At 40.5% G+C, this 288,358-nt stretch overlaps 1 protein-coding gene and 1 long non-coding RNA gene across 4 annotated transcripts; both read right to left on the bottom strand.

Annotated features, from left to right (window-relative positions):
* Positions 1-39,294: 39,294 nt before the first annotated feature.
* On the bottom strand, positions 39,295-47,958 carry LOC137166932 (uncharacterized). The gene is made up of 2 exons (XR_010923883.1): positions 47,833-47,958; positions 39,295-39,733 (listed from the first exon to the last, which is right to left on the bottom strand). It is a non-coding gene; the product is annotated as an uncharacterized lncRNA (long non-coding RNA).
* Positions 47,959-128,788: 80,830 nt separating this feature from the next.
* On the bottom strand, positions 128,789-287,783 carry DTWD2 (DTW domain containing 2). 3 transcript variants are annotated; one of them, XM_067568909.1, is made up of 6 exons: positions 287,071-287,783; positions 236,900-236,990; positions 233,984-234,078; positions 213,535-213,724; positions 139,698-139,826; positions 128,789-130,266 (listed from the first exon to the last, which is right to left on the bottom strand). In XM_067568909.1, exons 1-6 carry the CDS (start codon positions 287,220-287,222, stop codon positions 130,096-130,098), a joined length of 828 nt encoding a protein of 275 aa, XP_067425010.1. In that variant the 5' UTR covers positions 287,223-287,783; the 3' UTR covers positions 128,789-130,095. The 3 variants fall into 3 exon arrangements, with proteins under 3 accessions (XP_067425010.1, XP_067425011.1, XP_067425012.1); XM_067568910.1 differs by lacking the exon at positions 287,071-287,783 and adding an exon at positions 286,215-286,347; XM_067568911.1 differs by lacking the exon at positions 128,789-130,266 and adding an exon at positions 132,381-132,703.
* Positions 287,784-288,358: the final 575 nt, after the last annotated feature.

The raw sequence follows: 288,358 nt of genomic DNA, 5'->3' as shown, positions 1-288,358 counted from the left end.
AGTAATCTGTAGTAGTTAGTAGTCTGTCTCCAACCTCTTGATTCATTCTCTACATTGTTCTGCTGCAATCAATTCCCCAGTGTTTCCAGCTGCTCGGATATAGTTTTGAAGCCATGATCCTTTCTTGTGTTCTTGCTGAAGTTGAATGTCTTGCTTGCCTCACATCAGAGGTTAACCAGAATCTGGATACTTTCCTCTGGGCAGCCAGCATTGTGCTTGATGCAGGAGTTCTTCTTAGTGCTGTCCATGCTAACACCCAGGAGGGTTGACTGTGTTTCCAGTTGAGCAGTCCATGTGGAAGGGGTAAACACCATGTTAAGCAGCTGTAGTTGAACTAAGAGGTTGCTTCCAGTTCCTGAGAATTGAGTAGGAAATATTGGGATGGAAGAAATGGGAAGCACAGCTCCAGAGAGGTGTGGGATAGTGTTGGTGGACTCTCCAGACCTGAGCTTGTCAACCTGGACCTGGAGATGCATCCACACTGCAAAATGTGTGGGTTTTGACCCATGTCAAAGTGGGACTCGGGTTCTGACCAGCCCCCTATCAGGATCCATGGATCAGAATCCAGAGGGGCTCCTGGCCCAAGTCAGAGTGATTTGTGTGTGGATGGAAGGGTGGCTTAGGCTTAAACCTGAGTAAGAGCCAAAGCTTAGTGTGCTGTGTAGACATACCCAATGTGGTATATCACAATGACATTGCAAGTATTTCACTTGTGTTAGGTAATTGCTAGGAGACTACATTATAAATATAGCTCCTTACTACTGTAAGCAAAATCCATTCTAAAGACTATTAACTCCAAGACAAATTGCTTAAGAAGTTTACAAGATCCCCAAGGTCTCTTCATTATGTTTGCTAGTCAAAACTTTAACAAGTACAGTAAATCAAAAAAGACTTACTTTCAACAGAGCTCATATCTCAGTCCCTTAAGTAATATGTTAAGATGTTTTTCATTATGTACATTAGCACATTATATTATTAATTATTTGTATTACCATAGTGCCTGCCAGTAATAGTCATGGACCAGGCCCCATTGTGCTAGGAGCCGTACAAAGATAGAATGGAAGCTCTTTGGAGCAGGGACCATCTTTTTAGTTCTAAGCATAAGATGAGAGACACAGATGAATACAGACAGACAGGAGAGTACAAGGAAACAATGAGACAATATTAGTTTGTATGATAGGCAATGGTCTCAGTGCACCAACAGACTAACTGCTGTCAAGTTTTTTGTAGGCATCATGACCAAGAAGAGTTTTAAGGAGGGTTTTGAAGGTAGATAAAGAATTAACTTTGTGGATTTTTATGGCTAGCTCTTCCCAAGCATGAGACGCAGCATGGGAGAAAATACAAAGGTGAGTGTTTGAAAATTTAACAAGTGAGCAATGGAGGCTGGCGTGATGGGCCAACTGTAGTTCAGCATCAACTTCTCGATAGTGAATGAGAAATGATAGATAGGTGGCGATAGGCTGTGGAGAGGCTTCAAAATAAAGTCAAGTATATGCAGTAAACTTAATCCTGCCTCAGTGCAGGGAGTTGGCCTACATGTCCTCTTGAGATCCCTGTCAACTCTACTTTTCTATGATTCTAAAATTCTATAAGTAACTTATCTCTGATACAATAGAGTAGGGGGAGTCAGTGAAGGAATGCAAAGAGACGGGTGACCTGGTCAAAGTGCTGGGCTAGAAAAAGCATCTTTTCCCTCAGCATTCTGAATGGATATAAGCATACAGTTGAAGAAAGGAATGAGGACTTGGAAACTGGCAGCTCAGGGATTGGAGGGTCATCAACACAGAAGCTGAAGTCATTGAGGATGAGGGTGGAGGACTCTGAAAAAAGGGAGAGACAGGAGTTGAAATCAGAGAAGAAAGCTGATAGGGAGGAGTTGGATGGATGGCAAATGACACAGCAAAAGTGAGGAGGACAGGAGACAAGAGTCAGATGTAGTGCTGTCCAAAAGAAGTGAAAGAGTGGGAAGGGGCAGGAGGTATGGGTTGGAAGCAGCAAGTAAAGGAGAGTAGAAACCCAACATATATAAAACATTACAGCAAATACCTTACTTGTTGGAATAAAATTGTTTGGTTCTGATATACTTTAGTAACCACTGCACACTTTCTGAATGAACACAGCCAATACAGTATTCTGATTGCTTAAAATTTTAGCCTTTAGCAGAGTGAGGGGAAGGATAGTGCACATGGATGAATGAACATGCACCACATATTTTACTTGCATATGCTGAACGTTCCCAGACAGCTGATTTGTTATACAACTGCTAAAGTTGTAAGCATAAAGCCCCAAAGTTAACGGACCTCTGAGCAGCAGTGAGGGTCCATACTAGCAGATCCCAGTGCAAGATCAGAACCAAAACTATATTTTAAGTGTTATGTAAGAGGAGCACACATATGAACGATTTAAAAGTAGATTTTTTTTATAATCTGAAAACTAAGATATTCAAAGATCTAAACCCCCAGTCCAGCCAGATCTCAGAGATTATCATTATTCTGCAGACTGTGCATGAAGATATCGGAAGGCCCATATCAGACCATATAGACATCACTGTCACAGTTCCACAGGCTGCTGTGAGGGGAGCCAGTTGCTGAATCCCCAAGTGTTTTAAGCCTTGGAAGGCTGAACAAGTCCTTATTTTGGGGGCTTTAGGCACAGTCTCAGGATTCAGATCTTCTGTCCAGAACTGCCACCATGTGGCCCCACTGTCCAGCCCCTAAGACCAGTGCCAAACACTTAGACTCACCCCATATCTTAAAAATGCCCTCTCCCACAACTCCACCTGAGCCGGTGTTCTGGGCTCATGGTTCATCTCTTCAATGTCCACATGAATAGTGTAATACATAATACACAGACCAACAGATTTAGTACAGAATTTTTAAAAAAACAGCGCTCTCTACTTAATTGCACAAGAAATATACAGATCTACACAAAAATAATAAATCCTACCTGCATTTCCTTGCCTCAGTTTTCTCACCCCTTCACGGTATTCTTTGTTTTGAGGTCAGAGTCCCCTGGAGCCATCCAGGATCCTTCAGCTGCCATGCATGGCTTCTGTTCTGAAACATGGAGCCTTCTCTCCCTTGCTGATCTTCTCTGGGCTGCTTGCTCTCTCCTGCCCCACACTTCCTCTTCCTGTCCCAGTGAGTCTCAGCTGGCAACTTACCACTCTCCCAAACCCACAGCCCCCTTCAGACAAGCTGGAGGAAGTGACTTCTCCCAGCTTCAGCCAGCCTCCTTAGCATACCTGGACTTTCAGAACGCTTTAACAAGGTCCCACACAAAAAGCTCTTAAGCAAAGCTAGCAGTCCTGGGATAAGAGGGAAGATCCTCTCAAGGATCAGTAACTGGTTAAAAGATAGGAAACAAAGGATGGGAATAAAAGGTCAATTTTCCCAGTGGAGAGAGGTAAGTAGCAGGGCCCCACAAGGATCTGTGCTGACCAGCATTGTAATATATCTATAAAATGATCGGGTCTAAATTAGCTATTAACAATCAAAAGAGATCTTGGAGTCATCATACACAGCTCTCTAAAATCATGTGCTCAGCAGCAGTCCAAAAAAAAAAAAAGAGCTATCAGAATGTTGCGAACCATGAGGAAAGAGATAGATAAGACAGAAAATATCATAATGGCACTATACAAATCCATGATATGCCGATACCTTGAATTCCGCATGCAGTTCTGGTCACCCCAGAAAAGATACATTAGAATTGAAAAAGGTGCAGAGAAGGGCAATGAAAATTATTAGGGGTAGGGAACAGTTTCCATATGACATTAAAAAGAGTGGGATTGTTCAGCCTAAAAAAGGGATGACTAAGTGGGGATATGACAGAGGTCTATAAACAGCATGGAGAAAGTGACTAGGGAAGTGTTATTTACCCAATCACATAACACAAGAACCAGGGGTCACCCAATGAAATTATTAGGCAGCAGGTTTAAAACATAAGGAAGTACTTCTTCACACAACACACAGTCAACCTGTGGGACTCAGTGACAGAATTTTGTGAAGGCCAAAAGTATAACTGGGTTCAAAAAATAATTAGATAAGTTCATGGAGGATAGGTCTATCAGTGGCTATTAGCCAAGATGGTCATGCTCTGGGTGTCCCTAAGAGTTTGACTGCCAGAAGCCAGGCCTGGATGACAGGGGCGGCTCACTGGATAGTTGCCCTGTCATGCTCATTCCCCCTGAAGCATCCGGCACTGACCACCGTCAGAAGACACACTAGACTAGATGGGATCATAGGTCTGGCCCAGTATGGCCATTCTTCTGATCTTATGATGAGTTAGAGTACGGCCATTAAAATTAAGTACTCTCTGCTGTCTGTAGTCTGGTGTGCCCATGCTACAGGTTCTGGCAGGCCATGGTGGATACAGGCATTCCATGAAACAACCATTTTCATAATATCAGTCAGAATTCATAAGTTGTAGAGACAGATGACCCAAATTGTCACAATTAAAAACTTATCATGAAACATTCATAGACCTCTAATGTTCTCTATAACCAGAACAATCGCCCAATTTTTCCAAAATCAGTCTAAAGCAGCAGACATTGAGCTTCTAGACAAAGTAGTTGATTTTAAAGTAAAGTTCTACTCTAAAAAGTTACTCTAAAAATGGCATTGTGCAGTAACATGACTCAGTTCTTGTTAGTCTCCCTATCTAATACATTCGTTTTACAAATAAAGAGATCATTTTTCTAACTCCTATCCCTGCAAACTGAAGCTGGGCTCTGAGAATCAAGCAGGGATCTTACCTTCTCAGGAATTATCACCAGAAATAAATATTCTGCAGGGCAAATTATACTTCATTTTCACTCCCATAGTCCTCAAACTATACCCTCAATGCCTCCTGCGCCACTGCATTGCCTCGCTATAACTGACTGGAATGTCCTAAACTCCTCTCTTGGTGGTACACAAAAAGAACATGACCCAGCTCAACCCTTCTTAGACATATTGTTTCTGGAGAGTTAACATGAGTCTGAAGTAGGAGAAGTTATGTTTCTCACTGAATGCAACAGAATTGATTTCTGAATAAACACTGAAATCAAATTTGTTTAACACAAGATGACACTTTCACATAGTCACTTTTTAGAGTACAAACACTTTCGCAATATGATGTTCCAAAAACAGAACAGACAGGAGGTGAGCGCAGAGCAACCATCAGTGCACTAAAAGCAAGAGAAATGTGAGATCAGAGGGAATACATCTTCTAGGTACAGCACATCACTTAACCACTACTTTTGGCATCAAAGGGACACCTGTTAATTACATTTGTGCCAAGTCCCTGCCAAAACTGCAGCTAAAGCTTTAGGGTATCACTCTAAATCGCTATTTCTCGATTGCTGTTTATTACCAAGAATGTAGAAATAGGTTAGAATCTCAGCTCTGGCTGGGAGAGAGAAGACAGAAATATGGAGAAACTTTTATCATATCTTCTTACAAATGGCTGTTAATTGAAGGAATAATTGAGGTAATCCCATTTATACTGGCCAGTGTATATGTCCCAAACATATCAGAAAAAACATAATACTATGACTTTACAAAACTAGCTGGGCTTTCTCAAGAAAGAGCAATAAGCAATGCACACTTAAGCTGCTACATTGATGGAAAATTAGATGACTTATCTTTTTCAAATAAACCTCTCACTGACAAAGCTACAGAACAATCAGAAAATTGGTAGTTGTAATATTTGGAAGCAACATGCAACAGCAAAACCTATAAATTCCATTAACTCCCCATCCTAGATGATATCACATTCATCTTCTTAATACCTAGGAACTTGGAGAAAATACATGATGCATTACTGATATTGCGAACATTATTAATTCAGATCATGCACCACTCTATTTAGGACTAGATTTCATGGCAGAAGCTCAGAGGGTGGGCCAAATCCTGAAGTTTTTATTCAAAGTCTATATACAAAGAAAATGTCAATTGATTTATTTGGAAATTCCATAACCATTTATCAAAGACACCTACTTTATATATCAGTGACTTCCCTGAAATTATAACACTTGAAACATTAATCCATCTGCCTGCTACAAAACTGTAAGAGGCTAGACAATCTCTCAGGGCCCAACCAAAACCCATTCAAGTTAATGGAGAAAAACTCAGGAAAATGATATTCCTTTGAAACAAACAAAATGATAACCCAGCCTTCAAAATTAAAAAGCTACAGGAAGCTAAACACGTTTCAGAAACTTTACTGATGTCTACAGACTAATACAATCTATTATCCACAAAGTAAAATCTTTATGAAAAAAGTACTACAATCTTTCCAAAACTTAGGCAGATCTTTTTTGTATGGCTCTCCATGATTATTCTAGAGAATGACTGCATTATTCACAGAAACAGTGAATCTTAACCAAATATTGGACAATATTCACAAAAAGCAAATGCTGAATTAAAAATATGAAAATAATTTGAGTTACACTGATCCAAGTGGAAAACAAAATAACCACACTGTATGTATACAACCTAAACAGCTTCAATTTTAGATTGTGTATTCATAATCACCTGTTCACAAAGAAGTTACAAACCAAAGGATTATTTGCCATAATTATTCAGTGAAGACTCTGAACAAAAAATACTTATCAGAAAATTGTGAACTCTCATGGACAATTTGAGAACAGGGAGGGGAAAAAAGGAACTTAATTTAATAAGTTACCCATTACAAATTGAGTAAATTATCCATCACAACCCAGCTCTAAAACATAGGGCTTTTTAAAAAGACAAACTACAGAAAGACTGCTGTTTCAGCAAAATATAAACAGTTATTGGTCAAATTTGTTATGCCTATTGCCATTGCTTTCTTGTTTTTGTTCCTTTAGAATCTTTATGATTCTAGATACGTAATATACATATGGTTCACATAAAATAGTATATAATAATAATAATTTGCATTTCTGAAAATAATAAAGAATCAAGCATCACAAAACCCCTATGAGATAAGGTTTTAATTATATGGCAATGTGGCAATACCCATTCACTGAGGTGGGACGCCCTGTGTAAGACTGATTACCTATTTTGAGCAAGTAAAATTCCTTGATAACAGCCTAACCAGACTTCCCTTTCTTCATATCATTAAACCTACTTTCTAACTACACGAAATAGTTCTAGTTTAATTTTCTGTTTTAGAGGAGTAAACACTTTCCATGTTCTTCTATAAAATCTCCCCTAGATTATATAAATACAATGTAAGGATCTTCAGTCTTTTAACACCTGTCGAAAGAGATGTTAGATGTTGGACCCAAGGGTATCGCTGAAGTTTTTTCATCAGTCCTAAACTGATGTCACCACACGAGAATCCAGCGTTGTTGAAGGAGTGCACTGAATATAAATGGTTTTATTTAAACTGTAATTCAAATCTGTTGGAAATGCTGAGACTTAAGGAAGGTGAGAGTGGCTGAAACATCAGCTCTGCTGATCACTGAAATAGTTTGTCTAATGTAGTAAATAAATAAAATCCTTTAAGAAGTAATGCTCTGAATTTTGCAAGGTTTTCTTAATTTTTCTTCACTATCCTGAGGTAGCAGTGCAGTAAATACTAAGTAATACCTGTAAACTTAAAACACACACACACACACACACACACACACACACACACAGAAAACTCTGGTCAAGTTCCCTCTTAGAGGTTTACACTTCCTTCCAATCACAAGTCCCAGGTAAACAATATTGAGGAGATCAAATGTTGTACAGCTGTGTAAATGGTAGGACTAGCCTGCTTGCTTGCATATATATCTTTTCTTATTAATTTAATTTCTTGTTTTATTATAATAGGTTTATAGATTTGTATTAGAGTATTTTGGCTGTAACACAAGGAACCTACAGGTCACATCCTGTATGATGAGCTAAGGCAAATTAGCATTCATATGTAGCCTACATAAGTGATGATGAGCTAAAGCATCAAGTATGTTTGTAACCTTTATCCTAGATAAGTCAGGATGTGTTAAGATGGTGGGGGGCTACTTTAGTTCACGTCCTCGGTACACTTAATAGGTGCACCACAAAGAACATGGTTAGGCCAGAAATAACAGAGTTGAGAATGAAATAATTGTCTGAAAAGGGTATGGATATGTCATTAATATGCACAAACATGCCAGCCTATAGAATAAGTGTACCCTGATATTTTGTGGGTGAGGAAGTTGGCACATAGTGCTCAGATTATAAGAGGGTCAGCCCACCCTGTTAAATCTAGTCTTAGTGCTAGTCCTATCTGCAGAGATCTTTTTGTTCTAAATTAGATCTTATAGTCTTTCTATAGCTCTTAGCATCTCCTAAGCTCTCCACCTCCCACTTGAGAATTGAGGAACCCGGACAACAGCATACAGTGGCGAGGCTGGTCCTTTCTCTTACCACAGGTTGTCAAGGAAGGGTGTGAATACATTAATGTAAAAAACTTTATAGTATATAATACCACATGTATCTCTAGAACAATATTATTGCCTGGTAATTCTGATTGATTATCATCCATTTGATTATTATTCTATTTTATCTCAATTAAGGTCTTTAAGGCTATATTTTGGTTCTCAGCGTGAGTGTCCTTGTCATACATCCCGAGGATCCTTGCAAAACTCTGTGTAGCCTGATTCTGGGACAAGAACCTTATCATCTTCAGATCAGATTAATTGGCGAGCCTATAACCCCATTCTATAAACAATAATATTAAGCACGTAAAATCAGGCAACAGCTGTTGGACAGCTCAGTATCAGACTCCCTTTCTGGTGTATCAGCAGTAGAACAAGCTATAGTAAGAAAACATTCTGATGCCTCTGTTTCAGGATACCATGTGAGATCTGGACATCTGGAACCATCAGCTGCCAGAATCAGATTAATACCTTCACTTGGCAGGGACAAGTTAATGAGAGCTTTCCCATGGACTGCCAACATTTTGAAAACTCAATGCCAAGAGAGCAGCACAGAGGTCTGCACACTTAGAGTTTGCTTTGATACTGTGCTGCCAGTGGCATTTTATGGCGATATCCTCAGCAGTATAAATCAACATAGCTCTATTACATTACACTGATTTCAGCCAGCTCAGGATCTAGTCCTTAAAGTTGGAGTTGTGTGAGAGAAGCATGTATCAGGTATGATGCAGATGATTGATGTCAAGGAGTTTAGGGCAATTCTACATTACTTACTATTAGGAAAAGAGACCTGAAAAGTAATGATTTCCTGTCTCCTGCTGTGTTTAGCTGTTTAATAGAAATCTATGACTACTTATCATAAAAGGGAATTTAAGCTCCATTACATTCACCAAAATTAAAATGCTTCTTTAAAGCATTTGAAAAAGTGTTTATTTCTAGGAATGGTAGGAATCCATTCCAAATCAATTCAGACCTCATGGTTTCAAGATTTCTTGATGATGTGAACCTTTTCAAATTCCATTATATCTTTAAATGGGTTGATATCGGAAAGTAGAAAGAAGGGAGAGAAGCGATAAAAAAACAAAACGCATAATAAGATCAGGCTAGCACAGTCCAGCAATGGATTACACAGCACGTAGTATATCTGAGCAGTGACTACCTTCAGGATCTAAATGTTCAATCCTTTCTTACATCAGTGAGCCTTCACTCAGGTGAATAATGTGGATTTGTATAGGACTATCAATGTAAGAAAGCACTCACCAACATCAGCGGTGGACACTCAATTAGCAGCAGCAACTTTTTTTGGTATCAAGAAGACACCTCAAAAAGGAGACAGAAGCCAGGAGATGAAAAAGTGAACCATGGAATAAAGAAAGAGAAGTAAAATTTGGAAGAGACAGGACAAAAAGAAGCAATAGGGATGCTCTGGAAACAGACAGGGAGAGAAATTAGTTGATTATTTAGAAAAGAAGAGGCACAAATGTAAAACTCTTCTGGACTCTATTGAATCAACCAGAGTTTTGTCATTGATTTCAATGGGGCCAGGATTTCACCCTAAAATTAGTGTTCAGTAATGAATCATTCAAGAAAAAAAAAGAGACACACCAAAAAGCTGTGGTCAAAATGCATCATCATGGGAGCTCCGCTGAGCCAAGGAGGCACTGAGCTTTAGAATGAGTAAAATGTAACTACCCAACCTGAAATGCAGCAGGCACCTCCTCCCCCAAAGAACATTTACTACCAGTTACAACAGCAGCATCGGAGATACTATGGTTTTTGCCTATTCTAATTATATGGGGAGGACTGAGCTGCATCAGATACCTAACTGTGATCAGTTGGTAAATGTTGATTTGATTTGATTTTTTTAAAATCATGTACTACTTTATATAGCAGCTTGAAAAAAAGTGTTTTCATTGCCACTTTAGCAATTTCCCATTAAAACACATTTGAAAATTTTCTAAACAAGTTCTGTTTTGTGTAACAGCTAAAACTTTTCTGAACAGAAATTAGATTAAATGTTGGACTTGATTTTCCTCTTACTTATTCTTGTGTAACTCCACTGAGGTCAGTGAAGGTCAGTGGAGTTACTCCTGATTTTCAGTGGTGTAACTGAGAGAAAAAAAATCAGGCTCCGTATTAATACATTCACATTAGCAAATAGGGTAAAGGGTTTCAGAATGAGATTCTGTACGGCGCCACTAAGAGGCACAGCACAGAACCTGCAGACCAGGGAGATATGGGAATATGGTAGCTTTAAACCACCATTGCCCTCTGACACTCTTGTGCAGGTCTAAGGTTTGAAGAGGCCTCTGATACAATTTAGACAGCCTGGGTTCCAGGATGTTACAGAAGCCTCCCTGGACTGACCTCTGGACTGCAGCACTGCCTGGAGTCTCCTCAGCATCGTGTGCTGAAGCCCTGCCTGCAGCAAACCCCCTATACTAGGACATATGAGAAAGTTCTCAGAAGGCAAACTTAGAGCTGTATTCTGCCATGCCAATGCCAAGGGGAACCTCCCTGCCTAGATACCAGGCTTTCAGAGGCCTTTTGTTTTGGGGGGGAAACTTCAACACCTAGACCCAAAGACCTGAGATGAAAGAAGAAGGTTTTTTAAGGTTGTAAATCAGCTTTCAGTTTAACTGCCTTGAAGTTATAAGAAAGCTACTATATAGCAAATAGACTAAAATTAATAAAATGAAAAATGAAGGGTAGAGAGACATGAATAGTTACAATTTCATCAGCCACACAACTTAGTACTACCAAGGGGGGAAATGAATCAGCTAGTGTTTGATCAGTGTTTTCTTGATAACATTAGCTGTATAGCTTATACAGCCTCCAAGGAGCTAGTGCTTGTTTTCTTTGCTTGTGTAATTCATTTATTAGTTAAAATTTACAGCTGTCAACATAGGTTAGGTTCACTGCTATAAATCTAACACAAATTCTTTAGGTTTCAAGGACATGCAGTTAAAAACCTAACATAATGAAATGTCCTCATCAGTTGCCAATAGATTTCTATTTTGGTCATGTCATAGCAAAAAAACCTAAATTTCCACTAGAAAAATACTCTAGTCAATACTTCTGAATTTTGTTCTACATGCTTTCTTTACCAGAAATATAGTCATGCTCTCTGTCAATAACCTTAGCTGATATCATGCCATAACAGAACCTTCTCCCAGTCTTCAGAAATGTTTGCTGAATTTAATCTCATTTTTTGCAGAAATATTCCACAGACGGGTCACATCTTTTTGCGATTTAGGTTGGTTTGGATGCATATTCTGGCAATTTGCTGTATTTTCATTTACAAACAATAAGTGATAAAGAAGGAGGGAGAATGAAAGGAGCAGCAATGAGAGCTCTGGAAGATCGAGGGTTTTCTATATAAGAAACAAAAATCAGCACTCCTCAAAAATGGGATGCATGGAGTCTTGGTTACACTCATCTCTTGGAGAGTGAAGGGCACTGCATGATTTTAAGCAAGCGGTACGCAAGTCTCGTGACTGCATGAAAGTTCTAGACTTGGCTATATCATAGTGGCTCAAATGTTTCCAGGTGCACAAGGAAGGGGAGAGGTTGTCAGATGCTTTCCCAACCAGCACATCTGCATGTGCCATCTGAAGCCAGTTCTCTGGAGTACACAATAACTGCTTCCCACTAACACTGGGGAAGCTGGCCAGGCACGGAGGGGATCTCACACTTCCTTTGAAAAGATGATGAAGTTTCCAAGCCAGCCTGAACTCTGCTTTAACATGGCACTGCCACATCCTTTCAAGTATGGACTGCCACTTAAAGTTTCAGTCTGGCTCTAAATATGTTCTCAAAGGAACTTGGTCCATCTTTGACAGGCCGTGGCGCTCCGCTCTGGTCTCCCTGCAGAAATGATTCTGACACCTCCAATTTGTAACCATTGCTGTGCACTTTATTTGTGTTTTATCAACAGTGCCATACAAACATCAACCCCTTTTGTTAGAGAGACTCTGCCATTTACACTAGTTTAAACCTGCAAGAGTCCCATGCCCCATGCTGCAGAAGAAGGTAAAAAAAACCCAGGGTCTCTGCCAATCTGACCCGGGGAGAAATTCCTTCCCAATCACAAATATGGTGATCAGTTGGACGCTGAGCATGTGGGCAAGACTCACCAGCCAGACACCTGGGAAAGAATTTTCTGTAGTAATTCTCTTCCCTTCATCCTCCAAGCACTTCCTTCCAGTGTTCTTTTTAAACAATTTGCTTATTATGGGCTAATTCACCCATTAACTTTCTAACCCAGTCTGGCCTAGTAATCAGGCATACCCCTGACCAATTAGTCCACCTTCAGAGGAATCTAATTGGCACTAACAGTGACCAGAGTGCTGGCTCAAACTCCATCCCAGCACTCTGTCACAAACCATTAAAGAGAAATATTCATGTACATTGTTCCTGTAATATCACTCTTGGTATATTGTTGTGCTTCCCTTTGTTTGTTTACATTGACACTCATCAAACATTATGGTTATTGGTTGCTTATTAGTAAAACATACACACACTTTGGTTTTGGGGACAAGAACAGAGAAAAGAACAAAAAAGAAGAAAGGAGAGAGGAGAGAAAGAGGAAGAAATGATGGACAGAAATAAAGGACAAAGAAAATCATTTGTAGTTTATAGTTCTATTTTTAAAAGCTCGCTAGCATATTTGAAGTTGTTCTTCTCAGTTCCCTTATAAAAGGGCGTGTTCAGGGGTGTTTTCAGTAGTTGTCTTTAATTTCCTTTGCTTAATTTTTCATGGAATTTTTTATCAAATTTTCAGCCTTTGTGGCACTGGAAATTTTTGAGATCAAAGAAGCCTTCCGGTTCTTTTATGCCAGAAATACTCCAGACCCTTCATGCTGACTTCTGAGCTTATCTGTCAATGAATTTCACAGTAAGGGAGAGACATAGTGACAGAGATAGAGAAACTCAGATGTCAATGTTGAGAGAGAGAGATGATAAGCTGGGAGAACAGGGCAGTAAAATAAATAAATGCAGACCTATGACATGAAGATGAGAATTGTTCACAAAAGCTGTGAGGAATAGACCCAGTCCCCTAATCCTGGCAATAGCTTTCCAATCAAAATGTATTTTTGAGGGATGTCCTTAGCCATGTTAAAACCATTTGGCCTTTTAGAAGAATGACAAGCAAACTTGGCAGGAATTTTCTTACAAGGACAAAGAAGAAAAACATTGATCTGAAACTTCAAGTCATAGAGGGTTTTTATCACCTCTATTTTAACACACACACTAACACACACACACACACACACACAAAATATCCCCTGGGGCTTTGACGACCTTGCATGCAAAGCAAGGAAGCTCTCAAGGTTTCTAACAGATGCAGTAGCAGCACATTAACCTTACTCTTTTTTTATCTGATTTGATTTTAACAACACATGACTGCTCATTTTGGAGCTTGATGTCAAAAAAGCAGTTGATTTTCAGGGAAGCTTCAGATGGAAAATCTTTTTTTAATGTTAAAAATGGTGAATCTCAATTCTAGTACTGTCAATATTTCAAAGTTATTTTAGCTTACAGTATTATTAAAGAACAAATTGAATCACTATTCCATTAAAAAGTAAGCATTCTTTCAATTGTTAACTTTGTGGGATAAAATGTCCAATGTCTTCTGCGCAGAAATTTGAGATGGAGTATTTATTCATTTAGGCCAGTTTCTGCCACCCTGACTTGTGCAGAGTAGTACTTTATTCTGTGACTAGTTTTACTGATTTCACTGGGAATATTTGCTCAGTAAGGCCTCATTCCTCCAAGTGACTCCATATGGCAGGCCCCTGAAACCACAGAGAGCCTTGCTGAAATCACAAGTTGCAAGACTGGGGCCTTAGGTACTATTCTTTGTGGGTAAGGGAGACAGAATATGGCCCTGAGTCTGTGTCACAGGCTAATCATATCATTCCTTTTTCTGTGAATCATGAATTTTCAGGAAATACTTACTCTCTTATATATATCAACATATTTCCTTCCGAGTTTCCTCCTTAGCTCACCTATCATGCTTCATGGTCTGTTGATTTCCTTTTATTACACCTTTGCATTCCTTTCTGCACAAGTTGCTTTCCAGTTGCTTCACAGTGCTTGTTTCCTGTTGATATTATTTCATCATTTCCTTCTCCTTTGCTCTATTCCTTATTTTTAGTTTCCTTGTTTTCTTCTAAGCTGCCTCCATTTTGCCTCCTTTGTTTTATTTTAATGTATTTTTCTACCAGTTTCCTTTCTGAGATTCCTATCTCCCACATCCCCAGTAAGTGCTTTCAGCTAGCGACATCCTTCTCTTATCCCCCTTACACTCACATTACCTCCCTCTTCCTTCCCCTCACATGACCTTCTGCCTTCAGTTCTGCTTCTGCTTGTGCTGACTGCCCTTCCTCAGAGCTCCCTCTGGCCTTCAGTCTCTGTCCTAGCCTATTAACTTACATTGATTCACAGGTTGGCTGCCTTTAGCTCTGCACCTGTTACTATACCTGTACAGTATAAACTCTTTTGGACACTCCGACAGTGCTTTAGAAGTAACAGTATAATGTGCAGCACAGTGTTGATTCTTTGGGGCCAAATATTCAACTGTTGGAACTTCAGTTTCACCTACAAATTATGGGCATGCAACCAAGACCCTAAATTGGCATGCCCCAAACCTATATTTGTGTATCCAAACAAACATTTGTATGCACAAAACAGGTCCGTTCAGACCTATATGCATGTTTAATTGCCTGCTTTTCACATACGTAGAAGTCCTGAACCTAATTTTTTATTATTGTTTATTTGGACAGTGCCAAAAGAGTACACGTTGCTTTACTGAACACATAAAAGGCAAGGTTCCTGCCCCCAAGGAGTTTCAAGCCTAACACATGCAAGTATGGCTCATGGGGCAGCTGTTCAAATGAAAGAAGGAATGGAGGCAATGTAAGAAGGCTCTGCAAAAAAGTAGGATTTAAGGCTGCATTTAATAAATGGAGTGTATAGGTTTTTGAGGCAGTGTGTAAGAAGGTACAAAGTTGAGAGCAGGAGAAGAAGACAAAGAGAGCAGTTGAAAAGGAGGCTACAAAGAACTATGATGGAGTGCAGGATACAATGAGATGTAGGTAGTGTTCTGATGTGAGTAGGAAATGAGCATGAGAGAGCATGAAGAGATAGGAAGCCAGGAAAGAGATTCATTCAAGAGACAGGATGATAATCTCAGCTGTTTCGGACATACTATAAGGGACTAGCTGAGATACAGCGAGGAATGTGGAAGAGGATGGAATCAAGGGGTCACCTGGAAGGGTAAGATGAGAAGAGCAGGGGATAAAGTTGAAAAGATCCTATACCTAATTATTACCCAGCATGTACTAAGCAATGCCTGTTTGCACCTTGCCTTTGTGAATCTTTGGGGGAAAATCCTGATTCCATTGAATTCAATGATAAAACTCCTATTAACTTCAATGGGGCCAGGATTTCACCCTTTGTTTTTAGCTCTTTCCAATGGTGAATTTGCATACACCCTCAATAATACTTAAGCCCCTGACTCAGGGTTTAAGTAATGCAAGAGACCCATTTGAGAGCCCTCTGTATTGAGATGTATACGACACACTCACTGACCCTGGTCCTGCAAACGCCTAGCCTCCTTTCTAACTGCTCCTTTTGTCTCCTTTTCCTGCCAATTTAACTTTACTACCATGACTAGCTCCACTGATTTCAATGAGATGAGTCATAGTAGTAAAGTTAAGCACATGCATAAGTCCTTGCAGGATCGGAGCCATAGTAAACATATATACAGTACTGGGAGGTGCCTTAAGACTAGAGCAAGGTCAATATTTCCATAATATATAATTGAATTGTTAATAGACATTCTCCAGTTTTTCAATAACAAAACTGAAAACCAAAAATCCAATTTCTTACTCCCAAAACTAACTTATTTTCTGTTTTTGTCATTTTGTTTTAAAAAAAGAAAAACATAAAAGAACAAAAAACTGACATAACATTTTTAATTTCTATAAAAGCCAATTTTAAAAATTTCAACCACTTCCACTCAAAATCTAGATGGACTTACTAATCGATGCATCTGTATCACCTCTTTTTTTAATATTGATGGTGTAAGAATCCCATTCAACAACATTCTTTTACTACACATTGAAATAACGATCACATTAAGGATGAATGGAAGTCAGTTACAGGGCTCAATAAATGGGCCACATTTGATCCACACTTATGTCTGTGCAACTCCACTGAAGATTTATTTGAGGACCAAAATTGGTCCTTTAATTTTAAAACATAGTATTGTAAGCCATCATCAATCATCAGAAACAGTGCCTTAGTTATGTATTCAATATTGATATTAGCTTGTATAATTATCAATGCAGACAGGATTTAATCGCTTTAACAATAATATAACCATGTTGTTGTGGAGCTATCATTTGTTGTTCATTAATGATTGATTTTTTTTAACAATTACACAAGAACAGCAGTTAAAAACAAATAATTCACTAATGGTCATGAAGGAATATTAATGAAGGAAATCTTTTTAACATCTGTGCAGCACACTTGCATTGTGATTGGTGTTAAATATATACTATTGCCACTATGTTAGTGAAAAAACACTTTGCAGGCCGTGCCAGATCAGCTGAAAAAAGCAAAAGCACATTTGAAAAATATTTTTAAAATCTATTTTTGGTGTCGTAAAGCATTGATTAGATTTTATAACAGCAATACTTTCCACAAATAATTACCTCAACTACTGTCCAGTTTGTTAAAAGGTTGACTGAGCTGCAGGTATGGATCAATTTTCTACAGATTGTCAATAATGAGCTATTTAAAAAACGTATAGCTATTGCTTCCTCCCTACCCCCCATTGTTAAACATTGATTCCTTTCACAAATTGCACATTTAATTACAGATGAGTCAGGTTTTTATTTTACTATCCAAACTTTACTTCTCCTTCTGCTTCAGAATACTTTTATGCTTCAGCAAGATTTTCAATGGAATTCTGAATTTGGTCTGTATTACAAACTGCAGCTCACAAAAAGCAATCAAGGAAATATATTGAACCACTAGAAAACTAGATATGGAGGCCAGAATAGCACAGGAAATTTGTGATAGGATACAGAGCCTTTTACCAGTAAGTCACTGGTTCAAAGTGTAATTCAGATCACATGGAGTTTGGGTCCTGCTGCATTTTTAGGACATAAATAGGCTGGACTTTAGAATGAATTTAAATGTAATATTTCATTTAATTTTGCTCTTTGTTTGCATTGTAGCATTTCTAAAAAAGACAAAAGAAAAATAACTTTCTCTAATGTTTTTTCTTATGTTCTAGTGGATGCATAAGCAGTTATACTATTTGTAAATCACACAATATGTATTTATACTTCAGACATCTATTTTTAAAAGTGGATTTTGACCCAATGGACAAGAACACACTTTATGGAGATTTTATACAGTACTAGTATAATAATCATATAGATAGAAATATAAATTCAATCCATGGAACAAAAACAAGAGAGAGGTATATAGAACAAATCTCAAAAATTAGCAACTACATTATTTTCATTATTTATTAATTAATAAAAACCCAAAGTGAATAGAACAATAAAATACTATTAAAATTCAGAGATAACCCTGAGCATACAGAGATAAAGCTGAAATTCCAGTCTTAACTAACCCACTATTTTGAAATAATGGAATTAAGACATAAAGCCATGAAAATACTTCAAAGTTATAGGATCACAAAAGACAACGTAAAAGAAAATATCAAAACATTCTGTAAGTACATTGCAAGTAAGTAGGAATCTCTGAAGCACACCATAAATAGAAAGCCTGTAGCAGAGTCAGTGCATTTACTGGACCACAAGGATTAAAAAATAATAGGCCAGAGTTGGTGGGAGGCAACACTAAGAAGAGTGAAAAACGAAATTATTTATTTGTACTGATTTGCATCAGAGAGAACAGGGAGTAATATCTACCCAGGGGTTATTCTTCACACATAAGAAAAGTGAAGCAGTGTTGGACACAGAGGCATTCAAAAAAAGGAAGTCATGGTAGAACTCGAGAAATTATATTAAAATAAATTACCCAGAGCAGATGATATTCATCCCAGAGTTCTGAAAGAATTGCTGAACCAGTTAGCTCAAAGCCAGACAGCCTAGGCCTTCTATGAGTGTGCAGTGAGGGGCAAAGAACTTGAGGAGCTTCACCCCTTTCCTCACAAGGCTCACGTAAGAACCAGACAGATTTTTATTCCCTACAGCAGACACAGGAAGCAGATGGAGACTGGCCCATAGGGCACACGGAAAACATGTTCTATTCCATAAAAGAGAGTAGTAGCTGAGCACATTGCTGCTACACTCCCACAGCTCTATGAGCCATTAAGTTCCACAATGCTCTAAATGTGGGCCCATGCCTATAAGGCACAGATGAGCCCTTAATCTTCAAGAAAATATTTAAGTATTAAAACAGCCACTATAACAGATGGCTATACACAGCTTTAAGAAAGATATGAAGGGTGACCCTAAAAATTGGTGAGGCAACCTAGTGACAGATGATGTGGAAAAAGCTGAAGTACTCAATGGTTTGTTTTTTTTCCTCTGTCTTCACAGACAAGGTCAGCTCCTAGACTACTGCACTGGGCATCACAGAATGGGGAGGAGGTGAGCAGCCCTCAGTGCTAAAAGAACAGGTTCAGGACTATGAAGAAAGGCTGGACATACATAAGTCAATGAGGCCAGATGCAATGCATCTGATAGTGCTGAGGGAGTCAGCTGATGTGATTACAGCACCACTGGCCATTATCTTTGAAGACTCATGGCAATTGAGGAAGGTCCCGGATGATTGGAAAAAGGCAAATATAGCACCTATCTTGAAAAAAGGGAAGGAGGAGGATCTGGGGAACTACAGACCAGTCAGCCTCACCTCAGTCCCTGGAAAAATCATGGAACAGATCCTCAAGGAATCCATTTTGAGGCACTTGGAAAAGAGGAAGGTGATCAGGAACATTCAACATGGATTCATCAATGGCAAGTCATCCCTGACGAACCTGATTGTCTTCCACAATGAGATGATTGGCTCTGTGAATGTGGGGAAAGCAGTTGACATGATATACCTTGACTTTAGCAAAGTTTTTGATACAGTCTCCCACAGTATTCTTATCAGCAAGGTAAAGAAGTATGAGTTGGATGAATGAACTATAAGATGAATAGAAAGCTGGCTAGATCACTGAGTTCAATGGGTAATGATTAATGGCTCAAAGTCTAGCTGGAAGCCGGTAACAAGCAGAGTGCGCCAGAGGTCGGTGCTGGGGCTGGTTTTATTCAACGTCTTCATTAAGTTGGGGTGGATTGCACCCTCAGCAATTTTGCAGATGACATTGAGCTGTGGGGAGTAGTAAATACACTCTAGTAGATAAGCTGGAGGGTAGGGATAATATACAGAGGGACCTTAGACAAATTGGAGGATTGGGCCAAAAAAAATCTGAGGAGGTTCAACAAGGACAAATGCAGAATCCTGCACTTAGAATGGAAGAATCCCATGCACAGCTACAGACTGGGGACCGACTGGCTAGGCAGCAGTTTGGCAGAAAAGGACCTCCAGGTTACAATGGACAAGAAGCTGGATATGAGTCAATAGTGTGCCCTTATTACCAGGAAGGCTAATGGCATATTGGGCTGCATTAGTAGGCGCATTGCCAGCAGATCGAGGGAAGTGATTATTCCCCTCTATTTAGCACTGGTGAGGCTACTTCTGGAGTACTGTGTCCAGTTTTGGGCCCCCCATTACAGAAAGGATGTGGACAAATTGGAGACAGTCCAGCAGAGGGCAACGAAAATTATTAGGAGCTGGAGCACATGAGGAGAGGCTGAGGGAACGAGGCTTGTCTAGTCTGCAGAAGAGAAGAATGAGGGGGAATTTGATAGCAGTCTTTAACTACCTGAAAGGGGGTTCCAGGGAGGATGGAACTAGGCTGTTCTCTGTGGCAGTAGATGACAGAACTAGGAGCAATGGTCTCAAGTTGCAGTGGGGAAGGTCTAGGCTGGATATCAGGAAAATGTTTTTCACTAGGAGGGTGGAGAAGCACTGGAATGGGTTACCTAGGGAGGTGGTGGAATCTCCATTCTTAGAGGTTTTTAAGGTGCAGCTTGACAAAGCCCTGGCTGGGATGATTTAGTTGGGGTTGGTCCTGCTTTGAGCAGGGGGCTGAACTAGATGACCTCCTGAGGTCCTTTCCACCCCTAATCTTCTATGATTCTAAATTAGGGACCAATGAGTGTCATATCAATACCAAGAAAAATAGTTAAGAAAATCATTAAAGATAAAACACCTGACTACAGCCATTAAGTATAGCTGAGAAAGCACTTAAGTACACACTTAACTTTAAGTCTCATTATTTCAGTGGGACTATTCACATACTCAAAGTTAAACATGTGCTTAAGTGCTTTGTAGGATAGTAGCCAAAGATGTTAGAAAGAAACCAGCACATCTTAGTAAGGGTAAATCATGACTCTGTATCCCAGTTGAATTCTTTGTAATAGGTAACAAAAGAGGGGATATAGTAGCACTGGCTAATAAAATATTAGTATTTCAAAGGCTTTTAAAAAGTCCCTCACAAAATACAATGAAGGAAATTTGATAAATATAGCGTGTGAGGGAAAGTCTTTCTTGGATTAAATCTAGACATGATAAAGGGTTCAAAAGAAGGATTAAATGACTGGTATTCAGCAGAGAAAGAAGCTAACAATACATCTGGGTGAGCACTAGAAAAGTTTTTCCACAAATATTTATTTGAATTCTTAAATTAGTTCATTTCAGCATTGTTTGTGCACCTCTTGTGTTCACGTTCTGTGACCATTCACGTGATTGAATTTTACTAGCATGAATATTTTTGAGAAGTGAATGTAAGTGTACTCTCTGATGCAAATATTCACTTTCTATGAACATTTTCACCAGAATACTCTTTAGAAGACCCAACCAGAGTACAGAAACTGTGCCATGTGACGTATTGCTTAATAGGTCACATCAAACTCAAATTTCTGGTTTCCAATTTCAAACTGCAAACCATTCCGGTTTGCCCTTTCCCACAATACAAGAACAAGTCAGGTCTCAATCAAGTCAAAAGACAATGGACTTTGGCCAATACAGCTAAAGAATGGGAGGGAACAATGCCTTTATGCCATCTTTGTATTCTGCCAATCTCTGGAAAAAAATCAAGGCCTGCTGTAGTCAATTTAGAGCAGGGCTGCTCTATGTTCTGCAAGCAGCAGTGACCCCAGGAGCCATTACATATACAGAGGATTGCCAGAGCTCAAGGGTGCTCTGAACATGACCCCCTTCTCCTGATAGGGCCCCTGAAATGGAGTACTGTATGCCAGCTGCTCTGCTTGGAGAGTTCCCCCATCCAGATGGATTCCCACATAGTGGAATCCACCATGTAGTTTCTTTGCACTGCAAGAATGGTGCAAAAAAGCCAGAGCAGGAAGAAGAATCCAGTCTGAGAGAGGAGTAATGTGTATATGATTTTAGCTTGTGAAACTCACTGCCACATGATATTTTAGAGGCAAAGGGTTTAGTAACATTCAGCAAAGAATTAGTCATTTATATGAATCAGAGGAGCATTTGTGGTGATACAGCTCAGATAAATTACATTATGTTTCGGGACATAAATTGATTACCAGTTAAGATAAGGGGGAAAAATTACCTCCTCTGCAAAAACAGGTATATTATTGAAGATATACTGCTGGATGGCAATGACCATGGATAGAGACAGGGTAGTGCAACAAATGGACAATAAGTGCATTTTGACATGGCAATTCCTACATTCATATTTTCTTTAAAAGGAATACAATTATATAGATCTGGGGTGGTCAAACTGTGGCCTCACGAGCCTCATGCAGATCTTTTACAATCAAAGTGTGGTTCGCAGGGACCCCATGCCCCCCCCATTCTCCACCTACTAGATTGGGGGGGCAGAATTCGGGGCTTCTGCCCTGCAGCAGGGTGGGAAGGTTAGGGCTTCTGCCCTGTGATGCGGTGCTGGTGCTTGGAGTTTCAACCCCGTGGGAGGTGCATGACAGGGCTCGGAACTTCAGCCCCACGGAAGGCACAGGAAGCACCCTCCCCCAGAGCTGAAGCCCCGAGTCCTGGAAGGTGCACCCAGCCCCCGAACACTTGAAGATTACAGTATACAGCTCAGAGAGTCAGTAAGTTTGGCCATCCCTGATATAGATATTAAAAAATCAGAACTGAATCTGGGATGTAATATGGCTGTTGTGCACTGTGCTTGCTGTGAATTCTGCCTGTAAAGTAGCACCACAGTGTAGGGGGGGAGGTCCTCTCATGGAATATACGGTGCAGAGAGAGCAAAGGAGACATGACCAAGACTTCCCTATAATCAGCATTTTTACCCCTGAGGCAGCTCTAATTTATGCCAGGGACCCAGCCCAACTCATAACAGGTTCAAGGCTAGAGGAGCATAAAGCATGAATTAATGCCTTCTTTGTACCCCTATTGCCCAACTTGCCCTCCCTGCAGTGCAGCCAAGCCCAGGATGTGCCCATTATCTTTGAACTCTTCTCCTCTGGTGTACATGAAAGTTTAGCTTCAGCAAGATGACATTTTACAAAAAAGAGGGCTTGTAACCATGATGCTGGCAGACCCTTAATTAAAGGAAGGGAAAGGGAGCTACAGCAATCTGTAGATTTTATATATCCAAAGGTATTGGTAAATGGAGTCTTTCCACAGCACATCATTAATAGCTACTGACAAATCTGGGCAGCTTGATGCAGCTTTTTTAGTACCAGAATATTATAGCCCTGATCATAATTCCTGCAGTTCATGATTTTAATGCAATAACAGCCCTTTGATCCTGCTTTAGGTTAGTAATTACCAAATCAGCCTTTATCTACTGGTAACAACTGGTTTGGAAACATTACTCTACACATATTAATGTCATCATGGTAATAAACTTTCTTGTTATAAAATGTGAAAACATATTAGCCTGTCTAATACATTATAATATGCATATATTTCTGTCCTGGAAAATGATGATCCACCAGCATTTCACATTAGTATCAAAAGGGATACAAATAAAGTATAGTAACAAGCCATAATATGTGGAGAACATAATATAACAAAACTGCAATGAAATTATTTTGAGTAATGTCATTACTGCTAACCAGATCTTCATTTATATTACTTTCTAGTTTGCATAACAGACTATAGCAAAATATTAATTTATAAATAAGGCTGAATATTCCATAACATGCTACGCTTGCTTGCTCGGCTTTCCTGTGCTACCTTAAGGGTATGTCTTCACTGTCTTCACCACAGTCAGATCGATCTATCTGGATCCGGATGTCAACGTAATAAAACCACCCCCTCAAGTGGCGTAGCACTTCATTGATGGGAACACATTTCCCATCAGCGCAGCACAGTGAAGATGCATCATAGAAGAGGAGTTATGAAGTTGACTGGAGTTATGCAAGCTACTCTGCATATATTGCGAAACTCCCTTTGACTGCCACCAAATGTCCAGGTAAGTGTAGACCTGGCCTAGGGTCATGCTTAACAACCTTGATCAGGTTCCTCTGCTTGTCATTTACCACCTAGCACCACTGCAGTTAAAGGTCTGCATTACAATTACAGGACACTTCAATGAAATTCCCATTATAAACTCCTATTTTCAGAGATGTATAACTTTGTCATTAACATTCAGTCTGAGCTGACTGAACTGAGAAGTTCTTAGCGCCGGAATAATTTTTTTGCACAAATTAAAATGTATAATTTTTTTGCCGTTTTAAAAATTTACGTGAGTACCAAAGCAAAGAGATTTTCTGTACATTTTGCTCTCAGTATTATATTACCATAACTTACAGAAGTTGATTGCTGAAACTTGGCAGCTTGTCGGGTGTTTCTTTATTCTGATACGCAAACATGGAGGCAACCATATGGGACGTACTGTGGAATAGGAGCCTTTTCTGGAATACTGCAAATGGAAAAATCACAAGCAAAAGCCATTTTACTCCTCCCTCACACCTTGTGCCCTGTGGCAGCCATGGGTTGTGGCCACTGTGTTCTTCCTTTTTGTAACCACTAAAGCCCCACATACATTAGAAAAATGGCCACTGCTGACATCTTTTCTGTTCCTCCTTTAGCTACTTCTGAAAGTGGTTTAGCTGCTGGTGTAGCCTAAATAAAATGTTTGGGATTTGATTTTGCTTTTTGTATAATCTTTGTATGGTATTTTTCCTATAAAAAAACTACAACGCATCAGGGAGTAAGTAAAAAATATACAAGAAGTTTATTACCATTGCTAATTACTGTTTAGCAATAGTTACACTTTCTATAAAGGGCGTGCAGACAGACCACCTGCATTAAATTAGGCCATAGACTTTCATCCTCTAGGCAATTTCTGCATCAAGCCCAATTACTTCTGGTTGAAATAAAAAAACTTCCAAACTGGTATGAATTGACTTCAGTGATTTGCACTACCTGTAGATCTGGCCCATAGTGTGCTTGTGCCATCTTGTAGAGTATTTTTATATTTGTTCTCTATGTATAAAAAGTGGATACTGGATAGTCCTGGTTCTGTGGAGTAAGTACCAGTCTAGTCCATAACATTGACATAATCTGCACAACAACTAATATTAGATACATTTTGCAGTGTCCTTGTAGGCAGCAGGTAAGTTCATTAAATAACTGGTTCAAGATTTCAGGTGTCAAACATGAATTTTGCATTTATGATTTGCGTTTATCACATTTGACATTACATGTTGATAATATTAATTTTTCAGCCATTCAGAGTATTATAATTGATTATGACAAACAAACATAGAGCTGGAGTGAAAATGAATGACATACCTGCCATTTCTACTACCTAAATTCAAAAATTTTAAATAATGTGGCATTCTACAAACAATGGACTATGGCTAGCTTGAATGAATATATTTTAGCCAGTTTGATGTTAATTCTAGCCATATTGTATTTAGAATGATGCATTTTAAATACTATTACAGAAAGTGTTAGTGACATCTAGTGTAGACTTCAAAACCAGTTCTTGAATCATCTATATTTATTTCCTTTACTCAAAGTAGATACATTCCTACTTGTCGTCATAGCTGGGTGAATATTTTGAAAAGAATATTTTGTGAATAGTCACAAGAATTTTATACTGAACTTGCTTTCCTTTGACTACTATGTTTGTCAGCACCTTTTCTATTCATTTTCTGTGACTATTCTAAACACAGTTTTACTGGCATGAATACTTATGAAAAATTAATATTAAGCTTGATTACACTAATAATTACTACAATTGATTTTGTAATTGTATAATGAACCAACAGTGTGAATTTCAAATTGCATAATTAATATATGAATATGCAATTTAACATTCAAATAGTAGCTGGTTAATTACATAAGTCAACCAATCAGTGAACAGAAAAATATCATGCAACTCATACATTTACCAGAACTCTGAACAATCTGAATATTTTAAATCAGTTGTTTGTGAAGAATCTGAATATTAAAAATTATATACTGAAGAAATTCACAAATAATTTCAAATACTAGATATATCTGAGAATTTTGCAATTAACAAATTTACCTACTTAGTTGTTCGTTACAAATTATTTGCTCATTTCTACTGGTAAGACTTGTGTATCACATACCATACTTCCCCAAAAGGAACTCTATGAAAACAAGTTGTAGTAGCAAAGTCCCTTTGTATTTTTTCATTGTTAAATGAATGTTCTATTTTTATTTTCAATATATCAAATGAAAATGTAATGAGCCTCTAAGTCATGACTGCAGCTCTGGCCTATGGATTTGCTAATTCCTATTCTCTCTTTATGCCACACTTAATGAAGGTATCTACAGGCCTATCATTTCTTATATGACTCTTGTATGCACAGGATGACTAGGAACTTAACATAAATATGGCTATTCAACCTTAGTGTTTTGCAACACAGGGATAAATGAGCTGCTATTCAGAAATCCTTCATTCTATTATAATATGGAATTATATAAAAGCTATGCTCCAATAGATGTAATTTATGCACAGCGCACACCAGTATGCCTGCATAACCCCAATTTTCACACATTGTGGATTTGATTTTCATATCTAAGTCAGCTGCATGCAAAGGCTCACTCACACTCTGATAGGGCACTGGTGGCAAATGCATACTATATTGCTTTACTTAGCCTAGAAGAAATATATTAATATGTCTATCCATGCATTATTTCTGAATGGAGAACTGCTCTTAGAACGGAGCCTAGATTCATTTAATTTCCAAAGGTCAGCTCTATGGGGACTTTTGGGCCAAAGAAAGTTCATTGCCCATTTTGTCATTAAAATAGTCATGTACACAGTAAAGTTCAAATCTTGGAAATAAACATTCTAGGGCATTCTTTGAAGACTTTTGTAGAGTCAGTCTTTCAAATCTTCATTGGTAGGTGCATAGTATGGCAAAGGTGTCCTTTTTTTGAAGCTAAAATGTAAATGTACAGGAGTTGTAAAGGTTCTTTTGCTAAAATGATTCTAATCTGTCAGTGCTTCTTCAGTGCTCCAGGTTAGAATAACTGCAGCATCCTATTCATCAGCCCCATCTTCTCCAGACTAAAATATGATATAGTCATTTATGGCTCTTTCATCTTCATTGATGCTGGGGATATCTTCAAAGCAACCCCTAGAGTTTTCAGAGTCCTGTGGAAAGACAGCGATGAGGGGTCTCCAGCAGACTCTGCTAATCAGCATAGGGCATGTGGGCAGGAGAGCGTGGCACCCAGACAAATTGGAGGTGATTTTCATATGAGCAATTTGGATCACATTGTCTAATAAGAAAGGTATGAAAATGTTTCTCAACTAATTGGGAAACATGGAAGATTTGAGCAGATGAATGACAGGGAGGTGTTTGGATTGGGGTGTGAGAGATGGTCGGTGATGTGGTCAGTAGATCTACAACTATGCAGATCCACTAGCCAACCCTCCACTCCCATGTGGGCTGGGCACAAAGTCTGTTAAGAAGAGACTAATGCAGCCTCGATGTCTCAATAGCTGCCACAGAAAATCTCTGAAACAACTTTACACCTAGACGGGAGAAGGAGCATCTGCTCGCCCTGTCTCTGTAGCGCTTTCCTGTGCACAGTCGATGTACTGACATTGTGCACAAGACCCAGGATTTAACTCAGTGAAGCTGAAGTCCATTGATTTGAGTGAAAGTATGTGCGTGAATGAGTGCCACCCAAATTCAGGGTTCCCAAATCTGCCCATAACTATAAGTGTTGCTGTCTCTTTACTAATCTTTAGCCTATGATTAGCAAACTAAAATATATTATCTTGAAGGAAGGATAGAATGAGAATTCCACCAACAGCAGCAGCAGCAGCGAGTGAAAGGTTCTTTATACATTCTTACAGATACAATTAAGATCATAAAGGACAAATGCATTTTTTAAACCGAAGGTTATTTTGACTTTGATAACTATATTACTCACAGTGTAACCATAAACAACTAAACTACTGTGTGAATTACAGCACACTTTGTCCTTCATGTCTGGAAAGATGATTGGACCTCCCAACTGTAAATTTGCTCACACTTGACAGTCACAGTGTAAGCAGTGAAATGATGCATAATAAGCACCACAATGCATCTTGTGGTATCACTTAAACTTAGGCATACTGAAGTCTAGGAAAGAAGTGCATTATTAGTGTGGAGTTACCAAAAAAAAAAAAAAAAAAGACGAAGAAGAAGAGGGATATTTTGAACTGGACAAAATCCAACAAAATATACACATTTTCTTCTCACAGCCATTAAACTATACTCTTGGTATAGAAACATTTTCTGATATTATGAACCTTCTCACCATCCTATTTTTGTTGACCTCAAGAAACTCTAGGAAGAGCAAGGAACATGGGTTTTAATCTCTCCAGGAAAAAGAAAACTGACAGCAGCTCTTTGTACAGGAAGGAACAATGATGTTGATGAAAGCAAAGAAATACCCTGCCCAATTCATTTTTTTCCAAAGGCGTGACAATGGTGTGAACCACTTACAGTCATGGTGGAATATTACACAGAACCAAAAAACACAGTTTAGAAACATATCTTCTCACTTTAAATTGAACCTGAACATTGTTGCATAATTAATATGTTGGCTAGAGAAAAAAATCACACTGCTAAAATGATTGAGATCTGATTATATGAATTTGTTTTTCTCAATATTTGGAGAAAAATCCTAGCACTCACTGTGTATAGCTTCCTCAGATGTAGCAGCTGGTGTGTATACATGCCTCTGATAGCAGATTCATTATTCACTTGCACTCAGAATAAAAATCTAGTGTTTTATTCTTTTAAAGAAATTCAACAATGGCAAATCCATGGTGATCAGTGGTTACATGGGGATTACCTAAAACATTGCACTCTCAGATTGAAAATCCTGACAAAATACTGTGCATACCATTGTAGTTACACAGAAGGAGAGAGATTAACTGTCATATATTAGATTCAAACACACTCTAGGTATTTAAATTAGAGACATCTTCTATTTTTAATCTCCAATTAGCAGAAAGTGAAAAGAAACAAACATATTAAAATAAAAATACATAATCCTACCTAATGCAAACTAATTAGAAGGTATACAAACAGTATACTGGCAATTAGACCTGAGAATAAATAGTTACAAAAAATTTAGTCATCAAATTGTTTTACTGTAATTCCCAAACTGTTCATGAGCTGTATATGAACATCTTAAATGTATTTATTATTTCAGAATTATTTGCAAATTTCTTTATGGTATTTCCCCTCTCAAATAGATCACAAATATTTAAATTCAAATGTTGATATTCATAAGACTTTCTTTTTGTTCTGGTTGTCTCTAACACAATGGGGTCTTGGTCCATGAAGAGACCTCCTTGGTGCTATGGTAATATAAATAATAATAATACTCAGAAATGTGTTGGATGGTTATGCATTTTTGCATTATTTGTTCTGATAGGTACAATGGTGATTATTGTATTACATATCCTAGAGATAGAGGTAAGTTAGCTATTATTTCTACAATCCCTCAATCTCATGTAGGCAATAGCCCATGAATACATGAAGAGCATCACAGAAAATTTGGCTACCCTTCTGGCTAATTCTTACTGTTCTGATAAAATGAAATTCACCCCGGTGCATAAAGACAATCTATGTCCTATTTACAACCTCAGTCTAAGGGTTATGATGTGGAACATAAATTCTTCACAAATCTGAATTTCACTAATAAAAAGATCACCATTCAACACACACCAGATGTGAACCTTTGGTGCATTAGTTTAATATGCATATACATGATCAGCCAAAAGCCAAAATAGCTATTTTGAAGGTACTTTGTTTAGCCATAGACTTGCTCTTCTATGTCATCTTCAAAAAAGAAAGTTATACTGTAAGATGAAAAGTTTCCAAAAGTTATTCTCAGGCAAGGCTGTCACCGTATATTTTAAAGATGATTGGTGTTCTTTTTATTTAAAAAGAATAATATACCTACCTCAGAGACTATCTGAATTTGGAGATAATAGGGGGAATGTTTCAGCAAGGCTGGCAGAACATTTGACAGTTAGAGTGAGCTCTTGATGATGATAAGTCAGGAGGCAGATAGGCACAGAAAGAAGAGCAAGTTTTGCTAAAACTGGCCACACAACTGCCCATTCAGTCACCAGTTAATAGTAAGGATCCACGGAACTGTTGTCATGAAAGCATTCTTCCACTGGTAACTTTGCTGCAGCTTTTATTCTGCTGTGGAACTTTATATTTCATCCTGCTGTCTGCAGATAAAACTCTGAGACTAACAGTAATATAGAGTATCCATACTATACATTCCTTAGGTGACCTTTTATAACACACTCCTCAGATTAAAGAAGAGGTCACACACTGTATTGTTTATACTCTATTCCTTTTATTTGGTGTAAACGATTGCTTCTGTCACTGCTGCTGTTTCTTTAAACCCTTTCAAGGATTCTTTAAAAATACATTAGCTGTACATTTAATTGGCCATTTCATGTGGGGAAGAATAAGGCATAAAGTGGAACACCAATTTTGTATTAATTTGTTTACTAGAAAATCATTTTACTCATCAATGTCTGAACCCTTCTGAAGTACAGTTTCAATTTCCTGTCTCAGCCACGGATAAAACAAAGTTGACAACATGTATTTTTCTCAGTCAAAACATTTCACTTATTTTTCAGTCTGCAGACAGTTTAAGAGTCATAACTTCTGCAAACATTACAGTAGCATTCTTCTTGTTATCTTAACACTGGAATGGCACATGAGATAGGTAGGTAGGTAGGTAGGTAGGTAGATAGATAGATAGCATAAGACCATGTCATTTAAAATGTGTCATAGATCAACAGAGATCTTCCAAACAATAGTGTCAAATGGGCAAAGAAGAAGAATCTAGTTGTTTATTAAATTACAGTGAAGATTAGGGCAATAGTGTCTGCCATACCTAGCCTCTAGTGCTTAGTTGCAGTCTCATCCATAGTTTTCAGCTGGTTCAGGAGTCACTCTGGCATCTTACACACAGAGTTTCAGTTGGCTAAACTATCTTGCACAGGCTGACATCTAGGCAAATCATTTCCTTATCATAGCAGATCAAGTCTATTTCTTGACCTTCACAAAATAGCCAAAGCAGACACAGATTTTAAGGTGCCACCCCCACAGATAATAGCTTTATGCTATGCTTTATGCCATATGCTTCAGTGGGTACATCTACACTGCAAAAAAGATCTTCCACATCAGCAAGTCTCAGAGCCCAGGTCATATGACTGGGGCTTGCGCTACAGAGCTAAAAATAGCAGTGTAGATGTTCCCACTCAGGTTGGAGCTCAGGTTCTGAGACCCTCCCTCCAGATTTCAAAGCCCAGGCTCCAGCCCAAGCAGGAACACCCACACTATTACAGGGATAAGATACAGAGTGACTTAGGGTATGTCTACACTGATGGCGGCAAAGTCACCACTGTCAGATCAATCTTTCTGGATTGATTGAGTGGTCAGTGAAGACCCGCTCAATCGATCCAGAAGTCGATGCTGTAAAACCACCTCCTCAAGTGGTGTAGTGCAGTGAAGATGCCACGCAGAAGGGAAGCATAGCAGTCAACGGGAGTTACGCAAGCCACACTGCAGCTCCCATCGACTGCCGCCAAATCGTAAGTAAGTGTAGACCAGGGCTTAGACAAATTGGAGGATTGGGCCAAAAAAAATCTGATGAGATTCAACAAGGACAAGTGCAGGGTCCTGCACTTAGGAAAGAAGAATCCCATGCACAGCTACAGACTGTGGACCGACTGGCTAGGCAACAGTTTGGCAGAAAAGGACCGCCGGGTTACAGTGGACAAGAAGCTGGATATGAGTCAACAGTGTGCCCTTATTGCCAAGAAGGCTAATGGCATATTGGGCTGCATTAGTAGGCGCATTGCCAGCAGATCGAGGGAAGTGATTACTCCCTTCTATTCAGCACTGGTGAGGCCTCGTTTGGAGTATTGTGCCCAGTTTTGGACCCCCCACTACAGAAAGGATGTGGACAACTGGAGAAAGTCCAGCTGAGGGCAACAAAAATGATTAGGAGGCTGGAGCACGACTTATGAGGAGAGGCTAAGGGAACTAGGCTTTCTTAGTCTGCAGAAGAAAAGAAAGAGGGGGAATTTGACAGCAGTCTTTAACTACCTGAAAGAAGGTTTCAGGGAGGATGGAACTAGGCTGTTTTCAGTTTTAGTAGATGGCAGAACTAGGAGCAATGGTCTCAAGTTGCAGTGGGGGAGGTCTAGATTGGATATCAGGAAAAACTTTTTCACTAGTAGACTGGTGAAGCACTGGAATGGGTTACCTACGGAGGTGTTGGAATCTCCATCCTTAGAGGTTTCTAAGGTGCAACTTGACAAAGCCCTGGCTGGGATGGTTTAGTTGCGGTTAGTCCTGCTTTGAGCTGGGGGTTGGACTAGATGACCTCCTGAGGTCCCTTCCAACCCTAATCTTCTATGATTCTATGACTGCTATTTTTAGCCCCTAGCCAAGCCCCATTATGCTGAGTCACTTGTCCCAGACTGAGACTTGCTGCCACATTTTGTTTTGGGTTTTTTGCAGTGTAGTGCACCCACTCATTGACATTTTTCAATGGGATGAGAGTAAACAAACAAATAAATAAATACGGGGATAAGTGCTTCTGGTTCCCACAGTCACATGTTGATTGTAGTATAATCATCTTTATAATACTTGCTACTACATGCTGAATATAGGAGAGAGAATGTCAATGGAATGAAACGTTGTGCCTGGATAATGGCCTCCTGCTGCAAGATAAATGCTGAGGCCAGGCCAGGCCAAAGCATTTGTAGAAAACAAATACTGAGGTAAATCCAAGGCAATTATTTTCAAAGCAGAAAATCATTTACCAGTCTAAAGGTTCAATTACATTATTTCTGCAAAACAAAACAAAAGGATTTGTAAATGTATAAAATAGATAAGAGCAACTCCCCATACCAGCGGGAGTACCTGCACTCTGCATTAATGACGACACTTGCTGCTGTACAAAAACCCAATGCACCAAAAGGTCCAGTGCACAAGACCAATGTAAGGATTGGGGGCCATACCTAGAAGATCAGTGTACAGCCCAAGCAGATAGATGGATATCTCCTCAAGAAGTAAGGGATTAGGGTGGAAAGAAAGAATCTTCCCTCTCTGGCTGTAAAGTAGCACTAGAGCTGTGGCACTGAGACTACTTCAACCCAATGGCGGGCTCTACACCCCTAGACCCAGTCTGTTGCACAGCAGAATAGCGCTTTCTTAAGTCTTGTTCATGTGGCAGTATGGGGTGCATAAAATGTATACAACTGTGTAGCCTGTGTACTGTACTGGTCATGCACTGTTTCCAAACATGTCCAGAGAATTTGCAGAGTCAAGGAGTGGTTAGCTTCTTAGGAGCTCATGCAAATAAAATCTCACATCTTTGAGTAGAGATAAAACCCAAATTGGGTCTTGAGTGCATTCACTGATAATAGACCCTGACAATATTGAATGTTCAGATATTAGAGATGAGAAATACCTACTGCTAGCTATATTAATGTAGATGATCTCTTCTATCTACTGCTACCTTTATTCACAGAGACTACCTATTCTAGCCCTTGCTAATGCATTTACATATAATTTATGCCATTTTTTACATACACATTTTTTTAAAGAGAGTTGGGACCAAGGTCTAATCTAGATGATCACCTCTTTATTACAGATTTTTCTTCACTTCCCATCCTAACCTATTGTATATATTTTTGTGTGCCTTTAAATAGCAGCCATGTTTCACCCAGGAGTGTCTGTTTTTCAGTAGTGGATAAAGCAATCCCATTCCTTTGGATCAGATAATACTATAAGGATTTAAATTCTTATTTTTTTTCATATATACTTTTCTAAAAACATTTTATCTGTTATACACAGGCCTAGTCAATGAGATGCACTCTCTCTTTTGGCGCTCATGTGAAAAAAATTACTTCTTCTCTATAGATTAATTGTTTTAGCAAGATCACATTGACACATTAATTTCACACCTCATGATATTCATTTGGATTTAACAAATCATGATAGTTCATGGATTAATGCCTGCTTATCTATATCTGCCATATCTCTAGCTTTTCTTGTTAAAACACTCTAAATCCTCCTTGTTACTAATGGACCTGCTGAATTTTTAACCACCACTACTCCCCCAAACACACACACACAGACACACAGTGTTTGCCATCTTAGTGTTTGCAGTGTTGTTGTAGCCATGCTGGTCCCAGGCTATTAGAGAGACAAGGTGGATGACGTATATCTTTTACTGGATCAACTTCTGCTGGTGAAAAAGACACATTTTTGAGATACACAGAGCTCTTCTTCAGGTCCTGCACAGACTAGAAGTTGATCAACTAAAAGCTATTACCTCACCCACCTTGCCGTCTTAGTGTAATCCTAAAATTGAAATTTTCAACCTGCAGCTCCAAGGGCAGAGTGTGAAAGCAGCACAAGTGATGTTGTTAAGAGAATAAAAGAGATTCAAAGCTGTTCCAGGGGAATCATTTCCTGAAGGTTTAATTTTCCTACCTTTATAGTTCTGTTTGCTCTTAACTTCAAATAAAATGTTGATTAAAATAGATCATCTAATTTGCTTTTGTCTTTTATTTTGGGCAATTGTTTATTTATAGTGTTTTCAATTCGAGTTTAGACTAATTTTTGCTTTAGTTCTTATTTTGCCTACTGGGTGAATCCATTTCTAAATACCGTCTTCTTCTTTGCCCTGTTCCAAAGACATTGGTGAACTTTGCCACATCATCTTTTTGCTTTCCTCCTCGACGCTGTCATGCTGTCTTCCTTCAGTACATGACCCTTTTTTTTTTTTTTTTTTTTTTAAGTGTATCTGGGCCCCCAGCTCAGTCTTCTGTTGAATTCTATTGAGCATAGAGCTGTGTGAATAACTGGGTTCAGTGATGAATCAGAAAAAAAAATTACAAATTATTTCAGGTCAAATGAAACCATCTGTTTGATCTGAAACAAAACATTTTGTTTCATTCTGAGGGTTTTTGGGTTATTTTTAAACTTTAAAACAAAAAAACTCAAATTTAAAATGAAAAGTCATTTTGAATAAAAAATTAAATGTTTCCTTTCAAAAATATCAAAACAAAATATTTTTATGTTTTGTATTTTGTGGTGGTGATTGTTGTTTTCGCTTTAGAAAAAAATTCAGCAAATTTGACATGAAACTGCACAATATTTCAATTGACATGAATCTGCATTTTTCAGCCAAAAACAGTTTCATTTGAAAAATTTCACTGGCTCAAACAGTATTTACTCCTTTGAAGTAAGATTTTTCATTTCTTTGTATTTGTGTTCTGGATAATGTTGCTCTGCTCTGCTATCGTTTTCAATAGTAATAAAAACTGTTTTAAAGATTTGGGATATTGCAGATAAGAGTCTGTTCTATGCCATTTCATTTAAACTTGCCTTTTTGAACTTTTAGTACTATATGGACAGGTCTTCCATTTTTCCACAAGTAGCAGCAGCACAAGCTTCTCCCTACTGCCCAGGAAAATTGCCTGAACTAGAACTGCACCAAGATTTATGATCAATTCTTTTTTTTCAACAAAATGGAAATTCTCACCAAAAACATGCCAGTTTCACAGGAAAAATTCAGCAAACAAAAAATGATTATTTTTTCTCTTTTAAACTGATATTTTTCAGTTTTCAATTTCTGAGCTCAAAAACCTCCGTTTTTCATTTGCTTACAAAATTTTGATTTTAAAAGTTTTCTGTTTTTAGATAAAACCCCAAAAAAGTTCTCTGCAATTTTACACCATTGCAATCGAATTTACTTCAATGGATTTACTCCTAGAGTCTCTTACTCCTTGGAACTATAGGAGGCAGGAACAATGTGTGGGCCAAATTCTCAGCCACTGCAAGGGGGAAGCACCTGCCGTCACGGAAGGAAAGGCAACGCTGGGTTCCAAATTGGATCTAAAGCTGAAAGAATTCAGACTTCAAAGCCCAAGCTCCAGCCTGAGCCCAATTGTCTACACAGCTATTTTTAGCTCTGTAGCTAGCTTTTTACAAGCTCCGCAAGCTCCAGTTTGTAGCCCCGGGCTCTGAAACTCACTGCAGTGGGTTGCCACTCACAGCATAGACACACCCAAAATGAGGCCCAGGCTATATCTAACACAGAACGCTAGTACAGAGATGATGAAGCAGAAATGGATCGCTACAGTTGCGCCGCTGCAGCACTGTACGTGTAGACATGACCTTAAAAGCAAAAGATTCAAGATGCACCGGTTGCATCATCTCCTTTTTTCAATTGTATCTTTCCATTATTGTAATGTGGGAATTTTTTTAAATAATCGCTCTTCCTGAAAATTATGATTGTTATAGTTATTATTATTAGTAATACACTCCTGGATATATGCTAATGGGACCATTAATACCCATCTTAGGTGGTTAAAGTCTCTTGGCCTTTAGCCTTATGCACACAGTGTACCTGAGGCATGTATTTATAGCCTATTAATGTACCCCCTGTTATGTCTTATTGCTTTATTATTTTACATTCTGCAAATTTGGAACCAGTCCCTAAAGCAATATTAATTTAAAATGACTAAGGGTGTGTGTGTGAAACATAAAGCTGTGAATTTCTGCTGTGGGCTATACATCTAAAATAGAATTTCATAATAAATTTAAATTGTATGTACTACAGCATATATACTGTGCCTCATAATTCTCATTTGTGTCATGAAATGTTATGGAGCAGAAATGACATCAGAAATGATATATAATTGTAAGGGACATTCACTGTGGGCCAAGCTCTGCTCATTTACAGCAACGTAAATTCATAGTAACTCCAAAAAAGTCACCAAAGGCCAGAGAATAGAACTTGTCCCTTAATCAGAGTAGTACACTCCCAGAATTCTTTTCATGAGCGCCTTTGAAATCTTAACCTACACCAATTTTCCCTGATCAACCAATAATAAAATGTATCAAATATCCTACACACACAGGTAATAAACTTCAAAGCAGAGGACAACGCCTTGCTCTACTTATCTTTTTGGACATTTGAGATATCTGGGACATTTTCCAAATCCCCCTAGATGCCAGCCGTAGGAATCCATTTTGTTTGATGCATGCCATTTAATCCTCCTGCAAGTTGGCTGTTTTTAAAACAGCTATCTTCTATTTTCCTATTAGTGGGAGCTCATCTCTCAGCAGTGATAGTGGAAGTTACCTATGTGTATAGGGGCAAGAAGAGACAATTCCCCTAAAGTGCTTTCTTTTAAGCACCAACATGATGGTTAAAACTGCACTTGCAACTTTAGAATTAAGTATTAATTTAGGACCAAATCTTGCTTGTCTTATTCATACAAGTCATCTCACTGAATTTAATTGCTATGAGTAGGATTGTCAAAAGCACTCAGCAGCAGCATCTCTCTCTGCTCCCTCTGTAATAAATGGTTCCACCCCATTACACCTGTTAATAATAGCATGCTGCACTGGGACACTCAGGAAAGTTAAGGTGAGTCAACTAAATGTGTAAAGTCACTTCACATACATTAAAGCATGTTAAATTGCCATGTGGATGCTCTCATTCAGGAGTAAAGTGGCTTTAGTGCATTGTAAATTAGGGCTATGCCTACACTGCCACATGATTCAAACAATGGGGGGTGCAAAGAGCAGTGCGCCCCAGTAGTTCAAATTGCAAGCCATTTTACTTTTGAGATGAGAGTATCCACATGGAGGTGGGATAGGTTAATTCACATCAACTTATGCACATTGTCTTCACGTTTTAACTTCCCTGAAGGTCCCCATGTAAACAGGCCCTCAGGTATTACAGATGAAAAATGTTGCCTGTTATGGTATCACACTGCAACTCATAACCGATAGCATTCTAGCACTTAATTAAGTAACCTTTTTCCTCTCCTAAAATTATAGTCGCAGAGATTTTTAAAGTGTGCTCCTGAGCTGAATACAGTAGTAAAAGCTTTCACAAAATAAAACATAATTTGGAATGAATTATATTTTGGAGGGAAAAGAGGCCAAATTTTTCAAAGATGACTTTTGGTTTAGGGCGCCTCACTTTCAGAGTGTCCAAATACCTAAAGAGACACCTGAAAGACATCTAAGAGGGGCCTGGCTTTCAGGAAGTGACTGCAGTTGCTCTTTGATGAACCATTAGAGTTGCCTTGAGCTGGGCACCCATAACTGAGGCACCCAAAATCACATGTTTATAACTTAACATAACCTTGGGCCTGACTGTGAACAGTGCTGAGCACGCTGGCCCCAATTCAGCAAAGCACTTTAGCATATGCTCAACTTTAAGTGCATGACCCTTTGAGGTCAATGTGACTGATGGACTAAGTTTAAAGGCTTTGCTGGATTGGAGCCTGAGTGCTCAACAACTTTCAGGATCCAGCCCATAAAGCTTTATTATCTTCTTACTCACACCACCATAAAACAGGCATAATTTTACTGAAGACGGTGGAGTCACTCTGGTATAAAATCAGTGTAGGTCAGAACAGGCCCATAATGTCCACCACATTTGCAATATTTATTCCTTGATCAAAAATAGCCACTTGTTTACAAGTATGTTAGTTGTCTTATTGCGTGTTCGGTAGATATCAGCTTTAATTCTACTTGGTTAACGCCTATGGACTTCAGGTTTGAACAGCCTAAAGTTCTTAGTATTTAAAAAATTGCATTTCCAGTTCAATGCAGTAAAAAGTGAAAATCTGTTCAACTCGCATCTTTTGTTGCTTTGCTAATGTATTCTTTCAACAGGGATTTTTTTTCACCATGCATTGCTGAATTATATTAAATGCAGACCAATCTATTTCTCAATTCTATACCTACCTATCCATGGTCCAGAATAATTCAGAAATAACTGACAATCAATCTTTTAAAAAATTCTTCTAACATAATGATTTATCCTTTCTCAAGATTACAAGGACTGAGGGCTGGTCTATATGGTGCGGCAGTACGCACTATCAGATATTATTGCTAAAACACACTAAGATGTTGAGCACTGATTGGTTGAGGTAGACCCTGTTAGTGTGCACTAAAAGTTTTGTAGTGAGCTTTAATATAGTGACTACAAATAAAGTCCAAAACCATGTACCACAAGTAATATAATATTCTGTCCCATATTCTGAACTGTAAGGATACACTATAGCCATCTACCCTGGCCACACAGGGGGCCAAATTTAATGGTACATAAACAGCGGTGTAAGACCCATGTCATCCATAAATTGGTCTGAAAATGAGTGTAAGTGTGATAAATGATGAAGTATTAACTTTCATTGATTTGGCACTCGTAGTCACTACACTGGGGGCAAAAGCAATTGTAAATCAAACACCACGGACCACTTTGGCTCTCAATTCCATTGATGTAAATCTGGAAGGACTGCACTAAAATCAGTGGAGTTACCCATTTACATTGGTTTAATTCCATGGAGAATTTGATCTCAAAGAGGAAGAAAAGTGGATGTAACAGGAAAAGCAACATCCAAGAGGTTGAAAGTAAAGGGATGGATTCCCCAGTCTGATCCAGCACCTTTGCACCATTCAGATAGCATACAAGGAGCCAGGAATAAGTCACAAGTCTCCAGCAGAGGGAACTCCAGCAGGGGAACTCTCTGCTAACAAAAGTGTGCTGAGATCCACGCCCTGTGGCTCTGCTTTGCTCACCAGCACAGGAAGCGTGTCAGGGCATGCAGAGGATGTGGCACAACTCCTGTAAATTCCATTAAGGCCTGTGGTGCAGTTTAGAGCTGTCTGGCAGGAGTAGGAGCTGTCTCTTGGGATCAGGAAGCCAGAACCAAGAACAAAGATGCAATTGGGAAGTCTTCACCTCACTCCTTGCCTGTGGAAAAACAAGGAAACTATGGTTCCAAGTCCATTTATTCGTTAACCTTCTGCAGAATTAATGCAAAAATAAAAACCTGGCTATTTATTCTGAAAGATTCTATAGTAAATCAGCAGCCTTTCATTTTAATAAAGGAGTCATTGAAAGAAAAAAAAAAAAACCTCCCATCTTATCATTTCTTAAAAATGCAGCTCAGAAAAAAAAATATGGGTCTGATTCTGAACACTCCTACAATGGTGCAAATCACTAGTAACTCCACTGAAATCAATGAAGACAAAATGGTATAAGTAAGATTAGCACCTAGCCCATTACCTCAGGAGTGAACTTCCTGGGGAATCTAGGATATTGTCTAAACACCACCAAGTGTTTGAAATGTTATTTTTTGTATTTTGCACATATCTAATCAGGTCATCATTACTGCCTGTACAAAAGAGAACCCAGTTTGAATACGTGCTCTATTTATGGAGTATTTTTGGTCTAAAATGTACACTCTCTAGCCTAGCAGATGTGTCTTTCTGTTATGGTAGAGGTAGAGAGCCCTAACCCACAACCAGATTCCACCCACACCTACACAACTTCAGAACTGAAGGCTATAGGAATTGGGCATGCAATTGCTTTACCGTCATAAAGAAAAAAAAGATAAAAAATATATATCTGATTCAAACCATTTCACATGCCAGACACATCCAAGTTTCATATTCAAGTTAAATTCCCTGTGTACATGGTAAAGGTAGCCTGCATAGCACTAGGACTAACTTCCTCCCCTTATCATAATCCAGAGTTCTCATAGGAGGGACTGCATTTGCCCTTATTGGTATTAACTTGACTTGACCATTTAAATGGTTAGCCATTTTCCAAGATGGATGATGTAATAAATATCAGGGGCCTGGACTCTGCTCTCACTTGTATTGGTTTTGCACAGGTGCAATTCTGTTGATGATAATGAAGCTATTTCTGATTTACACAAGTGAGAGAGTGGATTCTGGTCCAGTATCTCCATATACTGTAGCTGAAATGTTCTTTCTTTAACTTGGTTAATATTTTGCTGTTTTGGATCAGATTTAGATCTAAATGTATATAGATATCTTCTTAATAATAAAAAGGACATAAAAGGCAGTAAGAAGAGGTTCTTTAAATACATTAGGAACAAGAGAAAGATGAAGGAAAGTGCAGTTCCTCTACTTAGCAGGAAAGGAGAGCTAACAACTAATGACATGAAGAAGGCTGAGGTGTTTAATGCCTATTTTGCTTCAATCTTCACTAAAAAAGTGAATGATGACCAGTTACTCAACACAATTAACATTAACAACAATTGGGAAGGAATGCAACCAAAACAGGGAAAGAACAGGTTAAAGAATATTTAGATAAATTAGATGTTTTCAAGATGGTCGGGCCAGATTAAATTAATCCTACAGTACTTAAGGGACCAGCTGAAACAGTCTGAGAACCATTAGCAATTATTCTGGAGAATCCATGAAGGACAGGTGAGGTCCCAGAGGACTGGAGTTGTGCAAACATAATACTACCTTTAAAAAGGGGAACAAAGAGGATCCAGGCAATTATAGACCAGTCAGCCTAACTTCAATTCCTGGAAAGATACTGCAACAAATTATTAAACAATCAAACTGTAAACATTTAAAGGATGATAGGGTTATAAGGAATAGCAATCATGGCCTTGACAAGAACAAATCATGCCAAACCAATCTACTTTCCTTCTTTGACAGAGTTACTGGTCTAATGGATGGGGGGGGGGGGCAGCAGTAGACAGGATACATCTTGATTTTAGTAAGGTTTTTGACATAGTGCCACATGGCATTTTCCTAGGCAAATTAGGGAAATGTGCCCTAGACGATAATACTATAAGGTGGGGACACAACTGGTTGAAAGACTATATTCAAAGTAGTCATCAATGGTCCATAATCAAGGAAGATGTAATTAAGGGGGTCCTGCTGGGATCAGTCCTGCGTCTAGTACTATTCAAAATTTTCACTAATGACTCAGATAATGGAGTAAAGAGCATGAACATAAGAACTGGGTCAGACCAATGGTTTATCTAGCCCAGTATCCTATCTTCCAACAGTGGCCAAAGCCAGGTGCCTCAGGGGGAATAAATAGAACAGGTAATCATCAAGTGATCCATCCCATGGGCCATTCCCAGTCCCTGGTAAACAGCAATCTCTGCCTATCTTGACTAACAGCCATTGATGGACCTATCCTCCATGAACTTATCTAGTTCTTTTTTGAACCCCATCATAGCCTTGGCCTTCACAGTATCCTCTGGCAAGCAGTTCCACAGGTCGACTGTGTATTGTGTGAAGAAATACTTCCTTTTGTTCATTTTAAACCTGCTGCCCATTAATTTCATTTGGTGATCCTCTAGTTTTTATGTTATAAGAAGGAGTAAAAACACTTCTTTATTTACTTTCTCCACACCAGTCATGATTTTATAGACCTCTATCATATCCCCATTGGTTGTCTCTTTCCCAAGCTGAAAAGTCCCAGTCTTATTAATCTCTCCTCATATGGAAGCTTTTCCATACTCCTTATCATTTTAGTTGCCATTTTCTGTACATTTTCCAATTCCAATATATCTTTTTTGAGTGGGGGTGACCAGATCTGCATGGAGTATTCAAGCTATGGGCATACCATGGATTTATAAGGAGGCAATACAATATTTTCTGTTTTATTATCTATCCCTTTCCTAATGATTCCCAAAATTCTGTTAGCTTTTTTGACTGACACTGCACATTGAGTGAATGTCTTCAGAGAACTATCTACAATGACTCCAACATCTCTTTCTTGAGTGATAATAGCTAATTTAGATCTCATCATTTTATATGTATACTTGGGATTATGTTTTCCAATGTGCATTACTTTGCATTTATCAACATTGAATTTCATCTACGATTTTGTTGCTCAGTCACCCAGTTTTGTGAGATCCCTTTGTAAATCTTCGCAGTGTGCATCGGACTTAACTATCTTAAGTAGTTTTGTATCATCTGCAAATTTTGCCACCTCACTGTTTACCCCTTTTTCCAGATCATTTATGAATATGTTGAACAGTACTGGTCCCAGTATAAACCCCTGGGGGACACCACTATTTACCTCTCTCCATTCTGAAAACTGACTAGTTATTCCTACCCTTTGTTTCCTATCTTTTAACCAGTTACTGACCCAGGAGAGGTCCTTCCCTCTTTTCCCATGAGTGCTTACTTTGCTTAAGAGCCTTTAGTGAGGGACCTCGTCATAGGCTTTCTGAAAATCTAAGTACACTATACGCACTGGATCACTTTTGTCCACATGACTGTTGACCCCCTCAAAGAATTCTAGTAGATTGGTGAGGCATGATTTCCTTTTACAAAAATCAAATTCCCCAACAAATTGCATTAATCTATGTGTCTGATAATTCTGTTCTTTACTATAGATTCAACCAGTTTGCCTGGTACTGAAATTAGGTTTACTAGTCTGTAATTGCCAGGATCACCTCTGGAGCCTTTTTTAAAAATTGGCATCATATTAGCTATCCTCCAGTCATCTGGTACAGCTGATTTAAATGATAGGTTACATACCACAGTTAGTAGTTCTGCAATTTCACATTTGAGCTCCTTCAGAACTCTTTGGTGGATACCATCTGGTCCTGATGACTTATTACTGTTTAATTTATCAATTTGTTCCAAAACTTTCTCTGATACCTCAATCTGGGATTGTTGTTCAGATTTGTCACCTACAAAGAATAGCTCAGGTTTGGGAATCTTCCTCACATCCTCAGCCGTGAAGACCAATGCAAAGAATCCATTTAGTTTCTTTGTAATAACCTTATCTTCCTTGAGTGCTCCTTTAGCATCTAGATCATCCAGTGATCCCACTGGTTGTTTAGCAGGCTTCCTGCTCCTGATGTACTTAAAGTAAATTTTGCTGTTACTTTTTGACCATTGGGCTAGCTGTTCTTCAAATTCTTTTTTGGCCTTCCTAATTATATGCTTATAAAATTTGTAGATGACCCTATGCTGGGCGGAGTTGCAAACACTGGAGGACAGGATCAGAATTCAAAATGACCTTGACAAATTGAAGATTTGGTCTGAAATCAACAAGATGAAACTCATGAAAACAAGTGCAATGTATTTCACTTAGGAAGGAAAAATTAAATGTACTACAAAATGGGGAATAGGTGGATAGGTGTTAGTACTGCTGAAAAGGATCTTGCGGTTCTAATGTATCACAAATTGAATGAGAGTCAACAATGCGATTGTAGGAAGCCGCTGTGGCCTCCCACGGAGCCAGAGCCTGAGGAAGGACACGAGCGCTCTGATTGGCCCAACTCACGCCCTGCCCTGGAGTCCGCCCGGCAACAAGGGACCCGGGCCGTGATAGGACCACCCGGCCAGGCCAATTGGCAGCCGCGGGGCGGAGCCCCACCAGGAAGGGGAAGTACAAAAGCCTGGCCCCTGAGCTCAGTAGGGCCCAGACTGCTGCCAGAGGGAGATGTGCTGCCCTGCCAGCAGAGGCCTAGGCCAGAGCCTAACCGCCGCCGACGAACCCCGGCCCGGGGATTGGATAGGGCCCTCAAGAAGCTGGACTAGGCAACCCAGCCAGGACGACTGGGCCGAGTTACCCCGACCCCGAGCCCGGGGCCGTGCTCTGGAACTGCCAGACTGGGCCGAGACCCCAGAGCAGCCCGAGTGGCGGGCACCCCCGGAGGCCGGGCCGGATTTGGAGGAACTGCCAGCCGCCGAGCCCCTCCCTGGAGCGGGGCTGGACTTGGAGGAGCTGCCCGAGGCTGAGCCGCTCCCCACATACAACGACCTTGAGGAGCTGCCCCCTGAAGAGGAGCTTCCCGCCTTACCCCCGGTCGACGAGGAAGGACTGACGGCGCTACCCCTGGTGGACCACCTTCGCAGCATGGAGGAGGCAGGTACTAGGGTCAGTGGGGAGGAAGTAGCCCAGGGACAGCCACGGCCTGTGACTGAAGCCACATTCTAGTCGGTGTGTTGCGGCGGGAGCCCCGCCGACACAGTGGCAGCCGCTTCTGCCACTGCTAGGGCCCTGGGCTGGGACACAGTGGAGACGGGTGGGCCTGCGTCCCCCTCCCCTTCCCCTTTTCCCTAGCCACCCCAGGAGAATTGCTCTCCTGACCCCGCCTGAAGCCGTTGCCGCCCCTGCTCACCCTGCCTAGGGGTTGGAGCAATAGACTCCTTGTTCGCTCGCCCTGCCTGAGGGCCTGAGCGATCTGCCTCTGCTCACCCTGCCTAGGGGTTGGAGCACTAGACTCCTTGTTCGCTCGCCCTGCCTGAGGGCCTGAGCGGTAGACTGAGTGTTCACCCTGCACACGGGTGACTGGCTAAGACTGCTCACTCGCCGAACGCGAGCTGTTCCCCTGTCCATAGGAAGCCACTGTGGCCTCCCACGGAGACAGAACGCTTACAGCGATATAGTTGAGAAAAAGTCTGACATCGTTGTTTTTAACATTTTAACGTTTTGAGATTGTATTAACAGGAGTGTTGAACGTAAGACATAGGAGCTAATTGTCCCTCTTTACTCAGGACTGGTGAGGTCTCAGATAGAGCACTGTGTTCAATTCTGGGTACCATGCTTTTGAAAAAATGTGAACAAACTGGAGAGGGTCCGGAGAAGAGCAATAACAATAATAAAAGTTTTAGAAAACCTGACCTATGATGAAAGGTTTTAAAAAATGGGCATGTTTAGTCTTGAGGAAAGAGGACTGAGGATTTGACTCAGTCAGATTGTGGAATCCCCATCACTGAAGGTTCTTAAAGATGAATAGGACTTTTCAGAGATAGTCGAAGTATAGTTAACCTTGCCTCAGTGCTAGGGGCTGGACTTGATGACTGTAAGGTCCCTTCCAGAGCAACTTGTTTTCTATGATTTTATGAGAACCTATTAAAATAATTTTTCATGCATTTTTTCTGGGTTAACAATGTAAGCGAGTACATAACCACAGTATATAGTATGTTATGTCTACTTCCCCCCCACCCCCCATCAAAACCAATAGTAACTTTCACCGAAAATGAAAGCTCTTTATTAATATTAGCTGGTGCATAATTCCAGTGTTTGCTGAGAAAAGAGCAGGAGATATTGATGCTCAAACATCTCCCCTGATTTACCATGAGTTATAGGTCTTTGCATTATTATAGTGAAAAAGGTAGAACAGTAAGAAAGAATTACAGTGTGTGTAATGTTTTGCTTCAGAGAATGCTTTGGTTCATTTTCTTCCTGCCTATGTATGCTGCAAATGAGAAAGTTCCCAGCTGGCAACTTTGCTTCTGATTTATGGGAAAGGTCAGTTAATCCCAAGAAGGCATTTTGTTAAATATCAAGTTATTGCCCTGTGTGTTTTCTCTGTTTAGCTCAAAAGAAGTTGGAAGCTGAAGCATTATCAAGGTTTACAGCATAAAATGGAACGTTACCTCCGGTAATCACTATCACTCAAGGTAATTTTGGTTCACAGCGTTGAATACTTTGTGGATTGTAATTGCGATTATAAATTTACATTGTTTCCTCATTTGCCTCAGTACCCCACCAGACAGCTTGACGGAATGAGTATGCAATCTTTCTCTAGAATATGATTCCTATACTGCCAGGCAGATGACATTAGGACAGGTGAAGTACATTTCGATACCAATCCTATAGTCCCTACCTCATACAAAACTTCCATTGAAGTCAATGGGAGAGTAGTTTGAGTAAGCACCCCACATGGGAAATGCAAGTCCTTTTCAGTTATGTCTACTACTTCTAAAATAGCATAGCTTTCTTTCAATTCCTCATCTTTGGGCTTTAGAAACGTCAAACAAGGTGAATTTAAATGCAAGCAACGGGCACAGTTTCCTCCATGATTATTCAGATACCTAAAGGAGACAAGGTAGGTGAGGTAATATCTTATATTGAACCAGCATTTGTTGGTGAAAAGGACAAGCTTTCAAGCTTCACAGAACTCATCTTCAGATCTGAGGAAGGTAAACCAGAGTGTCTGAACTAAATACATATTGGGACAGATTGTTAAGTATAAAGTGTTCACATGTACTGTCGGAGACCACTTCAAATGAAGTGGGTAATTAAGGGTTAGCAGGCAATAGAGATGTGTTACAAATTGTGATGAGCCATAAAACCTGTCTCTGTTTAGTCCATGGTTTTTAGTGTCTAGCATGGTCATGAGTCAAGTTCCCAAGCATGTCTTTTGAAAGTGTTGTGCAGGTTTCCTTTGAAAGTGAGGATTTAGGTCAGATATGGAGTGATCACTTTGTGAAAAGTGTTCACCCCCAGGTGATAGGGTGTTTTTCTCTTATAATTTTTCTGTTTAAGTTCATTCAAGAGCATAGTGATTGTCTGTAAAGCTTGTCCCTTGTAGGCAACAGAGGTTAGTCCAATAAAAGGTATTACTTCACCTACCATGTCTTTCTCATATCCTGGGACCGATACAGCTAAAAAAACACTGCAAAAAATACTTAAAATCGCAACTTGAAATCACAGGCAGCTTGCAACAAAAGAGGCAATTAGCTAAATTAACATCAGCACATGAGGAAACCTGCATGTAACCTCCAATGCTATGAAATAAATGGACCAGAAGTATCACATTTGTTTAAGTAAATGTGCCTCAGCAGGAAGGCAGAGTATAAATAAAAGCAGATACAATTTTTCCAGTCACCCTCAAAAAAACTGCTGAAGTGTCCAGAACCTAACACTCCATAATACTTCCTATATTAAAATAGTATATCACCCCTGCCAAGAGACCAAAGTGAAAACAAATAGTCACTGGAGATCTTTTTTGTTTGGTTTGTTTTTTTTCCAGGGAGAAAATGTACCTGTGGCATGTGGGTAACTCTTCCTGCAAAAAATTGGATCCTGAAGTCAGTGAATTGCACACTTATCAATATAAAAAATCATATTCTTTCCTCAGCTACTCCCAAACAACCAATACCTCAATGCATAAGTAGTATACTAACCTTAATCCAAGTTAAAAATAAACGTGTAAATTATTTAAACTAATGCCTTGCAGGGATAAACTCCACTCCTGGTTGTCTAAGATCTTCAGCGTTCGAACCTAGACATTGTAGCTAAGGACACAAATATTTTACACCTACCAAGTGTGATGGGATCTTTAACGTCCCTACAGAGGAGAGAAGGGTTTCGTTTTTACAGTCTCATCTGAAAAACCCAGGCAAAGTAACTTCACAGTACTGATTTAGTCCTTTATCCTTCTGAGACAGATTGAGCCTGCCAGGACTCTTTGTGTGAGGTCCAAGGAAACCAGATATTTCTGCAGAAAAAGCATATATATTGAAAATAAAATCCTACAGCTTTGGATCCCAGTTAATCTTTCCACAGAACTTCTTTTTAAACTTAACTTAAAAGCTAGAAAGTGATTTCAGAGCTCTAGTGACAGTATAACTGCCATAACACGTACTGCCATGTGATTGGCCAGAGCTGGTATTCTAAATTCACAGGACAGCGGGCACTGGGGATATTAGAAAGCAATTTGTTCAGTGGGGGACAGAGTACCTCTCCATCACAACTTAGGCTAAATGGCACTGACTTACTGCAAATAATTCTAGTCTGTTGAAGAGAGGGGAATAGCAACATGTGGTCCATAAGGAAGGAAGGGGATTTAAGATGTGCTAGGTGAATTCTGAGGTGGAGGGGCAGGAGGACAGAAAATAGAAAGAAAGGCAAAAGGACAGATCTTGACCAGACCCACAGAGAGGCACAAAGGAAACGTATCTTCCCATGTGCAGAATCCATGAATAGTTATGTTACACCCTTTCAGAGTTTCTGGCATAGGTGTGTATATTAGACATAGATAGGGGGAGAAGGCATGGCCAGAGAGTTGCTGTACTCTGGTGGTCCACAGCTGGTGTAACAGCACGTAGCAAACCAGTACCAGCCCGCATAGTTTAGCGCGTGCTTAGGCTTTCCTAATCATTCCAGTGGCCTAACTAGCCACCAGCTGCCTCCAGGATTAGAGTAGTGCAATGTGGTTTAAAGCCACTTTTGCCTTCATCTTTGGGACCTGCACTAAGCATTATTGTTATTCCAGCTACTAGCTTCCACAATTACTTACTGGTCTATATTGAAAATGTACACTGGCATAGCTATGTCAGTCAGGGGTGTGAAAAAAACCACACCTCCTAATGAAATAGCTCTGATGACAAAAAACCCTAGTGTAGGCACAGCTATGTAGACATCACAGCTAATGTCATTGGAGGAGATGGTCTTCCTAGACCAGCAGAACTAATCCCTCTGTCAATGTACACTGCGTCCACATGAGGGAGCTACGTCAGCATAGTGTAAATCAGTGATTCCCAACCTTTTTGGCTTGAGAGCCACAGATATAATTTTTACTACCCTGAAGGGCCACCCGTCTCCACCAGCAGTTCCCCTCTCTGCACCCCCACCGCCAAAAGGAAGGAGTTCAGTGAGGAGGCTCTCCCACCCCCTGGATGCTGCAGGTAAACTGCATGCATCCTGTAGCCCCATATGCTCCACCTGGGTCCCTAGGCAGTGGCTCCCTTCTGCAGCCAGGGGGATGGGAGATCATTGCTCCCCTCCCTCTGGCTCCATCAAGGACCCCAGTGCCTATGGACCCAGGCGGAGCGCTTTGTCATGCTCCCTGCTACACCCAGGGTGAGGGGAACGCTGATCTCCCATCCCCTTGGCTGCAGCAAGGAGTCTGCACCGGTCTTTTAGCCCCGCAGCAATGTGCTCCGCCTGGATCCTTAGGCAGCAGCTCCCTTCTGCAGCTAGTGTGAGGGGAGTGGCGGGCCACTTTGAAAGCCCCTGTGGAGTCACAGGTTGGGAACCACTGGTGTAAACATTGCCATAGTAAGAAAACACCATATCAATACCACAGTAACCTTACCCATTTCTAGGTATCATCTTGAGTGTACAGACAGATGGAAAGCTAGATAAAACTCGGAGGCAAAGAAATTCTAAGTACCAAACAACAGATACATATTAAAGTTTTCTTTTCCTCCTTCTCTTTAAAAGAAATCCCAGAGAGAAATGCCTCTAAAACTGATATGTCTAAAAATTATATGACCATGTCATCCAGTCAGTTCCAAAAATGAGATCACAAAAAAAATGCTCACCCTAAGCAAAACAAGTAAACAAACAAACACCCAGCTTATGTACGTGTGGATAGATCTCTGCATGTTCTGAACTAGCCAAAGTTTCCTACACAGGATAAACCAACCTCGGTTCAGCATCCTTCAGTCTATGCTTTTATCATCAAGTCAGCGGACATTTTGCCAAGTACTTCGAAGTGTGGAAAAACATTAAAAAATTATTTAGTCAAAAAGCTTTGCACCTCCCTCTCACTAGGCATATTTATTATCAGCATGCTGGGTCTAAAAAGATTCTTGCCCTTCTGCTCTTATTAAAATCGCTTCCCCTGAATTCTTATTACAGACAAAGCCGTGGAATGGGGTTCACTTAGAGCAAATTTCCTTCTCTTAAGGCCGCCCCTCCCGAAAAAGAAACTATTTCAATAAATTTGACAAGTAGCAGAATTCTTACCAAACGCTATTGAATTGGAATAGTGCAAATTCAGATTACAAATCCAAAAAAGTCTCAAAAATGCAGCAAAGATATTATTTCATTTGCAAGTGCCTTTTCTTTTGCATGTTGAGATATAAAATGTAGCTCTCTATCTGAGATATGATGGCCATTTATGTCATAGGTAGCAAAGTGTCCAGACTGTTGTGTCTGAACTGAATCCCCATACCCATGCCCCTCCCCACTTCCCCCACTTTTTTTTTTTTTTTTTTTTGGCTATCCAAATTAACAACAGGTACTCATGATGACACATCTCCACTCAGAAATCTGCAAACATAAAATAACCAGGTCATGCATTTAAAAACAAATGTCACTTGTCCCCTGATTGAGTTATGAGACCTGGCAGAGTTACATTTTACAATGTTTGATGGTTTCCATAATCTTCAAGCATCAGCCTCTTTTTAAGTTAATTCAAACTGACCAGCTGTAAATTCGCCATGAGTTACTTTCAGTATTATGTGGTTCTCAGGGAAAAAAGATGAAGAAATAAAAGATTCAGTATGAGGTAACCCTCAGAGCACTTTTCAGTTGAGTGTCTGAACAACTCTGAGAAATTCCAGCACAAAACTATTCTCAGGTCCTGCTTTTCAGAGCGCCTTCAAAAAGTCTGAGGCACATTAACCCAGGCTGCTCTAAATCCAGTCTTATTTAAAACAACAGCTCATACAGTGAACACAGAAGAACATTCTAAAAATGTACATCTCTGCTTGGCTTCTACTATGATTACACCCAATCCACTAATTAACTGAAAAATTTGGGTCAGGGGTTCACTGCCCAAGTTAATTGGCTTGCTGACAAAAGCTCTTATTCATGAATCAAATAATAATTGTTGCCCTGATTAAATGAAAAAGCCTAGAACAGAGATTTTTGCACTAATGTTTCCCAACTGCTTCATCAAATCTTTTCCCTCTCTGACTCCCACGACTTTTTCTGCCTCATCCACACACACATGCACACACACAGAGTAATATATTACTTCTCATCCATAGGTTTTACACCACAGTGGAGCAAAACTCTGTGGGGGAAGGGAACAGATGATACAAGCCATACACTAAAAGTTGTATACATCCCTATGACTGAACTAAAAAAACCCAAAAATTACAAAACATTTTGGGCCAAAGTAAACGGATTTAACCAACATAAGGCCCAAAGTAGCAGTTCTAAGGCAGAGTGTAAATTTGGATGACAACTTTAAAAGCAATAAACCAACCATAGGCATTCATTTAAAGAAAGCTGCATTGAATTGGAAGGCAAATAATGGGTCCCAAAGATTCATTATTCCTTAGGGACTGGTGTCCCTTCATAGAATGTGATTGTAAGATTTCAGTGCAATGGCACAGGGATAGTTTAGTCAGACTTGCTTTCTTTACTCTTCCACAAGTGGAAGAGGGATCATTATGGAGACTGTGGGTCCCTAATTTCTGGGATTCCCTAACAGTGTCCATGATAATCTCAGCTGTCATGTTAAAAAAAAGCAGAGTTAACGGCCTATTCCTTCTGCAGCTGGAGCCAGATCCTCAGCTGGTGCCATTTAGAATTGAAGTCAGTGGAGCTATGCCAGGTTACACCAGCTGAGGACCTGGCTCCTGGCTGTCTGAAGACAACAGATCACTAGATTTGAAAGTTTGCTACAGTAGCTTCGGTAAAAATCCATCCGTTGATTTATGAGACCTGGGAGCGTTGGATATTTTTCTCAGCTGTATTCCCTGTGCAAGACAAGGGAGACAGAGAAATGATGTGCCCAGCATCAGCAGGAGTCCCCCCTGGCGGAGGAGTAGTTAGAGAAAGCAGAAACCTTAGCAGAGAAGGAAGGGAGAAATGAGGGTGTGTTTTAAAATATGATCAAGTTACATGGAGTTAACATAATTACAAATTCCCTCAACAGCTTTCCAGCTATATAAAATATTGCCCACTTACTGTCCAAGAAACTGACCATCATGCAAAAATGTGGAATTTAGCAGTCACTAATGTTACAGATCCTGTCAGAAGCAGGTTCTGAGAATCTCAAAGTGGCACCACAGACTCTCTCTTGGGGAATACCTAGGTAATAAGATATGTATATGGATCCCTACCAACTCAGGCATCCACACAAAGCACATGAATTTTTTAGCATACGTTTGGTGGGATCACACTCAGATGTGGGATGCTTACAGAATGTCACAGTGCCGGCAAAGCAGCATTTCCAGTGTCATAATGTCAGTAGTACCATCTTTTAGATAGGATGCTTCTAGGAATGATAGTGGGAAACATGGTACCAGACAGATAAAGCAAGGATTGTCACAAAGCAATATTCTCTGTCAGAGAATGGCTAGTGTCCTCTTTGGGGAATTACTCGAAACTTTTCTATAGTCCAACCAGCTTTGTTAAGATTCATTTTAAGGGAGATGATGGGTTTGATATATCTATCACTGGAATGATTTTTCAGACTTCGGTAAAGCCATAAAACACAAAATGTGTGTCCAAGACAAATATGATAGTTGATGGCACTGTGAGAAAGAAACAGCAGATTTCGCAAATGACTGTCATTCAATTCCCAGATTAAAAGATCTGTCCTTTGTCATACAGATTTAGAATCACTTTTTCCATGAAGCCTACAGAAAATTAGCCAACTCCGATATTTGTTTTCTTCCTGAAAAAACAAAAACCTCTTTGCACTTCCACAACTTGCACTAGCTCGGTAAGGCTACGTCTGGAATTGCTCGATAAGGTCACGTCTACAGTTGGCGCTGAAGGTGTAATTCCTAGCTGAAGTAGACACACTTGTGGTAGTTCTCATCAAGTCAGCACATTAAAAATAGTTGGGTAGCCACAGTAGTCTGACATAGCCCCAATTACAGACCCACAGGGCCTGGGCAGGTTTGCATTCACCGCTGCCCAAGCTACCATGGCTACACTATTATTTTTAGCACACTAGCTCGATGACAACTAGTACAAGTATGGTTAGCCAAGCCAGGAATCAGACCCCAGCTCCAAGCATAGACATAACCTAACTATGATTTTATTGATGTCCTACTTCCCCAAATCCCTTCTACTGTCTTGCTACCTGCTACTTATATCACATCTGATATTTCCAGTCACTTAATCTTGTCCTTTTACCTATATTGCTGCAACCTCACACATTTATGGAAGCTGTGAGACATACATACATAAGTCTAAGGCTTCTGCCACAGGGACTTCACCCTCTTGCCTCTGGGCAAGGACGCCATCTTATGGGCGGCAGTGGTCAGGCTTCCAGCAGGAGATCTGTGCTTTTCTGGCATTTCATGTGGGCCGTCCAGAAGAAAAGGTCAGTTCCAGATTAAAGAATGTGTGATGTCTCCACACCACTCTATGGTTTCCCTTGAAACTGAGGAAGGAGGGACAGATAGACAAAGGAGCCACTGGAGGCTGACTCTTCTCCTGCAACAGCAATGGATGGTTATAGCACTAAGGGTGATGTACATACGCATGCTTGTAAAACACAACGTTTTATAAATGTGTTTCTGAAAATACAATGGAGAGTGAGCTTCCATAGTGGTGATGTGCGACAAAGCAAAGACAGGGAGCTGCCTGCAAGAGACTTGAAGCCTGGGGTAGGCTTGCTAAGTGAGCTAACCGAAGACTTCTAGCACAGGAAGGGAACCTCAAGCAGCTGAATCCTTATAAGAGAGCTAAAGCAGTTGTTGGAGATGGCTGACTCTGGGAAGTCTACAGGGGAGTCAGCTCTGAGCAGGACAGCTGCAGGCTGAACTCCAGCGCAGGTCACCCCCTAAGAACTGAACAGAAAGGATTATTTGAAGGAACCCTTTCACTCACCTAGGCTCTGAGGTAAGAGGCATGTCTTGGGACAGATTTTTGGGACTGAGTTTTACTTTTGAGTTATTTGTCTCCAATAAGGGTGGTGACTGGACGAGCAAGTGTGTGGTTTCTGTAAAAGGGCCTGGAAGAGGGAGAATAAAGAACAGGGCAATGCAGTGGTAGCCCAACCACAAGAAGGCACACAAGGGTAGCAAACTATTTACATGTTGACATGAGGTCAATGTGTTCTCATCTGTCTCTGGGGAAAAAGGGAAATGAATAGGAAAGAGAACACACATTAAACTCTATCCCAGCTTATTCCATTCTACCTGGAACACAGCCAACACTGCAAGACTTCGCCGACTCTCTTTTTATTGGCACAACCCAAGACATTCTTCCAACTTGAATCTTCCAATACTATGTATGCTTCAAACATTCTCTCTAGGCACAGCACACATTCCAATGTCCATCCACCTGTAAAACAAAGTCTATTCAGAGCCTTAAGGGCACAAGTGCACTTAGAAGGATAGAGCTATCACTTGCCTTCAAGGAAAATGAGAGAGAGAGAGAAGCATCCATAGGGAATAATAGTTTTTTCTAGCCTCATCTGAAAAGAGAGAGTTATAAAGAGCTCTAGGTCCAATGACCTTAGCATTACTGCCTTCCATGCAAGTGGAGTTCCAGTGAGCTGCAGAAACAATGCTTTTAGGGCACAGCTCTACAATGTGCTGATGAGTGATTCACATGACAATTCCCAATTACTCCCATTACCTAGTGTTAAGAAGATCTTACAGGTATAATTCTTGCAATGCAAAAATATGATTAGGACTACTCAGAGTTTCCTATATCAACCTCAATTTTCACTTCGCTGGATTAGGCTCTTGATGTCCTAACTGCTTTAATTCACCTCCTCAATGAATACCCCATCAACTAACTAGCACTCACAATAATTTCAGAGCAGAACCTAGGCCAGAAAGGTCAAAGAAGAAACATGACTCATCCATTATGAAGAGAGGTTCCAGATAAGGAGTTACAAATGGGTAACGGGTGGTCACAGAATAAACAGACAAAAAGGTATGCTCAGATGCTAGAATGGATGTAAATCTGACAGAAGAAAAAACAGACCCAGGGAAAAAAATCCAAAAGTAGACACTAAAATAAAGTGACATGAGCAATTAAAATCTCAGCTTCATTTTGAGACATGTCATCTAGTCTGACAGGAAATTCTGAGTTAGCCTAATCACTTCTTTTGCATAGGTAAGTATTATATTTACAAAATTCCTTTGTCTCTCTTGCACTCATGGAACTAGAGGTGACTACAGCCAACCGACTTGCAAAGATGTGCTTGCAAATTTGATATGGTGTTGTCTCAGTGCTACTTTATACTAACAATAATGAAAAACAATTACTTTGATATCATTTTTTAAAACAGTGGTTTCCTAAAGCATACAAATGCCTACTGATTTCTTTACTAAGCGTCTCACTGTGATGGAAGCAAAATCATCCCAATAGAGGAATTACATATAAAATTTTAAAAATTAATGTACATCAGATTAAAAGAGATACTTTTGCAACCTGTTTTAATAATGAGTAAATGAAGATTGACATTCCTTTGGATGAAAAAAGCATTTCACTATAGTCTTTCCTTGAATCACAAGCTTGTTACAACATTATGGGATGATAGCAGATATTATTACATAGATTCACATGTTTATAGATTATAAAGCCAGAAGAGACCACGGTGATCATCTGGTCTGGCTTCCTATATAACACAGACCACAAGATTTTCCAAAATTAATTCTTGTTTGAACAAGAGCATTTTTTTTTTTTTTTTTACTAAAACATCCAATCTTGATTTAAAAATTGTTAGTGATGGAGAATCCACCTCATCCCTCAGCAAATTGTTCCACTGGTTAATTACTTCCACTGTTAAAAATGTATACTTTATTTCCAGTCTGAATTTATCTAGCTTCAATCTCGATTAGATCTTGTTATACCTTTGCCTGTTAGATTGTCAAATTTTTGTTCCCCATATAGGTACTAACAGATTGTGTCCAAGACGCCTCTTAACCTCTCTTTGTTAAGTAAATAGATAGAGTTCTTTGAGTCTCTCATTGTAAAGCACATTTTCAGTCCTTTAATCATTCTCATGACTTTTCTCTGAACCCTCTCCAATTTATCAAAATTCTTCTTGAATCCTGGCCACCAGAACTGAACACTGTATTCCAACAGTGGTCACACCAGTGCCAAACACAGAAGTAATATAACCTCCCTACTCCTGCTCTAGATTCCCATTTATACATCCAAGGTTTGCCTTTTGGCTATAGCATCACATTGGGAGTTCATGTTCAGCTGATTATCCTCCATGACCCCCAGATCTTTTTCAGAGTCACTGCATCCCAGGACAGAGTCCTCCATCTTGTAAGTATGGCCTACATTCTTTGTTCATTGATATATAATTTTACATTTGGCCATATTAAAAACATATATTGTTTGCTTCCTCCCAGCTTACCAAGAGATCCAGATCATTCCATATCAGTGATATAGGTGAACAATTTTTCTAAATTACGGAGCTGAAAACACTTGTTGATTGCAATGGCAGCAAAATTAGGCATAAAGAGTAAAATTTTCAGAATTGCACGAGTGATTTAGGAGCATAAATCCTATTTTCAAGAGTGACTTAGTAGCCTAAGACTTAATGAAATCCAGTGGGGTCCCATTGATGTCCACTTTTGTTGAAAATGGGGCTTACCTAAATCATTTAGCTGCTTTGAAAACTGTACCATATATGAATTACCTAATTCATGTTGGATTAATTATTTGCATTATGCAAACTTGGATAGTACTGCGGTCATCTTAACATTTTCATGCACAAAGTTCTTTTATCTTTTACTGATAGTTACCAGTCAATTCTCCCAGTCAGAGGTAGTGGACACAGTTCTACTAAGGTGTTAAGAGTTTGTGATGTGCAGCTAACTCTCAATAAAATATAATTTCCCTGGATTTGGCCTTTGAGTGATAGGTCAACCAATAGAGAATGAGTGAGAATTCATAACAAATATTTTATTTATTGAATTTCACCTTTTTCTCTAGCAATTTTTTCAAATTTATTCTGTATTTGATTAAATGTTTAGCCTATTTCATTTACTCTATGACATGCTCTTTGAAAACTGAAATTTAAGTTGTGATGTCTCATTGTGATGGACATAAATCAAATTATCCTGATTAAATCAATGAAACTTTTATTAAAGAAATTCTAGTGTAAATGTTCATACAAAGCCAATTTAAACTTCACATTCTGCAAGTGTTCAAAGCAATTCACTTTGCACAAGCATTCAGGCTAGTAAAACACAATCACATGAACATTCACAAACAAACTGTAAAAGGGAATATACACAGTTACTGTGGTGATGGAGGCCATTAAGAACCTGAATAGAACTCAGCTCTAATGAACTCATTTTAAAATTCAAATGAATATTCACATAATATTTTTGTAGTGTTCATTCAGCATCCTCAGCTGGTGTAGCTTGGCATAGCTTCATTCACTTCAGCGGAGCTGTGCTAGTTTACACAAGCTGAGGGGATGACCCATCAAGTTTTAGAAAGTAACTGAATTTCCATCTGATTATTTAAAATTCTTCTGGAGTTTAATTTTCATGATCATCTCACTCTTTTTACTAGATTGCAGCCACTAAACATTGGAGACAACAGAAAACTTCTGGCTGCCAATCAAAACTGCTGTGAACAAATGTCCAGGACAAAAGGGTGAGGACAAACACCTGCTCACATCTAGCGCCTTTAAACTGCCTGTGAACCAAACAGAAAGGGCCTAAAATAGGATGTTATCTGCTCTGTTACCACCATACATACAAAATATAGCAGAGTTTGAATTATAATAATGTTACATCTCAATGACAAAGAATGTGCCAACTTCCCTGAACAACATAAACAGAATTCTTCTGTTCAAGGTACTCAGCTGTAGAGTAATGAGTCAGAAGTTCAGTTTTTCCAAAGCAAGAAAGCAGTGGTAGTTTGAGTAGCTTTTCATAATCCTGAATATATACACACTCACCATGACAAAAATGTGATATAGTTACAGAAATCATAAACCCATATACAAATACATTCAAAAGTACAAAAACATCTACACTTCTTTGGACTATTTCTTCCTTTGCACAGAAAAAAGCAATTCAGGATAATTTGGTTCATTCACTCATAACTTTTCACATAGTCAGAAGAAAATAAAGTGACATTTGTAATAAGCTGAAAAACTAATAATCATTTTCAAAATGTCTCTTGACTATAGACAGATATGTAACCAAATGACATATCATAAATGTCTTTGGATGGCAGGCTGAGAAAATATTGATTTTAAATATGAACACTTGACATTAGACGTATTAATAGGTTCTTAAAATGGATTATTCTTTGCTCTTCTATGATCTGACCAACCACTGTAAAGAAAACCAACAAAAAACCAACACATCAATCATCATTAATATTTGATTCATATCTCCTAACTACCCTATTACAGTTATATGCGTGCATGCCAACTACTCATCAAACCCTCCAGCAGTATGTGCAAGGCAGTCACTAAATTCACTACAATGAGGGAAAGAGATGCAATTGAATTACCACTCCCCACTCAGAGCTTTCCTATGGTTTGTAAACCACAGCCTAGATATGGGGAAGTGCACCACCCCAGAAGAAGCTCCTAGAGCCTTATGAGTAGGACTGGTCAAAATTTTCCATCAAAAAAAAAATATATATTTTTGACAGAAAACAGGGTTTTTGACAAAATGAGATTATCCATGAGAAGTGTTGCTGTCCATGGAAAGCTTTGACTTCATAAAAAAACTGAAAATCAAAACTTGCAATTCAGCAATGTTGAAACATTCAGTTTTGACCATTTTGGATTGAAACAAAATATTTTGATATTCCTGAATCAAAATGTTTCTGTTTGGCTCAGTTTGTATTAAACCATGTGCTTCTGAGCCATCACAGTATCTCATGTGAGGTGCAGTTTAAGTGCCTCATGTCCCCACTCTCATTTATGGGTGGGGCTAGCGGACCCAATTCTCTCCCATATAATCCAAGCTGTGTGTTCATGATGCAGCACAACAGATCAGCCAGAGGAATGACCACACTTAATCATGGGAGATGTAGTCTTAGGACAAACAACTTAAGCCCAGAAACATTTCCGCATAGTATGTACATGAAGCATAGTTACACAAATCTCAACAATTTGTATCCCATTGCAATTTCCATTACTTACTTCCACTGTCAACTCAGAAAAGTACAAACATAGAATCATAGAGTTGGAAGGGACCTCAGAAGATCATCTAGTCCAACCCCCTGCTCAGAGCAGGACTAACCTCAGCTAAATAATCCCAGTGAGGGTTTTGTCAAGCCGCAGCTTAAAAACCTCTAAAGATGGAGATTCCACCGCCTCCTTAGTTAACCCATTCCAGTGCTTCACCACCCTCCTAGTGAAAAACTTTTTCCTAATGTCCAAACTAGACCTCACCCCCTGCAACTTGAAACTCTTGCTCCTTGTTCTGTCATCTGCCACCATTGAGAACAGCCTAGCTCCCCTTTCAGGTAGTTAAAGGCTGCTATCAAATCCCCCCATATTCTTCTCTTCTGTAGACTGAACAAGCCTAGTTCCTTCAGCCTCTCCTCATAAGTCTTGTGCTCCAGCCCCCTAATCATTTTGTTGCCCTCCGCTGGACTCTCACTAACTTCTCCACATCCTTGTTGTAGTGGGGGGCCCAAAACTGGACACAATACTCCAAATGCGGCCTCACCAATGCCGAATAGAGGGGAATGATCACTTCCCGTGATCTGCTGGCAATGCTCCTACTAATGCCACCCAATATGCTATTAGCCTTCTTGACAACCAGGGCACACTGCTGACTCATATCCAGCTTCTTATCCACTGTTACCTCCAGGTCCTTTTCTGCAGAACTGCTGCCTAGCTCATCGGTCCCCAGTCTGTAGCTGTGCATGGGATTTTCCATCCTAAGTGCAGGACTTTGCACTTGTCCTTGTTGAACCTCATCAGATTTCTTTTGGCCCAATCCTGCAGTTTGTTTAGGTCCTTCTGTATCCTATCCCTATCTTCCAGGGTATATACCACTCCCCCCAGCTTAGTGTCATCTGCAAACTTGCTGAGGCTGCAATCTACCCCGTCCTCCAGATCATTGATGAAGATGTTGAACAAAACCGGCCCCACGACCGACCCCTGGGGCACTCTGCTTGTGTCCGGCTGCCAGCTAGACATGGAGCCATTGATCACTACTCGTTGAGCCCTATGCTCTAGCCAGTTCTCTATCCATTTTATAGTCCATTCATCCAACCCATACTTCCTTAACTTGCTGATAAAAATACTGTGAGAGACAGTATCAAAAGCTTTGCTAAAGTCAAGGTATATCACGTCTACCGCTTTCCCCACATTCACAGAGCCAGTAACTTCTTCATAGAAAGCAATCAGGTTGGTCAGGCGTGACTTTCCCTTGGTGAATCCTTGTTCCTGATCACCTTCCTCTTTTCCAAGTGCCTTAAAATGGATTCCTTGAGGACCTGCTCCATGATTTTTCCAGGGATTGAGGTGAGGCTGACCGGTCTGTAGTTCCCTGGATCCTCTTTCCTCCCTTTCTTGAAGATGGGCGGGCACTATATTTGCTTTTTTCCAGTCATCAGGGACCTCCCCCAATTGCCACGAGCTTTCAAAGATAATAGCCAATGGTTCTGAAATCACATCAGCCAACTCCCTCAGCACCCTTGGGTGCATTGCATCTGGCCCCATGGACTTGTATATGTCCAATCTTTCTAAATAGTCTTGGACCTGTTCCTTCAGCACTGCAGGATGTTCACCTCCCTCCCATTCTGTGTCGCCCAGTGCAGCAGTCTGGGAGCTGACCTTGTCTGTGAAGACAGAGGCAAAAAAGGCATTGAGTACCTCAGCTTTCTCCACATCCTCTGTCACTAGGTTGCCTCCCCCATTCTGTACGGGGCCCACACTTTCCCTAATCTTCCTCTTGTTGGCAACATGCCTGTAGAAACCCTTCTTGTTCCCCTTCACGTCCCTTGCTAGCTGCAACTCTAATTGTGCTTTGGCCTTCCTGATTTCATTCCTGCACGTTCGAGCAGTATCTTTATAATCCTCCCTAGTCATCTGACCAAGATTCAACTTCTTGTAAGCTTCTTTTTTGTGGTCAAGTTCACCAAAGACTTCTTTGTTAAGCCAAGCTGGATGCCTACCATATTTGCTATTCTTTCTGCACATCGGAATGGTTTGTTCCTGTGCCCTCAATAAGGTTTCTTTAAAATACAGCCAGCTCTCTTGGATTCCTTTCCCCCTCATATTAGCCTCCCAGGGGATCCTGCCCATCAGTTCCCTGAGGGAGTCGAAGTCTGCTTTTTTGAAGTCCAGGGTCCGTATCCTGCTGGTCTCCTTTCTTCCTTTTGTCAGTATCCTGAACTCAACCATCTCATGGTCACTGCTGCCTAGCTTGCCACCCACTTCTACTTCCCCTACCAAATCTTCCCTTCCCATCTTTCACAGTTCTTCAAAAGTCGGTTATGAGGTATCAGAGCCTTCCAGGAAGGATGTTCATAACAGAAAAGAGAAAGTGAATGACTAGCACAGAGCATTAAGTCTTTAACAGATGATCAGAAAACCCTGAAAGGTATTTGTATTATTGTAGCAACTAGCGGCCCTAGTAATGGACCAAGACCACATTGTGCTAGGCACTGAACAAACACAAAACACAAAGACAGTCCTTGACACAGAGAATAAAATGAGAAACAGCAGATGATACAATACAGATAAATAGAAGTACAAGGAAATAATGAGAAAACATGGTCTTATTAAGCATGATAGGCAGTGCTCTCGGAACACAAGCAGTCTACCCATTGTCAAGTTTTTTGTAGCTATTGTGGCAAGAGAGTTTTAAGGAAGGTTTTGAAGGAAGATAAGGCATAAGGAGAAGCATGAGAGAAAGCACAAAAGATATTTGAAAATGTAACAAGTGGGGAATAGAGGCTGGCATCATGCGCTACAGCGAAGCAGGAATCGACATCTTAATCCTGAATGGGAGATCATGAGTAGGGTAGTGTGAGGCCATGATGGCCCTGATGCACTTGATGTGACATATAGCTGCTAATTTGCATGCATAATCACTATAATTGCACACACAAATATATGTATGGACTTTGACCATGCTACTGCATCCCCTGGCTTGAAGTGGTTTCCATTATATACAGGGTTTACAGTTTGGTTCAATGCCTCTCAGCATCCCTTGCAATAAAAATTGTTCCACCACCACTGACTTTGACCTTCAATTTTTAAAATATGTCCCTATATATATATATATATATATATATATATATATATATATATACACACACACACACACACTATCTTCTGTGCTTTCTTCTTAAACCATGTTTAATTAAGATGGAACAAATAAGTATGATTTTAAAGGAGTGCAATTGCCCAGCAGTTTTTTAAAGTATTCTTGAAAGAAATAGGTTATGAAGGGTATATATTTTGCATAGCATACAGTTTGACTGTTATCAGTTAGAACTCTGGGCATTATTGAAAGTTTCTCACTGTTCCATTTCTATTCTGTTTTAGTTTTTCAAACTACCCTCATCCACCATCAGAGTATCTTTCAGAAGTGCATTAAGTCATATGATTAGCATTTGTCACACATGGATCTCTTTGTCTCTTTTCTCCCTTTGTTTCTCCAGGGGGGGGGGAAATTGTGATTTTTAAAATTTGTTTTGGATTTTTTTAAACTTACTTATCTACATTGTGCTACGTGTATGAATTTATTAAAGGTGAGGTCACAGAAGTGCATGGAATGGAGAGTGATGCAGGTTGAGGTGGTTCTTGTATGCTATGGGATTTTGTTTCATAGTCTCAGCAGAATCCCTGAGAAAGCTCAGAGTCTTGAAGTCACACTTTACCTTTCCAGTGGACAACTCCATTGTGTCTGAAGCACAGAGTAGTTAGTCATGGTCCTCATCCTGGAGCTCAGGGCACTGGGCATTTGGAATGACAGAAATGCAGAATCTGTCTGGATATTCTATGAGAAATTGGTGTAGAGAGTGGACGACAGGTCTGATGAATTTACAGCAAATCTATGTTGCTGAGGAGAGGTGCTCACTGGTTTCAGTGGTCAAAGGTGCTTTACCCATGTCCATAGTCCACAGGCATGACTCTTTTTCCTCCTTTTGTTAATTCCCATTTTGTAACAGCAATAACTTACTGCTTGTAACACACAACAGACTGTGTATTTCTGGATTATTGTCCTTCTTGGCCTCGTGCCCCAACACAGACCCAGGCATGCAATAATCCTTTAGAAATGCACTGCTGGTTGTGTTTTATAGTCTGAAAGGAGCATCTTCATTCTCATATTTACAATCCCCCATGTAAATTTCATGCATGCCTAAATTCCACACACACCCTGTTACAACTCGCAAACATGCATTTTTCTTTTCAAGCCACAAATAGAATGTGCATCCCAATACTCACAAACAATTTTTTTAGGACAGTTATTACTACTCAGCTGTAACGTTACTCAGAAAAATGGTCATGATCCTATGTGCCTGTGCATGTGTGTAATTTGTGGTAACCATGTATTATGGAAAATTTTTATCTACCCACCATATATATTTCAAAGTCTATTAAACTGTAACATTTTAAAAGAAATATTGTACTATGATTTTTATAGACATCGTGTACTAGTACAGTAGCTAACCACTTCCAGAACAAATAGCATTTTTAGCTTCTCCCATGATAATGTCTCAGTCTTTAGTCTAAAGTTATAGCTACACTACATCTTAAATTGACATAAATTATGTCACTCAGGGGTGTGAATTAGCCAATCCCCTGAGCGACATAATTTATGCTAATTTAAGCGTCAGTGTGGACAATGCTATGTCAGCAGGAGAGCTTCTCATCTCTGCGCCAGCACAGCTACCACTCCCAATAAGCGGCAGATTAATTAAGTTGACAGGAGAGTTCTCTCCCATCGGTTTAGAGAGACTACACAGAGAGCTTACAGCAGCACAGCCTAGGATCAAGTGTAGTATCAGTTAACGTCTGTCCGGCAAGCAAGAGGCATGGATAAGGCAATTTCATATGCCTCTTTTACCTCTAACATCTACATTTTAAAGTGGTTTCGGGGGAAAAGGAGTTGCTACATTTTGTATTTTTAATGATAAGCTAACAGCCAATCACCTGACACTTACTGGTATTCAATATACATATGGGAAGCTGGCCAAAGAGCCAGTCAATCGAAAAATCAGCATTTCTGGCCAGCCATATCATTTCTTGAAATATAGGAACACTACATTCTTAACAAGGTACTTGCAAAAATAATATAATTCCCAATACACCTGAATAAGATGATAACAACTGGGTAACCTCAAAAGATTTGAAAGTTTGCCTCAGATTCACATCAGTGTGGATGCTCCTAATCTCTTTAGCGCCTAAAGCTAATAAGAGTTTTACCTAAGTCCATACCTCTGTGTTTAGGGCCTGCTCCTAATCCCAGTCAAGATCAAGAGGCACCTAGCCCATAGCCGATTGACTTCAATGGAAAGACTCCTATTGACATCACTGGGCTTTGGAGCAGGCCCTACATGGAGTGGTGTGGAAATATTTGCAATGGGAGTTTTGTCATGGGCTTTAGTGGAGTCAACATTTCATACTATAAAAACAAACTGCCCACGGAGTGTTTTGGAAACTCAGCGAAGGTTCTAATTTCAATTCTGGCCACAACTTTCTCTAAACCATTTCACTCTTCCCTAGTACACAGTGGTGCACAAGTAAAGATCATCTTGAATTTTTAGTCCAGTGTTAAATTTGTCATTTTGTGTAGCTTTCTGGGGGAAGGGTGGCAGGACCAGCACTACCTGCAGGAACAGCATCAACAACGAAATAAAAATATCCCCATACGGAGACTGAGAAAGCATGACCCAGACAACAACTCAGAGTGGTGCAAAGCTAGTCTGGGAATTAATAATTCATAAGAAGCTCTTCCTGTTTGTTTGGAATATAAATGAACATAGTCTTGTCATATTTAAGGTGATTTCTCTCACCTGCAATAAAATGACGGAGAGTGCCTTTAAATCTAAGAGCTCCTCTTTCTTCCTTAGGCTACTACCTATGGTAATATAATCATGCAGAGTTCTTGGTGAGTTAATCATTTTTCAGCTATCAATCATCCCAAAATAATTTTCTATCATATTAAATCAGAGGGCTAGAGCAGATTCCCCCTTCTGTATTTGAGAGATAGCATCAGTCTATAAAGGAGCCCACTCCACATATGAGATTTATAGCTGTCAGGCTTTTCATACCATCTACTTCAAGTTTCCAAATGCAATATTCATGTTGGTATCAAGCATTCAACAGCCACCTGTAACAACATCTAATGGGATTTTCTAATCATAACAAAAGTCTGAATCCTGTCCAGGTGTCTGTTAATTGACCTAGAGAGGAAGCATTTCATTGTGTGCTGCCAGGTGGCCTTGTGTAGATAAATCAATGCAGAAAAGTGAGTTTGGGGGGTTTAAGCAGAGGTCAGGGTTAATCTGCAAATGTGTTTTAGTCTATGAAGGATTTATATTAATCCAGTTTTGTCTCTGATGCCATTGATTTGAAGCAATCATTATAACACGTAGCTTTTTTTGTGTGTGGAATACAGTTCAAGCCATTTAATAGCATATTATTTATGATCAATAAGACTATGTGAGGATTTCCAAATGCAAATGTAAATAATGCCAAAAATCTTCTAATAACAGAGTGGCTTTTGTTGTGGTGGGAGGGATTGAGAAGGAAGAAAATATTTAATATAACCCTACTTTTTTTTTATTTTTTAATTTTTAATTTTTGTAATCTTGCCTAATACTCCGCAGAAGAAAAAGAATGAAAGTTGCTTTGATAGAGGATATAGACAGGGACCATAGTCCACAAAAAGAATTCAAAACCACCTTCAATTCTTCAAGATCAAGACAAAAATTTGGTTTATATCCAAGATCTCAGCTATTGGGAAGATGATGGGATGACAGCTGCAAGGTAAACTCTACACAGAGTGCAGTCCATCCATTTTAAACATTGAGGTGATAGACATTTTTGTTAGAAAGCCAAAATGACACACAGATGTGAGGCAATTGCTACAATTAACCGTCCTTTATTTTCAACTGATCTTGATAATAATGCTGCGGAGGGATGAAAGTCCTGTTCATTTTCTCCTTCTTTGAGGCTAATCCAACAATGTTCTGGTAATGGTATTACCAAAACAACATGATTTGGTGCTGCTTCCAATGCTACAGTCATGATCTGAAAGAATGCCATTTTGTGAAAGATTAGGACTTAAACTCACAGAAGTCCACCTACCCCAAAAAGTTAGGCTTAAAGGACCAATATTCTGGACACAATTTAGAGATTTTGGACTGTGATCCTTTGCTGTGCTAGAACTACTTTGCAATCTTCCACTGGCATAGTCCAGCCTACAGCCAGTGTTGGCAGACATGGTAGATGTTTGGCAAGTTATGTACACTCTTAATAGGAGGACCCCCCTTCCGCCCAGCCTAGGGCAATCCTTAGGTGATTTAGAGCTAGAGTTATGGCTTTTGCTCCTTTAGCCAGTATAAAAGCTGTGACTGAAGGAAAAGTGCCATAGTAGGCCCTGGAATCGTAAGCAGCCTTTAGGCTGCTCTAACTTGCCATGGGAAATGGCCAGCACAGAGTGCACAGTGCTTTGGGGTAAAGCAGCTCCAAGGATTAGGGAAGCAGGTAAGTGGTTTAATCTATTTAAACTCACCCATCTCCCCACCCTTTGGCAGCACTTGAACATAAATTGAGTATGTTAGAGTGTAGTTCATCATGTTTAAATGGCAAGTTAATCTCATGTCATTGACCCATTTATTTTTCATTTAATATACCTTAGCATAGTAAATTAAGGCACCATGAAACCTTCTTGAAATGTGTTTCATTGTTAAGAAATGTCTCTGAGAGAGGCTGAATTTCAGTTCATGCTCTCTTGCTGTTGACCTTCACATACTCTCAAGGCATTTTAAGGCAGACATACATCTCTTCAATTACCTCCCTTCATACTGTAAACCTCTTTTCAAAAAGAACCAGGTATTTTAAACTCTCCATAGAGACTTAACTCCTGAAAGCCTTTATAATCCCACCTGGTCCTTCTATACTTCATCCATTATATTCTAGCATAGCACCCAAACAGGATTGGGGCTGAAGCGTACTGCATGCTGCACAAATACAGATGAGGAGATAGTCCCCACTCCGGATAGCTTAGGTGTTTACTATTTTCCTCAGGAGCCTACCTGTAATATAGCTTCCCAGATAGGCATGGTACTTCAAATGCCATCTCACCAATAGCACTGGAAAACATTTTTGTTTTTCATTATGGAAATTTCTCACAGAGAAACAGAGATATTTTCCATCAGCCATTTTTGTGGTGCCATTTTAGGATCATTTCTGAGCCCCTGATTCTGCAATTGGATCTGCACAGGAGGATCCCTCCTCCTGCATGAAGCCCTGTGCAGACCATATTGTAAGATCATATTGCTAAGGTCTGGGCTCTGTTCCCACAATAATACATTTGTTCTTTTGTGATAACCAGGTAAGGGGAGGCGGGGGGGAATATGACATTCCTGCTAACAGCTTTCACAATCTGTTCCAACTGATCTGCCTGCAGCATATTACCAAGAGAAAGGGGAGTCTGTCCCAATGCTATTGCACTAACAAAGTGTTTGCTGCAAACACCAGTGCACGCTCCAGAAACTCTGCAAGATAAGACTTACACACACTGAGGGGCATAAATACAGCCCACTATAAAAGCACACTTTTATAACAGCAGCATGCAATGTTATGGCACATCGCTGTCTATATTTCCCTGCATCGGTCTCTCACACTCAAAGTGATGATAACATGAATGTACACCTGTCTGCTTTCCCAACCCGCACCCTCCGTATGAGGTTACGCGTCTTTGTTTATTAATATCCATACTAATTAGATTGTGAAAGACCCACTTTCAGTGTATACAGAAAACAACAACACATTCAATATGTTAGCAATCAAAGCTATACAAGATTGGAGATTGTTCCAGAGATCAAAGATGATCTGTCAGACTTCATTATAAGGAGAAAAAAGGAATCCTAACTTCAAAAGATACTGTATTATCCTTTGTTTCCTCTTGAAAAAATCATTTCTGAGAAGGTGATGAGCCTCCTCAGAGGAATCTAAATGAATAAACCTTTTGACAGTATCTTCTAGCTTTGACTGCAGTTTGACCTTCCCTCCTGTTCATCATCTCTTCCTTCTCTTTTCCTTCTACCATGAGTGAAAGTTAAATTGTGTAGCTTGCCAGTTTAGTCCCAAGGGACATGAAGGAATTAATGCTTAAGTGGTTCTTCAATCTTCAAATTATCTAATGCCCCTCTTGCTTTCTTCTGCTCACTGCAGGATCAAGAGCATCTGCAAGAAGGCCAGTTGACAATCTTCTGTTGGATTTCATATTGCTCTTACTGAACTGATATTTTTAGTCATAACTTCATACAACAGAATTACACAGATTTCAGCATAGAATTTTGACTCTGAAAAATCTCACATTGTATTGATGTTGTTTGTGCAAAAGCAGCAGCAACATAAAAAGACTTTGATCTCATGTTTGTTTCTCTGATTCTTGGGATGAATTTTTGGCCCTCAACTCTTGAAATTGCCTTGACTCCAGTTCAAATGATTTAAAACCAGCAGAAAAGGGAACTGGTGTGTATACTATACATACATATACCAAGCACGATGGCCCAAAAGCTGAGTCTGTCAGGGCCAAAAGCAGTAGAAGTACATTTCTACTTTAAAAGAGGTGTAAGCCGCACTTAATCTGTGCCACATGAGTCTCAAGGAGATCTCCGCAGAATCAGTCAGAGTTTAAGGCCAGAAGGGACCATTAGACTATCTAGTCTGACCTCCTGAATATCACAAGCCATCAACACCATCCAGCACCCATGTATTGAACCCAACAACTGAAATTAAACCGAAGTATTACAGCCCACAGAAGATTATGTTATGTGCCACAGGCAGAGAATAGTAGGAACTGAGGTGCAGCAATGGCAATGCAATGGCAGAGAAATGATTAAGTGAGATATATGCAGACAACACTAGCAAGTAACCCACACCCACACGCTTCAGAGGAAGTAAAAAAAAATACCCAACGCCATTGCCAATCTGCCCGAGGAAAGATTCCTTCTTAACCCCATCTATGGTGATCAATTAGACCCTAAGCATGTGAGGAGGTATGAGCCAGGCAAGCACCTGAGAGAAAGACTGCTCAGTGCCACCTTAGAATCCTGTCCCACCCACCCAATGCCCCATTCCTAGCCGTGGCCATCCCTGATCCTTCAGAGGAAGGAGATTTTTTAAAATCCTCCCAAAATACACTGGGGGAAAAATATCCCTTCCCGACCCCTGCTGGTGGCAGCTGAAACTCTGAAGCATGAGCTTTAGGCGTATAAGACATAAACCAGAAGTGAGCCTTGCCCCCTACCATCACAAGCAATACTGTCATACAATTGCACTCATAACTTTCCCAGCTCTCTCAAAAGAGCAACTCCTACTGAGAGGCTGTTCCAGAACCTCACCCCTCTGATATTTGGAAAACTTCTTCTAATTTCCAACCTGAATTTGTTCATAACCAGTTCTTATGCTAACACTGTCCTTTAACTTAAATAGCTTTTCCCATCTCAGCCTTCTTTTTGCTAAACAAGCCAAGCTCTTGCAGCCTCCTCTCATAAGATAGGCTCTCCATTCCCCTGATCATCTAACAGCTCTTTTCTAGAAAATCTCCATGGGCCAAAACAAAGGACAAATATGTGGATATGCTGTGGCATAGCCAGAGCTGGCGCAAGAGTATCAGGCGTTCTAGGCGAACCTTCAGCCTTTTGCCTCCTCCGCACCCAGTTAACTTTTGAAAATGAATATTATGAATTAGTATGAATAAAATTTCTGCATTTATAGTTAGATTTATTTTACATGAAAAATAGCATATTATGATACTGACTGTACATTCATCTACCTTTTATTCCCCCCGCTGAAGCCTGTTTGTTTACTTATGTAGTTTCATAAATAGTTCATTCAGTTTTTTGCCACACCTCTCCCCAAATTTTGCCACTTTAGGTGACCACCTAATTTGCCTAGTGGTTGCACTGGCCCTGGGCATAGCTAGCAAGCTCACACACAGCATGGATCTGCCTGGCATCAGTTCAGGACTGATGGAAGCAGTGGGACTCATCCACCCTGTCTGTCTGTGACCAACAGCATACAGACACCCAGTGCTTAATTTGTAATGAAAGAGCTGCTGGGGCTCAAGCAATTTTTTTTACTTTCATATCTGATGAAGCAAGCCCAGAAATGCCGGGACTATGAACTGCAAAGCCTAGAGGTGCCCAGGCTCAGCCCTGGCACAAATTAAGCACTGCAAACACCACTAATATGCCTTAGGCCTTGTCATCATTTGGGACTTCCATTTCCACCTCCCAGTTACTTCAGAGCTGCACATGAGCATAGTCTTTCACTAGAACTGCACAGCAAGACACTGTATTTTGGATGAGGCATTGCACCATGTTCTCTTTGGCCCTTCCCCAGTGGCTATTGATGATGTGGTTTTATTTTTCCAGAAGAAGTAGGGGATCACCCACTGTCCTGTGCAACTTTCCCCCAGTCAGTATTACCGGGTTAATGTCCCAGACGTTCTTCTGAACTATAAACTAGGTACACAATGACTACTCCTCAGTCTGCCTGCACAGACACTTCACTGTCAAGTATCAAATTCATCACTCTGAAAGTACTCTGAAATACCTTGAATATAAAGGGGCTATATAAATCTAAATTCCATTTTATTTGAGAAACTGCAGGCTACAAAGGACACTAAAAAAAGAAAAAAGAAAAAGTACACACAACAAGAAGTATGTCTCACACACAGGCTGTAAATGGAGACCTCACAAGGACCCATGGCCAATGTATGAAACTGGATTAGAATGCAGTAAAGTGGCACCTACTAATAAAGCAATAAACCAACAAATGTGCAAGGAGATAAGGCAGATTAGGAAAGCATTTAGCCAGGCTGCTTTGGGCTGCTTCTTTCTTCTTGTCTCCCCCAAGGTCTCCTTTGGATTCTATGCTAAAACACGTGCTCTTGCAAAGAAATAAAAACTGATTTCTCCTCAAATCGTAAAAATAAACACCCTTCTTAATGAGAATATTTTGTTGCACGCTACTGCAGCCCACACCGGTCAGATTTAAATCTAGTTCACGGACTCTATTCTATATTATTCGTTAACAGTTTCTCCACCAATCAGCCACTAAGGCAGCATCTGGAACTTGACAGCAAAGCCAGTAATGAACAGGCAAAATGGAAAAAATAAATACACGTTGAACATGGCGCTTTGGACTTCGGCTGCCTCTTGCTTTCTTGCCTCCCCTTAGGTCTGCTTTGTCTCAAATGCTTAATACAGAGATATTAAAAAAAAATCTGCACCCTTAAGCTTTTTTTTTTTTTTTTTTTTTTTTTTCCCCCCTTCTCTTTTCTTTCTTAAAATGTTTCTCTTGTTCTCACTGCAGGATGGCTGGATCTTTTCCAAAGTTCACTTTGTTGATTGTATGGCACATTAAAAAAAAATACCCATAATTTCTCCCCCAATCCAGCTGAAGTACCCACTGAGACTGGAAAATGTAATAGCTAGAATTGTGTCATTGGAGCCCTCATGCATGCTGGAAGGGACACAGAGTGCCCATGCTGCAGCTTGTGTCCCTGGGTGTAATTCTGGTTCACTCAGCCAGAATTCCTCCTTGGCTCAGATTCACAAAGCGGATTTAGGCATTATAGGACCTAATTTTTAGGCACCATGCGACCTGGTGAAAATCCAGAGGCTTAGTTTAGGTGCCTGGGCTCCCCATACAACAAATAGGGAGAGTCAGGCACCTAAACCAGGGATTCACAGAAGCCAGCACACTGAGTAGAGAGCTGCTTAAACTAGCCAGTAGGAAAAGCCAATGAGAAGAGGGGGGGATGATGCTGACACACACCCCACATACTCTTTAGCCCAGTAATCAGAGCACTCACATGGTATGTGGAAGACCTGGTTCAAATCCCTCGTCTGCCATTTCTCAGGAGAGTGGCCCCAACCACTGGGTTAAGGTGTATTCTGGGGCGGGGAGAGGATGTCTCTCTTAACCTCTCCATTGGAGCCATTCCACTTTGTGTAAATAATTAAATATTCATTGGAGCAGTTTGTCCTGGCTTCTCTTCATGCTTCTGCTCATTCTCTTTCCATGCAGTTTGCTCTTGAGCCAGCCTGACAGGAAGAAATTAATTACAGAATTTGTTATCTCCAGATTTTACAACTGTTCTTTTGGTCAACTATATTCATTTCCCAAATAATTGCAACATTCCTGAGAAATGCAGAAAGTTTGTATTCATCAACACAGAACAATGAGCAGAATCCAAGACGAACGCGCCTGTTATTTAGACACAAGCTGGTTGAATGGAACATCCTCTTGAGAACAAATCTGATTTTGCTGCCTGTGAAATAATACCCTAAGACATGATTCTGGATATTAAAGGACATTCTGATGCCACACCAGGAATATCAAACACCTGAACCTGTTAAATGTGCTCCAAAAAGACAGAGCTTCTGAATTTTTTAAAAACAGTCAAATCAAGACAATTATTAATAATGAAGGCTGAGGCTTTAGTGAAAGTGCTTTTCTGTGGAAATCCTTATGAGTTCCTGAGCAGAACTTTAGATCTAAGGCAATAACTGTTCCTTGGATCTTTGGTGGGATATAGCAAAACATTTGTTACTTCGGTCTTCATGCCAGAAAAGTAAAAGGTGTTTCCCAATCATCATCCATTTGCCAACATGGCTCAGATACATCTCCCCCCAGCAGACAATAAATACTGGAAAACTCTTCAATCCCTCTTCACCCTGGACATGGAAAGAAAGAGAGCAATTTGCCTCCAGAAATATCTTGAAAACACCAGATGTTTGAATAGGGAATCTCATAAACAAGAAGCCCTGTCTATTTAGAGAGGTTAATTGTCGGCAGCTCATCACAGATGTGTTTTGTTACTGCTCTTTGCAAAATGCCTTTTTAAAGTACTCTGATGGAGTCTTTGACCGGAACCCGTAATCAGTTGAAAAAAATTTCTCTTTTCATATAAGTAAACACTATTCTCTTATGTAACGAGCATGAATTGTTTGACACTTTTTAAAAATATGAACTTTGAAATGAAAAGGATGTTGAAAATAGTTTTAGAGGGAAGCCAGCTGGCAACTACACAATCATCAAAAACTCATGAATATCCCCAAATACTTCACCTACCAACACAGGATCTCCATGATTGCTCTGGGAAAGATGTTTCATTATTAGCGAGTTACTGCTGCTGCACTGTCATTCCTCCTTGTGACTGAGAACAAAATAGTGGGGCTTACTAAATCCTGAGGGATGATACAAAAAGACCAACCGGGGAACAAATGCCTACACCATTCACCAGTCCTGCCTGCAACTTCAACTTGAGGTTCAGCCCTAAAAGAATATTTCAGAAGAAACCATGCAATCGGTAAAGGACTTCAAGCTCCTAAGGGGCATAGGAGCTTTTGAAAATGTTACTCACCATCGTGTTTCAATTGCCCTTACAAAAAGGTCGTCCATAATGCTCTCAGTGTAGTTTCACATACTTCAGATATACTAAAAGTTAAAATGAACTTTTCTTCAGAAAGCGTGTTTAATATATGGTTAATGCTCCTTTCCAGAAGCTGACCCATCTCAGAGGGCTCCAATTTCTTAGTCAGATCTGTAATCTAGTTCACTTTAAACCCTAGCTGAAGATCAGCACATTCTGACTCCTTGAGTCAAAATCAAGGACTTTCCATTGGGAATTCCTTGTCTTTTTGTCACCAGGAGCTATAGATACTCAGATGCTACAGCGATGGATGCCACAGAATTACCGGGATATACCTATCTAGAAGTCATGGCTCTACAAGCAAGACAATTCCAGGTGGTCTCAACTGCCTGGAGAGAGAATCTCTGATGCAGTCAGGACTCAAACTATAAAGGGCTTTATAGATGAGAAGCAATACTTTGAACTTCACACAAACCACGCAGTCTATTGAACACAGATGTAACATACTCCCTGTTATATACGGTGGCTTATAACAGGTGAAGTGGGTAAATAAGTAGCAAGTCCTTGCATCAGAAAGTTTACAGACTCCGGGTAAGAAATAGTTTACACAAAATAATCCAGGACAACCAGTGAAGCCACATCAAGTAAAACCCTGGTGGTGCCAATGAAGTTAATGGGAGTGGTATTTTAGCTGAAGAGCTGAATGGAACAGGCAGGTTTTAAAGGATGGCTTTTTAATGTTTGAGGGCTGGAGATGGAAAGCAGTACCAATGTCAGAAGCAGGCTCACAAAGGTTACTGTCACAAAGCCAATATTTATGCAGAGTTCCACATTCATTCCCATTTTAATGATGAGGAAATACTGTGATGTTTCAGATACCACTCTGATTTTTAAATGCTGACTTTTAAACTGTGGCTGCTGTTGTTGTCCTTCTGATTTCAGTTTTAATGTTTTTTTTTTCTATATTTTCATGAACAAATAATCTAGTGGAAACATAAGAGAGCATCACTACAGGAATATCCATGTAGGGTCTAAACCAGCAGAGGCTGGGATCACTCTGGACTTTGTTGTAGGTAGGCATTATAGGCAGAGCTGGTAGCATGGCCTGTTATTATGGTTTCCCAACATTTCTCATTATATGTCCCTATGCTCAGTTTCTTGTAACTTTGCCAAATTTTAACCATAAGTTCTGAGAAAGAGGTTAGGGAGAAATACACTTTCACTCACGTCAAAAAAATTCTTAAGATTGTTTCTTTGAGAAGCTCTAGAACTCACACACTTTGAAGCAGGGACTTGAAATTTAGCAGCAGGGTGGCCTTTGTGTCAGGGTGGAAAAAAATAACATCATCACATAACTAAAGCCTGTATCATAATCTGCATGCACAAGGAGGCTGCATTAAGGATGCACAGGCAACTTTCATTCTGGAATTTCCTAACTTTTGAAACTTTTTTGCAACTTTCTCTTGACTTTGCAATCTTACTGGTTTTTTTTTAAATCTAATTTTTTTTGTGTGTGTTCTACAAAAAATATGCCACAGCATACAATATTTTCACTTTCCTTGGAGTAATATTTATTATTATGGTGACTGGGGGATGTGGGTGGGAATCTTGCTAAATGTCTCTAACTGTGTTTGAAGCCTTAATAACTGTATTGTATATAATGCAAGTATGCAGAGGACAATTTGAAATAAATAGCTACACTCTTGCCTGGAAAGACAGCATGGACAGCTTCAGGGGAAGGAGTAACTTCTCTCATAGGCTCTTTCTGCCATGGGGGAAAAAGGAAGATATTCACATTCCCCACTACTAAAAGTCATTTTCTTCTTCCAGAATTTGTACAGGATTTTTGATAGTTTGTTTTGAGGATGGAAAGAGTAATATTAGGTAAATTAAATGAGCAAGAAACTTCTCTTAAATTCTTAAGAATATTAAGGGGGGACAGCTGAACAAGTAGAAAAAGATGTTTTGTTACACCAGCATTTGACTTATGCTCAGGAAACGGCACACAAGAAAACTCTGGGTCACTGCCCTTGTAGAGAGAGATGTGGGACTTCACTGCACTTCATCACTTATTAGATTGGATTGAAAGGAAGCCAGAGACAGACAGAAAAGTTAAAAAACAAACAAACCAAAAAACCACCTTTTGATCTGAAATGTCAGTTAAGCAAGCTTCCCATAGCCAGTAAACATGACAGAGCTCTTTCATGGTCTTATTGCTTTAATCAAATTGCTTTTATTTACTACATGGACTGTTTAATTCCAGAAAGCCCTCAGCCATCAATTATATGATCTGTCCAATTGTTCACACAAATAGGGGAAAGGGAGTCTTTATGTTTAAATTATAACACCACATTACTTCTGGAGAAAGGACGAGCTGATCTTGAAAATCCTTCTTCACAAACATGAGGCACAGTGGAAGAGGATGGCTGTCAAACACCATCACCATTTGGCAGCACAGGTGCTGTTTATAGCACTGAGACTTTGGCAGCTCTTTGGCATGCTCTTCACACTACAAGTCTGTGCATGTGCACTGGGCTACATTTACAATCAGAGCAAGATGCTAAATCTGTCATTGTCTGTCTCTGACTTGACTGCAACTGCTGTCTACTGGCAAATGCTGATACCCAATGCCTGAATGGGGTCTCTGTAAAGTGGGCACTTGTTACTGCCTGCTCCACCCAGCTCATATGTCATGCACTGATGAGATGTGGAACATCTTTCAGGAGCTATCAGCACTATATTAGCGATGGCAGGCCTCACCAAGTGCAGCTGGGCAGGCTCCATAGACAAATTATCAGTCAGCAACTGTTCAGAATCTCCTGTAAACACAGTGCGCCCAGTCCATTTCCAACATGCGCACACACAATCAACATAAATGCACATGCATATCCCACTATCTCCACTAGTCTTCTAAAAAAAACCCCCAAAAAATACAAGGAAGGAAAAAGCTTTTACAGTGGGCTCATTGTGACTGATGTGCTACTAAAAACACAGCAGATTGAAACTGCATGGTGTGTTGTGCCATAATGTTTGTGTCTGGATTATTCCCTCTTTCAGTACCTATCAAATATGGTTTTATCTTTTTAAAAGCAGTTTTTGCTGAGTGCAAATAATACAGTCCCTTTGAGACGTCTGAGGTTTATAAAAAGGTGCTTTATTTTTTCATCTGTGTGCACACTCGGGTCCTAGATTTTGTGCTCAATCAGTAAAACTGAATGGGAATAAAAATGAAAAAGGGAAGATGTAAAGCTAGCAGATTTACTTTTGTCTTGAGAATCTTTGTGAAGTAAGATTTTTTCAGTTTCTAATCTTAATGATACAGCAGTCAGGAGGAGTGATTATCTCCCTGAACCTTACACATTAATTCAGATATACTGTATATTCTTTGGTATGAAGTACACTCCATGGGACCAGTGCCTGCGAATGCTTCCTTCAGAAAATAAAGATCCTAGTTACAAAAGAGGGCTTGCATTAAACAAGCAAATGAGAAAAGTCTGCTACAGCTGGGCACAGCTGATTTTACAAGGATTCAAGAGCAAAATCTATTATAGAACATTCCTGATCTATATTTATTGAATAGGCACTACAAAAATGCAGTTTTATTAAATATCCAAAGCTTCTGAGTAATGCAAAGAGCTTGGCTTTCAGTTATTTGATTCACTATGCAACCAGGCATGTGTCTATCCACGGTAAGCGCTCATGATGTCATATGTTAATGCTTACCTACACATGTCCCCTGTGTGGGTGAGCAGTTTGTATCTAACACGTGTATTTATTTAGGTAGCAAACAAATGTGCCTGGGGAAAAAAAAATCACATTTTACCATTTTAAAAACAAATATAGGCACCAATTAATGATTCAACAGCAGTTCAATCACCCCCCTCCTACTCTCATCTTTTCAACAGTCTGCAGCTCTCCCTCTCTAGTTGCACCAACAAACCCTAATCCCTTCATTTTATGTAACTGGTCCACCTCCCCATCTTATGGTCTTCAGGAGGGGGCCTGAGAGCCTTTATTTCACCCAGGTCCATGGACCAACTCAGCTTTGGGGGAATCCTCGAGAGCACACTTCTGTCACCTCTTCCTAGGTGTCCCTCTGACTTGGCAAGTTTTCTTCAGGAACGGATCCAGCTGACTTTTACCACCCACCTTATCCATAAGCAGCAGCAAGAGCTGGGCCCAACAATTCGAATAACCAAGCAATCTGGACCATCCTTTCCCTGCACCTCTCCCTCCCCCTCCCCACATTTCTGAATATAAATGTCATATAGTTTGTATCTATATCCTCCAGAACATACAACATAGCCCAGAACATGAACAATGCATATTCAAGAGTTGACAGGGCTCAATAAAGAGAATGGGAAGCAGTCTTAACCATACTTTTCAAATCTTACAAAATACTTGATTTGAACAATGAGCAAAGGTTCAGCCATCCCTAGTGCAATTTATTCCAGTGCACAACAAGGAAATGGTAACAACTGCAAGACTAGCTGCTCTAGAGTTTTAGAAGATACCAGTGGAAGGGGAGACAGGGCCTTCACTGTTTCTACAATTTTTAAGTTTCTGCCATCCAGCAATTCCACAGAGAACATTTTCAGTTGAATATCCTGCAAGAAGAGATGCCTCCAAGATGTCACATCACGTATGATGTGACTCCAACAAAAGTGGACACCTTAAATAACTACAAACTAGCATGCTTAGCCACCAATGAAGAATATGTTATTGAAGTAACAGACACCATTGGTTAGCCATTCTTATGCAATACACAGAATTATCTTTACAGCTGCCATGGCCTGTGATTGTTCTAAAGGAGCTTTTCAGTCTCTGGCAATCCCATAAAATCTTCTTATATGAGCCTCATCTTCAGCACATATTGCTAATTTTTTATTTTGCCTCAGCCAGTGTGGTATGATGCAAGATTTCTCAGCTTCTAAGATGATGGTGGACCATTATTTTACTGGGATATATAGCACAGACTTTTCTTTTTACACAATTGTTTTCTTGCATACACAGTTTAACTTAAATGCACTTACAAGTTCCCTTGAACTAGATTCCTCGGGGCTGTGTGTTTCATTTCACATATCCCTAGAACTGTCTCTGCACTGGGAAATATGCTACCACTCTACCCAGTCTTGACAGACTTAGAACAACTAATTGATCATCCGACAGAGATAGAAACGGATGCTGCAAGCAAAGCTGTGTAAACATGGTGATTAATTTTTCTATTAGACGTCACACAAAATTTGTCACCAGCTCATGTTTAACATGTTTTTGCAAAATTTCAAGGATGCAGCATACTAAATTTCAAGGGTCCATTTTTTTAATACTTTTGTCATGGCAGCATTCTCTTCTGTTTCAAAACAACCAGGAATGATAAGTGTTCCAGAGTTCCAGAATCTGATCTTAGAAAAAGCACCCCCACCCAACAACCTTCTTGTTGCAGGCAAATTAGCCATTTGTCTATCTATGGCAGCTATCTGAGGTCTGCTGCAATGGTGGATACTAAATGTGATGCAGACAGGAGAAATATCAAACCAGAGACAACCCACTGGATTCTTGTCAGATTCAAGTCATAGCGCGACTGTCCCTAAGACAAGGACCCATACTCACAAAATGTCCAGCAAAAACTTTACATTTCAAAGGCAGGGAAAGGGGGCCAGTTACCCCACGGTGGGACATGACCCAGAGAAGTCAAGAAATTCCAGTTAAATCCCAGGCTTGTCAGAAGGGATTCAGCTCCTGGCTTCTCAGGAATGGCCTGAACTCATAAGTGGGTCATGAAATAGTGACCCAGCCAAACAAAGGAAGCCAACTGTTCTCCAACTGCCTTCTGATCAGTTTCAGAGCCCTTCATATTCTGTAGCCATATTGCACTGAAGTTAGATTGAATTGAGAAATAGGCCAATTACCTTTTTTCCATTCACATCCCCCTCCCAACCATGGTCAATCCTTTCAGTGTTTTTACTACATACCTGACTAGAACACTTTCCTTATTGAAAACTCCCAAGGTGTCTTTTGCCAGGATGCCTAAAGAAGTGAGCCAAAGACAATTATTTAATTAACTAAAACAAAAATATGGAACTAACAAGACATCAGCCAATTGTCCCCGGATCACTTTGCTTGTATAGCATATCCCTCTCCCTCACTCTGTTTTTGTATTTGTTTTGTTTTGTCATTTTAAAATTCATAACTTCTTTTGGCAGGGACTGTGTCTTCCTATATGTTTAGCACAGCACATTGCACATTTTGAGGGCTGTCATAAATAATAATAAACGTGTTAATTTTTCTCCCACTTTAAAACCAATGGAACTATATCAACTTTGCTAAGTTATTCTTGATTTTCACAAGTGTAGGCAACAGGAGAGTCAGACCCAATATCTGCATTTAACTTGAGCATTTAGCAAAGATGGGCACTCATAAGTTCCTGAGTATTTTACCACACACACCTCTGCCAGACCACAGAAAGCTGCACAATCTTTTCATTAATTTTACAGAGACATTGGGGAAACTGGTCAGACTTACGAGAAAGAAGAAGATATTTCTCATTAACTCTATGTAGTTTGAATTAGCAGATGTTTCCCGACATACATGTCTCCAATTAAAATACACAGAGAATTCTATCGCTGCCCTATTGTGTCCTGAATTTCCATATTCTTATTATTACTTGAAATATTTCATTTTCCTAACTGTCTTCCATAGATAGCACTATACATTCTGTATCTGGTAGGGGATTAAGATAATTCAAGGAATATTATAAACATTACTTCTTCCTCCTGCTCCACAAAATAATAAATGTAACCTGCACCAAGTTCATTTTTATTATTTTAATCAGAGCAGAAATGCAATTTTCTTTTCTCTTCTTTTTAAAGGAGAGGGGACAGGAAAGCTATTTTGAAAGTTCTGGTTTTAGATTCTGGTTAAATCAAAATGTAACATCTTTACATTTTAGACTTTGTAAGTCAAGTTAACGCAGGCTAAAAGATGAGTCACTCACTGCTTTAGAGTGTTTTGTGCTCATGCTGTTTTGCTACAAGCAGAATATAAGGAAGAAATCACCCCAAATACATTTAGCACTTATTATGTACAAGACATTAAACTACAATCAAGCAGAAGGAAGTGACAGCCATACTCAGAAACAAGTATGCGCATTTAATAGTGGACCCTCAGGCTGGCTTGTGACTTGTATACTACTGACAATAACACCCATGCTTCAGAAACCACTGGTAACAATGACAAGGGATTATAATTAGTGGGAGGTCAATAAAATGAGTGATGCTCAGCCTCTTCTCTTCTAGCCATTTCCAATGGTTCATGCAGAGACATATCTAGTCTATTTAGAAACACACCAGACATATGAGTATGGTGCAGTGTTCTTCCTTAACAGAAGCAGTCATCATTCTGGCAGCGTACAAACTGATGAGTGCTAGGATTGTTACACAATTGCTTATGTGCTGTATTTAAATGAGCTCAGTGTATTTGACCATCACTACACTGACATAGCAGAAGATAACAGCAGAGAAGCTTTTAGTCAACAGTCTCAAAAAGTGTCTTGAAAAAACAAGATATACACATGGGTAGGGTTGTATAAGGAAGAATCCTTCGATCACTAGTATCTGGGATGCCTGGTTAGCGATGAATGTTGCAAGCTAGTTTGCTAGGGTAGATTTGACTGTGTCACTCAGGTGAAAGATCAAGCACTCAAGGCAGGAAACAAGAAGTCAGAGAACATAAAGATGAAGAGGTCTAATGAGTGCTCTAGTCCACCTTCCTGCCATTGCACTCCCTGTTTTGGAGGAAAGGGATGGTGGGTTGGGAGTAAAAGTCTGTCTGGGAGAAGAGAAAAGAAATGAAGAAGACTTGCCTACGGGTGAAGAGAGTCCAGTTTCAGTGTCTTGTTTAAAAGCTGATGCTGGTTGAGAGAAAAATAAATATTGATATCTATGGGATATAGGTTAGAAGAGATACACACACTTATTTCTATCATTTGTTTCAGAGAAGCAATATATAGGGAGATAGCTGTCATAATACATTACTGGGCACTTGCAGAATCAGAACTGGGCAAGAGATGCCACGCAAAGGAACATTTTTTCCCGCTACCAAACATTCATCAAAATGCACACTCCCCCTGGAAAGATTTGCAGAAGAGTAGCTGGCTCTCTGCTAGCAGAACAAATGTCAAGAGCTAGTAGGAAACTTACTTTAAGAACCAATATGAAATATCAAATGAAATTCCACCTTATACCAGCCATGAAGAAACAGCCATAAAACTATCCATTATTTCAGGGAGAGATTGAAATTGCAGCAAACTAGTGAAAGAAAGAAAAAACTTCAGGTTTATTCTCCTTGGAGTGGCTGAGCCTTGGCTCCAATATTCCAATGTGCTGGCCAGCATAACTGATTCACCACATTGTCCTTCTCTGCTCTGTGGCAGTGTAGCTATGCACGGCCCCTTCCTCAAGCCAGATTGGAAAGTGCCAATCCATCCCTAAGTGAACAGAGCCTCATTCTGAACTCACACTATCCTATATGAAGAGTAACTCCTCTGATATCAGTGGAGTTTCACTAGTTATATACCAGTGTGTGATCTGACTTGAGCTCATTACCTTGGCAATGCTCCTGCCTAGCTATAAAACTAGAATGGTAAACTCACTCTCACACTCATGTAGTGGCTACATGTGCCAATAGCTGAGTACCTGAACTGAGACTGGCCATTTTCTAAATGGTACCATGTTGGTGGATTTGATCATTTTTCCCCAAAGTTTGTCATCTTTCTAGAGTTTTATAGAATTATTCCCTGTTAAATTCATTCTATTTTTTAAGGATTGTGTGTACATGTTTAGAAAAAATCCATTAAGCACACAGAATGTGCCTAATATACTTCGTATTTTCACAATTAACTGGAAAATATTGATAATTTTCTGTGTGGAAAGACACGCTTAAAGACATGCCACTAAATGAAATAAAATCATGCACATTGGGCCTGATATGCCACTGCCTTGGCACCTTCTGTAAGCATTTACATCTGTGCAGAGTGGATGTAAAACGCTGCCATTCTGAAATGGCAGCTACACAAGACAAGGGCAGTGAAGAATCAAGTCCAGAGGCATTGAAAAGGGCACCTTGCATATCATCTGGAGTTCTACCAGGGAATGCAATTTCCCATTCCTTTTAACTCCTTCTGAAGATCTATGTAATCAAGATCATTCTGATGTCTCTATTGATCAATGCCCTCCTGCTGATGTCTTCAATGTGTCACCAATGATTACATTCCCTTTCCATAAAGACACTAAAGTGGATAAACTTCCCTATTGTTATAGACACACACATCTCTAACATTTTTACTGTTGCTTCTTCTCACCCCCCCTTGAACGCTTAATGTTTTCTTCCTTCCTCTTCACAACTCAGCAGTCTTTGAGCAAATGTGAAATGCTGCATTTGTTTCTCTGTAAGAGGTTTTACCTTCTTCCATTGCAGAAGCAAGTTTTAACCTGGGAAAATTTAAAATAAAGACTAATTTTATTACCTTTTGCTATTAAAGCTGACATGTCTTTGAGACTATGCAGTGTACCTGTGTTGGTCCCAGGATATTAGACAGACGAGGTGGGTGAGGTAACATTTTTTATTGGACCAAAGCTTTCCAGACCTCTTACCCATACCTGAAGAAGAGCTCTGTGTGACTCAAAAGCTCTTCTCTCCCACCTGCAGAAGTTGGTCTGATAAAAGATATTACCTCATCCACCTGGTCTCTTTTATGTCTAAGGGAGAGCTATTTCTGACACATTTTAAAAGTAGACAGTAGAGTCTTAAGGAAGATGTCCCACCCCCAGTAGAGAAGCAAAACCCAAGGATTTGCTGGGTATCAAATGTGAAGCTGGTAATCTATGTTCCTTTATATAGGAAAATTCTGAAACAGTTGACAGACCTTGAACTCTAAACTGACACACAAATAACTCTGGATTATTAGAAGGAACTAATGGGTTGTTAGCCAGCAAAAACTTTGGCCTGAAGACTCATACCTTTCATTTCTTGTGTGTGACCTATGAGTTTTTAGATTTGTGTGTGCACATCCATCTCCCACAAACCAACTTCAATTGTGAAAGAGTTTTACTCCATATATACTTAGATAATGAATTCTTCCTGTTGCAAAGTGACCTCTAGAGTCTGAGAACTACTTTCATTTCAATTTGTGTCAATGAAATACTTAACAAATTGCTCTCTTTAGGGTCATATATAAGTCTGGATTTCTGTACTGAGTATTGTTACCATTCCGACAAAGATAAATAATGCTGTAGGGTTTGTTCTGTATCTTCATGTCATGGCTACAATTAGATATAAGCCTGCAGTGCAGTCTGTGTGTAATCAAAATAGGATGCATCATAGTGACACAATTTACTTTCGGAACTATTATAGGTGCCATGCAACATCTAGAGTATGGAAAGTGCTTTAAAGTTAAACAGAACATGCGGCTTCATTTCAAAAAAATGTAAACACACTAAATAGTTAAACACATACCTGTTTAAACAACAAAAAAGAAGAATTTGTATCAGTAACTTAGACCAGTAAGTTTGCAACAACTAGGCTATTGCTGTAGCTCAGTTTTTACTATATAAAGATTATTATTGGAGTGAAGCCACATCTTAGCTTCTTTTGTGACTCCCTGGGATTCTCCTGGTTAAGCTCTAAACTAATGTTCTTCATTAACCAAAACAGTAAGAAATCTGTGCACTGTTTATCTGAAACCAAACCCTTTATCACAGAGATGGTGCAGTCATGTGCACATGAATTGCCCTTCCAAATGTTGCACTGACACAAGCCAATGTTTCTTGGAGCAGCTGCCACTTGTTCTTTTTCTCCTTGATCCTAAATTACTTGAGCTTCACCTGTTCACATCTCAAATTAGTCCACATTTTTTTTTCATTTCTAGGCTTGTGCCAGCAGCAGCAACTGTACCAACTGGTACCCAGGCTTCAGAGGCTAGAGATCAGCTAGTCACTCATTTCTGACATGATGTGCTCTAAACTCTGTTGAATTTAAGAAAGGTTCATAGAATTAGCTAAGGGATTTCTTCTTGTTATGGATTGATTTCTCAGCCACATAACTTACACTGAAATTTTAAAAATGTCAGTAATGAACATCAGAATACAGAGTTCTGCTTTTGGGAACTAAAACATTATTTTTGGTTTTTAAAAACAAACACCATTTTCTTCAAAATAAAGTGTGAACTGAATACATTTCTTTTTAGAGACTCCAGAATCCTAAATATAACTACTCTAACCTTTTAATGGTTTCAGGACTCACATACATTCTTCTACTATGCACAGTCAGTTGGAACCTGACACAGAATAAAGCAGAGCTTTTGCAAGCACCTTAAGCAGTGAGTGATCACTGAATTCCACATCAGGCTCTAATTTTAATAGCTTTAATGACAGAGAGCTCTCATTGTCTCTAAAGGTAGCAATAAATTTCCTTAGGCCTTGCTGGAAAGAACAGCATAGGTCTGATACTCAGATGCATTACAGTATTATTATGCTTTTACAGTCAGAATTGAATTTATAACAATGATAGCATTTTTCTTTCATTGAGAGAAAGGTTTCTGTTCCTGTAGAAATTAGCACACACGTTTCATGCAGAAAGAACACGTGTATGTGTTACAAATAGAATCACAAATAAATTTGTTTTCCTATTTGACGAGATGAACAATGTAAAATTTGTAATGTAATGAGAACTAGACTGTTATGTCTTCCAGTATATTTACCGTATATCTGTTAATAAATAAATAGAAGTGTTAAGGAAGCGTAATATGTCTTTCCTTTAAATGCTTTTTTTTAATATAGCTCTGGTTTCTCCCTATAAAACTGTGATACTTGAGAAAATTTAAATTACTTCAGATTGGGGCAGAAAGGAGTTATGTGAGATGGAGTCTTCTTGTGCTGTACAGTATGACGCACCTGATGTAACTCATTAAAAGAATGAAAAAGCTTCCAATGAGTTTAATGGGAGTTGGATTGGCACCTAGTCCCTGAAAGTAAATCTTGTAACCTAAAGGCTGCACACACAAAAACCCCCACAAAAATTCTACACACTGCCTCTATCATTTAAGACCTAGCATAACACCATCACCCAAAATTCATGTTCCCTATGATATCTTCAGCCATATCATTAAGCAGAGACTCTAACTGGACCCTAGAAATAATCATTAGCAGGCAAAGGGGATAAGAATGTTTTGTATATACATGGTTAAGCATTTTAGTAGTAGTGTGCTAGTACTAGAGATTTTTCATGTGTTTAAATTTTAGGCCCTGGCATACAGTTAATAGTAAAAAAAAATTATCTCTACTAGCTTTTCCCTTAGGAATTGTGAAACATCAGTTGTGAATTCCATGTCTTATTCATTTTAAAGACTGCTTGCACAAATGCATAGCAAAACTTCAATATATTCCAATCCTCTGCCCGCAAGGACTTATTGGAAAACAGGAGATTCATTATAAGCAGTGCTGCTGGTATTATTGTAAAAGGGAAAAGAACAGAAACCAACTTTACAGAAAACATGATTCTGTAAGTGTCCGGCTTTCAACCATAAGGCCATGGTAAATCAAAGCAGCCCCCTAGCTCGCTGGATTATCTTTAGAAAGGAAAAGATTAAGCTTTTTAATAAATTTGTGAATGTTGTTAAGAATTCAGCTCTTACAGCTGATTTTTGTTATTTATTTATTTGGTGTTCACATTAAGAAGTTTTAAAATTATATTAAAATAAAAATTAAGCAAAAGACCAGATGTTGTAAGTAGGATCACTAAATCAAACACATCCTGGGTAATGTGTTCCATGCCTTGGTCAATGGAAAGTAATTACTATAACATTAGATTTACAGTGTTTAAACAACCATTTCATTATATTTTTTCTACACTGATTAAATTTTCCCAGCATTTATAATGCATCATTACATCTGCTTTGTGCACAGATAATGTACAGCATAGCTGCTCATTAAAAATTCTCTAGTCTCTTTCATCATTTTTAATAAATCTAATTTGACTGCATTTGCATAAAGTTCTATAAAGAGTGATTAGTTCTTTTATTAACACCAGTCCTTAGGTCTGAACCGACTAAGTTACTTCCTGCCAAAAGAAGTTGCTTGCAGTATCAAGGCTAGACTTAAATGCTTAGGGAATCATATGCCCTGGAGGTAATTAAGAATAAACATTTGCCATATACAATTCCAGATTAAGATAACTGACCACTGCCTAATTTTAACCATAACAACTACGGTCATATGATTCAAGCCACCTTACTTCCTGTTCCTATAAAATATTGTCTCATAAGTACAATCAGATCAAGAACAATGAAAGCTCAGTCTTCTGCTTTAATATGAACAATTAGCTTCACAGAGGCCAAGGACATTTCAGAGCTCACCCAAGTAACTAAACTTTTCAGTAATCTCAGGAAGAGCCTGTATTAGGTAAAACACAACACTAGGACTACCGGATGAATGCCATGCCAGGCAACGTTTCTCATGATCTAACAATGCACAGAGCTCTTCTTAACTCTACAACTAAATGGATTATTTCCTAGAAACACTGTAAGGGTGATCCCTTATTTTTAACTGTTGGTTTGGAGAAGTGAAATTCACCCTCATTAGAGAAGCATCTTTTGGGTTAAACCATAGAGCAGAAATTGTGGTGCAAAAATAGACCTGGGTAATGTCAGTTTGAACCAAAGTACTGTATTATGGATTGATATTAAAGATACTGATACTGGAGATGGCATGAGATATCCTTTTCTGCTCTTATTCATTGCTAAAAGTGAAAAATAAACATTCAAAGTAGGATATCAGGTAAGCACTTGTTGATGGACAGCAACACACTGTATATGGAAATGGAGGATATATAAAATGGCCTATGGATACATATTGTATTGAAGACCTTGAATTAGAAATGACCTCTAAATTACTCTTCCCTATTCTGGTAGAAACCAGTGGCCTTACCCAAAGTGCATTAAAGTCAATGAGAGTGTCACAGGGTGGCTGGTCCTTCATGGGGAGTTGTGACTAATCAGCAGCCTCCCAGATGATGCAATGAAACCAAGGATCAAGTGATAGCTTGAAGATCACCTGGTCCTCCATAAAAACCAGCAAGCATGCAGGCAGGAGTCACTGGGTCATGAGAAAGAACCCAGTTTATAGTTGACATGCAGGGCATATCTACACTTGGTGGCTCCATCAGCGCTACAACTATTGATTCAGCAGCATTGCTTGAGTGGTCAGGTGAAGACATACTCAATCGATTGCCAAGAGCTTCTCCCATTGATACCAGTATTCTACTGGAACAAGAAGCACAAGATATGTCAACGGAAGAGCATCTCCCATCAACATAGCATAGTGAAAACAGTGTGGCTACTCAATACAAGGTATGTCAGCATCAGTTAGTTACTGACATACCTTGCATCAGCAGAGCTGTGCAGTGTAGACCAGGCCTAGGTGATTGGCCTACAGAGTGTAATACTGCAGGGAGCAGGCTAGGAAAGAGGAGGGATCAGAAAGGTTTGCACTGACTCCCAGGCAGATGGTGAAGTTTAAGAGTTACAGTGAGTAGGTAGGCTCCTGCAAAAGGCCCTGGGTGTGATAAGAACGATGTGATAGATGCTGAATTTGTGTTAAATAGCTTTATTATAAAGAAATAAAATTGAAGCCCTGAAAAAAAGGAATGAAATCCAGTGGCCGGAGAGTTTTCTTTGGTACAGGGACGATGAGTTAGCCATTCAGCTTAAAGTGAGTCTTCTGATTGTCTTTATTGGACTTTGTATCAGGTATTAAATGTATTATGGGAACAAACTGTAGGAATTGCTCTACCTTTTGTCTACATTCATGGCAGTATCCCCTCAAGAAAGATTAAACAGCTCAGAGTACACCTAACTAGTTGCACTATGAAGTATCCTGAGAAGGTGAGAACAGAAGTCCTTCCCAACCTCTTAAAGGTGATTTTATTGCTTGAAGCATGAGGCTTGCTGGTGGGAAATTCTTATTGAAGCAAGACATTTGTATTAGGGAGCATTGGCTGCAATGATCTTCATCACTTCTTGGTGGCCAGCTCTCTGATATTAGCATCATTCCTCATCACCCACCTTGCCAGTCCCTGGTAGGGTTCTGATCTAGAAACATCTAGTACAGAAGAGGATCAGTAACAGGTTAAAAAGGGAAAGGTCAACAGAATGAAATCCCTTTATCCTTTCTACAGCACATCTTTAAAGGGGAAGTGTAAAACTCAGTGATTTTATGCTGACTCCTATCATGATAAGAAATGTAATCTGAGCTAGTTTCTCTACCAGAAACAGATTCTATGCATCATGTATAAACATTCTGAATTAGAAGTTATTGTTTCACTATAATTCCTTAACTGATCATCCTTCTAAATTTCACCATTCACCTTACCATTACAAAATAGAGAATAAGACATTTAGACCCAGCCTAGGAACAACTTTGCATATTTCTGATCTGTGACCTTACAGGTTACAAGGTAGAGATTTGTAAGTTATATAGGCTATATATATGTAGATAGAAAAGTTTTACTCTATTTATCAGTATTTCATACTGATTTGGATTAATACTGCAAGCAAGGAGAAGATGACACAGCATCCAATTATTGAAAGAAAATTCAAACAATGACAGTTCCTATTTTTTTTTAGAAAAATGAAGTTATATAATTATTTTTCTATCTTTGTTTTCATGTTTCCCCTATTTCCATTGCCTTCTTTTTTCTTGAAATTACCCACAGACCCATTTTTTCCTAACAGACAGAGGAGTCGCATGGAGACTAGACTGCAGTGGCATAACCAGACGGCTTCACTAGTGAGCTGGTAATAGCTGGTGAGTAATACATCTTGGATTTATAGACTCAGACTCATAGATTCTAAGGTCAGAAGGGACCAATATGATCATCTAATCTGACCTCCTGCACAATACAGGCCACAGAACCTCACCCACCCACTCCTGTAATAAACCTCTAACCTATGGCTGAATTATTAAAGTCCACAAATCATGGTTTAAAGACTTAAAGGTACAGAGAATCTACCAGCAAGTGAGCCATGCCCCATGCTACAGAGGAAGGTGAAAAACCCCCAGAGTTTTTGGCAATCTGCCCTGAGGGAGAATTCCTTCTAGACCCCAAATATGGCGATCAATTAAACCCTGAGCATGTGGGCAAGACTCACCAGCCAGACACCCAAGAAAGAATTCTCTGTAATAACTGAGAACCAACCACATCTAACATCCCTTCACAGGCCACTGGCATATCTACCACCAACGTCAAAGATCAGTCAATTGCCAAACTAGGTTGTCTCATCATACCATCCCGTTCATAAATTTATCAAGCTCAGTTTTGAAGCCAGCTATGTTTTTTGCCCCCACTGCTCCCTTTGGAAGGCTATTCCAGAACTTCATTCCTCTGATGGTTAGAAATCTGCATCTAATTTCAAGTCTAAACTTCATGATAGCCAGTTTATATCCATTCATTCTTGTGTCCACATTGGCGCTGAACTTAAATAATTCCTCTCCCTCCCTGGTATTCATCCCTCTGATGTATTTATAGACAGCAATCATATCTCCCCTCCACCTTCTTTTGGTTAGGCTAAACAAGCCAAACTCTTTGAGTCTCCTCTCATAAGGCAGGTTTTCCATTCCACGGATCATCCTAGTAGCCCTTCTCTGCACCTGTTCCAGTTTGAATTCATCTTTCTTAAACATGAGGACCAGAATTGCACACATTATTCCAGATAAGATCTCACCAGCGCCTTGTATAACAGTACTAACACCTCTCTACTGGAAATACCTCGTCTGATGCAACCAAGGACGACATTAGCTTTTTTCATGGCCACATCGCACTGCTGGCTCATAGTCATCCTGTGATCAACCAATACACCCAGGTCCTTCTCCTCCTCTGTCACTTCCACCAGATGCATCCCCAGCTTATAGCAGAAATTCTTGTTATTAGTCCCTAAATGCATGACCTTGCACTTTCCACTATTAAATTTCATCCTATTTCTTTTACTCTAGTTTACAAGGTCATCCAGATCTTCCTGTATGATATCCCGATCTTTCTCTGTATTGGCAATACCTCCCAACTTTGTGTCATCTGCAAACTTTATTAGCACATTCCCACTTTTTGTGCCAAGCTCAGTAATAAAAAGGTTAAATAATATTGGTCCCAAGACCAATCCCTGAGGAACACCACTAGTAACCTCCCTGCAGCCTGACAGTTCACCTTTCAGTATGACTGTTGTAGTCTCCCCTTTAACCAGTTCCTTATCCTCTTTTCAATTTTCATATTAATCCCCATCTTTTCCAATTTAACTAATAGTTCCCCATATGAAACCGTATCAAATGTCTTAAGGAAATCTACATAAATTAGATCCACTGCATTCCCTATGTCTAAAAAAAGCTGTTATCTTCTCAAAAAAGGAGATCAGGTTAGTTTGGCATGATCTTACCTTTTGCAAAGCCATGTTATGTTTTATCCCAATTACTGTTAACCTCAATATCCTTAACTACTTTCTCTTTCAAAATTTTTTCCAAGACCTTGCATACTACTGAGGTCAAACTAACAGGCCTGTAGTTACTTTTCCCCCCCTTTCTTAAAAATAGGAACTATGTTAGCAATTCTCTAGACATATGGTACAGCCCCTGAGTTTACAGATTCATTAAAAATCCTTGCTAGTGGGCTTACAATTTCATGTACTAGTTCCTTTAATATTCTTGGATGGAGATTATCTGTCTCTCCCCCCCCCGATTTAGTCCCATTAAGCTGTTTGAGTTTGGCTTCTACCTTGGATGTGGTAATTTCTGCCTCCATATCTTCATTCCCATTAGCCATCCTATCACTATCCCCAAGCTGATCATTAACCTCATTAAAAACGGAGGCAAAGTATTTGTTTAGTTATTCGGCTATGCCTAGATTATCCTTAAACTCCACCCCATCCTCAGTGCTTAGTGGTCCCACTTCTTTGTTTTTCTTCTTATTTATATGGCTATAGAACCTTTTACTATTGGTTTTAATTCCATTTGCAAGGTCCAACTCTACTTGGCTTTTTGCTTTTCTCATTTTACCTCTACATGTTCTGACCTCCAAGAGGTAGCTCTCCTTGCTGATCCCTCCCGTCTTCCACTCCTTGTAGGCTTTCTGCTTTCTCTTAATCACCTGTCTAAGATGCTTGCTCATCCAGGTTGGTCTACAACTCTTGCCTATGAATTTTTTCCCCTTCCATGGTATGCAGACTTCAGATAGTTCCTGCAACTTTGACTTGAAGTAATTCCAAGCCTCCTCCACCTTTAGATCCATGAGTTCTTCAATCCAGTCCACTTCCCCAACTAATTCCCTTAATTTTTAAAAGTTAGCCCTTTTGAAGTCAAAGATTCTAGTCACATATCTACTTTTGTTTATCTTTCCATTTAGTTTGAACTGAATTAGCTCATGATCGCTCAAACCAAGGTTGTCCCCTACAACCAGTTCTTCTATGAGGTCCTCACTACTCACCAATACCAAATCTAAAATGGCATCCCCTCTTGTTGGTTCACTAACTATTTGGTGAAGGAATCTGTCAGCTATCACATCCAGGAAAATCTGGACCCTATTATTACTACTAGCAATTGTTCTCCAGTCTATATCTGGGAAGTTAAAGTCTCCCATAATTACACAGTTCCCAGTAGTATTTACTTCATTAAAAGCCTTAAAGAGGTCTTTATCCATGTCCAAATCAGATCCTGGTGGTCTGTAGCACACCCCAAGCACTATCCCAGGGGTAACTCTAGTAGTTTTCTTCCCCAATGTGATTTTTACACCTAGACAGACTCTGTCTTATCAATTCCATCACTTCTAATTTCTTTGCACCTCGTCATTGATATACAGTGCTACTCCACCACCTTTGCCTTTAAATCTGTCTTTCCTAAACAACACATACCCTTCAATACTCGTACACCAGTTGTGACTACTATTCCACCATGTTTCTGTTATCCCTAGAATATCTGGTTTCACTTCCACTATCAGTAGCTCTAGTTCCTCCATTTTGTTTCCCAGGCTCCTCATATTGGTATACAAACATCTTAATTTTTGCTGTTTGGCTTCTCTCATGTTCCTCACCTGATTTGGCACAGTCATTCTACTGCCAATATTGCCTATTAGACTGGTATCTACACTACCCTTCCTCTTAATGTCCCTTCTGCTCCCCACTGCTGTGTCCTAGTAGAACTGAAACGTTTGATTATGATGAAGTTCTAAAGGAACACAGACAGCTTTCCATCAGAGACCTGCCTGGTTTCCTGCCAGCTTACCCACCTGGCTCACCCAACTGACAGGGAGCCCTGGCTCCATTCCCTTTAACAGAGAATTTTGAAGTTTTTGGTTTTCATTCTGATATGGAATTAAACCAGTTTCCAAATGTCAGAATAATTACAAAGGTTCAGAAACTAAAAGTTGCAATGCAAGCTAAATTCTGCTCTCAGTTACATCAGTGTAAATCCAAAATAACATCACTAACACTTTCACTAGTGTAACTGAGAACAAGATTTGGCACTACATGTTTAGTATCATTATCTATACTGTAGTAGCTCCCAAAATGTTCTGCTGAAGATACTACACAAATATAAGTATAACACAAATTCTCTGCTGTCTTCCATTTCAATGCCTTGGATTTAAACTCACCTGTCACCCACAGAAATGCAATGTTGCAAAGCCATGGTATCATCACAGTTACGTATTTTAAATGCTGTTCAAATCAGATATTTTTGACGCATAACTGCAAGGCTCTTTGGTACAGCTAGAATGAGGATACTGGACTAGGAATGGCTAAACGGGTGAGATAAAAAGGCACTTGTCCACTCTAATGCAGAGGAGTAAATAAATATTTCATGTTGCTCAGTCAAATCTATAACTAGGATTGTAAAAATAGGAAAGTTGGGAAGTGATGGCAGATTAAGAAATATGTTTTGTAAATATGAGTTAAAAGATGGCTAATGATGATAAACAGCAATATACTGCTGTATCTATAGGTTCAGAGATACCCTAATTATCACCGGTACTCCCATAAAACCTCTAGTTATAAAAGCATGTATATGACTGTAGATATTACCTTCTAAAAAGTTTTTGATCCCAACCTGTTTCCTTCTGACAGTTTGATTGTGTGAACACTAAAATGTGCTAGAATTGCTCTGCCTACTGTCCAGGCAATTTACAGTAATAAGAAAGAAAAGGCTTCTTTTGGTCCTGCTAGTCTCTGCATCTTTTCTCTTAGGAGAATTCAGACCTTTTATCCCCCCAATAAATTATAACCTGTCCTTCTGTTCCCTGTGCTCATGCTGGTCTGAGATTTCTCTCCTTTGATGGGAATTAAACAACACAAATATTGCATTAGACATACCTGATCTATACTAACTAGACAGCAGTGGAGTTTTAGAACCAGATATTAAGGCCTAACATCAGTTTCAGCCTTATGGGCATGCAGCCAGTAATTACTCCTCAGCAATCTTTGTCTCAAGAAAGATCAGTCTTCTAACCTCCCCCATCTCTGGGAGCCAAGGTTCTTGCAGACCTTTTAGTGTATTTATACAATATCATTTCAAAAGAAAGTGTTGGCCTGTGATCAAAGAGAATAAATACACCCCCAGCCCCAAAGGCCCACAGTATTTGAAGTTTCCCAAATAAGAATCAAAGATTGTAATGAGGGAACTGTGTTCAATGGCAGGATACAATACATGTGAAAGAGTGGGAGGAGATGGGGAACACACTGGTGAATAGGATCTAAGTCACTGTCTTAAACATGGAACAGCTATTCAGTCCTGCAAAGAAATAAAGTTTTCAAATCCTTTCATTGGATTCAGTTGTAAGTTTTCTCTTGTAAAGCCTGAGGACCTTCCTTCTTCAGAAATATTTTATTCCTTCTAATCTCAGACACCAGAAAATAATCTAAGACAGGAAGCAAGTAAAGGATTTAAAGAGGTACCAAGTACTATCAAATCAGAGCCAGATTCTCCTCTGGCATAAATCACACTTTCTTATCAGAAACTCCAGGTGCTCAAGTCATTAGGGCTCTGTTTGGAAATCAGAGAGGAAACAGTGCCTCAATCCCACATGAACTCGCCAACAAAGCCAGTCTGCCAGCTGTATTTTTCTTTTCAGTTCATGTCTGGATGTTCAAACCTGGCACCTACCCACTGTCTTAAACAGATAGTGGATATTGTTTCCATGCCATAAGTGTGCTGATGTATTTCTAAACTCCATTGTGTATTCACATTCCTATAAATAAGTAAAGTCAGTGTGATGGGTGTGTATTTTTTGTTCTTTTTTCAGTCAACACCAGTGAATAAGAATCGAGACTACTCCCCCACTGCCTGAGCACATAGCTTCAACCAGCAAATTCTGGGTAAGAAGATATTTGTAAATAGATGTTCTGATGTTATCAGTACTGGTAAACCAGCCTCTGATACTCAGTCTGATTCCTGTAAATCTAAGAAGTTAATGTCAGAGTCTCTCTGGTTCTCACTCCAGCAGAGCAAGAAATATACTTTTGTTTTTAATTTTCTTTTTCGTCTTTACAGAGAAAGCATAGGTGAAGGATATGAATGTGGAGAAAGTGTCTTATCCTTTTACAAAAACTACAGAAACAAAAGAGAGCCAAGCCACCAAACACTAAAATAAAGATTGAAAAGACATAGTCAGCTAACAAAGAAAATGTCTCATTAAAATCAATAAATGTGCTAGATAGTACAATGAACCACTATGTGCCTTGTTGTTTAAACACAGAGTGTTAGAATGTTTCCCTATTAGTGTTTTTTTCCAGGGGGGCTTTGTTCTTTTTCTATATCTTATGATCTACGGGAAGGGTGATTAAGCACAGCACTGTGAGTCAGGTGATCAGTATCCTGGATGCAACTCTGTCATAGACTTGCTATGTGACCTTGGGCAAGACACAAACTCTTTGGGCCTCACTTTATCCATTTGTAAAATGGAAATAATAGCTGCCTTCCTTACAGGCATATATCAAGGCTTCATTCATTCATTCATATTTGTAAGATACTTTGAGATCCTTGACAATGTATTATCCTTCTGCGAGTCTGCAGAAATCCTGTTGCAATGACATTGAAATGGAGAATGGCAGTGATAAGAACAAGTGATAGATATCAACGTGTAGATATATCAGTGAATATAAACATCTGAATTTCAAAGCAGATAGGGGGAATGGGATCAATAATGGAGCAAACTTGGAGTTCAAGGATACTTTCTCAATCTGCAAAGCCAACACAAACATTAACACTGTCTAGTGAGGAGTAGTCAAGAGATCAGATTCCTAATCAAATGTGGAATGTCCCTCAGCTTATTATGGCAGTATTGAATCCAGCTTAGCCCGATGTGTTCCCACGTGAATAAATATACTCTTCAGAATAGAATTATCCCATGAATTCTATATTTTCTTACTGAATTCACATCCTCAGCTCATACAAATACCTGAACCACCTGAGTGCTTCATCGTTACCAAAAATATATCTGTTCTGTCCTGTTTTGCATGTGGAGCCATTATTCATCACATATCAACTGCAGAAGTGTAACCTCTTCTCTTTCTGCTCGCTCCCTCTTAAACTGTACCCTCTGCATTCCCCAATGCTGGGCTCAAAGTACTTCCATGATAAGAGACACCAGTACAACCTATGTCCCTCAAGTACAGGCAACTAGCTAGGCATCTTGCAGACTAAGAAGACTTTTTGCAACACTTAACATCAAGAGTTCATGAAACACCAGAATCTAACAAGATAAACTTTCCAGTGTGACCACTCATTTAGAATATACAAATCAGAGAGAAGCCCACACAGTACATCATTGAGCATATTATTGATCAGAAAGTGACAATAATGAAACACATCATTTACACTGACATCAGAGAGGGCACTTTTCTTTAGCCCAACAGACTATGGTAGTATATTCCTTTCTAGTCCTGAATCTCTGTGATGGCCACCATCGACTTTGACAAAGTATTCTGAAGCCAAGTTATGCCACTTATCCAGCTGTTGAAAAAACTGGAGAAAAGATTAAAAGAAATAAACATCTGCCAACAGATATCTGCAGACATGTCAATTCCCCTTCACCCTGTCCTACACAGATACTGAATTGTTGATTTCTTTATGTCAACATATTAACTTTCAGTTGTATTGTGGCCTCTGTAATACAGGTAGACCCAAAAGGTTTGGATGATTTGCATGAGTAGCTGAACTTACCTTCTCTTAACTGAACAGAAACACCGACTTTGGCCTAGCCCTGCTTGATATACTCTTTCATGGGACTGGATGGAAGGCATGAAGAGGGCCTACAGCCAGATGGATAAAAGAATATCTTTACTATTAACAATAACACCTTTGTTAAAAAGAACATATTTCACAGTATGTTGCTATTTAGAACTTTCAAACTAAACAGAAGCACTTACAAAAGAAAAGCTTCCCACAGTCCATTTTCTTCCCCTGACATGCAAGCTGCATTGGGTTGCCATGATTCAAATCCTATTGCAAATATATCACCCTTTTGTTATTGCCAGGATTTTGTGGCATTCTGTAGAACTCTGCACAGACAGATCCAGGAGGCTCAGGCTGACATGAGATTGTCTTATAGCAGATCAGGGGCTGCTATTCTCTGAAGAACTCATCTTTCCTTTTCAGCCTACTTTAGCGGCTGTGATATTTGGTCAGATTGGAAAGCTGCTAATATGTTTTATTATTGTTCTGTTCTGCAAAGAGAACATAACAAAAGAAAAATAGAATTTGGGGCAGGGATAGCAGTAGTTGCTAGCAGTGAGGACACTAATTTCTTTTCGAAGGATAAGAGAAATCCGTCAAGATCTCCCCAGAAGAGCCTGGAGCTCTTCTACTGCTGTTCCTCTTCCTCACATTTAAGTGGAAAGGATCAGAGAGATTTCTATAGGACTGAGCCAAAAACATGTTCTCTATCCTGGTTTTTATGAGAATGAAAAAGGTTAGCAAGCCTAACAAGAAAAAAAAAAAAAAGAGATCAAGAATAAATGAGAAATATGGGAACAGCTCTGGGTCCACAGTGCAGACTCAGGCTATGTCTACACTAAAAATGTTGTGCTACTGCAGCTGTGCCACTCTAGCACTTTAGGCCATGTCTACACTTACATGTCTACACCGATAAAGCGGTGCCACTGTAAGATCATTCGTGTAGCCATGTTATGCTGATGGGAAAGAGCTCTCTCATCGACATAAGAAGAACAGCTCAACGAGCAGTGGTAGCTATGTTGGTGGGAGAGCATCTTCTGCTGACATAACATTGTGCTCATCAGCACTTATGCCGGCAAAATGTATGTTGCTCAGAGGTGTGTAGACATGGCTTTAGCGCAGCACTGCAGTGCACATTCTCCCATCAGCTTAGGTCGGCTTCTTGGGGGGTGTGGATTTTTCACACCCCTGGGCGATGTAGTCATGCTTACATAATTTTCTAGTGTTGAGCAGGCCTCAGGGCACCTTACTAAAGGCAGAAAGGAGGACAGGTTAGTATAACAAGCTAAGTTTATGATCTGGCATCGACCACTGTCGGAAGACAGGAGACTGGACTAGATGGACCATTGGTCTGATCCGGCATGGCCATTCTTATGTTCTTATGTTAATTCGCCTATGTAAACATCAGGAAGAGCAACAAAATGCAGAGCAGCAGGTAGCTACTATGAAAACACCATTTTAAATTATTACGGTTTTAAAGCAAGCCCATATTAAAATTTGGAAATGATCTTCAGTGCTGCTACTAAAAAGCAGAGCTATCCCCAAGGAGAGCTCCTATCGAGATCAGTAAATCACTCTGTCAATTAATTATTTTATTCCTTGAATCGCTCCCAACCCCTTGCACCAGCATTTGCTAAGCTGGATTCACCAGAGTTTGTTAAGTTGTGCTTCCCAAGCAGCACTATATGCTTTGTTTTAGCTTATAAGTGTGTGCAGGAATAACATAGTACACTGACTGCAGATTGACAAAGCGAGGAAGGATTATCTTGCGGTTAAGATCACCAAAGGGTCTTCTAGGCACGACCGCAATACAAATCAATAACAACAGAGAGACATGAAACCTGGGTACTGTACCCCAGATTTATTACGAGACTGAATTTCTCTTTGCCTCCATCTCCTCAGTTGTAAAATGGGGATATTTATTTATTTATAATTATTACACCTTTACAGGGAACTCACCACCATGGCATCTTTGGGGCTCGGTGACTTACTATTTAAAGCAGTACAGTAGGAACATGGTATTATTATTAACAACATGAAACCATAGGACTATAGCATATGATAACTTCAAGTACGTGAATACTCCCATTCAAGTAAATAGGACTGCTCCATGCACATGATCGAGTGCCTCGCTGGATCAGGACCATAAAGCCTAGAGACTAGCTGAGAGAGATCACTTTTTCCAGCCAAAAAGGTATTAAACCAAATATTCCTATCTACCATTCCAATCCTGTAATTGGATCAGAGTGGGCAGAGCCTTGCATCCACATTGAGCCTCACTGAAGTCAATGTGACTCTGACTGTAGGATTGAGGTCTAAAGATGTATTTTTTTATGCTCTTTAAAGTATTTCTTTGCCTTAAGTGTACTTGCAGCTTCAGTTATCTTCTGCTGAGGCTTCTCTGTTCTAAGTTAAAGAGTCGTGTGTGTGATCCTTTCTATCAGACACGGGGTTCCAGCACCAACACTTTGGATAAAAATGAAAGAAAGCTTTCTTCATCTTTACTGTTTCTATTCTTCATATTCACTTAAAAGATACTTTGTGCTCAGACTATTCTGAGGTAAAAAAAAAATTCTGTTGAAATGAAAACAGAAAATAAAATTTGCAAAGATTTTAGAAAAAAAACCATTTCCAACCTGCAATATATTCATTAGACATGACAAGCTGTAATAAACTATTTATAGTATCTGCAAAAAATTGTTTATTTTATATTGTCCACACACAGAGTGTTATAAGGTGTACATTCTCCTGTAGCGAAGGCATGAAGTTTTGTGATGGCAAAGAATCCCTCCCACAAATATACAAAAAATTTCCCAAACTAGCTGAAAAATCAACATCTGCCCCTCATGGGAGCTTCTAAGAGAAAGGCCATTCATTCAAAAATGACCTGTAATTTTTCTGACACGTCTATAACTTTAATATTACAATTTGAATTTGTTAAAGCAATGCTGTTCATTGAAGGTTTATGTCACTTTGCATGTTTTGTTTCAGATCAGCTGGAACTTTACAATATATGAGAAAAACAAACTAAATGTTTGACAAGCTACCATGAGCTGTGTATAAATTGTACACCATCCATTCTGCAATTCATCAAAGTGTGTCATAAGAATATTGTAGTTTTCCCACATAACACACTGAAGAGTAGAATATTTTATTCTATTATTTCCTTCTGCCTTTCCCTTTCTTCCTGCCCCTCACCCCCTCTCTCCTCCTGCCCCTGAGTTCCCAAACCAGCAAACACTAACATATGGGCCTAAAGTTAAGCAAATACCTAAGTCTTTGCATGATAAGGGCCTTAGGGCTTGTCTATGTGATGGTGTAATGCACATTATGAGGCTGTCATTTCTACAGCGCACCGACGTGTTGTGCATTAATTGGTCCACGTAGACTCTGCTGCTACACTTTAATGTAGTATTGTTTGAATTAGTCCTATGTTAAGGTACAATAAGGAACATTAAGTGAGCACCAGCAGGATTGATTAATGCACAACACATTGGTGCACTTTAGAAATTACATCCCCGTCGTGTGCATTACCCCTTCATTAGATAAATCCTTAGGTTGTGGATACATCTACACTGGAATAAAAGACCCGAAGCTGGCCCAGGTCAGCAGACTCAGGCTGCAGGGCTAAAAATTGCTGTGTAGATGATCGGGCTCAGGCTAGAGCCTGAGCTCTGGATCCCCATGAAGGGAGAAGGTCCCAGATCCCCGGCTCCTGGCCAAACCCAAACATCTACACAGCCATTTTACAGCCCTGAAGCCAGAGCCCTGCAAGCCCAAGTCAGTTGACCTGGGCCAGCCACTCAGGTGTTTAATTGCAGTGTAGACATATGCTAAGGAACCTAGGGTATGAACCATCTTTTGTGTGTGTTTGTACACTGCCTAGTACAGTGGGGCTTTAGGGGACAATTTAAATAATACCACAAAATTAAAAATATATATTTAAGAAATGGGACAATTGCTTTACTTAACAAGAACCCAGCATGATCCTAGATCTTGTCTCCATAGTTTTTTCAAGGTTCAGAGATCAGTTTGTTTAGCGGTACCCTCTCCCTGACCCCACACAAACACCTGGTCTCCAACTCAATCTCTGAGCTATAAACTATCCACCTTTCCCCAAATACTGTCCCAAGTCCCACACCGCTCTCTGCCCCTCTCCACCGGCTCTTCTGTCATCCTTCTACATCAGTATATGCTAGAGCTGGAGGGTAATGAAAGGTTGAAGGCAGAAGTGGGAGTGTTACAAGGACAGCAGAGAAACTGGGAATTATTGGAAGGTCTGTATTGTTGGAAGCTTCTCTGAACATAGTCCCCATATCTTCTGAAATTTGTCTACCCCCACCTTGTCATAAAATACTAAAAAACTCACACGTTAAATAGCTGTAGAAATTAATTATTCATATGAGAGACTTTAAAGGAGATAATCATAGGCTGGCAAATCTCACCTCTTTCCCATTACCTCAAGTAATGCAGCACACCCTTGCATGCCCCTGTAGAAATGATTTGCTTCTTGTGGAGGCAGTTCTGTTTATGAGCTGCAAAATGTTTTGGATCAAATGTTTGCTGCTCAAATCTGTTACTTTTGGCAAGATTTTTCAGTGATACCTAAGGGGGCAGTTTTGGATAAGGAGAAGAAAATAGGGGTCATTCTTTTCACATAGCCTATGTGACACTATATAATTTTGTACATTTTTACTAATACAGGACTGCCTCTCCAGGGGCCTCTTGCCTCATGCAGCCAAAACTTTGTCAGGTCTCCATGCTACAATGCCATTTTTTAGTTGATCAACTATTGTAAACCTGATGCTGTGAGCCGCAAGTATTTTGGACAGCAGAATGTGATACCCTTTGCGGGCTTGGGTCTCTTTTCCCACTGTGGCTCCCTTGACTCCATTCTGAATGCGTAATGGGGCCTTCTAGTGGGTATAGATTACATTTGTTCACACTTTAAGGTCCCTTTACACTGCCAGAATGATCTAAAAGAGACTAAGAGTAACTTCCTAGCTAGTTTAATCTAATTTTGTTCCATGGCCTTCCTAATTTTGTCCCTACATTCTTATGTTGTTTTTTATATTCATCCTTTGTAATTTGAGCTAGTTTCCACTTTGAATTTCAGGTCACTGAAGATCTCCTGGTTAAGACAAGCTGGTCTCTTAGCATACTTCCTATCTTTCTTATGTATTGTGATAGCTTGCTCTTGTACCCTTAATATCTCTTTAAATAATTGTCAATTTTCCTGCACTTTTTTCCCCCTTCAACTTGTTCTCATGGGATCTTACCAGTAAATTCTTTGAGTTTGGTAAAGTCTGTCTTCTTGAAGTCAACTGTCTTTGTTCTGCTCTTTCCCTTCCTACCATGATTGAACTCTATCATTCCTTGATCACTTTCACCCAAACTGCCTTCCCCCTTTAACTTCTCAACCAGTTCATCCCTATTTGTCAGAATCAAATCTAGAATAGCTTCTCCCTTAGTTATTTTCTGTGCCTTCTGTAATGAAAAGTTTGTCTCCTGTGCATTCCAAGAATTGCTGGAAAATCTGTGCCCTGCTGCATTATTTTCCCAGCAGATATCTGGGTAGTTATGTCCCCATCACCAAGTCCTGTGCTTTGGATGATTTTGTGTTAGTAGTTTAAAGAAGCTTCATCCCACCATTCTTCCTGGCTAGGTAATCTACATGACATCACCCTTGGTATTTTTTTTTACCCCTATTATCCTTACCCAAAGACTTTCAACTGGCCTGCCTCCCACTTCTATCTCAATTTAATTGCAAGTGTATACATCTTTGATTCAAAAAGCAACAGCATCTTCCTTTTTCTCCCTGCCTGTTCAGGAAGAACAAGCTGTACTTTTCTATAGCAATATTCCAGTCATGTGAATTACCCCACCAAATCTCTGTGATGACAATTATGTCATAATTGTGATTATTCATTAGTATTTCTAGTTGTTCCTGTTTATTCCCCATACTTCTTGCATTAGTGTATAGACATCTAAGATATTCATTCGATATCCCCTCATATCTCCTTTATCGCTGCTGTAATTGCCCATGTTCCCCTCCCCTGACCCTTCACCCACGTCTCTTGTGGGCTTTTGTCTCTTCCCCCCACTGAACCTTGTTTGAAGCCTGCCTCACTGGGTTAGCAAGTCTGTATCCCAATGTACTCTTCCCCTTCCTTGAAAGAGGTACCCCATCTCTGCCCAGCAGTCCTTCTCAGAACAGCATCCAATGGTCAAAGAAACTGAAGCTCTTCACACAGCCATACATTCACTTCCAGGATGTGAATGTCTCTGCCTGGGTCCCTACCCTTGACCAGAAGGATTGATGCTTAACATTAAGCACTCGGGAAGTTCCACTGGTTTCAGGTGCTTAGCACCTTACAGGATTGAGCCCATATTGTTTCCAGGGACTCATTCTGGGATCTATATTGTATAACATGTAGATCCAAGTATGGGCAACTGTGGGTGAAATTTCATGAAGGAGAATTAAAATATATACCTATTTGCAAAAAATTAGGACTTCTTTACTCACTGCAAGAGGAAGGAAAATTTACAACAGCCATTTTTAAAAACTGAATAGTTGAAGGATTAGCTGCTCCAAGTAATTTCTCAAGAGCTGAGACTCCCAACTAATAGTCCCATCTTATAAAAGGCTAAAAAATATTTTTAAAATACCTGTGTGTCGAGGGGCATGTATTATTCTGGTCTATTATAAGACAGGTCAGATTGATTGGCTATAGCTTTGTGTTCTCAAACAGCTAAACGCAGGTGGTTGAAACAGCAGGTTTCTGTGTGACCATTAACAGAACTGCTGACAGTGTCTTTCTGTAGAGTTTTTTACTCAGTAAAATAAAATCTCAGTTAGAGGCTACAAACAGAGTTCTGATCCAGTTTTTCATTCCTGCTCATAGTGATTCAGACTCAAAAAAAAATAACCGATCTATTTATGGATCAGGTTGTTAGTCAGGTGAAGCTGTGTTGACACCATTTAAACCAAACTGTAAACCACATTTTAAAAGAGCTGCCAAGACAAAAAGTATCATTGCTTGATAGCACCATCAGAACTCCCAGAATGACAAATCAACGTTCACCTCAGGAAAAAAAAAAAAAAAAAACAGAAGGGGAAAAAAATATGGCAAAAGCAGGCACAGGGTATCTTCTTTCCCAGCAAGTTTTAAACCCTATTCTTCAAAGCATCAAAGAAAAGAAGGCAAGCATGACAGACATCAAATCTCTAAAAAAAAAAAAAAAAAAAAAAATCTTCCAACCTTTGAATTCATTCTGGTTAACACTGCAGTATTTCACATGGTTTGGGCAAAAGCTTTCCCTTTTACCACAGCATTAACAATATACAGCTTTCTCATTTCTATAACAAGTTCCAGGGAGACAAAGCTGCATTATTTACCTAATGTTTCCTGGTACCATCACAGTGGAAATACTTCAAGTGCCACCTTCTGGATATTTGAATCTATTGCACTGCACTGGCTCTATTTCCAGTCTTACTTCCAAAATCTTGTAAATATGTATTATGGAAATAAATTATGCTTTGCCTGAAGATTATTTTTATTCTATAGCAAGAATATTTCATTTAAGTTTTAAAAAGGATCCAGCTGGATGGCCTAGCTCTTCATTACCAGGCATGAGGGCTATAGCTTAGTACTTTGATTTCTGGTACCCCAAGCCTGGAGCCAGAAAGGGCTGGAAGCAATACAGAAGCAGTAGGCTTAGACTGGGTGAGGATGGGGGCAGAACCCTGAATCAGCCAATAGTGACCCACCTAGCTGATTAAAGGGTGGTGTGAGCTCCAAAGATAGTTCTGTCCAATGTCAGATGAAATTAGCACACCACCAATGTGGCTCTTCTTGGGGTAAAAGTTTAAAAAAAGAAATCTATGAGGATCATCAGCAGCAGCACTCCATCAGGAATATGGTGAATAAAATTTGTTTAAAAATATAAGGTGCTCAGATTCAATCTGTATTATTTTTATGAATATTATGTGTATCTCTGTCTATTGATTACTACCATGCTGTCTGCTACAGACCAGGGTAGGTTTTGCACATAGGCAGTAACAAAAATCAATGGCTGTAGGTAGGCCAATCACTGGTGCTTACCTGACAATACAGTGTCATGGCCTTCGAAATTTTGTCTCTGTGCAAGAGGAGTACAGTAACTCCTAGCTTGGTAGAGGAGAGGGGCCCTTCAGGTAAGAACCTTAAACAAAGATCTTGGAAACTGTCAAAAGAACAACCCTAATGCACAAAGAGAGACAAGTGGGGGCTGCAGAAAAGCAGATGGAGCCTTGGTCCCCAAATATGGAAAGATATCTGGGATAAAGTGGGACTACCTAAATTTTTGGGGGAAATGCTAAGCTTTAGGTAAAACAATATGTGTATAAACCTGTTGTTGTTTTGACTCTTCTCTCTCTAACTGCTATGTATCTATGCATAAATAAATTCGTTATTCTGAACAAGCTGTGCTGAGTCACCGCTAATCACAGTGCCTGAAGGAAAAGCTATAGCAGGGGATAAATGAAGTTGGACCTGCTGTGAAAGCAGGGGTTCTGTAACCTGGAAACCCAGGCTAAAACTGGAAAGAAGTTCTGTTACTGAGCATGTTAGTTGAAACAGGTACCCATGGAAGCACTAAGTGAGGGATCACAGGTACAGCTAACCTGTAATCATGACAAATGAAGAGACCTAATTTCCCTTTCACATACTCAGCTGCTGCTCCCATTCTGAGATACAATCTCCTTATTCGGAATTAGTTTTATTGCCAGGGTGACCAGATGTCCTGATTTTATTGTAACAGCCCTGATATTTGGGGCTTTGTCTAATATAGGTGCCTATTACTCCACACCCCTGTCCAAATTTTTCAGACTTGCTATCTGGTCATCCTAGTTATTGCTGAAGTGGCAGACCAGGCAAACATGCTTTTAAAAAACATGAACTGGCTTCAACATTAGCCTTTTCCATTAACTGAACCTAATCTTTTTCTGGTTAGCTCAGATATATAACCCTTCAACTCCCCCAAGTCTCCTCGGCTCCCCGTAAGAATTATCCATACTTTTGGAGGCACTGACATTGAGGAGTGAGTGTCAGGCTCCCAAGAAATCTGGGTATTTTTTAGGCAAGCCATGGCAGGATGTACTATTCAAAACTCCATGTTCATGGACCACAAAGCCAGACAAGCAGAGCAGCTGACTCAGTTCTAGGGCTGACACAGAAACAGTAAAGTTTGATTGCACCATGATATATTACATTTACTTTCACTCAAGCAAAACAACAGTTTCTAATGTTAAAAAGTGCTAATCTCACACAGTAGACTATGATGAAAATTGCTCATCCACTAAAAAGTTGTTTTCAGCCCTTTTGACTACCGTTACTGTGCAGTATCAGTAACCTTTTCATCTTCCTTTTCAAGTGTGGCGAGGATTGAGTCAGCCAAGGGCAAGGCTATTAGTTGAACGATCTTAATGCCAAAAAGAGAATGAGTCTTGTCCATGGGAACATAAGGTGATGAGGATCCCCCAAAAGACCATTTTTCCTACAAGTGTTATCAAAATTATTTGATGAACTAAATAGGCACTAAAGAGGGATAGGGTGGGAGGTGATCAATAAAAGTAACAAGAATCAGAAAGGTAAGATTAGAAGGATAGTCTATTGTTATTACCACTATTATAGATTCAACAAGGATTTAAATCTAGCTGCTATTATAGGAGGAGTATTTTCATTACAGAAGATTCTTTCAACTTCTTTTTATGAGGTTCAACTCCTCCACTACTGAATTTCAAAGGCTTGCTGCAAGCACAGTGATAGCTCTGGGGCCAACGAGGTGCCTTTTCCTGACCCCATGTAAATGCTTCAGATATGGCAGAGTTACAAACTATTAGAAATTGCCATTGTCTATCTGTGTTACACACAGTACATTGGTATTTCTGGAAGCACATAAAAATCCCTCCACTTTACACAAGTACGGTGCATGCACCCTATCCTTGTATTTGCCATGCAAAAACACTTCATCCTCTTTTACTAATGGGAATTAGGTTCTTTGAAAATTCTAGCCCAGTGGTTCTCAACCTACTTATAGCCCAATCAGCACACAGCTGTGGCTCATGTGACATCCTCAGGGCCATTCAGGTAGTATTGGATGCAGCCCATCAAACACATTGTGGGCTACATATGAGGCCCACAGCGATAAATAGGTAGAGAACCATTGTTCTAGCTTGTCTCCTTTTACCCATAAGTCTCTGAACTGGTGACCCTTGAATTTACCTTGGCTTTCTTTTCCAAGTTCTTTGCTTTGGCACAATGTAGATTCTCATCGCATTGATCATTGTCATCAACAGAGCATAAACATTCACATGCAGTATATGTACAGGGGTCAAATAATAACAACAACAACAACAACAACTAATCCTCCTAGGAGGACCAAGGTTTGCTATTTGGTCTTCCATATAGTCTGCCATTCTGTTAAGTCCTTTCTTTCACATCAGATTGCCTCCCCCAGGCTCTTTCCTCCCCACTCTTGAGCCCAATCTCTCTGCAATTGCCCACTAAATGTTTTCACTGCCTCTCCTTGCCTGCTCCTGAGAAGCTCCCTCTAATACTGCTGGCTTCCATGAGGAAGTTGTGCTTAGCAGTCGACCCTGTTTCTACTCCCCTTCTTCTTCTACCAGCTGGTACAAATATGTGACACTCCAACGGCAGATGTTGGTTAGATCAGACATCACAACCTATTTTATTCAGACAACTGGTCTGTTCTTGCTAAGAAAAATGTTGCATGCAGACAAGTTATCTGAAGCAAGGCAATGTAAACATAGACACACAATTGTACAGAGAAAATTACACATACACCCACACACAGTATGGCCTAGCAATTGTAGGTGCCTCCGCTTCTGGTTCCTGATTTTCACAGGACCTGATTTTCAGAAAGTGATAAGCATCCACCCTCTGAAAACCACTCTTAAAATATTTCAGATTGGGTGCAAAATATCACTAAGCACTTTTGAAAACATAGGCCTACATACATAGTACATACATGCACACACAAACTACAGCAATTTGAAAACTGGTTTGGAATAATTCCTGATGAAATGCATCTATAAATACATTATTATTAATGTGCAACATATACCAATGAGACACCTCTCTAAATCTCTTACAGATTCGATAAGTTTAGGATGGTATGTTAATTGTCTTATAAATTGTAATCAATTTTCATTTAAAACTCCCCCCCAATTAAGACGACAGCCTTGGATTGAATCTTGAGGATAAGGCAAATTTGAGTTAACCCATCTCTCTCTCTCTCTCTCTCGCACCTCTCCCCCGTACTGCAGCCATTTACATAGCATTGAGATGAGGCATTGTTATATGGGAGAAAGCTTTCAAAGCTTTTCTTTTGATTGTACATAAAGTATATATTGAAACTGAGAATCCCTTTTCATTTTTAGAGCTGACTTTGCCTTCATTTTCTCTTGCTCTTTGCCTGCACTCCACTGAGGTATGTCACTGAAACAGGGGAAACATCATCCAGAAGTTTTATGAAAATGAAATCCAGGAAACGTGTATGTGATTTATATGCAGCTCACTGATAGCATACAAAATTCACAAGGCTTTTTCCCCCCTTCCAACTGCACGGGGTGCAGAAAAATAAGAAAATAGAGCCTGGTATGGCTGATCTCACACCAGTCTCCTTACCCCACAGCGAACTGTTGGAGGCTCAGTTTCTCTAAATTCTCTTAAAATACACTAATTCTGCCCAGGACTGCAGTATTTTACTGCAGCCTTTCAAGATGATGTATTGTCATCATTCTGACCTCAGCTTGAGCTAAAGATTCCCTGGCCTAGTTAACCTCAGTATCAGTTTCTCATTCTATCAGCTTCTTGTGTTTCATCTACACTATCCTAGAAGGCAGTAGTGGTGCTTTCTCATATTACAATGGAAATATTAGCATCAGACCCTGACATTACCCATAAATAGTAGTGTTCTCTTCCAGAAATCACTGTAAGGGATAAGCAGGTGGCATGAGTTAAGAAAAACACAGAGTAACAACAGAGTTGCAGGATTAAATATGTACACGGGTTATTTTACTGGCTCATCATCCAGATCTTTAGTAAGACTTCTGAGAATTTATGTCCTGTCACCTTGAAGAATTCATAGCTACACAACCTCAGTCAAAGCAAGATCAAAGTTCTAAGGCTGGAGGCAATGACTTTCTTGTCTCAGCTTGACTGGCTTCAGAAATGCAGTTGCTTTGCAAGAGCCAAAATACTAGACTTGAAAATTCATCGAGCTGTTTCTTCTAGTCAGTCACCAGGATGCATAGAATTCATTTTAGTAGTTTCCAGCATCTGGCTTAAAACCTTTCGTATCTTACACAGTGAGGCAGCAGGAAGGAGGAGGTGGATAATTGTCAATAAAAAAGGATTTCAATGGCTTCTAATTGTCAAAGTAAATTCCACTGGTTGTCCATTAATTCCACACACCATCTTTTTATACATTAAAGACTGGAAGAAAAAACAAAGAAAAGTGGGTATTCTCTATGCTGTTTAAAAGTGAGACCAGTAACATCATTTTCTCCCTCTACTTTTGTATTTTTTCCACTTATTAAAGTATGCAAAACACACACAAATATTTCTATTCTCCTTAATGGCCTAGGGAAAACGATGTGTTAATTACATTTGTTGATACCATATCTGTAGGTGTTGTGAACACCAGGGAGGACAGAGAAATGATAGAAGGGGATTCAAGGAGGTTAGAAATATTGGCAGGAAAAGCAAAAATGAGATTCAAATTTGAGAATCGCAAACTAGTACATCTGGGTTGGAAATCATCTGAAATACAATAGTCAATGAAAAGTATTAAGACTTTTGAAAGCATATTAAGGATATGGTATGGCAGTGAAGTGAGAAAGTGTGCTTTGCGGCCTGCATGTGATGCAGGATCGCAGGATGGAGCAGGGAGGTGATAGTAATTCACTATTTGGTATTGAAGTGACAGCACCCACACCCCTGGGAACTTGTCTGGGAATTCTGGAGAACATTTCAGACAAATTGGAGAGAGATGAGAGAATGGCAACAGCAGCAAAAAAGGTCTAGAGAAAGTGATATATGAAGAACACTTGAAAGAACATATATATATATATATATGTATATATATATATATATATATATATATATAAAAAACATAGCCAAATATTAATTTAGGGCAAATAAGATAATTGGGTACAAATATTGAAAGGACAGAAAGACCAAGAAAGGAGAAGAATTGTTTGTTGTAATCCAGGGGATTATTCTAGGAGTAATTATTTGAAATTAAGACCAGGAAATTTAATCTAAATATTAGAACAAATATTCAGTGGTCAAACATATTAGATTACAGAAAGTCTCTCAAGCGAAGATATGAAACTTCATCACTTCAGTCATTTCAAAGTGGACAGAATAGTAACAACTTCACTGCTGGGAACAATCCTCCAGTGACAGATATTGACCAACATGAATAGATTCTTCTATCAGTCATTTCTATGATCCTGTAAACTTTCTGACAGAATACTTGTATCCAACTCAACTTCCAAAACAACTGATGTTTAAAAGCTAGCTATGGTAATAACTGAGCTCTCAAAATGCAGGATGCTCGACATGCTCATGTTCATGTTGACCCCTAGAATGCTCTTCCACCTTATGGTAGCAGCATCCAAAGCACTGGGAAAAGACAAAAATTTAGGAAATGCTTGTGTGTGAAGTGTTATTTTATATGCTTTATACGCAAAAACATAGAAGGTTTTTTTCCCCAGTTTGAGCCTTCACAGTGACTGTGGGTTACACTAATCAGAAAAATAGGGTAAATCCTTTATTACACTGTATAAGCACACAGAGAGTAAAACCAAAAAAGTAAATCTGTCCTCAAGCTCTGACTATCCGGCCTTGTGTGTGACACAAAAGATCAAACCAAATGCCTGGAAAAGCAGATGCACCAGCTAGCCTTTCTGTTTCTCTGTGACACAGAGGCTTCTGAAGTAAGAATATGATCCAGACCTTAAGATCCAAAGTCATTTTCAATTGTATTTTACTATTCTTAAAATAGAGACTGTGTGACAAAGACTGCAGCTTTTCAGACAGATTTGTGGAACAAAGCAGCCAGAGAGCTTGCAGCCTGACTCTGCACTCAATGATTAAAATGAGCAAGCCACAGAGGACAGATCAAGTCCCCTCTGACCTTAATGCTGTTGATGTTTACGCATGAGCCTCCCCATTCAGCTGAAGATAAGGAATGACAGACAGTACAACAAATTAGTGAAGGTCAATAGAGCAGGAGGCAGCAGTTAATCAATTAACAAAGTAAACTCTCTGTTACAATATCCAGTCCTGTGTTTTCTCAGTATAATCAACTGCCTGACTCATGTAGTCTAACAAACTTGACCTGCTTTTTCTTTGTCTAATTGACTGATGCCTTGAATTTCATAAACTTTAGATGTTGTAGAATTTAAGACTTAGTATCATGCCACCAAAAGTCAGACATCTAATTAGTCTGTCTCCAGATCTAATGGATACCTCAGCAAAGTGGATTTCCATCCAACCATGACAAAACCGTTGCTTTGAAGAAGGTGCTTACAAGCTATGTATTAACTCTATTGGGTGCTAGTAAAGTCACTGTGGTGAGAGGATTCTTCATGCGTGAAGAGCAAGGACTAAATTACAACAGAACTGCAGAACACTTAAGACATCCTTGACTTGCTCTTTTTTGCCGGAGAGACCAAGGAAACCATGACATTATTTTTTCTCAAGTAGCGAAAGGTTTTTTCTTCCTTGATTCAGGCCCTATTGAGATTCTAAATAACTTGCCTCACACCTTCTGCCCTTAAAGACTTTAAACATCTAGGTAACTGTGATGGAAGCACTCACCTGTTAAGCACCCCTTAGCAGCTGGGTGTTGTACTGCAGTCCTTTTATCATCCCAGTGTTCCCTGCAGGTTGCCAGCTGAAGTCGGTGGGTCTTCTGTAGCTTGGCCCTCCTGCAAAGTCATTACCCTGCTGGGATAGTAAAGAGTCCAATAAATGCATAATCCCACTGCCTTCACAAGGATCTTCAGTCCTGTGTTTGAGCTCTCAAATAATTCCTATCTCCTTCTTGAGGTTTATGCCACTGTCACTGGTAGGGGAACCCAGACCCTCTCCCTCACTACTCTGGGCTCCAACCCAGGGGCCCTATAAACAGCAGCTACACCCTGTTTGGTTTCAGTTGCTGCTTCTTCCTGGGTCTCTTCCCACCTGGATCCTTTTAGCTTCACCCTTACCTCAGGGCTAAGGTTCTTTGTCTCCCTGCACACCCAGCTTAAGTAAATGCAGCCAGAAACAAGCTCTGGTTATTCCTCACTCCCTCACTTTGGTCAGAGAGGAACACCCTTCCTTACCCCTCATGTTCTAGCCAGGAACTGACCTGTGTGTTAAGCCCCTGCAGCTCCTTTTATCTGAGCCTGCTAGTCTATAATTGGCTGCTTCCATAAGGCCTCTCTAGGCAGGCCTGGAGAACAAACCTTCGCTGTTCCTTTCTTGTGACTTTGCTGCTTCCTGAGGCAGGATGTAGTAGGACCAGGAGTCTCCTATAGGGAGCTGCAAAGACCAGGTGCACCCTGTCACAGTAAACAACTTATGGAGGGCTGAGAAGAGGGAGAAAGATTAAAACTAATCTAATTTAGTTTAGGACCCTTTAAAAAGTCAACCACTTACTCATTTTTGAGATAGGAAATAAGTATGATGGAGCTAAGAACTTTGGCTCAAGCTTTCAGGAACAGCCTGTTGTTATAACTGGGGTCCAGCAGGCCTACCCCATCTGAGAGCTCAGTTGTTGGAAGGCAGGTAAACGCTATTAAAATGTTATAGAAATCTACTAGTGAATGCTGATAGAGAAGGTATAAAAAGGACAAAGACTTAATTAGTCCAAACAGAAAGATCTAGTGATATCACCCAAGGACTGTCTTGAGATCATGAACCGGCAATTGATGAAACAAAGTTGGTGCATCAGAAATTAGGCCTAATTGGTGGACAAAATAACAAGGGGATAGGCTACTCCACTCATCACATACTTCTGGGGTCCTTAAAAAGTGACCTGCCGGAGGCTGAGGGGAATCAAAAGAGTGCAGACAGATGGACTGTAAGAAGTGAGCTTCTCCATCATGGCTGCCGCCACCGCCACACTGCCTCTTAGACCCCACAATCCACTGTGACATCACCGGACCTTCATCATCCTGATCCTGAAAGACATCCTAACCAGATCATGCCTGACATTGGGGACTCAGATGATGTCATCATCAACTCCATCAGCTCCAGCTAAATCCCAACCACCAGCTGGGATATGAGATGAGTTGCTGCTGTCACCTCTGCCCTCATGTGCTTCTTCACCTTATTTCTTTTTTTTTTTTTCCTCTCTCTCTTTTTGCCTTCTGTTTAAGAAGAGTCTGTCTTCGCCTGCCAAGACTGTCTCTTTTGCAATACTGCTGTAAGCCTGTGACCAGAAAAGCAGCTAAAGCTATGTCTTAGCCAGGCCTATGCTAGTACAAGTTTGCCAGGTCTCAGAATGGCTGATAAGACCATGTGCTAGGTCTGTGTTTCTCCAGCAATGAGGTTGGAAATGAATGTCAGCAACAAAGACAGAAGCTGCATTTTCTATCTTTGCTGGGGGGCTTTTCTCTCCCCCTTTTTGTGTGTTTGTCTTGTTTTGTCTTCTAGGAAATGGGATCTGACTTCAATAACAGCAGTTTCCAGGCCATCTCAACAAACTTCTCATTTTCCCCTTGAAGGACAATTATTACCATATGAATTGAAACTGTTTGATGAGGATGGGGTGATCCTTATAAAAACTCTCTATAGCAAAAGGGAATAAGGGATATTGTTAAAATGAAAGCCTTATTGATAGTTTACATTTCAAATCCTTTAACTCTTTTCCCTTTTCTTTTCTCTGTATCTTCAATAAAAGGGTAAAAAGTTTATCAAGGGTGTGTTTGCCCTGGGACTAAGGAGGCTGAGGGCTCTGTGCTCAAAACCCTGGACCATGTTTCACTGTTCAGTGTTGTACAGTGACAGGGTCACATTAACATATTCGACTCTCTGGACCCATTTATTCCAGCAAAATTAACACAACAGCCCCTGATTTGGGTGCCTCCCTTTTTTTGGTGCCCAAGTTTAGACGTGTAGGACCCACTTTCAAAGGTGCTGAGCATCCACAACTTCAACTGTAGCCAATGAGAGCTGCAGGCACTCAGCACCTTTGAAAGCCATCACACTTACCCTAGGTGCCTGAGTATAAGAGCACATGCCTCTCTTTAGCTACCTGTGTTCAGAAAGGCTGGTCAATAGTCTCAGTTATTATAGTAAGAATAGGATTTTCAAAGGAGCCTAAGGGAATCAGGCACACAAATCACACTGAAAATCAATATAAGATGGGTGTCCAACCTTAGGCCCTCTTGAAAATCCCAGCTCAAATCAACAGGCACATATCATGCCACTGTTGTCCACATTTCTGAAAAACTGCTAGATGCAAAATGCCTACTGAATTGGCTTGGATATGCTATTGTTATGTTATAGTTCTGAAAAGCACTTTGAGAAGCTGTGCCCTTTCTGTAAATTATGTTCATTTACATTAGAAATGGAAGGTTAGCTGCAGAACTCAACTTACCTAGGTCGTCTTTGAGTATCCAAGGTCAACGATCATCCCAAAAGAGAGAGTGATACAAGAATATAAAAAGAAAACACCAAAGATGAGTTTAGGAATACATATGCTAGAATTTCTTCATATTTCACTCTTCTGTGTAATGCCATATATATTCATTACAATTATATTGTGCAGTTTTTCCTTTGGACAAGGCAATTGTTGTTGATGATATTAAACACTAATTTCTTCTGGTTAAAAGTTAACATTAATTATATTACAGTATATTATATTACCAATACCAAAACTCCAGCTGTATACCATGTGACTGCAATTCCATGAGAGGGATTCATGTGTCACCAGTAACTATAACAGCAAAGCTTGAGTTATGTATTCTTGTCACCAGAAACTCAAGGTGGAATTATAGCTTTAATTTATGCATACTTTGAGGGGAGAGTATGCTAATTAACTTATTATAATATACAGTTTATATTGAACAATGAACTTGTGACCCCTCTAACTCCCACTGTTTTTCACATTTCTGTGATTTTGCTCCAAGCCCTATCCCAAAACATTCCCCCCCATGCCATAATGCCATTCTTTAATTGTGAAACACCTATTAACGTCATGCCAGATTCATTCTCCCTCTTAGTGGTAACTTCAACTCGTTTCTAATCACCTCCAACTCATTTACCACTAAACTGATTAGAAAAAAATTTGGTTAAATTTTTAAGAACTAGTATTCTTTGTAAAAATGTGCACTGTGGAATTTGTTTTACAAAACTGACTCCAACACTCAAATACTCTTCAAAGTTAACATTTGATTTCTCACCAAAAATTATTAAAACAATGCTTTGCAGTATCATATAAAACTATCCAGATATATAATAAAAAAAGGCTGGAGAAATGTAATCACTTCAGTTTTAGTCCCTCACATGGTTCTGATACACTCATATATTGCCACAGAAAAACATTTTAGTGCTACATAAAGAACAATGGAAGATGAGCAGCCTCTAAATCTCCTGTTGATCAGATCTAGTGCATCAGATAGCTCCATTAACTTCTTGGTTAGTGCTGACACTTCTTAGGAGACCTTTAATGAACTTTTTCAGTTTCTCCATCTTGAGTTTGCATATATTTTTGTATGCCAGTGCCTGATGAGCATTGCTCCCACAGCACTTTGCTGTTAGTGTCATGTACAGTGAATTTCTGCTTAAACACTCCCACTATAAACCACAACTATATAAAATAAATAATGGAAAAAGCTCACTAAACATCAGAAGCCTGTGTCCCAGATTCACACAGTCACTAATTAAAACAAACTGCAAGCACAAACAAATGTGACAAAAACCATGTGTTGTATTTTTGGAGTCCTTGCAATACCCCAGCCCAAAGTTGTATTTTACTTAAGGACGGTGTTTCACACTGGACAGCATGTTCAAATGCATCTTTAATGAACATGATGGCAAAGTCTGGAAAGATTTAATAATCTCTAGCTATGTTCATTGCCAAAAAATTAGTTGTATTTAAACTAGGGTTTGTTCTTTTTCAGTGAAGTCATAATAATGGATTTGTAATACCACAATCATTTATATAGCAAAATAGTATAAAGTCAAACCAAAAAAAATAGGTTTAAGAAAAAAAATAGACCTCAGGCTTCTTCCTTCCTCTCTTCGACCATGCTGTGCCACCATCCAGACAGGAATAAGGGAGCTAGTAGGAGGACATAGCAAGTGGTTCCATATGTTCAACCCTTGAGCTGCGTTATGCCCCAGCATACACTTCAGCAATCTCCAAGCATTTTCAGCGTCCACTAGTTCTGCTGCATTGAGTAGGCATTATGCAAAGAGAAGGCAGAATCCACAAAACACAGGGGAAGGGACTGGGAAGTTAATTTTCATGTATCTCCTGTGCCCACACTTAACAGCCACTCTGTGTCCCATATTATGACAGCCTGACTACCTAAATCAGCTAGGCTGGCATGGAACTCCCTGTGACAGACATGGCAATTTCCTGCAATATCTTTGGGAGATCTTATTGTACCAGGTTTATGTATCATTGGGGATCAGGATTGTATGCCATGAGGGAGGGTAACCATAGCTCTCCAGGAACTAAGAACAGTGAGGGCAATTATGCAAATTCACTCAGGTTGTATCACCTCCAGAGAGGTAGCACCTCTTGGGGAGGCTCGCATATACTGGATTCTCCAGAAGGCAACAGATAAAGACAGGATTTTGGGACGGATAGACTAAAATTAAACTGACTCAGGATCTTATTCGCATGCACCTAGGTTATTTTATTGTTTTAAATATGTTATCTCTATAATGCATTCCACCTTAAGAATAAACATGCTTGCTTAGAAGAGAAAACAAAGCAGACACACAGGCCCGTTTAGGCAGTTTGTCTTGTTGGGAAATTCACAGTATAGGCAGGGAACTGTGTAACCTGGAAAATACCAGTTAGGATGTTAATATATATATATCGAAGATGAGGGTTTCCCGTGACCGACCCCAATTCTCTGTACAACAAAGTCTAGTGACAACGTCAGCTTCCAAAACAAATATGATTTATTGGGTGACAAATAATAAACAAGTAAACAGGGGTCAGAACATACCATGGGGATAAACCCCAGGACCCCGCTACCACTAAAATAACCCGTGGAACCCAGTGTCTCTTGTTTCAACTTTCTCTCACAATTTGGTCTTCGCCTCCAGGCGTTGTTATACGGTCTGGTCTAGATGTATTCGCGTCTGCCTCTCTTCCTTGTTGTTCTCCCGTCTGCTTCGGCTCCAGGTCCTGACGACTCCTACCCAACCTATAACTAACGTTCACTATTAAACTTTCCCTCCTAGATTACCACAACTCCTACTAACACAACTAACACCACACAAGACACAGCAGAGCAGTTGCTGCTGCTGTCTTGGACCCACACGAACAGCGACAGCGACAGCCCCAACTGCCCTTCTCTCAGATCTTGTCATCAGAGCCAATCACTGCTCAGGGGTTTCCCGCCTTGTGGTCAGGGTTTGCACCCGGCACTCAAATGTGCACACGGCACCATCAGATTAGATTGCTTCTCTGATTGGTCCATCTATGTCAAGTATGTTAATGACTTCCGTGTCTAGCGGTTGGTCTCACTGAACTATTGACCCTCCATGTGATGATTGACAGGCCATAGTCCAGCAAGGGTAGATTCTCTACTGTCTATACTATTAAAGGTCCTATTAACTATTTACAGTGTCCATGTACAATCAAGGAGGAGAAAAAGCAAGGGGCCAGAGCCACTCCTTACAAGGAGGGAGTGAGATGCATGTCTCTGCCCAAGGGAGGTGGTGGCTGGGGAGCTGGTAGCTTTAGAGTGGGTGCCCTTTGTGGACCATGTCATGTACAGGGGGAATACAGGTGCAGCTGACTTGAATGGTGACATATATGGTGGCAGTTTGTGTACGGATCTATGACTGTGAATTGCATAAATGCCAAAAGCAGTGAAAGCAAGTATCCTAGAAAGGAAAAGCATAGAGAAAAGTCTCAATAGTGAAAAGAGGGACAGGGGAACACGAGTTATGAACAGCTGAAGAGAAGTTGATTGAGCTATGCAAAGGGAGGCAGCTCAGCACTGAGGATCGGACCAAGGCACAACTAGTAGATTTGTTGTGTTCTAATGAACAGAAGGGAAATAATGGTCGAAGATCACAGGGAACTTCCAGTCCAGTGGCAGAGGGTCCAGCAGGTGAGGAAAATCTTAGAACCAACTCCCTGAAGAGAAACAGGAAAGAGGCTGACAGAGGCAGCAACCATGGTCAGTCCAAACTGAATGTGCCACTGCAACAGGAGTTGCAGACATATCAAGGGTTAGAGCAGGAGAAACTGCATCTGGAGAGAGAGACGGAGTGCATGTGGAAATCCAGCAGCTTGCAGACCAGGAACGACAGAGAGCAGACCAGAAATGCCAGAGTCTGTATGAAAGAGACAAGTGTTCATCCAAGATAAATGACAGCTGGGGAGCCGGAAGCCTGAGAATGGGTGCCCTTTGATGCACCATAGAGGGAAAGGAAAGGTGCAGTTGCCCTGAACTGTGACACTTCTCTACATGAAATATGTCTTGAGCATCCTTCAATTTTTACCCCCTCGTAATATGTAGTACAGTAAGTGCCTATGGAAGTTGGGTTCTGTTAACCTACCAATTACACACCATAGAGGTCCCAAATGACTTGAGCTTTGCTCACCACCTCTGCTGGTAGCCCCTTGAGTGAGGAACAGACACAAAACTGGAAGGGGAGGGACTGTGCTACTGAATGGCCTCTATAGCAACATGCCTGACTTGTCTGAATTCGGGAGGAGAACAGCAACATTCAAATGTGTTCTAGTGGCAAGAGCAGGGGACCAAGAGTCAGGATATCAGATTCCTCTCCAGCTCACTGACTCACTCTGTGACCTTGGGTGATTTGGTTAATCTCCCTGTGCAATCTGTGAAATGGGGATGTTACTTTCCAACCTTTTAAAATACTTTTAGATCTTTGGATGAAAAACCTCTGTATAGTGCAAAGTGTTATTCTACTTAACAACTAAGGCAAATGTAGGGCTGGATTGTGGGTGCCCTACACAGACAGCAGGGGAGATCGAGGAGGTGTTGGTTGGGGAAATAAATATAGAGATAATTGGTATAAAAAACAGCTTAGAAAAAATAAAAGCCAACACTAACCTCTTGACTTCTAGAATATATTGAAGTACCGCTTTGTTCCATTTCTGCATTTTCAGGCTTCTGTTTGTTTAAGTCAGACCCTGCAAGTTACCTTAACATTCATTTTGTCATTAATTTCATTATAAAAAAAGAAAATCCTTATCACTAACATTGTATCTGAGATACTATCACCAGAACTGTAATTTAATTGCAGTGCAATCATTACATCTATTTTTATGAGATCATGCCATATTGTATGTTACAATCTCAAGGATCCTTGATCTACAGATCACTGACAAAGCACTATCTCATTGCTAAACGTTGTATTATTTTTACAATCAGGGACCCTTGATCCAAAGAGGATTGATATAGACATACCACATCAGCTCTTTGACTATGTCAATGTGCTCTAAGAGTCCTTAACTGGGAAATTATTGACATCACAGAGCATCATTAAAATAATTTGTGTCAAATTGAGTTTGTGTAATTAAGAAATGTTATATTCTGTAATACACATGTTGTAGCAGGCAAAGGCAATAAGTATTGTATGTAAACTACTGTAATTCCTAATGACTCAAATTTCTAAGCAAACAGATGGATCAACCTTGACTGCTTCAATTTAAAAACAATAATTATGAAGACCCAAATGCTAAACCATAATATGGATGTGTAGTAAAATTATTAATTTAGATCAGTTACATTTTTTATGTATAGGGATTTTTTTTTTTTAAAAAGCTGAAAACCTAAACAAATTTCAATCAAATTATTTCAATTAATGTTTTACTAAAAACACACACTCCCGAATCCAGGATTTTTTTTGACCTGTATCAAACTATTTACACGCATGTATGATTTGACTGTTGATGAAATTGTTTCTCTGCTTTAGTTATGATCCTAGGCTGTGCTGCATTTCCTTTACACTGCACTGCTGGCTTAAAACCACCCTAAAATTGGAATACAAGAGATCTTCCGGTCACCCCTACAAGAACGCCTCTCTCTGCAGCTAGATTAAAAGGCTTAGCAAGGGGGAAAGTGGGAAAGGCCAATGCTTGCCTGTTCCCCAGTTACCTCTGGAAGTTGTATCAATCTTTTGAGGCAATGGCAAATTAGAACAATATTTTAGTTCCAGATTTCCCCCCCCCCCAACCACCAACTCCACTGCTGCCCCCGACTGGTGAATGGCTGCAGAGGGCTGCCCACTAATCTTTGCGTGCTGCAGAAAGGGTCTTTTTGCCCCCTTCCCCACTAGTGCAGAAGGTCACAGTGAAGGTAAGCCAAGGAAACACTGCAGATCTGCCTCTATGTGGCTTCAGTACCCCAAACAACTAACGCAGAGGGGCTGTGTCCACTATTCATTATTAAGGACAATTCTGCCACCCTTCTTGAATGGGATTACTGGCATAACAAGGTATTATTCAAGAAGAGAGTGGCAGAATTGGACCCTTAGCCTATCTGTGCCTCCTGTTTACTCATCTTTAAAATAGCTATATAAATGCTTTTCTGACTCTCAGGTGTGTTAGGAGGTTTAAGTAATCTTTGTAAACTGCTTGGAGACTCTGGGATGAAAGGAACTATTATTATTAATCATTTATATTATTATAGCACCCAAAGGCTATAGACAGAATTGACCCTATTTAGGCTGGATAAGTGCAATTGAGTCTTTGTTTTCCGGGGCTAGAGCAAATGTTTTTTTGACTATATTTAACATGTTTTATAAATCAGAAAAATAGCACGTTTATCCTGTTCTGTGTTACTTTTGGATAAGCTTCCACAATTGATTAGATTTCTATGAATCTCTCTTATTGCTGCTTGTTCAGACAGAATAGCAGCACCAAAAAGCCCATGTCTGCAGGAGAACATGTGGACAGACTTGGAAATGAAGGGTTGCTTCTTTTTTATTTTCATGCCATTCCAATCAATGGAACAGTTTGGCCCAAGTTTCACTTTATGAGGCAATTCTGTTTTCATGTCAAGAAGAACTTTGTGCCACTTCAGGCAAAGCGACCCATCTCCTTTTGGTTCTATTTTAAAATAGACTATTTATGACAGCTCTAATAGTGGCTCACAAAATTACTGTTTGAGAACCGAAATATACTGTACCTCTTCTATCCCACGGGCCCAAACTTATTAAAATTTAAACATGAGCATTAAGACTGTCATGCATTTTACATAGCATGTTTTGATTCCAACATGATTTCCTCATTGGAGTCACTGGCCAGTCAGGCACTTGCTTCTGTCTTGCCTGAATTATTCATTAGACATTTTCATGTAGAACCATCAACTTAACTGGAGCAACCACTCTGCAGAAAAATCTGTCAACATATTTTATTTCTTCCCCTGAATTAAATTCTGATGTTAATCAAGTGCACTAAGTGAAGAAAAAGAAAATGAATTTCTTCATAAGAAACTATGGCTGAGGCATTTATTCATGGATGACTATCTGCCACACATCAGAAGCAGCATCCTGAATTAAGGAGGGGAAAAATTAGATTTCTCCCCAAAGTGGCTGCTGTCTAAGTGACAAGGTTCCTAAAGAAATGAATGAATAAACAGAAGTAGAAAGAATTGGACTGCCATTTTAATATAGATAGAATACAACTATCTGCAGAATCCTTAATTCCAGTGGCTGGTGATTATCACAAAAAGAAATACTGTACTCATGACTCCAGATGAAGTTTAAGAGAACTAATAGAACCAGGTGTTATGGCTGAATGTACACAAAACAGTCTATATTATTTGAACTTTTGAAGTTCAGGTTGAACTTTCACTGCAAAAGCCTTCATTATATGAACAGGTACAATACAGGAGGCTGGTTCCTCCTTCTTGTATGGATGCTACCAGCCTAAAAGGTGACAAAACATACCCAAAGTGCTATAGATAGAGTGAAATCCTGGCTCTGTTGAAGTCAGTGGTAAAATTCAGATTTAATTCAATGGGTCAAGATTTCACCCATAGCTTCAGAGGGCAAAATTCACACTTATGCTAAGGGCCAGCACAAGGGCCTGTTTTGAGGGCCTCAGCAGGACTAAAATCATGACTGATTTTGTGCTGGTCCTCTGCACTGGGGTGAATTTCATCTAGAGCACTCATTTTCTTTTTAAGTTTAGATACCGAAGACAATGGGATGTAGAGGTATGAGAATCACATTCACATCACAGTTTAAATGATGAAAATGCCAAGAAAAGCAGAGAAAGAGCAACAGGCACAAATCACCTTGGCCTGGCCTCTCTTAAGTTCTGTAACTAACTCAGTTCTCTTCTCTGGGTCTTAGACTTGAACGTTCGAAAGGGGTTAAAGACCTGTGACATTCTCCAGGGTGCAATCTGAGCTGCTGAACTGCTGTGTCCTCTCCGCTCTCCAGCCTGGGATGCCTTTGACACTGCTTTGCGGATGACCAGCAGCCCCGCCAGACTCTGCTCACTCACAAGCATGCAAAGTCACTCCAGCTGCGTATATGAATGCCATGCCCAGCCAGCCATTAATTACATACAGGGTGACACCCACATAACCCTCAGCCTCAGCCTTGCTCCCCAGAAACGTGCATCTTGTACTGCTCAGTAGCACACTGAGTTCATCATTCCAACAATGGGTAATGATTACGCGCACCAGGCCTGTTGACCTAAGCAGAGATTCCCAAGCACTTCAATCAAAAACACACTGGTTTAGATAAAACCATCAAACAAGTTTATTAACTAGAGAAAGATAGATTTTAAGTGATCACAAGTATAGATGCATGTAAGTCAGGATTGATTATAAAAGAAATAAAAGGACAAACATGCAAGTTAATTCCTCAACTTTACCAAGGCTAACAGGTTTAAAAGTGAAAAATGAGTTTTTCTCACCAATGCTTATTGCAAACTGTACTGGATGGAAAAGCTCCAGGCCAGGACCACTCCCCTACTTCAATGATGCTTCCTTTGTATTTCAAGTGATCTAGCTGCTGTAAGTAGAGATGGAGGGGGAGAGAGGACTAGGAAGATTCTCTCCCCCCCCTTATACTCCAGTCCTTTGTGCTGAGAAAATCCTTGCTAGGTCATGGGGGCAGGCAGTTCCATTGTGTACATGAGCTCCAAGCTGTCTTTCAGATGAATTGTAAATTTCTTGTTTACAAATTGTCCCCTGTTGGAGAATGTCTGATTAAGTGACAGTCCACTTGACTTTGCTGATACTGGCAAATCCAGACCGGCATCTTTTTGTCTCTGCAAAATGGGTTTGTGGGCATTACCCAAAACTATGACATTTCAGTAACAATCATATTGCAAAATTTCAGAATTTTACATGCAGTGTTGTTACACACATTTCAACAGGATAATATTATTCAGCAGATTAGGACTTTTCAAATGATACCTCACAAGGCATACTTTGTACAAACTATAACATAACCTTACAAAAGTGGTGAACATGGTGTACCAGATGGCTTATGGATTACAGAGTGTCACAGCACCTAACTCCTATAGGTGTCTAAATTCACCCAGTCTCTACATTTTCAGGGTAAAAGTTCCATAGGCACCTATGTTTCTCCCTCTGAGCATGCACACTGCTACCTAGTCTCAGCACCCAGGTGCCTATCTCTTGCCTAAGCCCCACAATGATACCCTAATGAAGGAAAGATAGGCATTTGGCTGCCTAAGCCATGTGCGAGGCCCAATCTGGTAGGCGTGTTCAGAGGCTGCCTATTATAATCAGGTCTCACTGAAAATCTGGAGGAATAGGAGGTGGTGGCACCCACTTTATAATCTTTAGCCAGTGGTTAGTACACTTGCCTGGGATGTGGGAGACCCACGTTCGATTCCCCTCCATACCCTGACAGAGGAAAGGATTTGAACTTAGGTCTCCCACCTCTCAGGAGAATGCTGTAACTACTGAGTAATGAGGTATCCTGATGAGGGGCTCCCTCCAGCTCTTCTGTTGAAGATGTTCCACTGTGGATAAATAATCAACCATTGGAGCAGGAGACTAGACCAGAGTTCTCCCACCTCCCAGGTGGGTGCCCTAACCACTAGACCATAGAGTCATTCTCATTCTATCTCTCTGGCCCAATGACTATTGAAATATTTATCCACCATAGAACAGTCATTGGGCCAAAGAGAAAGATTCTATAGTCCAGTGGTTACAATACAGGATCATTCTTTACTTGCTTGATTCATACTTGAATTACATATTCTAATTCTAGTAAGATACAGATATATGTGTACTAGAGCTGAGTCTATCAACTGGGCTACCGGAGAGAATTTTGCCCATTTTTAAAAACACTACATGTAAAATATATTAACAATGTAAAGCAAAATAGAACAAGAATCCAAGGAGCTCTCTGCATTATATAATGACAGTTTTAAGGTAGGTCAAAGTTTACATGTTCACTATTATTTGTTATCCATTAAAAATAGGTAAATAAAATTACATCTGCAAGTTGAATCTTTGCACAGCAAAAATCAGTATTATGAATTAAAAATGTTCAATTTTTAGCTAATCATTGACTACCACTGCCTTCCATTAGCAAATCCATTTATAAGATATTCTAATTAAAATTTATAATAATGCTCCTGTGCTGTGTAATTTCAATACAGTGAAGTGAAAACCCAAAAGTCATAACCTGCTTTACCTACTCTCAAGTCCAAACATGCAAACTTTTCTGTGAGACAACTTATTTATGTAATTAGATTTTCTCATTTAAATTTAGTATTCCTCACAATTCTGCTATATCTGAGAAAAGGTGATTACTGCTTCCAGCTTTCTATCTGACCCTGTTTTCCAACTGATTTGTCTATTGTTCAGGTTAAAATATGTAAATTTAGATGGAAAATGACATGCTGTTAATTAGTTATGTAGTACACATTTAAATTAATTTCCCTATCCCCAGCTCTGAACAGAACAGGGAAGTGGTTATCATGTAAATTTTTAATGTCTTAGAGGATTACTGTTTTCCAGAATAATAAAGTATCATAACTTGATAAATTAACACACCATGGCATCACCTCTCCTTTTCTCACTAAAAAGAGTATTAACAACATCTACATAGCCAGAGGTTTAAATTTAGCTATCTAAAAATCACATGGAAACTTACCTTTTCCTTAATCCAGAACTGTATTTTGAAATATCCTTACAACATTTGTGGGAAAAGAGAGACATGAAACTAAAAGAAGAAAAATCCATTTTTAGAAACAAAAAAGCCCAGTGTTAGAACTAGATATTTAAAGACTGGCAAATGCTAATAAGTTGTCATATCCTGTGAGGTAATGAACTGCCGTGTGCTCGGCACACCACAAGAATAGGTTCAGCATCTTTAAATGCATTCTTTTTCAAACAAACTGTCTGCATTTTTACAGCATTTTTTGCTTCATTAAAAAAAATCCACATTAAGGACCTAATCCTATAAACACTTGTGCATGTGAGTAATTTCACTCACGTAGATAATCACTCATGTGCTTTTTTGCAGGATAGGGCCCTGAGTTTGGTTTGGTTATTATGGTCACAATTGTCGCTTGCACCACACAGCTGCATTAGAGCACAGAAGAGCACATGGTTCATGGGGACAAGTAGTAAGGACTCTTGAGTTGCTGCTTACATTGTCGGAGGAAATTGTGCAATACTGCATCTAGCCTGCATATGCTGTCCACTGTCACTATGACAAGGGTATGATTTAGGATTTGGTTTACCACTGCACTGTGGGTGCAGCCTATGTGAGCACTGATTCAGTGCTGTGTGGGATCAACGACACAGTCATGACAATCTTCTTTTATCATGTGGAAACTGAAAACAAAGTATTTTATGTGAATTCATGGATGTAGATAATAATGAACCCCACATACTACTCAAGAAGAAAATTATTGACCCCAGATACCTTTTTTAAAAGTTCAGTTGTTTAATTACATTTCTAAAGACATAAAAAATAGAAAACAATACTGCATGAACATCTTTTTAAATCCATTTTAGCAATACTAGAGGAAAATCCTTTATTCTAAAAATAAATTTTGTCATTTATCATTTGTACATTTTTTAAAATAGAAAACTAATAAAACAGTAACGGTTTTGTAATATTTTGACAACAGCTGGAATTTGTAGGTGGCTAGAATGCAATGGGGATAAAGTCCTGCAGGTATCAAAGCACATCATGCTCTTCCTGGAACAACTTTATCTCGAAATTTGAAATTATTTCTAGAATAAGTTCTTCTATAAAGAGAAAATAAAAATATTAGGGTTTAGAAACACCTATTTAAAAAAAAAAAAAAAATATATATATATATATATATATAGCTTTACGCAATCACATACAACTTTTGTATCCAACATCTTATGCTGGAAACTGTCACCTTTTCAATATTTTATGGCATTACAATCTTTTTCACCAAAGTTTGATATCAATGTCGTCAGCATATGTACTGCAATGTCACCAATTCCCCATGATATGATTCAGTGGATTGTAGAGGCAGACTGTATTTATGCAGCAATATTTAAAAGTGCAAAGCTGACAAGGGGAGAGGAACAAACAAAAGAAAATACACTGCATTAAATATGTTTTTAAAAGTTCACTCCTATGTTAGACTGCTGTTTTAAACTCTCAAGGATCTTTTGGAACTGATAAATGAAGAGTGGATGACCATTAAGGCAAATAATAAAAATGCAAATTAACCTCATCTTAATTTAAAAATTTTTACAGAATATACATGACAGCTCTTCAAGCTCTCTCACAATAAAAATATCTAAGATTTGGGTAGTACCTTTTCTTGAGATAACTGTAATACATTAAAATGTAACTTTCAAGTTTGATCCCCAGTGGCCTGAAGTCAAGATTGTTAAATTCCGAAAATGTTTGACGATACACATAATTTTATTTAAAAAGCTATACAGTATCACCAAAAATATAAAAATCTGAAAATAAACTTATAATTGATCAACTTGCATGACACTGTCATGCATCATAACGTAACATAAAATACTGAAATTAAGTAGTAATAATGTAGTATACAGAACCAATCAAAATTCTGTTTACAAGAATAATAGATTAAGGGCCAGTTTTTCAAGAGTGACTTCCCTCTTTATAAGCAAAATGTTGTATCTGCAAATAATTTCCTTGTATTTTTGGATCTGTAATAAATTGGGGACAGAAGTGATAGTTATACATCTTTTTGCACATACAAATCAGATATTTATATATCTATTATTCATACCTGTAATTAATTTAAAACCCATTTATTTATGGGTGCAAAATTAGGCCTACAAAAAAAACCCTCCAAAAAACAAAAACTGATGCTGGATTGAGGCCTAGTTGAAAATTTGACACTAAATATGCAAACATTTTTCATCTTGCCTAGAAAAGATTAATGGAAAATGTGTTCAGAAGGAATAAAAGGCATGAAGTATAATTTGAGAAAATAGTCTGCTTGGTTTTCAAGAAAGGACTGCAGCAACAGAACTGGATTTTAACACACAGGAAGAAGATAAAACAGCTTTAATCAAATTAAATGTTAGTTCTTTGTAAAATGGCAATGAACAAAAAATCTGATTAGCTACGATCTAACTTCATGTGACAACTGTGTAGCAACTAGATGCCCATCCCAGATAATATAAAAATTGTGCTACTGCTAAACTGTAATTACAAAATCCTCAAAGAAAGTAAAATCTTAGGATTCCAGAACCTAGCATAACAAATAACTTCATATTTTTTCATTTTTAAAATAATTGTTGCATAGTGATCTACTATAATGGCACAGACAGTACTACAGACTTGACATCTGCAGACATCCATTTACCCAATACTTGGGCTTGATCCTATAAACATTACTCACTTAAGTAATACTTACTCGTGGGAGTAGCCCCACATCAGTGAGATTATTCACATCAGTAAAAATCACTCATATAAACACTGGAGAATTTGACACTTATGCAGAATTGAATAAAAACCTTCAATTCACAGTGTACACTGAGAAGCACTTTGTGTAGGATTATAACTCAATTAAGTAGACTGTTTCTTTGATCCACTAAGACTTCAGTGGTTTGTGAATTTAGAGTATTAATACAGATTTTCCTCTCTTCTCCAGAATTTGAACTTACATTTTGTGAAAAGAAATATTTAGCCCTTCTCTTAGGGAAGATAACCTTCACAATGTAAGCTGAGGGATGCACTATTGTCCCACTGAGGCAAACTGAAACAATAGCATCAAGGTAAGTGGGAACATCCTCCATTCTTGTCAATGTGGTGTTAACAAAGAAGCTTAATTATTACCACTTAAACAGAAATTCTTGCCTGCTTCACTAAATACTGCACTTCTACAGTAAGGGTACCTATATCAGTCTTACTGTTCCTAATTTCTCATTTCCGCTACCACCAATTCCAGCTCTACTAGTGTTAGCAAAAGACAAAATTTATCTAAAGAAAAGGTCATGGTTAGCCAACATGTTAGCTATTCCTGACCTAACCTTTACTTCTTTTCCTAACATAGACGAATGCACAGTTGTTAAAACACTGGTGCCCATTTAAGAGTCCAGTAGTAGGAACAGTCATAAATTATTGACAAAATACCCTAGTGTAGACAAGGCCTAAGAATAATTACTGTGCACTATAGGGATCAGGCATTTTTACTATCACCATTTCATAAAGCGTATTTTCACTGTATTAAAACCACCTAAGCTCTAAAGTTTTTACCACCGTGTCATGAAAACCTGCTTCATGGACACTGACAAAAATACCTGATCCTTGTCCTCACTAGATCTTCCAAAGCTAGAAGTAACACTGCAGCTCTGCGATTGTCGAAAGAAGAGAATAGTTTCACCAGTGTAGACAAGATTGATGCATCTGCAAACATATTTATACAGTGTGGCTAGACAAATCGATTCTGACAGGGTTTCAACTGAACCTTCCGCAGGCATACATGTAAATCCAATATCAAAAGGATTAAACAAGATGCAGTATACTACATATACTCTTTGGGCCAAATTCTACAGTTTTTACACAAACAAGGGAAATTTTGCCCAAGTATGGAGTGCAGAACCTATCTACAATTCAGATAAACGCTTAGCTACATCTCCCTTCCCATATTTTCTTCTCTATTAAAATCTGAACAAAATATATTGGCCTATCTCAGCCAAACAAAACCTTTGAAAACTGTAGACAGGTGCAACGTAAGTATGACTGCCCAATACCATGGATATCAATCTATATAACAAGTTAACAGTCTACTAAAATAAGAAATAAAAGCCTCCAAAATTAAAACAAAAAATACTCAGATCACATTTCCTTATGTTCAGGTTAACTAACTAATATAGGGATTTATAGTTATACCCTACATTAATTACTAATTACAATTAAAATGCTGAGTAATTCAATATTCTTGCAAATACTGGATCCTTATCCTTACCACTATCTACTTAAAACTGACTGTTCTTCAGTACTGAGAAAAAGCTTCCCCAAAGTAAATCTAGCCAGTCTTAATGGGGATCATATACCGACTCTAGAGACAACACAGTTCTAAATTATTCATAGCAATTTTCCTCCCCTCTATAGGGGGTTATCAGTTGAACAAAGACACCTGGCTTAGTACAACAACAAAACTAAACATGCTGCCTATTACTGTAGTTGGTCTTATTGACAGGAAGCCTCCTAAATACAAAGGGTTTAAAAGGTCTATTACCACATGGATGGCTATTCGGAACAGCCTCATATCAAATTCCATTTGTTAGCTACAAAAGAATAAATTCCATAGTACTATGTGTACAGTCTTTCTAGATTTTAACATTATTCACTAAAAGTTCCATTCTCCTGAGCTTGCGTTTATTCTTTGGCATGGGCTTGTCATATAAGCCATTTTTAAGAAGATGCTCCTTGCTGTGATGGATCTGGGCACCGTGTTGAAGCTGGAAAGAGCACAAAGCTTGAAGAGGGCGGAGTATTGTCTGTGCAAAACAAAACAAAACAAAACAAAAAGCCTTTAAAGGTGTTTAGGAGATATTTCATTCAGGCTTTATGTGTAGGGATCACCATTAAAATATCAACTTTTACCATGTTTTATCAGACAGTGGAATGTGAGATACTAAAGGGCCTGAATATGTCCCTGTGATTTGTATGCAGAAGTCACCCGCATATACAGAAGGTGGAAGATAGATGTCTCCAGACATTGTGAGCCCTATCCTTGCGTCACATGATACATCCAGAGAAAGGGTCAAGCCAAGGAAGGAGTGGGGCAGGCCATGAGGGATGCACCTTGTCCCCATGCTGTGGAGATTCCTTTGGATATGTAATAGAGCTACATCTGGCCCAGATATAAGGGAGCATGACTGGTAAATCTCCTGTACTATGCCAATACTAACAGCAACTTTTGTTCCTAGAAACCTTTTGCAGCTGGCATAAATTAGAGTCCCTAAAGTGTCCCTACTTTCTTGTAAAGAGACCAGAATAGCCCTGCACAGAGTGGGAACCAGGATGCAAAGATGGGCTTTAAAGCCACACTTAAAAAGCTCCTGAACTACAATCTGTGCTGATCAGCCACATCCCAGAATTTGGCCCAATATTATTAGCTGACTCTTAGATCTCTCTTGAAATGCTGATTACTATTAATATTTACAGTGCCAGCAGCAAAAGACTGAGAACATTAAGGACATTTTAGTGTCTTGACAGAGTCTTCCATCATAGACCAGTGGGATCACAACTTGCGATGCAAAGGCTAATGTTTGATTGGTATTCTTTGACCTAGTAGGATAAACTTAAACTCAAGAACTGACATGACCCAAAATTCTCCAAGGGCACTTGACAGTTTTAAGATGATTAGTGGAAAGAAGCAACCCAGTAGGTCACATTTTCTGACTAAAGGACCACTCCAGCTCAGTGGGGCAGGCTTAGAAAAACATTTTATCTTCAAGCTAGCTGTGAGGGCAGCTCAGGTCATCTCTGCATTTCTGCAAAAGCTAAACTGATTTCCATTTAGGACTATTAATTGCTTGTCTGGAATTGGATCTGCACTGGCTTCAGAGAGTTACAGTTCATCAGTGCTGTGCTTTGACAGTAGAAAAACATTTGAACCTATTTAAAAATAGTTATCTATTTAAAAATAAAACAAAGATGATAATTGCTTAGTTCGACTCCAATAACCTTTCTATAGTTACTAAACGTTATTACTTATAAGGAAAGGGGAAATGAGTCACATCTGACCAGATAGAAAACTTCTAGTGTCTAACTGAATTTCACTCCAATAGTTTTAGGAGGACATATTGGTAAAAGGATGACTTAATTCAGGCCCCAGTTCAGCAAAATACATAAGCATGTACTTAAAGCAAGGCACATGTTTAAATATTGTGGTTGAATCAGGATCTATGACACACAGGTGTCCCTATTTCCTTCTATTTAGATACACATCATGGAAATATTTCTCTCTCCTAGTTGATAAATTTTAAGTAAAACTTTATTTTTTAAACAAATTCTATTTGCTATACTACATTTTTCTTTTTGAACTAGTAAGTTATGAAGGATAGAAATAGTCTACTGATTCAGTCCTGATCTCAGATACGGAAGACTAACATTAATGCACGTTTTTTAAAATGAATTATGGTCCTTGCACAGTTGATGGTTTTACAAGATACGCAGCAATGCATGCCTGATTATCTGAGATCAGGCTTGAGTTGTGTGTGTTTCACAGTGCATACCCCATCAACAATAAGCTGCTAAGTTTTCTGATAATGAAAGTTGTTTCAAGATAATGAACCAGTCAAGCTTTGGGGATTAAAAGAAAACAAAAAAATCTTGAACATTCACCTGAAGGTAAACTGAAGTTGGGCTCCTCCTTATTATATAGAGAACTATTCAATATGTGCACAGGACAGTTCAGTAAAAACCCCAATTTAAATATTCCTGTCACAGATTTGTTCTCAAGTAAGTCACACATCTTTATTTTCTGAAATATATTTAAGGCATAAGGTTTACAAGATCAAAAGATCCTGTCAACTTCAACTATTTTCAGCTATCATTAAGAAAGGAAATAATTCAAAGCACAAACCTTTGAAGATTTAGCTTAAAATTTTGGTTCCACATGCTGATTACTAGATCATTCATTGCTGATGAATCACTAATTATCTAAATAATCACCAAGCTTTTTGGATCCATTAAAATTAGATAAAGGAATGATCATAGGGTAAAATCTCTGCAAAATTTACAAGCATTTTCATTTGCAACAAAATATCAATCTTAATCTTCTAGACTGAAAGCAATATGGATGAGACAGAATAAATAAGTAAATTCTACACATAAAAGCATCTGTGCTGTGGATTGTTATCTTCCTGGCAGCTTGACCCTGTACTTAGAACGTAGTCGATTTTGATAAATTATAGAATTGAGAAGTATCTGAAAAAAAGTATTTACAAAGATTCAATACAACATACTATATTAGTGCAATTTAGCATACTACAAATGCTGTTTGTACAGCTTAGGGGGAATATTGAAGTATTGCAATCAGGAATGCCAAGTGAGCTCTCTCAGACAGAGAGGTGGCTGGGGAAGTGCCTACATTTCCAACACATACACACTGTTTGCCACGGTATATTTACAAACACAATACATTTTCTATTTCTTAATTTTGAGCCAAATTCTGAACTCCATTACCTATTTTGGTATTTGTGTTATACTCAAAACTGAGGCATCTGAGAGCCCTACAAACTGATATAAATTCAAGTGATGGAGAGAGATCTTCATGTACTCTTCTCATCTCATTTCAAAAAAGAGGGAGGAAAAAAAGGGAGTGAGAAACACAGAAGTATGGGATGAGGGATGAGAGTGTGAATGTAAGGGGAATGAGGAGAAAAGGGAATAGGAGTTGATAAGAATAAAGGACGGTCAGTGATTGAGCAAGGAGTGCATGAGAGGTAAATGATGAAGGAGGAGAGGGCAAGCAAAAAAAAGTAGGAAGGATTAAGAAAGAAGAGAGTGAGGACAGTTGGTTTGAATTTAGGTGAGATACCATGATGATGGATGTGGTATAAAAACCTGAAGACAGCAGAACAGAACAGATGTGGGAGTCCATGAGAATGAAGAAAGAAAGAGAGCAGAGGTGAGGGTGGGTGCTGTGCTCAGAAAGATACCTAATCTGCATTCAACCTTCAAGATAGTAAGGCAGATACTGCTATGTCTAGGTTGATGTTATGACACTAGCTGGTTCTTTGACACATTTCTCTTTGCCCACACTTCCTTCCAAAAGTTTTGCTCAGGTTTATCTTCAGCAAACTCCTAATCATGAAGGAACTGATCTAATTCAGTTATGGTGGTAGCTGGAAAATAGTGTAGTTAGCAGTCTGTGCAAAGAAGTTAAGTATTGTGAACAAACTTTTGGCATTTAAGACCATGGTGTCTTGATAGCTCCCTCAGCAGTTTGACAGAATGTTATATAAGATGAGGGAGAGACCAGAGCCTTGTGGAACTCCACAGTAGACAACTGTAGTAGTAGGTATGCAAGTATCTGTTAGGTATGGTCTGCAAGGAAGGAAAAGATGGTTACTTATCTTGTAACTGTTGTTCTTCGAGATGTGTTACTCATGTCCATTCTAGGCGTGTGCGTGCCCTCGTGCATGGTTACCGGACATTTTTCCCCTCAGCAGTACCCGTAGGGCCAGTTCTGGCTCCCCCCAGAGTCCTGTGCACATGCCGCGGTACATGAGGTGCCACTGGCCCTATGCCCCTTCAGTTCCTTCCTGCCATCAACTCCAACAGCGGGGACCGGGGGGTGGGGGGTGGGGGGAGTAATGGAAAGGACATGAGCAACACATCTCGAAGAACAACAGTTACAAGGTAAGTAACCATCTTTTCTTCTTCGAGCGCTTGCTCATGTCGATTCCATTCTAGGTGACTCCCAAACAATACCTTGGAGGTGGGATCAGAGTTCAACGATGAGCCGTCTGCAGCGCCGCCTTGCTGAAGTTGGCGTCATCTCATGATTGCTGAATGATGGCATAATGGGAGGCGAAAGCATGCACCAAGGACCAAGTAGCAGCTTTGCATATGTCCTGAATGGGCACCTAAGCTAGAAACACCACCGATGAAGCTTGTGCCCTGGTGGAATGGGCTGTGACCACCCCCAGGAGAGGCATTCATAGCAGAACCTAATATAGGTGGCTATTCATGAAGAGATTCTCTGTGCTTACACAGGTGAGCTTTTCATCCTATCGGCCACTGCCACGAAGAGTTGAGTGGTTGCAGAACGACCTCGTCCGCTCAATGTAAAACACTAGGGCCCTCCGTACATCAAGTGTATGCCAACAGCGTCCCTCGACCAAGGCATGGGGTTTTGGAAAGAAAACAGGTAGGAAAATATCCTGATTAAAATGAAATTGGGAGAATAGCTAGGGCAAGAAGGCCAGGTGACGCTGAGGCTGTAACCTGACATTATCCTTATAGGAGACTGTATATGGTGGTTCTGAGGTAAGTGCCCTAATCTTGGACACCTTCTGGCCGAGGTGATCGCTGACAGAAAGGCCACCTTCCAGGATAGCAATAATAAGGGACAGGTAACTAAAGGCTCGAACGGGGCCCTTCATGAACCTTTGTGCCCTTCATGAACCGGACCGTCATTTTATGGGAAAAAACTGACTTCCCATGGATCGGGGGGGTGAAAAGCAGAAATAGCCGCCAGATGCACCTTCAGTGAGGCAAAGTGTAGGCCCTGCAGCTTAAGGTGTAACAGGTAGTCTACAATCACTTGGATCAAGGCCTGCTGGGCTGAAAACACCCTGGGACACTGTCCAGCAGGTGAACTGTGTCCACTTGGCCAGGTACAATGTTCTAGTAGAAAGTTTCCTGCTACCTATTAAAACCTGCTGCACCTGAGATGAACAGGCTTGTTCCTCTGGGTTCAACCATGGAGCCCCCATGCCATCAGGTGCAGAGATTCCAGGTCCAGAGGTAGCAACCGTTCCTGGCCCTGGGAAAGGAGATTGTGCTAGCGAAGTAACTCTAGGGGGAGGGCAATCGACAGCTCCAGCAGCATCATAAACCAATGCTGCCATGGCCAGGTGGGTGCTATGAGAATGACATCCGCCTTGTCCCTCTTGCTCTTCAACTGAACCTTGTGGATCAACAGTATGGATGGGCCCCCGACCATGACAGAAGGAAGGCATCGGACAGAGCCGCTTCCCCCCCTCCCCCACGAATGGAGCAGAACTGACAGCACTTCTTGTTCAGCTCGAACGCATAGAGGTCCATTCGGGGAGCCCCCACGTCTGGAAGAGCATTTCGACCACCTTCGGGTGAAGCGACCACTTGTGGCTGGGTAAGAAGGATCTGCTGAGGCAGTCCACTGCGGCGTTCTTTATACAGAGAAGGTGAGAAGCCACCAGATGCATACTGTGTTGTATGGCTCACTGCTAACCCAGGGCTGGGGAATGGGCTCCACCCTAATTGCTGATGTAGTGGCCATATTGTCCGTCAAGACTTGAACCGCCTTGTCCTTCAGAAGGGGAAGGAACACCACCCCATGCCAATTGCCTCACCCTGAGCTCCTTGATGTTTATGTGCAATCCCTGTTCCCTCTCTGACCAGGTCCCTTGTGTACTGTGGTTGGAGCTGATATGCATCCCCCACCCCACGTCCAAGGCGTCCGATATCAGTGTGACCAAGGGAACCAGGTCTTTGAAAGGTACCCCATGCATGACCACCCGGGAGTCCAGTCACCAGTCTAGGAAGGAGAGGACTTGTGGGGGCACTGTGACCACTCTTTCCAGAGAGTGCCTCCTTGGGGCATACACCAAGGCCAGCGGTCTGAGCTTTAGACATGCGAGGTGTACCACATACGTGCAGGCCACCATGTGACCCATCAACTGCAAGCAGGCCTGGGCCACCATAAGGGAATAGGCGCGGAGATGCCTGATAAGGCTCAACATGACTTTGAACGAAGGCTGTGGCAGCAAACCCTGGCATGTGTAGAGTTGAGAATAGCCCCAGTGAACTCTATTCTCTGCACTGGCACAAGTGTGGCCTTTTGCTCATTCACCACTTGCCCTAGGCGCTGACAGGCAGCCCTCACTAGGTTGATGCTGGTCTGCACCTGGGACCGGGACCTGCCTTTGAGTAGCCAATTGTCCAAATACAGGTAGATTTGCACACCCTGTCATCTGAGATGTGTGGCTACAACTGCCACGCATTTTGTGAAGAACCGTGGGGTGGAATAGAGGTCAAAAGGGAGGGCTGTAAACTGGAAATGGGAACGGAAATACCTTCTGTGGCCCAGAAAAACTGCAATATGAAAATATGGATCCTTCAGGAAGAGGGCGGCATACCAGTCTCCTGGATCCAGGGAGGCAATGATGGAGGCTAGGAAGACCATGTGGAACTTGAGCCTTCCGAGGAACTTGTTCAACCCTTGCAGATCTAAAATAGATCTGAGGCCCCCTTTGCCTTGGGAATGAGGAAGTACTGGGAGCAAAATCTTTTCCTCTCCTGTCTGGTGGAACTTCCTCCACTGCCCCCAATTTGAGGAGGCCTTCCACCTCTTGCCTGAGAAATTACTTGTGAGAGAGGTCCCTGAAGAGGGATGGGGAAAGAAGGCGGGAAGGGGGAGGTGGGGAAGAAAACTGCAGGGAATAGCCCCTTTCAACAATCCCAAGGACCCACGGTCCAAAGTAATAACAGCACACTCGGGGAGGAAGGGGGTCAGGTGCACGGAGGGAGGATCCTGATTGGAAGCTGGTTGGCCGTCCTCGGGCACACCATCAAAATGGCTGGTGCTGACCGCTGGAGCACGCGAGGAGCCCTGCTGCTGGCGTGATGGGGAGGTTGGTCAACATCTCCTGAAACTCTGGTCTCTGTCCCTCCTCCTATAGGCACCAAAATGTGGGGTCTGATATCCGGGCTGCTGATGCTGTTGCTGAGAACGGAACTGTCGCCTCGAGGCCTGAGGTGTGTAGAAACCCAGTGAACAGAAGGTGGCCCTAGAGTTCTTCAGACCGTGCAGCTTGGCGTCTGTCTGGTCCAAAAAAAGTGCACTCCCATCAAAAGACAGGTCCTGGATGGATTGCTGCACTTCTTGGGATAGACCAGAGGACTGCAGCCAGGAACACCTCTGCTTTGCCACCACTGAGGCCATAGCTCTTGCTATGAATCAGCTACATCTGAGGCCGCCTGCAGGGCTGCCCTGGCCACTGTCCTACCTTCCTCCAGGAGCGTTGTAAGATCCAGTGTCTGCTCCTGGGGTAGCGCCTCACCAAAGCGCTTGAGGAAGTCCAGGGGTTGTAATTATATCTCCCTAACAGTACTTGCTGATTAGCAATTCTAAATTGTAGGCTAGCCGTGGAATAAATCTTCCTGCCAAATAAGTCCAGCTTCTTGTAGTCCTTATTCTTTGGCGAGAAGCTGGACTAGCCCTGCCTGTCTCGCTTATTCACGGCTGCCACTACTAAGGAGGCTGGTGATGGGTGCATGAAGAGATTCTCGAATCCTTTTGTGGGGACATAGTATTTATTTTCCACCCTTTTGGAGGTTGGTGGCAACGATGACGGGGTTTGCCACAAGCCCTTAACCTGCTTGAGAACTCCTTCATGAACTGGCAGGACAACCCAGGCCGGTACCGCAGCTGCCAGGACACCAAAGAGGTTATCCGAGGTCTCTTTGAGCTCCTCCTCCTCTAGTCCCAGATTAGAGGCCACCCTCTTGGTAGGCCCTAAAGTCGTCGAGTGGGATGGACAGGCCTGCAGCAGTTGCCTCATCTGGGGATGAGGAGGATAACTATACCGGGACAGTGGGCTGCTGCATTCCTTCCCACAGGTCCACTGAAGCTGAGTTTCCCTCCAGCGGATTCGATTTCGCATCTGACCCCAGGTCTCAGGCCCCTTCTGGCGCTGGTGGGGCTGCAGATGTCTTTTCCAATGACTGGACAGAATGAGATCCTGCCACCACAGGGAATCCCCATGGATTGTAATATGGCCTCTGCATGGGCCATTGCTCCTGGGGCCGTCCCAAAGGTGAGGGTTTTAGTCCCTGATTTCAGGCCCTTGGGACATGGAGGTGGCTGGAGAAGGCAGAAGATCTGTCCTTCTCTGAGGAGTAAGAGTTACTAGCTGAGGACCACGGCAGGGCTCCTTCTGCCTCTCTCTTACTGTCCTGTGGTGATTCATGCCGGTGTCTGGGGGACAGTGACCGGTGCCTCAACCCCTTGGATCTATTACAGTCAGCACCACAGCAGCTGGTGTGGGGTGTCAGAGAACGCAACTTTGAAGACTGGCACCGGGAATGAGCAGTGCAGCATCGCGGGCACTCCTGTCAGGAGGTCGAAGAGTGTCCCAGTGCCGGAGAACTGTGGTGGTGCTGGCTGCTTTCAGTTGAACCCAGTGCCAATGACCAGACTCGGTGCCTGGTTGTCGCAGGGGAGACTCTCGGTGCCGGGGAGGTGGAATGGTGCCACTCTCACTGGGGCCTCGGCATTGGAGAGCGGGTTCGGTGCCATAGGTCCCCCCTCCATGGTGGCGATCTGAGTCTGCCATTTTCTTTCGCCAGAGACCGATGTGAGAGGTGCCATTCAACCATCGACGATTGACCCGGTGCTGGTGACATGGAACGGGACCCATGGAAACTGCGTCTCAATGGTGGGGACCTTTGCCTTGGCGACCTGTCCCAAGGTGATGCCCTCTGGGGCTCAGGGAACTGGTGCAGCCAGTGAGGAGGTCCCATAGCAGGCTTCCCCTTTGAAACTGGCTCCTTAGCTCTCCCCAGCACCAGGGCGGGCTTATAAGTGGACAGCAGGAGGAGAGCCATCAAATCCCTCACTCCCTGGAACGCCTCCGGCGTCAATTGCACCGTGAGCTGAAAGGATCCCCTTTCTCTCCCCAGAGTCAAAGGTGGCTCCCTTGGAGGGCTCAGAGCCCTAAAGGGCGAGTCCTGCTCCGAATGTCCCTGCGCAGCCGGCTGGAACAAAGCAGCGCCCTCACTCGACCTTTCATCTCTACTCTTCTTCAGTGCAGGGGAGCAATCCTTGTCCAGGTGGCGCCTCATATACTGCAACTTGTGCGTGGGGCTCCAGGTAGCGCCAGCCCTATAGGTACTGCTGAGGAGAAAAAAATTCTGGTAACCGGGCACAAAAGCACACACACACCTAGAATGGAATTGACATGAGCAAGCACTCAAAAAAAAAAAAAAAAAAAAAGACAGAATAAAATCACCAGACAGCTGCTTGCTCCTGCTAGGTCTCTGAGGTGAACCAGCAGCATCTCAAGACCTCATTCAGGTCTTTGGGTAAAGAATGAGTAATGTGCTCAAGATATGGACCTTCATTAATAAATTTGGTACTATTATATAACTAACTTGGCTCTCACATTACTATTCCACTAACAAAGTCAATTATTTAAAATGAATTACATACCTCCTGAATACCATCATTTTTTTCCATGATGGCAAGGGCAATAGCTGCACATTCAAGTGTAGAAAGACAGGTGTTTGTTGGCTGTGTACGGATTACATACTGACTTGAAATGCTTGTTTTCAATTGCACCTGAAAAAAACAAACACCCAACTTAGAGAAACCAATTACTATGGTACAATAGGTTCTTTTTCCTTTCCTTTTTTTTAAATAAGAATTATCTGCCTTCCGACCTCTCTACTGTCTTATTCCCTAGTAGCCAATTGTCACAGACTATACTTATCTCCACATATAAATGAACTTTCTGAAGAACAACCATAGACATTAACTGTGTAGGGGCCCTAAAATCCCCATAAAATTAGCCCCAATAACTTCAGTGAGTTTATAAACAGAAGAGGATTTGGACTGAGCTGGAATAAATACGCGAGTTCTGCATACAGTTGATCCTATAAGTCCATTTTTCTTCATTTCTTTCATTGATATTTCATCTGAATTTGCACTGACATGGATTTTTATGCCAACAAAATGTGATGATGAAAATGTGATATTGATATGAGTCATTGAAGGGAGTATAATCAGAAAAGTCATATACATTTTGATAATGCCTGTACACGTTCTTGAGGTTTGTCTTAGAACTTGATATATTTGCATATTTTGGAACTTACACTAAATTGCATAAGTTACAGTTTGCCAGAAGTCATCCACAAAACTCAATATTCTATTGATTTGCTTTGTTAGAATATTACAGTAGGCTCCCATCCAGTACTCTGGGTGTCTAGTCCATAAATTAAAAATCACATAAATATTAAGCAAGGATCACCTAATAATATATCTACCGCAACCCATGCCCTCCTCAAGAAGCAAGAAAAAGATGGATTTTACAGCATGCCTAGATGGTTAACAAATCTGAGGTCTAGCAGACCAAATGGGGGGAGCAAATTTCAAAACTGAGGACCCCTTACAAAGAAAGAGAATTTCAGCTAGAGTACCTCTGCTGAGCTCAACTGTGGTAGTGATCTTGATGTATGTAAATCATGACTATTGATACTTGATACATAATTATGGACACCCCAAGGGCCACATATGGATGGGGCAGCTATTGACCCTATTATAATCAGGATAAAGATGAAATATGATATATATTCATACTATTACCGTAAGAAAGGGCATAAAATATCGCAACCAGTTCCCATTTCTTCAGATTCATTGGGTCCCAGAGACGTGTAAACTGAAGCATGACCTCTCTTGTGATGGACTCTACTTACTTTCCCTTCATCCCTGTTTCCAATGGTTTCCATAAATTGTAAGTATGTTTGATGCAAGATAGTGAGAATGAACACAGGAAACTATTTTACTGTACTTATCTTATTCTAACCTTTTTGTACATTGATCCTTGCCTATTATTTCAATTATAGTTGTCTGTACTAAACAAAGTTTCAGTGTGTGTTTCACCAAATTCCATCTTCTCAATTAACGAAGTAGGAAAGAACCTGTTATCTGTGACAAATGCATGTTGCACCCCAACACATAACCTTATAAGTGTAATAATTGTTCAGGCTACATGATTCTCTTTCCATTCCATTCCCACTAGAAACCTCCAGGGGCCAGATACTGCAATTGGATCCACATGGGGCAGTCAATGGGTTTGTCTCTACACTGCAGCTGGGAGGTGTGATTCCCAGAGCAAGTAGACAGACTCGCACTAGCTCTGTTCAAGCTAGCACTCAAAAAATAACAGTGTGAAAGTTGTGACGTACAATTTCCCAAGCTGCTGCCCAGGCTGCAACATCCACACTGTTATTTTTAGCACATTATCTTGAATAGAGTTAGCACAAGTCTGTCTTCTTTGCTAAGAATCGCACCCCCCAGCCATACACTAACAATCTACATCGGCAACATACAAAACTAGGAAAGAGGATGGAATGCAAGGAAAAGCAGTGGGACTGAGTGGTGATGTTTAGCATGAATCATGTTAATATTCAACTGTTTTAATGTTTTTAGGAGATTTTCAATCATTTAACTTAATCTGGCCTAGATTTTTCAAGAGTGACTGATGATTCTATGGCCCAACTTCATACACTTTAGTAGGTCTTATTTCAAGAAGTGCTGAGTACCAATTCTCTGAATATCAGGTGAAAATTTCAGCTTTTAAGTATTTCAAACTGCATATTAAAAAGCAGAGGCACCCAACATCACTAGTTCTTTTTGAAAATGTAGACATTTAAGTCCTATGTAGTTATATATTAAAACAACCTGCTTATTAGTTGTTACTGTCTTAAATACTTGAGTTCCTTTGGGTCCTTGATACAAAATAAAAAAGCCTAATATTAGTGAAGTAATCTATAAACCTTAGAACATAGGGCCTGACCCTGAGAGATGCTGAACATTTTGCCACTGCCATTACAATGTCCATTTGGATTTACTGCAATTGGTAAACAAAGATAGCATATATAATATACAGATAGTAAACCAGCATTTCTCAGCATTCCATTTTGTTTTCTCTTTAGGAAAAAAAATGCTAGTGTGAAATATCCATTGCCACAAACTGTTTTCCAAAACAAAACAGTGTACTGAGAAAGTCTAAGTCCTATTTTACATTCTATATATAATCACACATGCTTTCTTTTTTTAATTAAATGCAATAAATGCATACAAGTCTTATTCCATATATGGGCATGTTGTATTCAGACATTAAGACTGTATTTACCCTGTTTAAGTATTATTTATCATGTTTTAGAAAGAAAAATCCATTAGAAACCAAATTAATTCATATAATTTATTAGGCTACTTTGGTTAAAAACTGATTTACTGACAAAGAATATTTGAAACTGATTTATTGGCTCTGCCTAAAGTGATAACCACTTTATACTATCACACAAGTAAAACATTTTCTAAGAAAGATAAATGTCATTCAACCATTAGACCATCTGTTTTATCAGCTCCAAAAGCTTTTATTGCTTTTATAAACAGTTGTTGAGAAACGACAGATTTCATAGTATTAGCCTCTGTGTGAGAATTCAGACATTATTAATTTACTCTTTCCATATATTTTCTCTTATGTTTCGTAACCTCAGTTGAGGGTTTAACATAAATCATCTGTTCCTGTCCTAAATCCTTGAGGAAACATTGTGCTCATGTTCTTAGTACCATAAACCCTACAAAATGACTTGGGATGGGAGACCAACTCCTATTATTTTAATTTCAACTAAAACCATTTGAAAGGTCTGGTTAAGGAACCCATTTCTTAGCCTGCTTCAGAATATCACTGGATTGAAATTTCTATTCAGCACAGTGCCCTTCCTTGGTTGCCTATGGCTTCTTACCCACTTCTCCTGGTTCCTTCTCTTTGTCATTGTCCCCATTTCCTTCCCTTGCTTTCCTAACCTTGGGTCACTATACTCTTCCTCTCCCCAACCCTGTTCTTTACCCTAGTCCCTTCCCCAAAGTATTTCCAGATTCTTCACTTACCAGGGATCTGTAAGAAAGGAAGCTCCAAGCAGTTCTGGAGTTTTGGTGACAAACCATCAGCTATAAATGTACTAATAAAATGCTATAGCTTTCAGGAGCCAAACTGAGTCACGGAAAATGCATGGATATACTGGCATGAGCAAATGGCCTAGGCAATATACTTTCAGGAACCCACCTACTGAGTTGTTTTGAATTTGGGGGAAGGTAGAGGTTTAAGGAATAAAGCTATTTTAGAAGTGTCCGATTGGTTTCCCAAAACATGTGCATTTTGGTATTATCTAGTACATTTCAAAGGCAAAACATACACTTTTCAGAAATGTCTTTAAGCCTCTGGCAATGATGGTTTAGCAGAATCTAGAGAGAAATCCATTCCATCAGAGGCAAGGAATTCCCAACACCTACTTCAATTCAGACAAAGGTATTTTGCATTATGTAAACAGTAAGTTTCTATCTTTATATCATAGTAACAATTTGTCATCGGTTCTCTATTAGATACTGTTTTTTTAATGCAACTTCCTACATCTATGTCTATTTTTCTCCTTCTCTTTCCCTGGCTTATATAACTTAGTGCATTCTTCTTCTGTCATTTTCAATGTTTGTCTGTCTCTGTCCACTATGGATGGTCTCTTTTCTCCTTCCTCCTCACCCCCACTACATTTGTCATTCACTCTCCCGCCAGAACAGTGGTTCCCAACCTATTTACCATTGTGGGCCACATATGCAGCTCTCTATGTGTTATGTGGGCTGCATCGACGCAACATATATTCTATCTGTATGGCCCTGAGGATGTCACATGGGCCGCAGCTGTGTGCTGATTGGGCTGCAAACAACCTATGGGCCACGAGTTCAGAAACACTGCTCTAGAACCTTCGCATTCACCAAAATCTCTCTTCTTCCCTCTTCCTAGCCTCTTATTCATTCTTCATCCCAGAGGTCCTGGTTCGTGACTAGGGCGCCTAGATGCTATGGTAACACAAATAAAATAACTCCCTCCACATCTCACCTAGTCTCCACATATTTTATTCACTTACAAAATTCATGAAGTCAACCAGACAGCCCTGTCAGTCTGTTCAGCACCCAAACTTTTGACTCAGGCCCTCAAAATACAAACCTCCACTCACATTCACTACCCAAAATATATACAACTCCCACATTCACCTCCCAAATACACTCTTATGGCAACCAGTCAATTCCCATAATGTATTCAATGCCCATTCAACATACCCTCTCCCAACAAAAACTGGGAATGAGGAAAGGCCTCAGTAGGCTGGCACACCAGCAGGACCCTTCTCATCTTCTGGGGGAATGACGGGGTCTTCAGCTGTCAGATTTTTCTCTCTCAGAAAGCTTGGTCTCCCCTTTGGGGATTTATCTCCCTCCCTCTCCTCTGAAGTCATCTATATATTCCTTACCCACTATCCAGTGGCTTCTTGGGCCAGAAAATGTGCTTCTGTTTTTGGAGAAAGTCAGGGTTGGGCACTAAGATCCTTTTTTGTCCTCCCTTTAGACCAGGGAAGAATGACCAGGGTGTCTCCTCCATCTATCCTTGTGGGAAGGAAGTCAAGGGAGTCTGACCTGGCAGTGGCTCACATACCACAAGGTCTTTCTGCACAGCACTGGCTCCTAAAGAACCACATACTGCTTTCCTAGCCTGTAGCATAAACCCACTCACAAGAGAGTATTTTGAAAAGTAAATCTCTGTATATGGGTGGGGGAGCTTCATCATGGTGATAAATGCTTATGTTATTTCTAAGGTAGATTACTGCAGCATTTTTGTGGGAAGGTTTTGTATATTTAAATAGGTCTGGAATCAACAGTTGTTACTGGAACATTAGGACATACAGTATAATATAAATCTAAAGACACACAAAAATGTCTCTCTCTTTAATAGTACTTTCTATGATTATACATTTGCAGAGGGGGAATGGGGGGAGGAGAAGGTTTATAGTTATTTTCTGCAAATTCAATGTCATCTTTACTTAAAACATCTTCATTTTTGGCTACTATTCATCACATTTGTGCAAATGGATCAGCACAACATATGACTGATTCCTTATCTAATGCATGCATATTACAATTTTATAGTTGGCCAGAAAGTGATATTTTATATTTAGTGGCTGATTATCCCCAAAAGCTGATTATTGCATGTCTAGAAAATCAGGACGTGTGTGTCAGTCTCTGTCTTCATATTTCATGTCTTCACAAAAGGAATTCCTGCCTAATGGCTCATTAATAGATTATGTTTTCTATTACACTGCACCCATAGCTCATTATCATACATTAAACAAGAATTCTATAGTATGACAACCAGATTTAGACTGGCGTGAAGGACATAAAAAATTAATTGCATATTCTAGGGCAAATACAGCCCCACTCCTCCCCCTCCCACTCCTACAGCAGTAGATCCTGGTGAGATTTCAGAGGACAGTTCTGTGGAAACACCTCACCTGCCTGGCCCAGAGATGAGTTGTTATTGTTTATTCCTCTGGCCCATGGTAGGGTCATGTTAAGGGCATGCAAGGCTACTTCAACCATGGAAATGAAACAGCCTCTGCAGAGCTGCTCTATTAGCTTGAGGGAATACTGCTTCCACACCTTCCCCTTTACACATCTCACGAAACACTAGCCCAGCTACACAAGTTTAGTGCTAAACTGAGGATTAGTAGTCCCTCTGTGCATTATTTATCCCAAACCAGAATATTCTGTTGTCATAGCTTGTGTGTTCCATCCAGAGAAAGGAAAGCACCCCCCTCCACCGGATGCTTCACAACAGTAGTCATGGCATTTTGCATCCACTTTCCCATAAAACAGTGAAGATATAGTGATACAGTAATTATTATACCATACCTTTCACCCTGAAGAGTCTCAAAACATTTTACAAACCAGACACGTATATTGGAATAATTTCAGTCACCACTGAAATACAGCAATCTTCCAGCTGAAAACACAGAAGTCATTTAACTGCACTCAGCAAAAGTACACAAAAGTTTAAGGAAGGAAATTAAGAGGGGGAAGTTAGATAAGCCAAATGCAATTAATTACTCATTGGAAATTAGCTGGGACACTGGAGTTAGTATTTCTTCTCTTACATAAAGTGCCATGGAAATTTTTGGCCTTGATTTTCAAGACATCAGAAGTCTAGGGCTGCATGTAATCAAATATCTCATTTCAATTAACAACTGTGTACAACGCCTAGGGTTTCCAAGGTCTTGAAAGCCAGGGTCTTACTACAAATTTTTATGTTGGTTTAATGTCTCATATGTAAACTGGCTCCTCTACCAACACAGTGCCCTCCTAGCACATAGTGAAGCACTGGGTCATTTCTCCACTTACTGAGGACTTCAACCTCAGTGGGAGTTATGGGTGTTCAGCATCTGGCTCCTCCATCACTAACACCACCTCTTGCAGCAACTGAGGTTTTTCTTGGAGATCTCCCATTCAAGCAGCAACCCAGGCCATCCTGTTTAGCAAACAGGAGTTTTGAGAACTGATGGAGTACAAGTTTGGCATGATACGACTATAGGCCAATCACACTATAATTACACCATGTGACTGAGATTCATCCTAGTTATGAATAGTAGAATATAAAATTTTAACAGATCTCTCTAGTCCTAATAGCTATTCCACTTTGTATAATTACTTAAATATTCAGTGGAGATGGGAGTGGAATGCAGATGTTACCCCTTCCCAGGTGAGTAAACTAACTACTTGGATATAAAGTCACTCACTCCCTCTGGTCCAGTGACTATTCAAGTATTTCATACTAAGTGGAATAGCTTCAACAAGAAAGACTGAGAAACACTCACACCAGAATACTCTATAGCCTGGTCAGTGGCACTTGCAGCCATATGTATGTTACACACAGTGCATACTACTGAAAGAGGCACCAAGTCAAGGAGAAGCAGCTCCGGCTGTCCCACTGCCCACCCAGGTTAGGACCTGTGGCTCCTCCATCTTGACAGAGGGTCCACAGAACCAAACTGGAGCAGCGCTATGACCTCTGTGTATCCAGCCATAATGCCACTTACTCAATTTTGGGCCCAAACCCCTCTGTCATGCTGGAGAGCTACAGGACCAATCCTGAGCGGGCAGTGGGGCCATCAGCTGTTCCTCCTGTAGAGCTGACTCCTACACAAGGGCTCCCCGCACGGACCTGCCTGGCCTTGCCCTGCTTCTAGCAGCTGGTGTCCCCACTGCTCTGCCTGCAAGACTCACTCAGCAACAGCCTTAAGGCTTGCTGTGAATAGAGGAAGGGGAGCTGTGGTGAGCGCTTACAAGGGGGAGTCGCCAGGATAGGGGTGGCAGGCACAAGGGGATTTTGTGTGCACAATGTGAAACCCTTTGTGGGCACCCCTGAATCTCGTGGTTCAGATATTTCACCTAAGACTGAGGAAGCCTGAATTCAATCCCCTGCTCAAGAGCTGGGATTTGAACCTGGGTCTCCCACATCCCAGGAGAGTGGCTTAACTACCGGTCTAAAGTTTATAAGAGAGACTCAAGCCCAAAGCCCTTCACTTCTGGTTTTTTGTTTTTTTGTTTTTTAATTAAATACCTGAAACAATTTTCCCCCACTTTATTGATTCGCCCAAAATTCTGAAAAAATTTGGTTTTGTTAAACTTGAACTAAATATTTTTATTTTTCAGCACTGTCAGTAAACTGAAAAATCATTCACCCAGCTCTACTCCTTTCTTATTAATTCTACCCTCAAAACAGAACGTAACCTCATTCAAAAATATATTTAGAAATATAAGGCTCCCTCCAAGATGTGAACACACTATGACCATCTGGTTAGTATCCTTGTCCCACTGTATACTGATCTTTCACACTGTTTTGTGCCTCATACTTGTTTTGTCTTTGCTGTGATTAGATTGTAAGCTTCTCAGGGCAGGGAAAGTGCCTTTTATAGGTTCTGTGAGGAGCCTAGCATGTTTCTGAATGCTCATTTTTTACAAATAATAATAATAAACCCAAAAAAGATAAATCAAGTTTGCTACAAAGTATCTCATCACCAGTGATGGAGTGAATTCAAAGTTGAGAACCTTTAGTGGTCATCCTTTTTTACCCACAGCAGTGGTTGGTATCATTTATATGCTTAATTATTGACCTAATATTAAATATTGTATTAATATTAAAACCAGGAAAATATGAGCTAGATTATTCCTGGCCCTTGAATGGGTGTGTAGAGGAGGGGAAATAGCAGGGAATTTAAACAGACATAAACCCCTTGCAGACTTCTCTCGAAGGCTAGTGACAATTTCAGTTTATATGCTTGGGGAGAATTTGGGAAATATTTTGTGTACACCAATAGCGCATAAAATCACTCTCAAAAGAGGAGAGTCAGCCAGACAGGGAATGGGAATTTATGGCTCACAGTATCGAGAGTTTACATATTTACCTTTTGCCTAAAAGGCTAACAGTGATTGTTTTCTACTATATTTCTTTTCATATTCTAAAATGCAAACATCTCATAACCTTGCAGCTAAATAAAGTTCCTTGAGTTACCTTCGTGACAAATAAAAAACTCTGAGTAAAGTAAGCCTCAGCATGCTATTGAAATTTACATCAAGAACATAAATAAGTTAGTTCTCTCAAACATCATGGCTTTAATTTAAAGTGACATTTTAAGAGCTCTGTTTTCAAATTCTGCAGGGAATATCTGTCATGCAACTGTAGCAAATGCATAGTCAAAGAAGTAAATGGATGTCACAAAAACCTTTCCCCTTTTCTTCATGTTTTGCTGATTGCACGTATGTATATAACCATGCTACCTTTGTGCACTCTGCCATATGTAAATTGCTGACACAAATGTACTGTAAATTGCAGCCTTTACATTCCCAAGCCATACTTGCAACACGCTCAGGTAAACCTGGGGAAAAACATCTTATTCAATTTCCATTTAGCTGACAACCTTTTCCTATATTTTCTTCACACAATTTCTGATTACTACAAGATTCCTCTCTGTTCTGTAGCCTCCTTTTTCCTATTCCCTACTCAATTTATTCCTTTAGGCCTACACAGTGGCATTAAGCCAAAGACACGAGTTGGGAATGATGCAGAGCTACACTGCCCAGGAGGAGAATGGGGAGGCATTCTGTTTCAGAGTTGCACTGGAAGGTAGGCAGGGAAACCTTTTAAAGGGTGTTGCCTACTATTCTCTCCCCAATAGGGTCAACCACCTCTGGTGACCAGTGTATGGCAGTGGCAAGACATAGTTCTGCCTACTCCCTGCTCTTTTTCACCCCTATGTAAGTGGGGAGCAACTCTGTAATAACCCCTATGCTCCCTGGGCAAAGGGCATGCAATTCTCATTGGCTCTTGCAGAGTTCATCCAGGAGTAGGAAGGCTCCTTACTCTCTCTCATATCTCTGTAAATGGAAAGTCCAGGATCTCCGTTCAGTGATCAGATTTATGGCATCACAGATCGCTAGCAACAACTGTGGTATCACTAAATCAGATTTATGAGAAAGCATTCACAAATGATTTTTTAGATATTTTCAGGAGTGCTCTTATCCTTTCGTTTCATAACCAACACTTAGGTGTTCAGACTACTGGCTTAGGAAAATGTATGCATGTTTACCTGGAAATTTCCCTTTGGTCATTTTAGTAAGGCCCACAGATCTGGCCTACCCTGAGCAAATGATACTTATTTTTCTTGTATGTACAAAAAGAATGTAATTGTTTCTTGGTATCTTAGCTCTACAGTACGCACATGCTCAACTTACTATAGAATTATTTCAAGTTTCTGGAGTTAAACTGGCTGAAATCTGTGGAAGTAAACTAAAATGGCAGCCTCTTCAGTGGCAGAATCCTAGGCTGCTGACAGTGGCTAATAAGTCTGCATCTGCCTCCAATGCCTCAAACAGGCTGAAGATTAAGTGCTAGGATCCATGGGTATTGCTTCACTGAAAAAGGGACCCTGAACTATGAGTCAGCAGATGACTCTAACTTACTGTATGACTTTAGACAAGTAACTTTGCTTCTGTGAGCCCCAACTTCTTCATCTGTAAAATGGGGATGATAATATTTACCCAGTTTTGTGATATCCTTTAAGAGCTAAGGAAGAAAAACACTACAAATATCAAGTACTGTTGTTAAAGATGAAAGGCTGAAGAACCCCTTTCCTAATATTTTATTAGATAATTATGAGAGTTAGAATAAGAATAATAAGGAAGAAAAAGCAAACTATGAATGGAAAATTCAGTGCTATACATTCATATAACAAAATGCAAACTTCACTTTGCTTGTTTTTTACCCACTGATTTTCTCTTGCTCTTCTGTAAGAAGTTTATTACAAACAGGAGAAACAATAGAAAACCAAGGCCTTGTCTTCACTACAACAAATAGGTGTATTCTTAACTCAAATTAGCTAACATGAGGTAAAATCCTAGTGAAGACAAGGCAGGCTACAGTTTTCACAAGAGTTAGCAGGTCTATTTTATGCCAACAGGGGGGTCTAAACTTGAACTCGACCTGCTAACAAGTGAAAACTGTAGCCTGCCTCGTCTTCACTAGGATTTTACCTCAAGTTAGCCAACTTGAGCTTAAAAACACCCAGTCCCCTTCTTTTTTAAGTGAATACAAGGGCTAAGAGTAGGCCAAATTTTATTATGCTCATACTCAGTCACAAATCCAGGCATAGGTAATCTGAAATTCAGATTGGTTATGGCCTCAGTCTTGAAGAGATTTTGTTGGCTTTTGGCTACAATGGTGGAAGAAGTTTAATAAAAGACAGCATGTTGTGGAAAAATAATTATATCTTAAAGTTTGTTGTGGAATGCATACTTAACACCTGGTAAATAAAACGAACATCCATTTTCAATGAAATATCTTTTCATGCATTACTGTTCATGTATTCAAAGAAAGGAAAGCTCTTGAAAAGGCTCCTGTATTACCTCTTGCTCTGCTTACATTTCAAAAATGAATGTCAGGGAACAGATCAATATTTTATACAGCACTATTCTTTTAATAATTAATGCAGGAGAAAAGTGCTGCAAGAAAATTCAGTCAGTGAGCAGAATAAGGATCTAGAGAACAGGGTCATGAAATGAAGAAAGAAAATTTAATTACACATATTGTCACAGCTATTTAACTTTAATTACCTGTAAATATGAGAAGCCTGGAAAACACCAGAAGGAAAATTAAATAGCTCAATATCAAAAAGTAGTATCTGTGTATAGAGATTGTTCTTTGGAACCTACTAATTACTTTTCCTTTCACTGATTTTTATTATTTGTTAATGCTAGTAAGAACTTTCTCTGAAGATGGAAAAAGAAATGGAAGGAGCTCTACAGGGGAATATTCAGAAAAAACATGATTTTAAAAATACCTTCTTTTAAATAAATAGTTTAAAACTCTTTGCTTATTATGGACACAAACTCAAGTAGACCTTCAGAAATCCAAGAGCAGCACGGACATACTACTACTAAACTTGTTATTGTCAACAAAAAATTCTAGCAACAGGAGAGGCACATTCAGAAATATGAAATTCAATTTAAGAGAGAAAAATAATTATGAAAAGAATGGCAAAGCAGTATAGGTAAGTTAACAACAAAGATTCTTTCTGTCATGCATTCAAGGCATAAGTTGACATATGTTTCTGACATCTGGCAAATTACCCGAGACCTTTCAGTCAGTGAAAAAGTCACCAAGTAGAAGCAATAAATACTGCTGACCAGAAATGAGATGAATAAAACAAAACTGACCAATGTAATTCAAATTATCCTAAGTTGTTGAAGGACAGTCTCTCTTGCTGACAGTCTAGTGTCATCACAATTTACTTTAAATAAAGCCTTATCTAAAAACACCCACATACAGAACTTCCAGTTACGTTAATGGGAGTTCTTTACATACCATACTTACTGGATCAATTTGTTTTGTGTGGGACCAAAAGATTTTGCTTAATGCTTTAGTTGTAATAATACATAAGTTATAGGCTGAACACAAGCATAAACACTTTAGAATATGAGGAATAACTTTCTGTAATCAAAATAACTTTTTTTGCTGGTATTTGAATGAACAAAATGAGGAAATTACAAGGTACTTGTTCAATTAATGAGCATGTACTTATGGTTTTCAAAAAAACCTAATAGTTTTTAATACACCAACAAAAACAAAGCCACAAGTTTAGACACTTATTCAAAGTTCTCTAGTCTATGCAGACTTATCGGGTTCTTTCAGGAGATTCCTCATAGACCTTGGAATTGGTCAAGATCTTCATATGGGTCCAAATCCAGAGCCCCTTCTGGGGGAGCACGGTGCGAAAGTCAGAGGAAGTGAGATGTTTTTCTGCTGCATGTGTGTTTGTGTGAGGAATGGGGAGGCAGAGAGCACATTCAGGGGAACTTCACACCCTGTGTATGCTCTGTGCTGTTGGTTGAAATTTAAGTGCCATGACTACAAAAATTCCCAGCCAAATCCCCATGCAGAGGAGAGAGAGCACAGTAGCTATGAAGGATTGCTGCAGCCCACAGTGTTCAACAGGTGGATCTGTGTAGTCATGGATCCACTGTCCACAACAAGCTCTGAACCCTCCCCTCAAATTCCTCCCTCTCACCTCTGACCCCTGAAGAATTCTTTTGGGCATAGCCTCGTTATTCAGTCTGTACAGAGAATTTGGCCCACTGTAGTTTGATACTTCTGGCAGAAACCTGAAAGTTCACAGGTATATGAAAATGGAGAAAATAAAAATAAAAACCCTATACTATTTTGAACATCAGGAAAGATCTGTATCAGATTGGGTTTAAGTTTTGGTTGAACTTTGGTTCAGATCTTATATAATCCACATTGATTCTCATGGAGTCTGCCTGCCTGTTTAGCTCTCATCATCATGAATGTTCATCTCCAGTTGCACTGGAGGAAGGGAACACAAAACCAGCAGAACCAGGCAGGGAGGAGGAGGAGGCATACAGCAGAGGCACTGCTCCTACACACTCTCAGCTTATTGATCTCCATCTACATATGAACAGTGAAAGTCCATGCATTCTAGTTATGCATGCTGATTTGCTGCTGTTTTGCAAAGGATCAACATTAGAAAGGAGACTATGCTATTACATACGAATGTGGGTTGTGGATTTCACTATCTTGCTCACTCTACTGTTTTGCGGTTGATTTATTTATTTACTTATTTTGCACCACCATGATTTTCTGAAGCGTACTTCTATGTGTGTCCAACGAACCCCTTTGTAACATGCTCATCCTTATGCCATTTGTCTGTTAAAAGAGAGGGAGGGTATCAAGGTGTCTTGAGCAGTTATCAGAAGAATGGAGATAATGTAGTTGGAGCAGCTGCTGTGCCAGAAAAGGCAATCTTGTAACCTTTAGTCAATTCTTCCAGAAATAACTTGTTATATTTTCTCTTAGTACTCTAAGCCTGAAAATGACAATTGCCCACACAGATCCTTGTTATTTGAACATTTAGTAAGGCTCTCAAAGTAATTATAATCTTATAATGCCCACCACTTTTACTTATGGGGACCAGTCCTAAACTTTAGGCAAAATGAAACTGTACTCCAATGTAAATTTTGCCTGGCTACGAAGGACAGTACTGGATATGGTATTTGTGTTTCACCACCTTACCGTATCTACCACAATGGTCATTTCATCAATATGTAAGAGACACTAGTAAAAATATACATTATTATATTATATACATCATTACATTATGTATACAATATACATACATATACATAACATATATTTGATGAATATATTGTGGATACTAAACCATTACTGCACTCTCCACAGTGATATTTCAGTTACTCATTTACAACAAAATCTTCTCCCCTGAGCAAAACTAGAGTAAAAGGGCTTTTGTGCAAGGTGGTTCATGGGAGGGAAGAGAGAGGGAATGAACCACTATCCTTTTTACTGACCTCTCTTTAGCCATAGATCAGCAGTTAAGTTTGACTGGTGGATTTGTGGTCAAGGCTCCCATACTTCTAGTGGCACATCCCCTCAATTTCCTTTGTGCTGGGGTAGATGATGCACATCTATGTAATTTCACAGTACATTTCTACAGCATGACGGGACTACAGACCACCTGTGAGCATTCTTCAAAATCTGTCCCCTTTCTCTGCAATGGAGCCACATTGATTCTACTGGGTTCAGGGCCTTTTATGGACTTTATTTAGTCAATAATAGGTCCCTGTGTCTTATTGCTCTGGGCCTGGAGACAAAGTCCCTGTGCTTGCATGTAGCTGTTGAAAAGAAGGAAAAGAGGCAGCTGGAGCAGACCGCCCTTTATAACCTTGTCTCCAAATGTTCAGTGCTGAACGAAGGCATTTGCATAGTACCTATGGGAACTGCTGTCCAGAAGGTTGTTGAAACTCAGTGGCACTGAGGAACACATCACCACAAGTGGCAATATGAAGAAACTAACTTAAAGGTTTCTCTCTTTGTCATTGATATCAAAGATTTCTGACAGCATTATGTTTACATCCCCAAACATGCAAGCCGTACTTTTCCGCATTAGATAAGGTCAGATCACTAGATTATCTGCACATGTTTTGGTAGCACTGGAGGTAAGTGGATAGAGATTTTACATATTTTTCAGCTTCCTGTTTTAGTGATAATCAAGTAACCTTACATTTATAAAGCACCTTTCATACAGAAGGACCTTAAAATACTGTATGAAGTCTAGTAAGTGATTGTACTAGCAACCTGGTTATATAAATATGTATAGAATAGGATTCACTTCATCCATTCGTAAAGTACAGCCACATTTCGAGGAAGCGGTTGTTTAATAGTGCAATGTGACCTTACAGAACCATGGAAACGAAGAATACCATATACAACTGCAATTACCGGAGAAATTTAGTTTAGCAAAAGTAATGAACCCAAGGTGGAATTTGGTCAGGACCCTCTTATGAAAAAGGAACGTGAAAGTTTTTTAAATGACAAGTGGTGAGCACTTCAGTAGTAGGGAGTAGAAACTGGTTTTGGTACAACTCAGGGAGAAGAGTGTTACTCACTGAAATACCAGATTGCCTCCTACAGAAGCTTGGGATATGTGAAAAATGAAAAGAACCAAGTACTGAACCAGACCAAACCTGCGTGGCTTATGATACCTGCCAATATTACAGTTTGAGGGTGTATAGAAGTGAAGTGGAGTACAATGTTAATGTTAAAACAACCTAATCCTCCATGAGGAAAACACTAAAAAAATTACTACAAGAAAATTCTATATTATTCACACATTTCTGTTTTGTTACCATATTCATATTGACTATAGTTAAAATGTTTACGATGGTATGATGATTTAAATAAATAAAATATATTATGTACATATTCTGGATATACACATAAATTTGTAATTACATATTGTGTATTTAGCTTACTATTTACTGCATATAATGCAACGGATCAGCCCAAACTTATAAGCTTCAATATCTTTTGTACCGTAATCTAGTTCAGTTCCCAGCACTGAAAGTGTAATTTATAATTGATGAGATACAGTAATCACTTGGGGTGAATTTCAGCCTCTCAGTTAAGCCAGAGCAGGAATTTGCAATGGATTGCACCTTTCTGGTGCATTGTGAAACTGTCTGGCTTCACATTCAGTTAACATTAAGGAGATTCAAAATAAAAGATCAAGAAAAACCTCAACATTATAAGTTAAAAAGAGAAGCTATTTCAAAAAAACCCATGAATGATAATATTTTACTGGATTTGAAGGTGGACATGAGATAGAAGATGTGCTCTGTTAGGGCTCTAATTTTGGTGCTGTTTTTGGTAGATTTGCTATTAATTGTTTTCTGTTACTAGCTTAAAATACTGGAGGAATGTGTGCAACGGGACAGGCAAGTTGGAACAACTAACCGATCACAGAAAAAGAAAATTCCATGGAGTGTAACCTGCTGATATACCTACTGTCCATGGGTTCTGAAGCTGCCTTGTCCCCAGGTTTACGGCTGCTTAGTGAAGAACAAAAGGTATCTTCTTTAAGATACATAAGATGCATAGCAAACTAGTGCTGTGCTTGTAAAAACGGCTGAACACTGACAAGCCAAATAAAATGTAAGTAAAAAACTGACGAAAGGAGACCTGCTGTAAATAAACCCTCAGACTGGCTTCAGCTTCCTGCAACTCTGACTACTACTCTGATCCTCTCATTTTGTAACATGACATCAGCTGACAATACAGCTCCAGTCTGCTTTGCTATTTCCAGCTCAAGTTTTACCCTTCATTCCTTAATCATGAAAGCCTCACAGCCAGGAAAACAACTGTTGGGTTTTGCAGAGATAATAGGGCAGGATTTGGATTGGATCAGCACCCTCTGTCAATGAAAGAGATCTGCATTTGATTTCAACACACAGGGAGTGCTTACAAGAGTGGCTGGTGAATCCATTTAGTCATTGGCCATTCTCCCCCACAGAGTAGGAGTCCACACGGTGATGCGAGTTATACTGCAGAGTTGCAGGAAATGCTCAAATGTGGCTCCAGTGTCCCATAACCCATGACGGAAGGATTTATTTCTTCTTGGTCTTCCTAGAAAACTCAGTCGCACAGCTCAGCCACTCAGGCTGCATCCTTGGTTCCAGGATTCAGCTCTTCTATTTTATATAGCTATGTAGTATTATTTATATATAACTGTATAGTATTTATTTTAAGGTAACTACTGGTGATTTGCTCATATTTTATATTAGATCAAATATTGGAAATTGGAGACTATTTTATATTCCATTGCAGTTTTCCGTTAAATTAAACATTACCAGATACTGCTTTATATGAAGGATCCTCAGAATTACAATGAGGAAACCTCTGGCTGAAGAGAAATCTAAGAGCACAGTATTAATATCACTGTCTGACATGAGAGATTGAAAGGAGAAATTCCCCAGATAATAACTTTTGAAGGGAATAAACTGTTATTCTTGTCTAATCTAAGCCAGACATTCAATGTAAGCAAAAAAAAAAAAAGCCAACATGTAAAAAATCATTCTGGATTTAGTGATCAAGGTGTCTCTAGTATACTGGGGGTGCGGGGCAGGAGGTTTAAAATACGACTTTTGGGACAGTTTGACTGTTTGGGATAATTGACTTCTTGCCAAAACAAAAAACAAAACAAAACAAAGACTCCAACCAAAGACAATACTGAGGACAAGGAGGAAGTCAATGTGTAACAGGTTACATACAACAGTCTTACTATTAACAGTAATTTGTCTCTGTACCTCAAGAATAAAATAGGTTTATAAAACGTGGGTATCACAGAACTGAAGCCTTTTCTGGCTGCACTACCACAGCTGAATGACACTATACATTAACATTTCCATGGCACAGCTTTTCCATTAGCTTCACTAAGAGTAATTCTGTATATTTTAATTAAGTTCCTAGATTCTACAGTTTCTAGTTATATTCAGGTACTGCATATTAATGATCTGATCATCTGTGCAAATTTAGCGCAGATGATGGTATATACATTTTTATCTGGCTCCTTCTGAGTCAGAGTATTATGTATATTGATGTGCTATGAACGTGTCCTACTATTTAACTAATGTTATAAAAATCAATACAAAAAGTTTCAATAAAAACATTAAAATGTAAAATACGAATATTGAGCTATCTTTTTCAAAGTGGCTAGTATTCACTAAACTTATGAGGACAATTATAAAATGAGAAAAGAATTCATGGTTATTTCCAACCAAAAACTGCATGGTCATTTTCATAAAAACAAAACATGCATGCATATGACTAAGACGTGATCCTGCAAACATGTATGAGTAACTTTACCCATGTGACTAGTCCCATTGAATTCAACTGTACTATTCATGCTCATAAAATCAATCTCACTCCAACATTTAAGGAAGTGGAACCTAAAATTCCAGTCCTGTAATCTATTTTCATCCGAAACTCTCACAATAGTTGAAAGTTTGGACAGACTAAAAACTAAAAGACCAGGCCCTATATATCATTTCTGAAGGCTTTCTTATATTAATAAAAGCCACAATGCATCAGCAAAACCTGCAATTATTTTTCAGGTGCAACAAGGTTTGTGAACTTGGAACATATGTTCCATGTGCTTTGATTTTTGCTCTACCACGCCTCAGTAATTAGGGCACATGAAGATCTATTGCAAAAAAAAAAAAAAAAAAAAAAAAATACATTTCAAGGTTCTTTAGTTGTCATATGAAAGTTGAGTTTGTAAGGAGTAAGATTGGGGCTTACAACAGTTAGTAATCTCTCGAAATGAACATGATTTATCAAACATCAGTAACCACAAGTAGAAAATCTTTCCACCACCAGGATGACAACAAACTTTTATTTCCTTTTAGAAGTCCATAGCCTGGTTTTGTGTAGAAAAATCTATTAGTGCCAGACTGAGGAGATAAAATCCCTTCCAATGGTAAAAAAGATGCAAAAAATAAATAAAGCTGAGAAATGAGGACACCTGCAAGTGATGGTGCTGTGAATTTTACAAATATTTATGGTGTTGGTAATGAGTAAGAAAGACTAAGAATAGTGGAGGGAAGGGCTACACATCCGTAGTTTGTGAATTTATACAGCGTATTCTCCATATATATGATTCTGCAGTAACCATAAGAATATGAACTAGAGGAAGGAAAGCAGAGAGACAAGTAATAAACATTCCCCACCCCTCCTTATTCAAAGCTACAAGAACATTAATGATTTTTTATTCCTGTAGGGCTCTAGTATTTCAAACCAAAGTGTATTTCCTGCTTCCTTGATGGACTTGTTTATGTCTGTGTATTTGGAATCAGTGCAATCCAAAACTGGCTTTTGTTTTCCCCCCCCCTTCACACGTTCCAACTATTAGCAATCCACAGACTGATTGAACTCAAAACAAGACCAACAATATTTTTATTTAAATCAGAAGCAAGCAATTGGTAAAATTCCTAACTACTTGGGATAACAAGGTTACTTACCAGTAACTGATATTCTTCGAGATGTGTTGCTCATGTCCATTCCACTATAGGTGTGTGCACGCCTCCGCGCACAGCTACCGGAACTTTTTTCCCCTTAGCAGATCCCATAAGGCTGGCTCTGGTGCCCTCTGGAGTCCCGCGTGCATGTCGCGGTATATGAAGCACTGCCGGCCCTATGCCCCCTCCGTCCCTTCTTTCCGCCAATTCCGGCAGCGGGGACTGGGGGTGGGTTGTGGAATGGACATGAGCAACGCATCTCGAAGAACAACAGTTACTGGTAAGTAACCTTGTTTTCTTCTTCGAGTGATTGCTCATGTCCATTCCACTATAGGTGACTAACAAGCAGTACCTTGGAGGTGGGCCGGAGTTAGTGGAGTTAGCCTGCAGCCCAGCTCTGCTGAAGCCCACTACTTCCCGCGCCTTAGACAGAGGCGTGGTGGGACATGAATGTATGTACTGCCAGCCTGGCAGCTGTTCTGCAGATGCCCCGCCTTAGCATTTCCACTAGGAAGGCTGTGGATGGAGCTTGAGCTCTGTTGGGTGAGCTGTTGCATCCGGAAGTGGCACCTTCACCTGCTCGTGGCTAAATGCGATGCAGGAAATTATTCACAAGGAATTTGTGGTGGCTGGAGACCGGTGAAGCTACAAGAAAGAGCTGCGTCACTCTCCAGAACGGCCTCATACATCTGATGTAGAAGCCAGGGCCCCACTCGCTTTTAGTGAGTGCTGCCTTTCTTTTCTCCTCCGAACTGTGTGGTTCGGGGAAACCTGGGGAGAATATATGATTGTTCCAATGAGACTGGCAATCACCTTGGGCCGGAAGGCCCAGTGCGGTCTCAATGAACCTTATCATATAGACTACAGTATGAAGGAGGAGCTCTGGGGTCAGAGCTTTGATCCTGGAGACTTTCCTTGCCGAGGTAAATACCTCCATGAAGGCCACCTTCCCGGAAGGCCAGAGCAGAGGGCATGACGCTGTGGGTTCCAGGGAGAAGGGGAGGCCCGTGGACCAGGAAGGACCGAGTCGAGATCCCAGGGAAGCACTGGGTCGCGGGCCTTCGGACAGAGCCTCCCACCCCCTTCAGGGACTGAACCGCCATCTGATGGAGGACCATAATTCCTCTTCCAGCGGCTGATGGACGGCTGATATGGCTGCTAGGTGGGCCTTCAGGGAGGTCACAGTCAGTCCCTGGAGCTTTTAGCTGCAGCAAGTATTTCCCGGATCACCTCTACCAGTGAGAGGCCGGGCAGAGTATTTCGGGACTGCTCCCAGCAGGCAACAGCCACTTCCACTTAACCTGGTGGAGGGTTTCCTGCTACTTATCAGTACGCCCTGGGCTTGTTCTGAGCAGCTTGCTCATTGCCTCTCGGCCACCGATCTATCACTCCCTGAGGTGTCGGGGATCCAGGTCTGGGCACCACAGGTGACCGTGATCCTGGGAGCTAGAGTTGCGCTGGTTCGGAGGCTCCCGAGGCGGGCGATCAAAAAATCTAGCAGCATGCTGAACCCGTGCTGGCGTAGCTAGCCGGAACAATCAGGATGGCATCTGATTACTCCATGCTAGTTGAGCAGGACTGTATACAGGAGGGGAGGGCAGGAGAGTGAATATAAAGGTCTCTGATCGCTACGGACGAATGGTGTTGGCGAGCGCCCCTGCCCCTTGACCACGGAGGAAGCAACACCATGGACACCTTATGCTGCAGATCAATACAGACAGACTCCCTTTGGGGAAACCCCCTCCAGACAGTTGTAGACTCCCTTAGTAGGTGCAGCGACCCCTCGTGGTGTGGAAGAGCGACCCCTTGACGTGGTCCGCCTCATCGTTCCTCACCCCTAGGAGGTGATGACCCCCAGGTCCTAAGGACCGATAGGTTCCCTTTATAAGGCTGATGAATGGGCTCCCACCACCTGTCAGTGTAGTACATGGTTGTTACACTGACTGACAGCACCTGTACCTCCCTGCTTTCGATAAAGCGGAGAGACCTTCTGCAAGCCCTGCGAGCGTTTCGCGGGTCTTCTCATCGGTGTGCTGACACCTGTCCTTCCTTGGCCAAACACCTTGTAAGCCGAGGTGAGCGCTGATATGGCATTGTATCTTTTGCTCGAGGTGGCCGCTATCAGGGTAACTGAAGGAGCCTGTTCCTTGAACGGAATGCCCCTGCACACATCCCGAGGAGTCGTTCACCAGACTCAGGAGGCTAGGGCTTGCTGCTGTCGGGTTATTTTTTTATTTTTTTGGGATGGTAGGGGAGGGGAGGAGAGAGGATTGTAGCCTCTCAGTGTATGAGCTACCTGCTCGGACTGTATCCCTGGGCCATGACTGAAGCGGCTTAAGTGTCGGGCTAGCTATCCTCACCCCATAGGTGCAGGCCAACCTGTGCCCTATCCGCTTTCGGCAACCTTTGGCTGTTGCCATAGGATATATTTGTGCATGCAGCCCATCCTGAGGAAGTCAGTCCCAAAGCTGGGCTGGGACAAGGTAGTCTGGTCTGGGAAGCAACGGGTCACGCCGATGCATTCTGTAGGCTGCACCTGAGTTAACATGAGCTTTGTGCATGTACCAGCAGGACCCCCCCAGTCACGAGAGACGCCTGACCAGCTCAACCTGCTCTGGGCTTGGGACCTGGGCCTGTCTGGGCGGACCAAGCACCGTCAAGCGCACAGCTACCCCTGCCAGGCCTTCAGTAAACACCATCGGCCAAGTAACAGACCGCGGGGTAAGCCATAAAGCGTTAGAGGGAGTCACCCTTACGAAGCAGAGGAATCTTGAGGATGTGTGTCCCTGACATCCAGGGCGGCATACAGGGTTCCTGTTCCCACTACTGGAGCTGGGGGGACCATGCGAGACTTGAGCCCCTTGTTTGGTATTTGCGCAACAACATAGGTCTGTCACCGTCCTCAAATCCCTTTTTGGAAGGGGGGGGGGGGGAATGAGGAAGTACCTCGAGTAGGATCTCTTCTGCCATCACCTGCGGGACCTCTCCCACTGCTCCTGGCTGAGGCTGCCTCGACCTCTTCGATGTGGAATTGCCACTGAGAGGAAGGAAGGGGGATGCGTCGAGAAATGACCGGAGGCCCTAGCTCGCCGAGCTTTCTTAGGGGCCCAGTGGGCCAAAAGCCTTCTGGCTCACCCAAGCCTAAAGGAGGGTATAGGCTAGGGCGCTGCCCTTACGTTCACCAGCAGAAAGGCCTTTCCGATTGCCCCATAGCCGAGAGGACCTTTACTGAGGGCCTAAGGAGCCAGTCAGGGTAGATGGTATCTCGTAGACCCCCGACTCTGTCCCCTTGCCCGTAGGTTGTGAGATGGCCATGGCTGGCACCTCTGCTGCTGCTGTCCCTGGAGACCTGCCTGACACCTGAAGGTCTGTGGCGTGTAGTGGCCCAGGGAACGGAGCATGCAGCTTCGCCTCTGTGCGAACCAAGAGAAGGCTGACCCGTCCACGGAAGAGTCCCTGATGGGCTGCTGGACCTTTTCGGGATAGCCTGGGATTGCAGCCACTAACTTCCGGGCATGCCAATGGTGGAGGGAATAGCTATGCCCACTGAATAGGCAGCAACTGAGGATGGCTGGGGTGCTGCTCTAGCTCCTGCAGTACCCTGCTGTGCAATGTCAACAGGCTCAGCGTCTGCTGCCGGGCAGAGCCTCAGCCAAGAGGCTCACTGAGTCCCCCGAGGGGCTCACCTTCCACTTCCTGGTAGTGCTATTGAATAAAGTTTTCCCAAACAAGTCTGGCGTAGAGCCCGTCTGTCCCACCTATCCCTGTGGCTGGCGGCAACCACCACCAGGGACCCAGGCAGGGTGGTGAACAGGGTAATACTTTTTAGGCTCATTTAGGCATCGGGATACGGAGGAGGGGTTTTTGCCACCAGACCCTCAGTATGTTGGGCGCCCCTCTGTAGGCCAGGGCAGCTACGACTCTGTGGAGTCCTTGGCAGCATATTAAAGGTTGTCTGACGCCCCTTTTGCTCCTTCGTTTCCAGTCCCCAGGTGGAGGCCACATCCTGAGCAGTTCCTGGTGTGCCCTAGAAATGACCAGAGCTTGGGAGCGTGCTTCATCTGGCGGGGGGGAAGGGCCCAGCCCCTCTTCCCGCCGACAGGCAGCCCCCACAGAAGTCACTGCCCAGGGGGCAGAGTTGTCATCCGAGGGCACATGGTAGCCTTTTCCTTAACTTGAGGCACTAACTTTATCGCTGAGGGGTTGATGGACCGTGGTCCCATCCCTCCTCGGGAAACACCTTAGGCCCCCATACAGCCATTGGGGTGACCATTGCCTTTGAGGCCATCGGCCTGGGGTTCTGGCACCTTCGTTGATGGTTGCTCCCCCAGGTACTGCATCCCCAAAGGGACACTGAGGCACTGTTGACAGACCACTGCTGGGGCTGCTCAAAGCCTCTTACTGTGCGGTACCATCGCTCCAGAGAGTGACCCCTTGGTGGCGACCACCTCGACTACCAGGTTCGTCGTGGGTGCCGTGGCTGGAGCAGGCATATGGACAACGCTGCGGCGAGCTGGGGTGACCCGAGCATCATCCCTGCACCGAGGACTTTTTGCACTCTGCATGCGTCTCGGTGCTGAGTCAAGGTCCAGTGACCAGCTCTGCCCGGCCTCGGTGCAGGGTCGAACTCCTCAGTGCTGAGTGCATCTCCGGCATCCGGGGCTCATCGTTGTCTTGGTGCAGAGTCGAACTCCTCAGTGCCGAATCCGTCTCTGGCATCCAGGTTCTGCACCACCCGGCTCCTCGGTAATGAGACTGTCTCCAGTGACTGGGATCAGCGCCGCATACTTGCTGGCAAACTCTTCGTTGCCGGAGTGGTAGGATGGATCTCACCCGGTGCCGGGGGGTTGAGACCGGTGTCCGGCGGGTGACTTCGCTTTCTGCCTTGATGCAGGTCAGTCCAGCGACCACGACCTGGGATGACTTCTAGGGGAGTGTTCCTGTTCTACCCCAGGAAACCGGTCTGCAGGAGATCTTCCTCTCCATACCGGGGATCTCCTGAGCCATTCAGGGGGTCCCAATGCGGGCTTCCCTTTAACGCCAGCCCCTTCTCTCTTGTGGAGGTATGGGTGGTGATGGCGTATGCAAGGCCAACGAGGCTCTTGCTGCCCTTCGGCCACCAAAGTCGACGGTATCAGTAGGTGCTGAGGGGCTCCTCCACTCCTCGAGTCAGGGGAGGCTCCCTGACTGGAGGCACTGGTTCCGGTAGCGGGTCTCCATGATCTGACCTCGGTGGGGATCGATGCACCACCCCGCCTGCTCTGACGGTGCAGGAGAGTCGAGTGCTTCCATCTCTGCAGTACCAAGTCGGGTCGGTGCCAACGGTTCTCTCTGCACCGGCGGTATGCTGGATACTGCAGCTAAGCAGCTGGCTTAGAGCCAGCTCGGGGCTCCGTGAGCCGGGCTTTCATACTTGCTCCCAGTAAAAAACTAAGCTAGACTATCTTCAAGAGTCTAACTACCACTACAGCAGTTACTAATCTAACTAACTAATTAACACAAAAAAAACCTAGTTTAACTTTAAACACAGGGAATAAAGCGCTTGCAATGGAAGCACAGGCAGTTCCAGTAACCGCCACAGGCGGACAGAAGGAACTGAGGGGGCGCAGGGCTGGCAGTGCCTCATATACTGTGGCATTTGTGTGGGACTCCAGGGGGCACCAGAGCCGGCCCTATGGGATTTGCTAAGGGGAAAAAAGTTCTGGTAGTTGTGCACACACCTATAGTGGAATGGACATGAGCAAACACTCGAAGAAGTAGTTATATTTGTTAAGCCTCTATCTCCCCCTCCTTTTTTTTCCAATTGCAAATACTACATCAGTAAGTTCCAAGAAATACTCCTTTGGACTGCCAATAGGTGAACTGAAGCTAAGAACTAGTTCACATCACAGCCCTATTCCTGATGTGAACTCCAGACTTTTTAAATGTTTGCATCAGAAGCCACTTATTTCATGTCCCTTCCACTGACTTCTACTGGCCAGCACCCTGGCCCCCTCTACATTTAACTTCAGACCTGCACTAAGATGTTTCCCCACAACCACCCTGATTTCTCCTGCTGCTTCTTGTGGGTATATTCAGACAAGTGACAATTTAACATTACACTGTCCTACTCAACAGTTCAGCTCCCTGTGTATATTCAGAGTAATATCTGTTCACTTCATCAAAATAAGCTTCTACTGTAAGCCCTAGAAAGGCAGTATAAAGAGAAGTGTGTCAGCTAGATTCTTTTGTAGGTCATGCACCATCAACAGATTTTTTTTAAACTAAGTTCCACTAAAAGAATACTGATAAAGTACTGAGTTTAATTTAGTTGTTTCACCTTAAAAAGACAGCTGATATACCAGAGAAGGGCAATGAAGATGGTCATAATGGAGCTTCTGATGAGAATGTAAAAAACTAGGATTGGATTAACAACCCTTGAAAAGAGAAGCTATAGATAGAAATGAATTTAGGTATAAGGTTATAAAGGATAAGGTTAAAGATGATCATTCTCTTCTTTTAATGCTGTCCCATGACATGAGAACATAGGGTCACTTCTAGTTAATGTCAACAGAAATATTAATTCTAATTGTGGCTGTTCAACCAATGGATTTCCATAGTATAGGGAGGCAGAGTTTCTAGATTTGAAAAAAAGCTGGTGAGTTTTATAACTTATGAAAATATCCAGAGATGGCGTTATGAGTCAATGAACTGTCTGCACACGAGAACAACAGGTCCCAAGGAAGAAAAGGTCTGGTGCATGAGTGTAGTCTACAATGCCCCAAACACATTTAATTGTTGAGTGGCACAAAGCATACAAAGGAGCAGAGAATTTGAGATCCATTCCCACCAAGTATCCTTACACAGATTCTAACCCTGTTCACCATCTTCCCACTTGCTGGAGCTGCCAAGTTATTGCAGCCACTGCAGTTTGAGGCTTAGAGAAACAAAGAGAGGTAGGAATACTATTCTTTTTTGGTTTTATTTTTTAAAAATCCTTTAAGGTAATGGTTTGGGAGAGGGATGATGGGAAATTGAGTTCTCTATCCTTCATGCTTAAAATGCGGCATATTTTCTTTCTATTCCCTTAAACGGGGGGGGGGGGGGGGGGGGGGGGACGGGATAGAGAAGGACATCTGCTATAGAGATCTGGTACTGGCCCAGATGGTCTTTATAAGAGGAGATGTCACTTTTGGGAGGCCTTCCAGTGCTAAAACAGAAGCTTAAATAAAACTAACAACTAAATCTAATCTATTTACAAATTCAAAAATTGAGATCACTAGGGAAAACGCTTGCCAAAGCAAGAGAAGAGACACGTAGCTCCAACAACCGTCATGATCGGTAAGAAAGAACTGGAGAGATGGTGGGTCGGCAGGGCCCTATATACGGCGCCTTAGAGGCGCGACTCCAGGGGGCGCCTGCATTGACCCAACGCTGGGGGAAAAATCTTCCACACAGCACAACAGATACCTACTTGGAATCAACATGAGCAACCACTTGAAGAAAAACTAGTATTACCAAGAGAAATATGAAGGAAAAAAAGACAGGAGCTTCACGTAAATTATTATTTACGGTAGGGAAGAGGCAGTTAGTACCATTCATGAAAGTACGATTTCAACAGTAGGCGAACACTAACTAATGGCAGAGAAATAGGAAATATAGGGTCAGATTAAGGAACCTACAACGCAAGATGTACTAGGATGGCAGGAAGAGGTATAGCATCTGAGTGCTGTTGAAGTGTTACCTCTGTTGTAGCCAGGAGCAGATATAATGTTTCAAGGGGCAGTGGGGAAAGTGTGCTCACTGGTTACCTGGCGATCACAGTTAAGATTCCATCATGGATATTTTTGTTAAAAGTCAGGGACAGGTCATGGGCAATAAACAAAAATTCACGGACGCTCGCTGCTCTGAGGCCCCAGGGCTGGCTGCTGGTCAGCTATTCTGTGACAGCCCCAGGGCTGACAGCTGCTCCAGCCCAGCCCCAGAAGAAGTGACAGAGGTCCTGGAAAGTTATGGACTTCATGACCTCTGTGACAGAATGATATCCATACTCATGACACTTGCCTAACAGGCATAGTTTGCACTTCTCCAGGCAAAGCCTTGTAGCTGATGACTGGTGCAGAGACCTAATCATGGAGCAGGACACTATTGTGCTAGGTGCTGTACAAAACATGCTTGTGTCTCAGATAGCATGTGCTGACGGGGTAATGCTGACTCTCCCTTGTGCTCCTGAAGCACAAACAGCCAAATTATAGCTGCCTCGTGTTCAGGAGAGCAATGAATGTATAAAGAGTTTTCCTGCATCCCTTGTCTCCCCTTGTGCACCAATGCCGGAGTGGCCATAATTTGCCCCATAATTACTAGAGAAATGTCACAACCAGGAATTGTTCATGCAGATGAGGTGCTTGTAAAATAACAATGACAACTAGAACATATGAAAATTACATACCCATAACACAGTGAATGGAAGATCTGTGGAATGACCAGGGAAAGGCGGATAATTTTTTTCCCCAAATGTAATTTGGGACTATTACCTTACACAGTCTGTTGAATAGCTAACACAATAAGATGATCTATGAAGTGAAGCAAGTACCTGGCAATAAGTTTTGAATTGCTGAACATTAAAAGGTAAATAATCTTAATCATATTTCTAATGTTTGTCCAGGTAATTAATTGACTAGTGAACAATTAAGCTTATAAAATTAAAAGGTTGGATTTGAAAAGATTGAGCATGTAAAATGAGAGAAAGAAAAATGAAAAAGTGAAAACTTTTGTATAAAAGAACATTAATTATGAACAATCTTATTTATTCTACTGAGGCCCCAATCACAAAAAATTAATTCTCTAAAATTACAATTCTTTGCATGACATGTGCTAAAAAAGTGTTGTAACATTTCTCTTGTGTAATTTACACAGCATTCCGGGCATGTTCTGCCGCCTTTACTGATAACGAGTAGTACTGTACTCTTTTTTCTTAAATTTCAATTGTGATTACATGAGGTACAGCTTGATGTGGGTGAAGGTGGCAGAATCTCAACTTCAATATTCATCTAGTCCTGATTCTGACATGGTTTCTCATGCCGAATAGTCCCACTGAAATCAACACCACTATTCACATAGAAGGCTCTGCTATATGGGAGCAGGAATGGAAAAATCTTTCCCCAAATGGATTTCACTGAATATTTGTCCCATCTGAGATGGCACAAGTTAAGACTTTTTAAGTAATGTTTTAAATTCCGTATCAAGTATTTTCTCAATGTAACACAAAACCCCAAACTCTAATCTCAGCGGTAAAAAAAAGCATCAGGTACGCTCAGCCAGTTTCTCTTTCATAACACGCTCATTCCAAAAAAAAAAAAAAAAAAAAAAAAGCATTCCCATGTGTCTCCTCTATTGCTTCCTTAGGATATACAAACATTTTCTCCAACTTATTTTCTGCTGTTTTTCCCCCCATTGAAATTTTAGAATCATACACCCCTCTTTAACCGAGAGATCCTTGGCAAGCTCTGCAGGGGACCTGAAAAGTAGTCATTGAAGGCTGTTTCTCCATTCCACATGAAGTGAGGGGGAAGGATGATTCTTTGTCTGCAGGAAATACCAGATTTTTGATATTTCAGATGGGGGGGGGGAACCTCTCCTCCCACTCAACCTCAAAATACATATCATGCTTTTTTTCTGCTCAACCTTCTCTGGCAACAAACCTGGAGTGTACTTGCAGCATGCTCCCCAACATTCATTAGCTAGTTCTCCCTGAGAATGTAATACATGACTTTACAGTCACTTTAAAAAAAATTCCCCCCAAAAGCCATTATCGTTGCCCTTGTGACAAAGTTTGGGCCTTGCAGGTCAGTTTCCCAGTTGGAACAGAAATCAGTGACATTACACTAAGAAAAACGTGAGTCTGTTTATTTCTAAAATGCACACAAGCCCTGTGTCTTTGAAACAGAGGTGGTCACAAACTGCACAAAGACAACTGCCTCTTGCAGAAATCACAGCTGAAGCACCTCTGCCTTGTTCCAGAGACTTGGTTTGCACTATCAACTTAGGTTGGTGTAACTACATTGTTCAGGGGTGTGGACACAGTTATTCCGACCAAACCTCCAATGCAGACAACACTATGTTTACGGGAGAGCTTCTCTTGTCGACACAGCTACCACCTCTTGGGGACATGGATTATCTACGCTGACAGGAAAAACTTTCCTGTTGGGGACGCACGGACTCCATGAGTGCTCCTGGGCTCAAGCACCCATGGGGAAAAAATAAGGGGTGCTCAGCACCCACTGGGACTGGCCACCGCAAATCAGCTGATTGGGGCTGGCCACCATAGCAGCTATTCAGGATGGAGGCACCACTGTAAATCAGCTGTTCAGGGTTGGCCATTGCCGCTGCAAACCAGCTGTTTGGGGATGCACCCCAAACTATGCGGATGCACCCCAAACAGCTGAGTCACACGGCAAGCTCTGACTGTGGCCCTGTGCCCCATCTCTTTCCCTCAAGCAGCACCCTGCCTCTTCCCTGAGGACCCCTTCCCCACTGCCAGCACCCACCGGCAAAACCCCAAGTGGGCGCCCTGTCCTGTTTGGACTTTCAATCCTATTTGCTTAACAAACAGTTTTTTTATTCCTGTCTCTGACTCTGCCCCTGAGCTTTTCACCTAGGAAATCCCCTGGCTTAAGCTCTTCACCTGGGGCCAGACGATCTTCACAAGGTGATTCTGAGCATCAATCCTCCTTTTGTATAGCAAATTTGCAACACAAGAGACTACCAGAGGCTCAACTGTCAGCCAAGACTGTGTATGCAGTATGGTTGCAGCTGTGTAGGTTCCAGGATATTAGAGACAAGGTGGGTGAGGTAATATCAAGACTACACCTCACTGTAGCTGAATTATCTGTAATCTTTAAGGCTACGTCTACACTACATCATTTGCAGCGGCGCCACTGTACGCTTCTGATGAAGACACTCAGAGAACTCTCCCATTAGCTTAATAACTCCTGCCTCTGTGAGAAGCTCGCCCACCAATATAGCACTGTCTACACCGGTTCTTATGTCAGTATAACTTATGGTGTTCAGGAGTGTGTATTATTCTCACCTCTGAGTGATGTAAGTTATATCGAAGTAATTTGCAGTGTAGACATACACTAAGGGACTGAACTGCTACCCCACCAGAGAACCTGATACTATACTAACCTGTGGAAAACTAGAAGAATTCTTCCTGCCTCAATTACATATCTGACTCAAAGAATTCTTTCGCAACAATGACACCACCACTCACAATTACCACGTCCCCACTCAATCATAAAAAAAATCATCTGACTGGGCACCACAGAGCAGATGAAACCACAATCTTGATCATTACACTGATTGCTTCAGGAAAAAAAACCTGACTGCATAGAAGATGATCTAATAAAAGATACTACCTCACCCAGACAGGATTTTGTGCTTTCATCCACACAGTCTCCTTAACAAAGGCCTGTGTGTGTGCCTATATATCTATGAGCCATAATGAGCCACTAGCACCTTTTGCTGTAATACTATTTTAATTGGTATGGACAAGCTACTAATGACTATAATTTTAATGGTTTGTTGATAAAAAAATTAATGAAGATCTAAATTGGCAAGAGATTTTCAGAATCCATACATGGATAATCTTGCCTATTTATTACTAATATCATATCAGTGCATCAATGTACAGTAACCTGAGCTGGTGGTGTTTCCTTTATACAATAGTTTGGACTGTTAAAGCTTATTTTTCCTCCAGCATTATCACAAAGAGATGCTCTCAAGACTGATCCAGCCAACTTCAGACCCTGAAGCACTCCCTAAAATTAACCTGGAGGATACCTGCTAAAATAATCTATGAGCAACAATCTAGGTAGGCATATATTATGATGCACTCATCACACTGGTATCCAACTACATAACATAATTATAGGGTTCTACCATATGGGCTAAAGTTGGTCTTTGGTTCTCTCACTATTTCCATCAGACAGGATATAAATGTAAAATATTATTAATAGGTAATTTGATCGAGAGAAAGCTGTGATTAAAAGATGAGTGTCATCCTGAAGGACATGAGATTTGTTGTTTTCCTATTCTCTTGTAAAAGGACATTCTAAAGCCTAAACAAGACACTGCATAAGGTCTGTTTCATGTTTCCACAAGCTCCATACCCTTGTCCCTGAGGAATCTGGCTGTTATAGAAGTCATGGCTACAAAGAAAGGGAGGCATGACCTGAGGTAGCATAGCCTAGGTTCAGCCAATTGGAGGACTTTGAAGATGAGGACTGGAATCAAACTGAGGACAGTGTCTGGATCAACAGGTGATATACTCACACTTAGACTGCCACATTCAGTGGGCATAGGTAAAACTGAAATCTTATAAACTTGCTGTGGTAGATCATATTTAAGTTGAAGACCCCCAACATCATATAAAGGCAATAATATCAGACTTGGATATACAAGCATAGAAGATAGAAGTTCTGAAAAGCCGAGAAGTGGAGGAAAGAAAATGAGGTATTGAATGTCAATGATAGCAAGGCTGTAATGCGCATATAAATGGACAGGATGACATGCTGATGTTATTGTGATGCTAACTTTATTCTATTTGTTAAATAGCAAAGGGGCGCTCCAGTGAAAAATTAGAGAATGACGGTGAAGGTGAAGTCCCCACACTTCAAATTGTTCCCACTTATGCACAAGCAAGTATGGAACTCAGAGTAAAAAAGGCTAGAAGCAAAAACTGATAGACTTATGCGAATGGTGACATTACAGCTGGAATACTTTGACTTCAGGAAACCATATGGAGCTCCACTGAAATGTTAATTTTTTTAGGGTGGTGCAAACTGCCAAAGAATTAAAAACGATATGTACAGATTCTTAAGAAACTATGTGAAAGATAAAAAAAAAAAAAAAAAAAAAAATCAAAATATAAAAGAAATTATATACACAAGTGGTGTCCTTGTGTAAACTTACTTTATGCTCCTTCCCCGATTATCTTAGCTTTTATTTCTCTCAACAAAGTCAGCTACATGGCAATGTTATAATTATAGGACTAATTCCTATAGCTCCAGTTGAAATCAGATGAGGATCTAGGCCACAGTCTTTAGGTCAAGATTTTAACAACACTTAAAGGCTTGTTTTATAATTGTTAATGTACCAGTGTTTTCTATAACTATTATTTTAAGAAAAGGTTCAATAATTCAATGTAGCAATTAGAACTGCTGTTCTGTAACGTCTGCAATGTTTTAGTTTTATTACATACACAGATCCATATGTCAGGAAGGGCAAATTGACATAGTGGATGGTATACTCATTTGTCAGCATCAATTGTGCACCGTTCAGTAAAGTTCCAAGTCTTAATTGGGCAACTTTTTTTCTACAATATACAATACAAATAGTAACATATGTATCATATAGAGTGCTTTTCTGGCCAATTCACCAAACAGAACACGAAAACGGGTTACAGATGAAGTCTCCTCAGGTCCTCCTCCAGCAGGTTCTTAGACTAAAAATAAAATAGGACAAACAGTACACAACACACAATTAAGACTCATTTTACTTATTTTTCTGGAAGTAAATAGCAACTACCAAGAATAGTAATATAATTTTATTAAACAGTATTGTGAGCCTCAATTTGCCATTTGTAGTCATGTTTGTCCCAACCTATTAAAAACCCCGTTCATTTTATTATTTTTTAGTTGGATGAACTATTAGAAGGTGAAATATTTCTTATCCATCTGTTACCAGAATGCCATCCATATCACTTCATAACCAGAGGCAGTTTCATCCACAGTGCTCTGTAATTGCTTCATACAATATACTAGCTGCCTAACTGTGCCAAGCACGACTGCTGTGCAAACCAGCTCGTTCTTCTCTCTGAACTAATTGTGTCCACTGGGCCAAGTTTATGCAATGCTTCTTCAGCATCACCTCTGCCAACTATGACAGCTGTTTCAAGGAAGCTTGCAGTGTGTATTTTGACGCCTGTGGCCTCAGCCTCAGCTGCGGCTATGCAAGACATCATGGATAATGTGCTCCTCTAAAAGGGTGCCAGCGCATGGAGTACTAAACACAATCAATATAATCACGTTGCTCACTACAAAAGTTACCTTATAAGCCATGCCTGGCATACATATGTGTTTTTACTTTTGAGTCTCCCAACCGCCCCATCTATCTATTTACTGCCTATGTTGGTGGAACTAAATATAAATGATTCTGGATCAAAACTTTACCTTTCAATATGGCCTGAAACTGCATTAACGGTACAAGTGAAATATTTTTGGTAAAAAGTTAAATCTGCTGCAACCACAGGAAAAAAAAAAGTATTGAATGCAAAAACTATGCAGAAACTCCTTGAACTTAAAAGGATAGAACTTCTCTTTTAAGTATCTTGCTATTCTTTCAACACACTTAGGTAACTCAATTCACCATTTTTTAACGTTTAGTCCATTACAAAAATAGTTTATAAAAATCCTGCTTTACCTTTAAAAAAGGAAAAAGTGCAGTTGTACATGTTGCTCAAGGGCTGTAGTGGTCAAGGAATGATAAGGTGGATAACAAGGTGGGTGAGGCAATATCTGTTATTGTACCAACTTCTTTCATCAATAGAAATTGGTCCAATAAAAGATATCACCTCACCCACATTGTGTTGGTCCCAGAATTTTAGAGAGACAGCTACAACATTGTGAAGGAATGTCCTTTTTACAATCTAAATTAACCTTTCAATGTATGCAATATATATTAATTTTACCTATCAAGTTTTTGGTAAAATACTTTTCTGCCTTTCAAAAATTCTGTATGGTAGAAAATCTCAATCATGACAGTTTAGATACTTCTACAATTTCCATTTTTAATTATTTTAATTTTTTTTATTCATCCCTTTTAAGCAATCACACTCCCTTTTCCTTTAATGCCTCTTTTCCAACTGCTGTCACATCTGCCTCAGTCTCCTTTTTTGGCACTAAAACTGATTTCCCATATTTCAAATGTGAAATTACTGTGTTAGTGTTGATGACCAAGTTGTGGGTGGTCTGACCTAGTGCTTGAAACAAGAATCTGGCCTATCAGTCAGAGATGAATCCAGACAGGGCAGGCCCCGGCAAAGTCAACGGTTGTAGCCGGATGTAAGAAACCAAAGCCTAAGCCAAACGGTTAAGTGGCATTATAGTCAGAAGATTGAGCTGAGGAGCTGAACCAAGAAGTATGAAAGAAGCAGGGCCTGGAGTAGGAGTGGGTACAGGCTGGGGGCTAGAGCAAGGTTAGAGAAAGCAGAGGCAGGGACAGGATCAAGTGAGCTGCAGGCTAGGAATGCACTGAGCAGCCACTGGATTGCAGCTGCTACTGATCTTAAGTATTAGCCTGCTGACTCCTTCATCCTAGTCAGATGACACAGTTAGACCACCTCTATCAGGGTCCCATGGGACCTGGTTTCAGGGGTATTTTTGTTGGAAGCCACATACAAGTTCTGGAGCATGGATGTTTTCTACAGGTTCCCACAATCGCTCTTCTGGGCCATATCCCCTCCAGTCCACCAGGTAATACAGTTTGCCACAAACTCACTTGAAGTCTAGGATTTCTCAGAACTTGTACTCCTCTTGGCTCTGTATATCTATGAGGGGTGGAAGTAAAGTAAAATGGCTGGGAAAGCGATACTCTGTGTAAGGGATAGAGGGAGGGAAACATGGTAAACAAGGTTGCTTTTCAAGGATTCTGGCAATTAGTACCTAAATGCTACAGAGTTTATTTGTTTCATTATCTTAAATGGATCTAAGTACTGATGATCCAATTTGGCTGAGGGATGGGTGCCTGGAGGATCACCACAACTTATTTCCTACAGACCGGGTTGGTATGGCTCAGTGTTTTCAGTCAGTGTGATGTTTGTATGTTTTCTTCGTGGCTTCCAGGTGTTTGGTAAGCTCCTGTTGAACCCAGTGAAAGTGGGCAACTACATCTGCTATGGTAGAGACTTGGGGTCTTTTAGGTGCTCCCAAATCAAAGCAAGGACGGAAAATGTAATTTGTGTAAAATGAGCTATGATGGGTAGTTGCAGGGGTGGAGCTGTGGTACACAAACTCTACATATGTTAGGAGAATGACCCAGTCATTTTGATGATAATTGAGAAAGCAATGTAGCTATTGGTTGAAGACCTGGTTCACCTATTCTGTCTGCCCATTGATCTGCAGGGTAATAGGACAAGAAGATAAGCAGTTCCATTCCTAACAGTCTGCAGAGTTTGCCCAAAAAAGAAAAAAAAAAAGTTAATTGTGAACCTCAAACTGAGACTATTCAGCTCTTGGAGCTGAAAAACATGATCTAGAAAAAGGCAGGCAGTTTCCTGGATGGTTGGGTGGAAGTGATTGGAAATAAAGTGTCGTATCTTGGTGAAGAGATTGACAGCAACAAGGATGATGGTGCAACCCTGGGAGTGAGGTAGCTCTACAATGAAATCCCAGGATACCAACAATCAAGGTTGAGATGGGAAGGCAAAGGATGAAAAAAACTGAGCCGTTTGGTCACCTGCTCCAACAGCACAGATCACATGAACTAACGTACCTATTAATGTTAGTACTCAACCTTGGCCACCAGAAAACTGGAACACTATGTCTTAGGTTTTGAAATGACAAAAGTGGCCAGCAACTGGTATATCATTACACTTCTAACACCTCAAGTCTGAACTGGTTCTCTGAGATGTACAGGTGTCTTTCCTGACAAAGCAGACCATCCTTCATACAAAAACCGGAGCTGGGCAGAATGTTAGGAGAATCGAGAGTCTGATAGATCTTAATAACTTAGAGGTCTTAGGGAAGCAAGGATGGGACGAGGGACATCAGATCCTGCTTCCCTTTACAAGATGCCTCCATTCTTCAAATACTGCCTTTATTGCAAATAACTCTATAGGGTGTGCAGGATTCCCACATCTTCGGGCAGGGGCACAGCTATTTCTGCGGAATCCACTGGAAAGTCAGTCCAGCCCCTTACCTGCCCTTCTATGGCTGCTCAAAATGTTGAGGTCCAAGTCCTGGGTAGTCTGTCTAGTGGTTAGAGCAAGACTCTGGCCTACCAGTTACAGATGGGACAGATCCAGGACAAAGCCAAAGGTCATAGCTGAGTGTCAGAAACCAAAACCTAAGTCGAACGGTTAACCAGAGTCAAAGTCAGAAGGTGGAGCCAAAGGTCTGAGCCAGGAGTCAGATAGATGCTGGAGCTGGCGTAGGAGCAGGTACACGCTGAAGCTGGAGGAAGGCCAGAGAGAGCAGAGGCAGGGACTGGACCAAGCACAGACGCAGACTAGGAATGCATTGAGCAGCCACTGGACGGCTGCTGCTACTGAACTTAAGTATCAGTCTGCTAATTCCTTCAACCAATCAGGTGATACAGTCAGACCAGCTTCCATCACGGCCAGCTGCTCTCAACAGGTTGCCAGGAGACTGGCTCTGATGCAGGCAAGGCCAATATCTGTTAGCTTTTATTTGGGACCACTGCTGCTTCCAACACATCTAAGGCCTGGTCTACACTGATAATGGAGGATGATGTAATGCCGCTTACGTCAACCCCCTAAAGTCTGAATCTCCACTGACACATCAGTTCCGCCAACCTAAATCGTGGTAAAATCTGACTTAATAAAACCACCTCCGCAAGTGGCGTAGCACTGAAGTTAAATTCTGTGGGCCAAACGAGCGTCAGTGTAGGCAGAGCGCAATGTAAATCGACATCATTGGCCTCTAGGAGGTATCCCATAATACTCTGTTCTGACTGCTCTGCACATTTGCAGTCTGCTGCATTGTGGCCATGTAAACAGGAAATAGCTCCTCTCCGTAAGCCCCAGGAAATTTTCAATTCCCATTTCCTGTTTGGTCAACGTGTAGAGAGCTTGCCAGCGCAGCTGATCATGGTGACTGCACGCCCCAAATGTGCTCCAACCTGGAGCCGACCAGAGGCATTGGATCTCATCCATCCATGGGTCGAAAAGTTTATTCTGGCTCAGCTCCGAGCCAGCAAAAGAAATTTGGATACATGAGAAAATATCTCATGGCATGTTGGAGAAGGGACACAACAGGGACACGCAGAAGTGCTGTGTTAAGATCAAAGAACTGAGGCAAGCTGTTCAGAAAACTAGGGAAACTAATAGCTGTTCCGGCTCATCGCCCAAAACATGCCGCTTTTACGATAAGCTGCATGCGATTCTCGGCGGAGACCCCACCGCTATGCCACCACACAGCATTGATACCTCAGGGGAATCCGAGGCCAGGATGAATGAGGACGAGTTCGTGGATGAGGAGGAAGACAGGTGAGTGTGGTATCCCCCTTCTCCCTGAAAGCCAGGAGCTGTTTGCAACACAGGAGCAGGCCACCCAAACGCAGGAAACTGTGACTGACCAGGATGCCAGGGAAGACATCTGGAGAGTCTGTATGGCAAATTGCATATCTTTGGTCATATCCCCTGTTCGGAATCTTGTACCAGTGAGAAAAAGTGGTGCATGTGGCGGTGGGGCTGTGCTTCCTCATATTTGGTTGTTTAAGCATTGGGTTCATCCTGAAAAAGATTATTTATGTGCACAAGGATGCTCCGAGAATCCTCCATGCATATCTCCAGGAAGCTTTCATGGAGGTACTCTGCAATCCTTTGGAGAAGGTTACTTGGGAGGGCAGCCTTATTTCTTCCATCACAATAGGACACTTTCCCCCGCCACTCTGTTAATAATTGTGCAGACATCATCGTGGAACCCAGCATAGCAGCATGAGGGCCAGGCCTGTAGCCAGATGCTTGCAGCAAATCTTCCCTTTCCACCTCTGTGACCCTCAGCAGGCTAATATCACTCATGGTAACCTAGGGAGGATGGGGCACATTTACAGTAGCTGACCAAGAAAGCTTTTTAAAAGTGTGGATTATTGCACAGATGGGGATGGTTTCTTGGTTCAGCACACGGCAAGTCCCTAAGCAGGACGTTGTTGCTATGGCCCTTGGGCATACGCAAATGGGTTCCCATTTTTTTAATTCAGAGACGGTTAACCCGTTCCCCACACCTCATCCTTCCACCTGTAAAAAGCCTGATCAACTGGGAGCCTGACATCCATGCTGCTCTAGGGAGCATGGACTTGTGTAGCATAGGCCCTGGAGATTTTACTAACACAGATGCACTCGCCCCTCACTTACCATAGCTGGAATGGCACTCCAACCCCTGCAATAGTCAGGCAATGGAATGAGGTTGTAGCCTTCCCTTGGGAATGTTCAGGGGACTTATTTTTACACTGTAACATTGCTTTTCATCCATGGGATGAATTAACAATGAGTACCTTGTGCTTGGCTTCCCTCACAGTGGACAACGTGGCCTTCAACATACCACCATCTCATACTCCTGCAGAGTGCCTGCCGCAGCAAAGAAAGCAGAAAAAACAAACAAACCTGGGATGACTACTTACCGAGTTCAGCCAAGATAAAGCTATCATCAGCCCAAACTACGTAATTATTCAACTGGTGGTTCAAATATTTGGGTTTAAGATAAATACAGTCATAGGTTAAAAAGAAGAAAACAACTGAATATACACAAATCTGAACAACTGGAAGCCACAGGAGTCATCTTCCCACATATTTCTTTCAGTGGGACAGGAATCAACCTGGGTAATCAGTGAAAGAAGCTTTAGAGGGCAGGAAAATCCTGGACAGCAACTGGTTGCCATCATGTCTGGCAAAGAGAAGAGGGAGGAGGAGGAGCTCTGTCTGCATTTGTGCAGACTGAGCCACAGGAACAACCCAAATATCATTAAATTATATATTTAAGTGCTAACTTTGTCTTTAAACTTGATCAAATGGGAGAGATTGATCCCATTTTAATGGGAAAACAGGAATCGACGGCTTTACAGAAAAGTGCACTTATGCCTCCTGCAAATGGTAGAGAACCCATTAAATCTCTGATTGGTACTACCTGAATTAATAATCAGAATGTCTCCATCTTGAAATGGACCTCTCAGTGGTGGTATAATATAGGTCACAACCCTATACTAACTTTAGCACTGACAAATAAAGGAATAGCTTAAACATGTCTCCCATTGTCAAACTAACAACGTTCTTGCATCTTACAAAAGTGACCACACTTTAGCTAAACATTTGAATCCATCAGTGAAAGGATTTTGCAAGGGGGAAATAGGTGGGAGAGTGGTGGAACAGAATCCTCTTTTCCCCACAAATCCTGAGGAAAGGTGAAAAGCACTTACTCAAGCTGCTATTACAACACTCTGTGCACCATCATATGCAGAATTTGAGATGAGTAAGTTCACACTATTTATTATTCTATTGGCATGCCTCTCTCACTCCTCCAATCTGCTCACATTTCCATCCCCACCATTAAACAGTCCACCACAGATATATGCCTATAGAATTGCTCCACAATTCAAAGGCTTGCACAATATTCCCAGGGAGGAACTCCATGGTCTGTGTTTTAGGCCTTGAATATTTGAAACAATAGTCATCCAAAAGGAAGATTATGTTTCTATTCTGAATTTTCTTTACATCTCTTCCCAATGCAATAAATTCTTATACTGTTACTTGTTTGAAGATAATATACATAAAGAACAAAAAAGTGACTTCTATGGTAAAAAAATATTTCGCATACTCTAACTCATTTTAACTTTTGATTCTCAAAGGCAGATAAATTGTTTGCTTTTTAAAAAGGTGATCTTTAATAGTATATTACTTGAAGATTTGAAGTCTGGGAAAACACACAAGTTGGCTCACTAAATTCAAAACAGTGGATCTACAGTAGAAGATTTAAGGAGTATGATATTTGTAACATGAAAATAACTTGATTCATAACATCAGTCTAAAATATATTAAATAGTAATACCTTGCATTTAATCAGCACCTTTTATTCAAGTACCTCAAGGGGTTTTGCAAACATGAACTAATTAAGCAATAAAACATCACTGTGCAGAGAGTGTAAGGTCATTCCACGACTGAAATGCATCTACCTCAGGGATAGAAGGTAGCAGATGTTTGCTTATCAATTAATAGTAACAACTACACAGTTGTTTAGTTCAAGGAACAATAGCACAAGGAGTGAAGAATATTGTACCCAGCTGGAATTGCAGGGAGAATTTTAGGTAGGGAAAGTATGAATATAAGCATCTAAGTTAAAATTCAACCAGCGTACTGGAGATACGTGGAGCTATTACAAAATGTGTTTAAAGATTTCATGACACAAGTGGGCAGGACCTCAGATATACCTCACTTCTATAGTTTTACATCACCAAGGTATTAATTAAGTATTGACTCTAAGGGAAAGTGTTTCTTACTGTATAACCAATATCACCTCCAGCAGTAATTGCATAGGTGTTCCTTCACTGAGCTAGTATTACCCTACTTAATTTGTAAAATCTTGCAGAATTACAACACATCATGCTGTGTTTGCTACAGAGCACTAAGTCAATTAGGCACTGATTTAGGAAAGCAATTTCATTTAGGAAGGGCACTTAAGCACCTGTTTAAAGTCCCATTGAAGTTACTGGGACTTAAGCACATGCTTAAGTGCTTTTTCTAACTGGGGCTGTAGAATGCCCCTTTCAAGCTATGATAGACAGTTCTTTACAATGTAAAAGTGAATCAGATTTGTAAAGTAATGAAAAATAATTTCTCTGAACACTAGTTCAATGAAACCAATATGCAAACTACAGTATTGGCTGCCAGGATCCCAGTTGCTGTACCTGCTATATTTTATGCTGCAGTAGATAGGGGGATATTAGATGCCCACTGCTACTTAGTTACTCCTTTACATCTTTTGAAAAATCTCCAAATCTGTCTGAAAGCACTGCAGATACAGTAGACTGGAGCATTAGAAGATAAAATGAGTTGGTGTCATCTTCTAAACATATTCCAAGAGATTAAAAACCCCAACAAATCAGTTAGTCAGTTTTTTAAGGCCCTAATATTGCTTCTCTTACAGGTAAACTCATTTTACCATTCAAAAGTCCTTTTGAAGTAGTAAAACATCTGCCATCCACGTGGACACATTATATTTTTGAGTTGAGAGAGAAAAGAAATTACATTGAACCTAGAATTTTATGTAAGTAGCATTTTAATCACTCTTTTTTCTGTCACTAGATGAACCAGAAGTGCCACCAAGGCTGAAGAGAGTAAAAGAGGCAGTCAGACACAAAAAGACATTCTTTAAAAATTGGAAGTCATATTCTACTGAGGAAAATAGAAATGAGCATAAACTCTGGCAAGTCGAGAGTAAAAGTATAACTAGGCAGGTCAAAAAATTTGAAGAACTCACAAAAGACACAAAAATTAACAGCGAAATTTTTTAAAAGTACATCAAAAGCAGGAATCCTTCCAAACAATCAGTGGGGCCACTGGATGATAAAGGTGCTAAAGGAGCACTCAAGGAAGGCCAGGTCATTATGGAGAAGCTAATTGAATACTGAGCATTGGTCTTCACTGCAGAGGATGTGAGGCAGATTCCCACACCTGTGCCAGATCTGAAGCACTGTTCCATATTGAGGTGTCAACAGAGGAGATTTTGAAACATATTACTGTTTGATTTATCAGTAAGTCACCAGGACCAGATGGTATTCACCCAAGAGTTCTGAAGGAACTCAAATATGAAATTGCAGAACTATTAACTGTGGTATATAACCTTAAATCAGGCTCTGTATGAGATGACTGGAGGATAGATTATTGCAATGCCAATTTTTAAAAAAAGGTTGCAGAGGTGATACTGGCAATCATCAGGCAAGGTGAGTCTAACTTCAGTATCGGGCAAATTGATTGAAACTATAGTAAAGAACAATTATCAGACACATAGATGAACATGATTTGTTGGAGAAGAGTCAACACAACTTTTGTACAGAGAAATCATGTCTCCCCAATTTATTAAATTCTTTAAGGGTAACAACAAATATGTGGACAAAAGTGTTCCAGTAGATATAGTGTACATGGACTTTCAAAAAGTCTTTGACAAGATCCCTTACCAAGGGCTCTTAAGCAAAGTAGACAGTCATGGGATACAAGGGATCCTCTCATAGATCAGTAACTGATTAACAGATAGGAAGCAAAGGGTAGAAATAAATGGTCAGTTTTCATAGTGGAGAGATGTAAACAGCAGGGTTCTCCAAGGATTTATACCAGAACCAGTGTGTTCAACATATTCATAAATGATCTGAAAATAGGAGTAAACAATGAGGTGGCAACGTTTGCAGACAATACAAAATTACTCAAAACAATTAAGTCCAAAATTGACCGTGAAGAGTTACAAAGGCATCTCACAAAACTGGGTGACTGGGAAACAGAATGGCAGGTGAAATTCAATGTTGATAAATGCTAAGTAATATATATATTGGAAAACATAATCCAAACAATATAAACAGAATGATGGAGTCTAAATTAGCTGTTACCACTGAAGAAAGATCTTAGAGTCATTGTGGATAGTTCTCTGAAAACATCTGCTCATTGTGCAACAGCCATCAAAAAAGCTAACGTTAGGAACCATTAAGGAAAGGGATAGATAATAAGACCAAAAATATGAATCCATGATACACCTATACCTTGAATAATGCATATAGTTCTATAGCCCCATCTCAAGAAAGATATATTAGAATTGAAAAAAGTACAGAGAAGGGCTAATTATTACAGTTATGGAAAAGCTGCCATACAAGGAGAGATTAAAAAGACTGGAACTGGTCAGTTTGGAAAAGAGATGAGTAAGGGGGTGTATGATAGAGGTCAATAAAATCATGAATGGTGTGAGGAAAGTGAATAGAGAAGTGTTATTTACCCCTTCACACAACACACAAACCAGAGCTGAATGGGCCAAATTTGTGAGAATGGTGTTGTGTTGTTATGGCCTGGAGCATGGAGTCACAGCATGATGGAGTGGCAGCTTGGCCAAACATGAATGGCACTGCAACCCCATGCACTTGTTTGCAAAGCCTGGTGTGGGTAGCCCAGCCCAGCCATCCCTATGGGACCTGAGCTGTCGCTGTAGAGTGAGTGCAGTATGGGCTCTGCAACTCCTTAGGGCCCCCACCAGCCAGTCCAGTGACAAAACACAATCCCCTGACAAGACCTCCCACCCACCTTCTACTCCGGGAGGCAGAATCCAATTCCCACCCCACTCCCACAGCTCCCACACAACCCTTTGACACCTTCTGGTGATCCAAATTTGGGTTATGACCTACAGGTTGAGAAACCCTGACCTGGTTCATATCTCACTGCTCAGGTGCATACTTTCTCTCCCTCACACCCCATGTGGATGTTCTAATCCTGTGGTTTTAAACCTGTGATCTAGGGACTCATGAGGATCTCTAGAATACGTCTAAGATTTCCAAAGGGGTCTGAACCTCCATTCAAAAAATTTTTAAGGGGTCTGCAAATGAAATGCAGTTGAAAAGCACTGTTCTAATCTGCTCAAAATCCAGAAAGCTAAATTCACAAAAACTAGAACAGTAATTTAGAATTCCACATCTGATTGGAGATGATTGCTGAACAAGCACAGCACTGTACATTAATTTAACAGTACATGAACCTGCTACTCTTTGTATCACATTTATGTGCAGGCATTCTTCACAAGTTCTGTGCTAACCAGCTTGGATTCTAAAGACACTTCAATATCTAAACAAGATTTTACAATTATAACAGGGCTCCTGCCTGTCTTCTTATAAAGTGCTCCTGGGATGCTCCATTTGGGTGATGTCAAAGTTGAGTGGTACTTCCAAGAGCCCAGACATGAAGAGAAAGCATTTGTAATATTAAAATGTCCCAGGTAGAAGAGCTTTGAAAACTGTACTCTAACACCACCCTTTTTTTTAATTCAGTATCGCCATTGTAAGAAATGGTACAAATTTACCCTAATTGCATATTCAACTTTAACAAGTGAGTTAAAGTTCATAGGCTGCACAATAACCTATAACAACAAATGTTGATGGGAAAAGGTAGGAAAGGGTGACAGAAAGACTGAATTAGTCCAAACCAAAAGGCTTATTGATATAATTCAAGACGTTTGCTGAGGTCATGCTTGATAAATAAGAAAAGCGTGGAACCAGAAATCAACCAACCAAAATGGACGCATTGGAAACTATGTCTAATTGATGGACCTAATAGTGGGATGGACTATTCTGCCATCACTCCCTTTGTGTATCCTTAAAGCAAGAAACTTCAGGAGGAAAATGGGCTACTGGAGCAAGATGCACCATCATTCCTGCCACCCCTACTATCTCCCGGGGCCCTTGGTCTTTGTCAAACTGACCCTGAGAGATGTCCTGACCAGACCAGGCCAGAAAGACCCAGATTAAATCACCACTTCTACGGGCTACAGCTGAATCTCAAACACCATCTAGGATGAAAGCGGACTGGACTTTTAACAGCAGCAGCAGCTCCAGTCCATTTCAAACAACGTCTTTTTTCTCCAAAAGGGCAGTTAGTACCATCTTTGATGCCATCTAAGAGACTTTTCCTTCTAAAACCCAACAAGGGTTTTTTTCCTTCTAAAAACTCTCTCCTGGCTAAAGGAAAAGGGAATAAGAAATGTTATTAAAATGAGAGCCTCATTTAATACTTTACATTTTAAATGCATTTACTGATTTCCCTTCTTTTTTAATGGTGTATTTGCCATGGTACTAAAAAGGCTGATGTCTCTATATACCAAACCCCGAGTCTTGTTTAACACTGTTCAGTGTTGGACAGTGACTGGGTTATGCTAACATCTTTAGCTCATATATTCCATCTAAATTAATACAGGCCTGCCTAGCCACCACGTTCCCATTTTGGAATAACACATACTTCAGGCCTAAAATCCAGAGAATGAATGGAAGGAACCCACTAGCTACTACAGGTTTTAAATTATTTTTTAAACTCACTTTAACAGTACACGCTACCAATTTACTGAGTTGTTCAACACAAAAGAGAACTTCTAAAAACAGGTATTGTCAGGATATTCAGCCCATCAAGTAATGCAACTCAATGAACAGTTTTAGGTGCTTTAGAGTGAACAAAAACACATGAACACACACAACCAGCAAAAGTCAGATGATTGACTATGGATAGCACAAGATAGAAAAGATTTGTATTTTTTTTTAAATATTTCCTTCATTCCCAGTAAGTCTCAGTTTTAAGGAAAAAACAGCTGTAGCTGGAAATTAAATGGACACCTTTTATCAAGAGACAGTCCACTAACTTCCTGGTTTACACTTAAGAGTAGGTTACTCATCCTGTGAAATAACTGAGGTTCTTCAAGATGGGTATCCCTGTGGGTTCTCCTCTTCAGGTGAATGTGCATCCCAGCAGCTTTGATTAGAGAATTTCAGCAGCAGTGCCTGTCTGGGTCGTACATGTGCTCTCCCTGTCTCGCACCGTTGTCGGCACCTATCTAGTGCGCACGACCAGAACCCACTCAGTTCCTTCTCTACTACAGAGTCTGGAAATTGAACTCCAATTGTTGGTAGCAGAGGTGGATGCAGCTCGAAATCCATTTGTATAGTCTCTGTCTGGAAATAGCAGAACCTTTAGAGTGTTCTGCAATGGAAATAAAAAGTCTCTGTGATTTTCTGAAAGGGTTGGTTCTGCCAAGGTAGAACACCTGACATTTAGAGTATGTAGTACTGACTCCCGTGTATTCCCATGAGGTTTAGGAAAAAACAAAGGAAGATGGATTAGTTGGTGTAAGTGGAAGGAAAAAGATACTTCAGATACAAATTTTGGGTGAGGCCTTAGGGTGACCATGTCCTTGAAGAAGATGGTGCAAGATGGGTATGCCATGAGGGCCCCTAGCTCTGCCACTCAACAGGATGACATGATAGTTACTAAGAATGCCACCGTCATTGACAGATGTCTCAGAGAGCATGTTGCTAAGAGCTCGAATGGGGATTCAATGAGACCATATAGTACCAAAGTTCAAAGTCCCAAGGTGGGATAGGTACACATACTTCAGCGTAGATGTTTCTGATATCTTTAAGAAAACGTCTAGTGGTAGGATGGGCAAATACCAATATTCTGGTGGAAAGCAGTAACAGCTGTGAGACTTACTATGATTGAGCTAAGGAATAGTCCAGATGTCTTTAGCCCAAATATGTATTCCAATACCACAGGTAATGAAGCAGAAACGGCCCTGGTTTATTTTGATACTATATGTTCTTCCATTTATGCAGATAAGTATTATGCGTGTCTAGTATTCCCTCTGTTGTTGTGCATATGGGGCAGATCTTTTGCACTGGAAGAAATAATATTTACTCTGTTTTTTTTTCTGGTTACAGGTGTGTATATCCCCAGGGCACAAAGGGTTGCCTGAGAGTCCTTCAAGGTGTGGAGGGCTTCATCTGTCCATGTGGTGATCAGCTTCTGTCCATCGAAAGGGAGGCTCCTCTGTGGTGGATTGTACCTCCCATAGGAAGTCAGACAGGTGGAGCCACGAAACTCAGTGTATAACTATGGTGGTAGCAATGGAGCATGCCATCATGTCTGCCAAATCCATATCTATCTGTAAGACAGTTCTGGCTAAGAGATGGCCCCTGGAGATAGTGGCTTTAAATTGGTCCCTTTTGTCTTCCGGTATGTAATCACTAAAGTCTGAGAGTTTGTGTGGTCGTATTTTGCCTTCAATGCAGCATAATTGGCGATCCAAAATTGAAAAGTGGCTGATCAGTAGGCCTTCTGGCCCAAAAGATCTAATTGTTTCCACTCATCTGTATTGGTATTGTCTACCACATTGATTGATGGCATCAACAACCAAAGAGTTTGGTGTGGGGTGAGAAAATAAAAAGTCTATCCCTTTTGAGGGGACACAATACTTTTTATCTGATCTCTGGCAAGTGGTCAGTATTTTTGCCGGGGTCTGGCATATGTTTTTGGCTGGCTCATAAATGCTTACTGGAAGAGCTATTTTCAATTAAGATGAAGTTTGCAGATTGTCCAGTAATTTATGATGGGATTCTGGGGCCTCTTCTAGAGGGATTTCTAGGGAATCGGCAATTCATTTGAAGAGCTCCTGGAAACGTTTGAAGTTGTCAGCAGCTTTGGGTGGTGGAGGCATTACAGTCCTGTTTGAGGAAGAGAAGAAAATGTTGGCTGATGGTGTCGTTTCCTGTTCCAAGGCCTTCTCCTGTTAGTCAAACCTTTCCTCAGTGGGCTCTGATGGTGCAGTCACAGTGGGCTGTGGGGGAGATCTGATTCTCTCCCTATACGAGCTTGACTGCCTGAAGTATTGCCTCCTGTATGTTGCCCAGGGGTCCCAAGAGGGCCACTGAGTGGGGAATGGCATAGGCGGTGGCATCCATAATGGATGGCCAAACCAGGTCAATCATGTGGTGAGATTTAGGCTGTACAGGTGGGCCTAATGCTACAGTAGTTTGGGTGGGAGAGGAGTGATGAAAAAACTCTCTTCCTCATTATCTTCCTCCTCATTAGAAAATGGAGGCACCAGAGATGAAGTGTGTTGACATGATACCATGCATACCGGAGATAAGTTGGTACTGAAGAGTAGTGATTCCAGCATCGATGAAACAAGTAGGTCCTTGTGTTGCAGGAAATGGTGTGGTACTGATGGTTTCGGTTCCCAAGTGGGTCGGTGTCGACAACGCTGTTGCAATTGTGGGCATTGGTGCTGACATCTGAGCACTCTGAGCAGGTGGTGGCGCAATGGCCTGCGAGAGTGCCTCAGTGTCATGCCTTCAGGGGCTCTGCCAGTGCCGTAGCAGAGAAGGTGGGCTTCTGTTTGCCTCTAGATTCCGAGCCTGGCCACTTGGAGTCATTGGCTTTTACAGTACTGTCAACACTGAGGATACGGAATGAGCCAAACACCATTTCTATTCCTGTGGCTCTTTAAGGGGGGGAAGATGATGTTCTTTTCCTCATTACCTTTTTGGAGGATTGAGCCTTCCTCTGTTAAGAGGGTGAAATCTCTGGAGATCATTGTCCAGAGAGGGTCTGCTGGCCAGGATTGGATGCTGAGTGCAAAGACTTCTCCATCAGCATAAATTTGAGACATAGATCGCTCGTGCTAAACAGGTGCTGACAAGGGCACAAGACGGGAACAGTGCTTGCGCAACCCAGAAGGCCACTGATGCTGAAATTCTCTGATCAAAAGTGTAAAGGATGCACATTCACATGAAGTGGAGCACCCACAGGGACACTCTTCGAAGAAGAAAGTTTGATTCTCAGGCCCAAGCCTCCCTCCACAGGAAGGTAAAAAAAAAAAAAAAATTATGGACTAAATTGTTCCAATAGCTAAGGCCCATCCCAGGGAGGATGGAACTAATGGAGGCTATTCTCAATGGTTGTAGATGACAGAACAAGGAGCAATGGTCTCAAGTTGCAGTGGGGGAGGTCTAGGTTGGATATTAGGAAAAAGTTTTTCACTAGGAGGGTGGTGAAGCACTGCAATGAGTTACCTAGGGAGGTGATGGAATCTCCATCTTTAGAGGTTTTTAAGATGCCGCTTGACAAAGCCCTGGCTGGGATGATTTAGCTGAGGTTAGTCCTGCTTTGAGCAGGGGGTTGGACTAGATGACCTCCTGAGGTCCCTTCCAACTCTAATATTCTATGATTCTATTTGCAAACAGAAGTTATGTTTGCACTTATAAACTGTGTGCGAGTGCAAATGGTACTTCCAATTACAAATACCCATATTTATAAGCAACTGTCAAATCTGTGTGCAAAAATATGCTTGTGTGTTTTTTCAGATGCAACAAGCCTCAAGTTTGTGAAAGTTTGATCTGAAGCATCCTAAAGATTTGCCTTTGCATCTAACCTAATACTTGCCTTTGAAAACAACAAAAATGTTTCATCCTAATGTGTAGTTTTCTTCATACCATATTCATGAGCATTACTACCAGTCAAAAGGGGGGGAATGGGCAGGGATAAGAAATGCTAAAACTGTTAAGAATGGACCCACAGTCAGCAAAAGGCACTTAAAATAAGAAATAGAAAAATCCAGTAGAATATGGCCTTTACACTATATTCATTTCTTGGTGTTTATTTTTATGACAGCTAAGGACCTAATCCTCAGAGTGAGCAGTAGTAATTTAAAATGGTCAAAATATTGCTTAGCCCATATTAATAACAGAAACCCTGTCTGGATGTTAATTTGAGTGCTCTATGCGCAAACACTCAGATTCTATTTCCCCTATTTTCTAGTCAGAATCAAACAATTTGATTTTCTAAACCGATTGCTATAATCATACTAATTGAGCATTTGAAGAAGCTTCAAAAGATTTTTTTTTAATATCCTTCTCAAACACAGAATAAGAGGGGAGAGGATTTTGATTTGATCCCAAGCTCAATGAGTGTTTATTCCAATTATTCTTTGTACATAGTTGGCTGGAAAAGGAAGGCTTTTTTTATGCCATATCTTCCATTTCTTAGTGGTAGACAGGTTTGCATTATTAATATAGAGAAACATTTGAAAATGCTATGGTATACACACAGAGAATACCATATGGGACTTGAGAATTTGACTGACTGAAATGCTGAGAATGACATCAAAGAAACAGATGCTGTAGGCTTATAATTTACAGAGATGTTATCAATATCTAGCTATACCATGTTAATAGGTTTGTATACCACCCTGTAGTCTTGTTGTATATGTGACATCATATTATAGCCACAAGCTGGCTCTGTCTTATGAATGTTGTTACTGTCAAAACACATACTACGGCTAATTAATCTGTATGCTTTGACCTCAGACGTGAACTGCTTCTTAAACTCAGTCTATAAATGTGGAAAGAAAAAGCAATTCCTTTTATTTTTTCAATTACTTTACAAGTTCCTATGAGTAAGAAGTTCTTGGCAGCACTGTCTTTGACTGTATCTGCTACGGATTATTCTATTAACCAGTCACCATGGTTTTTATACTGTGCACAGTTAAGACACATACATCCCTTGAACAGTAACAAGTGAGACTCCATAATATCAATTTAAGCATCTTTCTAAAATTTTCTGTCAGCTAATCAGTGATGAGCCTGCAAATGATCATGCTGTGAAAGATGAAGCTGTTCATTATCTCTCATCCAAAAGTTGCATTGAAATGATGATGATCACAGTACATGCTCCTCAGGGGTCTGATCCAAATTCCACTCAAGTCATTGAAAGTCTCTCCATTGACTTCAGTGGGCTTTGGATAAGGTCCTAGTTAAGCCAACTATGTTCATATACATGGAATGTGTAGACTAATAATCTCTCCTAGTTTCCTTCTCTCTCTCTTTTTTAACCTATACACATCCTTTCCATTTCTGTAAGTTTATTGTCCTTTATGTTTTCATGTAGCCACAAATACCTGATGTCCTTTATTCTGTCAAAATGTCCTTTATTCTGTAAGTATATTGTCCTTTATGTTTTCAGATAGTCACAAATATATGTTCAGTCCTGTTTTCAGGAGGGTTTACAAGGTGATTTAAAAAAGCGAAAGGGTTGAATTTTTCATACCCACTAGATTAAAATCTTCAGTCAGCGGGTGTAAGAGACACGTGGCTGGCATTTATCTGAAATTATAATAAATGCTGGTAGAAGTTTTACTGCCCAAAATATGGAGAGAAGGTTAGGGATTGGTGACCATCTTGATAATATAGGATTGGATTCTACTCCAACTATTGAAGGGATTTTACCTATTCTTTTGCCCATGTGGTTTCCAACTTCAGCATATTTTTGGACCTCTGCTTGTTTCTGGCATCTCAGAAAGAGTTAGTAGCCAAAACTATTTCCTTTCTCCGTCATCCCAATCTCTCTCTCTCTCTCTGTTCTACCTTTTGTGAGACAGACTGGATTGGTAAAACATGCTCTCCACAGGATTTGCCATGAAGACCAGTTGGAGACTTCAGCTCAGCCAAAACGCAGCTGCCTTATGAAGTGTATAAAATATAAAAAAACAACACTGATCAGTTTGATAGAACGTGAACAGTCTGACTTTGGAATAATATATAAGCATCATTTTATGCATGCTTTGCAAAAGGCACATAGCCTCGGGGCACTTTATGAGCATGTACAGGCAATATGGAGAGAATGACTGGCAGGAGACACCACTTGGGGTATAAGTAGAGAAAGCCACATGGGGGACATGCGGTCCTACATGGACAGTAGGAGGAAAGAAGTCACATACAAAGGAAAGAGACTGTCTGAGAAACAATGGGAAACGTTCCTGAATGCCTTGCAAGATCCAAGGCTTAGAATTTCCATGCAGCTTTCAAAAGGTCTCCAGGGATTTCTCTCCCTGAGTAATTCTGAAACCTTTTACACAAACTAAAAGAAATTCCCAAGCAAGCTAAACACTTCATTAATCAGGAGTTAAGGCTGAAAGCATCTATCCATCACTTACCTCAGCCAACATGCCCAAGAGAACATTGTATTTTTCTGAAAACACACACAAATTAAAATTTCTTGAAATTGAAAATAAAGGTAATACTTTCTTTTGAAATTTTTGAGCTTTTTTCAATAATGGTAATACACAGTTAATATTAACCTAATAATCTTATCTCTGTCCCCCCAGCAAGTTATTATAATTAAGGGTCAGTTCTAGCAGTTTGATTGTTGCAAGGGTGGAACTATGGGTGCAGACTTAAGGTTGCCTGGGTAAAATCCTCAGCCAAACTACCAGGCTGGTGTGTGTACTTCGTCTCTTTGGAGGTGGTGAACTTCGGAGGTGTGAACTTAAGTTCTGTGAGAGGGACTGGAAATGGCAGGGGAAATGATCTGGGGGGAGACTTGGGACTGGAATGGCTGTTGGTCTTACTCTGCAAAGAGTTACGAGACTCGTGGATGCCAGGCTGAGGCCCACTGTGCTGTGAGCAGGCTGCTGGTTTCAGGGCTCTGAGGAAGAAGATGCACAGCACAGAAGCACCAGGGTTACAGGACAGGCAGAGACACAACCCTTTTTTGCTTGTGGTTTTATATGTAAAATCTTGAGGACATTTCAAACTTGTTTTGACAGTTTAAATTGTGTGATTAAAGAACTAAGATTTTTCAGCTATTTGACCAACAACTTTCTACCTGTTGCTGAACCCTACTAGTGTATGCATGGGCATCTGTGGTCACCAAGTACATTCTAACATGGAACACAGAAGCATGACTGTGGCAATGAAATTCCAGCTGTGAAGTAGTTTAAATATTATAGTTTTAAAATTGTTTCCCTAATCCTCAATTTCTCTTTAATTTGAAGACAGGACTTTCCTTTGAACCTTCCATTAGAGTTGCATAAAACAAGGTTACTTACCAGTAACTGTTGTTCTTCGAGATGTGTTGCTCATATCCATTCCAATATAGGTGAGTGCGCACCCCGTGCACGGGCCTCCGGAAGCTTTTCTGCCCCTAGCAACCCCCTGCGGGTCGGCTCCTGCGCCCCCTGGAGTGCCGCGCTCATGTCGCGGTATATAGGGACCCTGCCGACCCCGTGGCCCCCAGTCCCTTCTTTCTGCCGACTCCGACAGCGGGGACGGAGGGTGGGTTTGGAATGGATATGAGCAACACATCTCGAAGAACAACAGTTACTGGTAAGTAACCTTGTTTTCTCTCTTCGAGTGATTGCTCATATGCATTCCAATATAGGTGATTACATAGCCATACCTTGGAGGCGGGTAGGAGTCACTGTCGAGTAGCCCTTCTTAGGACGGCTCTGCCGACAACTGCGTCCTCTCTTGCCTGTTGCACGATGGCGTAATGAGATGAGAAGGTATGGACTGATGACCAGGTCGCTGCCCTGCAGATGTCCATCAGTGGCACCCGCTCCAGGAAGGCCGCTGACGAGGCCTGGGCTCTGGTCGAGTGTGCCGTCACAGTTCCGGGAAGCGGCACCTTTGCCTGATCGTAACAGGTACGTATACAGGCGGTGATCCATGCAGAGATGTGTTGCGAAGAGACAGGTAAGCCCTTCATTCTGTCCGCGACAGCGACGAACAGTTGGGTTGACCTCCTGAATGGCCTTGTACGATCGATATAATAGGCCAGGGCCCTCCTGACGTCCAGGGAATGCCATCTTTGCTCTGCCTCCGATCCGTGTGGTTTGGGAAAGAACACGGGGAGGAAAATGTCTTGGTTACAGTGAAACTGAGACACCACCTTAGGTAAGAATGCTGGGTGGGGTCTCAGCCTCACTTTGTCTTTATAGAAGACAGTATAAGGGGGTTCCGAGGTCAAAGCTCTCAACTCGGAGACCCGTCTAGCCGATGTAATGGCTACTAGGAAAGCCACCTTCCAGGAAAGGACTAGCAAAGGGCATGTTGCCATGGGCTCAAATGGGTGTCCCGTTAACATGGAGAGAACTAAGTTCAGGTCCCAGAGAGGTACCGGGTCACGGACCTGCGGATATAATCTCTCTATCCCCTTCAGGAACCTACGGGACATAGGGTGAGAGAAGATAGACCTCCCTTCCATCGGCCGGTGGAAGGCCGAGATGGCCGCCAGGTGTACCCTCAGGGAGGCTAGTGCAAGGCCCTGCATCTTTAAGTGTAGGAGGTACTCTAGGATTGCCTGTATGGGCGATGAGTTGGGTAAGATCCCCCGGGACTCCGCCCAAAAGGTAAAGCGCTTCCATTTAGCCTTATACAGCACCTGAGTGGAAGGCTTCCTGCTCCCTAGCAGAACCTGCTGTACTTGTGTTGAGCAGGCTCTCTCTCCCTCTGTTAGCCAAATAGCCTCCATGCAGTCAAGTGGAGGGAGTCCAGGTCCGGGTGTAGAAGATGACCCCGGTCCCGGGAGAGGAGGTCGTAGCGCCTCGGAAGCGGTATTGGCTCGGCAATGGACATGTCCAATAGGATACTGAACCAGTGTTGCCGGGGCCAGGCTGGTGCAATGAGGATAACATCCGCTTTGTCTCTCTTGACTTTCAAGAGTACTCTGGGGAGTAATGGGACGGGGGGAAATGCATACATCAGGGGCCCTGTCCAGTCTATTAGGAAGGCGTCCGAGAGGGAGCCCTGCTCGCGTCCCCGGGGTGAGCAGAACCTCGGGCACTTCTTGTTCCACGCAGAGGCAAACAGGTCTAGTTGGGGAGCACCCCACTTGAGGAAGAGAAAAGACGCCACCTCCCAGTGGAGCGACCAATCGTGGCGGGGTAAGAACGACCTGCTGAGGCGGTCCGCCTCGTCGTTCCTGACCCCAGGGAGGTGAGAGGCAGAGAGGTGAAAATCGTGCCTCACCGCAAGGTCCCACAGCTGTATGGCTTCCTGGCACAGAGCGGAGGAGCGTGCCCCCCCCTGCCTGTTTATATAAAACATGGCTGCTGTATTGTCCGTGAGGACATGCACTACTCTGCCCGTTAGGAACCTGAGGAAGACCTTGCAGGCGAGACGGACCACTCGTAGCTCTCTGACATTGATGTGGAGGTGTAGTTCGTGAGGCGACCATAGACCCTGCGTGCTGAGGTCTCGGCTCATGTGGGCTCCCCAGCCCACGTCGGAAGCGTCCGTTATCAGCATCACAGATGGGGTTAATTCTGCAAAGGGAACCCCCCGTAGTACCTCCCTCGGGTCTGTCCACCAGTTGAGGGACATTAGTACCTGGGCTGGGATGGTGACCACCTTGAAGAGTGGATGTATGGATGGGGTGTACACCGAAGTCAGCCAACCTTGGAGAGGCCTGAGTTTGAGGCGAGCTAACCTCACCACATATGTACATGCCGCCATGTGTCCCAACAGCTGAAGGCAGCGCCTGGCTGTCATCGTGGGGAGCCTGAATAACTCCAAAATGATGGCGGTCATGGTCTGGAATCAAGCCAGAGGGAGGAAGGCCCTGGCTTGAACTGCATCTAGGGTGGCCCCGATAAAGTCTATGCGCTGCACCGGGGTGAGTGTGGACTTCTGCTCGTTGATGAGCAGACCCAATCTGGTGCATGTTGCGCAGGTTAGGGCTAGACTGTTCTGTACATGAACCCTGGATCTTCCCTGTATTAACCAATCGTCGAGGTAGGGGAAGATCTGGACGCCTCTGCGCCGGAGGTGGGCAGCTACCACCGCCATGCATTTTGTGAAGACCCTGGGCGCTGAGGAGAGGCCAAAGGGTAGGGCCGAAAACTGGTAGTGGGCACCCGCTACCATAAAGCGGAGAAAACGCCTGTGCCCAGGGAGGATAGAAATATGGAAGTAGGCGTCCTTTAAATCGAGGGCAGCATACCAATCCCCTGGATCCAGAGCGGGAATAATAGAGGCTAGGGAGAGCATACGGAATTTGAGGCGTCTGATAAACCTGTTCAGGCGGTGAAGGTCTAGAATAGGCCTCAGGCCTCCCTTTGCCTTGGGGATAAGGAAATAACGGGAATAGAACCCCCTGCCCCTCTCCGAAGGAGGAACTTCCTCTACCGCCCCTAGGCAGAGAAGAGAGTGTACCTCTTGGACGAGGAGTAGCTCGTGAGATGGGTGGGATGGAGAGAGTTAGAGAGCTGCCCTCGAACGTCCCATCAAAAGGACCACTTGTTGTTTTTTTTGCTGGCCTTGCTGGGAGCCCCCTGCAGGGCCTTGGCGGTCTCGGCGGTTTGACTGCCTAAAACGGTCTCGACCCCTCCTAGGCGGAGCGGGTCGAGGAGGCAGTCTAGGGACAGGCTGTTGTTGCTGCTGTCTTTGAGGTCGCTGTTTGCCCTGACGCCTTGTGGCCTGCGGTACATAGAGGCCTAACGACTTTAGAGTGGCCCTGGAATCCTTGAGTGCGTGTAATTTAGTGTCTGTTCTGTCCAAAAACAGGCCTACGCCATCAAAGGGCAAATCTTGGATGGCCTGCTGCACTTCCAACGACAGCCCGGAGGATTGTAGCCACGCAGACCGGCGCATGACGATGCCAGATGCCATGGCCCTCCCTGCCGCATCGGTGGCATCGCTCGCGGATTGGAGAGCAGCTCCAGCAACCGTCACTCCCTCCTAGAGAATGGTATTAAAGTCCTCCGCCATATCTAGTGGTAGTGTGCGGAGGAACCTCTGGAGGGAAGTCCACAGATTTAAATTGTATCTGCCTAGGAGCACTTGGTGATTTGCTATGCACAATTGCAAAGCTGCAGTCGAATAAACCTTCCTCCCAAACAGATCTAATTTTTTGTTTTCTTTGTTTTTGGGAGTACTCGACTGGGCCCCTTGTCTGTCCCGTTGGTTAACGGCATCTACAACCAACGACCCCGGGGGGGGGGGGGGGGGGGGGGGGGGGGGGGGATGATTGTAGAGATATTCAAAGCCTTGGGAGGGGACATAGTATTTGCGCTCGGCCATTTTAGAGGTGGCAGATACTGATGCCGGAGTCTCCCAAAGGGGCTTGACCACATTCAGCACCCGGTCATGGACTGGAAGCGCGACCCGGGAGGGACCCGCTGAGCCTGAGACCCCGAAGAGAGGATCCTCCTCCTCTGAAAGCTCTTTTAAGTCGAGCTGTAGGTTATCAGCTAACCTCTTCAATAGTTCCTGATGAGTCTTAAAATCAGGAAGGGGGGTTCTTTGGTCCCTAGATGTAGTGTCCGGAGGGGAAGAGGAGGAGAACTGGCGAAGGGGACCCGTGGAAGGACCCTCCAGAGGGTCAGACTCCTCGTCAGAGGTGTCTGGTCTGTCCTGGATGGGAGGTGGGGGCGGGGGTTGGACTGCCACTGAGGCAGCCGACGCTGTGCCCTGGGTGGGTTGTTGAGGCCATGACCCCCAATAGGGCCATTGCCAGGGCCCCTGCACCCACGTCGGTACTGGTCCCATAGACGATGCGGGCCCGCGAGGTGCCGGGCTGCGCGATCTAGGGCGCTTTGTTCTGTCCCTGTCCCGGCCAGGCAGTGATCTGCTCCAGGATGACCGGGAGCGGCTGCGGCGGTGTCTGTGATGACGGCGAGGGGGGGAACGGCTGGAACTGGACGAGTTCCCCCGGGACCTCCTGGCCCTGCGGCGATCAACTGCCGGCGACCTGGAGCGGTCCCGCCCGCGACTATGCCTTCTCCGATGCACCGGAGAATCCCTCGGTGCCAAAGCGTGCGGTGCCGAGGGCCGCACCGGGCTGTGTTTTGTAGGGGTGGTCTTTGCCGACGTTGAGCGGCGATGGTAAGGCTCTGAAGCAGCTGGACCCCGACGGCTACTAACGGACCGGGAACGACGTCTGTCCTGGGAATCTGCACGGGAACGGACCGGGGATCTAGACCGGTGCCGAGGTGTCTTGCTCTTTTGCGGCACTGGGAGGCGCGCTGGGGCCGGAGACAGAGAGCGTTGCCCACGCAAACGCACCGACGATGTATGCCCCGGTGAATGAGATCGGTGCCGAGAGCCGGATCGGTGCCGGCCATCCCTAGGAGACGGTGACCGGTGCCGGAAGCTGCGCACCGAGGATCGAGAGCGGCGCTCGCATGTGTGCTCTAAGTGTCTCGGCTCCGCAGGCGAGCCAGATCGGTGCCGAGAAAGAGAGCGGTGCCGGGAGTCCTTTGAGGGCGACCGGTGCCGAGAGCTGCGCACCGAAGATCGAGGATATTCAGCCTCCCTCGGTGCCGCATGGCTGGCCGGACGGTGGCGGGACACCGAGGACCTGTTGCCCGAGGTAGAGCGGCTGCTCTCGGAACCTCTAGACCGCTCCCGGTGCTGCGGTACCGAGGTGCTCGACGACCTAAGGTCGGAGCGAGGAGGGGGAGTTCCCGCTTCCCCCGTCCTCGACCGTCTGGGGGGAGACGATGATTCGTGTCTCCGCTGCCCACCGGGGTAACCCAGCACGGGTCTACCCCGAGACGCCAACCCTGACTCCCTCGGCCGAGGGGGGGATGGAGGCATGGGCATGGCCATGAGGGCTCGTGCCGCTACAAATGCCTCCGGCGTCGACAGCCCTTGCAGGAGAGGTCCCCCACCCCCCGGGGTCGGGGGAGGCTCCCTGCGCGGAGATGCCGGTGTCGGCTCTTGCTGTACCCCCTGCTGTACCGGTCGCAGGGGGGAGTCCATAGACACGGCCTCCTGCCGCTTCCTTTTCTTCGGCACCTTGCGCATCGGTGCCGCTGCCGGTGCTGGGGGAGCGCTGTGCGCCGATGAAATACTCGGTGCCGACGGTGACCCCGAGGGCTCGGAGACTGGGCGAAGCGCGGACTCCATTAAGATGGTCCTGAGGCGGGCATCGCACTCCTTTTGAGTCCAGGGTTTGAAGGACTTGCAAATACGGCATTTGTCCTTCCTATGGAGTTCCCCCAGGCAGCGGAGGCAGCGATCATGCAGGTCGCTGACCGGGAAAGCCTTAGAGCACTCGGCGCAGGCTTTGAATCCCGTGGTGCCCGGCATGGCTCCGCGGAGCCCGTAAGGGCTAACTACTAACGCTAATAACAACAAAAATTATTATTATTAACTTTTAACAATAAAAACTAACTAACTATTAACTAGACTAACACCTATGCTAAAGGAGATTGCTACTTGCGAAGAGCAAGGGGCAGCGTTCCAAAGACCGTCACGGGCGGAAAGAAGGAACTGGGGGCCACGGGGTCGGCAGGGTCCCTATATACCGCGACATGAGCGCGGCACTCCAGGGGGCGCAGGAGCCGACCCGCAGGGGGTTGCTAGGGGCAGAAAAGCTTCCGGAGGCTCGTGCACGGGGCGTGCACTCACCTATATTGGAATGCATATGAGCAATCACTCGAAGAGAGAATTCTCTTGATTATTCTTAACACTTGATGGTAACAGATTATTGATGGCTCTCACCAATTGTTTGGGGAACTCTCTAATGAAGATCTTTGTTTATAATAATGTATTTATTTATAAATATGAGTATTCAGAAATTAGTGCACAGCAGAAATATGATAAAATGCTGCAAAATTTGATTGCAAATAATAAATATTTGGATGCTTTAATGAAGTTCTGATCTGAAGAGCTGTATTAGTTCTTTTCTAAATGGCAATCACTTAGTACTGTATAGTACTTTAAAATGAAGAGATATTATTAGTTTCTTTTCATCCAAGTTAAGAATTCAAGACAAATATATTTTTAGAACAACCAGGCATTTATGTATTAAACTTAGTTTGTATGTTAAAAACAAATCGTTAAACAAAAGTAAAATTGAATACATTATAACACAGAATAATGAAAGAGTACTACCTGGAAATTTGGTTGGTCATTTATCTCTCTTTTCTCATCCTACATGGCAATAACATTGATTATCAGCATTATCGCTCCACCAAACAGAAAGTGGAAGACATATCTGTTAGCTAACTCCCCTGGTCCAGCTCTTCAGAGAAACTTACAACTAAAGAAATAGGCTACAAAACAAGTAAAGAGAACAAACAGGCTACTCCAAGCGACGTTGCTTGAGGAAAAATGGCAGAGAATGCAGGCTAGAAGAGGACCACAATAAACTGGATAATCTGCGAGTCTCCCTTGTTATATGGCCCCTTCTTCCCATGTGATCAGCTGAAATCATTGACTATCAGTAGTAATAAATGCCCTAGAAAAGCACTTATCTTCAGTGAAGCTTGTATGACAGCTCTTCTGAATTCAGAGTCTACTACAAATGTCAGGTCTAACTGACAACAGCAAATAAATGTGTAGGCGGAGGACCAGGTGGTTACTTTATAAACCAGAGAGGCCAGTACCTCATCCCTCCAAGCACGAGGCTGACATGCTGAGGTAGGAGGAGTAACATTTGACAGGGTGCAGATGCAACCTTTGGACAGTCTTAAACCAACTGGATGCAATCCTTTATTTAGTAGGCAATGGCAGCATAGTATGCTGTTTTCTATTGTTACAGCCTTTGAAGCAGATGAAAAGCAGTTCAGATTCTCTTACTGGCTTTGCATGAGAGGGATAAAATTTAATCAGCCACTTTGTGTACAGAACAGAAAGCTTTTCCCTTTGTGAGGATGAAGGCTCTAGTCATAGGGTAAGTAGAACAATTATTTAATTAATATGAAAATCTTTTCACTTTTGGAATAAACTTTGGGGGACAATGAAACATTGTTTGAGTCAGAAAAAATCTGAAGACAGGGAGGTGACAAAAAAGGAAACTCAAGCCAAAGTCATGGCAGCTAAAAACACATCTTTGAAACCAGGAATTCTGAAGGGGATATTCTCCCTTATGTTCAAATATGGGATCCATAATCAAATTGAACACTTACAAAAGGCCTCATTGTGGAATAATTGGCTGGTGTTTAACCAGCCATTGACTTGTGAAAGGATGAGATCCAATATTTCTAACCTAGATAAGAAAAACTGAGAAACTGCCAAAGTGTAGAGATAATCCATCTTGCAGCCTCTCTTGCTCTGCCAGTATAACTGAAGGATATGTTTAAGGGAGCAGGAGCAAATATTAATGTTCTTCTCTTGCCCCCCATTGAGAGAAGATATTTCATATCTTGGAGAAAGTATTGGATGCCACCTTCTTCCTACTCTTCCCAACAAAACGTGCACTGGGAACATACATCAGTATAGCTACATCTCTCAGGGGCATGAAAAATCCACACCTCTGAGAGACAGAACTATATCACCCTAATCCCCAGTGCAGACAGCGCTATGTCAACAGAAGAACCCCCTCCCATCAGCGCAGATAGTATCTACATCGAAGTACTACAATGGCACAGCTGTGGTGCGGCTGCTGTGCCACCGTAGCCTTTCAAATGTAGACAAACCCTCAGCAATCATCTTTGGTATTGAATCCAATCAACATCCAGGCCATTAGCAAATTCATAGAGTCCTGGTTTAGGATATCACGATTAAGAAACCTTTCATGCTTTCATGATCAGGAAATGGTCATACTTCAGCAGCTGGATCTCTCAGCCTTTGACAAATCTCCTGCAGTGCATGAGGATATAGATTCCGTTCCCTTGGAAGCAGATTCAGTTGGACAGTCCTATCCGCTATAGTCTTCTTGTTGATCTTGTGGTAGATCACTCAGACTGAGAAGAGCTAGGATTGACCCTTGCCAATTTTGTTATTTCAACACAGCCTGATTGTCACACCAGACTGCGATGTTGTGGGTGGTTCCCAAGAAAGGAGAAAATAGAACACACACACACTCTTAACAGATTTCTCTATAAATGAAGCAGACAACCTAAACCTATAGTAGGCCTTATCTGAATGAACACTATTTCAAACTATCCTCTTTTCACAGCAGGTTCATTAGCGTTGCTGAACATAATGGGCATTCAAATTGTCACAATTTCCCATCTAATGAAACCAACTCCCAGCTCATGAAAATGAGATACAGCACTACAGAGAGTAAACACCAGTAAATTATTATTAAAATATGTTAATCAGTCTTTCTGCACAATATATTTTTAATAACGCTTCTAAGTGAAAAAGATTACTTTGTCAACATGACACCTTGATTGTGCATATTGGCTACATATTAAATAGAGAATGACAAGTAATTTATACTAAAACAAATCATCCTCTCCCACATAAAATCCAGCAGGAGGGCAAAATCCCCAAGTTTACATCTATTCAGCATGCAATGTTTTCATATCTATGGAGTGAGCAGTAGTCATGGCCCTCTAAGCCCCACTGCTATTCCAATATCTGTGAGAAATCCTACAGAACTCAAGATACCTGCAGAAACCTGGGAGATTGGTTAAAAGGATCTGCTCCTACTTTGCTTCCTGATACAATGGCTCCATCTCCAATACCTCCATACTGTCTTACCCTGAACCTGAGAGGGGTTGCCAGTATGGCAAGGGAGTCACAGGAATTAATGCTTACAAGATCTACATTTATCTTCATAGTTTTTTTCCAAGGGGTAATGCCACAGAGTAAGTCAGTCCCATAACAGTGTCCCTCAAAACCCAGGTAACTCTGACAGATTTTGTAAAGGACTTTCTTATGCAGGGTAAGAGGTGGATGTGACTGTAGATGATCCCTCAATAGATTTTCAATGACTTTAGATAGTGTTTAGCTACTTTCATCCCCTTAACTGCAAAAACAGGTAACATAAATTACAGTGCAATTTGAATGGTATACTCTATCATTCATAAGCATAAAAAGGGGCACTAAACTAGAACTGGTCATCTTCCATGGCTAACCAGCAAAAAAATCCCACTAGAGATCCACTGACTCCCTGCAGGAATCCAACAATGCTAACAGGGTGCTCAAGAGCAAATGTAAAGCCACATCTTTTATTTTTTTAGCACGCTGCAATTAATCTGTTAATCAAGAGGAACAGGTTTTCATTATACCTTATGTGTGAAATATATATTGGGGGAAGAGAATGTCAACTCATGTCTGTTCTCTGGCTGAGAGGAGAGGATTTAAAACCAGAACAACAAAAATTCAAATTAATGCAAAATTTAGGAAAAAAATTAGGGCTGTCAAATGATTGAAAAAATTGTGATTAATCAAGAGTGTAAAAAAATAGACACAATCAATTGTGGTTTTAATCGCACTGTTAAACAATACCAGAATACCATTTATTTAAGTATTTTTGCTGCTGGGGGGGGGGAAGAGAGAGTGTGTGTGTCTGTGTTGGGGGAGCACTGTCTCTTGGTACTCAGGAACCTGAACACTTTTTCAGTCAGCAGTAGTTGCTGTCGGCAGCATTCACTTCAGAGTCAGCACCGAACAAGCTCCCCCACTCAGTGGCAATCACGTGCAAGGGTGGAAGAAGAGGTACAACACAACATCAGTCCCCAACCCCCATTCTGTGCAGCAGACAAGAGATGGGCTCCCAGTCCACAACAGCTTGGCCAGAAGCAGCTCCATAGGAGGGAAGGGAGGAGGTGGCAGCAGGGACACGCTTGCCCCAGAGTTATTCAGTGGTGCCCCCGCCCCAGCATGGCACCCTGGTGTGTGATTAACGCTCATTAAAAAACCGGTTAATTTGTTTTGAGTTAATCACATGCATTAACTGCAATTAATTGACAGACTATTATTTTTTATTCCAAATATTTGCATTATAAAAAAGATAAAGAAAGTGCAATCAACAAGTCAAAGCACGAAGGAACATATAAATGTTTAGATATCTGGCACGTAAATACCTTGCAACACCGGCTACAATAGTGCCATGAAGACACCTGTTCTCACTTTCAGGTGATGTGAATAAGAAGTAGGAAGCATTATCTCCTGTAAAATGTACAAAAACCTAGCTGTCTAAGACAGCAGTTCTCAACCTTTTTTCCCCCCGAGTACCACTCGGGCCAGGTACAGTCAGGTCAAGTACCACTTGCCCCGACTGTACCCGACCCGAGTACCACTCGGGGAAAAAAAAGGGAGGGGACTTGCAGCGGGGTTTCGCGGCGGGACGGATTTCCAGCGGGATTTCGCGGCGGAAACAATGCCCGCCGCCGAAACCCTTCCGCCATTTCCCCATTTTCGGCGGCAGAACTTCGCAAGGGTGGGTGGGAGGGCCCGTCCAGCGGCGGCGGATTCAGCGCTGCACGTACCACCCAGCCCTCCGATAAGTACCATCGGTGGTACGCGTACCACCGGTTGAAAACCGCTGGTCTAAGAGATTGGCTTAACAAGAAGTAGAACTAACTGCAGTTGTAGGTTCTAAAGATTTACATTTTTTATTTTTGAGTGCAGTTATGTAAAACAAAAAAATATTCTACATTTGTAAATTGCACTTTCACGATAAAGAGACTGTACTACAGTACTTGTATGAGGTGAATTGGAGAAGACTATTTCCTTTATCTTTTTTACAGTGCAAATATTTGCAGTAAAAAATGATGTAAAGTGAGCACTGTACATTTCAATTCTGTTATAACTCAAATCAATATATTTGAAAATATAGAAAAAATTAAAAAATATTTATAATAAATTAATATTGTATGCTGTATTATTTAACAGAGCTATTAAAACTGGGATTAATTGTGACTAATTTTTTTCATCTAGTTAATTTGTTTTGCATTAATCGCTTGCGTTAACTGCGATTGACAGCCCTGAAAAAATAAAAAATCAATGAAGTCAGAGAAGGAAAAGATCTATTATAATTAGATCATCTTTACCTGTCCTGTGTGCTTTGCCAAGCCTTTAAAAAAAACTAAAGCCATAGTTCCAATAATGCAGATTCCACTACTTCACAGGCCTTAACTAAATATTTGCAGAGGCATATGCAATGTGGTTGAATTTCAAGAAGCAATAGAAAGTATTTTCAAGCAAGTTACAACCAGAAGAAAGATTGGAGTTCAAAGGGATATGCAAATTCTTTTACCAACTTAGACCGTTTCTCTAGTATCTGCTGAATTGGGGAATTGTTGGAGACAAATCATTTCCCCACTTTTCAAAAATATTTCCTTTCTGTATCCATCTTCCCAAGCTCTCTGGATCAAGGATTGAATCATAGCTATGTGCTTGCACAGAACCTAGCACAACAGGACCAGATTTCTAGCACAATGCAAGTATGTAAATAAATAAATAAATAAATTGCAAGTGTTGGCCAGATTTCTATGCCTACCTGGGATGTATTTGAATATCACACAACATGCCCTAATATAAAGGTCTCCTGGACTGTGGACTAGGAAATGTTCCTCCATTGGAACTCTTTCTTTTGGATTACTGAAGCAGGGTTGCTCACATACAGAGGGAGGTCTGATAAATTATATCACTGTTTTATGTTTAGCTTGGAAGTGCATATTAAAGAACCAGAAAATAATTTCCCAGCTTCAGATAGTGATTACATGCCACCCTGCAGCAGATACCACTGAATTTCCTGGGATTCATTTTAGAGATGAGATAGAACTATGGCCTGGTTGTCATTTATTCAAGAATTGTCAGGGGATCTCCCGGACTATTTCTGAAAGAATGAATGTGAAAACTCTGCACAAGTACTTTGGGTAAGAATTCACCAAATTACTTAAAACCATGTCCAACTTTGAGCATGTTAGGAGTCAAACTTGTATCAATGAGACTCTTAACGTACTTAAAGTTCAGCATATGCTTAAGTACTTACTCAATTACAGCCTTAAGTAAGAGGGATTTGAACTACACTTCAAACAATGAAAACAGCTGTAGTTACTTCTGAAATAATGAAAATAATGGGGAGGATTTTTCTTCCTGCCTTTTTTTTGCTGATGGACTGGATTAACATCTGCTATATCCTTTCTAAACTGTTCGAACATGAAGAGAATAACATGTATATTTTGAATGGTTAAATATTTGTGACTTTTATCTAATTTTTCCAATTAAAAAAAAAGGATTAAAAAAACACTTTACTCCTTATTCATGACAATAGACATGACAGCTTCTAATAACTCACTAATGACACAAAAAGGTGTTGGCTGTACAAGTGTAGTGATATCATCATTCCACAAATTCATAAAATGTTAATTCAGAAAATATTATCTGAATGCAAAGATTTTAATAACTATTATAACATTTAGCACTTATAAAGCACTTTGAAAATGCAAAGTTCTATGCAAACATTAACTAATGGATAAGAAAAACAACTGATGATCACCTAAACTGATCTTCAAAATTGATTAGCATTTTTTTAGTCCACTGTAAATGCTCATTTGATGAGCACTTGTGGACGTTTAGAAATGCATAAAATGTTTTTCATCTGATTTAAACCAGAAAGCAGTGGTGTACCATGGGTCTCCAGTGCCCGGGGGCCAATGCTTGCTTTTGCACCCCTCCCCCCGTCCTTCTTGTAGCAATACTTAAAGTCACAGAAAATCACAATATGAAGACTAGAAAATAAAACTGAACTGACTGTACTGCTCTTAATTAAAAAACAACTTTTCGTGCTTTGATTTCAGTCAACTTATCTATAACACTGTCAACTCTAACACTTTCAAAAACAGTTCAATAGAAAGTAAAGCGAGGTTTGAAAGGCGCTCGTTTCATTGTAGACCTTAGATGGTTTTTAATGATTTTCAATTTGCTGAATGCCCGCTCGCAAGAAGTTACTGAGACGGCCACAGTAAGCATCAAAACTAGAGCGATTCAGAGATCTGGAAAAACATCTTTGCTATATATTATAATGGATTCTAGCAGTTCCTTGGCACTTGATGGCATAGTGATGTCACTCTCTCGGCGGGTCGTAAGCAGCATGAGACAGTCCAAGACTTCCTAATAGACTAGTTTCACCCCAACATTGGGTAAAAAGCTGCAAAATGGTAGTAATATTCCTTCAACCGAGAGAGGTCCAGATCAGCACTGAAAAGAGACTTCATGTTGAGCAACAGTCCAAATTGATTGTGAAATTCTCGCAGGCGGGTACACCTGCTCGTCATTTCCTCCTTCAGTGTGTCAGTCAGCAAGTGCATCACACAGCTCAATTCTTGCTGCAGAGAGAAACCTGCATCTTCTGCTTTTTCTCCAGGAATCCTTTTTCTCTTTCTGGTTCTACGTTCTGTGAGAATTTCATACACTTCAGCTATTTGGAGACCAGCTGCAATGGCCTCCTCCACTATTCCATCCTGAATCTCCTCCAAAAAAAGGCCAAGATTTTCCATGTCAGAAGCAGTTTCTTTAATAGTCATCTTTGGATCTTGGAGTCTTTTCTGTACGATCTTAACTCTCCCAAGTATTTTACTCCAAAACAGAAGTAGAACTACGAAGGGTAAATTCAACAGACTGTTCCATAAACTATCAGTTTTGCTCCTCATCTCCATGTTCTCGAGAGCACAATCATTTCTCCAAGCACCTCAATTAGACAGTCCAAACCCTGATATATCACTTGTACAGCACCTTCCCTTGCACTCCATCGTGTCTCTGACTCGCGTTTCAGGGAAACTTCTAGCTTATCCTTCATTCTCTTCCAACGACCAGGGGAACTCACAAAGAATACGTACAGAGCCTCAATTGTTCCAAAAAAGACAACGACAATTGGATCATTAAACCTAGCATGCACACAAGCCAGATTCAGGGAATGGTTATCACAATTAATAAATACAGCTTTCTGGTTTCAATTTAACAGCCTCACCTGAACACCGCTGATGTGACCGCTCATGACCGTCGCGTTATCGTACATTTGAATTCTACAATTTTCAAAAGAAAAGCCATATGAATCAAGATTTTCAATAATTACGGTTTCATAACCAGCAGTATCCTTCTGCGTGATTTCAGTGAAACTGAGAAAGGCTTTTCAAATTTCTACTTGGCTCTTCTCGTAATTAAGATGAATGTAACGAATAACTTGAGACACCTATTCAATATACGAGGCATCCGGTGTTGAGTTGATTATTTCCCCAAAGCATTTCACCTCTTAAATCTCATCAAGCATTCGACTTCGAATCTCATTTCCAAGAAGCAAAAGGAACTCATTCTGTATCTGTATCTCATTCTGTATCCACCTTGCCTGGATGCTTCTTTGCCCAAGTGAGGTGCTCTTCCACAGGATCATACTTGGCAAAGAATTTTACAACAGCCAAAAAATGTCCTAGATTTGTCTCGTCTGATGCTATATTTTCACGATGACCACGTAAAGGTAAAACAGGTTTACTTACCAGTAACTGTTGTTCTTCGAGATGTGTTGCTCATATCCATTCCAATATGGGTGAGTGCGCGGCCTGTGCACTGGTTCCTGGAACTTTTTTCTCCTTAGCAAGCCCTGTAGGGCCGGCTCAGGCACCCCCTGGTGTGTCGTGTTCATGCCGCGGTATATCAGGCGCCGCCGGCCGTGCGGGGCCTCAGTCCCTTCTTTCTGCTGACTCCGACAGCGGGGACAGAGAATGGGTGTGGAATGGATATGAGCAACACATCTCGAAGAACAACAGTTACTGATAACTAACCCTGTTTTCTACTTCGAGTGATTGCTCATATCCATTCCAATATAGGTGATTAAATAGCCATACCTTGGAGGTGGGTAGGAGTCAGCATCAAGCTACCATCAGCACGGCCCTGCCGAAGTCCGCGTCCTCTCTCGCCTGCTGCACGATGGCGTAGTGGGATGTGAAGGTGTGGACCGACAACCAGGTCGCTGCCTTGCAGATGTCCTGCAGGGGCACTCTTTCCAAGAATGTCCTGCAGGGGCACTCTTTCGCTGACAAGACCTGGGCTCTGGTTGAGTGCGCTGACACAGCTCCTGGAAGCAGCACCTTCGCCCGCTCGTAGCAGGTCCTGATGCAGGTGGTGATGCGCTGGGTGGAGACAGGTGAGCCCTTCATCCGGTCCACCACTGCCACAAACAGCTGCGTTGATTTCCGGAACGGCCTCGTCCGCTCGATGTAGTAGGCCAGGGCTCATTTCACATCCAGTGACAGTCAGCTACCACAAACCAGAGGAACCATCTGTGACCGGGAAGGATAATAATATGAAAATAAGCATCCTTTAAAGTCGAAGGCAACGTACCAGTCCCCTGGATCCAGAGCAGGAATGATGGAGATTAGGGAAACCATACGGAACCTGAGGCGTCTGATGAATTTGTTCAGACGGTGGAGATCTAATATGGGCCTCAGGCCCCTCTTTGCCTTGGGAACGAGGAAATATAGTGAGTAGAACCCCTTTCCCCTTTCCTGTGGAGGAACCTTTTCCATAGCTCTGAGGATGAAAAGAGAGTTCACCTCCTGTATGAGGAGTAGCTCGTGAGAGGGGTCCCTGAAGAGGGACAGGGTAGGGTGAGAGTCTGGGGGGAAGGCCGTGAGTTGAAGGACGTAACCCCTGCGGACTACACTGAGGACCCAACGGTCTGAGGTGATGTTTTGCCATTCAGTGTAGTACAGCCTGAGTCTGGGGGTGAACAGTAGGGTCAGATCCAGTAGGACGGCGCACCATCAAAATTGCCGCTTATTGTTATGCCCCTTGGCTGGGCTTTGTTGGGGGCCCGCCGAGGACCCCTGGCGGCCGTGCCGGTTAGGTGGTCTATATCTGTCCCAACCCCTCCTGGGTTGAGCGAGTCTGAGAGGCAGCTTAGGGGCAGGCTGGGGCTGGCGTTGGGCTTGCGGCCAAGAATGACGCCTCGAGGCCTGAGGGGTGTACAGCCCTAATGATTTCAATGTAGCCTTGGAGTCTTTTACAGCGTGCAGTTTGTCATCAGTCTTTTCAGAAAAGAGGCCAGCGCCATCGAAAGGCAGGTCCTGGATGGACTGCTGGACCTCTTGAGACAGTCCCAATGACTGCAGCCAGGAACACCGCCGCATCACAATGCCCAAAGTCATGACTCTGCTAACGGTGTCTGCTGCATAGCTGGCCGTTTGTAAGGCTGCCCCTGCCACTGCAGCACCTTCGTCTATGACTGTGGCGAAGTCCACTGCTTGGACCTGTGGCAATCCCTGCGCGAACCTCTACAAGGAGGACCAGAGGTTCAGGTTGTAATGGCCGAGGAGCGCTTGGTGGTTGGCGATCCTCAGCTGCAGTGCCCCCGTAGAATAGACCTTGCGGTCGAAAAGGTGGAGCTTTTTATTATCTTTATTTTTGGGGGCATTGCCCTGGGCCCTTTGCCTGTCTCGTTGGTTGGTGGCATCAACCACGAGAATCCCCGGAGCAGTGTGGTTGTATAGAAATTCAAACCCCTCCGCGGGAACATAATATTTCCTCTCGGCGCCCTTGGACGTAGGGACAACCAAGGCAGGGGTTTGCCAGAGGGCCTTGGCCAGCTTCAAAACCCTCTCGTGCACTGGCAGGGCGACTCTGGATGGCCCTGCTGACCCTGACACACCAAAGAGGGGGTCCTCCTCCTCAGAGAGCTCCTTGAGCTTCAGGTTCAAGTTGCTGGCCACCCTCTTAAGCAGTTCCTGGTGTGCCTTGAAGTCAGGCAGGGGTGCCCTATGGTCCCTGGCGGCCGCATCGTCAGGGGAAGACGAGGAGGATTATGGGAGGGGCTCCGTAGAGGGATCCTCCTGAGGGTCCAATTCCTCCTCCGAGGAATGGACCTTGTCCGGCTGGCTCGGGGGGGGGGGGGGGGGTGGTGCTGGTTAGGCCATTGAGGACTGGACCGAAACCATAACCTGGCCCATCTGGACCCCCCATGTCCCCCAGTAGGGCCACTGCCAAGGTCCTTATGGCCATGCCAGTGCCAACAACGGTGCCAACTGGGAAGCCTCCTGGTGGGCACGGGACCCCGAGCCGCTGGAGCGATGCCTACGATGCTCGTGGTCCCAGCCAGCCCTCGTCGACAACCTGCTCTGAGATCACAAGGAGGATCGTTGGTGCCAGCGGGGGGGGCGAGCAGCTGGAGGAGATGGAATAGGATCTCCGCTTTGGCGCTGAGGTCTTGCAATGGAGCTTGCCCCTAGGAGATTGGGAGCGGTGCCGGCCATGACATCTCTGCCCTAGCTCTGACTCCAAGGATCTTGACCGGTGGCGCGGTGCCAGAGGCACCATTGGTGCAGAGTCTTTTGGTACCGGGATCCTCGCCGGGCTACGGCCCGGGGATCGGGACCGGTGCCGTTGAGTCTCCGCCGGTGCCGGGAGTCGCGCCGGGGATCTGGACCGGCGCTGCTTGTTCGTGTCGTCGGGCACCGGGATCCGCGCCAGGATGCGTGCCAGGCATCGAGACCGGTGCTGTACTGGACTTGGTGCCAGGGTGCAAGATCCCAAAGTGCGATCCCCGCATGAGGCGGAACTGTAGCGACGTCGCCTTGTGCATGAGCCTCTAAACTGCCCACAGTGTCGAAGAGCTTGACGACTCAGAGTCGGAGCTAGGAAGAGAGCCCGCACACTCTACCCTCCGCGACCGTCTGGGGGGAGACCTGGACTCCTGTCTCGACCACCCACCGGGGCCACCCAGCGCGGGTTTACCCCGAGACACCGGTCCCTGCGCCCTCGGCCGGGGGGGGGGGGGGGGGGGGGGGGGCAGGAGGGGAGGGGACGACGAAAACACGGAGACATGGATATGCCCATTAGGGTGCGTGCCACAGCGAACGCCTCCCGCGTCGACGGCCCTTGCAGGGGAGCTCCCCCACCCCCAGGTTAAAAAACCTTATGCAAAGAACTCAGAGGTTTCAAAATATTGCTTATAGAAAATTACATTAACATAAATCACACTAACAATTGAATAGAGTACAACCACATTCAAGAAACCCACAACCACCTTAAAAATATTTATCATGCATAAATAGGCCAACATGTTTGATAAAAAAGGTCAGTTGTCTGTAGTCCTGACATGGAGTTAGTTTGTTCCAAAGCCACTTCCAGACATGAATTAACCAACTGATTATAAAGGTATGATAGGAATGTGTTACTCCTCCTCTCTGTTATTTAAATTAAAAAACAGAAAGCTTCTCCTACACAGGTGTACTTCGGCCCTGATTTGGCAAAGAACTCAAGTACATGTTTAACATTAAACATGTAGTTAAATCTATCCCTATTAAATATTAAGCATGTGCTTAAAGCTTAGCACATACTTAAGTCCCATTTGCAACTGCTCAAGTGTTTTGTTTTGCTGAATCATAGTCTAGAAGAACAAGAAGGTGTAAGAAGTCCTCTTCCCCACTTATTGCACCTGCACAGGGAAGAGGGATAATCCATTTTCTGATGCTAGGGAGTGAAGATAAGAATAGCACTAGCAGCCCTGGAGAAGACACGATCAAGCACATTCATACCATCATCTCTTCCTGTGGTGAGATGAGTGCAGAACTTTGACTATACTGGTTGAACAGGTGTACTACTGGGCAGTTCCCAGGGTGTTTTTCTCCATTGTTCAGGGGCACTATGTCTTACAAAGTGATTATGCCTCCAAATACTTATTGTAAAACATACCACCATGCTTAGGAAGTCTCCACTGTTATACCTGTGACTGACACACTTCAATCATGATTTCAATGGGACCGGTTATGAGAGTATCTGCTCATAAAAATAAGCATGGAGGTCACAATCTGGTCCATAAAATATTAAAACATACCAAAGTGTGATGACTGTAGCACTGTAAGGTCAGGTCATTAGTAGGCAGCTATGATTATGTCTGTCTTTTTGAAAGGCCTTTGATGTGCATAGAAGTATTAGAATATTTTAATTTTGTAAATCAGACTTTATTCTAGTTTTATCAGGTTCAATAAACATTTTATGCTATACTTTTAGTGTATTCCAAAGAATTAAAGACCTGCCTACTCTATTTTCCGTTGGTTTCTTATTCATCACACTGTTTCAGAACAGAAGAACATTTCTTTTCTGCTCTGAAATTAAAAATCTTTCAGCTGGCATTAAAAGCTTAAAATGCTGTAAATGCTTTAAGCACCAAGATTATGGGAATTGCCTGTAGTCTACATTTTTACTGAGAGCATATAGGAGTATAGTTTTCTAATATACCGTTAGACAACCATCAAAAACTAATCTTTAAACAAAGCTGATTAAGCAAAATGATAATTAAAAAAAAAAGGGTTAAAACAAAACAATAAAAGTGAAGTTAAGTGTTCCAATGCGGTAACAGACTGCCCTGTCTAGGGGAAAACTCATGGGGTAGGCTTCAGGAGAAAAGGAAATAGTTTAAGGGTCTCTTTGTGACGTTTCCATCTCATTATTCTATTAGTGAAGGGGCAGGAAACAGGCTCTGTAAGCGGCCCCCAAAACCTCACAGATCCATAGAGGATCAGCAAGAGGCCAAAAGCCCTCCTCCTCGGCAGAAGCTCTGTGCCCCAGCGTACCCCTGACTTCAATGGAGCTGTGCTACGAATGGCCTCAAGGACTATCCCACCACACTAGGAGATTCATAGAAAAGATAATACAGCCCCTGGCATTAACTGAATATGTGGTATTGGGGTTGCCCCCCAGGTGAAAAGCCACCATGGCCATCACCAAATCTAGGGTATCCTGAGGGATATATTGGAGACCAGAAGCCAGTACACCAGCTCTAGCCCATGGTAACCTAGCAGTGCAGCTTTATTGGAGCTCTGCTACCAAGGCTTCCAGTGACTGCAACAGCTACACCAAAAAAGATAAAGCCCAGCACTGTTTTACCTTTTATGCCTAAAAGATCTATTCCTTCCATCCCCCACCTACTCAAGTCCTTGCCCATACCCAAGTACTCTAGTCTCCATTATGAATCCAGACCACATGAAAGTGCCTCTGCAGGGTCCCCGTGGGGATGATAGAGGGACAAGTATGCTGAGGAAACAGCTGAGCCCCAATTCTGTGCAGACCTAGAGAGCCACAATCTGGCCTGGTGTTCTTTTCTTACTGCATATCCAATCACACAGTGCCCTATACGGCTGCCTGGGAGGGAGTTATTTCCAGTAACTATATAAAAAAAGGATGCAAACAGTGAAATTTATTTAAACAAAGATTTTCCTACCCTCAGTAACGTAGGGAGGACAGTATGAACTACAGATGGCTGAACCACATTTGCCATGACGCAGCATAGTCTCCCCTCTAATTTAACCAGTGTGGTGAATGAGGTGATTTATGTGATCACAGTGCATGATGAGAGAAGTAGTCTGGCTGGAGGAGTTCAACCCACAGAAAAGGCTGGGGACAAAAAGCACCCAAACTACAGCGACGATGAGGCACCAAAGCAGCTCAGACACGGACCAGTGCTGAACAAAAGTGCAATTAAATATTTTGAGTCTGCTCAACAAATCAAAATGAAACATTTCAATTCAGTAACATTAACATGAACATTTTGACATTTCAAAATCCAAATTTTTTTAACTTCATGTTTTGTGAAAAATGTCAATATTTTGATGTTTTTGTCCCAACGTGGAACAAACAAAAATTGAAACATTAAAATTTTACCCAAGATAAAGTTGTAGTTTTTGACAAGCTCTAGTTCAAACACTTCCAGTGAAAAAAGAAAATACTTATCACCATCTCAAGTCAAAGCATTACATCTTACCTGTTTAGGAAGCCGGAAAAGAGAGTTTTTGTAGAATATATCTTTGGCCTGACTCCAGGTTCCATCAATGATGATCATTGTGGATGGACTTGAGAGGATCAAAGCCATTTCTTCCAAATTAGCTGCTTCAGCTCCAGGATACAGAATTAGGGTACTAGAATTTCTGCACACAGCTGCTAATTCAGGATACCTACAACCATGAATAGAGAAAAGATTTTGTGTGTGTTTTTCTGAAAAAGAAAATATATGTAATCTGTTATCATGCCTCTTCCCCATAGTTCTGCCAATTTATTGACTCTTCCAATTCATCTTCTCCCAATTTCAATTATCGAAGTCCCTATACTCCCTTCTATAGCTTTCAATCCTGCTCCTTAGTCGGGCATAGGAACCTGCAGAATACTATGAGGTGCTACTTTACCACAAACTTCCAAAAAGCTTAGGGGCTAAATTTTCAGACACTAGAACTCTCAAATTGGACATCCAAGTTACTAAACTGGATTTACAAATTGGATGTCCAATTTGAGTTCTAGTGTCTGATTTACAGAGAATTTAAGCACCCACAACTCTTATTGAAGTCAATGGAACTTAAGTTCTTAGCATCTCTTTAAAAAAAATCACGGTGGTCTTGGCAACTTGGGCACCAACAAAGAGACACAAGAAAAGTTAATGAGCGCTTGAAAATAACGGCCAAAAGATACTGACTCAGCAACACTCCCAGTGAGCAAAACACAAGAACCAGGTACAGAGTTTTGATCTCCCATATGACAGCATATAATTTTCATTAGATTCAGAGCTAAATTCAGTATCTATTTGCTTTAGGGAGAGTTCACAGTTATGCCGACATCCTTGAATGTGCTGAATTATTTATTACAGATTTAAAAGTCATATTAGGCTTTTACAAATAATTAAAAACATATATACAAAATAGTTTTAGCATAAATAAAAAGCAAAGGACTACAAACGCTTTATTCAAATTGAGGGTGAATACTTAAAATAGAAAATATTTTCCATTAAGTAAGTAAAAGTATTTCAAAATGTTTCCAGAAAAAAAACAACCAAGTTTAATGCATATTTAATAGTAATAATAATAAATAAAATAATAATAATAATGAGTCAGGATTAAAGTTCTACAGGTAAGAACTAAAACATCAGGAAATGTGAAAGTTACATTTGAATTGTGAACGTTTGGGCTCAGATGTACTCTGAAAAGGCACTGGTGAGATTCTGTTTATTGTCTCAGTGGTTCCAGTGATCCATTCAACATCAATGTAGAAAGCTGGAAAGCGTGCATAGAATCCTGTCCAATTTGGAGGGAATGTCTGGCACTGGGTGCTGCGCAACATAAAGCAGCTTTGACCCAGAGGATGGAAGCAAAGCAAGAAAGAAGAAAGCAGAGTGCTGTAATCCTGGACTCTCACTCAGAAAACACATAGATCTGTGAAATCTGTAACAAGCTGTGTTGCTCTAGAATTGGGCTGGTCAGACCTAAGCAGCTTCATCAGGCACCTGATTAGACCTCTCATGCATCTACCATGATCCAGTTTGGACTCACGGTTACCAATGAAAAATGGTTCCAGTGACTCCACTTCAGACTAGGTCTATTTAAATGTACAAAGATTATTTTTCTAAGAGCCACTTCCATAAATAAAACTTGGAATGTGAAAGTCAATTATTATTTATATTGTTCCATAAGTGGGCATGTTGCTTTACAGATAAATGAAAGACACTGTCCCTGCCCTAAGGAACTTATCTACAGAACTGATCCTACCAGGTAGTGAGCCTCTCCAGAGAGATATTCAGCACTCCTCACTTATCTAGTGAAAAAGTGCTGAACAGCTCTCTGGGGGTGTTCAAAACCTTGCCAGTAATGGCCCAATCACACAGCCATTACCAGACACTGTAGTGCTCACTACCACGAGTGGTCATGTCGGAGTCACACTCAGCACTAGTAAGATTTTCAGAGAAGATCCCTAGACATGACATAAGAAGAGACGAGAATGACATAAACACAACCTCGGGGCCATATTGCGGCTGAACCCTGTTAACTCAAAATAAGCTCATGAGATTATACTTTTTTTGTACCATGCTTATTTTAGTTCCACTTGTTTTTTAAATTCATTTGGCGTAGATGTGCAGGTCAGCTGGCCTTTTCCTTCACATGCATCATCACTATTAAAATACACTTTATTTGGGTGAGAGTTATTAGGTGTGCACCTCAACTACACCTAACTATGCCTTTCTTTGATGTGGTGAAGATATATGAGATAGAAAGAACTTGTCTTACAGGTCCCAATTACAGTGTGCAGGGTTGGCAGTTAAAGTATCTTCTTACTTATATATTGAGCAATATAATATGGAGTTGCTGAGACCCAAATTTATACCTCAACAATACCATTGTTAAAGCCACTTTACAGAAAGCAACCACCATGCTTTGGATCTGCCTCCTTGTGCACAAGCATTACTATACAGTCTTCATTTATGTGATCACATTTTACTTCTCAAATAATGCTGTACAGCAGGATTTTTCAAAAGGACTCAGCACATACAGCTAGAGTCAGATATTCCTAGTGGGAGTTCCTATGTGGAACAATTTTGAAAGTCATACCATTCATTTAGCTGCCCAAATGGGAGATATTGAGGTGAGGAACTGTTTGGAAAATTTGGTCTAACTAAACAATACATTTTTCCCACAAGCTTAAACTACATACACAATACAGTAAGATTTATATTGTAATGATTATGTCCAAATGTCATAGTTAGGTATTCAACCACCTTTGTATTTCCTTACTTTTAAATGTTAAGCTATGTAACCTTAACAGTGCCTTCATATAGTTTTTTGTATTTAGTTTCTTTTTAAACCTTTCTCTATTAAAGAAGAAAAAGAACAAACAACAGGTGATACAATGAGTCATTGTAAAACAAAGAAAAAAAGTAGGTTTCATATTAAAAGTTAATTAAACAAAGGTTAGTTCGGCTGTTTACAAAATAGATAACTAAAGCATCACTGTCCTAGTGTGTCATTGCTTGTATTAAGACGTGAAAAGGTTTCAGTTTGAAACATTACTGGCTATAGGACACTGCTGCACAAGAAGCAGCAAGAACGTTAATTTTGACTTCCATTTCAGTCAGAGCAGCCATCATGCTGATGGCAGCCTTTTAGAAGCTGCCAAGTCTCAAGAGGGATCTAAGCCAGTTTTTTTTTTTTTTAAAAAAAACCCTGAAACTTCTAACCACCACCATTTTCCCCCAGATCAGAGCCAGACTTTTAAAGGTTTTACATCTCAGTGTCCATCGGGGGGGGGGGGGGGAGTAGTATATAAAAAAAAAAGTGATTTTCTTAAATCGCCCAGTTCCCTCCTGAGTGCCACCTGCTTCAAAGGGGCTGCAAAAATGTGGCAGCTGCTCCAATTCAAACTGAGTATAAAATGAAAGTTCCTATTGACTTTAGGTACTGTACTTCCAGTATTTTCAAAGTGGTCAGGATTCAGAATTACTTAATTTTTTGCACTCTTTTATAAACACACGATTATGAAAAAAGCTGACACAACTAAAGAGTTTCAACCACAGAATTGCTGTGTACTAATTTCACTGCTATAAATCTTATCAACTAATCAGATCCTTCAATTTGTTCTATCATGTAAATTTTAATATGCCTCTAACAAAAAATTACGCAAAGGTTTACTTTGAATGGCCAATGGTCTCAGTCATACTCATTTAAAATTCCCAAACAAAATTTTAATATGATGCAATTATGGTTTAGCAGTGATTATCCCATAGGTAAGGTTGTATCAGTGAACTGCATTTAAGAAGAGACAAGAATGGCAATGTGTGCTAGCTGTTTTACCCAAAACTTACAAAAATAGAGTATAGGAAGTCTAATTTTCGGCATAATTAGAATTTCTAGGGGAGTAATATTTTTAAATATTATGGGACTAAAAACAGATTATTTTATAAATTGGGTCACTAGCATCTCACTTGGTTTCAGAACCCTTCAACACTATCTTTACAATATAGATTACTGTATAGCTAGTTTATATAAATACCAGTTTTATATTTTCCCTTTTTGGTATTTGAGAAAAATGATTATGCTTCATAAATGATTTGAGCTGTGCCAGTGCAGCTTAATGATATGATGACATTGTTTGCTAGGCAGAGATCTATGTCCATACACTGCAACAAGTTTCAAATTCCAACTGGCCCATTTACTCTAATGTCATTATTGACTTCAGTATCACCAATTTGAAAGTGCCACATTTACTAATATCAACATTCTTTGCTAAGTAGCAGCCTATGTCTTTGTACATAACATGGTTAGTCAAGTTGCAAAGGCTGCATGTAAGCTAATGTCATCATTTCTCCACACTGAACCCTCACTGCAGCTGTCACATTCACCATATTGTTGCCATTCTTTGTAAGGTAGTATATTATTTGCTTTCAATTTTTATCTTCAATTTAAACAGTTTAAAAACTAGGGGAAATCCATTTAATATTAGTTAAGGTTGCTTTGCTCTACTTACATTTTCCTCAAATACTGAAAAGTAAATTGTGGAGGCCAATAGCCACATTTATGTTTCTCTACCTTCACAAATATTAAATGTATCGGCACTTAACTATTACTAACACTGTGTTGTGGAAAGAAGGTAACACTCCTGTCTTCTTTGAAGAAGAGAATAATTTATAACCTACGTCTCCTTCTGGTATAAACTACCACATAGCCTTAACTGTGACATACAAGGAGAATACATATCTTTTTTAAAAATGGATTTATAATTCGTTAGCAGTTGCATTAATGTAACAAACATGATAATGTGGCATCAATACAGCCAATTTAACAACTACATTCACAACCCATAAAATCCACTTAGCCTTAGATAATGAAGTGTTGTTGTAGCTGTGTAAGTCTCAGGATATTAGAGAGACAAGATGGGTGAGGCAACATCTGTTGATGAGAGAGAGACTAGCTTTTGAGCTTATACAGAACTCTTCTTCAGTTCTGCATAAGCTCGAAAGTTTGTCTCTCTCACCAACAGAAGTTGGTCCAATAAAAGATTACCTCACCCACCTTGTCTCTCTAATAAGCCTTGGACAAGTCATTTCACCTTTCTGTCTCCATTTCCTCTTCTGTAAAATTAGGGTAATAACCACTTACCTCATGTGAACATTGTGAGGATTAATTAGTAGTTACCAGAAAAGTGCTTCAAACAAGACCAAAATGGCACATACTACTTGGGCATGCACTTAACTTAAAGCACATGAATAGTCCTTGCAGGACCATAGTCAAAGTGCTTTATAACATCAGCCATTCTAGACTTTTTATTTTTTTGGTTTGGGGGTGTTGGTTTTTTTTTTGGTTAATTGCCATGCTTATTTCTATGTCCCACACGTCAATAATTCTATAAACATCTGTGATTCAGGATAACAGCAGGCAGAATACAGGACCTAAACAATTTAGTATCTTTTCAGATAAAAACACTTTACTATAAAAAATTGCTATGCACTGTACACATATTTACTAATTATACTGGGGGAAAAAACCCAACTTTTCTTTTCCATGTAGTTGGTATTTCCTTCTTGTGTCTTGATGATACAATATGAACATTTTAAAAAATGCCATGTCATAGCTAATTTTGGATTCTGAAAAGCACAAGGAGCATGACCTTTTCCCTATATGGGTAATTTATTTTAAAATATTTAACAGTTTTTCTTTTGAAAGGGGGAAGGAAAGATCACTTGAACTTCCAAAGAAGAAATACATCTAAGAACATAACTAGGTTAAAATTTACAAGTCTGTTCTGGCAGTTAGCCAGAAAGGAACCCAACCCATGTCAAGACATCCAGAGGAACACTGAGCAAACTCGAAGTACTTACCCCAATACCAACACTTCGAGTGAGATCCTCATCCCTGGCGTAAAAGCCCCATATCTAGCAGGGGAAGGATTTCCCAGCCCAGAAACTAAGTGTCAGTTTATATTATCATAGTCATCACTTTTACAAGACTATAAGAAGTTTTGTCAAAACATACCTTATAAAGTATCATTTGAAAAGTCGTAATCTGCAGACTATCATTACACTGTTAAAAAGTGTAGCAAATGCGAAGCTATAAGAGTGTAGTATATGATTAATACTGAAATTGTTGTAATTCCGAGTTTTACACACCCCCACAAACCAGTTTTTCTGCGACAAAGACACACTAGTACCCCAGAAAGGTGTTAAAGGGCCATCACCTACTTAAGCAGCCATCTTTCAGCATGGGGGGTGGGGATGTAAACAAGAAATTTACATTTCATCAAAGGGCTTATTCAAACCTCACGTCCACAATGGACTGTCTCACCATGACTCAAGCAAGGAGATTTCTAGAACAAGAAATTGAATTATAAAGAGGGAGGAAAACACTTGACTTCACCTCTCCCTCCTCCCATCTCTCTGCTCTTGACATCAATGGCTCCCAAAGAACTGAACTAAGAGGGAATGGACCCAGGCTGAAAGGGGACCCAGCTTGTAAAATTTACAACAGCATATGATGAGAGAAAACCTTTGCTTTTAAGTTCACTTAGCTTGTTAAGTTAGATATTGGCCTGCATATTACTCTCTCATTTTCTTTTTAACCAATCCTGAATTTTATGCATCACTTATAATCATTTAAAATCTGTATTTCTGTAGTTAATAAACGTATCTGTTTTATCTTCACCAGTGTGTTTGTATTTGAGTGTGTGGAGAAACTCCATTTCGGATAACATTGCTGGTGCATTATCATTTTCTTTGATAAAATGATGAACTTCTTGTGAGTTTGCATCGTTCAGTAGTGTGCTGGACAGAACAAGACATTTCTGGGAAAACAAGGGTAGGACTAATAAATTTGTGGATGTTGCCCTGTATGCAATTCATGAGTGACTGGGGCAGAGTGCTCAAATATCTAGCCGGGAGTAAATTTGCACGCTGAAGGCTATGTGAGCAAGCCAGGAGTGGATGTTTTGACAGCATAGCACGTAAAAGGGGGGCACCCCAGGTTAGACAACTAAGGGGACACAGCTGTTCAAAAGTCCAGATTGTACCCTGGGACACGGGTAATGTTACACTAAGAAAAGCATGTGTGAAGCCTTGGAGGAGGGAATGTGTCAGAGACAGTTCTGGGGTACCTGAAAGGGCAGGGCTACAGCGTGCAGTGCTACAGAAATACCAGGCAGATTCCAGGCAGCACTGCAGTCCAATAAGGAAGCCTGGGAAGGCTGTCTGTTACACCAGGGGTCTCTCCAGCCTAAGAGCAGGTCAGGATCAAGAGACCACAAAGGAAGTTCAAAGCCACTTTAGCTTCTCCCTGGGCTGCAAGTTCTTTACTGCACACTTCAGAGACAGCACTCAACTGCACCCCCAGAGCCTGAACACTATTAAGAGGGCAAAGAGACCTCTGATGTAAGGAGGTGCAATTCCACAAGCACCAGTGAACTTGCACCTGCATACAAGAGATCTGATTTTGGATGATCATCTGTGGCATGTTTTTCTGCTATGCCTTTCTTTCCACCTCCATTTATTTCTCTCCCATTCCAAGCAGCAATTTCTTCCCTTTATCAAGAGTTTGGAAATACAGATTACACTGAAATACTGTGTGGTCATGGAAAGAACAGAATGCATCCAGAGCAACCACGTAGATGAGGAAACGTATGGAGTTTTCATAGAACTTCGTCAGAAAGAGCTCTATCCAGCCTTTCTCCATTAAAGAGACATTTCTGTTCTTTTTATAAAGGTGACCTGCAAAGGATTTTAAATAGGGTTTGTGCCCTCCATCGCGTCTTTATGATGTACAAAGAAAATCTGAAAAAAGTATTTTCCGTGTTTGTTTCTTACCTTCAAAATATCAAGAATGTCATCTCTGGTTGCCCTTGCGGTACTTTGTCAAACAATGTATAGTGTGTGCTCTCTCACCTTAACTGGGGGAGTGGGATGTTGAATGTTTAACATGGACTTCCAAAATATTAACAAGTAGTTGAAGTAAAACAGGTGTTTAAAATAAACCAATCAACCAACTCACCCACCCACCCACGAGCAGAGAGCTTTATTTCTGGCCTTATTTTTAATTTACTTTTGTTTTTATTATAAAGTTTCAGTTCTCTTTATATAATCACAACAAAGCAAAAAGGGGCAAAAGCCCTTTTCCCTTTGCACATCACTATTTACAAGATTAGTTTGTACTTGTCTATTCTGTTGCTTACTACAGAATATCATATGAATGCAATTATACATAAAGTGTGTCTCCCTCCTTTTCTCCATTTAATCATTCATATAATATCTAAGACATCACTATGTATTCCTCTCAGCTAGAGGACAGCAGCACCATGCCATTGCCAGGTTTTTGTTTTTTTTTTACAAGAAGCTTTAAGGTTTGAAAATCTTATACTACAAAACAGGATTACTTAATTGAAGAGCACCACAGATGTAATTTCAAACATATTGTGAAAACAAAAAGCATAGAAAGCAAAACTGATTAATGAACAGTTAAAAATACCTGCTTAAAAATTAAATAAAACATCTGTAAAAATACATAAACTATTTTTCAAAACAATACATGTACATATGTATGAACAATTAGAATTACATACACAGCCATTGAAAGGCATACACAGGCGACTAAATATGCTCTTAACTGGTCAATTGTGCATATTAGTCATGATTGACTCTCGACACCAAGATAAATACAGATGGCAAAAAACACTTTCTTCCATCCCGACTAGCAAGAAAGCTTCATCCATTCCAAGGTAAACAGTTCTCTGACCTAGCAGAAAAAGGCATAATGACATCAAGTTGGAAGCTGATGACTGAACAATCCACATTAGAAATAAGGGACACATTTTTAACAATGAGGGTAATTAACCATTGAACAATTTATCTAGGGATGTGGTGGATTCTCCATCACTGGAAATCTTTCAATCCAGACTGGATATCATTCTAAGAGATATGCCATAACGAGGAGTTATGAGCTTGATGCAAAAATGATTGGGTGAGGTTCTTAGTCTTCCCTTCTGCATATGTAAAACAAAGTGATTATAACAGGCCTTCAAAAATCTATCAATCATCTCCTCGGAGAATCATCTGGGCACAATAGTGTATGTGTTTCTCACTTCCAGGCTGAATTCCTGTAATTCATTCCGCCTGTGCACAGATATGCAGTTTCTAAGAGGATTTAAATGTTCACAATGCAGTTGAGGCAAAGAGATCATATATTATCAGTGTAATGTAACTTAACCTGGTTTCCAGATCATTACAGGTCCAACTCAAAATTTGGTATTAAGTCACAAAACCATGAATAGAAAAGGCACAAGCTACCTCCTCTTTCAGAGACTAACCCAGATCTCCATACCAAGTACTAAACCTTCCGGCACAATTTTGTAGATTTCATGCTTTTTTATTATTATATACCACTCACACACACAGACCTTCCCCCACACATTACTAGGGGAGGGGAAGTTATAAACCAACAACCTACAAGCTCAAATCCTAGTTTTACCAGCTGTGCTTAATATTTCTTTATCCTTCACAATCTTTATTAACCAAAGGTCATACACTTAGGAGAGGCAATTGTCACACACTCATTTTACAAATAGGGCTTGTCTACATGGGGATACTAAGGAAAATTAATCCAAATTAAATTAAAGCATGAATTTAAAGTGGATTAATTAAACTATTCTAAATCCCTGTGGTGAATGCTCTTATTCAGAACTAAAGTGGCATTAATTTGGGTTACCTTACTTCACTTTCAATATAGTAATAGATCTGGGAATAGAATCTGTCTCTACAATGACAGATCCAAGTCTCATCCACTTTGCCACACAACCTTTCAGACGAAATGGGCAAAACTGTGTGCCCGTGTTACCCACTGTAACACAGTATAGATCTTCATCCCTCTAGTGATCAGACCACATATGAAAGTTTGCTGCTAGTGCCTCCTTGCTAACATACTTGGTCCTTTAACTGAAGGGGTGCTAGTTCCTGCTTTTAGATTCAGAATTCACAAATTCAATTCTAACAGCAAACCTAAACAAGAGAGTTGTCATATTTGGCTATGCTGTCTAACCACTAGACAACACTCTGCTCGCAGAGACAGGAACAGAGCCTGTGCTAGTTCACAGTAGTTGTGCAACCTAATGGTAAAGTGTGTGCTTTGTTCCACGCTATGCACTGATCTGAACAGAGGATAAAAGCACGCTCTCACCATCAGTTATTCTTATAGCTAAAATGGAAGAGGTCTAATGCTATGGATCTGAAGACTGTAGGTTTAAACACCTGAAGGTTTAAACAGCTGATAATCAGAGCGGGGGACAGGGAAAGAAATATATAAATTAGTCTAAGGACTCAAATAATTTTATATTGGAAAACACAATTTAGATACAAATGTGGCTGTAGTGTTAATATTGGTTTTATTGCTGCATTTGTAGTGTTTACATTTTGATTAATGGGAACTGTCCCATTCAAAAGCGCGTAGGGCACTTATTGGTAACTAGAAACTTGAAAGTCCATGAGATGTAAAGTTGTGTGTGTCAAAAACTCCCAAATGGGTGAAAACGTTAAAAACTGGATGGTAACAGATCGTGAATCCCAGTGCTGGCTGAACATGGTGATACTGTAAACAAAAAGAGCTCTCAACTATGCTTGTAGCTGTTTCCCGCACTTCAAACCAACTCAACAGACATTCTGGGCTTTAGAGTGATGTTTGCTGTTTTGTGTGTGTGTTGTGTTGGGTGAGTGGTATGGATTTGTGCAGGTCATGAATGAGGAGTGCATGCTAAGGTGAAGGACTGTGTGTGTTTGGGGCTATTGTGTGCGCTGGTGGTATTGTGTGTGGATTGTGTCATGCTGGGAACGTGGTATGGATTTGGGCAGGTGGCAAATGAGAAGTGTGTGCCTTGTCATCGCACAGGTGTAATTAATAAAGTCAAAACGGCTGAGAACTCAAAAACTGGATGGTAAAAGACCATGAATCCCAATGATGATTCAACTTTGTGATATTCTGAACAAAGCTCTCAACCATGCTTGTACCTGTTTCCATTACTTTACACAGACTCAGCTTTAGAGTGACACACAGACAAGTGAATATCTTGGAATGCTATTATATAGCTTATTCAGTGTACTTGAAAATTGAGGGCTGTGTCTACAGTTTTTTATACCCATTTAAATAAAACAGTAGAAAAACACCTTTAGTTAGATTAAGTTAGTCCACTCTAAGGTTACACCAGACTGATGTGAAGGGTTTTATAAAACTATCATTTGGTTTGGTATTTGCCAAACACTCCCCACAAAACATTAGAAAAACGAGGACGACCATATTTAAAACAGCAGAACAATGGAGAAAACACTGTCTTTTGGGCAGTCTTCACTCTCGGATCCTTTTACAATACCTAGACATTATTGCAATAGGCATTTCAGAAGTGCAAACAGATATAAGGACTGACAGACAGTGATGGATAGATAGACGCATGTTGGTTTTAAATATTTAATAGAACTGGAAACTGTGAAAGCAGAGCCGGTGCTAGGCACAAGCAGACTAAGCAAATGCTTAGGACCTTGAGCAGCTAAGGGGAGGGGGTCCCCTATTAATTATTAGTATGCACTGTGCATCGGGGAGGAATATTCCTGCTTAGGGCCTCCAATGGGCTAGCACCCAGCACTGTGTGAAAGAGTCATGTAACTTAAAGCATTGGGGAGTACGTTATACTGGGAACAAGTAAACTCATTTAAAGTAATTAATATAAGATAAAAGAGAATATTTTTGTTTGGGAGCAACCAGGAGAAAAGCTCACAGTTCAAGTAAGTAAATAGTGAAAATATTTGTATACAAATGTTAGCAGAAGTAAGTTGCACTCAACATTGAAGTTGAAATGAGTTTCCCAAACCTCCTATTGGATTTTTGATGTACCTAATTTAATCACTCGCCTGTTACAGAGCTGGCAGTTTGTTTGTATGGAATCTATTGTACTGATTTTGAAATCTAACTTGTGATGAATTTTGGAGATCTATGTATGTATTCTCCGCCTGATTAATTTTTGCAGACAAATCAATTAAAATGTTTTTTTTCTATACTTTGAAACAGTCTCCTGCTCCAAATAACAGGGTTCAGATCAAACGGCTATTTGGATGTAATCATTAGCGTCATAACATTCAGAATTTACTAATAGATTACATAAACTTGAAGATCTATGGATAGATAGTAAAGAACTATTATAACTTAAATAGTCAGCTATTTAATTACAAATAGAACAGAAAGTCAAAGCAAAAGTAGCCTCGTGTGTTTCCCCCCCCTTTCTTTGCAACTGTCACAGTTATAAAGTTCAAATTCAAAAGCATTAGTGCCAAGATTTCTCATATAACTCTAAAAGAATTAAATGAAGATCATTCAAATTGTTGACAAGTCAGATTACATTGAGCAACTTCATCTAGAACGTTTCTCTTTACAACACACAAGAATTTCCTGTTAAGCTTAGCAAACAGTATTTATTATGATTTTAAAAAACTGCTTGCAAAATGTTTATTAGCATCCTAAAAAAAAAGTAAATCCCAGAAATTATGGTATTTTATTCATGAATATAAGCATTTTGTTGTTTTTTCTTAGCACTTCCAACATGAATAATAAAAATATTATTGGTTATTAATCGTAAACTTTTTGAATAAGGCACTGTACATGGTAGGACATGACTATTTATTTTAAAGAATACTTTAAATTAAGGATGTCTGTAAATAGGTAAGTGTTTTTCCTTTCACAAGCCATATCAGTTTCAAAGACCATACACTGAGCAACAGCCGCAATGTTTGAAGGCTGAAATGTGACAACTGGATAGAGTTCTTTGTGTCCATCAGTCTATCTTTATTAAAACACATATCCAAAATTGTATACTGTCTTAGGTCCCTATTCAGGAAAGCATGTATGTTTGAATGCTTTCCTGAATTGGACCCTTACTGAGAAACCATGTGATTTTTTGATCCATATAATTATTATCGTAACTATTATTGAAGAGTTCCAGAGGGGTAGCCGTGTTAGTCTGTATACAGCAAAAAGTCCTTCATCCACCTCCGCCATTGTTGTCACTTCCCTTGGATATGTATATGTTGACTCCTGTATGATTTCTATTATTTGCATCTGAGGAAGTGGGTTGGAGCCCACGAAAGCTTATGCCCGCTGAAATTAAATTTGTTAGTCTTTAAAGTGCTACAGAACTCTTGTTGTTGTGACTATTATTGCAACTCTTGTCCTACCTCTCCTTTCCCTTCTTTTTTGTTTATTGTGTGTTGCTTTTATTGTTTCATGTATCAATTTACATCAGATCTTCTAGGCAGGGCTTGTGACTTGGTCTTCGGGTAACACCTACTACGCTTCTGGGTGCTGAAAATAATCTAATTTTTCTTGATCTAAGACTTTTCCTTTTTTAATTTTTACTGACACCCTCAATGTGCTCAAATGTGTATTGTGCTCCCCTTTTCTCTTCTTGTCTATACTAAAGTCATTCAGTATTGCTACCACACCTTCATAATCTTCCAGAAATTCAGTCATATTATTCGAGAATACTTATGGTGCAGAGGATTCCGTATGGAATCTGCTGAAAACACGGTCTTCCAAAATGGCCTCTAAACATGGTGATTTTAGCACTGGTAATGTTCAGAAAAATTTTCTATCTAGAAGCAATATCATCTGTAGCAAGCAGCCCTCATTCCCAACTTTAATCAAACAGGCCATATTTTCCAAAAGTGACTTCACGCTATTTAATATTGAATAACTTTCCTATATACTTTCTGAATACTAACATATAAGCAACCAATTTTAAATCATAAAAAACTCATTATGTGCATAAATGGAACACAGATCGGTGGACTGCCAATATCATTTGTGTGCATAATAGTGCAAATATTACATGTACAAGTTATATTATTTATTATTTCTATTACTGCAGTGCCTAGGAGCCACAGTCAGGGACATTTCCATGCCTTGGAAGCAAACAAAGAAAACGGAAATTGAAACCAATACAAAAAGATGTAGTTCAGAAAATTATATCAAGGTTTTGTCATTGTAGAATTTTCAAGAAGTACTAAAAGGTTTATAGGTCAGCTGAGCAACTCCACACAAAATAGAAACAGCCTTTCAATTTAGTTACAGGATCAGATCACTCAAGCCAATCCATGACATTAAATAGTAATCTACTCTCATACCAGCTGTGATTGAAAATTTGCAGCAAAATAAAAACTCCAAACTCCTGGAACAGGTAAAAAGAAGAGAACTGGCACCTATCTTTAAAAAGTTTTTTTTTTTTTTTTTTTTTTTTTTTTTTTTTTTTTAAGGAAAAAGAGCTTTTGAAGAGTTAGTCATTCTCCATTATTGTCCTTTGCAATTATACGTTGAAAAAACTCCTCTTTAAAACACATTCAAATAACTTGATTAATACACCTACAACAACATTATTTAAAAATAATAATAAAACTTCTGAAGAACACAGAATGTTATCTTGGTTTTTGTGTATTTCATGTCACCAAACCCAAGAGAGGTAACATGAGATGTGATTTCTTTGCAGCTGTCAGTCATCAGCCAAAGGATAGATTGGACAGAAAGTTTAAATGTTAATTTTTTATTTTGTTTTCCCTCTTTAAGCCTCTTTCACAGTCCACAAAGATTTTGTTGGTGAATTTCCAGCCTGGTCAAGTTTTCACCCCAGAATCACAGAAATATCAGAACCCTAAATGTCAGGTAGGCTTTAACAGCAGGCCAAATTCAGTCATTGTGTATGTAACTAGGTACCAGTCACACTAACCAAAGTCAATGGAGCTGTGCTTCTTGCACCAGGGCTGAATTTGGTCCATTTTATCATAGTGATGACATTTGATTAAGAACTAGAATGATACAAAGTTAACATGCCACACATTGTCTGGATTTACAACTGGCTAACTGATAAGTCTCAAAAGGTTGTTGTAAATGGATTATAATCGTCATCATGGAGAAGTGTTTCTTCTTGGGTCCTGTAGGGATCAGTTCTTGGCCCTATGCTTTTCAACATTTTTATCAATGACCTGGAAGGAAATTTAAAATCATCACTGATAGTTTGCTGACGATGATAAATATTGGGGGAGAAGTAAATAAAGAGGACAGGTCATTGATGCAGAGTGATCAGGATTGCTTGGTAAGCTGGGCGTAAGCAAACAAAATGCATTTTAATATGACTAAACAAATGTATATATCCAGGAACAAAAAATGTAGTTCATATTTACAGGATGAGAGACTACCCTGTGAAGCAGTGACTCTGAAAAAGATTTGGGGATCCTGGTGAGATCATCAGCTGAACATGAGCTCCCACTGCAACACTGTGGCCAAAAGGGCAAACAATATCCTTGGATGAATACAGAGGGGAATCTTGAGGAGGAGTAGAGAGGTTATTTTTCTCTGTATTTGGAACCGGTGCAATCACTGCTGGAATACTGACACCACAACTCAAGAAAGATGTTGATAAACTGAAAAGGGTTCAGAGAAGAGCCACAAGAATAATTATAGGATTAGGAAACAAGCTTTATTGTGATACGCTAAATAGAGTGAACTCCCTGAGTCTAACAAAGGTATGGGAAGCGATGGGTGACTTGATGAATCTAAATGCACCGGCATAGGGAAGAAAAATTTGGTAATGGGTTCTTCAATCTAGCAGACAAAGGTATAACACAATCCAAAATGTGATGCTTGAGACAGGTCTGAGTAAAAGACTGCATGCAGGTTACAGGCCTAAGTGACAGGGAGGATGAGGTGCTGTCCATGGTAAACGGAAAAAGGAGGAAGGAGACAGGCTTTAATGGTTGTAGTGAGGAAGTTTGGCCTCCCTTCAAGACTGACTGGGAGCAACAGGCCGGGCCTGTGAGGGCAGAGCCAGAGACTGCCTGTCTGCCAGCCCGGAAGCGAGGGAGCGGGACAGTAAGTACAAAAGGGAGGCCCAGGAGCTCAGTCGGGGGCCAGCTCCCGGAAGGGAAAGATGTCCCTCCCGGCCCTCCAGCTCTGCCTGCAGCCTGGTACCCAGGTGAGCTGACCAAGACCGGGTACCCGGGGAAGCAGACCAGGGCCAGCATCCGGGTGCCGGCGAAGAAGCAGCACGAGACCTGGGGCCCAGCAATACCCCCGGATCCACCCACACCATTGGACCCGGTGATCCTGAGGGGCGAGAACCTGGAGGAGTTGCCCGACACAGATGCGGAGGACGTGGCTCTACTGGGGCCAGACCTGGAGGAGTTGCCCCTGGAATTGCAAGAGGACAATGGCAAGGCATGGGCTCTGACTGGGCCAGACCTGGAGGAACTTCCCCCCCACAGACAGCCCCGAAGAGCTGCCTGACCTGCCACCCCCTGACGAAATCGAGGGGTTCTACAACCTGCCACTGGGCACCTACCTTGACGAGGGCAACTGGACAGCGGGACACCAGGTACCCGAGGGACAGGGGGAAGGAAGTAGCCCAGGGGAGGGGCCACACGCTCCAGGGACCGGGGAGCCGGACGGTGACTCAGCGTGTTGCAGTTGGGACCCCGCTGACTCAGTGGCATACCCCGCGGACCCCGTGGCCTACCCCTCAGCCACAGTTAGGGACCTGGGCTGGGATGAAGTGGAGTCGGGTGGGCCTGCGTCCCCCTCCCCCTTCCCTGACCACCCTGGTGGCCTTTGAACTGTGTGCTGCCCCGTCTGGGGCCTTTGAACTATTTATAGCTCGGAGACTGTTCCCCCAGCCCTGAACTGGGACTACCCCTGCCGAAGCAGGGTATTGAGGAGGTATGGCCTCCCTCCAAGACTGAAGGGGAGGTACAGCCCTCCCTTCTACAGTGGTAATGATTAAAAAATCCATCTGTTAATTACAGTAAATCCGACTATTACTATGTTTTAGGAATGTCTCTCTTAAATGCTCAAAATATTTCACTCCAGAGAAAAGCACTATGAAGTGGGTGGACTGTTCTCATTGGTCACCAGCAGTCTCATTTAAACACCATATACATACACTATTTATACAGGTAGAAACCTCTGTCAGAGATTAACTTTATACTCATCTCCTTCGACCATTTGTCTTCACCTCCTACAATCACATGGGTACTACTCTGTCACCTTTAGCTTGTGTATCTCTTTTGCGACTTTTTGCAACAGTGTGGGTGTTTCATTGCTGACAATGTATTTTATAACACAAAATGCTCATCTATCTCCATATGGATTAAATAACTACAATGGTAACATGCAATATAATGTAGCCAATTAATTCATTTTATTATTTAATTGTGATCTATTGCTGTGGTTAATTCATATGTTATTTCATATGTAATCAGTGTGTGATGAATAGATTTTAGTTGTAAGTATAGGTATAAATAAATGGGATAGGATTATAGGAGAATAAGATTGACAAGTATATGCGAGTGATGAGTGCATATTAGATATATAAGTAAGATAAGATCATAATGCACGACCTACAGGCTGAGACCTGTAAGATTTCAGCTTGGTCATGTTAGGCCTAAGGAGGGCTGACATAAGTATTTGATCTACGAATAACTCTGTACCAGTAAAGTTATAAAATTATTGTAAAGAATGTGCCAATAAGTGACGTTTGGTAAAACATGTTGCAGTGTACCCATCTACACTGCAAGACACCTGACTAACATCATCATTGAAAAAGTTTTGCCCTCACCGATGGTTACCATGGGGACATGTTTACATAGATGCTTATGAGAATAAAGGGAATGAAGAGAACTACCTTTGAAAAGGAGGGCACCCCAAAATGTACGGGATGTGGAAGGACAGAAAGAAAAGGGGGTTGAAACCTTAATGCATATACATAAGATGTAAGACATGGTCATAACACAGGATAAAAAGTATTTGCTGGTACAGACAGGGTAGGAAGACCCCACCAGAAAAAAAAAAAACAACTGTCAGGATCCCAACAAGGGCAGTCGGGGCCAAACATCAAAGCAGGAGGCAAACCGAGGCTGGGAGTAATATAGGAGCTCATAGTCAGGTTCCAGGCCAGGGTCAATACTGAGTGTCAGAGTCCAAGTAAGGTTTCAGGTTCAAGTCAGGAGGCAAAGTCCAAATCAAGCCAAGGTCAAAGCCACGAATTCAGGAGCAAGAATGGTCATGGCAGCTACAGGAGATCAATGCTGTTGCCTAGAAATTTCCTGGAACACCCCTATATAGCGCAAGGAGCCAATCAGGAGCCATGAGGCTATTGTCTGTCAAACCCTTGAGGTGGAACTGCCCATGGTCTGTGTCCACAGCAGGTCATGGGAAGTGGAGCACAAGCTGATTATAGCTGCCGCTGGGTGGCAACTCAGAGAGGTCAGCTGCCTGGTTGCTCTGCAGCCCTGGGTTCTAGACTATGGGGCCTTACACCATCAGGGAAGAACCAAGTCAGGAAGACCCTCCCTCTATTGAAAACAACTTGTTGAGAGATACACACAACTTTATATCCATACATATGAGAGTATGAACATAGCACTGGCTATTGCACAAGCTCCCTCAGGATTTTGTATATGCATGTTTACAAAGTTATTTACTTGTGACTGTGTGTGTGGTCACTGTATTCCCTCTTTGTGTGCTCTTTAAGTTTCCCAACCTAAGAAAATCTCTCTGGGTGACTTTTATCCTGTTGATCTTAAAACTGTAGCAATGCAGGAGACGGACTCACTATGGACCTTGCAAGTTTGCACAGAACTATCAATTCAATTGAAATAAAGCCTATAATAGTTATGGCTGCTAAACAGTTCTACCCCGTTGTTTTAAAATGTTTATAACGTTTCAAAACCCTTCGCTTTTGGGGCTGTAATTTTCCATATTTTGTCTCTACCTAAAATTTGTTTTTATTTTCTTTTAAGTTGGAGCAAAATCCTGGCTTTTCAATTGAGAAAGGGTAAACAAAAATTGCACTTAAAGCACCTTTCTTGAAGTGTGGTAACAAAAGTAGACTGTATTGGAAATAAAATATCCAGTGCATGACATCATGAAAAGTTATTTCATTTTCTGCTTTACTTGGAGGAAAGTACAGTTTTCCCATAGACTGGAAATTCTTCGGTAATTAAAATGGTAATTATCATAGAAGACTAATAAAAAAGTACTATTATTTCCAATATACTTTAGTATATAAAGGCAGCCTGATATGGAAGCAACATTCTAAATTGACTTATGACATCTGTGTTCAACATAGCTCAATGAATCTGCAAAAAGCTTTCCCCACATAGTAATTTGAATTTTACATGAATTTGCTTCATTAGTATTCACACCCTTTTTGTTGCCTTTCAGTGAAAATTTATGCCACAGAATTTCACAAGCATTTTCACCAGAAGTTTGTTAATAAGTTAGCTTCATCCAAGGAGGATGAACGACAGTACTAATGTGACAACCTTGTCCAAAATTTCTTAAAATGTGAAGAAACTGTCATGTGTTAATATTCAACAAAACAGAAAAAAGCAAAAATGTCTCCAAAAATATCCACTCATTTTTAATCTCAGGACTCCCTCTTCCCAGACTTGTGAAGCAACAACAGTCTGATCTACATTTAAAAGTTATATTGGCATAGCTATGTTGGTCAAAGGTGTGAAAAAACATACCCCTGCCTGACCATAACTCCCAGGGTAGATGCAGCTATGTCAACATAATGATACTTCTGTCAGTGCAGCTAATGTTGTTTGGGGAGGTAGTGTTCTTAAACTGACAGGAAAACTCCTTCTGTCGGTGCAGGCTGTGTCTACACCAGGGGACTATGTCAGCACAGCTATTCCAACATAGCCAATTTAGTGCAGATTTAGCTTAAATCAATCAATGTAGATTATTAATTGTACTGCAGTAGCACTTATTGGCCCTCAGGCTTTGTGTTAAAAACTTTAAAATCTGTCTTCATTTGATATGTTTGTAAGTTCTTCAGGGAAGGAACTAAGCATAAGAGAAGAAACAACAGGTGGGTGTATCCAGATAAACAGAGGTAGCACAAAGTAACAATGAGACTATTAGGAACAGTGTGATATGCAATGATCATGGCTTACCAGCTGCCTAACCATTCAAGATTTTTGTAGGCATCATGACTGACAAGAATGACAGCACAGAGTTTTGCTGCACTGCCATTTAGATGTCTTGCCTTCTCACCTGAAGTGACGGTATCACAGTACCAAGCTGCTGAAAAGAGGACAAGAACGAATACAAAGAATACAACAGCATCCCCCTATGACAAGGTAACAATTTTTGATCCCCGAAGAGCTTGTTTAAAAAAAAATTGACTGTGGATTTGATGCTAATTAAAAGGAAATAGACCAAAAAAAGGGTATACAGAATGCTGCACTGTATTTCAAGTTCATTGAGAGCTAAGCACTGCACAGCAGCAAACACTTCAAACATGCATAAATATTCAGTGTAGCTTTTAAAAGCAGTATCATCAATAGTACATAATAGAGAACTAGAAGTTGTATCAGCAATTCTGCTTACCTGTCTTCACCAAAACGTCGACCAATCAAGACTTTACACTTGTCTCGGGGAAGGCAAGCAGCTAGAAGAGGCACAGTCCGTAATACACGACTTTCCTTTAAATCAAAAAGGAAAATTATTTTTTAAAGAACAAGGATGTTTCTTAAACTCTTAAGATGCTTTCAATAAATTTTTAGTTCTTACTACGATCAAATATGCCCCCAATACGTCACCAGTTACTTTCAAGCAGGAAATTAAAATACTTCCATATATAATAGCCAATTAAAATATTAAAAATTAATGAGGTCAGAGTTTTCAACTCTGGGGAGGAGAGTGGTTTAGTGGTAATCCATTGTAACATATATCTTCAGAGAAGCATTTTTTACAGGTATGTAATTATTTCTTTTTTAGAGATACTGATCTCAATGGATTCTCACACTGGACTTTTATCCTGCTCTATCAAAGTCAATGAAAAATCTCCCATTGACTTCAATGGTACAAGGTCAGACTGTTAGTGACTTAAAAAGCTCAAGGATGCTTGTAAAAGAAAACTAACAGAAACTTCAACAAAAAACTAGAAACAATGAACACGGAAACCAAAAAGAACATGCCTTGATTAGTAACAAATAATACTAAAACAGAGTACATAAACAGCATGCTATAAAACAAAATGTATTGTATACAAATACATGCATTTGACAGGGAGAGAGGGATTTCATATTGCAAAACCACTCAGCAGGAGGAGAACTACCAGAACGCTCCTCAAAACCCTAAACTCTACAAAACTGAATTGTCCTGTCCTCAGCCAGGAACCCTGACTTTGATACGAGGCCTATTTGAAATAATTTGTTCTTAAGAGCCAAGACCCCAAAAATGGATAGTTCTTGGTAAGCCTGCATGAAATTAAAGGGATCGCTCGCTATTAATTCATCAGACAGAATGTAAGCAGATGAAAAAAAGAGACAGTAAGATATAAACTCAATAGGCTTTTTCACCAATAGTCATCCTGCAATTTTGCCAAAAGGGCATAATCTGTGATTCAAGAAATTGATATGAAGTTTCACAGCTTTTAGAAAATCTAAGACGTTTAAACATAAAGAATTTGCTTCTTATCCTCAAAGTGAAGAAAGAATGTACAAAAAGCAGAAATTTGGTCCAAGACTGAAAAACCAGGATAGCAAAACTGACTCTGCTTCCAGTTTCCTGGGCTACCTCTATCCAAAATAAGTATTTAAACAACAGACTAGAAAAAAAAGTCAAATATGGGCACAGAATACATTAACTTTTATACTTCTGGGGTTTCCCATCCCACACACAGTCATGAGGTTGGCTTTACTTTCACAAACAGATGCCAAAAATAATAATCCTGGATGTGTCCGAAGATTCATTTTTTTGCAAGTGGGTAAAGAATGGCAATAAAAGAGTTGGAAGAATAGCTATTATTTGTCTCAGATAAGAAAAAGAAAATACTAATCAACCAGCAGGAGAAAGACATTAAAATATTGTTACTTTCAATGTTTTCCTCTAATCCCACTGCCCAATCCAAACAACAACCTAACTTTCTATTAGACAAATGATTGCTGCTAACTGTATGGAAGTGTATTTTTTCAGCTGAATTAAAGGTGAACTACAAGAGAAAAGTATACGTTTGGGAATGTAGACAGTTTATGAAAGATGGACTACACAAAATAGAGAAGGAATTGTTTGAGAGCTCAGATAGAAGCTTGTAGATAATCAAGATCTTAGTAAAGGTTTAGGCTAAACATAACTGTAATAGTGGCTGTTTTCAATCTATAGGTCTATAGGGTGGAAAGACAAATAGAGCTGTATGGTCAGTACAGCTAATTCTATGCCACATCCCCAGGTCTCCAGCACAGGCTCCAGTCCTGAAGAGCTTAACGTTTAAATAGACAAGACAGACAAAAGGTCTGAGGGGAAAGATGCACAGAAAGGTAAAGTGACATCTCCAAGGTCATACAATATCTCAGCAGCCAAACCAGGAACAGAACCCAAGTCTCAACTTCCAATTCAGTGCCCTAACCATGAGACCACAGTGCCTTTCCAAATCTGTTGCAAATAGGGTCCTTTCATCATTTAAACGTCCATCATCCTTAATTAAGGAGACACATGGAATTGTTATTAGAAATCTTTCTGTTAGGTTTATACAGTTATTAGGGCCCAGGATTTTTTGAAGGCATGAAAAAAGCAAAAACGTAGAAAAATATCACCACCACTTAGGAGAATCCTAACAGAACACACATCACCTGGAATTCTTGAGAATAAGCTAAGTACAGCTTATCAGAAAACATTAAGAATACCCAAGAGAAACACATAGGAACTGAGCTTCTTTTATGAGTCACGTATGTTCTTCATTAAATACTGATTTATTTATTTGTGAAACAGTATCTCTAATAGATAGGGTAAGTAACTGGGCTTTCCTGTAGACTTCTCCTTGCTACAACATTTAAGGCCATTACCTCAGGTTGATTATTTTATTTATATTGTTAAACATTAATAGATGAATACAGAATAATAAAAGCTAAATACAGATCTCCTACGACTAAAATATATTCATGCTTCAAGCGTCTCCTGGCCACTAAGCATGTACTATATAAGGGTTCACTCCTGCAATCTTTATGTACACAAATAGCCCCATTGACATAAATGAGACTACTTATGTGAGGAAAGATTTCTTACACATAAGGACTGCAGGAATGGGCCAGGATTCAGGAAGAGGGAATAAATGAAGATGTTAATGACAGATTTTAAAAATAAATGACGTTAACAATAGTGATTTAGTTGTTCAGATTTATAACTATTTTCAAAGCTAAAGAAGCTGCACATGTCTGTACAATATTGTTTCCTCTTGCCCTCTCTCACACCCTTTGCTGTGTAAGCTTCTAGCTGAACTCTGACAATTCCCATAGCCTTACTCACCTCTGCGGGATGCTGAATTATATACAAGCAGGTGGAGACTCTTAGAGGATGTACAGGGAAGAATGGACACAAACACACCTTCTGAGGACGGCTACAGGATGCAAAGGAGGTAAAAACATTGGCAATTAGTCACATACACTATAATTTTATTACGTAAAACATGTATCCCTTCCCAAGAATTGTGTTAATACTTTCCTGTGCAACAGACTGCATCTACACAAACCTGCTAACAAACTTTCTGTTGCTGATATTACTATTATTTCTAAAAACAAACCAAGATTGTATTTAAATAGACTTTTGAGAGCAGTGTTAAGAAACATGCTCTAGAAAATTCAGTTGGGATTAAAGCACTTCAAATAATTCATTTTCAACCTTTTCAGGAGAGACAACTTAAGTGCCTATGCCCTGCTCAAGTGAGAAGAAAACCATTATCTTACATCACAAATAAAGGATTCAGTAATATCATACAAAGCACAAAGAGGAAGGTTAATTTGTATGCACAAAAAACCATAGACATTCTAAATATATGATTTTGTTATAATTATTTACTATCTCACACTATATTTATTAGTACACTTGAAAATGTAGAAACAAAGGAAGACATGGTCACTGTTTCAGGAATTTACAGTCTAAGAGACACAAACAGTATAAAACAAACATAGCTGTTTAAAACTGTTCTGTACTTGGTGAAAGGTCTTATAGAAGACCTGAATATAAAAACATTTGAACATTATTTGGTTTGATTTGAACATGATTATTTGGTACACAAGAAGAGCTGGTTGGTGGTCCGGGCACTAGGAGCAGCAAAGAATGGAACACAGTATAATCTAGTGGAACAGAGATAAGATCAGAGGATAAGAATGAGGTCAATAAATTGGGTAATAAGCTAACCAACAAAAAAATAAATAAAAAGCAACAACTATTGCTACTAATGTATAACAATTAGTGACAAAAAACCCAAAATATTTTCCTAATACTAACAAGATTACAAAAAACAGGATCATCTGAATAAATTTCTTTCCCTTAGACTAAAAAAAGCTAAGTGTCATGATTTGCATTGTAAACCTAAGGTCCCAGTTTCCAACTATTCCTTGTGGTCACCAAATTTTTCCCTGTAACATTTACTGACTACACCACCATATGTTCACAGTATGTTTTTACATTGGTATGTTGTCATTGCAAAGTTCACTTGAGTTACTTCTCCCAAATTAGCCTAGATTGAGAGAGCAGCTCCACTGCAAAAAGACTCAGACGGCTGCATCCACACTGGCATGGCACTCACTCAAGTGTGGCACTTAGACTTCTGGAGGCAAATCTGATGGCTCTTTGTACTACAGTAAACTGTGATGACCTATGAATTCTCAGCAAGTTGTGAGAACTTTCCTGTCCTTTTTGAGCACACAGGGGGAATTGTCAGAAGGCACTGTATGACTAGCAGCTATCAAGTGGAGCTAACCTACATCCATTCTACAGGGTGGTAGTATTAACATCAGATTAGTTGTGCTAACTTGAGCTTTAGCCTATACATCCTGACAGGCCAGCAAAGCTGAGTTAAAAGCACCATCGGACTAAAATTAAGGGTTTTGTGTCTAGACAGGATTCAAATTAGGGGCAATCTGGTGTTTAGTTTGCAGTGAAAAGCCTTTGGCCCTTCTGGGCCTGAAACATTTCAGTTCAGGTACATCTTGCCCCAACTTTGTACTGCCTCTCACCAGAGATCTTAAGTTCATTTCCCTCTTCCTGAGAATAATCTAGGATTTACATCACAAGTCCAGAACTACCTCTAGAAAGGCCAGTTGATAAGAAAAAACAAGCAAAACAAAAGCTTACATAGTATAAATAATACCTTTACAAAGTAACTAGTGAGAAAATTTTACCCTAAGTTAACCAAGCATATACTTACTCCCACTTTCTTTGCAATCGGCTCTAGCAGGCTTTTTTCATCAGTGAAAGCTCTCAGTTACTCTATTAGTTGTGATAAGCTGTATATATCCCAATTTACCATTCAATCATTCAGTTTTCTTTTGTATTAATGCACCGATATTACAGCCAAATTTGAAAGAGACAATTAATTTTTGGTGCTCAACTTAAGACACATTTTAAACAACAAACACCCATAGCTTGTTTTCCAATGTGTTAAGATGAAGTATCTCAAGTTGGGTACATACAACAGAGAAATGGTTTTGATGATTTGGCTTCTATCTTCATTTTAATGCTTTTGTCCAAGTTTATGGAGGTTGCTCCAACATAATATATTGTTGTCTTATTTTTCATATTTCTTCTTATGAAACACACAACACTTCAAAAGGGACCCTAGATAGGTGTTCAGTATTGATGAAGACCTTCTAAATGCAATACTACTTGATTAGAACAGAGTATAACTGCAAATAGTTGCATCTCCCAAGAGATGTTTTGCTGTCTTTGCCTTGAATGTTTAGACAGAAGCTCATTTTTCTTTTTGATCATAATTTTAAAGTTCTTTGTACTTTCCTGCAATTAAACGTTCTATTAAATATATGATTTCTCTAAGACATAGCCCAGTTCACTTCATTTTTTCAGGTTCAGGTTTTCCTGTTACAGCATTTCTGTAGAAAAGAGATTTGGGAGTGAATACACACTAAGTAAATTCATAACTCCAGAACTCCAATTCAAAGGGCTATATTTTCCCCTAGCTTCTGTGAGCTGAAGTAAGTAGCATCCAGTGAATCCTGACCTGCATTTGTTATAATTAATTTTGTTTAACACAATTTACTTTTGTTTTGGGTCACAGTTTCATGTAAATACCCCTTCTTGCTGTTGCTTTTTGCATTTTTCACACGTGGCTGTATTTTTGGTGAGTGATTTTTCAACTTTGTTAACATTTAATAAAAGGAAATTCTAAACAAAGAAAGCAAGTGTTTTCGTATTATAAAAATCGACCCTGTCCATCTGTAATTTGATTTGAAGAAAATGGAGCGCAAACCATTGCAAACAGAGCATTTTCCAATAAAACTTAATTACTTACATGTGTATATACATCATTTAAGTTTAGGTACCCAATTAGGCACCTAATTATGTTGACTATGTGTTTGCAAAACCTACCCTGGAGGCACCAACACTTATTTCTGTGCTCTCATCTTGATGCCTCATGGTTACTGTGCTTTTATGGGCAATTCTCTACATACAGCCCACATTACCGGCCTGCAAACCGTGGGGCTCCTCAGGGGCAACAGTGGAAAAGGAAAGAATCTTTCCCCTAGACTGCAGAATGGCAGAAATTCTATTCCACAACCAGAACTGTAGCCTCAAGCCTGCAGAAGCCTACACTCTGAAGGCCACCTAGGCAAAAGAAATATTTTGTGCATCTTTGGTTTTTTAAGCTTGTGGGCACAATCCTGCAATGCACAGTAGGCTGAAGTTACAACTGAGTAGGAGTCGCAGTCTTGAATCCAAAAAGAAAAACATGAGAGGAGTGGTGTGAGCCAAGCTGCAGAGGAAAAAGATCTCTCCAGGGGACTCCTTCTGCTCAGGTGTGCCCTGTGATAATGATTCCCTTCAAAGAGAATAAAGATAGGAGGCAAGGGAACACTTGTGTCTTGATCAACGAGGGCAAACTAAAGGTTTATTTGGGGTGTCGGTAGTTTTACTTGTGTATCTGTTTATCTGTAATGTCATTATAGTCCAGAATTCTCTAAAGATGATCTTTTCTCTGTTTTCCTTGCAGAATTCCAGTATCTGGAAAGTTACTACAGAGCAATGCCAGGCAGTGACGCCAACCGCAGGCCACAGTAGTGTAAGTACAACAGCTTATTGGTTTAAGTCCAGTAAAAGAGTTGAATGTTATGAAATTGTCTAATGATGTCACTCCAAAATTTCCTTCACATGCAGGGGCAGAAGGCCACGCCCAGGGTTTTTTAATCTAGTTTATTTTAAAATGTAAAAAGTTAAAGAAAACTAATGTTGTAATTGAAAGTAACATTTTATTTATTTATAATAAGTTGGGTCCAGTTCATCAGTCATAGTGTTTCCCAGCAGGGCTAAGATCAGCCAAACAATGTTTCCATTTCCTGGTGTTAAGCCTGCTATGTGTGAATGGTGGCAATGGGACAGGAATGCAATAAACGTGAAGATGCAGCAATGAAAACCCCTTCTCACAGTCTCTTTCCAATCTCTGTTTTCACATAAATAAAATCAATGCATGTGCAGGCCATAGACATACTCTTCTGAGGCTTAATTTTCAACCTGTCAGAACATGCTCACAGGGCTATTGAAATCAGGCACCATTCTGAGGATAAAATAAGTGCACACCATTAGATCCCAATGCCTCCTCACAAGTGATTCTCTGGCAGTGTAGCCATTTAGCTTTATTCTGAATATATGCATCTAAAAAGTTTTAATATTTACAATGAACTCAGACAATTTATCCCATGATAACCTAAGCAAAGGAAGGATTTTGGGTTTTTTATATTCTGAATTTGTAAACTTTCCTGGCCAAAAAGCTATGTGAGTGGAAGCGTGCCACAACATATGTTTTAGAAACAATGTTTGCAATGTTAAAAGAAGCTGATGTTTTTGAACTATCATCACTAGTGGCATCATCATCATGTTCCAACACATATTGCCAAGGTCAGGCCACAGACTCAATATTTTCAAGGAAATGCATCTGGCCAAATGTAGTTGAATGCTTCAAATACAAGTTAAACAGATTTTTCCCCCATCGAAGTCAAAACACCACAGACATTAAGGTCAAAGCACACCTGAGGAAGCTGGATGGAGTCCATACAGTTACTCCTTTCCATTTCATGTACTTTATATTAATACAAGCTCATTAAACACACATTAAAACAGTAGTCAAGGATTATGTTATGCTCAGACTTGGAATGGAGAGTTTAAAACTGTGAGAAAATATACTTTGGAAAATCTGAGAACAAAAATTTACTTCTGCTACTTTTATGTTTAGAATGCAAACAGCATTATGGTTTCAGGTGCTTTTTCACAAGTATAAATAAGAAAACATTTGGTTTTAAGATTAAATTTTGCAGGCTACAATTGCAATTTTCCAGCATTAATTATTACATTCATTTTTCATATTTAAAACGAATTAATTCAATGGCAACAACTGGCACTAAGAATTAACTACCCACCAAATTTCTTTGCACCTTTACTTTAGCTATAAATTCTTTAGGGTGCTGGATGGGTTAAGGGCTTTTTCCTCACCCTCCCAGTCACTGGGGAGCATTTCATTGGCAGCGCCTTACAGCTACCAACATGTAGCTCAGGGGGGCAGAAGGTATTGTACCTCTTCCCTTGACCAAAAGTTCAGAGGCCCTTTACAATGGTGGGGACTGAATCCCCAGTGCACACTAGATTTAGCCTTAATCTGCAGCTTTCCCCCCTCCACTTTCTTGAGCAACAGTGTCAGAAATGAGTTCTAAGTTAAAAAAAAGTCAGACATTTAACCACTTTTTTCGTAAATACTAATTGCTTTAGGGCTGATGGACAACCTGTATGCCACATTTCAACTCCACAGAAGCCGAGGTCAGCTATTGCAAGGAGTTAAAAAACAACAAGACTTAAGACAATGAAACCTGTGTAAGAAATTGCCCTTATTAGGTAACCTCTTCTCTCCAAACAATCTGTCTCATCTTTGTTAGAAAATTACTTCTGGATAACAACATATAACTAATGCTTTAAGGTAGGTCTCAAAGTATGGCAAATGGTTATGCCCGATCTGCCAACAGTCCCCAATTTGGCTAGGACTATCTCACATTTAACAAGCCATTGTTGATATTTTAGTGTCCCAACACAACTGACAGCTGGCATATGAGGTTGTCACTTTTTAAATGCAGGCTCCTACCCCTTGGGCTGCTGTGCTGAAAAACCTGAATGATTGTTTCATCTTCACCTCATCTGATGCTGTATTATCTGCTCCCCTTTCCATGGTAGGCAACCCCGTGAAGCCCAGGGCATCTGCATCCTGGGGGACTGCTTGGCATAGTGTACAGCAACTTTGGAGCTGTGCTGAGAAGGAGCAGGGACTTACAGTGCCTCTGCACAGATGATCCTGGCCTCCTGTGGATCTGTGTGGCTGAAGGATAGGCCCTGCTGCTCATTCTGTGGGGTAGAATAACCATATGCCCCTCATGAGCTGATCACAATAATCCCCTCAGAGGATTTATCATTGGAGTTCTCCTTCCTGCCATTTTTATCACACAACAGGTCACAATCCATTTATCCATTTTAAAAAAAATACAGTTGCCCCTTATTTCCTTGAAATGTAGACAGTACTCTATACAAATATTTTACATGTTAAAACCCTGCAGGGTGTATGTAATACTAAGATATCACTATTTCTCAGGTTGCAGCCTTAGGCCTTCAACTTCATATTTAATTCCCATTAGGGCATAGAAATAGCCCAGTACAGTACAACCCTGTCTTATTGCTTAATTAAATTATGAATATAGGTGGTTTAAGTTTAGGGGTTTTGTTGTTGTTTTTTTAACTACCCTGTTTAAAGCAATTACTGTGGCTTTAATGTTTTTCCAAGGCATCTATTATTCCCCCTCAAGTTTACACACCAACTTGTCTAAAGAAGCTGAATTCCCAGATATAACATCAAAAGTGAAAAGTATGGTTGGAACAAATACGTACTTTTATATACATACACACACACACTTTTGGAATAGCCTCCCAATTAAATCTATGCCAAAAGCCCTCCCTGCCTTCCTTTGAATAGCTTCTGAAAATCCATCTGTTCTGCACAACATTACAGTTCTAATGACCACATGTCCCTTTCTGTATTTTTGCTGAACTGCATGGTCTCCACTCATCCTTATTTTGCGCTAGATCCAACACTCTTTGCTCATGTAAAAAACTCTCACTAAAATTTATTTGGTTTAAACCTGAAAAGCACCATTTAACCCTTGAATTGCAAGATCTTTAGGGGTTGAGCCTGTGCTCCCTGACATCAATGGCAAAGTTCCTAACGGCAGAAGTTCAGGATCAGGCCATCTATGCAGAGTTTCTTTTAATTATTTGCAACACTATTTATTTCTGCAGTTAGGGTTTGATACAAAGCCCACTGAAGTCAAAGGAAAGACTTCTACTGACTTCAATAGTTTTGGATTAGATTCTTAATGAATGTGGAGATATATACACATCTGGTAATAAACTCATACATCAAGCACCATATCTGTTTTGCAACATGCTAGCCAGTTTCTTCCTAGAATTTACTTGATTTTTTTACACTGAATCTAAATATGTGCTATATCCATTATTTTTAGATGACCCAGTTAATTGTACTAAAACATTCTCTGGTCTATGAAATTCACTTTGTATCTTATGTAAAGAGACCAGAGAATTGCCTTAGAGAATCCCTCTGTAGAATGATTCTATGCCAGCTGCTGTCACCATTTCCTGCACCAGAACTCTGACACCCAGGATAGGGAGAGTCAGGGGATGTCAGGGTGCAGAGGAGAGGGCAGAAAGCGTGGTAGAGATAGACTGAGGTGCTGCTATAGCCCATTCCCACTGGTACCAGATCCCTAGGGATGTTACATCAGTGGCATAAGTTAAAGCTGCCCCCGTCCTTGTCAGCCCTTCTCTCCACTGCACTCCAACTCTGTTCAGATGCAGTGGAATCAAACCCTTTATTTGATATGGCAAAAGCACACTTAATATCAATAACATCAAAATAGAAATGTTACCTATTTTGACCTCCATATAAATAATTTTCCAGACAAACAAACAATTCTGTTAAAAAACACTTTTCAGTATCATGTCAACCTTTGTAGTGATTACAAGTTTCTTTTTAAAGCTGGCAATAGAGTTATGCAGGGACAAGTGTATAGCACTGAGTACAATTTTCAAAACATTTCCTGTTCTACTTGGTTCCCAGCATGGCACCTGCCTCGGAAAAATCAGAAGCAAGTTGAGTTTTGCTTCCCATGAAAAGTTAAAAAATATTGATGCAGGTGCATATAATCTTTCTATACTGCAACCTGTGTATATGATGGACTATATCACAGCTAATTTTCTGAAGAGAGTGACACATTATAGAATGTTTTCCCTTTAATTGCATTATTATGTGAAAGACGTTATTTGCAAATAAATTATATATAACTGTGCTGCAAAACAAACTGATTCATATTTAAATGCTATTTTAAGAACTATTACTAATGATATTTTTATATTTAATACAGTAAGTGAATTAATGAATCCATATTCAGAAGCTGTAACTTTGTTGTGATAAGATATACCAGACATTTGCTGCCCCCTACTGGAGTCCCTCCTTCATGCACTGCACCCAATAAAGTAGTCTTTTTAAAAAAAGAGAAGAACAGCAAGTCTGACCTATAGGGATTGCCTAGAGATCTGCTACTGGCAGTAGTAGGGAGGCTTGGTCCTACAGCAGCTAGAAGGTTGGGAACAGGCAGAGATCATTCAAGGCCCAGTAGACCAGATAAAAATGGGTGGCTGCTTCTTTCAAAGGCCATTTCTGGGTAAGGCTGCAACAGGGAAGGAAGGCTCTCCCTGCCAAAAACCTAAGAAATAATCTGATCAGGGGCCTAACTCTGACAACATTTTGGTTAAACCAGCAAAGGACTGTTTTATGTTATGATCTTTAATGCCCAGGTAGCCATTTTGAGTTAAGTGTAAATTTATTCTCTGTAAAACTAAGGTGAGCCCATTGCATGGGATGCCCTGGCTCAGGTGAACCAATGACAACTGTCTGCTAATTTGGGTTCTGATCCTGAAATCTGATCCATGCAAGAGTCATCACGAGTGAAGAGCCTCACTGACTTCAGAAAGTTAGATCAGATTATAGGCTTAGAGCTTTAACATTAAAAAAAAACCAAAAAAAAAAAAAAACCCTATATCTCAGGTAAATATTCCCTTATCCCTTACATCTTTTTTAAAAAGGCATGTGTTCATAAAAGATCACAGACAGATGACTTTGGTAACGGAAGTCTTTGGCCTTGATTTCACTATAAAAAGAATGCAGGCAAGACTTCTATACACAGAAAAAAGACACAAGTAGCAGCAACGCAAGCTTTTCTGTGATATTCAGCCAACATCCCTGAATCACATTCCCAAAGGATAACTTCTGTGAACATTTTATTTATTTAGATTTAAATAATAATTTTTAAAATGGCCCATATCAAAGCTCTAAGTGACCTAGCAATTCAACTTATAACAAGATGACCAGGCAGCAGCTTTAAAAGATCAATAAATCTAACAGTAACATACACAGAGAGTCAGCAACTTTAGATATCTGATGTGAGTAACAGAATAAGTAACCTCCCTCCAAAAAACCAACAAGCTTTCATCCCCATCTCTCCTTCCTTTCCACAAACAAACCTTCAACCACCACAAAAACACTGTCAAATAAATGGCTAAATTTAGTAAGGTCAGGTTCTGACTATTAAGCTGGTACTATCTCCAGGCCCTACACAGAGACCAATCACTATCTCATTTCACACAGGTTATCACGAGAGGCCTAATTTTTGTGTCCCCCAGGTTATTTGAAGAGCCTTGAATCAGAGCACTAAGACTTGATATTGAGATACATAATTATCAGCTTTCTTTAATAGCTCCAAAGTCCTGGTCAGAAGTCTGGATGGCATCTTCTTATAGCATCACATTTGGCACTATATTAACAGTAGGTCTGAACCAGTGACTAGTACTGAAGTGTTGCATTAACTTTAACATACACCTTGACCATCCAGTTCCAGGCAAAGGCATGATGAAATAATAATTTAAAGTCATCATCAAAATCTTGGGCTAAATTTTGCATTTAGTTATATCAGTGGAAACCCACAGTAAATCCATAGATTTCAATTAAGTTAATTCTGAATCAATGACAGAATAATGAAAACAAAATTGGCCAATTAAATAGATTAACATTACACGTCAAGAAAAGAATCAGTACCTCATGTTGCTACATTTCTGCTACAGAACAATTTACCTATGCAATCATTCTAACAAAAAGGGCCAGATCTGCAAATACTCAAGACCCACAACTGAGGTCAGATTTTCAAAAGCACTCAGCACAAGGCAGCTCCCAATACAACAAGTAGATTTTCAAACTAATTCTGCACATTTGAAATAAGCTCAGCACTGAACATCCTGAGCTCTTTGGAAAACCTAGCCTAAAATGTCCGCATTTCAAACACACACAAAAAGGCTATTCATATGTCCATTCAATGCATATGGCCTCTTTGCCGACTGCAAACAAGCGGGCCAATTAGTGCCAATTCTGATCTTGGATTTTCTGTGATTGACACATGTCAAATAGAAAGTGGACTGACACCACCAATTCATTTCCCATATGGCACCAAACAGCTATCAGATTGTAATGATTTTCACTCACCACTGAACTAGTCTGAATTTGGACAACTGTAGCAAAACATTTGAAAGGCATTACTTACAAAGATTATACCGTGTCATTCTTTTCAGATTTAAGCCCAAATAGGACAAGAAAAAGCACATCTTTGTGCATGAGGACTTAGACAAAGTAATTTTATTTCCTGACAAGCTCAGAATTCTGTTTAACGATAGCACTATTCTCTGTAAGGTGAGAGGTGGAGGTGGGGGGAATTAAGCCGGATAGGATACTATCTGGAAAAAAATGAAGACAGATAAAGTGCACTCTTCCTGCAAAGAACAAAACAAAGATGATATGTATCCATGTTTCCTGTTTAGTAATGATAATTTACAAATTACTATTGTATTTTCTTTTATCAGCATTTCATACGCTATACATTCGGTTTTGTGTGCGCACGCACATGGATGTGTGTTAAATTTAGTTTTGAAGACATCCAAGGAAACAATGAAATAGCAATGTCCAATTTTTAGTAAACATTTTTATTTGTATAATTAAAGTTCTGCAGTGGAGTGAGTTGGATTTTATTTAGGAATTGATAATTTCTCCAAAAAGATGGCCAGTCATATGGAAAAATATTCAAAGAAATTGGGGGAGGGAAGAGGCGAGAAAATGACATATAGTCTGAATTTTGACAGTAGGATACTTGGGAGGAAGGTGATAAATTTAGCCCTAAAAATCTCTCATTGTTAATATTTTCACATATGTGAGAACACAAAAGCAAGGGCATAAATGACACGCAATGTAGTGTTGCAGCTAGATAAGGTAGATTAATCATATAGTTAATACATTGTAATTTAGGCAATGAGATCCTATTTTAGGATTTTGTATAGTGCCCATTACCCTACTATGCGTATTAATTGGTCCTCCAAAAATTCTACTCCAGTTCTCCAGGGCAAATACCTGTTCTGACAGGTGAGTAATATACATAATCATTACAATAAAGGGCAGGCAAGTAGATTGCCTGTACTGGTTCATGACAATTTTACAAGGTTGATCTAAATATATTTGTTTTAAAGCACCTCACTTCCACATCCAGATTAGAAGTAGACAGAAAAAAAAGGCAACAAGGAGAAAAGGATATTGAACATAAAGGATGGACATTCTGGATTCTACTAATCCAGAAAGAGAACAGGTTTTATCTGGATAGTTCCCATGAACAACAATGGGAGTTAACATCTTAGATCCCCCACAAATCAATAGGAGTACAGACTTCCAACATTTTGGATTACATTCATATTATAATGAAAGTTAGAAAAACTGCAGCCAATTTAACTAATAAAGAATAAAACAATGGGGTTTAGCTTATATACTGGAGTCATCACAGAGAGGGCTCCAAAAAAAAAAAAAAAAAAAAAAAAAAAAAAAAAAACAACCCAAAAATTGGTAGTGAAGCCAAGAACTAATGAGCCTGATATTGTTGACATTTTCATGAATCTCAGATCTACAGCAATGGTCCCCAAACTTCTGTGGTCACACCTACCCCTTATCTTGTATGTGCCCCCAGAAGCTGCAAATCAGGAGCCAGAGCCGGGAGTGGAGCCAAAACCACAGTCGGGGACTGTGAGAGGGCCCAGGAGCCGAGGCCCAAACAGTGGCTGGGGCCAGGGTGGGGACTGGAGCTGGAGCTGGAGCTGCGGGGTCCAAAATAGGGCTGCGAACAGGCCTGGGAGCTATGGCCCAGGCTGCAGCTGGCCAAGAGCGGGGCCTGGAGCCTGGGTGAATGCTGTGGCCAGGAGTGGAGCACGGCCGCAGGACATGACCAGGAGCAGGTGTGGGATGCAGCCAGGAATGGAGCATGGGGTCTAGGGCCACAGCTGGGAGCCAAGGCTGGGGCTGCAGCTGGGGGATGGAATGGCACTGGAGCAGAAATGGGGCAGACTGGGGTTGGATGGTGCTTCCTCTCTGCTCCCATGGAGGCTGGCCCAGGCCCCGCTACACCCCCCACCCTCACGAAGGTTTCTCTGCACTCCCCTGCCCCACAGTTTGGGGACCTTGGGTTTACAGCCTAGCAAGTTTCTTGGCTTACCGACAAGCCTGATGACAGTCAGTTAACAGAGCCTTAAACTTGCTGAATAAATGGTGATAGTAATTGTATTTAAGATCAACCACTAAGATCAAGACATGAAATTGAAGTTTTACCTTGCCAGTGTTATAGTTCCTCATCTGTGCGTCAAAAGCTTGGAATTTGGCACAAGCAACATAAATACGCTGGATTATTTTTATCACGGATATCTCATGAGAGATGTTAAGAGTCCAGTGGGGATAGTAAAACAGAAAATACTATGATTCAAGATAAGGGGGGGAAAAGCTCAACAACTGACAATAACACCAAATCAGTAGCAGAGATTCTATGGGTACTTGATACAGTAATTTGGTTTTACAACATAATGTAGCAAGGCATATTTATTTATTTCAGGCCTTCTGTTTTGAAGTAATTACTTCATCAAGCTGAACGAATATACACTTCAAATCTTTTTCTGAGGCTATCATTTCATTTGAGACAGTTTTCTGCAATAGTGTTTTAAAAAGGTAATAGATTGATAAATCGGTAATTGGCCTAGCTTTATCTGTTTGATAGTCGAACTGAAAAAATCCAATAAAAAATTATAATTTAGTTGGTCAGCGAAATTAAAAACCAAAATTTTGCTTCACTTTCAGGTATTTTAAATCCTTTTAATGGATTTTTGTGTTATTGTTAAGAATATCTAAATTTTGAAACAAAAATTTGTTTTAAAACAGAAAACCCCATAATTTCATTTTGAAGGTGTAAAAACGAAACATTGGCCTGGTCTACACTGGTGGCTTAATTCGAATTAATTACTCCCGCGTCTACACTTACGCATTGTTAATTCGAATTAAGGAGCCTTTAAAATCGAATTAATAAAACCACCTCTGCAAGTGGATTAGTGCCTGAAGCGCATCAGTTAATTCGCATTAGTGAGAGTGTGGACGCAATAGGACTTAATTTGAATTAATTGGCCTCCAGACTGTATCCCATGATACCCCATTTTAGTACCCTCCCCCACAGCAGCCCTGGGAAAATTTAAATCTTCATTTCCTGCGGTGAATGGGTTTAAAATCCAAGCTGCAATCACCCCCCCCCCCACACACACACACAACAAGCCCTTTGTAGTTTTGTCTCTTTAAGGGTTTGAAAGATTTCACCATCCCTCTCCCCGCGTGGTGAATGCGTTTTAACTGCCCAGCAAGCCCTTTGCAGTTTGTCCCTTTAAGATTTGTCCCTTTGAAAGTTTAGCCCTTTAAAGTTTGTCCCTTTGAAAGATTTCAACGCCCCCCCACCTCCCTGCGTGGTGAATGCATTTTAAATGCCAGCGGTGAGAGGAAATTCTTTGCTACATTATTTCAGTGGCAAATCATGGAAATTGATACTTTCTTAAGAGTTTATTCACAGTGCTACATGTGGATACATTACATCATGCTTTCCATCAGTGAAATGGAAACATTTGTATCACTGTATTAATATACTAACTGACTCCATTGTTATTTATCTTACTTTCTACAGACACCTGTAGAATCAAAATCAAAGGCAAGCAATATGCAGGGAGTGGTAGGGGGAGCATAAAAGGCAAACAGCATACAGTTCTAAAGGAATCCAGGATAAGCTGCGATGTGTGTGTCATGGTCAAAATGAGAGTATAGTTCAGCTGGCTCCATATGCCTGCAGCAATGGCAATCAGGGGAGTACAAAAACAGCATGAAAATCCTTTTCCTGTTTGTTTGGGGGTGGGGGAAGCAGCACTGCATCCTGGGATGATGACACTTGTCACAACAGCCTCTATGGTTAGTTGCACTGTGGGATAGCTTCCCACATTGCACTGCTTTCTAATTCGAATTAAGGCTGGCCAGTGTGGACGCAAGAAACCAGCACAAACACTGTAGTGTGGACAGTCTGCAGCGCTTTCTATAAATCGCTTTCTGTCATTCAAATTAAGCTAATTCGAATTAGTGCTGCAGTGTAGACATAGCCACTTTCACTTTTTCAGAATTTGTTTCCATTTTTATTTGGTCAAAATTATTCACCAAATTCAACCCAAAAAATGTATTTTTCAACAAATAAACTATTTGCCAAAAAAATTCACACAGCTCTAACAGTACATTGACATGTATAAAGAAGGTTGTCTTCAAACCCAAGAGCTAAAGACTTCAGTTTCTCAAATGGATACCTATATTCTGAAAAAAGATGCAACAAGGAGCAGTCTACACTATAATTTTTAACTTTGTAACCATTAAGTAACACTTCTGGGTCTAAACATGGATTATGACTACACCCCATGTATTTAATATGGTAGCTAACCACATCATCCTTAACAGTAACATAACTACGACTGTCTTCCTGTAATTGAGACATAACAGTTATTTTGTTGATCAGACAGGCCCTTCTCTAATCGTATTTGTATATTAGGATGGTTGGTCCTCCTTCCTCCCAGCTTTCTGTTCAGCAGGACATCCTAAATGCCATTGGCCCACATGCATCTGGTGCCACTCTGTGCACTCTCCTAGACTCTCTTTTCCTGCAGAAGCAGTATTGGACAGCTAGCCAGATTTCCCCAGAATGCATTGACACAAAGGCATTTAGCTGTGGGTGCAGAAACACAGATGACATGTAGTTGTATTGATAAAATAGCTCCCCTGTGGAGGCAACTCCAGTGTTTGTTGTGACCACATCAAATGAAAATGATACAACCTGGTTACAAAACCATGGTTGCTCTTACAAGATCTGGTTCTCTTCTCATGCCATGCCCATTTGTAATCTGTGTCACTCCATTGATTTAAGTGGAGTTATTCCCAATTTATACCACGGAGACAGAATCAGGGCCATCACACAGGCTGGGTTTTCAGGTTCAACCACCTGCACGGTAACCCTGGGTGCCTTACATGCTCTGCTCCTATTGTTCACAGCCCAGACACCAACAGCCAGCAGCCATGCAAGCAGTTCTCTGAGAGAGAGAGAGAGAGAGAGAGAGAGAGAGAGAGAGAGAGAGAGAGTGTGTGTGTGCGCGCGCGCTGTGCAGCTGTGGGTTAGCACTCTGACACAACAGCTTGCATACAACTCAGTAGCTCCACCCGAGTCTCCAACAGCATTGATCACCACTGGCAGAGCAACTCCACCACAGTCTCAGTCCTGAATTTCCCTAAAATTATCTGCCTTGAAGTGTCCTCTCTTGGAACACTCAGAGAAGTAATAAAGTTTGTTGCTCCTTTAAAGAGACAAAAGCAAAGCTTATTCCTTTAACTGGAGTTAACAGTCACTTCAATTCAAACACAGCTATGGGTTGATTTAGATTTAAAGTAAAAAGTTAATTTAATCAAAAAGAGATCGGTTTTAAGTGAGTTCAAGTACAAGGGATAAAGACAAAAATGGTTACAAGCAAATAAAAGTAAAAAAATATTCTTCTAAGACTAAAACAATTTCAACAAGTTACAATCTTTGCCTCAGCAGGTTTCTTACCTAAACATAGTTCCCAGAGACTTCTCGGACCATTGCTGAAGGGCCCAAGATTCTGTGATTTCAAAAGCTCTGGCCACTTGAACCTCCCCAACTGATAGAGCATTCACATTTCTTTTTGTCCACTTTGTCACCCCAATGTTCACTGTCTATTTCAAGAGCCAGGAAGGCTTCCTACTGTTCTTCCTTTCTGCTGATTTCCCATCTCCCACCTTATTCGTATGTAAGCAGGGTCTCCATTATTTTGATTCCGCACTACATAATTTACATTGGAGACAGGCAGAAGCTGCCTTCCCTCCTGTCTGAGAGAACACTTGTTTTTTCCTGTGTTTGTTCACAGACTTTAAAGCACAATATCAGTGAGAATCCAGAATTCTTCATACACTGTTAATGCATACATTTCACAATATTATTAATCACCAGTGTGTCACAGGTTTTCATAAAAGACCTTACACTCTATACACTTCCATAATGCAGTAACACTGTATGAATCAACTGACTGTAATTACTTGAGGTTCAGACTCCTGTCTTTATATTTAAGAGGCTGTTTCCCCCACTTGCTAGTTTCATGGCTTTGTTTACCTTCCATGCAAATGTACCTTCATTGTCTCAGCTTGAGGACCAGGCTGCTCAGACAAGCAAATACCCATTCCTTTATCTAAGGCAGTCTGTGCTTAATTTTAAGAACATGATTCTAGCACATATCTGTGACTCTGTATACACCCCCTATATACATCATAGAAAACATTAGTGAATATTATTACTTTTCCAATATCTATTACATGCCACCTTTTGAGCAGTATACTAGATGTAGTTAGTGTGTTAGGCCTGACAACAGCTGCTGACAGAGTAATGAATCACCAAAGCGCCTCTGTGTCACAGGGCCTAATGGACTGATTACTATTACAGAATTTGCTATTTTGCATTTCCTATGAGCTTTCATAGGATGGGATAAATGTTGTCACCATCTGTTTGACTACCTAGAATTCCAGTATCCTCTGTTGTGTATTTCTCCTGAATCAAAGAGATGAATGTCTCTACCCTTCCAAGATTAGGTCTATGCTCACCCTGTGGTGTGTGACATACATATCCTTTATCTTATTATCTTCACTAAAACTGATGTAGCAAGAATGACAATGAAAAGCTGAAAATGACTTTTTTTGAGGCAATAACTGAAACAATTCAGAGAGGCTGATAAAAGATGAGTAAAAATGTTTTATCCATGTTGCATAGTATCAGGAATACCCACACAGCAGCTATTTCCTAATGTATGCTTTTCCATTAGCAGACATCTAATCTACATTTTTTATTATATGCCATCTTTTTATATGTTTACATAGAAAGCCTGTGTGTTCAAACAGCATGCTTTGGTAAGACTTGATAGATGGCTTGTTACAGTAGCACCCTCTAGTGTTATATTAATTGAAAGGCTGTCAGCATATTTGCTAATAAACCTGATTTTCAGCAGGTTAACAACTTGCCTCAGATGGAAACTTCACATACCCAGTCTCAGTCAGGGAGCAACATATATTAATTTATTTTGCGCTCCCGCCACCAAGTTTAGTTTAGATCAGTGATTTGTAAGTTACAGTTATGAGTACAAAGAGATTTTGAAAGCACAAGTCAAGATGTCTTTCAGTTAACTCATGACATTATGTAGGCTGTATTATTACTCCATAATATGGAACTGAGTTTTTTTAAGTGAGTGTGGTTTGTATGCAGAAAGATAATCACAAGCAGCTGATATGTTAATGTCAGTATCTCAAGCAACTACTGTGCACTCACTTCAGTATTTTTCATAAAGTTTTTAGTAAACGTACTTACTGCATATGTGCACAATTATTTGTGAATGATAATACATATTTTAAGAACAAGTTTCTTTCAAATGCAATGCATTTGTAACACTTGTGTGTCTCAATATGCTCTGGAGCCAAGCCACTGATATTAAAAATCAATTAACGTTTCCCATAAACATGGAAAAACAGTAAACATGGCATAATTAGGAAAAGCCTGATTTTCCTTCTTACTCAACCTCTCTTTTAACCAAACAATGAGTTTCCCGAGGGAGCTGTGTCACTGTGAAGCTATCAGACATAAGAGAGAGAGGCCACCAACAGAGAGGAGGGAGAACTGGGGAGCTATTGTGCAGGGTTACAGAAGTGATGCAAGAAACAGGGAGCACAACTGTATTTTGGGGAGCCATTGGAAGTTTCCAAAGGAAATGCAGAGCATCCAAGCAAACAGATTGGAATCCAGAACACCTGTCAAAGCAGATTATTTTCTATGCAGTTTAACAAAACAGCTTTTGTCCAGGTAATCTGTGCCCAGTTTATGTGGAATTAATTGCACTTCCACTGATGAAAGTGTTCTCTCGGCCATTTACTCTTCCAGTCATTAATCTTTATCTTTTTTTTTTTTTTTTTTTTTTAAATACAATTACCAACATACTGCAGCATAACAAAATAAAAAGGCCTTCAAAAATGTATTTGGATAAACAAAAATTGATTCTTTTCAGCAACAGAACCCAACAAGTCCAATTGCATATAAATTTGCTACAACCCCTCTCACTTCCGAGAGGCTTTCGTCTGGTATCAACTGAAGCCACTTCAAAGCTCTGTTGGAAAACTTCTGGAACACTCAGTTGCAAAGAGTAGACAGATCTACTTCCCACAAGACTACAGAAGAAAAATGATGTACAATAATGAAGTAAAAGGTATTCATCTGAATGTGGTAAGAGAATGCAAAGATATGAACTCTTGAAAGAGGATGACTGACACTGGAGTTGAACTGTACTGGCCCACAATTCATTGGCAAGACAGTGCTTTTGTTGTTGGCTGCTATCCTGTGCTCCAGAATCTGATCTTTTTATTAATAGAAAGGCTGTAGCCCTCATAGTTATGAAAAAAACCTTCAAATTGAAATAAATGTAACCAATGTTGCCAGCAATATCTACCTGAGTCATAACAACACTGGGAGGTGTGAACCACACCTATCCCTCTCAGTTGTTAACTATAAAGCCAAATGATGTTTTCAATGTCAATACTGTTAACCATTTTACCATTCATCAAATATGCAAGAAAGAGACATGGTCATAATGTGAACAGTTGCACAATCTATTGGGAATATCAGTTTGTCCTGGTGTCTTCAGTGCATGGAGCTTGAGAATTCTACCACTATTTTTACCTCCCATTGGATGCCTGATTGACAGCATCCTCATAGCCAGTAAGCTACTAAAAACATTTAGAGAACATGTCTGGCAGGATTTATATTTATATTTATTTATTTTTAAAATCCAATTTCCCAGTTAAAAAGACTTGCGTGATCATGTAGAGTATGCGGAGGAGTTAGTGCCCCCAGACCTACATACAATTTTGGTTTTGTGTGACAAATTTGTAACAACTTGATTGTGGGCCAAAGAAACCTGGCAGTGATCTATACAGAGGTAAACATTTTAACTTCATGGAAACACTTCAAGCTTCAATATCAAGCTCTGTAAAAGTTTGTTGTTGTTTTTTTTTTTTTAAATCAAATTTGATATCTATAATATCCTTTAAAAGAATTGTTACAAAAAAAGTTCCAAGCAAAGGACAATGGAAGGTGATGTTTTAAAGTAAATTTTACTTACCACCTTTATATAAGAAATAAACAATTGTGAGAATATTAGGATTTTATGTGACAGGTCAACTTTTCTGAGGTTAGCCTTGTACAGTCAAAAGAATCCAGTATTTTAAAGGTACAGTTCATTTGCATGTAGATCGTAATTTTTCCTAACAGAGGCATGGCTTCATAATAATATTTTGCTCTTTCACAGCACTTTCCATATATAGTTAGCAAAGCCTTTTTACAAGGGGCTGCATCATTAACAAATTATTGAACACTCAAGTTGTAAGCACTTAGAGGATAATAAGGTTATAAGGAATAGCAGACATGGATTTGTCAAGAATAAATCGTGCCAAACCAACCTAATTTCCGTCTTTGTCAGGATTTGTGGCCTAGTGGATGGGGGAAAGCAGTAGATAGGATATACCCTGATTTTAGTAAGGCTTTTGACACAGTCCTACATTACATTCTCAGAAGCAAACTAAGAAAATGTCTAGAAAAAATAGCTGTAAGGTGGGGGCACAATTGGTTGGAAGACCATACTCAAGGAATACTTATCTGTGGTTCTCTGTCAAACTGGGAGGGTATATCCAGTGGGATTCTACAGGGGATCAGTCCTGGGCCCGGCACTATTCAATATTTTCATGGTGGAAGAACAAATAGGAAAACATTTAAGAATTAAATAGACACCTTAACTCATTGAGCTCTCAGTCATGCACAGCTCTTCCAGCGAAAAGACTAAAATGTTATCTTTATTTATGAGATGATGATGATGATGATGGGAGGATTTAAAACTCACCTAGTCAATCTAAATTTTGTCTGTTCTGCAACTTATTTTATTCAACATACACAAAGTTACAATCACCAATAAAAGGAAAAATTGTTTTTAAATTGGCAGAATGGACTTTTGTCCGCTATATTTAAAGTATGCAGCGGTTTTTAAGTGCTACCACCATATAAAATGGTGAAGAAGTAGTTTTACAGAATTGTCTAGAGTTTTATGAACCATCATGTTGAAGGACATTAAAATGTCAACAATGCTTTATAAGGAAACTATACTGTAACTAGATGTTACACTACCCTCTGCTGTCCTTTTTGAAAAATGCATTTGAAATTCCATGCTTTAAAAGGTTCTTTGAGATCTAATATTCTAGTCTTCAACCAAAGGCCAAAATAGAAATTACAGTGCACTAAACTAATAAAAAATGTTTATAATCTGATTTTCAATACCACAAAAAAAGTAAAATTAAGCTACATCAACTTATTTTTGCACAATTGCCAATAGTTTTCTTCATCCTAACAATTCATCTACTGCAAATATACCCTGAGGAGTCATATACATTGATTTTTAAAACTGGGCATTTCAAATTGCATATTAAAATAAAATCAACTTAATTAAGCAAATATAAACCTTTGTGTTACTGTAGGACTTTATATTTAAGAGTATTATAGTCTTAATGCAAATGCACTAACTCATGCATTAAAAATTAGTATTTATGAATACTAGACAATTTCCTCTACTCTTCTATAACTAACCACATTTTAGGATGCTTTGTCAACAGTGCTCCTAAAAGCTATCATAGTAGGACCATCTTATAGATACAAATATATTGAACTGTATTTCTCATCTGTCCTGTCATCTCATGGGCAGATGCAGACAAATGCATGTAAATTAAAATATACTTATTTATTTATTTATTATTTTATTTTTATATATATTTATTAAATATTATATTTATTTATTTAACTGTGCCAATATTCCTTCCTCCTTTTCATCCAAGTGCAGAATATGGAGGGCTTTCCTTACTCCATCATTCTGAACAGTTTATCCCTGACCATCATATTAATTAGAAAGTTCATTTCAAGAAATAGAAAAAAAAATTCCAGTATCAGCACTGCCTCCAGTTAAGCACGTTGAAACTCTAGTTATTTTTGAAGATGGGTTATGGGGGATATTCCTCTGAGAATGGTATGTAGTATTTCCAGATAGAAGAGTCATCAGGTTGTGATGAAATAGAGCAGGAAAGCATATTTAGAATGTATTTGTTCAAGCCTTATTTTTACCATTTCATTTCTCTGTAATTTTCCCAGCAGAATCCCCATTCTTGCAAGTGGTATAGTAAAACTTTGGTTGCAGAGGCCTGTGCAGTAAGCTCTAGTGTAATATTTCCTCAAGCAAAAGCTACTTTTTGCTTCAAGTGAAAGCTGTATGAAAAAAGAGTGACAATGATTCCTTTTGTGTGAAAGACTGAAAAGTCAAATTTGCTTTGTGAAATTTCTTGCATAACTCTAATTTTATAATTAACATAATGGAAACTTGAAACATTTTTAGTGTGTTATCTCAAGTGTCAATCTAAATATGTTCAATATGTAAAATGTAATACGTAAAATATGTTCTAACATGTAGGCCAAGTTTTCCATTTACATTTATTTTGCTTATAGCCTGCAATGCAGATGGCACCGGATGTCTCATATCCACTGTGATTAAATCTAGTTACATTTTAATCATTGTAAAATGAAAAAGGAAATTAAGGCACAGTGATTCAGACAGACAGAAATAAGACATTTAATATAATATGTAACCACCAAATCCGTATCCTAGACATTCTTCAGAACTCCATCCATAACAGAGTCTATAAACACTGTGACAATAACTTCTTCTACTTTAAGAATCTGGAACAAGGTTTATGCTCAATGTTTGGAAACAAATCTCAAACTTCATTCAGAAGATCTAATACTATAATTTCTAACACATGACCAGGCAAATGTGATCCTAAATACTGCCCTTGTGGCTACAAGAAACTGCAAGTACACAGTATAAAGAGAAAAAAAAAAAACTGAAGACACTTGTGTTCTCCTACTATGACTCCAAGTAGAATTAGCAAAACATATCACTCAGCTCAGCAGATCTGTGGGTCATAATATCCACACATCTCTTCACACCTGCAGTCTAGTTACAGTATCTTTTTTTTTTTTTTTTTCTATATATCACTTACCAATTCCCACACTATGATCAGGATTATTTCCCAAACATACATTCAGAAACCAACAACTTTCAACTGTATTCTGGAGGCACACAATGAAAAATCACTGGAAAAAAACAGATTTGAAAAAACCAGCAACAAGCTAACCACAACAGAACTTTGCATTGAATAGTCACATCAGCAAACTACTTTAATACAGATAACCCTTTTAATGTTTTGGGGTCTATCTGACCCCAATATTCACAACAATGTAAATACAAATGTTCATGTCAAACCTGTGCCTCTTCACACATTAAGTATTCTCAAGCTTGGATGAGGTCAATCTTTCCACATTGGTTTTATCATCCTAGCTACCTATCGTGATTTTTTAGTAGCAAAAGAGTAATAGGTAATAGACTAATAGTCAGTTAGAATCCTTAATGTTAGTCAAGGAGGAAAATGACAATACTACACTTCCAAGGTTTTTGGGGGTCTCTGGGACCCATACAAAATTTTTAAAAAAATATAAGAAGCAAACCGCAGCTGCTTTTTTTTTTCAAATGTTCTCAAACTACAGTGAAGGACAATCTATTAGCATTGGGTTTGTCTGCATACCCATTGTGGTTTCAGCTTAATATAAACGTCACACAAAAGGTATTAGGGTCAATTAGACCTCAAATTAATTATGTAGGTATTCCAGCATCAGATTGTTTTTATTTTGATGCAGCAGTTATGATATGGTTACATGAATTGTTCAGCATTGTTTATATTATCATAGTTTCAGTGTTTTTTGTTTTTCAAAAAAAATAAATCAAAAGGATCCCGGGAGTCAGAGACAGCAGATAACATTTCCCTCATGTATCATAACGACTGTCCAGCAAATTGAATTTCTTAATAGATAAAACTGACTAAGTGATTTTCTGGGAAGCCTGTGCTTGCTAGGAAGAGTTGATGGGGAAAGCCACAATTGTCAGATACATTTTCTGGTAAGTTCACATTTGACAAATTCTGTTGCAGAGGCAAAGGCTCACTGTTACTGGGGCAGATTCACTGTTTCACATGCACATTGCATGTCTGAATGCACATATTGTTTTGATTTTGTTGACTCACACATGGCATAATAAATCTGAGTTAGAGATTGCTGTTTCTCAGGAACCTTTATTCAGAAATCATTATTATGGTGGTGCCGATTCAGACCTGCTGTAGCCTTAAACCAGCATTTCCCCAGCTAAACTTTGTAGCTTAATCCCTTTCCTTCCAGGGCTGATAAAGGTCAACAGGCAGCAGTCCTTCCCCTACTGGTGCTTCCCCTATTATGAGGGAGGTAGCAGCATATATGCTGCCATCCTCCCTAGGGCCTGTCCAAGTTCAATGGGAGAGAAGGGAGCGTTACCCCATCCGGCACTACAACGCTACTGGTGTCAAGCCCTTAAAAAAAATGAGGTTACTTACCAGTAACTGGTGTTCTTTGAGATGTGTTGCTCATGTCCATTCCACTATAGGTGAGTGCACGCCATCGTTCACGGTTCCCGGAACTTTTTTCCCCTTAGCAGATCCTGTAGGGTCAGCTCTGGTGCCCCTGGAGTCCCACGCACATGCCATGGTATATGAGGCACTGCCGACCCTACGGACCTTCATTCCCTCCTTTCTGCCAACTCCAACAGCGGGGACGGAGGGTGGGTGTGGAATGGACATGAGCAACACATCTCGAAGAACATCAGGCACCGAAGTGGATTGGGGTGGCTCAGAGGCCGGGCAGAGCGCTGCCTCCATTAGTATGGCTTTTAACCTAATGTCCCAATCTTTTTGGGTCCTAGGTTTAAGAGCCTTGCAAATTTTGCATTTCTCTCCCCTGTGCTCAGATCTCTGATGAGCCTCAACTAAAACGCAAAGTGAAGCCTCGTTTCTTCCACATGAGGATTTACCACAGCTACTTCTGGAGCTTTGTTTTAAAATCAGAGCCCTAGGTGGACATTATCTATGCTCAAAAGAAGCTTTTTAGCTTGTGTTATGGGGCTGCTTATTCAGAATGACTGAACATCCATAACTCTACTTGAAATTCAGCATTTACAAGTACCACATAGAGTTGTCTAGGCACCCTGACAATTAAATAGAGTCAATATGAACAGAGAAGAACCAGTAGCAACCTCACAAAGTATCATCAATAGATCAACCATACGGCACAGATTATTATTATTACATGTATTACTATAGCACCTAGGAGCCATAGTCATGGACCAGGATCCACTGTGCCAGTCTGTACCCCATTCCAAATCCCAGTCCTACTTTCTCTCTCTGGACCTATCAGTTTCCAGTCCCAATCCCTCCTCCCCAACTGGCTCCTTGTGCTAATCTATTCACCCTTTCTCCCCAAAGGTCCATTTTTTGTTCTCTCTGCAGTCAAACCAGACAGCTTCCTCCTCCATGCTACCTGGGCATAACAAGTGGATCATTGATAGCACAAGACTAAGGCAGTCTCTTTGCTCTCAGTTCTGGTGTCTAGCCCCAGCACAGCCTAGAGCTGCAACTGCAGGCAAAGTCCTGCTCAGCGAGAGACTACAGCATGCACAGTGTGAACGGATTCTTCGGGGGAATTTAGCTGCTAAAATTAGGTAGTCTCTACTGAGCATGTGTAAACAGTTTTTCAAAGGCTTATAACTTACCTAAATTTGGGCAGATTTTCACAAAGAAGGCAAAAGGCCTGGCCAAAAAGGCCACCCCCCCATAACTGATTTCAAGTCCTTGTTCTAAAACACGTGGGCATAGAGCTTTTCAACAAAAAGGTCCACATGATTTTTTAACATGCATAAAAATTAATTTTTCCCTAGCCTTGCTCTCCCAAACAGCTGAACCATTTTGGCTGAAATTTCCCAGAAAAATTCAGCCTGAGGAAGACACCCACCATAGACAATTTTAGCCCAAGCAGTTAAAGGTTAGCTACATTATAAGCAATGGAAAACAGGGTCACATAATGGGAAGTGTCATAAAACCTTTATAATAGGTTATGCCACCAGCCCAGTCCATAAAATTATATGACTGGAAACTAAGACCATATCCTGCAAGGTGCTCAGTGCCCTGCAATTCCACTGATTTAAATGGATTGCATCCTGAACCCATCCAAGCAAATATTTTAAATAACTTCGAAGGATGCAAGATCAGTACCAGTGGGAGTAGAGGACAGTCAGTACCTCTTCCATAATCCCTATGTCATGAAAAGCTTACTACACTAAGTAATTTAAAACTTATAAGCACAAATGTTTTTCCTATTTTTCTTTCATTAACAGTTACAACATTTTATCTCAAAACGATATCTAAACAATAAATCAAATTTAACAATTCTAACCCTCAAGTAGGTACTATTTCCTTATCGTAATTACAATTTTAAAATCACAATTTGTAATGAACTAAATGATATACATGTAAATTATACTGCTTAATTTTTCACTTAGATGGATATAAATGTCTAAACAAATTTTAAATGTAAATAATGATAAAGCTCAAGACTTGCTGGTGAAATAGGGTGATAATTTTAAACAGAAGTATTGATTTATAGTTTTCTACTAGCACCCAATGCTAAAGAACTGGGGCACCCTACATCAGTCATTGAGGTAGAATCAATCTCATCCTTCCCTATCTTGCTGTTGACTTCCCTTGCATATGCTCATATCACAATATACTGCCTCAATAACAAAAAATATTAATAATCGGTATAATTTCAAAACTATTGTTTTTTGTTCTCCAACTAAACATGACTATTTTACAAATATTGACATATTTCCCAAGATTGCATTTGCTTGTTGACTTCATCTTAGAATCTAGAAATGACAGTTTTTGACATGTGTTAGTGTAATATTAGAAATAGATAGTTGGAGAGAAATCCAGAACAACCAAATCCTTTTGGAATGGAGGTACCTTTTAATGTACCTTTCATTTTAAAAATGCTGTTCAAGGGCAAGTGATATTTCTTACTTTGAAGTCTGTGTGTTTTCCTCTAGGAATACCAAAAACAAACAAACCCCAAATTTCTTCCTAAATGGTATTTCTGAAGTGCAAGGCAGCATTGTAGTTTTAGGTTAGTGAAGAGACCACCTTGAGCAACTGAACTAAGCAAAATATTGTGTATATGGAAGAGAGAGTTCTAGTCTCTTCTCTCACCTAAACTACAACTATCAATTCAACTATTTTAGTACAATTATTGATTTCTTTTCTACTTTAAGCAAAGGAAATTGAACTGACTGCTCTTCAAAGATTATATAATCATTCATAGTTTAAACACAATGTTGACCCAATCAGCACAAAAAAGGCATAGTTTTTTCCTCAATTCAATAATTCTTCAGGCGTTGATACTCAAGTAAATGCATTCCTCATTTCATGGTATTTCAGAGCCAGCATATCCAAGGGATGGCCAATTATTTTCCTAAATCTACATGTGCAAATGAAGGGTCCAATTCTGCAAACCCTCAATCACATTAATAAACTTTACTTTCATGAGTACTCCTTATTTAAATCAATGCAATTACTTATAAGTAACGATTACTCACATGAGAAATGGTCACAGATTCAGAGTAAGAACCAACACTGTTCTAAAAGTACATCCTACAAATAGGATTCAGCATAAAAATCTGTTTAAAAGACAACTGAAATATGTCAGATATTAAAATTTTAGAAAGTACTAAGCTATTCAATTAAGAAAATGTCTAGAACTATTTACTAACCTATAAATTAGATTCCAAATTCAGTATTATGCCTCTATTTCATATAATTAAGTTATTCATGTACCTTTTATCTACTGTAAACACAGCACACAAGAGAGTGACAAACCTACACATCTGATTCCAAGTAAAACTATTGAGAATACAAGATCCCAATAAAAAATAAAATAATAATGAGGAGAAAAACAGATATATTTATATATAAAAGACAATCCATTCCTATTACTCTCAATGTGTTTGCAAGGAAAATCCAGAAAATTCCAGTGTATTTATAAATGTAGGTATAAGATTTTAATTGTACTAGAGAAAGGTTTGGTATATCTTGGTTCCCCTATCAAACCATTTGTTACCAGTATTTCAGCTTGGACATATTTGTTAAATAGGTATAACTGCATATAAATTAAGGAATAATGATATTTACTATGACAAAATAGCAAACATTCATAAGTCATATTGAAAGTGGAAAGAAAAAGGGGTTAATGACTTCAGATCAACTCAACAAAGTACTGAGATAATAAAATTCTTAAACTGGAATGGGCGCTGTCCAACTAGATGAGTTCAGATTGACTTTGGGTGGACATTAAGGTCAATTACTGTGCAACAAATGCCAGTTAAGGGATCCTGCAAATTCAGCCTAGAGAAATACCTTGGTGAAGAGCTGTCGATACAACTCCTGTTTACGTCCCAGGAACCAGAAATTGAGTTATTTGAGAAAATGAGTTCTTGAGATAGTTCAAAACTCTGGGATGGAAGTCAGATACAAAGACTCCTACCTCAAATTTCATATCGTTCAGTGGGTCTTTCAAAGAGCCTGTCTGTGTTTTAGAGCAGATATGCTGACTACGGTGAGGGCTACTGCTTGTGCAGGAGAATCAGCACACCCAGCAGTTTGATCTGTCTTTTTGAGAATCTATGTGGGACTCTTGGCTGCTCCAAGCTTCTCACATCTGGACAGAACTGGCACTTTCCCATTTCTGTGTATTCTGTCAGGAAGTTCCACATCTGAGGCATGAGCAGGTTTTCTTCTCCACATCTCTCCTGATTGCCATTTTGGAAGTGGCTCACTAGGCAAGATAAAGGGAAGAAAGAATAATGGCCACTGGAAAAAGAGGAGGGAGAAATATTACCCCCCCCCCCCAAAAAAAAAAAAAAAAAAAAAAAAGAAAAGAAACAGTACATGACAGTGATGGCTTGATGCTACTTTTGATGTAGACTCTGCCACCTCTTTAATCTCTTCCATCATCCTCTATAACAGAGAAATCTCTTTTCTGGTATTGTTATGACGCTGTATCGGGGTATGCCCCAATATCCTTTTGAGGTCAACTGTAAGAAGAAATAGATTTGTTTTATGCTTTTAGGCCTACTTTAATTCAACAGCTGACCAAGAATTTGCCCTCCCAGTATTATAAAAGCCCTCATCCATTAATCCTGGGTCTCGACCTTCCATTACTGTAGCCATATGTATCTACTGGAGACAAGATATGATACCACCACATTTCCTGAATTTCTTAGGGAATTCAATGGTGAATCATGAAGGGTAACAACTATAGGAAAGTTTAGAGGAAAAAAAAGGCAATCTAGCTTACAAAAAGATTGGGACAGAGACAGCAGACTAATTTAATCTTTCGGGTTCCATAGGTAGGTTGTCAGAAAGACCCATTTTACATAGATTCATAGAGTTTACAGCCAGAAGGGACTATTTGTTCATCTAGTCTGACCTCTTGTATATAACAGGTCATTAAATTTCACCCACTCATCCTGTAATGAGCCCAATAAATTATGCCTGACTAAAGTACAACTTCTAGAAAGGAATTCATTCTTGATTTAAGACATCAAGACACAGATAATCCACTACTGCCCTTGGTAGCTTGTTGCAATGATTAAGTACCCTCACTGTTTTTTTTTTTGTTTTTTTTTTAATTGTCTGACTTGGGCTTCCAGCCATTGGATCCTCTTATGCCTTCTCTGCTAGGTTAGATTAAATAGCACTTTTCTTTTTGATAAAATACATAGATTGAGCTCTTAGTCTCTCACTCTAAGGCATTTTCTCCAGCACTCCAATCATTTTATGGCACTTTTCTTCACCATCTCCAATTTTTCATCATACTTTTTAAATGTTGACAACAGAACTGGACACAATACTCCAATATTGATTCCATGCTAAAGATGCCTGGACCCAAGCAAACAAACAGAGTTGGAATCCCAATACCTTATCATTTCTTCTTAAGGATACTTCTACTTTTCAATCAGTGAGCTCTTTATTTAATAAATCCCCTGCAAGTTCTGAATAATAATAGTTAATATATATGTAAAGAATAATGTTCATTAGACCTTGTTACAAAAAACATTAGAAATTATTTATAATTAAGCAAAGAATCATTTGAATAAATGGATATAGGTCTCTGGTTTGTTTTTACTATATTTTCATTACCATTATCTAAAACAAAAAGTAAAATAAATCCCATATTTATGTTTTGCCTTTGTATTATGTTTGTAGTCAACAGTGATTCTTTTATCTGAACCATTTTTCCCTCTTTGAACCATTTCTTATGAACATGCCTCTCAAATTTAATCTCCATTGAAATATCCTTTCTGTCTTTCTCTCAAAAAGCTACACTCCCCAAGGCAAGATTGCATTTGATGCAATTACAGAAGAAGCTGATCAAAGGGTACTGACATTGCTTTAATTAACAAGATTAGTTACTGTTGCAGTCCTTGCCTCCTGTTGTATTGTTACTTGCCAGTAGTTACAGCTCAGGGATGTGGCCATCCAATGGCCTGACAACTTTTTTATGCCAGCAGATCAAAACAGGTACTAGCCAAATTGACTAGGCACAGAATGAGTGGCCTAAAAAGGTCAGAACTCATAAATCTAATCAAGTTATAAAAGAAATTAAAGAATCCCTAATAAACTTTGCTCAGTAGAAATAAGTAATATTCTGGCTGCTGGGATTTCCAATGAATCTAAACTAATACTCAAAACTATTTGCATCATTTGTAATATAGGCTAAAGAAATAAGGGAATCTTGGAAATTAACTATTACAGATACTATCATCACAGGTGATAGAAGACAAACATTTTGACAGTAATTTGTCTATTTACCCTGGCACTTATAAACAAATTCTAACCAATATAAACCATGTCAATTGTTCAAAGCTTAGTAAAATCCTTCCTACTAATCAGAAGAAGCTACTGTCATTTCAAAAACCACAAACACTTCATAGTAGAAAATAGACTTTATCCTAATGCCTACTAATTTGCTGATCTCCCCAAGCTTCCCATCATCTCCTCCAACAAACTGAAGTACATAAATACGCATTGATATTGTGTGTGGCTTTCCATAGAACTAATCATGAACCTTAACAAAGCCAACAACTTGAAAATTATGGCTTGATAGTAGCCATAACAGAAGGATACTTGGAAGGAGTTTAACTATAGAAGCAAATGTGGTATCCTAAGTATGGCTAGGATCACTCGAGCAAAACAATGAACAAGAGGCCTGATTCTTATTTACACTTCTCAGCTGTCAGTGTAAAGCAGACTTAAAGGAAATGGGAAAGGCCCTCTGAAAATTCCACCCTGCTGCATAAGGAGGTTTTCTGGTCAGTGTAGAACTAAGGCAGGGATTTTTGCTAACAGTCCCATAAACTTGGGAACACCTGGCATAAGGAATGTGTTAGATGTTTGCCCAGGATAAGGAAGAGGCATGGCCAAAGTTCACCATTCTTCAGCTTCTCCCAGGGTTCACAGAGGGCTAAAGGAAGCAGACTGTGTGGCCTGATCTACACACAGGTTTTGTTTTAATAACTCTTTCAGTTAGGAATGTAATTTTTTTTAACCAAATTAGTTAATTTAGTAGAAACCCTACTGCAGTTGCAATTATAACAATATAAAGTTGTCTTATATCAATATAAGCACTTGTATAGCAATATAACTGTGCCCTCATGGAGTTTGTACCACTTTAACCATTCTAGTTTCAAACTGATCAAATTAAACTAGTATAAAAATAGTGTGTAGACAAGCCTCAAATTGGAGCAGCCATGAGGCAGAGCACTGTACAGCCCCAGTATACAGCAAGTGCCAAGATGACAAAGTTACACACCACGGGAATATTCTCAGTAACTGAGAATAGGACCCAAGGAAAGCAGAGACAAAATGGTCCTCAACAGTGGCAACACTTGTGCTACTGCTCATCCAGTGCGAAGACTAATCAATTCAGTATCCAGAAAGAGAGCGAAGCAAATAATTAAGCAATCAATTTGCAAACACCTAGAAGATAATCAGTTGATAAATAAGTCAGCATGGATTTGTCGAGCACAAATCGTGTCAAACCAAGTTGATAGCTTTCTTTGACAGGGTAACAAGCCTTGTGGATGGGGGGCAGAGGGATATATGGTATATCTTGACTTTAATAAGACATTTGATACTGTCTCACATGACCTTTTCATAAACAAACTAGGAAAATACAACCTAGATGGAGCTACTATAAGGTGAGTGCACTGGTTGGAAAACCATTCCCAGAGAGTAGTTATCAGTGGTTCACAGTCAAACTAGAAGGGCATATTGAGTGGGGTCCTGCATGGATCAGTTCTGGATCCGGTTCTGTTCAATATCTTCATCAGTGATTTAGATAATGTCAAAGTTGGGAGGAGCTGCATGTGCTTTGGATAGGATAAAATTCAAACTGGACAAACTGGAGAAATGATCTGAAGTAAATAGGATGAAATTCGATAAGGACAAATGCAAAGAACTCCACTTAGGAAGGAACAATCATTTGCACACATACAAAATGGGAACTGACTCCCTAGGAAAGAGTTCTGCAAAAATGGACTGGGAGGGGGTGGATCATAGTGGATCACAAGCTAAATGAGAGTCAATAGTATAACACTACTGTAAAAAAAGCAAATAGCACTCTGGAATGTATTAGCTGGAGTGTTGTAAGCAAGACGCAAGAAGTAATTTTTCCACTATACTACATGCTGATTAGACTTCAGCTGGAGTACTGTGTCTAGTTCTGGGCGCCACATTTCAGGAAAGATGTGGATAAATTGGAGAAAGTCCAGAGAAGAGCAACAAAAATTATTAAAAGTCTAGAAAACATGACTCATGAGAGAAGATTAAAAAAATGGGTTTGTTTACTCTGGAGAAAACTGACAGGTGGACATTACAATAGTTTTCAAGTACATAAAAGGTTATTAACAAGGAAGAGGGAGAAAAATTGTTCTCCTTAATGTCTGAGGATAGGACAAGAAGCAAAGGGCTTACATTGCAGCAAGGGCAGTTTAGGTTGGACATCAGGAAAAACATCCTAACTGTCAGGGTAGTTAACCACTGGAATAAATTGCCTAGGAAGGTTGTGGAATCTCCATCAGTGGAGATTTTTAAGAGCAGGTTAAACAATCACGTCAGGGATAGTCTAGATAATACTTGATCCTACCATAAGTGCAGGGGACATTAAAAGTAACTTGTACACATAACTTGTGCATAAATTTTCCAAATTTTGCTCCAACCAAATTTATTTTCTAATCAAATGTGGATTTAATACCAGCCTGTAACTAAAGGATTTATAAAGAAAAATTGAGCAGAGGATTCAATTGGACTAGATTCAGTGCTATTAATTATACTTTTATGATTATCTTTCTTTGCATTGTATCATACACAATGAATTATAAAGACACTGACATAGTAAACAAAACTTTTTGACTGATTTTTTCTTTTAAAGGATGTGAAATAATATAATAAAATTCCTTGTGACGGAAAATCTTTCCTGGAGACAGCCTAGTTTAAGAACAGAAGAAGGTTTTTTTATTTTTAACTTTATTTTTATTGTTTTTATATAAAGTATAAACAAAATGAAACAAAATATACATAAATCCATGCACAAGATAGAAATAGCATATAAATAAAATTCAAGGTTAATTATTTTCAAAACAGGGGGGGAGGGGGGGAACAAAAACAAAATACCTGAACCTCCAGAGGTCATGCAGGGAGTCAATTAAGGCAACTAAATACAGTACATAAATAATTGAGAACACAACCTACGAGTACTGGGGATTAATATATATATACTAAACTGCAAAACTATGCTATAGTTTCATGTTAGATCAGACATCCTCATATTTTTTCCCAACCATTTCTATTATATATTTCTTAACACAATCTTCTAGAGCAGTGGTTCTCAACTAAGGGTACGCATACCCCTGGGGGTACACAGAGATCTTCCAGGGGGTACATCAACTTATCTAGGTATTTGCGTAGTTTTACAACAGGCTATATAAAAAGCACCAGTTAAGTCAGTATAAACTAAAATTTCATATGGACAATGAATTGTTCACTGCTCTCTATACTATACACTGAAATGTACATACAATATTTATATTCCGACTGATTTATTTTATAATTATATGGTAAAAATGAGAAATCAATTCTCAGTAACAGTACTATGTGGTACTTTTGTATGTGTATGTCTGGTTCTGTAAGCAAGTAGTTTTTAACTCAGGGTACGCAAGTCAATTCAGACTCCTGAAAGGTGTATAATAGTTGAAAACCACTGTTCTAGAGATGAGAGCTGAAACAGAGCAATTGTTCCCTATACTTGCATGAATCCTTGAGTACAGCTGCTGAGAGAAGGGACTATGAGACAGCAGTAGCTGATATTTGTTACACATGTAATCAAAGGCAGACAGTTTATCATCTTGTATTATATCTTTAATTTTTGTTAATCCTTTTTCTATCCAAACTGCCAAAAGCGCCGAGTTGGCCTTGACCCTGAGGCAAGAAAGGTTTTTTAAAAAGAAAAACCTCTTGATGTAGAAGATCCTTTCAAGTTTGGTCTATATTAGCGTCCCACATCCCGGTTATGATTTCTCACCCTTGCTACCATCAGCATCAGCTTAACTTGTGGTGATAGCAAAGCGAGCACTCGTGTAAATAAAGCACTAGTGGCTGCTAACATTTTAACCACTATTTCATGTAGACCTACTGTAACCAAGGTCAAAAAACAAGTTTAAATACCAGTGGCCACTTTACACCCCCTCCCCCTCTACCGCACCTAACACAGGTCTGGGTCTATCTTACAAAGCTTTGTCAACAGATGTCACCTTTTGTCACTGCAGCTTTGCATGCATCCACACCCAAATTTTATGTAAACTGGCAAAACCCAGCCAGTCACCCAAATAAGCCACCTCCCCAAGTTATTCCTCAGCCAGCATACTTCTGCTGGCAAAATGCCAGTGTGTGGACGCTGCATTACCTGCATCGCTCACAAAAAATCCTCCCGAAACAGTCTCACAATGCATCTGTTCCCATGGCAGTGACTGCTCTGGCCAGTTTTGAACTTTCCTGCCCAAGGGTCACAGTGACAAAAAGCCACCAGGCCCTCTGCCCCCTTTATTATTTGCAGAGTGTTTTGCAAGGTAGCCCACCTTTGCAAGCAGACAGACATGGCTCAGTGCAAAGACAGAGCTCTAGCTAAACTTCATGCTGCTCTCTGGACAACGAAAGTAGTCTTGGATAACCTCAGCCTGTGAGAAGAGGCCTGTGCAAGCCCAACTGTAGGTCACCCATAGGACCAATTCTAAGCAGAATTGCAGAAAGAATGCAACAGTAGTGATCAAGGCTGATAATGGCTTCTGAGGATGACGAAGAGCCAGAAAAATTCTCCAGCAAAAGTCCCATAGTGCATCTGTCCCCATGACAGTGACTGCTCCAGTCACAATTTTTTACCTGGGCTTCCCAGAAAAGAGAGCTCCTTCAGACAGTTTCAGGTCACCCTTGCTTGTATGCGGCCAGACTATTCAGAGTGATGGTGTGTGGGAAAGTCTCATACAGCAGGGGCAGAAATATGGCTGCTGCTCCTAGAAATGTATGGGAACAAAACAAAAAGTACCTACTAGAAAATTTCATTGAGATTGTTCAGAGGACAAAAGGGACATCCACGTGCAGGCTTATCCCCAATTGCCAAGCACTGAAAGCCAAAGAAAATTGAACCCCCCGCTAAGTCAAGGACATTGCTTCTACCTCTATCCATGCACAGCATGAGAGTGATTTGTATTGCACTGGGGAAATCAGACTTTTAAACCAAAGGACTGTCTTTTACAATGTCCTCATTATACACCTGCTGTAAAAATTTACTCTTAAAAATCAGGTATTCTGGCTGGACAGTCACTGATTGCTTGCAAGGGTATTTTTAAATACATAATTTTTATGCTCCAGTATCTTTCTATTTGTTATTAATGAATTACTTTTCTAATATGTAGTGTTTTATGACAGCTGAAATTTTATCTTGATGCCATAATATGTTGACTACTAAATCATTTCAATATTCTGTTTATTGCCATTGATTCTTTTAAGATAAACTGGCTACTTTAAAAGTCAATTTCTTTGCTCTGTGACCCCATGAACAGGTGCCATTTTGAAAGGAGCGATGGACAGCAGGAACAAAGTTTCAGGCACTGTGAAGAGGGAAAAAAATCATGAACTTAAAAAATCACAGGCAATACATCTTACCTGAGCTCCCTTCCCTTTTCTCACTGGATTCATCTGGGTCTGGCAATGAATTAAATATCTCCTGGTTCTCCACAGGTCTGCATCCCCTTCAGTTCCCCCTTCCCCCTTCTTCCTTTTTGTCCTTGCTGGGCACTGCTGAGATTCCCATCTTCAGTATCACATGTCCAACATCACATTTGGAAGGGTAGGGGGTGGGGTCCCTTTCACGCTTGTCATGGAGCTCATCATAGAAGCAGCAGGTCTGCAGGAAGGCCTCAGATTTCTTGTTGCCCTCTTTCACCGCCTGCTACTACTGAAGGTCCTTTACTTTCTTTGCTTTCCAGCATTTCTTCTCATTCCTGTTTTAACCCAGGACTTGCATTCTCTCTGCAATATCTGCTTAGATACTCATGGTCTTTGAAGTTGCCCCAGTCGGGCTTGCACAGGCAGGGTCCTTCTCCCCACAGACTGAAGAGATGCAGGATTTCTTTCATTGTCCAGAGAGCAGCATAAGGTTTAGCTGAAGCTCCATCTTTGTACTGAGCCATGCCTGTTTGCTTGCCAAGTTGGGCTAATGGGAGGGGGAAAGGGGAAAAACATTTCCAAAACACACTGATTTTTAAAGGGGATGGGAAGGACACCATAGCTTTCAATCACTGTTATCCCTAGGCAGCACACACACCAAAGAAGAGACCAGCATAACTTGCAGCCTTATCCCTACCTCTCCACACCAGTGGAAAAAAAAGGAGAACTAGGACTATACGTTCAATGACCTGTGATTAATACAGGATCAGTCAGCAAGCACCTCGCACTTTGCTTTTTGTATTACGTTATAAGTTTTATTTAAGATTTTGTCACTGTTGACACCCTAAAATTTTACTGTTCATAAGACTGGTCATAGTTTCTTTGCCCTCAATAAATGTATGCTTTTTGAAAACCATTGTATATTTATTGCACTCACCAAACAAACATCAGAGACCAAGTGACAACCCTCCCACCAAATTCGTATCAGGAATTTATAATTGCACATTCAAGCCAAATACTCAAAGCAGCAGGGTGGATTGATTTAAATCGCCAAGAGAAAATAATTGATTTAAAATCAAGTTTTCCACTGCTACTTCCTCACATATTTCTTAAACAATGGTGCAATTCTAGTCACTAAAACATGTTAATTTAAAACTCATTACAGCATTTTATAACAACATCTAGGAGGGTATACACTTTGTGTAATTTTTTAGATAAATTAATAAAAATCAAGTTAGGAAACAGTACATAATACTCATTATCTGCGTCAAGCTGCAGATGCAGCAGCAGTACATTAGAAATGGTAAGAACTAAATCGCACACACAAAACACAATAGCATTTACATTTTATTAAATTAAATCTTAAATGTTACGTAAATGTTTCACATTTGCTATTGCAGCAGTCTCCTGAGTTGGCAGCTGTCAAATGCTTTTTTTAATTTTCAAATTTTATTAACTAACAAACAAGTCACCACAACACAAAATGTACACTGTTCTTAAAACTTCTACAAATAGCTCTCATCTTCCCTACTCCCACTGTCATTTTCATTCAAAGACAAACGGAAATATGAGTTTTCCTGCCTTTTCAACTCCCAGTTGATTTCTTTAGCTTTGAGTGAATAAAATCAAATGATGAAAATATTATCTCTGTGCCTGCAGAGGAAGCTACTGCTGTGAAAAGTTCGCTTAGCAACTGCAGGAACTCTGTTTCAAGTGCCTGGCTAAAGATTTCCACCAATTCAGGGGAGTGACTTTGTTCAAAACATCATCAGTAAACATATACTGTTTAAATGGTTCTGCTCCAGCCCTGAAATTTATTATGACTGGCATAACTGAGGAGTGATTTTGAGATGCCCATGCCATGGCAGCATCATCTTCTTCAGAAGTTAGGCATCTACCTTTATACCTGGGGTCGAGAACGTTCGCAAGAAAACAAGGTGGAGTTAGTGCTTGGATCCATTCGCTTCTTTATTGCCTGCAGTTTAACTTTCTGGTGAGGTATTTCTTCAATGTCTCTTGAAGTGCCTTCCAAATTTCAACAGCATCTGCAATGCAGCAACAATTTCTCTGAAGTTTGTTTAAGGCTATGGATATAGACTTCAGTATGGTGAGCATATCCTCTTCATTCCTCTTTAATCCAATGTTAGATACTTTGGATGAGATACTTCCATCTATTTTATTACAGTTTTCTTCACAAAGTTTTATCAGAATAGGCCAGTTCTTAATAAATTGTTCAAAACAATCAACCATAGAATTCCATCCAACATCTTGAGGGAGAATTAGTTTGGATCCTCCTGCGCTCTTCAGTGAAGCTGAAGCAAAATGGTTGTTACAGAAATATTTTGCAACTTCAACAATATTTTCTTTTATGCCTGGAGAAGATGTACTTAAATCTTTGGCTAAAAAGATGCACTAAATGGGCACTGCAGCCATATGTTATTAAGGAGCATCCTTCATTCCTTCTTCTAAATATCTTCTCATCTTTGCCATATTTGCAGCATTGTCTGAAACAAAACTGCACCCGCGACTGCTGAATTTTTGTTCACACTTTATTACAGCTTTCACTGCCATTTCTTTTAAATATTCTGTTGTGTGGGCATTTCCCAATGTATCTATTGTTTCTGAAAGACATGCAGTCCACTTCTGTTGTCACACAGGCACATATTACTGGACCATTGTGTACACTGCTCCACGCATCAAGGGCTTAAACTGGCAAATTTCCCGTCAGTATTTCTTGCACTGTTCAAGTTCCTTCTCTTACACTATTTCTAGCAAACTTCCATCAATGTCTGCTCTGCCAGGTGGAGTGTAGGCTGGTCGTAAGGACTCAACCATGTCAATGAAGTGTTTATTGTTAACAATGCAAAAAGGAGAATTTGTGGCATAAATGAACTGAGCAATCTTTTCATCTATGGTGTCTTGTTCGTATTTGCTGGTCCTTACTACAAACCCATCCATGATGGTTGTTTTACTGGATGATTGAAATCTTTGGCTTGCTACTGATACTTTGTTGTCTGTAATACGTTTAGATGCAGCACTGCTGCTAAAGTACCAACGGATGACTTTGAAGTTGTTGCAGATAGACAGTCAAAGTCTTTTATGCTTAAATAGAATTCTGACACAAAATTCAAAAATGATTTTGAATAGTCATTCTTCTTAGTTCTTTTCACTCTATTATTCAGTTAATCATTTACTTTTTTCAGCAAGGATGCAGATCCGATTCCAAATTACCAAAAAAGCTAAGACTGACTGCACTTAGAGTGCACTCAATTTTGGAGTAAGCCCCATAGAACTCACTGGCACTTCTGTTTTTTCAGAAAACAAGTATAGGATGCGGTTCCCTTGGGAAAGCTGAGTTATGCTGAAGTAAAATATGGAATAGACTTATGGCATCATCATTATGGTTTGTGGCCATGATGTTCCAAAATAAGGGGCATGTACTATGTAATGTAAAATAAGAAAAGGACAAGTGGCAACTGGCAACTCTAGAGTTCTTACTGCAGTTTCTGTACCATATACTTGGGTGATAGATTCTAAACCTAGTTAACTAATTAAACAAGCCATAAGGATTAGCTCAACTCAAAACTTTTTTTTCTAGCAACATCCAACATAGCAAACAGCTTGGAAATTTACTTGTTACATCACATTTATACTAAAAGGCACAGAGTGAGTCTTGAAGAATGATGCATTCCAAAGTGAATTACTAACCAGTAGATCCACATTGTTCTTCAGACATAAGCACATCATTATCTCCCAATAAGCAGTTTTCATTATTATGTTTCATTCTTGCAACTAGGCCCAGCATCTCCTTCTTGCACTGCTTACACGTGACATGTTTTCCTTTTCTACCCAGAGAAGGAATTTCTTCAAAATATTCCCAGTCTCTCTTACGCCCAGAAGCCATGACAATTTTTCTGTGGCAAAAGTGTGAGGGAATATAGGAAGTTGTATGTGTACTGAATAATGTCTTCCCTTTTTCTTTCCAGTGCACTCCACTGTTCGTTTCTATTCTGCCTCCATCCTTTGTTTCTCTGTCTTTAAGACAGTGTCTTAACTAACTCCTCTGTCTTGCTTGGCCCAGGTCCACCACCACAGAAGCACAGAACAACAATCCTATCCAGTCTGCGTCTTTCTTTGCACATGTGACTTTAGTCTGCTGAGAAACAGAAACAAATAGAAACGGAAAGCCCAGAACTTTCAAGAAGCAAGAGCTGGCAGTTAGACTGGACAACCTAGAACCATTAATTCATTTTTAGGAGACAATGTATGTTTAGCATGTTTGTGATTAGATTTAACTGTAACTGTTATTTTTTAAATGAGAGAAATTTAGTATTTTATTGATTTAAAAAAAAATTTAAAAATCCGATTTAAACAAAAAAATTTGATTTTTTTAAAAACTTTTTTTTAAATCATTGATTTTTATCCACCCTGCTACAAGATGCAAGTGGGTATTAGCATCAATATTAAAAGTTAAACAAAATATATTAAATACCTTCCTATACCACATTTTAAATATATGGTAACATATGGAATCCTCAAATTCCCACCAATTGCACTTAAGTATTGTACTGCATTTCTGCCATATATATTTTGTGGTTGTATCCTATTATGTTGAGGAATTGCATAATAAAAAAAATACCCAAGCATATTTTTCTACCTTTTGTCTAAAACCCTGTATTGGCCATAGAATCTAGCAATCTGATTTTGACATGGTTGAAAAGCGGCTTTGTGGCACACATGCACACGCGCACGCTCACACACAAAATTCACAAGACAACCCTAGGCCAATTGCAGACCTCTATTTCTCATTTACTATGTAGGCAAGGGATGGCAGCTGTGACATGATTATGTGATCATCCTGAGGCTGCAAATGACTAACTGCAGAACCCTAGCTGATTCTGACATACCAAGGGAGATCAATCAAGACTTCACATACATGTGAGAAAGTTACCAAGGCCATCTGGAAAAAAAAAAAAAAAAGATAGATTTCTCTAGATTTCAAAAAGGAAAAGAAAACAGACTCTTTCCAATCTTGAAGCACAACTAAAACTTCAGATGTTAAGTGGAAGGGTACACAATAGAGGAAGATAGGATGCTCCTCCCTTTTATCACCACCTCATGTATAGGTCACCATGGAATAAGGCAGAAACACGGCTCTACTCCCACCTTTGTACCTAAGGCCCTATGAAATCTGCATTAACGAGAACATGAACGGAACTGCGGAATCAAAAGAATAACACAGAATCCAGCGCTGTTAAAAAAAAATAAATCCAGCACTATACAAAAAAAATAAAGATGTTCGGCAGTAGAAAATGAAGCTTGAAACAGCATATTTGAAAACTATGTGCATGAATTTTGTACAGTGTAGGAAGCTTCAAAGACACACATACACAAAACAAGAATGCGTATACATATGTTTTCGCCCTTTCTGCCACCAAAGATTGCTTAGCGACATGGCCTGTTACTACTAATGCGATTCCCCCCCTACGGTTCAGAATACAATTTAAACATGTCTAAAAAGCATTCTACAACTGGAAAATGCTCATCCAAAAAACTAAGAAATGATAGGCTGAAAACAAAGTTAAGAGCTAGTCTGTTCCCTAATGACTTCTATGAATCGGGCAGTCTGATGTTCTGCAAATGCTGTCAACATACAATAGCGTGGACTGCAAGCTGATTTTTAGTTGCTTGACCACAGTTACTCCATTTTAGCTAGCCCCTTTGTTTTTAGAGACAGGCAAAGCCATTCCACTCTGCGCATAGATCATGGAAAGTTCTTAGGAATGCAGAAGGAGATAAGCCTCGGCTGGATTCAGCAAGCTATGCAACCTTGATACATAAGCTGTAGTTAGCTGAAAAACATCTGTAAAAGTATCTTATGAATAATGTATGCCAAATAATATAGACCAATAGTTATAGAGAAAATAGGTTTGTGCCCTTGTAAGGGGGATATGTATGCTTTTGTCATTTGTGTTTAGGTAGTAATAAGGTATAATACTGTCTGTAACTCTGAATTCGGGGTCTTTTTCCACTGTCCACTTGTGGGCTTGGGAATTGACCTTCTGCAGAATAAACTCTGTTGGAGACTGTCCTCACTGAAATCCTGTGTGGGTCTCTTATCGGTGCAGGGTAACGATCCTCACTTGGAATCTTTTTCCAACAGGACCCGAAAAGATACCTGCAATGATCCTCTAATGTCAAAACCCATATGAAGAATCATGCTATATATGATGAGAATCATCAAGGTTCTCACTCTCTACAGAGACAGACAGTATGAAATCCGTAGATGCCAAAGGGGAGTTTGTTGAAGGTTTTGTTGTGGTGTGTTGAGGCTGATATCCCGTTGGAAAAAATGAAGAAGCTTCGACCTTTCCTCTTAAAACACTGCTGGCGGGGGGCGAAGGAGGGTGTCTACTGCCTGAAAATGAAATGGCACTTCAGCAGATTCACCTGTCGCATGTTTATCAGGAACACATGGTGGCAGTGCTAAACAAAATCCATGGGAAAAAGATTTCAATGCTGATCAATGAGACAACAGATAACCAAGACTTCAGTGTGCTAAATATTGTCATAGGTAAGTTTTTTTTTCTTTTACTATGATGACAAATCCTTAAGTAGACGCTTTTTTATAATGTTTGTGTTGCTCTTTAGGAAACATTTGTTATACTTAGAAAAGACTAACCACTTATGTGATTTAAAGTACAGATAATTTAAGAAAAAATGTTTAAGATGCTGTAACTGCTTAAAATAGCCTTAACCAAAAACAAAAAGACCCAAAAAAACCACATACCACATTGGGATTTTGGAGCTTTTCTATAAAATGCTTGTTAATAATTTTATCCAGCATTTTATATTTAGTGTCAATAATATGCATTAGGAAATTTAATTGTGTATTGCAGTGCACCCGTAATATCATGCCTGTATAATATAAAAGAAACCTTTTAACATTAACTTATAGTGATTTTGAAGTTGGATTTTTTTTTTTTTTTTTTGCATTACTGAATTTTAAGTTTGTTTAATGAAATCCTCCAGTAACAAACAAGGAGAAAAATGATGACAACATATATTTTTTCAGATGTTGAAGATCAGTACTATTTAATTGATGCCATATTCGTGGAGAGCTGCAACCCCTCCACATTCTCACAGGCTGTTCTGACATCAATAAGGCAGGAACCAGCTCAGCCTCAATGATGTTTGGGCAGCTGTAATTGACAATGCAGCATGCTGCATGAAAGCATACAGAGAAGCAATGAAATGTGCCATGCCCAACAGTGTACATGTGACATGTCTATGTCACATAATCAAATCTGATAGGTGAGACATGGTTGCATTTTCACTTCTTTAGCATTGTGGCATCTTTTGTTACTTGGATAAAATCTGCTTTCTTCAAAACGCCAGCTAGAAAGTGAAAATGGGTTGCTTTTCTTAAGTCCAAAGAAGATGTGCACACTAAACAACTCGAAGCACTGGTAAGGAAGTACTACTTTCAGTGACACCAGAATTGCTGTAAATTTAGAGCAGCTAGGATGAATATCTACTTCTCACATTTTAAGAACAAAAGAAATCAAAGGACCTGAAGCAATTTGGATACATAATATTTTCCTAAATAATTAAAGCAAATTTATTTTACTCTGATATTTTTAAATAAACAAGTTTAAATTCATGTTTTCGTTAAGTTTTCTTTTTTTTTTTTTTTAAATTCAAATGATCAGTATTGTGCCATCAGGAAATTGCAGACATCCCTGTGCTCAGGAAAAGTTTATTGCCTCTTCACACTTAATTTTCCATCCAACAATTTATGTCATAACAAAATATGTCAGAACATATGTCAAACAGAATATGTCATATTCTTTAATTATGCTATTTAGCACATAGCATTCTACATTCTTCACAGGCTATGCAACATGCAGGAGTGTTGTGTATTATCTTTCTTCATCAATGGGTCAATTATCTTCATCCAGATTAAGAACCTTCATCAAGCACACGGATGAAGTACAGCACACCAAATATCTGATGAATAGTTGCAATGATCATACCACAGATAGATCATTTCAGATTTAGTTTTTCTTACAATAGCCATCCTTTATGTATAAATATTTTATCACAACATACAGTAGGACAACTATAAAAAATAGCAACAAATGTCCTCAACAGATTTCTTTTTCACAACAGCAGGAATTATTACTCCTAGTCCCAAAGACATATAAAGACACCTAGGACATGTTTCATAGATTGCTAGACCTGAATTCACAAGCAAACATGAGTAACACATGAACACAGATCTATTACAAATGATCTTCCAGATAATTTAAAAAAACAAGAGTCTTGTAGCACCTTAAAGACTAACACATTTCTGAAGGCATAAGCTTTCATGGGCTGCAACCCACTTTGTCAGATAATTTAAGATTTTCTTGATTAACAATCACAGGGCCTCTTTCTTGCAAATACTTCTCGTACTTTTGATGTCCATGGAAGAACTGCACACACAGCATTCAGAGATTTTTAACCAGGATCTGTGCCAACAAATCACTATGTATTCTATGTATTGCTTTACATCACCCTCTTTTATATGGCCAACAGTGTTTTTTGTTTGTTTTTAAAGCAGCATTTTATATTTAGGACGAGTGATGCTCTCTCTGGTCTACATAAGAGCACTATTTCCTAATCCTAATGTTACTTGAAGATTATAATGCTAAAATATCTACATGCTCTCATTTGTATGACTCAAGTATAAAACACAATTTATTAATTTCAAAAGGGAAAATTGTTTGCTTCCATTATTATGGCATCAAGAATTACTTAGAAATTAAATTGGGTCTATATTTCCTGATTACAAATTTTAAAAAAAAAACCTTCTGTTGCTAAGCAAGTTGTTTAAATATGCAGAAGAAATCTCTAAAAATGACAAAGCAATTGCTACTTAGCAATCACCAAAAATTCAAAATGTGTATGAGAGAAATGATTATCTGTGGAGAAATTACATCTAAATGTTAAATTCTTTCCAAGTTGATGAAACCAAGGGGGAAAAAATCATAGCTGTCTGTTATTTTCCATTTTGTTAGCATTAGCAAAGTCAGTTCTGTTAAATATTTCTTGAAACACTTGCTAGTCTTATTGACAGCAACAGTTTTATATTAATACAAAATAGATAACCTGTATTTTTAAAAAGGGACAGGCTTCAGAAAGCAGTTCTCACGTCAATCTCACTGTACTAGAACTGGCAGAGGGATGGCATGACGTGCAAGTTCACACTGTATTAACCATGCATCCGTGATCCCAGCTAATCCAGTATTCTAGTTTAATTGATGGTTTTCCCAGCCAGGATATTAATACGGCCATAGCCAGAGGGCTGATAGCAGAACCAACAGAGGCATGTTTTAAAACAAGGCATGCATATTTTCAATTGAGTTATATTTTAAGCCTATAACAAGCTTGATAGCATCTCTAACTAAAACATGTATTTGGTTGAGTGGGGATTGTAAAATCAGTTTGTGAACTGGCACCAACATAATGTAAACAAACCAATAATCCGCTAACCTAGAACAGTCTTTACTAATTGTAATAAAATCATAAAGCTATGTGATGTCCACTGACATGGGCTAGATCTATTATTAATATAATCTATGTAGTTTGCATGTATATATACCCTATATTGTCATTTTTTAAATAAAATACACATCAAGCCCTGTTTGTGAAGATGATATTCTAAAATGTAAACCAATGAGAAATTGTCTTCCTGAATCTAAAGCCAGATAGCTCCTGGGATTATTCCTGCTTTTGGCTTAGGTTTTAATTATGTATTTTATTTCTGTAGGTAGTTAAGACCTTGTCTATACACAAATATTGGATTATTTTCACTAAATCATTCAGAAACAGATTTAGTTCAAATGAAAGCAACAGCTTGCCTAAACACACTTATGTGGGTTTGAGCACTTTATAATTTACCTTTAAAATCAGTGTAAATTGTGTTTAAAGACAAAGCCTATGTTTGATAAGCACATTTTATAAAACAATCAATTTATTTGTACGAAAAATACACCATGGGGCATTAGATGACAGTATTATAACATTATCCACAACACTTCCAGGGATACGTGAAGATTTTGCTCCAAACAATGGGTAAAACTAACTTCAAACATTCTACCAAGTTACCCTGATATTAGAAGTAATTTTGAAGAGTGCATAATAGTTCAAAAGCACACAAAAAACAGGACTGACTGATTGCAGAAAGATTATCCTTATATCAACAATATTGGAAGAAGAGTGCTTATAACTCAAACCACTGAATAAATATTATTTAGCCTTCATTTCATCACTGAGTTAAATTTTATCATGCTCATTTCACGATGGGGAAGACTGAGGCACAGAAGTGAAGTGACTTGACTCAAAGTCACAAATAGTGACAAAATGAACAATAAAACTAAAGAGACTAGGCTCACAGTATACTACTCCACAGGTTCTCAAACGTTTTCTTTCTGAAGCCTCCCCCCAGTAAGTTATAAAAACTCCATGGCCCACTTGTGTCACAACAACTGTTTTTCTGCACATCCAATCAATTAAAAGACAGGGCCGGAATTAGAGTATAGCAAGCAGCCAACTGCTCAAGGCCCCATGCCATGGGGGGCCCCGTGAAGGTTAGTTGTTTGGGCTTCGGCTTCAGCCCAGACCCCTGGTTGAGAATCACTGTACTATTCTAACAACTAGGAACCAAGCCTTTGCAGATGCCATTACTCTCTTAAGAAAATAAATTGTTTAAGCCTATGCTATAAAGCATATTTTAAAAATAAATCTGTTTTTTCTTTCTCTTTCTTCTAAGATTTGACAGTCTACACAATTACCAAATTGAAACAGGTTCTGAAATCAGGAAAGAGTGAAAAGATCTATAATGATCTGTATATATATATAATGTATTACTGTTAATTTTAAAAGGAAAATCAGATTATAAAAAAGGGAATAATTTAAGTGCCTTATAATATTTGAATCATGTTGATAAGAGAGAAGTTTTCCACAAGTGATATTTTCAAGAGAGACTTCAGACACTAAGAGAACCACCATCTTCTTTTTTACACTCCTGTTTCAGACTCAGCATAAATAAAAATCCCTAGTGAAAAATTTTACAAAACTAGACAAAACAGTCATCTAACAGTGTATTTGACACTATTTTATATGAACTGACTTGCAGAGTCACATCTAGAAGGAAAAATCCCACCTGTATGGAGACTAACTCCCAGTGCTGCCAACCTGTTCTCCTACGTTAGGAGAGTGGCATACCTCTCAATCTGCCAAATCTCCATTGTGAAACAAAATTAGGAGGACGGCCCAAAATGAGGAATACAAGAACCATAAGTGTAGTCAGTATAAAATGATAATGAAATAAATATTATTGCAGTAGAAGCTGTTCCAATGTCTCCAAAATATCCCTCTTTTACACATAAACCACCTCAAACTCATTAAATGCACTTTAATGTCAATTCTACATAAATTCAAGGTGAAAACCCCAGGCAGCTTTCAATTTCTCAAAAGTCATCAATGTTTACATTAAAGTAGTTTTAATTTGCTGTACAGTAATAAATCCCACAGACCCCTACACAAACCATGGTAAGAGACCATTAACAAATACGAAAAAAGTTGAAAATCCTAGATCTTGGATTTATTTTCCAATGGTTTCAATTCCAGGTATTCATAGCCGTGCAAGCCAAAAATATTGGGGGTATAGGAAATGATATAATTTAAATGATGAAGACATATGTCTAAGTAGCAAACACACAGGTTAACCAAGATTATGAAAAAGTACTTGGATCTCACAGATGATTTGTAGGATACAGTTCATAGACTTAAATCCTCGAATGTAAACCAAGACAGACCACTGCCTACCTTTGAAAGTGCCCACTATGATAAGATGTAAAATTGTTCCGCTACTTTCTTGGGTTTGTATCCTAGATCAGTGATTCTCAACCAGGGGTACACATGCTCCTGGGAGTACACAGAGGTCTTCCAGGGGGTACATCAACTTATCTAGATATTTTCCTAGTTTTACAATACGCTAAATAAAAAGCACTAGCAAAGTCAGTACAAACTAAAATTTCATACAGACTTGTTTATACCACTCTATATGCTATACACTGAAATGTTAGTACAATATTTATGTCCTAATTGATTTATTTTATAATTATATGTAAGAATGAGACAGTAAGCAATTTTTCAGTAATAATGTGCTGACACACTTTTGTGGTACACAAGACAAATCAGACTCCTGAAATGTGTACAGTAATCTGGAAAGGTTGAGAGTCACTGTCCTAAATTATATTATCAGAATACATTAGTAGCGGAAAACCTGGTTTATTATTTTCCTCTGCATTTCCTCATTTCAAATTTGGACCATCATTGGGTCAACTATAATTTGTTCATGACTAAATGTAGCAAGTGAACAACTTTGATGAAAGAAGAACAAACAAATACACAGGCTGTAAATTATGGTAAATGCCCCAAATGGGAGAGGGGGGGGGGGAAAAACAGATTTAAACCATCAGATTAGTGTGCTAAACAAACACAAAACCCAGAAAGTCTAAACAGCTTCCAATTCAATTAATCAGCTCAAGATGAAATAAAACTACGAAGATTAATGTGATCAAATACACTGGAAAAATCAAATTTCCATCTGAAAATTGTGGCCCTATTATTACTACAAACAACATCCACGACTACTATATCTGAAAGAATTTTTTTAAAGTCCTCTTTCCATTTTCTTTGCTTTGTGCATTTGAGGATCAACTGTTTTACCGTTTTGCTGCTGGTCAGTTGCCTCATTCTTACACACTACTCTGAGAGAGCTTGTGAATACACTTTATCCATCATTGCAGCAAAGCTGACGCCTGGTCTACACTAGAGAATTAGACAGGTTTAATTACTTTGGTCAGGGGTGTGAAAAATCCATCAATCTAGGTACCGCCTCTTGGGGAGGTGGATTACCTATGCCAATAGGTGAACCCCTCCATCAGAGTAGGTAGTGTCTCTACAGCTCTGCTGCTGTTGCATTTTAAGCATAGACGTACCCTGTGATAAAAAATGAAAAGGCAGCAAACAAGTGTGAAGAGAGAGGAAGGGGAAAAAGTGTGGATATGGGGAGCTCAAGAATGTTTGGTGATATTGGTCTCGAATCAACCCAAAGGGCCCTTCTAAACACACCAGGACAACAGAAAATACAGGTATTTTTAGGGATTTTTTAAATAGATTAACTTTTTTCTAGATCCCTGAAATAGTTTATTAAAAATCAGTGCATCGTTAAAAGAAATTACAAGTAAAGGACACTGAGAAAAGAGTATTGCAAGAACAAGACCAAAAGTGATAACAGCAAGATCTACTAAAATACAAAAATCAAGATTTACTGTACTAGTCTAGAATTCACACAAACCAGAACTTTTTTTTTTTTAAATGTCGTTCCATTATTTTGCATTGAGACCGTTATTTTCCTACTTAACTGTGATTCGCTGATTTATGACTTAATGACTTTGGGGCAATCCTGCACATATTCATACACTGAACATTAAGCATGCAGTTAAATGAGAGCAGGATCACAGCTGTTCAGCATCTATTAGATACTACTTGGGTAAATTGATCAAACTAAACTGATTTTCCTAGGGCTGTGTACATAACCTTAGAATCCAAATTGTAGAGCTAGAATATTGTGGTTTGTACCATTCGGGATTGAGATCTCTGGCTCTGTAGTTGTCAGCACAGGTGGAAGTTACCACGCTACTTCGATGGTTAAAAGTTCTATCCACGCATTTGTGAGTCGGGCGTCGAGCAGTGCCTCGCATGCCGACCAATACGGTCTCACTGTTTCTTGTGCCTCCTCAGAGAGCCGAGAGGTAACAACAGACCTGCAGCCACGTCACTTACTGCAGCCACCAGCGGTAGGTAGGTGCTGCTCGGACGCTACAGGGGAGGCGCGTGCTACAAAACCCCAGCTAGACTAGAGGAAGCTGCAGATCTCCAAGTGAAGAAGTATCACCGCCGACTCAGGGGGGAAACTGAGGCACGGGGAGGTGACGTGACTTGCCCGAGGTCAGCCGTTGGCGGCGGAGCTGCAGCCCTCCACACCGCCCCTCAGCAGCTCAAGCTAAGCGACCCCCCCCAACCACCCCCGCGTGTGGCTCGGACACAGACGCCTGCACCTGCCACCCCGGGGGCTCGGCTCAGCTCGGCTCCCCATGCGGGCAGCGCAGGGTGGGCCCCCTGCAATCCGTGACGGAACAGGCACCGCGGGCGCACAGCACAGAGCAGGGCCGGGCCGGGCCGCTTCAAATCTGGCTCCCGCAGGCACGTGGTGCCGCCCGCCCCGCGCCCCAGCCCGCATGGACCCAGCGGGGCCCGCCCCGCCCGCGCTGCGGCCTTTGAGCGGAGCCGACCGCTGCTGCTGCTGCTGCCGCCGCCGGTGGCCCGGCGCTTCCCCCTCCGCAGCAGCAGGGGGCGCAGCGGGCGGGCCCCAGTCGCCCGGCTCGAGCGGACCCTAACCGCCCCCCCCGCGCGCTCCACCGCTGTCCTCACCCACCTGCAGCGCTCGCACTCGGCCCGCCTCTCGGAGCGCTCCACGGGCAGCTCCCACAGACCCTCGCAGCCGCTGCCATCTTCCTGCCCCGCTGCTGCCTCCACCCCGGCCGGGCCCGCGGCGGGCCCTTCCGCAACGCCCGCTGCCGTCTCCATCTCGCTGCCGGCTGGGCAGAGCCGCCCGGCTGCCCAAGCTGCGGCGTTACTGGAAGCGGCCACCAGGTGGCGCTAAGATGCCGCGAAAGGCGGCCGTGGCGGCTGGCCGGGGAGTGAGGGTGAGGTCGCGGGGTCCCTGTCACGTGTGTGTGCGCGCGTGCGCGGCGGAGGGAGGGTTGAAACGTCTATCGCGGAACCACCCTCCTCCCTTGGTTGCTCAACCAATCACAAGGTCGGGTCGGGTCTACGTCACTATTCCCGTCTCGCAGGCGGAGCGGGGCTGCGGAGCCTCTTGGCCTGCGAAGCCAGGGCCCCGCTTCCGAATTGGGCCGGAGCCGCGCCCGGGGCGGGGAAAAGTTCCGGGGGAGCGTTTGTGAGGCCGGGCTTCGCGGAGCGCGTGAGAGAAGGGGGCGCTGCTGCGCCTAGAGTGTGAAAGGGACCAAGCACGTCGGGGAGTCGGCGCCCACTCGGCGGGGCCAGGCCCGGGCCCGGGCAGCTGTGCCTGGTTATCCTGTCCGCTTTGGCACCTCCCAAGGGCGTGGAAAATGGTTCCGAATTAGCGCCATGTGTGGATGTGCTGCTTAGGGAACCAGGGTGCGTTATTCTGCATTAGCCGTTATTTCTTTGTGTAACTAGCATGAAGTCCCCACGACTGGAGTTAATCAGGAACAGGTAATCCACTTTTAACTTCAAACCTGATCTTATTCCAGTTTAACATTCATCTGTAGACAAACAGACACACTTCTGCATTTACATTACAACATAGGTTGGCAGAGAGACTTGGGACTGTAGGCATGCCCGATGTGCAAATCTTTGTAGGATCAGCCCATTAGTAAAAAGTACATCTGGGTTTTTAATTACTTTTGATCTCATTTTATTGTTAAAAGTTAAGTAACTTTATAATATTTATAAAATGAGGAAAGACAAAAACACCCAGTCATCCATGGCCAAACTCTTCACAAAATGATCCCTGTCCTTGTTCTCAGTGGAAACATGCATAACACCTTCAAAAGATGAGTATGGTCACTTCAATTCAAAACTTGGCTAGACACCAAAAATCATGGATTTAAAAAAAGACACTGGATTTGTAGCTCATTACAACAATCTGAAACCAACTAGAGGTCTTAACCCACTTC

The sequence above is a fragment of the Emydura macquarii genome, unplaced genomic scaffold (genome assembly GCF_026122565.2).
Source record: "Emydura macquarii macquarii isolate MOO-44397 ecotype Brisbane River unplaced genomic scaffold, CSIRO-AGI_Emac_v2 contig_2897, whole genome shotgun sequence".
Taxonomy (NCBI): domain Eukaryota; kingdom Metazoa; phylum Chordata; order Testudines; family Chelidae; genus Emydura; species Emydura macquarii.
Note: the sequence above shows the minus strand (reverse complement) of the source record. Positions and strands in the feature narration are given on the sequence as shown.

Coding starts and splice junctions, on each gene's coding strand:
- DTWD2 (XM_067568909.1), bottom strand. CDS start 287,222: ATGGAGACGGCAGCGGGCGTTGCGGAAGGGCCCGCCGCGGGCCCGGCC. Junction 234,079..236,899: donor TAATTCAGCATCCCGCAGAG/GTGAGTAAGGCT, acceptor TTTGATTTAAAG/GAAAGTCGTGTATTACGGAC. Junction 213,725..233,983: donor CGACGTTTTGGTGAAGACAG/GTAAGCAGAATT, acceptor TCATGGTTGTAG/GTATCCTGAATTAGCAGCTG.